Below are 259770 nucleotides of genomic sequence, written 5' to 3' on the forward strand. Positions count from 1 at the left end.
CATGGAGGCCGGGTCGGGAGCGGGCCGGCAGCGAGCGCTGCTCCGGCAGGTGAGTGCGGGGCCTGAGGATGCGGGGCTGCGGACCCCGGTCCCCGCCGCCCCTCACGCTGTCCTTCCCTTCCCGCAGGTGCTGGGCTGGAGGGTGGCGGCTGCCGTCGCCTGGTCCGTGCTGCTGCTGCCCGTCTGCACCGCGGCCTTCGTCGTGCTCAGCGGTCTCGACCCGTTCCACCCGGTGCGCTGGATCTCGAGTAGGTGCTCTGCTCCCCGTTGTGCTTGCGGGTCTTCCCCGTCTGTGGTGTTGGGCTCGGGCTCCGATAACGGGAACTGCCTGTGGTGTGTGTGACGTTCCCGCTTTGTGAGTTTCTGATTGATCTTCAGCGTTTGAAACGGAACTTTCTCAATCACGAATGAAATTCCTGAAACAGACCCTCTGCACGGTGAGGGTGTGCACACGGAAAATGGGGGTATCACAGAGCCATAGAACGGGTTGGAAGGGACCCTAAGGCTCATCCAGGTCCAGCCCCCTGCCACGGGCAGGGACACCTTCCACTAGAGCAGCTTGCTCCAAGCCCCTGTGTCCAACCTGGCCTCGAACACTGCCAGGGATGGGGCAGCCACAGCTTCTCCGGGCACCCTGTGCCAGCGCCTCAGCACCCTTGCAGGGAAGAGCTTCTCCCTAGTAATATCTAATATCTAATTTAATAGCTAATCTCAATCCCTTTTCCCTAATCTCAAATCAGTTTAAAGCCATTCCCCTTCTCCTGTCGCTACAGGCCTTGTTAAAAAGCCCCTCTCCAGGTTTCCTGTAGTCCCTTTAGGCACTGGAGCTGCTCTCAGGTCTCCCCTTCAGGAGCCTTCTCTTCTCCAGGCTGACCCAGCCCAGCTCTCAGCCTGGCTCCAGAGCAGAGCTGCTCCAGCCCTTGCAGCATCTTCGTGGCCTCCCCTGGACTCGCTCCAAAAGCTCCACGTCCCTCTGTTGTTGTTGCCCCAGAGCTGGACACAGGACTGCAGGAGGCGGTCTCAGGAGCGCAGAGTAGAAGGGGAGAATCTCTTTCCTCAGCTGCTTTAGATGGGAACTTGGTACCTGTGATCATTTAACTGTTCAGAGAGACTTAATTTCTGTTCTTTAAAAATACCAAAAGCCCAAAAGAAAAAATTAGAAGATATTTACTGTGCAAGGAACTTCTTACCTGTCACTGTATGGTTGCAGGTTTTATTAAGTGAAGGGAAGCTGTGTTAACTGAGCTATAGTTTAAGTAACTTTAAAAGATTTTCTTTTTTTTAAACAGAATTCTGAGTGCTCAATTATAAAAAAAAAACAAATAGTTATGAGGGTATAAAATATTTTCTGTGAAATTTCAATATGCTTTTATGCAGAAATGTTTTGCAGCTGGACAGTTCTGTTAAGAGATTATAGTCTATTAAACATTACTCTCCTTTGTGCGCTTACTGGACTATTGCTAACTGCGCAAGTGTTCTTTTATGTTGGTCCTTGTGTCACTGTTGTGTTACTGCAATCTCACACACAATAACGACTTGCTTTGTTTTTGTATTTTAGATTCTTTCAATGATTTATATACTTCCTACATCATCTTTTGTATCCTCCTTATGTCTGTGGTGATTCTAGTAGTAAGCATCTTCAACGCTGAGTTTTATGCAGGTGGGTTATGTAAATTGCTGAGCTCTCTGTGATACCCAAACAAAATAGGATAACCGTTTGAAGAGATTTGTATTTATGTTTGATGTAGTTAACATTGGTAAATTTCCTTTTAAATTAATACAGACAATATACAAAGCTTAGTTTTAAGTAAAGGATCCCAGATTCCTGCTTGCCTCATGGCTGAGACTCTCTTAGCTGAGCTGTTTCATTGTTTTCTTTATCCTTTAGACTGATTCCAACTGTGGAAAGTTCTTTGGTGATAATAGTGTTTGTCTTTTAATGAAGGGTTTTGTTAGTAACAATTGAAAATTCACTTTTGGCTTTTATCCACAGTTGTGCCATCAATACCATGCTCTCGAATAGCACTGATAGGAAAAATTATTCACCCTCAGCAAGTTATCCATTCTGTTGTTCATGCTGTCATGGGAATGTTGGTTGCTTGGTGTGCTGCAGTGATGACAAAAGGGAAGTTCCAGTTTCTTGCTGTGCCCTGCATGCCTTCAGAAAGGTAATTATTTGTGTGTGTATTAAAAAATTATATAAAGAACTTCTGTTGTAAAATGTATTTACTGCTGGCTTCTTCCATACAAAACCCTAGAACCTGAGTACTATCAAAAATAAGCAATTATATGTTGATATCCTTTATCTAAAGGATAGAAAATACCCTCCTATGTCAATGTTACAATACGCAGAGAAAAAACTGGGCTAGAAAAACTTAATTGCCAGGATTCTTAATGGAAAGTTGAATGATGACAAGTTGCTTGAACTTAAGACTTGGTCCTCTGGACTTTATGAATATAGGAAGTATCAGCAAGAATAAATTTGGTGGCGAAATTCCTGCTTTAGGAGAAACTTACTGAGATATCCTCTTCTATACTAATCAGGAAAGTAAAATCAAATCATTGCTGATTAGAATTTCCTAAGGTTAGAATGACTTGTGTGTGTTTCTTTTGGAACCTCAGGATTAGTTCTAAGTTTTCTCTTTTAGCCTAGATGATGCTGCTCCTCAGATGTGCCTAAATGAGTATCACCTCTTTTTTCTACTTTCTGGAGCTTTCATGGGATACAGTTACAGCCTTTTATATCTTATTAACAACATGAATTATTTGCCATTTCCAATCATACAGGTAAGACATTGCAGTGCCTTTGCAGACAGATGTCAATGTGAAGTAGTGATCAAAAAAGCCTCGATTATTTACGTTTTGGGTATGGCAGTAGCAGCTGTCTGTTGGCCTGCTTTCACTAGTAGGTAAAGAGTGCACTCGGCTTTAAATGCTGATAGTGTTCATCTTCCTCCTTCTTGCTCAACTCTTCAAATGAAAACAGAAATCTGGTGTGCTGAGCACATAAATTTTACATCCCTCCGATGCATGTTAAAAGCTGGCTGAGGTAGTCCACTGCAGAAGGGTGAGCTACTGGAAAGAGACAGTAAACGCAAAGTGAATATCAACTCCTGGAATTGACCACAGTTCACCTAAAAGCTTAAAATCTTGCATGTAAAATGATGTTGTGATGCTGTCAGTTGTAACTGTGTAGCAGCTCACTTAAAGTTTAAATAGCACATTAAATCTTGCTTAAAGCTCAACATCCAGAGCTCGTTCATGCCTGTAGCGCTATGGAAACTGCAATTCTATGAATCCCTTTGGGGGAGGCTATAGCAGTTCTACAGAAATCTGTACCAATGCAAAATGGTGAGGGGCGGCTTCTGAAACATCATCCTAAAGATACTTCTTCTGTTGCTGTAGCCTTACAGCAGCCAGTAGCTTTGCACGATTCCCAAAGTCCAACCATTTTGGCAAAAGGTGTCTTTAAACAGGGTTGGTTGTAGTAGTGGAAAGCATTCAAGTCATGACCATTCGGGTCATCAGCAAAGCAAGCTCCATTTTGGCAATGCTGTAACTATAGTATTTTTAAAAATTCTATCATTGAAATACATATCTTTTTTTTTAATGTAACTTAACCAAGTAAAATAAAATTAAATCAAATCACTTTGGTTTCGTTTCCATGTAGTGTCAGATGGGTTGCTTTAGTCATTTGGAAAGACATAGAATTATTTGTATGGTGTCAGTGGTTTTAGTGCCTGGAGGATTACTGACTTTCTAATTCATCCTTGTCTGAATTTTCCCTATATTTTAATGGATCATGTCTAATCTAACTGAAATCTAATAAAATCAACAAAAAGATATATTTAATCTATGATAGCATCCTTCTAGTTTGTTCACCTGTGTTTAGAGTCAATTTACCCTGTCATTCATTTTCATACTGCAACAGGTAGGAAAAAGGATGAGAAGCAATGGCGATGATAAAATGGCAGAGGTTGGGAGAAGAAGCAGTAGGTGTAACACTTGGAATTCCATTAAATTAACCTGCTAAATTCATCTAGGCTTCAGGTTTTCAAGTACCTTGTGCTTTTTGTTTTACTCATTAATTTGTCAGGAATGCAGATTGCTAAATTATTTCGTGTTTGGTTTTTTAGCAATACAAGTACTTGCGTTTCAGAAGATCTTTGCCCCTCCTCATCAGACACAGTTGTGTGGAATCACTCTATTTTGTTAGAAACTTCTGTGCCACGTATTACTTTTTTGGTAAGTGTTCCTGGGATTCTCTTATCTCTTTTGAATGCTTTTATATTTACTCCATCAGGCCTGTTATACTATTGTTTCAGCCTTCCAGGTAACTTGCTGAAGGCACATTGACTTGTTTAAGCAAATAGAGATCTCGCATCTCTCTGAAAGGTAATGGGGCTTGTACAGCAGTGTTTGTATGATGTCAGTTCTTGCAGCCTCACCTAAGCTTGTTTAGCATGTGAAAATTGTCTCTTCTTCAAAGAGATTAACACACATTCTATAAGAATTTATTGTCTAGCGGATCACATTATAATAAGATGATGTTCTTCTAAAGAGAAGAGAGTGGGGAACAGTAGTTCTATAACGTGAAGTCTGTCACTGTACCAAAAGATAAGCTGTCATCTCTGGTGATCTCTTCTGGGCAGGACATCTTGTTGCAGGCAGCTGTGAAATAACTTTCATGTAAGAGAAGCTAACAAATAGTAATCAGCTGGTGGTTGACAAGTACGCATTTTAAAACCTGATGCTTGGGTTGCTGTTTACAAACCAGTCCTGATGTGTCATAACAAGATTATAACTCTGAAAACATAGTGCAATTCAAAAACCCCAAGTTTTGGCCTGTAATTTATATTCCATTTTTGCTATAAATATTCCCAGATAATTTTTTAACATGGACAAACATCTCCATGCTTTGAACTGTTCCTTCCATGGCCTGGTATTGGAAATGTAGCGGCACAGAGCTGTACCTGATGTACCAGCAGTGGGCATGACTTCACTGTTTGTAATGTTACTATATTTCACTGTTTTAAAAGTAAAAGTTAGCAGTTTGGCTTTATTCTCAAGTGCCTTTTTCATTATTTAGAGGAAGCTGAGGAGACAAAGGCTGCCTCCCGTAGGACAATGAAGTTTGGTCTTTAAGACTACAGTAAAAAACAATCTGTGCTGGTGAAGAGGATTGCACAGGACTTCCTAAAAATCAGGATTTTTTAATGGCTGTAATTATCCTCCTAAATGATGTCAAAATAGGCTAGAATTATTTCCACTTTATTTACGTTGGGGATAAATTAGGGGCATGGTGCTTGTATATCAGTTTCCATTAAGTCTTTAAAAGCACTTTGCTGCTGCCTGAGCTGTAGTGAGAATTAATATTAAATTGCTATTAACCTTCTTTTGTTGGTGAGGGAGCACAAGTAACTCAGTGCTGAGAAGCCAGCAATAAAAGATAAGGTCTGCAGCTCTCAGTATGTAGTTGCTGGCCTAAGGCCTTTTTTTTATTCTCTTATTTCTATTTCTTAGGAAACACCCTAACCAAAAAAATCCCAAAGGCAGATTGTTTCCTGGTACACAAGTGTTACAAGACCAGTTTCTTGTCTGTATCCATGCATGCTTTTGTCTTCTCTGTGGCCTTTTGTGTATGTTTTGCAGTGTCATATTTGTTTCAGTGCTTCTCTTTGATCCCCTAGGTTACATCCCAAAGGTATGGATAAGTACCACGATGGATCTTCATATAGACAGGTAGGTAGTACACTGTGCTGAACACCTGGGGGAGAATATTGCTCACAGTCCCTTTGAAGAAGTTCAGCTCAGCAACTGCCTCTATGTGTAGTAGGACTCTTCCTTCTCTCCCCACAGAGAACATGGGCAGCCTTAGGTACTTCTGAAATTAATCCAAAAGGAACCAACACCCCTTGTAGAAACCACAGAATCATCATAGAATCATAGAATGGTTTGGGTTGGAAAGGACCTTAAGATCATTCAGTTTCACCCCAGTGCCATGGGCAGGGACGCCTCACCCTAGACCATGTTGTGCAAGCCCCATTCAACCTGGCATTAAGAAATGCTCTCTCCTGCATATCTAAATCTCTAAAGTATTAGAAAGGCTTATTTGTCCAAATTGCATATATGTGTTATTTGTTTTAAAATAGGGAAGCTAGAGTCTTAGTACCTGAGTTTTCTTTTCCTTAATTTCATAATATTTTCTTCATGTCATCACAGTTACCAGTTCTTTTTCAGTATCTCAAACATCTGTAAGAAATTGTTGTTGCCAAGAAGGTGATGCAGCTTCCATTCTTGCTATTGTTGCTACTGTAACAGCTTAATATAGACATCTTCCATAATAGAAATAACTTATCTCCTTGCCATTTTATTTCTGCAGTAAATTGCATCCTCTTGACACTCTGACTGGCTTATTGGATATCTCCTTGTTTTACCATACCTGGTTATGTGGCGTATTTCTTCTGATTACCTGGTACATTGCATGGTTACTCTTCAAAATCTATGCTACAGAGGTTAGTACTTAGTGACTGCTAAAGGTGCAACATCAGTGTTTCTCAGATAATGCTTTCTTTTCAAAAGGGGTTTTATTATTATTATTATGAATTCTTGAATTTTCAAAGCATGTACTACAGATAATAGCTGATAACAGTTGAGAGAGATCTGGGTATTGGCTTTCCCTTTCTCTCGTTATAGCAAGACAAGCCTGTGCTTCTTACAAAATTGGAATCATAGAATAGTTGGGGTTGGAAAGGACCTTAAGATCATCCAGTTCCAACCCCCCTGCCGTGGGCAGGGACACCTCACACTAAACCATGTCACCCAAGGCTTCGTCCAAAATTAATGCTTTGTTGTTGCCACCTTCTTTTCTTACTCCTCTACTTCTGTTTCCATGTTCCCCTTCTCCTGTTCATGTTTGCTGCTAAATCAGTGCAGAAGCAAAAAACCACTTTGTGCTTCATGGAGTCTGCACCATGTTCTCTGTCCTCTTTTGGTGTCAAGACAAATGAGCCAGTGCCAGGCCCGTATGTGTTGGGCAGAGCTCACTAGCTTGGTTTCTGCATGTCTATCCATGCAGTGATGTTTTATTTGAGTGTGACACAGATGCAGGTTACATGGGAAGATAATATCCAGAAACTGCATAGCTCTGAATTGAGTTTTACAATAGGAAAGAGAACGAAATTATATCTGTTTTCTGGGAGCTAAGCTCTGGAAATCTCAAATTTAGGCAAACCATCAAAGCACACAGTTCTCCAAAGCAGAGATGTGTTAATGTAATTCAGGCTGTGGTATTGAAATAGTCTTCGAGCAATCCTGGGAATTAAGACACTTGTGCTTTTTCATTCAGTCATAAAGTTACAAATTAATATGGCTAAAAAAAGACCATTTAAATATATAATGAATCGTATTGGAATAAATGTGTGACTGTGATTGAAGGGGGGGGGGGAGGGGGTGGGACATAAATCTTGCCAACAAAGAATTGGAGAAGATTTGATCTTTTTTAACAAATCCAGATATTTCTTTATAAGAATACAGAGGGGAAAAAAAAGGTCACCTAACTTGATTTTCATTTTTAAACATTCCTAGACTACAGATTAGTAGGAAAATAAAGTGAAGTGTAAATCCTAGCTCAAGATATTGATGCAAAGCACTCTTATGGAATGAAATAGCACATGGTACTTGTTGGAATGTTAGCTTTAATTCAAAAGTTCTGGTTGTTGTGACTGCAATGCAGCAAAGATTAACAACGGGTCAAGCATAACTGGTGTAATGATGTGTCAGAATCAGTAGACAGCTCCAAAACCAGCTCTGAGGTGTGAACATCTTGTTTCAAAGGGCAGTAGTTGAAGCACCAGTGAACACTGTGTGTCGATGTCTGTTAATTATTGTCTTGCTTATAAAACTGTGAAAGACAAAAGAAACATCCAGCTGTGAAGGTATCAAATAGGTCTTGTCCTTTTGACTATTCAACAAAAGATTGCTCTATCCACATGATGATTTTTTGAATGAGCTAAAAAAACCTCCTAATCTGATCGTAAATATGTGCAAACTTAGACCCCATGAAGTCACTTCATTAATGCTTTGAAAGCAGTTGCTACCTTCAGTTTCAATTTCACAGGCTGGAAGCAGGAGAATAAAGCTAGGCTATGTGTAATGAGTGCAGTAACGCAAAACTGACCCCTAGTCTGTGCCCAAATTGATCCATGTTAAATAGCATTGAATAGATGCAATGCTCGATGGAATGTTTGATACGATGTAAGACTGCTATTTACTTTGTAAATGTTGTAGCTACAAGACAGAAATTCCATTAAAACACAGAATAAAATAAAAATACAAATTCCTTAGCTTATCAGTGAAAGAGTGCAAAAAAAATTAATTTCTTTTATTATTTGGTAAAAGAACCCTTAATACTTCAGCAGAGTGGTTACACTGTTAAAAATAGACAGTGCTGCTTTGATTTCAGTCATGTTCCTGAATATGGTTTCACTGTTTTTTCCTGGGAAACCTTAGAATGGTTTATGTTGGAAGGGACCTTAAAGCTCATCCAGTTCCAACCCCCTGCCACAGGCAGGGACACCTTCCACTAGAGCAGTTTGCTCCAAGCCCCTGTGTCCAACCTGGCTTTGAACACTGCCAGGGATGGGGCAGCCACAGCTTCTCTGGGCACCATGTGTCGGTGTCTGAGCACCCTCACAGGGAAGAACTTCTGCCTAAGAGCTCATCTCAGTCTCCCCTCTGGCAGGTTAAAGCCATTCCCCTGTGTCCTGTCCCTGCAGGCCCTTGTCCAAAGCCCCTCTCCAGATTTCTGTAGGCCCCTTTAGGCACTGAATGCTGCTCAGAGGGCTCCCCAGGGCCCTCTCTTCTCCAGGCTCAGTAACCCCTGCTCTAACAAGCTCTAACCCAGTTAGAGGAATTTCTTTTCATATTGATATGATGCCCCTAGCTATAAATTATTTGTGTAATGAAAGGAATTTGAAGATACCTGCTTTTTTTTCCTAAGGTTTCTTAATTTTAAACATAAGGAGTAAAATCCTTTTGTTTTTTATCTTAGAAATTTCAGGCTAGTTTACAGTCAGTTGAAGCTTTTACGTGCTTTTGTAGTTCGTCATCTGACAAGTAACAGCTTGGGTATCATCTCTCGTAAGGCTTTCTTCTGTTCTGCTCTGTATAACACAACTTCTGATGTTTGTATTTAGACACACCATTTTCCTGTCCAGCCAACTTTTGCTGAGGAGACCGACCAGAGCCTGCCTAAAATCCTAAACAGCAATCCTCCCCTCATTATAAAGGTAACTGAATTCCCACCATCTTCCCAGCGAGGTGTGTGCTGAGAGGTTGTTTCTCAAAGTGTGCAATCAGATCTTCCAGGTACCAGTTATTTTAACTGGGGAGTTAGTTCTTTAAAAAGCTGCCTCAGAACAGGAGGAAGTGATGCTTAATGGTGAAAATCGGTTTAGTAGTGACATCTGCTGGTGTTCACCACGCTGTTAACTCTAAGCCAAGGACAGGCTAACATAGTTACAGGCAAGATCTGTCTGCAACAGAACTATATTAGTGTGTACTGATGTAAAACAAACAGGTTAGTGATATTCAGGCTTTCTGAAAACTCTTTCAGCTTGTCAGATAAGCAGGTGTTCTGTCACACCTTTGTACTCTCTCAACACTTTGCCCCTGCTGCTTACATTTGAGCTCTTACATGGGTGCTCTCTCATGACATTAGAAAGATATTTCCATGTTTATGCTGTAATTTGGGTTTCTTTCTTTAAAAAGAAAATATTGAAAAGCTGCTTAAAACCTGTGAGTAAGGAAGAGTAAATTTGGTCTGACTATGGTAATCATTGATGGGATTCACAGATTCTAATACTTAGAAATTGGAGACTTCAAAAAGTATTATGCAAATAAGGATGAAGATATTTTTCTGTGCATTCAAAATCCACATTTACTGATTTTACAGATCTCTAATACTGGAGATGGATGAGGCTGCAGTCCATTTGAATCCTTTTTTAAGCTTTGCTGCATTATCAAAGGATGGGTGGGGAAGAGTCAAGCGTAGCACAGTTGAAGGGAGAGAAAGTCTAATTTATAATCTCAGCAGTTACTAAAGAGTCTAGTTTATAATTGGGTTTTACTTAGTGTGAGTTATGTGGTTATTTTTGGTTTGCCACGTTAATTACTTCATCACATGGAAAAGCAGTGTTAGGTCTGGTACTGTACAGCACACTGCATAGAGGGCTCTAGCTTGCAAGATCAGTTCTTTCCTTAGACCTTTTTGTGTCTTAGGTTCTTTCTGTCTGAGTAGCTAGCTGTTAAGATAAAAAGTAGTGTTAGATCTTCTTTAACTCCAAAGTAGAGTTACCTGAAGCTCTGGCTAACTCAGCAGCTTCATCCAGAGTGGTTCTGGGGGGATGTCTGTGGTCATTTGCCTCCTTTCTTTTTCTGTTACGTGGCTGGTTTTATTCTGTGTGAACTCTCTATTTGTTAGGGCTTGCTATTGTATGGATACCTACCTTTGGGTGTTTTTTGTTTTTTTTTTTTTAAGGAAATGCATTGGACTTTGCATGCACTAAAACATTTTCCTTTCTTTGTAGTTTTTAGCCTTACAAGACTTGATGTTACTTTCTCAGTATTCCCCTGTTCGACGACAGGAAGTCTTTAGCCTTAGTCAGCCAGGTAATTGCAAAACTACTGGTGATTCTTTTTCTTTCTTGTAGAAGTGTTAGTCAAATGCTTTTACAAGTCATTAACACCGTGAGGCATGCCACATAAGCCAGGAGACCTCATCCCTATGGTGCCTTTTCCAAAAGGATGCTTAATAATGTAAATTCATATTGTTTCATCTCCAAAACTTGACAAACGCTGCTGCCTGTTGTTTGATCTAAATGACAGCTGTGAGGAAACACAGGTCTTAGGGTATTGACACCACCAGTCCCATAGTCCAAACTGAATAATCTAGCAGATGCATATGAAAGTGTAACATTGAGATATGAAGTAAAATCAAGCACGAATAGTGAGTCACCACTGGAGCTGTGAAAGCAAACAACGGTTGTAATTTTAGTTAGTACGTCAGCCTCTTGCTATATATAAAGATATACAAAGAGAAGGTCAATGAAAACTGCTTAGAAGCCTTCAGGAACTCTTTGTTCCACCTTATCAGGAATTCTAGTGTTTGTACTATTTCAGAACTGTTTACCATCACCATTGATACTACTTGGTTCATTTTGGTTGTTTAGTGATTTTAAATCCGATGGGCAGAACTGCCTGTTTTCTGCTTGCTTAGCAAGTTTCACTAAAGTCTTTTTGGAGTTATCCATTGGCAGAAGGATAGAATCTTTCCATGTTTTCATCTTCCCCTCAGTATAAATACACTATCACAGTGAAAATGCCCTGTGTGTTCTTAGAAATGGACTGGTACTATAACTTCGAAGCTTATGCCGAGAGCACACAGGCACTGTCAGAACAGTTACAAGGATGAGCATGTGGGTTAAACACTCCTGCTGAGTTTCCTTTTGTGTGCATGCTGCTAGGTGGGCACCCGCACAACTGGGCTGCAATATCAAGAGAGTGTTTGAATCTTCTGAGTGATCTGACCCAGAGGCTGATCGCACAGCAGGAAGCTGCAGCAGCAAATGGGAGAGCAAAGCTGCCAGCAGGAGAGCTGAAAATACCTCCGCAGACTCCAGGTATGTGAGGAAACACTCATAACAGTTCATAAAGCAGGAAAGTATCAATGGATTACATAGGCACATTAGTCTCAGTTAAGTTGTATGGGGAAAATGAGGCATGGGGTTTTCTGCAAATAAATCCAAACACAGTCTCTTCCCTGTTGAATTTAAGGTATTCTTGTTGAAGTAATCTAAAATAACTGGAAAACTTGGAAAGATCATCTTTACTCTGTTTGCTCTGCATGGTGTTATGTTCAGTACAATGTTTTTTCCACACTTGCATGAATTAAGGAAGTCTAATTATTCCTGATTTGGTAACCTAGTACAGGGAGAAGTTAAGTCTTGCCAAGAGATGCTCTGTAATTTGCATAGCTGCTCTTATGATTAGTTCAGATGGTAAAATCAGTCTTTGTTTTGTTGTTGTAGGGACTTTGAATATAGAATCATAGAATTGATTAGGTCAAAAAAAAAAGCCTTTAAGATAATCAAGTCCAGCTGTTAATCCAGCACTGCCAAGTCTACCACTAAACCATGCCATAAAGTGCCATGTCTGCATGTCTTTTAAATACCTCCAGGGATGTTGACTCCACTTCCCTGGGCATTCTGTTCAATGCTTGACAACCCTTCCAGGGAAGAAATTGTTCCTAATCTCCAGTCTAAACCACCCTGGCATAGCTTGAGGCCCTTCCCTCTTGTCCTATTGCTTCTTAACTGGGAGAAGAGACAGACCCCCCTCCTTGTTCCGTCTTCCTTTCAAGTAGTTGTAGAGAGCAGTAAGGACTCCCCTGAGCCTCCTTATCTCCAGGTTAAACAGCCCCATTCTCCTCAGCCTCTCCCCATCACACTTGTGCTACAGGCCCTTCACCAGCTCCATTGCCCTTCTCTGGCCCCCCTCCAGCACCTCAATGTCTCTCTTGTAGAGAAGGGCCCAGAAACGAACATGGGGTTTGAAGTGCAGCCTCACCAGTGCTGAGTACAGGGGCACAATCACTGCCTAGCCCTCCTGGCCACACTGTTTCTAATGCCATTGGCCTTGGCCACCTGGGCTCACTTTTCTGCCAAGCAGCAAAAGCTTGCCATTCTTTCCCCAGCCTATGGCATTGCATGGTGTGATAGTGGCCCAAGTGCAGGACCCACCACTGAGCCTTGTTGAACCTCATGCAATTGGCCCTTGCCCATGGATCCAGCCTGTTCAGATCCCTCTGTGGAGCCTTCCCTACCCTCCAGCAGATCAGCACTCCCACAGACAAGCATATGTTTGTGTGACTCACTAATATCACTGTAGTATAAGAAAAGCCAGCCTGATTCTTGGAGCCTGCAAGCATTCCAGGTGCTTTACATGCCAGACATGGGCATCATTCCTGGCAGCAGAGCAGTGTTGGCACGAGGGGTGCCACTAATTGAATCCCTTAGCAGTTAGTGCCTAGGATACTGGTGCCCTGGGAACAGCAGGGGACTGTTGGCATGTCAGAGGTGAATTTCTCCTAGTGCTGCTGTTCCTTGGATTTTGAGATGATCTGACTTTTCTTACAAACCGAGCAGAATCAGAAAGGATTGCCATTCTTAATCCTAAAAGCACACTTTATAGATACAGTGTGCTTTTATTTATGATATATATAGATATATATCGGGGTGTAGTAATGATGCCTAGCAAAAGTAGAAAAATAAATAGATCCATAAGAATCCTTTTCATTACCTGCTGTTCTTAAACTGATGAACTAAAACACTTCGTACTCATGCTGATGTGTACTTATTTGCAAGACCACAATGGTAACAATGTTCTTTAATAAAGGCTCTGATGATAGAGAAGTTGTTGAAATAGTAATCAATAGGAAACTCATCTCTTATTTCACCTGCACCAGCCTGTTTGTCTTCATGCAGTGTGTTCTTTGTTGTCAGGAGCTGTTGCGACAGAAGGCATGTTTTTCCAGTCGCAGAGATCGAATATCATTCCCAGAGCTTCCATGTCTTCAATGGTTAAATCATCCCTAATGTCTTTAAAGGCATCGCCAGGGTCTGATGTTGGTTCACCTTTCAGCTCACCTGCTTTAAATGGCAAGATGGGAATTGTGGATGTAAAGTCTCCTTGGCATGGATCAGCCCAAAGTCCTTATGTTATAAGGAGGGGCCCAAAGCTGTGGACGTCAGTTACAGGTAGATGCTTTTTGACTGCGCTGTTTTTATCCTCGTAGTCAGGAGTGTAGTAGCTGTGTCAATAGAGATCTGTATCTTGAGGATTAAAGTGACAGCAACCAGTTTTGTTGAAGATATTGTATTTCTTCTGTAGATCTGCACATGAATGGTTCCCACCACGAATCCTTCCCAGAGCTCTCTGCTGCAAAAGCTGGCCATGAGGCAGTACAGCCAAGATTTATTTACACATGGCTTCAGAACAAGCAAGAACAGGTAAAGTAAAATTGCTGTACAGATAGGTTACAGCCAGTGCAGCTTAGGTGTTCTCTCCTCCAGAAGAACTTTCAGGGGTTTTTGAATGAATACTTCCTTCTCCAGTTACTTACATAAGAAAAATCCCCCCCCTCAGTCCCCTTATACTGTGTGAAGATGGTAGGGACAATTGTACCTACCTTAGATAAATATAGAGGATGTTTTTAATCTTCTGTTTCTTTTCAGATAAAAACCTTCTTGTCAAAACGTGTGCTGATAATGTATTTCTTCAGCAAGGTAATCCTGATCTTAGGGTTTGTGACTGTGCAGCATGGACTAGAAATGCATGAGTATATGGGTTCTGCTGTGGCACTACGTTTTGCATACAGTAACAGTTCTAAACCCTTTTAATCTAAGGTTTTCTGCTTTGTGTGAGTTTTGTAGCAGGATTATATTTTATCTGCGTAAAAGAGAAGAATAATACTTGTTTAAACTCATCTGATAAACTGCTTTTTTACTTAAGGCATCACGTAATAGTAAAACACAACTAATTGGAAAGTGTCATGGTTTCTAGTTAACTTTAAAATGCAGCTAACTGTTTTTTCTTAGGTCAATGTAGCAAATAAATTCTTTATGGTTTTCCTTTGTGGAAAGTCCTGTCCCAAACTAATTTTAGTTTCTTAAAAGATCAGATTTCTTTGGGAATTCCCCGAGAGCTGTCAGCTTTGCAGGTCGTTTCTGAGGGGAGAGACATGACCCTATCAAATGTGTAATACCTTAACTGAAACCTGCAATTTTGGTGATACTGTTTCTCAGTGCATTCAGAATGCTTTGATTTCTTCTCAGCACCCAGAAGCCTCCATCCAAGCTGTCTTCTCTGATGCCCAAATGCACATCTGGGCTTTGGAAGGTAAGCTGTTCCTATTCCCGGGCATCCACTCTGCTGGCTTGTGGAACTACAAACTAAAAGGGTCTGATTCCAGGTTTTGGGGGCTCTGTGCTTTAAAATGTAATGGAAGAAAAATCTTTGAATCTACTTTACAAAAACCCAGCTGCAGTTCAGGTACTGACAGGAATAAAGGTCTAATTCACTTGTTAGTTTTGAGATCCCATGTGAGATTTTAGTTTATGTTCTGTAGAGGTTTGGTAGAGATTCCTAAGCAGATAGCATTGGTGTTCTAACTAAGGGCTTTTTTTTAATATGAGAAGGGATTCAAAGGTAAATCAAGGGTTCAGAGTAACAGAGTTCTCATACAAGCTGAACAAAGAAAGTGAAGTGATCTGGAACTGTTTGTTTGTGGCTAGAAGAATTGTGAAATAGTTGATGTCACGTACAGCTCTGATCAGAGCAGGGGAAAGAGGGAGCCAATGCTTTTTAAAATGTATTTCATATATAATCCCTCTTGCCTTCTCAACCTCAACCTCTCTTAAACCAGTGGCTGGTTTAGTCCTGAAGCAAGCCAAAGCTGAGGCAGCTGTTGTTTGGCTGCAGCCAGTCCTGAAGAATTCCACCACACTGATGGAGTCTTCAGGCAAACCTGTGATCCTTGTCAGTGCTTCAGAAGCTGAGGATTCAGTAATGATACCAAACTTCTCTTTTTAAAGGTCTGTCTCATTTGGTAGCAGCCTCCTTTACTGAGGACCAGTTTGGAGTTGTTCAAACTACGCTGCCAGCTATCCTGAATACCTTACTGACTCTTCAGGAGGTAAAAACTGTTACCTTTTCCTTACTGCAGAATGAGTTTAGGAGAAAAGGAGTTGAGTTCATTTTGGTTTTTTACCTTGCTGACCAGTTGTAACATTCAAGTTGTTACCAGTGTAACTTGTGCTGTTAATCTAAACCAAACAGCTGGTTGCCTTTCTGTGCATTGTGAATCAGCTGAATAAAAACCCCGGTAGTTTTTCAAAATGCCAAACTAGAAAGCATGCTTTTAATGGAATGTGTCATTTCTTAAATTTAACTGAGCTACGTGCTCAGTTAGACTTTATTTCAGGGGTGCAGCAATTATGATGCTATATTCAATGCACAGTTAGGATTTAATCTTTAATTTGCTGTACACAATTCCTGGTGCAGCCTGGAGACATTGCAAGTCACAGGAGATAAGATCTGCGTGGTGTTTCTCTACTAATGCTAGGACATTACTCTCAAATTACTGATGTGTGTGTAATGTGTATTTAAAAGAAATAATCCAGATTTGTTTCCAAGGCTACGTGTTTCCTGTTGACATAATCATTTTACACTGCCTTAATCAAGATTCTTGGAAAGAATTTAGAGGTTATTAATGCTCTTCAATGTAAGTCATCTATTCCAAGAACAGGGGGAAGAAGAAGAAGCCAGTAACCTTGTTTGTGAAAGAAGCAAGTAATAATACAGGACAGAATTGTATTTGTGCAGCAGAGAATTGTATTTCACAGAACTTGGTTCAATGCTCATGTTGATGGCCAGGAAATGCAAGGTCAAGCTCAGTGTCCAATCCATTTCTGTGTGCCTTGGTGGAATTTCTGAACTTGTACTTTCTTTTTGCTTTGTTTGACATAAACATGTTGCTGGTTACGTTATGAAATGATTGAACAAGTTCATCCACATGTCTCTCAATCAGGTTGTAGACAGACACTTCAAACTGCCTCATGTTTCTAGCAAGCCCCCCAGGGTGTCAGGAAGTCTGGTGGATACCTCCTATAAAACTCTACGGTTTGCACTTAGAGCATCTCTGAAAACAGCCCTGTACCGGATAACTGCTGTCTTTGGAGAGCACTTGAAGTAAGAACTCTTTCATGATTGTTTGCTTACTGAATGTAGTTTTAATTAATGTGACCTGTGAAAAGGGAAGCTTGGGCAAAAATCCCCTCTGCTCGTTATTCTAACATGGTGTTTTAAGTTTGTTTTTCTTACTTGTGGAACCTTAAATTCTTGTGTAGGTATTAGGTCCCCTTTAGAAACTTATTATTCATAGATTCCTGGGCAATTTTTGTAATGACTTTTCATGGACTCTTTAGAAGCAGGCCACAAATACTAAATCTGAGCTGTTGAAAAGAAAGCAAAGCTACTTGTGACAATTGTCTGTTCTATAGGGAGAGAATCCTGTGCAGAGTCCAAATAATCAAATTCCCTTGCTGCTTGGTTGTCTGATCTGATGGCTCTTGCTCAGCTGCTCTTGTAGCTGGCAGATTTTCATATCTGGCCTCTGAATATGTGGGACAAAAGTCCGTGCATCCCTGTAGGGATGAAATGTCACTCAAGTTTGCAAGTGCTGATATACAGAGAGATCATTTGAAGAGATTCTCTTACCTAAATCATTTGTTCGAGTTGAACAATTGCTTGTGTGTGTTTAAAGGTAAGGAAGTAGGCTAGGTTTCCTGGACTGAAGAATAGTAGTAGTAGTGGAAGCTGTTGAGAACTGACAGTTTTAAGGGTTAATGTAGTCTTTCTGTCTTGGAATGTAGGCTTCTCATGCAGCTGGGTTTTCCAGAACGTAGCTTCAGTGTAACTGTTGATTTCAATGTATACTCAATTTTGGCATGAGGCTTTATTTTTGCGGTGTATTGCGTTGAATGTAAAACCTTACCTGCTGCATTTGTTTGTTTTAGTGCAGTGCAAGTGTCTACAGAACATAAGAAAAGGCTTCAGCAATTCTTGGAATACAAAGAATAAATAAGATTTTGATGCTGCTACATTGTTTTTTTTTTTTCCCCAACACCCTGGCTAAGAAGGAATTGGGACTAAGGAGCCTTGTTATCCTGGCCTTGTGGAAAAATGTATGGAAGTACAAGTCACTGGACAAAACTCTTCCAACTGTAGAAGAGCTCTCCCAGGTTTGAATCATATTTTGTATAATAAAACTTTTTTTAAAATTCATCTTGCCTTCTTTTACTATCTCTTAGAAATGAGAACGTGTCAGTTCTTATTTTACATAAGAGTGTGACATTTGGGATGATCCAAGTTACTTTGCCACTCAGATCCTTCACTGGCTTTCATGATGTATTCTTTCCCTACCCTTTTCTGCTAAAGGGCTGAGTAGAGATTTACAGAGATGCTTAGTGGGCCTAAGTGTTCCATAAATTTAGTTGGTAACACTTTTAGTGCAGATGAAGTGTGTTCTTTAAGAGTAGGAAACAGATGTGCCCAGGAATAAAACATGCCACTCTTCTGGAAGATGAAACTATTCCTTCAGAGTAAAATGCTTGTGTGGAAAGGTATTGTTAAGACACAAATACGGCTTGAAAAGCTACCAGCTTGGATTTTATCTTTAAGGTGACCTGGGAAACTAAGTTCTGATCTACACTGAAACATACAGGAAACATTACTGCATTTAGTAAAACCTCCAGATAATGTTACTGTGAATTAAAGTTGGGATCAACATCTTTTTGTAAAGGGGGATAAGAAGGATGTTTGCAGGGTATCAGATTGTTTAATTCGGAACAATATACATTAACTTCTGCTGGAAAAATGTCTTTTTCAAAGCACTTCTTAAGCTTTTTATCTGGAAGTAAACCTGTCCAAATTGTTTGCAAACAAACAACTCTGTTTTTAAACTGACTCCAGTTATTATGATATCTACACTGGAAAACATGTATGGAGTATGAAGAGTGTGGATGTAGCTGCAGGTACCTTACTTAATATCCTCGAGATAACAGTAAGTTAAATGAATTTAGTGTGACTAAGAGGAAACAAAATTTGGATCATTCTCCCAGTTCTGTTAGTGCTATTTTTTGGGAGGTTTTTTTTTGATAGAAAACCCAAAATGGCTACAGTGTCAGTTATGTTGGTGTGATGAAACATCAGCTGACAGTGAGTAGTTGTGTAGTCATAATTCTTTAGGGGCCTGTAAGGTTTGGGTAAGAGATAAAAGCCTAAATCTACAGTGAGACCTGTGTATTGCTTTCCTCAGTACAGAGGCATGTCATCTTCTTGTAATGCAGACACTGTTAGATATGACAGTGGAAATTAGAACTGCCTTGTTCCTTTTGCTCTGAGATGGCTTACAGCAAGCACTGTAAGGTGAGGACAGCCTTCCATTATATTTAAAGGTTTAAGCACACTCTTTTAATTTCTACCACAGCTTTGACTGTTGTAATCAAAGCCTCTTGCCTGCCTGGCTTATTAATGAAATTAATTTGCTTATTTGCAGGTATTGCAGTGTGCAGCTGGAGCTAGCACAGTGCTTTAGCTCATACCTCAGGTGTACCTGCTGACCCAGACAGTTTCAAATACATTTTTCATGCATTTAAACAGGTGCAGAACTGTATTTTTATTGCTCTGGTATTTTCTGCAACACTCCCACCACTATAAGCTGTGACTTGTAATTACCAGTGTTATGGCTGTCAGCAGCAGGCTTAAAACGCAGACTTCTTTTTGATGCCAAAGTGCTTGAGGTCTGTCCTCCTTGTGTTGCAGCTGAGATTTGCACATGACATCTGCTAATGTACGAGTGATTCATGGCATTCTCTGTGTATGACAGAAGAGCTTTCAAAAGCTGATTGCTCTGTGGTTTCTTTAAAAGCTGCAATTCTTAAAGAGCTGTAGCCCTTTTTTTTTTAAGCCTTTACTTAAAAGGGTATCTTTAACAATATCTCATGCTCATGATTCTAAGTGTACAAGAATACAAAGTGGATGTTGGGTGCCCTCTGAAGATGCAGCAACTGGCTCACACAACTCAAACAGGGAAAACATCTTATTCTAGTTTTGGCTTTGGGAATAATTATGTTCCTCTGGCAAACCATGCTGGTATTTCAAGTCCTTTTATATACTTCTGTCTTAACATAAAAATAATCAGTCTGTGAAACCTCTGAGATACGGGAAGAGTCCCTCAAGTTCTTTTCTGCATTCTGAGTATAAAGGGGAAAAAATAAAGTCTTTTTTACAGTTGGCTTCGTTATACCTGCAGTTAAATTGGATCCCTCAAGCCTTGCTATTATTTCTCATCCATTTAACCATCTCAAAGCTGAGCTGCATCCTCGTGCTGGATTGCCTACCACATGCACAAGTGGGTCTGAGAGCATTCTGGTAACCTTGAGAACCATCTGCTTCTCCCTGCAGGCTAGCTGGAGTTAAGGGTATCTGAAATTATTTCCACTGCTGCTGTGAAGAGGTACACAGTTGATGGCCCAGGTCTGGTTCTGTGTTACAAAGGAGTAATGAAATAGAGGCTTTAGCTCTTAAGCAATACAGGTTTGAAAATGCAGTCTGAGGGTGGACAAATGCAATGGCCCTTGTCCTTGCAGCTCTTGCACACTGCTGTATCTTGAGGGAGCTGGGCAGGACTTGCTCCCTCAACAGGAGCACTTTGCCACTTGGAGAATTGTCTCACTGCCAGTGGCAGCTCGGGGCCTGAATGTGCCCTTGAAATGAAGTGGTTTCGATTCTGTTGTTGCTTGCTTTGAACAGAGGCTGTACTGTGTGTGCTGTGCTTGGTGTTTTAAGGCCTCCAGCAGCCATCTTCCCACCTACTGAGATACATGTATGGCTCCAAGGGCAAGGCAAGTGCCCCTGCAGATGCGTCCAGCTGCAGCTGAGGAAGTACTGTTCTCTTGCTGATGAGTTTCCTGGTACCTGCTCAGTCACAGGCAAGTTGTGCAGTCTGTGGCCTATGTGCCTCCCTCCCAGCTACTGGAACCAGCCATGTGCAGGATCCTGGGGGGAGGGCCTGGTGCTTTCGGTGGGTTGGGTGCACATGAATCCACGTGAGATGGCCCCAGAGGCACCCTCAGCTGTGGAGGTGCTTCTTGCCGTGTGCAGTGCTGACCCCTTTTCACAGGGGCTGCACGGTGGCAGGTTGCAGTGCTTTTGGAGCACATTCAGGCAGGCATTTCGTAGCTGCAGGGCTTTCCCTGTTTATTGCAGCTGAGCTCCCACCACTCCCATCACCACCTTTCTATAAAGATGCAATAAAAAGATGAAGTTCTGGGTGGAATCATCATGGATAGTGCAAACTGAGGACCCTCCCCACTACCCACACACCTTCTTCCCCCTCTGGTCTTAATGTTTTCCATCACCAGTAGTGTGTTAACATATTTGTTATGTGGATTAAATGTATGTGGGTGCTGTGGCCATACCTGGAATGTGGTTTGCCAGGCTCTTGTGTTGTAAGCGGCTGTTCTCACATCAGAATATTGCAGACTCATGGTAGAGATTTGCATCTGGCATATCAGCTTTGGACAAACCTGCAGTATAAACAAACTGTGCGGCTTGCCTGTGCCTGAGAAAGCAGCCTGAGAGAGAGCAGAACCTACACCACACTGATGACAGAAGACACAAAATATATTGGAGAAGACCTCACCTTTCTGCTCTTGCAAAACTCTTAGGGCTGCAGCAGAGTTAGTCAGGAGGTAGATGAAGATGGAGTCTTTGGAGCCTGTCATGAGATCAAAACACAAATCACAAATTCAAGGGGGAATAGTTCCCCTTTGGTACACTAGCTGACTCTTCTGATAGGTGGCAATGGCATGTAAGTTCCCTCTTTTCTTTTTTCCTTTGATTCCCCCTCAAGAGTCAGTTCCTGAAGTAGGAAGAATTTCAGAGGGAGCTGTGGCCTAAGCAGCACATGTAAGTACTCGTGCAGTCATCAAAGGAACCAAGTGCTGAGTGTATAGTGAGCTCCTCTCCCTCCCCTGCCCAAAACACACAAATACAGGCTTTGCCTTTCCCTTCTTGACACACAACTTGTAAATCTGACTACTGAAGCACAGCACTGGGGCATGCTGTCGTATTTAACTGCATCTTGTCTGTAAAGGTATGGTGAGAGGCCTGGAGTGAATTTTGAAGGAACTGTGAGCCTTCTGTGAGGTAAAGATTGTTGTAGCTTATCCATAAGCATCCTTCTCTGCTCTCGCTCAGCACGCTTCAATTGTGGGCTTAATGGTAGATGTTTCAGATCAAGAGCCAGGCTGGGTGACTCTACAGGGCAAGCTTTGAAGACCAGGTAGCTGGGGCACCAGCTTTGTAAACCGCTGGGTTTCCCGTCTGTTTACCAGCAGAGGTCACTGCTCAAAGCAGGTTTGGGGAAGCGCCAGGCTCTGTACCTTGCTGGCGGTGGTGGCACGAAGTTTTGGGCTGAGCACAAGGCTGCGGCTCGAAGATAGATATTTGAGGCAGCTGTTGCCTTTTCAGACCCTGGCAGCCAGCTCGGGAAGGGTTTATCGGCACCCAGCACGAGTGCTATAGGAAGAGAAAGCCCAGTCTCACAGGTAGTGTGAGTTGAACATTGCCAGGGAGAAATGGGTTTGTCCTTGCCTTTATCACAGAGATCCTGTGCAGCACTTCAGCTCTTCACGGGTGGCCACTCTTTGTTAGGCTCCCAGTTTCTGCATGCTCCATTTGAGATGCCAAGGGTTGAGTTTAACTGCTGGAACTGGAAATGGGCTCTATGACATACACTGAAGGGAAATGCTAAATAACCTGGAGTGAGTCTTTGTCACAAGTTTTGCGCTCAAACTGAAGCTTTTGGCCTCTGGGCCTCCGTTGCGAAATGGGGTTTAGTCTAACTCCACCTTCCCTCACCTCCAATGATGATAACAACATATTTGTTTGCAAATCAGTAGGCTGCTGCAGTGACAGACAGCAAAGAAATGCCCTGGAATAAACGAATAATTCTGTATTCTGCACAGGGCTTGGCTGCTGTGCAGTAAATATATTCAATGTGTGGTCCAGACACTATGCCAATAAAGAAGAAACAGAAGAGTGACTGGCTGCTCATTCAGCTATCACTGCCTTCAGTGCCTTGAATATATGGATCCCCAGGCAAAATAACTGGAGGCTGTGCTATAATGCCAGTACTATAACTCATTTATAGTAGGCATGAATCAAGGGTGCCCCAGCAATTCTATTCCTGGCATGTCCCAATGCTGAGGATTGGGGTTTACACACTGAACATCCTTAAGTTGTGCTGTCTTTGTTTCTTTTTGTTTGTTACTGAAGTTTATTTTCCTACCTGCATTGTGTATGCATGGTGTGAGAGATGCATCTATTTATGGACTGAGGCAGAGAAATAATATAGATGAATGTCTGAGGAAGGTAACTGCAGGTGTAAATAACCCCAGCCTGAATGCAGGCTGGTCAAACCCTTCATTACAGGCTTTTTTTTTCTCCAAGTCCTCTAGAATGAACTGCTTAATTGGCAGCTCATTCTGCCTGGAGAGGCAGGAGGGAGGGAGAGATGTGTAGTGTTACAGCAGCTTCTGGAGATGCTGGTCACTTCTTGCAGTGTTTGGAAGACAAAGGTAGATTCAAGATTACTGTATGATTTCCCCAAATATGCAAGCTATTGAGAAGAGATTTGTTTTTGAAAGATAAGCCACAGTGATGTGAGGAATTTCTTTTTTCTAACTACAAGAGCTATAAATGAATCTATAAGTGATGAGGCAATGGTTGAGTACATCGCTGGATAACGTGTGGTCAGTTTGACCCTGCTGTCCTAATTCAGGGCGTCATTGAAACCACTATAAAGTAGGGCTTTGTGCTGCCTTAAAGGGGTATGTGCAATCTCCAAGAAATGGGCATAGTTACAGAGACAATCCCTTTGGCTCACTTTTTGTTTGGTTGTTTCATTTTTACTATCTGTGGTGCAGTAAATTAAAACAAAAACAAGTCTGGACTTGGCATGCCTGTGTAAATAAACTGCTGTGTGTGAATCGACAGCTCGTTTGCAGCCAGGTTATTTATAACAAAGTTTGTTATTTCTCCTACCAGAGAGCTTGTTTTGTCCTATATTAACAGTGATTATGGTAACACCTCCCACCTCTGTCTATGCTGCAGCAGTCACACAAAGGCCTTGCAATTTCAATTGTGTCCTTTTGAAATTCAATTTTGTTGCCTGCTGGGGTAGAAGCAGAGATTCCAGTATGTGAGCTGGAGATTAATTCTTCAGCTCTGCTTGTTTGCTCTACCCAGCTCAGCTTACCTGTATCCGTTCTGCTTCATTCCTCTCCTCCCACGGAACTGCTTGGGGAACTGGAGTTTTCAGCTTCCACGAGTTTCTTGAAGATCCGGTTTGTGACCAGCTATAATGTGGAGGCCAGTTACAACCGTCCGCTCCTGACAAAGGTAAAGAGCACACCTTGGAGGCTGGATTTGGCAAACTGGGGTCCCCTTCACATAATGTCCTTTCCCCCACTGTTTCCCCTTACCTGTTAGAGATGATCTCTCATTGTCCTTGTGTATTCAGCATCACCTCAAGCCAGGACAGTAGCGACCACAGGGGTTCATGCTGTCTGGAGCAAAGAGGCTTCATGTCTGCAAAAGTACCTGTAGACCCTGAGAAAACCACTGTTGTGGCAATGACATGATCTTGGCTGGTATCAGCAGGGAAACCCTGATGTATCAAACTTGTTTACACTGTGTTTTTCTCCTCACTGCTCTGTGTAAGCTTTGAGTTGGGCCCTGGTGTGTGCTCAGGCAGAGTTATGCTAACTGTGCTGTGGTGGTGGTACAGGACTGCTAGTTTATGTGGCTAATGTGATTCAGGAGCTGGTTTTGGTGTAACTGCCTTATCCTATCACCAGCAATGCTCAGATCCACAATGCCAAGGATCTTGCTGGTGTTTCATCAGTGTCTGGCTCCAAGGGCACCAATCAACATAACCAGCACCGTTGCACCAGCAATTGTCTATGTCCTGGCTTTTTCTTAGTTGCTCTGAGGTCTGATTTTGTCCCAACCTGAGCTAGCCTTAGACTACTATCTGTTTTCTCTTTCTTTGGTCACCAGCTAGGAGTGAATGGGCATATGGGCAAGTCTCTGGTTATTTATCACCTGTGTCTTACCCACTTGACCTAGGGAGAGAATATGCAGGCAAGCAGTTGCATTCCTCCTGGGATTTTTTTTTTATCCCAAATTGCAGCCTTGCTTTTCATATCTGACTTGAAATGAAGCAACACCCAGGGATTAGTTTCAGGGGCTGAAGAGGGCCTATCTGCCTTAACTGGAAGGTCTGCTTTGGTGATGGTGATTTCATTAACAGAAGGAAGAGGCAGCTGGGCTAGCTGTGGGCCATACTGTGACCCATGACTGCAGCCCTTGGCAACTGGGAACGTTGAACAAGAAGGCTAGTATGGAAAAATCTCTCCCTGTGCTCCCCCCCAAGAAGAGTATTGCTGTTATGAGGAGAGGCTAATGACTGGTTTTCACAAGGACAGAAGGGGAGACACCCATCTAGTTCATGGCTGTAGTGACAACATTGGGTGAATCAGTATTTGCTGTACAGTATGCGCATACAGCAAAGTTACAGTGACCCAGGGCATAGAACAGTCTTAACCACAACTGCACTTGCTTGGCCTTTGTTCCAGAACTGAAACATAGGAAACATCTTCTGATTCAGCAGAGAAAGGGAGCTGCTGAACTCTTTTTATTAGTACAGTGATTCAAGGGGCACTTGGTCCTCCCATGTCTGTGGGCTTGCTGCAGGAGCTAAGCTGTTGCTGTAGTGGTGTCAGGTCTCTGTCTGGAGGAGGATTTCCATCCACTGCCTGCTTCTCTTGCTCAGACCCAGGGATGAGATAGTCCCAGCAAAGACGGGGCAGCTGCAGAGACACTTGAAACAGAGGAAACAGTGCTGTGAGAGAAGCTTTGTCCATGGGTGGGAAGGAATGTGGGTACCTGCAGCTTGAGCTATGCAGGCTACATCTCTGTGAGATGACCTGCCATGTAGAAATTCATCCTGCTGTGAAGGGCCTTAACCTTACGCGCTGTTGAAGCTTGGAGCTGCGATGTGCTTTAGCCTGAAGCCTTCCGAGGTTGTTTTAACTCCTGCTCAGAGGGCGCCCAGAGTATGGAGGATGCTCCGTGCCCCTCTGCCTGCAGAGCAGCTCAGCCCTGAGCTATTGCTGAGCGAGTGGCGGCCCCTGCCGGTGTTTTGCAGAGTACTCTGGATCATAGTGATGAAAAGAAACAGAAACTGCGGGTCAGAGCAGGGCGTGCGTGTCCTCAGGTATGGGATGGGGAATGACGTGGGCTAATGGGCTCAGAGCAGCCACGAGCCCAAGCTGTCCTTTCCCTGCTTGCTGTGGGAAGATCCCGTACCACAATTCCCCCTTCGGACGTTAGAAAACTACCTGTTTTCTAGGAAACCCCCTCTAGTTCCAGTGTTCAGGCAGTGTGCATCAGCACAGCTCTGATAATTTGCCCACCAAACCCTACCTACCTCTTTCCTGCACTGGAAGGAGTGGGATTACCCTGGTTACACTGCATTCTGGAATCATATCTCCCCCAGGAAATTTCACTGCCTCTTCACATCACTGGGGTTTAGAGCGTTACCACAGTGTATTTGTGTCTCCAGTAATTACTGCCAGGTGCCTTCAGCATTTCCAAATCAAAGAGAGAGTGGCTCAGTCCTAGTGGCCCTGCAGACGGATAGGAGTGGGGAATGGGTGGGTGTAGGTCAGCAGAGCACTGAGAGGTGTTGTGTGGCTGTAGAGAACAGCCATGCAGAGGGATAATGTACACTGACAATTCGTACTTGCTTTTAAAATCCCCAGGACACCGCTATTAAAATCCATTGTTTGTGCTAGGTGGTTGATATTTAGCTTTGTTTCCTATAGAGGTCATGTGGGAATTTCTCCCTTTTTGTAGCATCTTGCTCCTACTAATATTCTGAGGACATTTACCAGTTTTTAACCACGTTTGACGGAGAGCTATTAACTTCTGACAATTTAAGATGTGGTCTTACACAAGAAGAAGACCCCATTACTGCCCTTCTTGAGGGGAAAAGCTGGCAAGCTTCTTTAGTAGACATCAGGGCATCTGTGCTGGGCAGGGAGGAGGAGAGGCACTGCAAATGAGGCTCCCTTAGTACTGCTGCTCCCAGAACTGCTTGTTCCACCTTGAGATCTCGTGTATTTTATGGACAGTTGTTTCCCTCCCACCAAATCCACAACATTCATATCATTTGCCAAGGAAAAGTCAAGCACTCCTGTCTTGAACCATTCCTTTACTCTGCAGGGTGGCATATGCTATTAAGGGGTTGGACAAAGTGTGAGTGAGGCATTCTGTGCAGCATCTGTGCTGCCAGAAGATGAAGATCTCTGTCTCTAGCTGTGGAACGCTCCTCAGGAGGGGTGCAGCAAGACGCCAGATCAGTAGCTGTCCCTCCTCCTCATGCTAAATCTCCCAAGCCTCTCCTTTAGGTCTAATGTGAACGGTCATGATTTCCAACCAGATGTCTGTCTGATTCACGCCCGTGTAAATCAGGGATGACTCCAAGTCACTCCTACCTTGGAGCTGCCCTGCGTTATAGACCTGCTGTGCTGCACCTGTGCTGACAGCAGCGTGCAGGGCAGCAGGGTGCCAGCAAAGAGTGGGCTGGTAAAGCTCGCTGGTGCAAAGCTGCACACCATAGCTCAGCCTGCGTTTGCTTGGAACCAGGCCCAAGCTAATAAACCCAGCTAGATTGCTTCCAGACCCGAGCTGGCCTGTGAGGAGCCAGCGCAAATGTCACTGCTCTGCGTGCTCAGAGCTAGCCTAATTGTTTCTACTGGAGTGGGCCAGCTCCAGGCACCTGTAGGACAGGAAGGGAACGATGAATGGCCACCCTATAAACAGAAGCACTGAATGCACCTGAGACTGTGTCATCGGGATGCCTTGGCCAGGTTGTTCCCACCTCTGTCTCATCTCCTGCTTCCCGGGCCCAGGCTGTTGGCAAGGCTTTTGCTCTCTCCCGCTGCTCCTTTGTGGCACGCTGCAGTCACTGTGGCTTTCGCACACAAGTTGTTTATAGGGTGCTGTTGGGTGTCCCGTGGTTCCTGCCTGTTGTGTGTCTGGTGTGCAAGCATGGGGGACGGCCGAAGCTCGTGGGGAAGGGGAAGAGGGGGGCAGTGCGAGGGAAACCACGGACCATTGGGGTATGGAATGGGCAAGCGCGGGGCCCTCTCACCGCCAGGCGGGCAGCGGGAAGGTGCGGGCTCTCTCTCGGGGAGCAGGGAGGTGAGGCGAGAGAAGGGTTCCGAGGCCGTGAGGGGCTCGCCGGGGAAGCTAGACCCTGCTCCCCGCCGCTCCGCTGTCAAAGCCCCGAGGGGCGGCCCCGGCGGCACAGCCCTCCCCCTGCCCGCCCCGACTAGCCCGAGCGAAGGGCTGGCCCCGCCGCCGCGCCAGGGTAATGGCCCGGGCCGCTTTCACTCTGGCAGCCGGCCCTGCGGCGGGGGAGCGGGGCTGAGCCCATGATCCCGGCACGGCGGCAGGACGGGGCGCGGCGGGAGCCGGCGGGCAGCGCGTCCCCCCGGGCGGCCCCTCCCAGGTAGGAGCGCGGCGGCGCGGCTGTCACAGCCCGGCCGGGCTTCTCCCTCACGGCCGCTGACCCCGCGGGCTGCGGTGAGCGCCGGGCGCTGCCAAACCCGCCCCGAGGCGCTGCGTGCGCTGCCGCCGCGTCCGCCGTTGCCTGGGTGGCCGCTGTTTGGATGCCTCGGCTGAAAGGCACCGGCCTCGACACCCTGTGCCCTCCACCCCCCCTCCCCTTTCCCTCCCGGCCGGTCTCGCCTTGCGGGGAGCGGTTGCGGAAAGCCCGGCGGTGTTGCCTAGAGAGGGAGGAAAACGGAGGCGCGGCGCCAGCCTCCCCGTCCCTCACAGGCGAGGTCTAAGCCCCGCGTTTCTGTCCCCTTCCCCTTCCCTTTCCCCTCCTCCGGGGCCGGTGTGCGTGAGGGGAGCGCGCGGGGCCGCCTCCCGCCACACGGCTGAGGCGGCGGTTAACGGCTGAGGCGGCGGGCGGCTGAGGCGGCCTCCGGCGGGGCTGACAGCCGGTGTTGTCCGGTCGGTGCAGGAGAGCGGCGAGGGCCCCGTCAGCAGCCGGGCGCGGACATGCACAGTGAGCTCGCCGCGGGCCAGAGAAGCAGCGCCCGCTTCGAGGTGACCGATAAATGCCCCGGAGCGCCTGTGAAGGAACTGCCGCGGGGGACTCGTCCCGGCGCTGGTAAAGGTGTCTTGAACCCTCAGATGTCCTTTAAAGTAGCGGTCAGCAACGGCGGTGACCGCACGGAGCCTCAGCAGAGCCCCCCTGAGATGTCAGCGCCTCTGCTGGATTTCATCCCTAAAAGAGCCAGCATATTCGAGAGGATCCCCATCCTGCCCAGGGCGCAGGAGCTGCGATGTGCTAGAGGCTCTAAAGACTATTTCCAGCAGCAGAAACATCAGAGCGTGAAGGGTGAGTTTAAAAACGCATGATCTGAGCACTACCACCACCAGCCAAACAGAACGTGTATCAAGCTTCCCCTCTCCTTTTGGTTTGCAGACTCTTTTCTAACTTTAAAACTTCCTCCCCCTCCCCTTTCTGTGCAAAACCAGGGTGGTTTTTACTGATGGGAAGCGGAGTGTTTCTCAATATTCCTTAAGAAATCCCAAGCCCAGCATCTCCTTTAGGTGCCCTAAGCGACTGCAGCTCGGTTTGGTCTGCTCTCGGAGGTGGTTGTTGGGAGGATGGTGCTGAACACTGGGTTCGTCTGTCCTGCGCCGCAGCGTGCGTGTGGGGTGTTTGTTTGCGAGCATGCCAGACTGACAATAAATGCCTCGTTCTTATTCAGCAGTTTCACCACGCTTGCTTGGATTTATAGTTTGTATTTCAAGGAGGTGTTACAAATGCTGGATTCATGCAGCGAATCCTCAGGCTTGGGATTCCTGGTAGCCTGAAAGGCATTGCCGTAAGGGCGAATTCAACAAATGCCCACTTTTCATCCATCCATTGTTAAAGCTGAAGTTAGGTTGGGAATTGCCCGCTGAAATCTGTTCGTTACCCTTTTAAACCAGAACTTGTTAACTGGGCTGGAATTTGTTAATCAAAACTTAGTTTTGAAATAATCCCTCTAAGGTATCACTGGATGGGATCAGTGGGAATTGAAGCATTCCTTTATGCTACAAAGCCGCTTGCAAAGCTGAACGTGCACCTGTTTGTTAATATTAAAGCAATGATTTCTGCAGTGTTAAAAAGGTAATTCTCTTTTTGTCCTCTCAGTCCTTTCCCATTCTCAGTTTTAGAGATCTACATGCTATTATCTTCTTGCTGTAAAGCAGTTCCCACTATGATTTTTTTCAGTGCATCCCTTTCTGCCTATTCTTCTGAAAAATAGAAGTAAGCTGCGTGCCCTTGGACTAGTAACACTTTCCTTTGTGAGCCCGTTCCCTAGGGTGATGGCACCTTTCATTGCCGTGAAGTTATGTTAATGAACACCTCAATCTGTGCTAGGTCTGTCCTGCAAACCACAGGATATGTTTGTTCATCGCCAGTGAATACAGAGTGGAGCAGCAGGTTATAAATTACCTTTTTTATTTTTCTGTTTGTTAACGCTACAATTCTCCTCTCCTGATTAAAAAGAAAAGAAAAGGCTGTTAATGTTTGGCAGCAATGAAATGAAGGTCTGTTACACAGAACCAGGTTTGGAGGGGGGAGAAGGAGGATTCACAAAGTATGAAGGGACAGCTATGAGCTCTAGTACTGCTGGGCTGCTGCCTGTAGAAGGGAATTGTGAGATACTCAAGTCCTTGTGGTCCTGTGAGTGAGGTTGCTGCCACTTGACTAGAGGTCATACCAGCTTTATATCTTACCTAGAAGCACTTTCCTTTTTTCTTTATTTTTCTTTTTCCCTTTGAGCTACTTGGTTCTCTTTTCATAGGTGTTACTCTGGTGACTACTGCTGAGGCAGGGGTGTAGGGAGGGAAAGAAGAAAAGTGTAATTTCCATTGACTTGGGGCTTTCATAGTAGATGTAGGTGGGCATGAGAGAAGGTTGCTAATTCATCTTTTCTGGCTGATCAATTTCCCCTTTTCACCACTGGGGGAAAAAAAAAGGTGTTTTAAGTTTTGCTACTGTTTTTTGTTTAATGTGTTTTCTGTCCAGGGTGTTGCCTTGTGGTTGCTTCTGTATATGGGTGACTTGAGTCATGGGAGTAAGCAGGAGGTGTCCATGGGCAGGATAGGGTTCATTTACTGAGTGTGGTGATTTGATGGATAATGATGGATTTTTCCAAAGACGGCAGCAGAGGAGATTTTTTGGGTGTGTTTTTTTTTTGTTTCATTTCTGCCTTTTTTTTTTTCCTTTTTTTTTTCTTCTCCCTGTGAAGATATTTTCAGGAGAAGTTTGGGAAAGTAAAACCTTGAGCTAGAGTCTGATTTAAAATACATGGGCTGTGCTTCTTCTGACCTGTACGATGTCAGCAAGTGCCTTAATGTCCACTCAGACATTTTGGAGTTTGCCCACTTAATACAATGAGCTACCAACCCCTGCTTAGCACTGTGCTTCTGAGTCAGAAATAACAGAAGTTGCACATGTACTCACGGTGATCTGACTGTAAAATCAGAGCTCTGTGAATCTAAAAGCAATTGGGAGAGCCACTTGATCTTCCAAGGAGTGGTGTAAACCATCTCCCAACAGCCCTGGTTTTCTCAGGAAGATAAACAAAAGGACCAGGGATGGCTGCATGCGGGTGCAATACAACAAGAGAGCTAAGAAATGGGAATGAGGGAAATATTCAGATTTACCCAGTAAAAGGTTTTGGGAAGGAAACTGATGACAGCTTGATTTCAGATCATTGTGCAGTACATCTCCTGCTCTCCAGCCCCAGAGTACCATGTACCCAGTAATTCCCTCCGCAGTCTGGGTTAGATTACTGAATGTGCCTCCTGGTTTTGGTTTATCCACAGTTGAAAGCTGCAAGTACGGAGGGTAAAAGAAGCTCTTTAACAAGAGCAACCCGATTTTTGTAGTTGCCTGTAAAAGATACTCTCTTTTCTCTAAACATGCCTTTACTTTTTTTTTAATTTATTTATGTTTTCAAAAAAGAATGAATCAAAATTGTACACTACCCTACTAATAAAAAGGGCAACTTTGAAGTAATCACAATGGAAAGAAAGCATCCTGCTGTTGTAGTGTCTCTGTGGTGTTACTCCTGTCCTTCACAGTGTTTTAAGTTACGATCCTGCAAAATGCTTCTGTGCCTGAGCAAGTCATTTTACATGAACAGCCAAACAAAAACTGAGGGGCGGTGGTGAAGATTACTTCTGGGAATCGGATCATTTGGGTTTAAACTTTGCAGGATGGAGCTGTTGGTTGTTTACCAAAAATATCAGTATTTTGGAATCATGTTTTGTTCTGTTTGGGAGCTGTTTAAAATAAACACCCAGTTTTTACCCAGCCTCCCCCTTCTGGTATGATTGGCTGTGATACACACCCCACTTTTCTTGATCATTGATTTCCCTGTATTACTCACAAGGCAGAGTATTTGCACCCAGGCGGTGCTTCTTAGAGGCATTTGTGGTCTGCTTGGAAGAGACTAACTGTACCTTAAGGTATGGAGTCCATTTTGCAATGTTTTACTGAGATCCTGTGGTTTTTGTTCTGTTTTGTTGAATTTCATGCTACAGTACTACCATTTTGAAAGTAAAATAATTAATGTCAATGGGAAAGAAACTTCTGGGAAAGCAAGCTTTAGTGGTGACAAAAGAGTAATCTATAAAGATGTCAAATATCTCAGTTTTTTCATGCCACTGATTATGGCTGTTACCAGGAACCACTTCTCCTTTTCATTCTTTTCCAGTTTCGTTCGTGTACCTAATTCATGACTCAGTAGAAATGACGAGATTTATCCTGGTAGTTGTGCCACTGGGAAATCATCCAAATGGCCCAGACCTTTGCAGGAACCACTTCAGATATTAACTTACAGTGAGCAAAACAATAAGCCGTTCGCGTTGCAGGAGTTGGATATTTCCCTGTTGAGAGTATTTTGTATTCGGGCAAGGAGAAAGCGGGTTGGCTTTGTTTTTTAACTTTTTAGCTGTAGCTGCTTTCAGCAATTGTACAACCAATTTATTGAAATGCATTAATTTTCTTCTGCTGTTCAGAAGGAGGGCTAAATCTTGCCATTTCAAACCCCTGCGACTGTTCCCTAGGTTAGCAGGACAGTCCTTGCATAAGTAACAGCTTATACTGTTGGGATCTTAAGCAAAAGCATATGTTTTGGTTATATGACTTATTAGGTGTATCGACTGGTCTTGGGCCTGATTCTGCCATTTTCTTTCAAATACCTTGTCTGTGTTCACCTGAGTTATCCCACTGGAGCAAATGGGACTGCCTGGACCTGATAAATATTATATGGGCTGATAAAGGGGACAGGGAATGGGCTCACTAAACTCTAAACTGTCTCAATTTTATATAGAGCTGTAGTAATAAATTGTTCTTCTTTCTACTGTAGTTCTCTTGCTTGCTGCATTTGAACTCTCTGCTACAAAAAAGGAATTTAAAGCTTTATTTTAACAGAACTTGCAGTTATAGAACTCCTTATTTCATGGTCTGATTTTTTTAATTATTATTATTATTTTTCCTATTTATTTTTTTTCCTTTTTGTAAGAGAAGAAAGGAGAATGAACTGCAGGTTGCAAAATGTGTACATAACGTCATTTGGGATAAATTGTAACTGTCCTCTCCTCCCTTAAACTGGCTAAAATGCTTATTTGTCTTGAATAGGAAAATAACTGAGTTACTTGCTACTGAAGGAAGTTCCTCTAATGATTTGTGTTGCAAAATCAGAGTCACGGAGTTGAAGATGACTCTTTCATGGGTTTAATTTAAAAAAGCTTGCATTGTACATAATAGTGAAATTCTTTGTTATTTAGGCATTGGTACGACAGAATATTTAGTAGATTGAAACCAGAAGATTTAATGATTGACCTGTCATATAAAGGCATTCAGTACTTGTAAAAGCAAAAAACCATTAACATGTGGTATGAAAATGGAAATCATCACATACTCTGCTAAATGGGATGAGAAGAAAAATACCTTTTCCTTTCTTCTTATTGTAAGTATAAAATCTGAATCTTGCGAGTGCTTGAGTATGTGCATCAATGTGTTCCTGACAATATTCTCATCGACTCCAAATAGTATATTCCAAATGATGTATTCAACTATGCCTAAATGATTATTCGTGTGTCAGAGCTCAACCCTGTATACACAGAAGCTGTTAAGTGTATGCTGAGGATTTTGAGTAGGTTTGACAATATATTCTGGAAGTGCTTCAAGATTCTATTTAGTAAAACTGTTACATGTAAAGTGAGTGTCTTTTGGGAGATAGTACTTCATCATTGCAACCAAGTGTTGGGTTTGGTTTTGTTTACTTCCAGTGAGCAAAGGTTCTTAGCAGGTTGAATAAGAGGGACAAGATTTTACTTAAACGATTAATATCAGAAGGAATCTTGTTCACTGACTTTAGCTGGGTCAGTATTTCAGTTCTAATGTTACCAAAAGTTCTTTATCCTATGTACAGAGAAAAGCTTGTAGAACAAATAACAAGCTTGTATTAAATCCATCTGTAGGCTAGGAAGTGGAATAACGTATAGACTACGAAGAGAAATTTGTAGTACTGTGAATGTAATTTCCATGTTCAGTACCGTGATTACCATTATTCTAGAAACATGAACCTCAGCTGTTTAGTGATTTTGGAACTGTTGAAGACGTCGATGGCAGGGTAATGGGAGAGGGAATATAGATGTAAACTGCTCCATTTTGCACTCCAGGTTTCTATGATTATGTATCAACAGGCTTGAACAAGACATGCAATCTAGTAATCATTTCACAGTGCATAAAACTGCTTTTAATAGTTTGTTGTTTTCTCTTTGCCTTTTTAACTCAGCCACCAAACTCTGTTTCCCAGCATACTGATGTAACTCAAAGAATACAGGGTTCCAAAGCAAGGGCAGTGCTCTCTAACTGTGGTACAGCATAATCTTGCCCTACAAATGTGCAAACAATAGCAAAAGTATGTGTTTCTGAATATGCCACAGCTGTTACCCTCTCCTGAGAGCAGGGAGCGTTACAATGACATAGCCAGAATGACCAGTTAAAACCACTCATGCCTTTTTATTGCGTTTAAATGGGGCATGTAAGAAAGCAAGGGCCGGTTCTTCCGTTCAGATAAGTATCAGTTCAGACTACTGCAGTACTGCCTTTCTGCACAGGCTTTGAAGAATAGAGGCAAAGAATTCCCCTTTTTCCCTTCACCTCCTATTACATTTCTGGCACCCAGTATGTGAAATCTCGGTTGGAACCTGGAACTTTCTGTTCTCACAATCTCTGCGCTTCACCAGTAACCTGGAACAAGGACTGTTTTTTGTTTTCCTTTTAAATTGCTGTCATTACTTTGGATGTATTAAATGATTGTTAATGATTAAGATTATTTGTAGAAAGGGGACTACTGCAAAAACAGATGACACATTAGCAGAGCTGCAACAAGAAATAGCTCCAAATTCTTTGTGTTAGGTTATGTTGATGGTTTGAGCATTTAGGAATTATGAGGTTGGTCTCAGTCAGAGAGTCACAAAGTGCTTAAGTGCTATCTTTTTTTTTTTTTTTGCCTTAAGCAATTGTTTTGCTTTAAATCTAATAATTATGTCTGACTTTTCTGTCATTATGTCTGAATGTATGTGTGATTGTTTTGCATAAAGAGCACTGTAATTGAATCTACCTGATCGAGTTTATTCTAAGGGTTAAATGAATGCAAACCATCTGAAACGGCATTTAATTCTGGCATTTACGTGTGTGATAAGAGGGCTTTGTGAGCGTTAGAGAGTTGTCAGTTGGTTTAGAATGCAAATACATTCTTATGTGTTTGTTTGCATATTTAGCCAGAGGGGTAAATGACACTAAGGCGACATCATCAAATACTGTCAAACTAGCTTTTTTAATACAGATGTCCATTGTTGTTTTAAGTGCTTAAGGGGTTGGTGGTTTGGTTTATTTTGGAGCTTGCTGAACTATATGAAGTGTGTCTCCAGGGACCTGGTATTTTTAATACCTAGTAGAAGGTTGTATAACAGTAGATGATGTATTTTGCCTTCCAATGCTGTAAATAAACTATATTTGTTAGCTTGGGAAAGCGTATCTGACTAATATAAGACAAAATAAAGAGGTAGTGATGTCTTGTAACTGATTAGGTTTTTTATTAATTTATCTCTAACCAAGAGCTGTAAGAGCAATAATGTTAACATGAGGCACTTCCCAAGAGGAGATAGATGGTCTAGGGTTATTTAAAATATGTGCTGTGATGCACTGCTTTTTTACAATTTGCTCTGGCTAAGTCACTTAAACAGTGAAGTCAACAATCCCCTGGGCAAAGAAAGATAATGTAGTTTTAAGTGTATTGTAAAAATTGAAATTTGATAGCTTCCACTCTATAATCCTATCTAAGTCTTGGTTGTATTAAAAGGAGAATAGATACATGTGTCAGTTTTGGAGCATAATCTTTTATTTTTAGTTTTTTAAAGGCTGATAAATGTGCTTCAAACAAGCAACACACCAGTTTATTAATGTGAATGTTTTGCTAAATGCTACATGCTTAACGTAATCCCCATTCCTTTATAATAAGTTTAAATATTAATTCTTTGGAATGCTAGATGCCTAAAGCTAGATAGAAATGCTGTGCAGTTTCAGATATCTAGGAGTGGGCTTGTGAAACAGGATATTTAACTGGGAGAGATGAGTAGCACATTTCAGAGTTATTAGGGCAGAACAACAATGCAAGAGGATGACTTAAAAAAGCAATAAAATTGTTTTCTGTGCATAAGGCTTAAATACCTTAGAGTTATTTATTGAAACACAATAGTAGATTTCCTACGTATGTAGGTTCTAGATTGCATTTTTTATTATCATTTTGTTTAACTTCTTTTTAGCCGCCCGCCCCTCTCTAAAGCAGCTGGCTTTGATTTAACCTGAATCCTTCTCTTAGAGCAAATGATCACTCACTTACGAAGGCTGTGTTATGCTCTTTGATGGAACATCTCTGTCGGGGTAGACGCTTGAGAGAGAAGACTAAATAGCATAGGAAGGGTGCTCGAGGAAAGCAGCAGTTTGCATTCAGAAGGACTCATTTTACTCTAAACCAGCTCTTGCTTACTGTTCCTTATGTAGGTAAGTCTTGTCTACCTCCCAGCCACCATCTGTGCTGGACAGAGAAGAGAGAGTGAAGTGAGAACAGATACAAGAGGAAATTTCTGTTTTATTACCCAGTATTTTCTGGGAAAATCCCAGAAAGGGATTTAACATGAGATGCCGTAACTCTTGCTTTTCCCTGCTGCTCCTGCTGAAATTGCAGGGAGTTGTAGCATTGGCTTCAGGAGTTTTGAAAATCTCATCCATGCTTTTGAGGCACAGAGAAGAAGATCCAAGTGTTAAACTCTGTCCTGAAGTGAGAAGTGCACAAGCTGAAGCAGCACAATAGCTCGGATGCCAAACTCAGTTGGAACAGTATGTTTTCCTTTAATTTTTCTTCCTGTTCAGTACTGTGCATGGGTCTAAAGCTGGTGTGATCTGCCATTGTACACGAAACAGGCAAAAGTGGTGAAGGATTTGTCAGCAGCTGATGTGGCCAAGTACATAAACGTTTTGGATGAAAAGAGTTAGGGTGCTTGAACCCTATTCTAGGCTGTAGCGCTTGTATCATTTTGAGGCAAGTCTGTGTACTGTTCCTGATGTTTCTGCTGTAGGAGTGGAATGGAGTAAGGTGTAGAGAAAGATAAGTCAGTTTTGGAGCCAGCAGCAGTGCAGTTGTTTCAGCACAGCATCAGCACCAGCTTAATTTTCTATGCCGAGGGCCAGAGTTTGTTAGTTCAGGTGCAGTGTTTGGGTGATGTGGCTGTGCTCTGTTTGAGATCTGATCTGGTGGTGGAGCAGGATGCTGCACTGCAACATGTGGCTGTATCCGCCTAGGATGGCACTTGCTTGAGCATGCCTGCACCCCCTCTGCACAGTGTGTGTGTGGACCAGATTTCGCTCTGCTACGTGAAATACGTGGTGCTTGGCCTTGTTGGTAAGCCCCCTTGAGTGTGAGTGGTGAAAAGTGCAAAATACATATTTGTTATCTTTGGGAAGTCAGCTTTTTAATGGAACATTTTAGTCTGGCTTCTTACTGCTTGGCATCTGGTTTACACTGCTAGTTACAGAATTGTTGCTGAGGAACAAATTCTCCCATTTATTTTAGTGCTTGACAGGCGGAAGTGAGAGAAAGGAGGCTACTTTAAGGGAACTGTGTTGGAAATAACCAATAATATGTACCTGTTGGGAGGCAAATCTTCCGTGCTGGTTTGCTGGAGGAAGCAACTTCAGGGTTGCCTTTGACTTCCAGCAGATGGAAGTCTCTTACGGCTGTTCCTGATGCAGAAATCATCTGATGATGGAATGTATACTGCCTGGGCTTGACATGCAGGTAGCTACTGCAAGGTTCCCAAGATCTCTGCAAAACAGACTTTGCAGCTGAGACTGTCTCCCAGGACTTGAAGAAGAAAAAGCAATGCTAAATTCCTCTTTTCTGGATATCTGATTGTTGTAAGGTTCAGTTTCCTTGAAGTCATCAGAGCTGGTTTATGTTCAACTGGAACTCAGCTGGCTTCATTCCATCATCCCTAGCTCTGCTGCAAACCTGAAGTGACGCCATTTTAAAACCAAGAGTGCATAAAAAGGATGCAGACTTGAGCCCTGGAAGTTTGTCCTGTAAGTGTGGACTCAGTTTACTTGGCAAAAGAAAAAGATGTCTCACGCTTTTCATCTAAACAGTTTTGCTTCTTATTTTTCTTTTGCCAACTCACCACAAACTGGCTTATATTCTTCTTTTTTTTTGAGTTCCTGAGCTATTTGGTAAGGCTCGCTGACTTGTATTTTTGTGGGGATAAGCTACAAACTATGTGTGTGAATGGGTCTCTTTTCAAAACAAAGATCCACAAGCATTTCAGCATCTCTCTGGTTTCAATGGGTATGCAGGAAATTTAAGGGGATGTTTACCCCTAGAGCCCACTTGCTTTTTGCCTGCCCTTGAGTCTCAATAACTTATTCTTTCTATGCTCTCAGCCTCTTGGCCTCTGTCTTCTACTTTGTGCAACTTTGCTCTTGGCTTATTTTTAAGTATATGGAAAGGGCTGTAACTTACTTGAATTGTAGGCTGAATATGTGGAAGTATGGCAACTGATGTAAATAGCTTTTGGGTCTGTTGAATGTGTAAATACTTAAAATCTGTCAGGGTGATTTGGCTGGATTTCATTGGAAACATTATATGAGATCTCCTTTCTCTTACTGCATCCTGTCGGAAGCTGTTGGGCAGAGATTGCTGGCATGAACAGTCTGACTGCTTTGTCAAAATTCACTTTTATGCCTATTTGCTTGTAAGTTTGCCACTTCCACAAATACTTTTACAAGTCTGTATATTTTGGAAGATCAGTCATAGAAAGCCAATATAAAGGGGACCAAAATCTAGAAGGGGAAAGCAAACGAGTGCAATGACTAATCATCAGTAGTGTTTTGAGCCCAAATGTATGATGGCATCGCCTACATGGGCAGTTTATTTGGCAGGTTTGAGAGATGACACTGCTATTTTGCAGAAGCTTGCCGCTTCACCAATACCCAGGTTAAGTCTCAAAATGGGACTAACCTGCTTAGGGAACTTTCCTTGCTAAGGGTTAGTGTTAATACCAACCATAGAGGTTTTATTAGCTGCTGGAGAAGTTGCTGGGAGACTTGAAAATGAAGAACAGTAAATAGCAGAGGTGATAAAGATGTTTTAGTCATGGGGTAGATGTTTTGGCAGCAAGCACTCTGAAGTGACAGGGAGGGTTTCAGAGCCTAGATAATAGGAGGCTTGAGAGGAAACCTGGTGAAAAATAGCCTTGTAACCAGCTAGCATTTAGGTACAAAAGAATTATGATACTAACTACCACAGAATACAGTCTGGGAAATTGGATACTGCCTCCAATGTGAAGGCTCCCGACTACAGTGTTTGCTAGTCTGATGAGCAGCCCAGATTTATAATATGAGCTAGATAAGAGAAGGACTTTCTAGACTTGTTATCCACTGATTTACAGATTGGAGTTATAATATGTGTATATGGTGCATGTGTGCTCATTCTTCAGAGGCACCAGTCTTGTTCTGCTGGTGTGGAAGAAAATCTCCTATTGCACTTTCTGAAGTGAGTGTGACTGTAGGTTTTCTCTGTTGATATTCAGTATGTTGTGGAATGCACCTGATGCTCAGCACCTTTTGTCTCCTCTACATTGGTTTATTCTTCCACGAGGATTGTGTGAGCTCAACACTAGGAAATATATTAACTAGGAGTATGCTTAGCTTTTGACATATGATGCCCAAGTGGGCTGTGAGTTGTTTGTCACTGGAATTTTTAAAGACAGTAATGGGTGGAAATCCTACTGTGAGATATAACTCTTTGGGCCCAACTGTCTTTCCTGTGACATTTCTAATTCTTTCACTCAACTGCTTAGGCACTGTAAAGTTACAAGAGGTCTCTCAAACTGTAATACTCTAGGCTTCTATCCTCTCTGACTTAGTGAACAAAGTTCAGATCCCTCCTCGTCTAATGTTGGTGTTTCTAGTCACTCATTTGTGTGTCAAGAAAACACTGAGAAGGCACACAGTATAAACCAGACTGAGTGAAGAGCTCTAAGAGAAGCAGTTGGGAGAGCCCGTGGTGGGACAACTGGGCATGGAAAATGATTGATTTTTATGTGCAAAGCAGTTGTGAAATGTTCTGTGGCATTCTGGGGACATGCCATTGCTAACAAATGATTGCCTGTTGGGGATAGAAAATGCCAACCATTGTTCTGAAGAAGGAAATAGCCTTATTGATACTGAATTAGGCTCACATTGAACTATTATTCATTCGCAATGCATCTTGTTTTCCAAATATGAAAATTAACTGACCATGCTGAAGTCCTCCAGCAGTATTGGCCTTTAGTTGTTGGTCATACCTAGATCCTGGTGGTCCAGGTGGAGTTGAGACTATTTAGAATTGGGGATGTATTGTGGCAGAAATCTGTGTTAACAGAGCAGCTGAAGGAAACTGTTCTGCTTCTTAAAAGAGCTCACCAAGCTTGTTCTTGTTTTATAACAAGCCTGAGAGTGAGGCTGGCAGAAATAGATGTGTTGCTAGATTGGATTTAAGCTTCTGGAATACATTTTGGATTGTCACATGCAGTGTTGATGGCAGGAAAATAGGGGTATAGAAAACAATAATGTTGCCTTTTGAATGGAGTAAAAACTGGTTTATCTTTAGGAATTGAGATACTCATCATACAAGTATATTTTGTACAGTGACAGTATTTTGTATACAACTCTGAAAGTCTGAGTTTGTTCCCAGTGTTGTCTAATAGTTTCTACTGAAATCTTAGCAGAAAATAGAAACCCACTGCCAGTAAAGTTTGTCTGTGGCTTCAGATAAAGGGAGTAATAAAAAAAAATTAGGAAGTGACTGGCATGTGACGTGGATTTCTTAAGCAATGATGAGGAACTGGGCAATGAATGTTTTCGTACAGTTCAATACATGTACCTGGGCATAGAGGATCTAAACTGTTTTTATAGATGGGAGGCTGCATGTCCTGGAAAGTAGTGATGCTAAAAAGGATCAGGATGTCATTCATATTCAGTTGGTGTGAGGATATAAGTTTCTAATGCATTACAAAGTGATGTGATACCTCCCTATGGTTTTTAATAACATGATCTTTCTGTTAAGCATCACTCTTGTTGCAGGAAGGCAGATTAATGCTCAAATTTTCTTAAACAACTTTGAAAACTCAAAGGATTTGGAGAAGAACTGAAAGATGCTAAACCCATATATTGCGCTCATGGACTAATGGAAGATTAGAGGCTATCTGATCTGTTCTGGAGGTGCACCAGAGGAGAAAATAGGTGATACTTGAGCGTTCTCTTGGGTGCAGATAAATGCTGAATGGCATCTCATGGCTGCAAACTGAGGCAGATTAAACAAGAAGGAAGATGCCTGTCCTTGACTTCAGGGGGTTAATTAAACGCTGGCATAGGTTAGCAAAGAATGTGATAAATCCTCTGGTACTAGGAGTTGCTGAGCTGAGTTTAGATGTTCTTTTGAAAGAAATTATTCTTTTCAACCATGGACAGTTTCATTCAATGATGAACAAGCTGGACCATTCCAATGGTTTCCACTTGCAATCTGTAAAAGATTCCAGGCCATGTCCTGCTGCCAGACCTGGTGCTGCTCTTCCTTCGTTTGCCCTCTGCGTTGCAATCCTTGGGCCTAGCATCCATCTGAGGCCAAATTCAGGGCCTCATTCTGGATTTCATGACAAAGAGTAGGGGCAGGCTGGGGAAGGAGGAGTATTACCACACTACAATCACACAGTTTGACAGTAATTATGGTAAGGCAATCACTAGCAACTAATATTTGCTCCAAATCCACCCTTTATTTCCTCTTGTTACGTCTCTGTCTTCAGCAAACAGCACCACTCCTCCTTGACTAGACTAGTCTCTATTCAGAGATGTTGTGATGGAACCTCCTGTTGCCTAGGGCCTGGGCTGAGACCAACTAGAACCAAGTGCTGGGTTTAAAACCTGGACACACAGGGAAAGGTTAACAGCTGTGATCTTCTCTTATCAAGCACTGATGGTTTTCAACATTAACGTCTTCCTTTTCTTTGCTTTCTGAAATGAAAACAAAGGCTCTCAGCCTCCTTCCTAGCATAGCAATAGTGACATACTAACACAGTAGTTATTACAGCAAACATTGTGGCCCTCTCTGGTCATGATGTTTTCTTTCTGTGGGGAGACTGAAATACTAACTCACAAATAATGTCTTTAGAAGTCCTATTAGTCACACATTTTTAAGACATTCCAAAATCATACCAACCTCCTTCTGAGCTTGTCTGTTGCTACCAATGATTCAAAGTTTTGAAAACTCTCCTTTAGTTTTGATTTACATTTTGGTCTTGGGCACTTGTTATTTCTGGCAAATGCCAGCTCAGTTTCATTAAAGAAAAATCTGTTTTACAGCCACGCGGCTCAGATCTGCTGCGCTTCTAATAATTGATGGCTGGTTTCCTTATTTCCTGCATTGTAGAAAAATAAGGACCTTGTTAGACCCAAACAAGCCTGCATAAAGTCACAGTGTGAAACATCAGGTTGGGGGTGAGCAGAGCAGCTGTGGGCAGGTTTTACAACTTTGGGCCACAGTTGATCGTGGCAGCCAAGGGAAACTCAGAGATACCCATGTGACTAAAACTCACTTGAGTTCTTTGGCTCCCCGGCCTGAGATTTATATTTGTGACACCTTCCCCCTCTGTCAGTCCCTGGGCCAGACACAAGCCTGTGTCTGTGTATGTACTTACGGCTCTGCGCACCCTGTGGTGTGGCCGCTTGTGCCCACTGCTTGTCATGCCACCGCGGGACACGTCTGTTTCCAATGCTGGCTGTCTTGCTCCACCAGCCCACAACAGTGGGAGTGTGTGCTTTGGAAAAAAGCAGCTGCCGTGTGGTGGGGATGAAAAATCCAGAGCAAACACTTTCAGAATTTCTGCAAGTGGGCAAATTAATTTCAATCTGAACTGTCATCACAAGGGCCTTTTTTTCCTTCCCCTTTCCTTTGGGTGGTATCTTTGATTTATATTTCTGAATGGGGCAAGGGATTGCCCTTTGCTGTCCACTAAGAGCACGTGCAATTCAATTTCTTTATAGATGATGGGTTATAGAACTCTGTCAGGTTCTCGGTTTATGTTATTGTGGACAGGTTTCTCATCTGGTTTGGTTTTGCCTTCTTGTTTGGTTGCTCTGTTTTGTTTCATTTTAAAAGCCAGTGGAATTCGGTGGTGTCTGTGTTAACTGAAAACAATCTCCAAGTTTCGATGAGCAGCTAATGTGTGTCAGGTATTCTTCCACAATGCAGATGTCGTCAGATGCCTCCTAGCATATTGCCACTCCACAAGCTTGGTAATAGAGATAGGATCCTACCTTACAGATTCACAGAGTTAAATGGCTCCTAGGAAACCAAGCTGTGACACCTGAACAAGGTCATAAAAAGTGGGGGTTTTTTACATGTACTTAGCAGATCCAGTCTGTTTCCTTTGAGAACTGGATGGTTATTTTCAAGACACATGTGATGAGTCTCCTAGGCATTCCTTTGAAAAACTTGCTCCTCAAAGGAGGTGCTGAAGAATTTGTAGCAACCATAGAACTACTGAAAAATCAAGCCTTAAAGCCTGCTCTACTAAAGATCTGATCCAGAGGTATTTAGGCACCTAATTCCCATTGACATCAGTGAAAATTCAGTGCCTAAATACCTCTCTGGATCTGGTGCTTAGTCTTCTGGCATTGACTGTTACATAGTTCATGCTTTCTGTGAGTCTCCTTTTATGGCGTCTTCTGTGAGTGGTGCAATAGTATGAATTTTGAATTCGTCCCATTGTGCGTTCCAGCATCGTGTGATGCAGATGATTGCCATGGGATAATCTATGGTTCCACCAAGGAGTTGAGGCCTCGTAGACAAGCAGTGGGGCAGGAGAGTGGCTCTTCTATTGATGTAGTGTGACTGAGGGAGATTGGGGCTGACCTTCAGACACTGAAACTTTGCTGATGGGGAAACTGAAGTGACATACTCATTTGTTTGGATGAAAATCCAGGGAAAGGTGGGAGATTATTGTTGCCATTTCCTCCACTCAGTGCTGATCTTATCATGGTGGTTTAGTAGCAGAACTCCTCTGGCTGCTTGCCAGGTGATACCACTGGAGTCTGTCTGAGATGTGCAAGATAAAAGATCTCAGGAATTACAAGTATTATGACTTTCCTATCAATCCTTTCTGATGTGTGGAGTCCTCTGACCTAGAAAACTAGCTTTCTTTTAAAAACATCGTTATTGAAAGAAAAGGAAACACAAGAGCTGAGAAGTGGAACCTGATGTTTATAAGGGCTCTGAGAGCAACTGTAATTAGTGCAGGGTTTTGGAAGAGGCTTGCTCCTCTGCCAGCAAAGGGCCCTGGTGTTCAGCCAGGTTAGATGTTCAGCCTCGGAGTAAGCACTTGGGAAGTGCATACCATACACTGATTCTGTCTCTGGCACTGAGAACATGAAGTGTCCTCTCACTAAACATATAAACCAAAATACTTTGTGTACTCCCAGCGTGTCCTGTGAGACGCTCCGGACGTCTGAGTCACTGCCTAGCCATTTGGGCTGGTTCTCTAAACTCTGACTTGCACAGGGCTGCATCAGTGCTGGGAGGGTTACTGTGCTGGCTGCTATGATGATGCTCACCCTACTGGGTGCTTTACAATTTACAGTTTTAATGTGGGCCCACAGGTCTGGTAGTAGTGCCAACTGGGTAGTGTGAGAGTGAGGAAGTTCCTGTGGTGACAGGAATCCCCGTTGTCAGCCCCTTCCTTGCAGAGACTCATGACAGTGATGCTGTCTATAAATAATCTATTTTGATTATCAGGTAAAAACAGTAGTGATGCTCAGCAATACTGCAACGATTTTGTGGTGCTGGAAGGCTTCTATGTTTTTTTTTTTGTGAGACACCAGCCACATCAGCACCACTGGCTGAATGTGAGATTTGCTTGCTTGATGACTCTTCCTTTGCCTGTATCTGCTGTCATTTTCTTCCTCCCGTGTTTTCTTCCTATCCCCACAACATCCAGTCACAGCTTTGGCTGACCTGCACTGGGGCTGGCCTGCCTGGTACCGCATAGGTGTGACTGGGAACCCAGAGGAACCCCATAAGAAGGTGTCTATCCCAGGCACAACCTCAGGCTGGTGATGCTATGAGGGCAGCAGCAGAGGTCTGCTTGCTGCCCCCACACAGGTAAGCACAGTGCGGTGTCATAAGGCACAGTGACATTCTTTGGGCAGCGTTAGTGTCGGAACAAAAGCAGCACACGTTCCTACAACAAGATGATGGACTTTGTCAGTGGAAGGTGTCCTTGCCCATGGCAGGGGGGTGGAACTAGATGAGTTTTAAGGTCCCTTCCATCCCAAACCATTCTGTGATTCTATGATTTAACAAGACACGATTGGTAGAGATTTGGATAAGTGAATGTCAGAGCTTGATAACTGTGTGAGTGCTGTACCTTACCAGTTCCTCACTTATGTTATCCTCTAATTCCAAATTACAGGAGGCAGGGGAACCAGTGAGTTACTCAGATTGTAAATATGCAGATCCCATTTCACTCCAGAAATCTAGGAAACTGTGTGGGGACTTGCATAAAACAGTTCAATGTTAACTTCAGCTGTTCCTCATAGGACCAAATGCCCCAGCGACAGAGTTGGTTAGGGAAAGGCAATATGTTGACCTATTTCCTTCTGAGAGATGAATGGTGAGCAGGTTAGGGCATCCAGACCATGTGTGTCTGTGCACATCATAGGCCAATTAGTTGGTGGCTGAAGGATTGGGAAAGAGCAGGATGCTGGGCAGGGGGGTGTCTGATCCAAAGCCCACTGGATTGATAGGAGCGAGGGACTGGGAAGGACCACATGGATGATCAAATCCAGTTTGTTGCTGTTGTAATTAATCAATGTTCAGTCCAGGGAGCATCTGTCCCACACCACCCACAAACCACAAAGAGCTCCCCAACAGCCTATGACAAACTGAGATCATTAGTGGAAAATACCAAAAACCACAAACTGCTGTTGTAAAGAGCAGGAGAGGTTGAAAGCACTGACCATGTCCTGCAGCACTGCAAAGACTGGGAATTCCCTTAAATAAAACTTCTCAGGTGACCCAAGCATCAAATCTGATCGTTGCTGTAAGTACCAAAATTCAAGTTATTTGTGTATTTGAACGATCAGAGAACTGGTGACAAACTGGTGCCCACAAGTGACAAAGTGGAGAGGCTGAGGGGAGCTCACAGTGATGCTGTGTGTGCTGTTAAGGCTCGCTGGTGTTTACAGCAACCACATTTCCATGCAGCACACAAGAGAATGTGCTTTCCCTCTATCCCTTCTTTTCCTTTTCTTCCCCTCTCTCTTTTAATAAGTGAACCCAATGGCTTCTCCGAGTTATGAGGGATTTTTACAGCAGAGTTGCATGGTGGAGAGACCTGGTTTTCATTGTGCAGGCTGGGATATCAGTTCTAACCCAGAGGCAGTGATGTTATTTAGCAGGTGCCTTAAAGGCATAGTGCTTATTTAATCACCGTCTCCATATCAACATTATGTAAATTGAAATTGCTTAGGTACGCAATTAACTGTGAATGCTTTAGACATTTTTAAAGGCATAAGACAATACCTGAAGTCCCATTTTAAGAATATCCAGGTCAAAGGACACACATGTTTTTATTTTCTTATTTGAGGTATAATGTGTTCAAGGCAGATTTATGGCACAACCTTTGTTTATTGACTTGTACTTTTCCACATGAAACTAATGGAACATGACAGATGATATTTATGAGGCATGTGTTCTTGATTAAATCATGTTAGACATTAAAACCTGATAAAAGAATGTATTTTAAAGGGTGGATTAATAGAAAAGGAGGCAGCATTGATTGGGGAGTTTACACGGAACAAGACATGTTGGTCTTAGACTGAGTATTTGTAGGTGAGAGATGTGGTTATAAAACTTTAGAAGCTGAACAGAAAAAGATTAATAAGCTTTTGCTCTTTGGAAAGTTTGAGTTTTGTTTTTCTCCCTTTGTGAGCCACCGGTCACCTCGTATTTCTGGTCTTTCAAGTGAATTTATTCAGTTCTGCTTAAGAACTTGTGACCTTTTATGGCCTACTGCTTTTACTGTTGGCCCTGCATACGTTCTATATGCTTTAGGATTGCCGGTCAGCAGATCTGTGCAAATAGCCTTTGACGCTGCTAAAAACTGCTCTGTAAACATGCTCTAAATTCTGCTTGTATGGGTGCAAATGAGGTAAATAGGCAACAGTCAGATGGAGCTGCTTGTTCCCACCTTGATACCTAGGGCTTTGCACAGAGTTCTTAGTAACAGGTTAGCAGGGAATTACCCTGTATAATACTTTGCTTGTCAGCATAAGAGCATCCTCTGAGTATTTCCTGTGGAGAGCAATTAAAGGATTTTAGTAAACATAAGAAGTGGGACCAGATTGAATTGGTTTTCTTGTCTTAACTGAATATGGAGTCTAAAGGGAAAGCAGATACCTGCATTCTGCCTTTAGTTACACAGGTGCAAACCTGCAATATTTCAAGTGATTGCAGCTACACGTATACATATGTATAAGGACACACTCTGGCTTGGTGCAGCATTTTCAATTCTGAGTTTTAGCCTTCTGAGGTTGAATTTGTGCTAACCTGGATCTTCCTCAAAGCTGCATCTTCTCTAGAACAGACAAACTGCTGCATGAGAAGATAGGCTTGGGTTCATAAGTTGGTTTATACAGCATTTTAGTCTCAAATCTTATTAGACTTTTAGAAGCACCATTCACTGGAGATATAAGAAAATTTTAAGTATGGTTTTAATGACAGTAAAGTAAAATGACATGTTGTTGTGCAATATTCACCCCCTTCCTGTAACTTCATCATAACTGAAAGACTTGTGCTAAATTAATAGCTGTGTACTTTTCATCTAAAAGCAGTATCTTTTCTGGGTGACATATAGTAAAAACGTGTTAGAATTATAAGTTTCAAGTATTTAAATGAATAAAATGCTTCAGTATCTTCTACAGGAAAGGAATGCAAATTATGAAACATTTATGATTTGCTTTTGTTTGGATTCTCAGGATAGGTAAATAAAAATACTTGCAAAATGAGAAAGCTATGTAAGAAGTAGTGATGTGTTATGAAGTGTTGTGTGATTTAATTTAATTGAGTTGAAACAAGACTTTGTACCTAGTATCATCAGAGCAAGTTGTGTTTGAAAATCTGTTAGTTAAATTACATCCCTGCTTTCCAACAAATCCAGTGGAAATTCCCTCTTTCCCCCCAGGTTGCTCACTAGAACACACCTACCTACCTGAGACTCTTCTCTTAGAAAGTGAAAATCCTCATAATGCAGATGTTTCCCTACAGAGATTTCATCCCTCCTTCCCCAACCATATGGCATAAGCCAAAACAGCAGATGTTAGAGAATAGAAACAAGGGAATGGGAAATAGCACTGAAAGCAATATAATGTTGTTATATTAGTATTTTGTCTGCTACAGGATTTAGCAGGATTTAAAAGACTTCAAAGACAGCTTGAATAATATATCAGAGACTTAAAAATGTGGACTGAGACTGAAAAGAATGGGAATGATTTTGTTGGGAATTGGTACAGATCAGACATGCACAATGTGCAGAACAGAAAAAAGGAGAGGGGGAGAAAACGGCTGGTATTGACGATGCAGCTAGGTCCTTCAGTCCTAGGTAAAGAGAAAAAATGTATCGCTTTTAGAAACACGCTATCTTCAAATGGGAAAATGAAAGCTGATTGTGAAGGGCAGGTAGAAGAGTATTCATCACGTTTTGGTTTGTGCTGGTAATGGTACTGCTAAGCTTTGTGAGGGCAATCACATCCCTGCCTTCACAGACAGGTTGTCAGGTTCTCCTGGAAAAATAGCACTTCAACCACCAGTGAAAATGGCTGGTGCTGGTGGCCAGCACTCAACAGATGACTGTCATCCTCCTGTCCCCAGCCAGGATCAATGCTCCCACACTGTTTCTAATAGATCTTTGTGAAGTCTATTCTTAAACACCACCAAGAGCAGAGATTTTGTGTTCACCTCTATCCTAATACTTAGCTGACTTTCACAGCCCTCTCCTTGATGCTTAAATCTGTCTTGTTTGCTAACGTTGACTTCCTGTCAGCAGAATTCATTTGGAGCTTTATGTAGTTGTGGTAGCAAAAGCAGAGGAACTGGATCCAGAAATCCTCTTGACTTAGATTTTTCTGAATCTGTGTAAGTCGAAGGAAACCTGAGTTCCTTCAGCTCCAACCAGTATTGCTTCACTAGGAAAACTAGTTGAGCTATTAATGATTTCCTGTCTCATAAAAGAATTGCCCTTGGAGTCAAACTGTTGGTACCAGGCTGCCAGGGAGGAAGCTCTCCAGTTAGGTCTTTCCTCTCAATGTGGCTTCTTACAGAAAAGGTTCTTGCTGGCACTGCCAGCTTCCTGATTTCCTTTGCTCTGTCCTGCCATGCTTTGCCAGAGCAGTTACACCTCTTTAAGTCGTTGCTTTTTCTTTGCATTTTGTTTGGTTGGTTTTGTTTACTGCTGGCTTGAGTTTCTGCATCTCCTTGCTGTGGAGGATGCAGACTCATGGTGCTGGGGCATTGCTGAAGGAAGCTAAACGGGCTGCACAGGAGGCCTTTAGAAGATGCATGTAATGGCCGTATCATACTTCAGGATCTTCCTGGACGGTGCGTGGGAAGCGAGGATGACCTATTGGCTGTGGCGTTGGCCCCTTGTAAAGAGAGGTGTTCTTGTAAAGAGAGGACAACTCCAAGGAAAGCCAGCTGCTATGTAGGCAGAGACAGTCACAGGATGTGCTGTCACCGCAGGGTAACTGTGCACTAGGTATCACTAATCCTTATCTAACACAAGCACTGTATTTTGTGGTGTGTTCTACATGGTAAACAGCCATATTCAAGTCCTTATTATCAAAGCACTATGCTAGAGATAGATGTGTTCACACATGGGTACATACACATGTACATACACACATAAAGCACTAGAATTATCCTAGCTCTCTGTGCTGCTGGGAGCAGCACTGCCTCATTTCCTGCCATTAGAGCTTACTGGATGAAAGAAAAGAAGGGAAGAATATCACACCCAAAACTTGTAAGAAGTTTGTGTTTAATCTGCATTTCTAATATAAATGGAACGAAAAACATGTATCGGCTAATACTGATTAATTATATCCCTGTGCTGGTGGCCAAGAATGGAGAGTATCATGCTATATAGAATATATACAACATGTTCTTTTGTGAATCAGCAGGGAAGGTATCCAAGCTCTTTCAGTAGGTGGGTAAAGGGTTTGGCTAATTTTCAGATTTTGAAGCCATCTGGAAAAAATTAACCAAAATTATCTGCCTCACAGTCCCAAGATAAATCATTTGCCTACTTATACAATTGTTCCTCATTAAGTTAGTCAGGTTAAGGCTGATTAAACCATGATATTATAACTCAGGCTTTTATAGAGCATTTTGTAGATACAGTTTTGGGGCTGAGAGTGATACCAGTATCAGCCCAGCTGAGAAGGACAACAGGAAAAATAGTTTCATGGAGTGGAATAAGCACTCAGTGAAACAGAACAATTAAACAGAGACAATTCTCTTCAGCTCTGTGTGGTTTAAGACATTGCCCTTTCTGACCAATATTTTATCTAAATAGTTCAGTATGTACTGTAGTACATATGTTTATATATTAACATACACTAATATATATATATATTATATAATATAAATAGCTATTTATGTGGATCAGAGATATTGAAGTGTCCTGCATGGTATCGCAGCAGTAACAACTTTGAAGAGCAGCAGCAAATAATTCTGCCTCTTTGTATTCTTTGTCTCTTCCCTACATTCATAAGCAAATGACACAGAGAAGCAGAGGGAGAAGGAAGACAAAAAGTGAATATTGTTCTCTTTCAAATTCTAAGTGAAAACAAGTTGATGAATTTGATGCTGTGTAAATGAAGACATAATTCAACAGGCATGAAATGTCCTTACACTTAATAATTTCCAGTGCTACTCTTAATTTTAGAAAATACTGTGGAAATCAGTTATTTCAATTCTGGAAAGATCAAACTCGTACTCCAGTACGTTGTCCTTATGTACTTGAGTAGTCTTCTTGAATTCAAAGGTCTACTTGCACAAGTGTGTTGTTAATCATCTTGGACCTACAGACCTGTTTGTGAAGTGCTTTAGGTGCATCTGATTAGGATCCTTGGGCTGGATAAAGGCTAAATTGTTTGCACAGATGTGACTTGACTGAATGCATGAGAGCTGCAGCCAGCTGACAGTATTGCTGCCTCTCTCAGGGACATCCCTGAAAATGCTTCCCAGGCAGTGTTTCCAAGATTGAATCCTTTATTTAGCCTTTTGCCAACAAAGGTGATAGACTTTGCCTCCTAAGTCCAGTAAAGTTTATTATGAACTGAATGACATCTTTCTCTGGTTACAGGGCTGGAGTCCAGTGATGTGGCTGCATGTCAGATCTGAGTTTGGGGCCTGACTCTGCCTAGGTTCATCATTACAGTCTTGAATGAGTCGAGCAGCTTCTCCATGCCTTGGGTTTGGTGCTTGCAGAATGAGGCTAAGTGATACTTACTTGCTTTTGTAAAGTGCTTAGTGACTGAGGGGGCAATACGTGGTCCAAGAGCACTGCATGTAAGCAAACATTGTAACCCAGAAATCCTTAGAGCTCCACTTTTTTTTTAGAAGAGTAGAATTTCACTTAATGTGGAATGATGAAACTATTGAATGCAGCAGCATGTAAGTGCAACCAAAACTATGTGCAGGGAGAAAGAAGCTTCTGGTGCCCATTTCTGTTCATGCCAACCACTACCCATCCTTCTTTTTTTTTTTAAACTTTGTTATTCTTCTCCTTTGGAATGAGGTTTTTGAATGCTAAGAATTACTCAAAGCTCATAAAATGCAGAGCTTGGAGCTACAGTTAGTATTTCCAGGACACAGATCATCACTGTAGATGCTAGTGGTGTATGTGGGTGTGGGGTCACGTGTGTCATTGTACAATAATAGGGACTCTGACCAGATGGAAGAGTTTTCTGAAGCAAAGCTAAGCTGGTTAACACACTCTCAGTTCAGGCACGTACTTTAAATGGCTGCCAACACTGAAAACCCTCATTTTTTCATTAAGTTGGTGCCATAGGATCTGTATCCTAATGTAGTTCCTCTGAAATGGGAAGATAGACTCTCTCCTCAGAGCAGTTTATGCTTTTGTAACTGTGATTTTCACGTACTTCAGGTTAAAAAAAGAAACAGAACCAAACCCTCTTTTTCTCATCCCCTTTTGAATAGTAGTGAGCTTTTTACAGTATTTGGGAATTAACACTTTCTCATAGTTGATCTGCTGCACTATGCAGCTTCTGTGCATCCTCATGAGGCAGGTTCTCTGACGATGTCAGGGTTACATTATACAAGAGACCTGCAACCTGGCATGAGAGAGACATTTCTCCTGGAGAAGTCTGTCACTGGGGAGGACAGTGAGACCAAGCATGCCTCCTGCCTAGAACAAGTATCTGTAAGTCCAAGGCTCAGGTCACAGTGGCTGGTGGAAGAGCCCTGAAGAAGCCATGTGGTGGAAGTAGAACCCCTCCCACCCTCACCTGCAGAATCTTTGAGTTCAACCTGGGGTTAGTTTCTCACAACTCTAACCTCCCTCCTCCAAAAAACCCCACTTGATTGAATTTGAGGGTTTCTCATCTCCTTTTAGTCCAGCAGACACTTTGCAGCTTTTTCTCATCTTCCCCTTTTAGTCCCACTTCAGTTTCACCTCAAGGTATGCATTCCTTCTCTTGCCTGAGATCCCTGTGAAAGACTGCTTAATGGGATAGTTGCATTTCCACAGCATGTTTTGAGGTTTCCCGTTTGTTCTCTGTACATTATCTGGTTCTTTCGTAGAAGTGCAATCTTGTAAATGCTTACAGATTACTTTTTAGACTGAGAAGCTGCTTGTTTTGCTTATAGAGCCTTCTGATACCTGCATGCAACTGCCATCCAGATTGCATAGAAACAGAAGAGGGCTTCATCTATTCATGCAGCACTGGAAGACTAATTTTGACCAGACCCCCTAAAGCCTCCCTAATAGCAGATTGTAAGTCCCAGTTTACTTTAAAGCTGCAGGTTTGGGAGTTTTTTTTCATTCCACACAGGTTATTCAGGGTGTGATTTCTCTGATACTTTAATACTCATGTCTAAATGCTTACGGAACCCTCCCTTCCTTCTAACGTAATCCCTTTCTTGTCTGCTGTTAGTACTTGTTTAAAGTGAGCTGGGAAGTTATTTACATTTGGAAGGGAATAAATAAAAACAGGCCAACATTAAGGTGTGGCTGCAAAATCTTGCAGGTCCTTTGAGCTGGGTGTTTGCTTATTTTGGAGTGCTTGCTGGGCTAAACATGGATTTATCTGTGATGTGTCATTGACTTATCAAAGCCAAATTACTCATTAAAACAATGCTGAATTGGAAACATAATGCAGTAAAGGAGCATATAAATAAAAGGTTAACAGAGAGGTAACTTGATACATGAAGTCATAAAAGAGATTTCAGAATTAATGAGGGAGACAATATTTCTCCTGTAGAGACTTTAAGATTGGTTGAAACAGCGTAACAGCAACACATTATTTATTTCTCAGGTTGCCTTATTGTTAGGCCCGTGGGACCAGACAGGAAGGAATTAGAGAGCCCTGTATTACAATTTAATTGCTTGAAGAAAAAATATTATTTTTTATTGTTAACCATTAGCTGCTGCTCGTTTTATTAAAGTCACAATGCCCATGCTGCAGCACCGGTGCTTGCAGCGTGCAGTCAGGGCTAAGAAAATAGTTTGATTGCTGTAAACTCAGCTTGGTGTGGAGGGGAAAAATGAAAGAGAAAAGATGGAGAGCTCGAACTAGACCAATGGCTGTTCAGATGTTACATGTCTAAGAGCTGCATTTTCTTTCACTTAGAACTGGTCGTCATATTTCACTGAAGAAGTGTTCACACCCTATACCCACAGTTTGCATTGAGTTGAGCCATTGGGAGCAGCTCATTCTCTTCGGGTTTTGTTTTCTCTTCTTTGTGTTGGCTTGGAATTTCTGTATAATGTTTTTTGGTCACTTAAATTGTTCAATTTTTTTAAGCACACATTAAAATTGTGCCTTTATTTGGCCAGAGACATCCCTGTTTCATGTACAAGTTTGGTTTTTAGACAGGTTTGGGGGGTTTTGTTGCAGGGACAGAGGACAATGAAAATCTTCTGCTTTTCTAAGAGTTGCTCAGTTCGCATGTGCCAGCTACAGTGTGATGACTGTCCCCTACTGTGCTCTTGGCCTGTGGGAAAGGGCAGACAATGTAACTTAGCTTGGCTCACCATGGAAAAAATATTTGAGAGGAATGATCTCACACCTGCTTCAGGCTACAGATGCTTACTCCATGGACAGAATGGCTCAGCTGTTAAGCTGTGGTGATGTGACCACATGGACAGATAAGCAGAGCTGAGACATGTCTGTAATTCACAAAGCAGTGTGGCAATGGCCAGTAGAGCAGTTCAGTTTTCCATGTATTCACGTGGAAGGTCTGACAGATCAACACAGTAACCCATTCCATTTTTGTGTAGACTCAGAGCATTTGCTTTCTCTCACAGAAGCAGGAAAGCAGATTTCTTCCCATGAATATCTCAAAACTTTGCTTTGGCTCCCAACAGCAACACTGACTCTGTATGATGCAGGGAACTGGGTCCTTTCACAGAGGTCACCAGCTAGAAAGGGGCCATAGTATTTCATCAACTGATCCCTCTTCAAGATCAGCTTTGTTTTTGAGGTGGGCTTAGTTCTTCTGACAACTGAGGAGCAAATGACTTTCCAACCCATAGTTAACACTACCTGCAGGAGTATCCTCAGAAGTGTTCTGCTTTCTTGTAAATACAGAAAATGATGGTTGTCTGTCTCCCCTTTCACTGTTAAATTGACTCCCATTGAGAAGTATTTTTAGCAACTGTGGTTAAACCACAATCTGAAAGGAGCTGGCTAGTTTACTGAGATGGTGGAGCTGTTGCAGCTCAGTGCTGGTGACTGCTGATAGTACTTGCAGCTGACTTGGATTCCATTTTAAACCAAGGGAATCTTCCAGTCAAAGAGTATCTTGTATGTACTCAAATGAAAATCGTTCTGGGGTTGGAACTAGATGATCGTAAGGTCCATTTCAACCCTAACTGTTCTATGATTCTGTGATTCTATTACAGCAAAAGCCAGCAACAAGAGAGAAAACCATCTCAAGAGGTTTCAGTGACCTGTAGATCCCCAGGTCAGTGGGTCAATCATGATAAGCTGCTCTCTGCTGTTCCAGCAGTGAAACAGGGCTATTGACTGTCTCTTAGAGTTGGGGTTGTGGGCTCTGGCTCGTGTTGGCAGCCCACTGTATGTACACAGGTCTCCTGAAAGCCTTGAAAATTGACACTAGGTATTTCTGTGTGTGTATACATGGATATATATGTAAAACTCAGGGGTTCACTCAAGTTCTTCAGAAGAGCTTTTTTTGGAAGCCCTCTGACCTGACTCCTGAAGGTGTTTAGGAGGCACAAAAGATCTGTCTGATCTTGTGGAGCATGGCTGAAATCTGAACTATATTGTGGACATTGTGACTGACTCTAGACTGTATTTTTTATTAAGATAGGGTTAGCATGTTGATACCAGGGCCAGCTCTGCTTTCCTATGCTCCTGCAAACGTACAGCGGGGAAGGTGCACTAATACTGATGAATACTTCCATTGTTTGCCATGGACTCTGAGCAATAACTTCAGCCTTACTGGGAAAGATTCCCATTCTTTGATAGTCTGATTCTTTAGCCAACTCCATTCTGTTGAATTTAATTTTTAATCAAGTTTTCCTTTTAACTTATAATGTAACAAGTCCCTAAATGTGTTACTATCCACCAAAGAGGGTTTCTTGGCAGGATTTCCAAACAAAAACAAAACAAAAAAACCTCTCTTCGGCCAAAATACTCTTAACAGATGAAGCAACAATTACTTGTGGCTTTGTGAAAATAGAGTATATATTGTATACATTGTGCAGCAAGACGCCACGATGTGTGTAGTGATGATTTGAGGTATCAGGAAATTAAGTGATCCATCAGTACTGATGTTCGGTTCCAAGTATTTAGCTCCATGCTTCGATTTGCTGTGCAACTGAAAGCGGGAGTAAAGAGGGTCTAGCGGTTAATGCACTGAGCTGGTCTTGGAGAAGCCTGGCTTTCATTCCCAACTCTCTCCAGGCTTGCTGTACAACTGTGAACACACTACCTGAACTGCGTGCCTCAGTTCTCCTCTTTCCCTCACTCATGTGCTTCTTCTTTAATTCCTTTGGGAGGAGCTGCCTTTAAGCCTTGTGTATGTTATCTAAACAAGGAGTACGGCATCTCAGGAGGGGCCGGGAGATCCTTTGACCATAGAAAGATTTGCAAGTGTTCTGGCAAGTACTAAACTGTCGTGTACATATGCATGTCAGGCAGGCTGAGTTATGTATGCAGCAACAGGGGGAAAATTAGCAAGCAGAAATGGCAACCATTACAACCGCAGGTTTTCATTTGGACATCTTGATTACATGAATATTCGGAGCAGCTGCTCCTGTCCCTACCCTGGTCCCAGCAATACTGTTCCACTATTGCACAAGTTTGGATGACAGTCTGCTTCCTTAAGAACAAATTTCTCCCATCCTTCATCTTCAGATATAGTTCATAAAGCATTCTGAGGCGTAACACAAGCAGAGGCAGCTAGAGAGGACTGTGAACTTAAGGGAGAGCATTATCCTGACCATAGCTCTGCAACCTGTCCTGGGCTGATTTACTGAAGTCTCCCTTTTCAGTCCATCACCTGTAAAAGGCAGGAAGTCATAGCTACCAGGTTACTACCCTGAACTCTGTGCAGGTTCATTCATGTCTCCAGAGAGCACTGAAGATGCTACTTGCCTTGAAGTCTGACTTAATATTAGCTGTTGTGTGCAGTGGGAGTTGGGAGCTTGAATAATAAAGGCGTCTGACTGGGTCAGTACTGAATTGCATTTGCAGAAGTTACTTCAGCTGAATTGCAGTAGCCCAAGAGCAGCCAGGGCCAAGGTTCTTCAGCAAAGCTTGAAGCCTGGGAGGGAGCTCTCGGAGGCTATGTCTGCTCTGCTTCTTGAAAGGTTTTGTTTTGGTGAGAGTAGGGAGTAGAGTTGTAATTGGCCTGACAGAAAGAGGATGAATGCAAGTCACTGTCCTTCCTGATGTCTTACACACATTTCAAAGTAGAAAATGTTCTGTAATCCTGTAATAGCTGTTCCTGAGGATAAGCCCTATAACCTTTAACAGTACAAGAGCATTACTTCGGTGATTATGCTGATTTTGGGGGTTGGAATAGATAAAGAAGCTGTTTCCTGTGAGTATCTGATTCAACATTACAGCCTAATACAGACAAGCCTCCTCTCTGAACACAAGTGATGCAACAAGTGGATTAGCGAACTTCATTCAAGCCAAGGATTTGCTTTTCGAATCATTTTGTCATTATTAAAATGGTGGCAAGAACTACTTTGCAGGGCAGTATTTCACTCTCAGACAGTGGGAAGGTAAGATTGAGTGTCATGGTTTGTTTTCATTAGCAGAATGTTTTGTCATTGGACCTAAGCCTAAACAAGGCAGTGATAGGAGAGCTGTTTATCTACAAGTGGCTTGGACATGCATTGCTGGACACACACATACTGCGCACCATGCAGTTGTGGAAGGGTTTGGCAGTTGCTATAGTTCTAGTTTGCACAAAAAGAGCTGGCTGCTGGGGTCTAGACCAAATTACATGTGTTTGGAAGGCAGCCATTTAAGATCACGCTGGTGGACACCTGTGGAGCTCATGAGATCAGACAGCTGATGGGTACTTCCACTACAGAGGAGTTTTGTTTTGTTTTCCACAATGAGTAATAAGATCTCTTGTTGCGACTCCTGTTTCTGGAGATGTGAGTGAGTAGCACAACAGTGACCATTCATGAAGATTGGATGGAGGTATTTAAAAAAACTAAGCTGACAATCTTAAACCAGAGCTGCTGTGTAAACAAATTATACAGTGCTGGAGTGAGCTTTATTGCCCTACCGCAAGGAGGACCTTTCTGATCTACTGATGGACTTTGAAGATCATCACCTCAGCCCTTGTTTCTGAAGCATAAAGAAGTCTCCTGGTCAGACCCACTGAATGTTTGTTCTCCCTTCTTCCTCTTGGTAGAATGAAATAAAGTTTTGGCCCATAGAAGGCATGGTAATATCACAAAGGGGGAAAGATATGGAAAGTGGTATTTCACTGGACTTCTTGGTAACTGCAGGAATTTCTAGCTGTCATCCTTATATATTGTTCAGATGCATAAGAAAGTAGATAAAGAATCATAGAATAGTTAGGGTTGGAAAGGACCTTAAGATCATCAAGTTCCAACTCCCTGCCATGGGCAGGGATGCCTTGCACTAAACCATGTCACCCAAGGCTCTGTCCAACCTGGCCTTGAACACTGCCAGGGATGGAGCATTCACAACTTCCTTGGGCAACCCATTCCTGTGCCTCACCACCCTTACAGTAAAGAACTTCTTCCTTATATCTAATCTAAATTTCCCATGTTTTAAGTTTGAACCCGTTACCCCTTGTCTTGTCACTACAGTCTCTGATGAAGAGTCCCTCCTCAGCATCCTTGTAGGCCCACTTCACATACTGGAAGGATGCTATGAAGTATCCGCACAGCCTTCAAATATACAAGCCCAGTTAAGAAGGAATGAGACTTTAATGTGTCCTAGGATTACTAGGACTACTTTCTAAAGGTAGAGTCCATGGGGATTATGGAAGCCCTGCTTTTCTAGAAGGATGTTGCATCAGCAGCCGCAGTAATGCATATGACCTGCTACCTGTATTTAAAATACCTTGCAAATAAATAAATGACTGCTGGCATACAGGAGATTTATGGGTGGGAGCAGAAGAAATAGATGTTTTACAAAGTAAACATTTGCAAGATCGTTTTTCAGATGCAAGCTCAGAATCTGCCTTCTATGTACATATATTTTTTTTTGCCAACAAATTTCTGTAAGATTCTAGAATAGCATCAATTTACTACTTTTCTTTTTTTTCTTCTGTTTTAATCTCAATGGGAGTTATCTTGATTTCCAGCCAGTAGGATCTGTCTGGCCCACAGACTCTTCCTGATGGACAAGAGTGCTACTGTTTGCGTATAGCTGCTGAAAGAATTGGGGAATTGGAGGAAAAATGCTTAGTGATAGTGCTTTCATCTGCTCTTGTTTGACACTTCAGTTAATGAGAGTCTCATGTCTGGCTATCCATACGAGTGATATTTGAAAATCTAACCCAAATGCTGTGTAAAGTTCTTCACAATTAAAGCAAAAGCATTGTCTCATTGGTGGCTCAATCTTGAAGGCCAAGTGTGAGAGCAGGATTGAAGCCAGTTTGCTGCTGTAATACCCTAACTAGACTGCTATATCCCCAGGCATTCTGTTTTCATCTGCATCTAACACATGAGCAGGTGTGTGCACATAGTGACACATTTTGAGTGTGGCCCCAGTTTTGTCCTTTGAAAGCCCAGCTTCAAATCTCACCTGTGTGAGAGGGACTCAGACCAAAGCTTTTTGAATTGAAGATGCCTTTTACCAGAGGAGTGGTTCCACCTCTCCAAAAAGCCCCAGTACTGGATATTGCAGTTGGTTCAGGCATCACAAACTAGATGATACAAAAAGTTTCCATTGTGCTGTAGTTCTGTAAAGTCAGCAGGGTTACACTCAGTACTGACATTTTTGGGTGGTTGAAAGCACCTGATCTGTACCTTGGGTAATGCTTGATTTAAACACGTTCCAAACTGCAGGTTATGGCACCAACTCAATCTGTAGCTTGGGATGTATAGACTGGGGTTTTGGCAGGAACTGTCTAACTTTTGTCTGCAATATATAATAAGTCTTTATAGTGTTTAAGACACATAAATCTTGTCTCCCCCTAAGCTGTCTGTAGCTCATTTCCTTCGGGGTTGGGGGAAAGGGGAAGTCCAGGTAGATGGAAGGACAATTTGAAGAAGAGAGAGATCCTGTGAAATCATTTGAGCATGAAATGTTGGATTTAAACAATGAAGTAGCTTCCTTTCCTATTCTATTTATCATTTTAATTGCTGAAAGCATATTTCTTAGAAATAGTCAAAATACAGACTCAGACATATTTATATTTTATGCATCCCTGCTGTTCCGTGTTTTTGGATGTAAAATGGATCGGCAAAACCCATGGAGATGTTTATACAGAAAACATAATATAATGAAAGTCTTACTGTGAATTTTGTGTTGATAGCATTTGTAATAAATCAGGGGACTGAATTACTTTGCTGTGTGTACAGTAACTACTGTCACACTGCATGAAAACATTACTTATCTGAACACTGTAAAGATGCCAGCTATCTCTGGATCAAACTGTGCTGAACTATGAAGTCAGACTTCTTATAAGGAAAGAAGACTTGCAAATCACAGGAATATATGCACTGGTGATAAAGCCAAAGGTTTCTGACAAACTGTGTATGAGGATTTTTCTTATTTGTTGTTTTCTGTACTGAAACGGAGGAGGGAACACAAATCAGTTCCTTACGTTGTTAATGTTGAAGTAGCTCCTAGGGGACGCAGAGGGATCAAGCGTTATATATCTGAAGTATTTACTACTTGGCAGAGTCCAGGCATCAGTCTAGTGGGATGTCCTACAGGGAGAGAAATACTGTGTAGGTAATGGATGCTCTTATTTCTAGAAGTCTGGCCTGTTCTCAAGGTTTCCTCTGGTGTCAGACTGAGCAGGGAAGCAGGGGCTCAAGGCCACTATTTTTAAGCAAAAAATCCCTTGGAAGCTGTTCTGATACCAGCCTTTGAGTAGTCATTGTAGCTCTAAAAATAGCAACTCATGGCCTATAGACCAAGTTGAGTGCCTCGATGCAAAATTTAGGCTGTTAAAAACTGCAGCTTTTAAAAGAATTGAGGAAATGTCCCTTTCACAGGATGAACTTTAAACGCTTTAGCTTTAGAACAAGCATAGGCACAAATAAGGTGAGGTTTTGGGGCCTTTAATTCATTTAAAAACGGGATTGTAGTTATAACCTAAGAAAATGCTGAGTTTGAAAGGGAAAACTGTCTCTGTGAGGGGCGGGGACTGTCCCTTTATTGCTCAAGACAGTAGTTTGAGAGCCTGTTAATTTAGTGAGGCCACTTTTCCTGTCCCACTTTTCCAGGGGGTAAATAGAGGAAGGTGAAGAAGATGCTTGAAGCCATTGTTGGAAGAAGGGAAGGCATAAGAAACCCAGGCCCTCTTCATGCTAGGCCCTAGGATGAGAGAAGGCTCCTGCCGTGCCCCTGATAGGTTTTCAGAGGAAAGGCAACTTTTTCTCTAAACAAGTAGCTGTTTGGGCCAGGAGATTGTTTTGAGTGTATGAGGCCTCTGGAAGAAGAAGAGCCTTATCTTACGGATACACGTTTGGAACAGGTTATTTTTGAAAGCTGGAGGACAAGATGAAGCAACTGCTCATAGGGCCAACCCAGCATTGCTTTGTGAGAAGAGGACAGAAGGCTGTTTTTAAAATGTGAGTCAAACAAATGATATGCACGCCCCCCAAAGTTCTAGTCACCCATATTTGCCCACCGTTTCTTGATATGAGTTCTTCCAAAATATCTGTAAGTCATAAATCATCAGCTCTGTTCTTATTTCTAAAACCATACAACACTGAAGTAATAATTGCTTCGTCCTGGATTGAAGCTCCAGTTTTTATATGATAGAGAATGTTGAAATTGCACTTGCTTATAGCACCAGTGGCTGGTAACATCATCATTATCTTTATCAGTTGTGCTGTTCTGGAAGCTAGCTTTGGCTGAGCTAGCTGAGATACTTCTGAACTAACTACAAGGACTTTACTGTGAGCTTACAGTTGGCTTGCAACAGAAGAGGCTGAGTAATGAGGCAATTACAGCTGAAATCAGAATCAGCCACTTGAAGCCTGTTTTGTTTTTGCATTTCTGTTATGTTTGGAGTTGTTATGTGAGTTTAAAGATCCTGAATCATTTTCTAAGCTGGTGCATTCAAATTGATTGAATACTGGATGCTGTAAAAACAATTACTTCAGCACAGATACACTTACACAACTCCCTTCAAATTTTTTTTAACTGCATTCAAGCGCTCCAGTAATCTTTGGTGAAAAGCCATTGGATACAAACAAATTGTAACTTTTATCCCAATTGGATGACTGAAGGAAATTAATGTCTTTGTGTAAGAAAGTGGCCTTTTCTGTTAATGTACCCAAGCCTCGCAGGGCTGTGAAAGACTGGTTGTTTACCATGTCTAGGATTCTCTATAATCTTTGAATCTGTAGCCTCTTTGGTACTTAATTCAGTACCAAAGTCTGAATTAAATCTTTCCCATCTGTGCTATTAATTCAAGATCTTTCACTGTACCCTTTACATCCTCCCAAGTTTCATATGTGCACAGAAGTTCTCAGAACGTGAAGCTATTCCTCTTGTGAGACAGAGGACACAGATCCTAGGTGATGTATGCAACATATCCTTGTTAATATGCTTCATCCCTTCTGGGTATTTCCAAAGAAGTTAAACATTTTCAGGAATGTCTGTATAGATAAAGGAACATCCTAAGTGGTGAGTAGTAATGAGTTCTAGTTCTTCCTTTTGTAGTCAGGCTGATGCAAAGCTTGCTGCTTTAACAGCGCTGCTGTAGCATTATCCATACCACCGGCTGTCCCTCAGATCTGCACTCAGCATTCTACTTACTGATGTCATTTCACCACAAGTATAGAATGGATTGCAGAATCTAGTGAACTCTGTATGAATGCTCATGTTGTCATCCACACAGTGCAGACATAAAACCACTAGCTGTCTTTTGGAGAAATCCATTGTTTCATCATTCATAATTGTACAGCACTTTCCAGAAATTTTCTCAGCAGCTTCCCTCATGAGTTTTAGAGCCATCATTTCCATTATCTCATGTTGAGTAACTGGATTTGTGAATTTGTCTTGAGTCATTTTCAGCTACTTTAAAACATGAGGATGAGATTCCGTTTGTAAACAAGACAGCTAAGATTGATTTCAACTTTATTCTTTGCTGAAGGGTATGTTTTCAGTTTCTTTAGTTTAGTGGTCTTGCAGTGCAAGCCTTTGTCAGGCAAGATAATATCTCCCACTTAGTGTTTTCATAAGGATCTTCCTGTTTTCTTTTTTCTTTAGAAAGCATTGAAAATTTAGCATTTCACCCACACATTTGTGGTCTTTTGAATGGTATCAGCTGCTTTGCAGTGATCTCAGAGGGATTTTAAGACTGTTTTTTCTCCCACTTGGAGAACACGGATGGCATAACAGCGTCATCTGTGCAGTTAGTCGGAAGTTCAGGTTTGGGGTGCAAGCTACAACAGGAGAGACCGCTTGTGCTGTGACTACCTGGAGAATCAGGACTATTAAAAATCCTCGAATCAGGGAGCTGAGCACACAGTCAGATAAGGGAATTACAGGGGGGTTGGCACTAGATGATCTTAAGGTCCTTTCCAACCTGAACTATTCTATGATTCTGTGATGAGCTCTAGTTGGATTCTGCTGCAGATAATTGTGTGTTGCTGAATGTCTGGTAAGTTGTTTTGGGTTTTTTTTCTTCACTTCTTCTTCTCTTTTCCCAGCAATCATAGAATTAACTAGGTTGGAAAAGACCTTTAAAATCATCAAGTCCAACCGTTACTCCAGCTCTGCCACATCCACCACTAAACCCTGTCACTGAGGGCCTCATCTACATGGTTTTTGAACACTTGAGGGATGGTGGCTCCACCACTGCCCTGGGCAGCCTGTTCCAATGCCTGTCCACCCTTTCTGTGAAGAAATCGTTCCTAATATCCAATCCAAACCTCCCCTGGTGCAGTTTGAGGCCATCGCCTCTTGTCCTGTCACTTGTTACTTGGGAGAAGAAAGCTTTAAGTGATTTTTATTTTGGCACCTGGAAGTTACACTGACTAATTTTGTGCTTTATTCAGTACTACTGACACAGTGATATTGCACAATAGGTTAGTTATCACTTGGGTAATCCTGTTTGGAAAAATGAAGCTTTTATATAGCTACTGCAGTGCTTATAGAAGGAGAGGAGCAATCCTTATGATTTACAACAGAAAAACAAAACATAAGCAATGAGCTGGTAGCTCTTTGGATTTTCCTCTGCCATAGAAAAGTTACGTTTAAGAGGGGAGAAAGAAACTATTTTACTTTGTGAGTGTGGGATTTCAATGTGCAGAAAGTCCACTAAAAAGATCCTGGTCTTGCTGTTGACTGCTCCTCATGCAAAGGTAATTCTTGAAACTCAGAGGCAGGAGAAGAGAAAAAATGGTCAGAGCAGAGGAAGTGGCCAGACTGCACCAAGCCTCCTTAGACAGTCGCTTACCTTGTGAACAGTGAAACACAAGCCATTTTTGAGACAAGCAGGACAATAGGGTAGAATAAATGGGAGAAATAGAGAGGTAAACTTCAAGGAGGCTCAAATGGGAAGGCCATGTTGGATTTTTCTTCCAGCCAGAGGAGTCTAGACACTGGCAGAAAAGGCCCATCTGTTCACAATGGTTTTCCAAGAGCCACTTGACCCTGTGGGAGAAGAAGCAGCTGAGACCGCTGAAGACCTGTGTGTCTGAACTAAAGAAAACAGCAAACTGCATGTCCAGGGGACCGACCTTGCTAACTGTAGCTAATAGAAAACATGGTTTATCAGCTTTCCTGCTCAAGCTGCTCTGCTCGTTCGCATACTACATGATTTCACACAAAAACAAGTGTCTACACCGATGGCAAATCGTATGTCTTAAAAGCAACATGTCAGGACCTCTTAACAGCAATGCTCATTCAGAGCAGACGGATTCTGGGGGCTGGCTGTAAGAAAAATACTTAAGCACCTAACATGCATTTTCATGGAATTTAGGAGCTGATGCTAGAAGGCTTTGTTGGCTGGCTGCTCAAGTGTTCGGAGCTTGGAATGAGAGAAAAGCCGGGAAGTAGACGTGTTTTGGAGTGCTTTCAGCCCACTTTGACTCTCTTTTGAGGTACATAGTATCAATAGTGCAAGCTGCAGAATCCTTCCTAGGAACTGGCTATTCTATGGCAGGAGCTTTGTCATGCATTTGAAATGGCACATGCTGATCCCAGATGTTAGAAATAATCAAAGCAATGCAACAAGTAGAAAACTTAGTATCAAAAGGCACAATCTAATCTGCATGTTAAGTACCTTTTGAAAATGCACATTCCAGAAAAGAAGAAAACTTGAGATGTAATTTCAAAAGTATAAATAAAACCAAGGAGAAGTATATGCTTATGAGTAATGAAAAAGTAATGGGAGATGGATTTGTTTTATATATTTCATGCAAAAAGTAGAATATGTTGGATATTTTGTAAAGCTTATCTTGAGATGAATGTGTCTCTATGTAACAAACTGAATTACATGGTCGCTGAGGGGAAATGGCATAGATACAAGGTAATTTCAAGGAATATAGGAGAAGGTAACGGAGGATATGAGCTGCTGTGTAGATTTTCAATTAGACAATAATGACATGCTTGGTACTACATAGGCTGTAGAAACTACATAGGCTGTAGGAGCTACGTGCTCTGTTCTGAGTTACCTCCCCCAGTACACATAGATGCAAGGGGAACGAGAGGAGTGTTACCGGTGTGATAGCCTTTTATGTATGCACAGTAGGAGAGGATAAGATGATAGTTTCTACTGTCTGAAAGCTCAGTCTCAGCTAGTATGTGTCTCGTGACTTACATAATACCCACGATCCTACAGTGATCAATCCCATGGTGACATTGTTGAAGTTGAAACTAGACCCTATTGAATGCAATCAAATCATACATTTTCCCCAGCTGTACTTGACAGCATTATTTTCCAGCAGAAAATTTCAAATCATCATTTTCTTTTGCATTTTCTTTAGCATTCTGTGATAAAGAGATCTCAAATACATATTGGTGATATATCTATGTAGCACAGGGGTGTAGGCCTTTGTTTAAAAGGAGACTCTAAAGATGTCTATATGGAAATCCTGTTATTTTTCTTTTCTAGGTGTATGTCTCAGGAGTAAAACTCTGGAGTCTGGGTTCAGGATTTTATTCCTCTTGCTGCACTAAAGGCAAAGATAAGCCTTACCTAAAATTGTTCAGATGCTTTCAGGCTTGCAGAGAGTTGAGGTTTAGATCCCAGATTGATTTGAGGTTGATGCAAACCAAATCCTCTTGTTAGTCTTCCACAACACTGAATGATTAGTAATGCTTTACTTCAAGATGAGGGCTTGGGCACATGTAAGTGTGGTTTAGGACTTACCGCTTCCTTGGCATGTGAATTGGTACATGACTGTGTGCCTGTTCTGCCTCCCTTACAGTGCAAAATGAGGTGGGGATTTGGAAACCCGTGGCCTTGATTTATAACCAACACAGCTATTTAGTTCCATCATGCTACAGTATTTCTCGTCGTTTTGAAAGGTGAATTTGAGCATGTTTCTGACTGCTGCCCGTAATTGCTTTTAATAATAATAGTTTTGAAATAAATTGGTGATTTTTATATAACAAGGCACAAAATTTGACTGCAGCTTTATTTGTTAGGTATAGGAGGCAATGGCCAGCTACTTAGTGTGAGATAGTTGTGGATTTGCTTGGGGAGGGAAGACAGTAGAAGCCTAACACTCAGCAACATGATAATGATATATAACCCTAACCCTAACCCCACACATGAAACTAGATCAGCCTTTGTAGATCAAAGTGAGATCTCAACCTGGTTAAGGACAGAGAGCTTGTGAAGTCATCACCTTTTACTGTATTTAAGAACACCTCAGAAACACATCTGTTGGGGAGGGATTTATTCTGATTTGAGGCAGAGTTGTATAGATAACACCTCAGGCAACCTTCTAATCTTTTCCATGACACTGATCATTTTGCTCAATCCTCTCTGACATACAAACACCAGTACTGGAATTGCAGTCCAATACTCTGTATCTTATTGGAGCTGGGAGCAAATGCTAAAGGAAGAGCAGAAGGATGTAAGCATGTACTCAGACTTCCTAAGTGTCTTCTCCCAGCCACAGTGGCCAGGGACTTCTTTATTTAGTACCTGTGCCATTCTGTTTCACAGAATCCCAGACTGGTTTGGGTTGGAAGGGACCTTAAAGCTCATCCAGTTCCAACCCCCTGCCATGGGCAGGGACACCTTCCACTACAGCAGGTTGCTCCAATCCCCGTCCAACCTGGCCTTGAACACTGCCAGGGATGGGGCAGCCACAGCTTCTCTGGGTGACCTGTGGCAGGGGCTCACCACCCTCACAGGGAAGAACCTTATAGACTTTGACCAGTTTTATATCCTAATTTTCTCTAGCCACTTTTTGAACATATTCATTCCCAATATCCACCAGTGATAAGGTTTCATAAGTTGACCTCCCCACTGAAAGGAGACCTATTCTGATTATATAGAAACTGCCACATGGTGTTTTCCTTTGGGACTTCCTCTGCTTTGCACTTTACAGGAGAGTGAATGGCATGGTCCATAATCTATGTGCTCCTCAGTATTATTATACTGGTTGGATTGCACAATATTTAACAACATGTTAGGGAAGGAAACTTGTCATTTCTTGTCCTGAAGGAAACTCGTCACAGGATTGAGCTCAGTTTGCTGGGTACAGGCACACGCTCGAGTTTTATAGGATGACCTTTAGAGTAGAATGCGATCATTTTAAAAGGGCATCTTGCTTCAGGGGAGCCAGAATGGAATGGGAAATGGGGGGAATCATTAAAACCAGGAGTACTTACTTGTTTTTGCACTGCGTTAGGTTCAGATATTTGTCCAAACATCTGGTTTCTCTACTACTTTCATCTTCAATCTAAGCTGGATTTTGATAGTAAACAAGCAGCAAAGTCATCGTGATGAGCTTTCTAAAAACCATTTTAAGTTATTTTAAAGACGCTTTTGGAGTTTTATTTTAATTGCACAATAAGCTTCCATTCATGACTAGAGATGCCTGCTTGAGGCGTCAACAACCATTTCTCTGTCCTACATTTTAGCCATATTCTGTGAAATTAGACCCCCAAATTCTATTACATTAGATAAACCAATAGGAATGAATTTTGAAATGGAGAGAGAATAAATTATTATTCCTTGTGATATTCCTACAGCTGTGAATACATCTTGATTCAATTTGTACCAAGCAGTGGGAAAACACTTTTTGAATGGTTTGAAAGCATTTAATAGTCCTGTGATGCACAGTTGATTTACAGTCGAGCTGTACTGCATTTCAGTGCCATGTGTCTGAAAGTTTGAAGGTATGATATGGAAAATTATTACCTTCCCTGTTATTCTGAGTAATTGCTCTCTAATGGACTCTTCCAGCTCTGAGATTGTTTTATTGCTTAAGGTGACTGTTAGCTGATGCCAGTTAATACAGCTATGATTATACACCAGCTCCTGGGAGGATATTGTCTGTTCCCTAGGTGACAGAAGTCCTCTGCTTTCTGCCCCTCTCAGCTTTGCAATTGCTTTCTTAAATCAACTCAGAAAATTAAAAAGAAAAGCCCTTTCCTTGCTGGAGTGATAACTTCTAAGAGCAGAAACAAAGGCCTTGCTATAAAGTGATTTGGACCATTGGTCTGTCTAGTTCAGAGTCCCATTTGAGGCAGCAGTGAGGCCTGGATGCTTCAGAGAAGGAGATAGGAGTAGTTATGAGATAGCTTCTTTCTGATAAAGTCTTGTTGAACATGTTTTTTCTTATGACATGAGGAGGTGAGAATTGACTATTCCATGGTGAGCTTCATCCCATTCTTAATGTAGATTGGCCACCTCCTGTTTATCTCTGCTTTTGAGATGAAGTTCCAGATCTCTGTAGGATCTCTTAATCTGAGCTACATTCTCTGCTTTTGCTCATCTTTACCACCTATGTCTGACATTCCCTCTGTTTCTAGAGGGTCCCTTTTGGCTTGACCATTAGCTATGTTCTTGATAAGAGGTAGTCATTGATTAAACAGAGTTTTTTGCTGTTTGAGCTTGTTCACTACCCTCAAGTGCTCTTCCATTGAGTTTGTAGCATGGTGATGTGCCACCTGAGATTCAAGTACCTAAAATGAATCTTATTGGTGAAGAAATGGTTTTGGGGCTCACGTTTTTCTCCTGAATGGAAGTGGAGCCTGCTCATCAGCCACAGAAGTTAGAAAATCAGGGGTGCAGCTTGTGGCACTGGCAGAGTACATGGGACAATTGTGCCTTGGATGAGCAACTGGTTGTCTGAATATAGCACTTTACTCCATTAAGTGTGCTTTTGTACTTATTCCATTCATACCTCATCCACCCTGATCCTTGTATTTTCTTTCAGTCTGAGTGAGGAACCAGATTGTTTCAAGTTGAAACTGCATGGTAAGAGAGAGGAAATGTTTTAAATAATTGGAAATAAGGAAGCTGTGAATATAGTGTTAAGCGCTGAAAGAAGATAGAATAAACTGAGCCTTTTAAAATCTCACAAAAACATCTGGAAGAGGGGCTTGATTCCTTCATAAGGTGCTGAGCAGCTGTGAAGGGCAGGTGGCAGCAGAAATTTGTGGACACCAGCAGCAAGATGAGCTCTGAAAATACTCCTTTTATGTGTATCTCTTGGGATATTAAAGCTTTTGAGCTTGGCAAAAGTGGCCTGAAAATCATCTCTAAAGACTGGTGACCACTGACTTCTCAGCAGAGGAGTTCAGCTCTGCCCTGTGCTACCCAACAGTTTTCCTCAAGCCGATGAAGAGACTTCCAAAGGCTTGGTGTGTCTCTTAATTCTTGTCATTTGTAAGCTCTCATGGCAGCGCTCACTCCTTCCTTACATAAATCGCCTCAACCTTTCTTTATCAAGCTGCTCTGTGGCTGCTCTTTGTTGTTCAGGTATGACTGGGCTTTCCTTCCTTTCTGACAAGATTAGCCCAAAGAAAAGAGGTGGTCTTCAGCTGTAAGACCAATTTGCTTATGAGATGATCACCTTCTCTCCAAAACCCTCTTCTGAGAAATTTGAATGGACAGAATAGTTATCTGAGAGTCTGATATTAGCACTGCCTTCTTATTTGCTCTTTTTCCTTTCGAACTGTTCAGTGTGAAAGTAATCATGACCAAAACCTCTCTTACAGAGCATCCTGTGCAGAATGCAGTCAGACTGTGGATTTCTTCTCTGGTTTAGTAAGCGTGTGGTTCCTGTGAAGGCAGACCAGTTTGGGCTGGTGGTGCTGAGACGTGGCTGAGCAAGCTGCAGTGTGGGGAGATGTCCATGTACTGTCCAGTGTGCAGACACAATGTGGGGAGAAGCAGAGGTACCTTTTCGCTGAACAAGTGAAAGAGAGCCAATAATTCTTCTATAGGGGTACATAAATGCTCAGGGGCCTTTGTTGGGGGTTATTCATGTCCCATGCATAAGACCTTGTCTCCTGGATAACTTAATATGCATCAAGAGAATTCAGTGGCTTTCCTGAGTGTAATATGAGTGGGGTGCTGGTTGGAAAGCGAAGGAATTGGACTGCAAGGAAGGAGCTGCATCATGCAGGACAAAAAGAGAAAGTAATGATGTTTTGAGACAGGGTGATACTCATCTGCAGACTGATGCTGAGAGCAGAGGGGAGTTTAGGGGGAGGGCAGGGGCTGTCACTGCATGATCCAAGCCATAGGAGACCTGTCTAGTTAACAGAGCAGTAAATCTGAGCTTTCCTGTGTATATTTATTTTCACGTCACAATCTGTTTAAGCAAGACAAGCACATTCTAATTGCACTCTAAACAAGGATTTCTCCTTTAGCATTTTACAGCTGTTTCTTGTATCCAGTGCCAAGCTGATCTTGGTGAGATGTTCTAGCATAGTATGGACATGAGCCCCGTGGGCGGATGTTTCTTTTGCTGCATTTTCATTCACTGTTTCAAAGGACAGTCGAAAGACTCCTTCGTAATGGTTTAAATTCATGAAGCCCATTGCTGTGTACAGAACTGTACATCTGGCACAGAAGCATTCTGGTGGCCCAAAGAATGTGCTCAGCAAGAAATAAGATGCATTTGGAGTAAATGCTGCAGTCTGACCGGAATTAACTTCATTTAAGACTAAAGAGCAAAGATAATAGATAAGATAGTGCCTGCTGGAAAGATGACACCGGGGGCTGAGCTGAGTTACAATACCTGTGACATCTCAGAGTGATGTGAAGTGCTCTGGGCTGTGAAGCTTTTGCATCCCGTTAGAAGATTACACATATAGTAGTCACCTAATGATTTGATCCTGCTCTTGGTGAAGCTGATAGGAGTTTGGCTAAGTGCAGTAAGAGTTTGAGTAATAAGGACAATGTGAGCAGCAGAAGGGCCATTACCTGTGGTAGAAGTTAGAAAACTCACTTCCCTGTGCATTCTCTGTAGTGAGTTTTGAGGGGTCTTTGTTTCCTAGATTTTGGAGTCGGAGCACTTACAACACAAAAGCAAAATCCACTTTGTTTGGGAGCTGACATTGTGTCCACGAGAAACTTTTCCATTAGACAGTGTGAAGCACCGAAATAAGAAAAGGCAAGAATCTGCACTGTGAAAACGAGCTGGATCCTGACATCGTGCTACACAAGTAGAGAGCAACACCTTCGATGGGGATGCCGCAGAGCATGAGTGCGCGTTGCTGGGAGGCAGCAGCAAGCCCGGGTTTGTGCTCAGTTTACTATTCCGATGTCGTCCCACTAGAGGGATTTTTCACTTGCTGAGCTCAGTCGCACCGCTCTGCATTTATGCACAGGCTGCTGGTAGCTCCAGCTGAGGCACCAGAGGCTTCTGCTGCTGCATACAGCAGGACGCCTGCTCCCCCAGTAATCTGAGCAACTTTAAGCAGGCAGAAGTGACACCGGGGCTAGCAGATTCAAACTGAAATTCAGGGAAGCTCCATTCTTTGCCTTTATTCATGCACTGTACATTTAGATGCTTGTAGGTGTCTGGTTGCATAATGTGCGTTTGAAAACTGTAGTCTTTATTTATAAATTAAAAAACCAAAACCAATCAACTAAACAAAACCAACAAAAAAAGCCCCAACCAACCAAAAAAAAACTAAACAAGTGATGCTAGAGATAAGGGATCTGTTCCAGCTGAAGAATCAATTACATCGTAAGGTCCCTCTGGACTACGACATCTTACTAGTGGCATCCCGGCTAAATTTAGATGTTCAGATTAAAACCATCTCTGCTGAGAGGCCAAATCTGTAGGCTTGTTCTGGAGTTAATGAAAAGACAGAGATACTTCCCACAGGTCGGTTCAGCCACCTGAGACCTGGAGTCGTGTGTGTCTGTGTCTGCTGAATCTCATGCAGGGCTCTGAGGCTCCTAAATTGGGCAGAATGTAGTGTGAAGTTTTGGGTGTAGTGAATTGAGCCACAGTTCTTGATAAGCTTTCAAAAGAGGGTGGAGCCAGCCTCGTACTTTCCATCACAAAAGGTAGATCGGATACAGCGTTGTTATGGACATGAAGAATCTTGATTCTTTAAGGGACCTTAAAGATTATCCAGTTCCAACCCGTGCCACAGGCAGGGACACCTTCCACTAGAGCAGCTTGCTCCAAGCCCTGTCCAACCTGGCCTTGAACACTGCCAGGGATGGGGCAGACACAGCTTCTCTGGGCACCCTGTGCCAGCGCCTCAGCACCCTCACAGGGAAGAGCTTCTTCTTAGTGTGTAATCTGATTCTCCCTTCCATCAGTTTAAAGCCATTCCCCCTTGTCCTGTCACTACAGACCCTTGAAAAAGCCCCTCTCCAGGGGGAGTTTCAATCAAAACTGGCTTTTTTATTTATTTTTTTCTAAAATGTAGTACAAATCCTGCTGATTTGCACTGAACCTTATATTCAGCTCCTTTCTGTGATCCCCATTTCCCACAGGACACAATCTGCCTATGCTTGTGTTTTCTGCAAATGCTCTCTTGATCACCATTCTACTGCAGACAGCATCTTGGATAGCCATGCTGACTTCATAAGAAGCTGTACAAAGCATGTGAATGACAGCTCAGAGGAGGGATGACAGACAAGGAGTTAGATGCTACATGTATCTTGGGAAGTGGCATCATTTGGAAGATTCCCAGACTAGCTGCAGTGCTGACTGCATTTCAGTTTTCAGTTCATAACAGACATGGAAATCTGAAGTAAGTACTGAATGCACTGTTCGGAAGAGCAGGGATTCTTGTCAGAATAGTCTGATGGGAAGATCCCCAACGGAAACTTCGGAGGATTCATTAATAAACAAATGGGAGCAAAAATGAAACAATTACTTTAACAAGAAGTTTTCATCAAAACCACATCAGGGACACTGTTCTCTGCCAGTTCCATTGGAGGAGTTGTAAGAATCAGCCCCAGAGAAGGCGAAAGGGGAAAGAAAATATACTTCAGTGGAGTGCATCATAATTCCAGTTTATGGATGCAAAACCCCATGCCATTTGCCAAGCAGAGGATTTTCCTGCTCTGCTAAGTTTTGAGTTTCCACAGCCCACACCAGTCATCTACTGCTCTGTTACCTGTGTCAAGTTTTAGGTGTAAAACCTCCTTTCAGTTCCTCTTCTGGCATGGCACTGTATTTATTCTAGTTTCAGTTAGAGTGGGGAGTGGCTGCTTTGTTGTGGAACAAATCAGTGTTCCCTGCTTCAGCCTAGGAAGCGCTCTTTTTGCTTTATTTAAATATTAGCATTTTCTTCTCCTTGTCTGAAAACATGGAGAAGGCAGAAGTGCTTTTGAAACTCTGACTCGCACCCAAGGGCTTTGTAAAACTGGAATGTGCAATTCACATCAACCCCGTCCTTCGGATCTGAAACTGGGGGGGGGGGGGGAAGGCAGAATGGATTCTTGATGCCTCTCTTGTGCAACCCAGCATTCCCTCCGAGTAGCAAGATTCCAGTATTAGTGGAAAGCATTTCTGTAAGACATCCCAGCCTGTGCCAGCACGGCATATAATGCACACCAAGCAGGCCAGCTCATGAAGCAAAACATGTTTACAGAAACTGAAATGACTTCTTTGTTGTTTACTTGCGAAGAGGAGAATGGCGTCAGGAGTACTTCGAGAGAGAGTCTAGCTTTTGACTTACACTGACGCAGCACTGCGGTGCGACTAAGCACAACTTTCATGACCTTGAGACTGTTCCAGGAGCTGCTGGAGCAAATGCCCCATCAACCACTTGATCTGTGAGGCAGAGAGAGGCATTACCATCTAAACACATGGCTGTTCATACCACACTGCCCAATCACCCCAGGGAAAGTGACTCACTGATCACCAAAAGCAAACCCTGCTCCGTAACTTACCTCCGCAGCACTTCCAGAGGCAGCTGACTTTTCCTGGTGGATCAAGCTCACTTGGCTGTTTCGGTTTATCAGCATGTGGCCTAAATCATCTGAGATCGTCAGTAATGTGTGAAGGTTTACATGCGATGGTGCTGCTTGTGCTGATGCGGACTGGCCCTCCTACAGCACACAGTAGAAATCTTGCTCCCAGTTACAGGATCTTGGAATTTCTCTGGTTATTTCCTGTTCACTTTTATCTGCTCCCCTCCAGGGATCTGTAATTGCCCTTGACTTCTCTTACCTCTGCTAGATATGCATCATCAATACTTGTTAAAGGTGGGGGTTTTGTTTCTTCTGCTTTGTTTTCCCTAAAGAGCAATTTGTAATTCATGCTGTGGAAGTGTCTTTTGGCTCCAGGCTTGAGATCTTGGAGATCCTAACCCACTGTGGGCACAGGCATTGTTTCATCTCTCCTCACTTGAGTATTGCCAGTGCAGTAAATCAAATTACATATTTGTACCCTTCTTGTTCCAGTAATAGCTGAGTGTTTCCCAGAGCTACTAGGATCCGTGGGGATTCTGACAGTACCTGGGCAGGAAGCAGCTCAAGGCAAGAGAAGAAAAAAGCCTCACAAACCTGAAAATATTGACTGTAGAAGATGCCAAGCAGCAGACAATAGAGAATGGATGGTTTTATCTTCACCTTTCCTGGTAAGAATAGCTGCCCAACAGGGCTTCCAGCTAAATGCTGGAGAAGTTGTCACCAAGAGCAACACTAGTGGGGAAGTATTTGTGTTGTGAATGCCCAGCCAGCCCAGCTCTGAGGGAGTTATTTGTGCAAAGAGCAGTACAAAAGTATGTATCTTTTATGTTTTTTTTGTTCTGCAAAGAGTATGGAATGGGGAGAGGGGTGATTCACACACGAGTTAGACATCACTTACTGTAAGTGTGTTTCCCTTAAAGAGCTTACTCAGGCAATTCTGCAAACACAGTAATGCTTTTGTAGGGCTTGACATGTGATTTTTAGGTCCTTATTCTTTCATTTTCTTCTGCTGTTGGGTGCTACTCCTTGTCTTTGCTCCTTCTTAGATTTTCTCCCATTTTAACAACATCATTCTGTACTTTTTACAGCATCTTCTATTACAGGCTCTTCTGCTTCTTTTAAAAGAGTACATTGTCCTTGTGGCATGAGGTTATCACTGTTTCCAAGTGGAGAAGCAGAGGCACTGAGAACCTGTCCACAGACCTTGGCCCTTCTTGGTGTGCCTTATATACAAAGTTGTTGTACAATGTGCCCTACCTGAACTTCTGTCAAAGAAAGAAACAAAGGCTGAAGAGTTGCTTGGCCAAATGCTGCTCCTCCTGCCAGTGTGGGGTTGCTCTGTGCTGCAGATTTATTGGTAATGCATCCATATGGCCAAAGAGTGTGTTTGCTGGAGAAATGTCTTTGTAGCTGCTTAGATCTCCCTCATCAGGTTGTATTTTGCTGCTTTCTGTCCTTAATTTCATCCCTTGCATTTGCTTATGCTTCCCTTTTTTTTAAACAACAAACAGCTGTGTATTCTGTAGGATCATTGCTGTCCACTTGCCTTCCTCCCTTCAGCCACCTTCCTAGTATGTGTCTGTTCTTTCTCCCCAGATTAATGGATCTACTTTTCCAAACCAAATGTCAGGGTTTTTTACTTTCCAGGCCTTTCTTATTATTTCTTTGTCTAGCTGAAGTGATATTGTCCTTCTCCTGTCTCTGCTCTGAAGAAAGGAGCTACCCTGGTGCTTTCTCTGCTTCAGCAGTGGGATGTGAGTGACTGGATAACCATTGCCACACAGCTGTCTTGTGCTGCCCTCAGCATGGCCAGGAGACAGAGAGGCTGGGAAAAAGAAGTTGCAGGGATAAGATAACTGGATGCATGGCAGAACGTGGGGGTGAGTCACAGGGGATCAGAAGTGTGACACAAAATGCTATTGCAGCAGTGGCAACTGCTTCATCCTCAAAAGCTGATGGCTCTGTGGGAAGCAGATTGCATATGACTCAATTGGCTTTGCTGACTCCTGCGCAAGTCTGAATGTAGCTCAGGCTGACCCCAGAGCTCTGCAGTGAGTTCATCCTATTGAGGCACACAGCTGTGAGATGCCTGAATCCTGCAATCTCCGGTTGCAGTGCTGGCAGGGGTTAAAGTTGTTACAGAGCAGAGCATGGGAGAAGGAGTCTTCCGAGGCTCACTGTGAAGCAACACTTCAGAGGCAGAAATAAAAGGATAATGGGAGAATCTCATATTTAAAATAATAATGCTAATAGTAACCAAAGGATAGCTTGCCTGAGGTGTTTAATAGCCATGATAGGTTCTGACAGCCCGTGCTGCTGCGGCAGTATGTTTCCTGGATATAGAACAGCTGTTGACTGACTGACTTTGAGCAAGGCACACACTCCACTTGTTTTCTGTTCCTGCCCCTTGCCCCATTTCACCTATCTTTCTATGTGATCAGTGTGTACAAAAATCAGTGAGTATCTGTCCCATTTCTAGCACGAAGGAGCTTTGACTTCTGTGACTGCTGTTGAACACTGCTGCTAACATGTTGCAGCACTACAGTCAGGTATTTGCTGAAGGCTCCACCATGGAGTAAGCAGACAGCACAGCAGCATGGCTGTTTTCTCCTTATGCCTTAACCTTTTACTGCTTGCATTGCTGTGAAAAGGAAGCATGAAATGGATGTTGGACCAATATAAACAATGAACTAATAGGGTGGTGGTGGGCCAGTTAGTGGGACTTCATGTTTGGCAATATCATGGTTTGAAGTATTGAAGAATAGGCACACAGTTTAGTGTGGTTGTAACGAAAGTGCATCTTGTCCAAGAAGTGCGATGTCAGATTTCCATGAGGTTATGAGGTTAATGGATGAGGTTTTCTTATAAAAAACCAAGCTTCAGCAATCAAAACCCATAAAAACCCCAACACACATTATGTGATATTACTGAAACATTCACTAAACGGATTAAGTCCTGGCTCAGAGTAACTGCCAGTAGCAAGTAGGTGGATCCAGTTGGTTTGCACGTGGAGTGATTAAGGGTTTTAATACTTAAGGCTAGAGCTTTTAAACCATTGATGATGGAAATTCCCACACGAGGTGAAGGTTGATCCCATGCCTAAGAATGACAAGAACAGAGTAGTACAACAGGTAGGGTGTCAGGCACTTACAGGTTGGAACCCACTGAGAAAAACTGATGTTTAGCACAGCTTGGTATTGGATCCTGCAAGTGCTGGGGCAGCAAAGCAGGCAGGCAGGATCCTCAGGAGGGGCACCTTGTCCTAGAAAGCCTGAACTCCCATTTGTAGGGAGCAATGGCAATACATGAGGTGTTGCATAGTGTTATGCTGCTAGTGGAAACGGTAAGTTGGAGAAAGTGCCTTGAAGAAACCTTCCTGGAATTCAGGGCATTAGCCTCTAGCTTATCAAAAAGGTTAAGTGACTCGATGATAGGAAAACTGTACATTAAAGGATTCTTAATGCAGCAGAGAAAAGCGTAGCAAAAACTGGGGGCTGGAAACTGAGATCAAACAAATAAAGTAACAAAGGTCATAAATGCTTAATAAAAGATGTAAAGAATCGCTGGAGCAAGTGAAGGCTCTTGGCCTTCTGAAATTAAGACTGGATGCTTTTTTTGGCAGTTGTGTTCAGCTAGAGCATGCGTTTACAGGATCAGAGGTAACTGAGAGAGATTCAGGGTCAGGCAATGGGATTCAATGGATCTAGCAGTCTTTTTTTAAGTCTTGAAAAAGTGTATCACCTAAAGCGAAGGGTCAGGCACAGAGCCAGTGTTCTCTCATGGATAGTAAAGCCAGATCTTAATCATATCACATTCCTGCTAACCTTCACCAGATTTTCTTTGTCATCCTTAAAAGGGTCTGATGGAGCTCAGTGGGAGGGTTTTCATTGGCTTCAGTGAAAATGACTGAGTCAAAATAGCATTACTTTTACTCCCAGATCAGCACTCTGATTTGGTAGTGTTCACATATCAAGTGCAGGGGATTTGCTAACACATTCTTATATAGGCAGCCTTTTTGAGTGCAATTTTAAAGCATTGGAATGTAGTTATTTGACTGATTATCCTTCTGAGATCTGACACAAATTAGAATTCGAATACTGAGTTTTCCAGTGTCATTTGGTAACAACTGCAATAAAGGTGTTCTATTCCTACCCCATATAAATACACTGAAAGATCAGAATGGGGCTTGTTTATATTTGCACAATTCAGTTGTAATTGCTTTCGTGTTTTCACTGTTCTTTCCATGGAGATCTCCTTGGACTTTGAAGAATTATTTTGAAGAAGGAAGTGCAGGGAGAAGGAGGAGAATACAGGCAGAGAGAGAGAAGGTTTGTCTCACAGCTATATTAAAAAGGACCTGGAGACGAATTAAAAAGAAGAGGTATTCCTAGCATAGATGTTACAAGTGGTACCTAACAACGGATTGGGGCAGCTCTTTCTGGCACACTTCACCAGGTTATTGTATAATGAATTATCCACTCTGTGTATCTCTTTCTGCCTGGAGGGGAGGCTGCCAGTTCCTGATCAGGGTCCAAACCACTGCTTTTGCTACCTGTTTCCCAGTAACTGTGAGAAAAGATGGTATTTTGTCTGAAAATAGGTTGTTTGTGTCTTCTCCATGCTCTTAGGCGACTATTCTTTGCAGGCTTCAGCAAGGATTTCTGTTTTCCCTTCCATGCCCGTGCAAAATTCCCATGAAAGCTAATGGATACGCGGGGAAGAGGCTGGGGAGGGCTCTGTGGGTCAGTGCAGTGAGCAAAGGGACTGCCAAGTTTCTGTCTGTTGCTGTGTGCACAACGCACACTGCAGCCAGAAAGCAGACATAGCGTGCCACGAGGGCCAGCATGAAGTCTCTGCTGCCCCATCTTGTCTTAGCAGGAGGGATGTGTTAGGAATTGAGGGGAAGGAGCTGTATTCCTCTGGGTGGGGAGAAAAAAACTGTACGAGGGATAGTGAGAGGAATGGTACCTAATGGGCACAATACACCTGAGCTGCACAGCCTGCTGCTGCCTGCAAGCCTGCACTGGTGACTCTGGGTCCTCAGGCAGGGTATTCCTGAGGGGCAGGAGAGGGGATGTAGTGGGGTAGCACCCAGATGCCTTGCTACAGTCTGTGAGAGAGGGAGTCATTTACTGTTTGTTTCTCATTATACTCCTGTTCCCCATAAGCTGCCACGTTCAGACCAAACTTGGAGTTTGTCTGCCTCAATACTCTGGGCTGAGAGGTGCCAGGAGACTGACTGAAAGGAAGGGGGGTTAGGCATGGGAATAGAGAAGGAAGAGAGAGAAGCTGTCAATTTAAGAGAATACCAGAAAAATTGTTTTGGACTCTGTGGGCTCAGGAAAGCCTAATAGGGCTGGGTGGATCATTTCAGGTGAATGATTGTGTTGGCCAGTTTAGCCTTTTGTGTGTGTCTGAATTAGAAGTTATTCAGAAATTCACATATATCCTGTGCAATCATATTTTAGTGTACAGAATCTACTCTGCACACCCGCTCTTCAACAAGGTCATCCCATATTTCCTAGCTGCTTGATAACACTTCTGTCTCTTGGCTAACCAGAATATCCAGAATGCAGGGGCACGTAGTTCACATGGGTATTGACACAAAGCATATTAATCCTGAAAATTTGCTAGAACAAAACCAAACCAGAAGTGATATCAGAAATGTAATTCTGCTGAATGCTGCCCTTCAGAATTCTCTGGTCACCTGGATTTGAGGCAGAGCCAAAGGAAAGAAGATGGCTATTAAATTTCCTGTGATGCAGTTTGTTGGGATTTGTCTGGTATCAGACTGTGCCTTTCTGTCCTTGGATCACCACTTGAGTTTTACAGCAGACACACAGCAAAGTATAAATTCCTTATGTTTCAGTGAAGCAGGATTTAGCTTAGTCCATCTACCAACATGTAGTCAGTCCCTTTGGCATGGAGACTGCTTCAGCTTTCCCTTATCTGAGTTGGAAGCACCACAGTAGTTTGTCCAGGCTCCATCTGCACATTACTACGTATGTAGCACCTTTTATTCCAAAGGGATGAAGTTAGCTGTTAGATCACAAAAAGACTGACATTTTCTATCATTGAAGACATGAAATGTTAGCAGTACAAATAATTTCTCATGTTCATCTTTCTGATACAATGACAAGAATTTTGTGCCAGCCCTGTTAATTCCACTGAACAAATCAGTGCACAGCGCAAAACTAAACAAACTACAGTCTTACGGATAACCTAGAAATGCATTCCTCAGTGTCAGAGCCATCCACTGGTTCCTCCAACCTAGTTTTCAAGCACATAAGATTTAATTGTTGCAAATGGAATACTTGTTCTACAGAAGTCCAATAAATCTGCAGTCTGTCTTCCCAGTAATCAATCACAGATTGCGAATTGCATGAGGAAAAATCTATAAGATATGTTCTTCATGTCTAGTACGTTGGGTTATTTTCATGTCTTGTGGTTTGAATTTGGCCACTGTCATTTTAGAGGAATTTCCTGCCATCTGCATTCAATTGAATTTTCTCACAGATTTGGGCTTGCTTGTAAATACTGGGATCTGGCAAAAGCAGTATCTTTGTTCTTCAGGGGCATATTCAAAAACCGTTAACATGGTGTTGGCAACGTGCTGGGTTAGGGAAGATCCAGGAGAAGAAAAAGGTATAAATTCCCCCCTCCCCCTAACAGCTGATGATTTGTCTGAGAAGGAGGAAGAACAATGAGTGCATGAGCTTGTGGCAGAGTTTTTCTTCAGCTATCCTGGTACTTTATAGTTCACTCATTAGTAGGGTGTTGGTCTTACTGTCTGCTTTTGACCACGTATGTAGGCAACAGGCTGAGCAGCCAAAATATTACAGTGAATTCCTGGGGGATCTCATTGCACAGTCCCAAACAGATCAGGAGTTGATTTACCACCAGCTCTAATTTGTGTTTTGGCTGCTGATTTTGCATCCAAACAGCGAACATTAGCATATGCAGATTCTTAGAAATCACAGTACCTCCGGGGCTGTTGGGGTGAAGGGGCTGCTCCAGCCTCACTTTAAGGCATCACTGCAGTGTTAGGAAATTCCAGGTAATCTCATCATCCTAATTGGAAGCTGGAGAGAGCCGTTTGCATTCCTTTCTGAGAAGAGTGTGTATAATCAAATTAAAAACCCATCCAAATGCGGAGGATCAAGTTTAAACCAACAAAATCAAAACAATTTGGAGTGTTGCTGTTCTGAGCTTAACCTCACAATGAGAAATAATAGATAAAATGGCTTTACATGTGTACTCTGTTGTGTTACTTGCTAGAGATGGAAGAGGTGTCCCAACTCAGAAGGAACCTGCTTTACTTTATCTTATTTTTCATATTTCAATTTGTCAGATTTTGTGGTGTTTGCACATAAATCAGACTCAGTTCCAGCCTTGCTGTGAAAAGTAGGCCTATGAAAATCATAGCAAGGGCTTCTAGATTTATCATGTCCCTGCTTGCTTCGCAGTTTATTCCAGTTGTAAATCGAAAGATGTGTTTTCTGACTGCCAGCTTCTCAAACTAACCTTGGTCTTTAAAAATGGGCTATTTCATCTTGTATGTCATTGAGCCAACGTTAGATCTTTGCCAGTTCCTTTAAACACACACTGTGTATTTAAATACCTTCAACTGTCTGGAGTTCAACACAGCGTTGTATTGATAATACAGCAGAGGGAATCCTGGTTCTGCTCTCTTTAGTTCTGTGGAAAAGGGGGAAACAAGCGTTTTGGCCAGTGATGTCTTTAGAGTGTCTCAGTATTGTTTAGCTTTTGGTTTCTGTAGCATCTTCCAAATTCTGTCAGTACCTGAAAGCAATCCAGTCCAAGATGTTAAACCACAGCTCTGCCCAGAGACCTAGAGGGTAACATTCTGCATAATTTATCTTTTAGAAGAACTGCAGCATGAGATTCAATGTGTTATTTTCAGTATTTCATTTTCCATGGTCTGGGTACAGTGCCTGTGAAGAGGCTCCTTGCAAGAGCTGCAAACAGACTGAAAACTACCAGGCTTTGTTACTGCAACTTCTGCTCTGCACAGGCATGCTGAGATCTGATGGGGGCAAAGCAATTTTCTCTTCCTGTCATGGACAGCTGCACTTGCATTTGGGTCTCTAGGTGCTTTTAGGACAGAAAGCTTTACCAACAAGGAATGGTGTTCCATGGGAAGCTTACTGATTCAAACGGATCCTGGGGAATATTTGCACTTCTACAACGGGCAGGCTGACAGTGTGAATACATGGGCATAATTCAGCTGCAGCAGGTTGATGATGTGCGGTTTTGCCTTGTCCCTTTTGGGATGCCAGTGTGTCGCCCTGGCTCACATGGACCTATTCATTGCCTGTGAGGAACCTCTTGTGGAATATTCCCCCAAGGTTCAGCATATGTCTTGGCTCATCTATCCTGAAATACCAAAAAACTTAGATTTTGGAGGGGTTATTCACTTCTTACTGTGCATATTTTTCTTTCCTTTTGCTCTGTTTCCTTATTTTTTTTCATGTTAGTCTTCCCGTCATAACATTGGTATAGATATTTGTCTTTCAATGATGTAATTGTATTTTAACTCATTTATAATACATTAGGCAGCACTGTTCTGGCTTGACCAAGAAGCGGAGCCCACTGTTGCTTTTTGAATACACAGATGTTTATTCACTACTTCTGTTTTCAATATGGCATGACTATATTAGCAAAGATTACCTATTTGATCTTGACGGCAAACCCCGTGATAAACATCTGGAAACACACCTTCCAACGGGTTTTAAGCCATGACTCTGCCAGAGAGGCTCCTTTATTTAAGTAAAGTTTCCAAGATTCTCTGGATCACCACTTTAATTTGCTTGTTTACCAAACAAAGAGTTGCATTTTACACAAGCCAAATGAGCCTGGCACTGCAAATAAAAACCAGATTACATTCGCTGCCATTAGTCACTCAGACTTAAAGGGCAGCTCCTCCCTGAAAAGCAGCTCTAAAAACGGCATTGAAGATTTCCATATTTTTTTCCCCTTGATATTTCCAAAGCATACACACTAAAGCAGCACTTTTATTTTCTTATGTCAGTCTTGCACAACTCTAGTGCGTGATAGTTGTGATGACACCTACCTTCATTTTCTCATTTGACCTTCTACTAACAAAGTGTTTTCACATCTGACAAGCCTGTCTCCTATTCACTTATGCAGTCCACTCTCTCCAGATTGTGTCTCTGATTATACTTTGGCAAATCTGGGTTCTGTTGTAGTCAGGAAGTGCTGGAGCCCTTTGTTTTTTAGTGATTATTTTTTTGGTGGATAAACGATGGATGCGATAAATCTTCAGCATTTCCTCCCAGTGATTAGATCACATCATGTCCTGAATGAATCCTGCTGTTTGCTTCCAATGTTCCTCTGCTTTAGGTACAATACATCTTGATTTGTCTTTATGAAAGCTGATAATTTGCTTTGGCCCTGATAATTTGTCTTTATCACTAATCCTATTTCCCCTTGTTCCATCTGTTGTGCCCTCACACGTTAGGTTATTTAGCCATCTCTCGAACAACTGCCTCCCTTCCTTCTGCTGGATTTCCCAAACACATGCCAGGCCCTCACTGAGTTCATCTGGGCGATGCCCTTCATCTAAGTCTCTACTGGAGACCAATAAAGCCAATAGGGAATTATCTGACAAAGCCAATTGTTACTGTTATTTCCTAAGAAAACATGCTTGCATTTTCTTTTTCTTTCTCTGAATAGCTAAATGATCCTAACAATAGTTCTCTTGTTCTTTCTGCTTTATTTGCTTCTCGCTGCCATTTTGTTTTGTGAGGTTAAACTACTGATATATCTTGTGTGGTGCAGGGCTTCTTTCAGGCTTGCCACAGTAAGAAACATGTTACATTGGATTATTCTGCATAAGGTTAACTCTGACCTGCAATACACGTGGTTATTCCACAAAAAAGAGCATCACGGTAAGATTATGTCTGATTTTAGCTTTGACAAGAACGGTATGCTACCCTATGGATGGTGAAAGATTCCTTCTGGCCTTAATGATCCAGTCCAGCTTCCAGATGCTTGGGTTTTGTTCTGACTGTTTTAAGTATATCGTTTTTGCTGGGAAGCTTCATTTTCATTTCAATTCAATTTCATTTGGATTCTGGGCTATATTTCAGTGAGAATATAGATCATTTCTGCTGAAGTATTGTGTCTGAGTGTGCTTGTGTGTAGATGACATGTGGATTCTCCGGGAGGGAGTTTCTGGTGTTAAGGGCAAGGTGCCTGAGCAACACAGAGCACAATAACCTGGAGCCTTGCTTTAATCTCCCACTGTAAACCTTGTAAGTGCAGATGTTGATGTCCCTGTGAAATACCTGTGAGCTATCTGATGAGATCAGACAACCTGAATACAGTTCACACTGTTATCCAAGTGCTGCATTAGTTCAAGCCGATCTGATGTATACGCTGCTTCTTTTAATGTAACTATGTGGAGAGGTTGCTGCTTCTCATTAAAGATATTAATGTGGCTTAGAAGACTGAGCTTCAAAATGTGTCACTGGAGATTGCAATAATATAACCTCCTGTAGATAAAACCAAGAATAAACCCTACCATTCCTACTGGAGATTTCCACAGATCCTCACCAAAGGGTTCTGTTAAAGGTGGCATAAATCTGTGTGCTTGAACTGTGTTTATCCAGCTGAAATCTTGACCTGGGTGGCACTGATTATTGGAAAGTACATTTGCATTGTACTTACCTATCATGTCTTTTATAGAGGCCAAATGCTTAAGTGCAAGCAGATGAGTAATTTAAACCATTGTGGACTACAGACAATCCAGAGAATAAACAGATCATTACATAGTGTAAATCAGCAGTGAAGCTGCAGAAAAAATCGTGCCAGCTAAAAGATTTGATATATTATCCTTATAGTTTTCAAAGACATGCGCATTTCATCCCGATACAGCCATCTTAATGCAAGTCAGAATTTGTCTCTGAAGTTTGTATGCAGCCCTGAGAGGAGACATAGGAAGCGCCCTTCAAGAGAGTGCAGAGCTCCACAGCAGGGTCTTTCTGAGTGGTGCCCGGATCTCTGACTTCGGCTGTATTATGACTGCCTTTTATGATGTGTGACTTGTGCTGTGACAGATTAAGAAATAAGTTGCTGGAAGCTCCGAGGCACAGATACATACAAGTTCTATGAAAGTGTTTAAAAGCATGACTGACATTTCCTAATTATGCACATTAATTTCTTCTCCTTTTTTTTGATTGTTGCTTTGTTCTGTGGTTCTGGATAAACAATTAGTTTTATTTCAATTGAAGCTGTCTGCTCCCCAAACCCTCAACCTCCATCTGAGTTGAGATGTACAACCCGACGTTCGTAGCCTCGCACAGTCACTATGGGGATGTCCAGGACGAGTGTTATCACACATCCTGCTTGGTGTTAAGTATTAAAACCAAAGACACAGTTGAGGATAAAAAGAAAAAGAAGAAAGAGAAAGGTACAACTCCATAGATAGTGCCTTTGCTCTTGGAAACCTCCCAGAAAAAGTGGTTAAAATGCTTAGTTAGGTTTGTATCAGAAGAGTGCAGAAAGCATGGGGCTATTTTTTCTTTCTCAGCTCAGGACAAAAGCTCAGTTGCCCTGATACCAGTGAAGGGGAGCCAAAATCAAGGCAAACACCCAGCACAGGCAAGCTCTCAGATCTCTTACTTTGGCCGAAAGTCTGTTCTGGGCTAATTCCTCAAGTGATGCTGATATTGCCAAGAGACAAGAGGGCTGTGGCTGTTCCTCCTCAGCAATTAGTATTAAACCAGCATGACTATAGGAGAGAAAAAATTGCATCTGTTGGGAGAAAACCCTCTGGCTTGTGCTCCCTTTGTGCCTGCTGGAAGATACGGTGTCAAGCTGCAGCATTTGGGCAGTGAATGTTACTGTGCCATTTTGACTTGCAAGCTCTTCCTATGCAGAGCTCTTTGGAAACGATGTGGTTAACGGAGTGTTTGTTCAAGAGGTAAGGGGGGAGGGAAATTAGTATCAGGTAAAAATGTATATGTGTGTGTGTATATAAATTCCCAAAGCATTCACAGCCAGCTACTTAATAGTTTTCATTGAATTAATTTTAAAATGAGAACCTTGTTTCCTTTATTTAATAGAACAAAACGACTTCCATATTCTTGCCTGTAACTAGCAGGGTTTATATAGCTTTCTGCAAACAAAGTAAGCATTAAAGCCCCTTTTGCCCATCTGTGGAATGAATAATTTTGTGCAAAGTATTTATTATAAGCACACTATACACTTAAACATTTTACTGTAGTGGTGACAGATCCAGCACAGAACTGGATTGTTAAGTAGCAAGCACTCCACGCTTCTATACTGTGTAGAACTTTACCAACCTTTCTAAAGCCTCATGGTTTCAAAGGAAAACGTTAGCTCACTTTGGCTAACTTTTGGGAGCTACTTAAAATGATTCTGGATGTGGGAAGCAGAGCGTAAAAGCTTGTGATGAGTTTCAGTTAGAATTGCACAATTGATGGTTAACTGATGGTGAATGGAAAGGTTTGGGTCCGGTGCACATTGAGACACCAGCCTGCTCCTTGGGAAACTGCACTAGGCTACTGGGTTAGACACTAAAATATCCTTGGGAACCACCTTGGGAAACCCTTAGAATTTCCCTGTTATTTGGCAGAAGAACCCAGAGGTGACATGTCACAAGTACCTCCCTCTAATGTAGGTGCTTTTAGGAGGGTTTGCAAAATGTTACTGTAATTTGTACACACAACAGTCATACTATGCTGTAAATTGAAGTAGTTCCTTCCCTTCTTTATGTTGTACTGTCTTTCACGTTACAGTTAGTTGCTCACAGAATTGCACTCTTGCCCCCCCTCTAGGATTCATTATGTGCTTAATATTCAGCTGCTTGTCAGATCCCAAAGCATGGGCTCCCCAGAACATCCTTCACATGCCTGTATGTGCAGAGAGCCAAATTCAGAGGTGGAGCATGAGGAGTACGAGGATGTGTGAGGTTGCCACAGATAAGCATACACCAGGCTGGAAGGAGCCTGAATGGAGATGACATACAGGCCAATGGCTCTTGGAGGTGACATAATTCACACCACCCTGGGTTTCCTGCAGACTTGCTTGTACTCACCTCTGGATTTGGCGTGCTGACTCTCTGACGTGATCTCTGCAGAATGTCTTGGACGTGGCAATATAGGCAGCTGCTTTAGTTTGTCTCCCATTGTGCTGGTATTACTGATTGGAGAAAAAAAGGGCCAAGTTTAAGATATTTAAAAGCATATTTCCAATGTTTTCTGGCAGCCAAAGCGTCAGACTCCTTTCTGTTTATCCCTTCTAATCTGCTACCCTCACCATTCAGAATGAGCTGCCTGCCATGCCTTTCCATCCAGCCACAGGGCCAGTCTTGTCTCCAGCAATAACTCTCCCCCATTTATTTGAGCATCTCAGGGATGAGTGCTGAGGGATCAGCATCTCAGCTGATTCCTGAACATTTGTCTTTCTCCACCTGTCTGGTCCCATTTGAGTGCTATTTTCTGTTTGGTTGTTTAAATCATGTGTGCAGTCAGTGATAAGGAATTCATGCTACACGCCCATCATACATCATGTCCTTTATTGCCTTGACTACTGCAAGTTTGATGTATATGCTGCACCCTGAAGGGAGGTTGTTTGTCACCAATGTTTCATCTGTGGGGAGAATGTCTCAGACTTCTGTGCTGATGTGTTCTGACTTTTATGCTAGAAAATGTCTTCTGGTTTTGCTATGGTTGGGTTTCATCTGCTGTGTAGAATGAACAGCACCTGCACAATGAGCAGTCCTTGCCCAAATCCCAGAGAGACCCGTAAGAAAGGCATGAAGTTAGAGGAGGGCTGAATTCCTGTATTTCCTTTCTGGATCAGAAGGGTGAAGGATAAGACATTCCTGAATGCAGGTCTCTGGATTAGGTTTCTGCTGCTCCTCATTCTTTGAGCCTGCATAGGTGCTGGTTGAGCTAATGCTTCTCCAGCATGTGCAGTTTGTCAGAGCCTTGGAATCTGGTGATCAGTCTTGAAGAAAGGCTGGAAATAACAGCTCCTTTCTATGCCATTTCCAAAGTCCTCGGAATTGCACTCTGCAAGGTTGGAGGCATGGGCAAATATAGGGAGGGAGGAGGAGTGGGAATGTTTCATGTTATGGTGAGTTTGGGAAAATGGCTTTGCTGTGTATTTGGAGTTTATTGTTTGAACCAAACAAATAAACATAATAACAGAGAATATAGGAGTATCAGGGTGTTACAAAGTGACAAAAATAAAATCATTTCTCCTGTAAAAGCCCTGAGTAATTCTGTTGGATAATGAGCTAAACCTGGATAATAGCCAGTTCTGTTGGATAGTGGCCTAAACCCTGTTTATTTCCAAGCAGTCCATTTGCACATCTGTTCTGATGTTACTGTCCAGGTTTGTTTGCTATTATTCTTTGATGGGGACACCTAAATTACTTACAGTTCACAGCAAGAGCTGTTTAGTTGGGTCAGTTGTTGTCTTCATGTATGAAAGATTCAGGGATTCATTTGCCATGCAGATGGGAGGAATCTGATTAAATGCTGTGTAAGTGGTGAATGTGATCTTCTGTTGAGGCTTGCACCTGATCCAATGTTAGCTGGAGTTTTAAATTTATAATGCTTGTGTCAAGGAGAAACTTGAGAATAAATCATGTTTTATAGTCTTGATAATGTGGTGTCTGTTCCAGCTGATACTTCATTTCTTCAGTCCTTTGATTCTTTCCATATGAAGGCAACAAATACTTCCATCAGGTTGATATGGCTCTTTCTTCTCTTAGAAGCTGGATACCTTCAAAATGGTTTGAGCAACTGCATCCCTGATATTTGCATACATAAATCAACGAGGTACCATGGCTTTTGTGATGTTCAGTGTCTTCTTATTATTTGATGATTAAACATAATGCAATTTACTAATGAAGAGATGTATTTTGAAGAGCAAAGGTCAGGGCCAGATTTGAAGACTTCCATTGCCTGAAATGTCGAAAGTAATTTTAATCAGGGAATTTACTTGCCATCATCAAAGCCCTTTTCCTTTCATGATTTGAAAAAGTCTTACTGCTGATGTTTATAATTAGGGAACACCACCATCAAACCCTTTGCTCATCAAACTTCATTACAATGATTTATTTGACATGCAGTAATACTTGTAATGCAGAACAGAAACAGAGCTATTGATTTACCAGCAAATTCATTAAAATTGTGTAAGTATTATTGCCAATAGATACACAAGGAACATAAAGTATTTTATTCTGGATTAGGAGTTACAGAGGGTCTGGCATGGAGCTCCATATAAAGCAGTGCAGAAAGCTAACATTTCTGTACAGCAGCAGATACTGCTGGAACAGCTTCCCAGATTTCAAGAGCTTGTGCTGTCATGTTGGCTTAAGAAAGTGTTTTGGTTGGTGCAGTCCTGTCTTCCAAGGAGGCATGTTTTATGACCTGTAATGAAGTCAAGAATATGGTGAGTGACATATTGAGGCTGTTCTGGAGAGGAACTGTTCATCGGGGACTGTAGCAATAGGACAAGGGGTAATGGGTTTAAACTTATAAAGGGGAAGTTTAGATTGGATATAAGGAGGAAGTTCCTTAGTGTGAGGGTGGTGAGGAACTGGAACAGGGTGCCCAGAGAAGTGGTGAATACTCCATCCCTGGCAGTGTTCAAGGCCAGGTTGGACAGAGCCTTGGGTGACACCCTCTAGTGTGAGGCGTCCCTGCATATGGCAGGGGGTTGGAACTGGATGATCTTAAGGTCTTTTCCAACCCAAACCATTCTATGAGTCTATGATACTGAATGGATTACCTAATGGGAAGGAAAACCCTTTTGCATTGGTTTGCATCACAAGTTACAGGTTGATCCAGAAGCTACCATGCATTTGGAACATCTTGCTGATATAAAGAACTCCTTCAACTTGTTTTTATTTATATTAAAATGATTCCAGAAGTGCAGTGCAGGGCATTTGCTTGTGTTATATGTCCAGTGTGTTCTTTGGTTTGTATCTCTTAGATCGCATCCTGTTACACAGCACCTGCTCCAACGGAGCAGCGACACTCATTGGTTCTTAACTGACACCGTCTACCAGAAATTGTTACTAACTTTGATGTTAGTCATGAGTAAGTGTTGTGAGTGATTGGCTCTGTGCAGGGTGAAAAGCCCCATCCTGTTACGTTGGTGATGGAACTAGCTGGAGAAACACAGCCCAACACTGAGTTGGGCTCCAGAGTGAGTTTGTCTCTGTGGCACTTCTTCAGTGAACCTTGAATGTTTGAAGGGGCTCCTGGTGCACTTAAACCGTACTGCCTTTAAGGGCACATTTTGTTCTCTGTGTGTTTTACTGCTTTCCCTGGACTGGTTTTTTTCCTTTGCCATTTTCTATAGGCAGCTCCGTTTTGTGCTTATCATGGCTGTGCCAGATACCACACTAAACACTGAGCTGCTTTCCCCAGCACAGAGCATCTACTCCACTGTTGTTTGCTTTCCTTGCCTTGCCTCAGGCAGGATTTGGATTTTTTAATTACAAAGTTAATTTTTCTCTTTGGACACAATTCAAGCAGCTAACAGTAATGCTCATATATCCCCTAATGCCTATGACAGGTTTTCCATGTAAACAAAAATTGCATCTGTCCTCAGGGACTAACTTCTATGAGTATATATCGTGAAAAGCTGGCTGTTTTCATAAGGTATGTAAATGAAAATGGAAAATACTCAGAGGCTGTCCTGGAATGTGAAGAGCTTATATTTCTGTCTGAACTTGGGTAAGCAAACCTGTCCTTGCCTTTAAAAACAGTTGATTTATTTGATTCAGGGCTTTGGGTTTGTTCGATTGATGGTACATGACCCTTTACCTCAGTCTGTATCTAACGGAGACTCCAATGAAATCACATAACTTGAGCAGTTCAGGAGTCACTTGAGACTATGCAAAAAGAAGGTATAAGCTGAATTACTTGTTGGTCCTAAAGTTGAGTGTTTCAAACCTGGTTTTCCCAGAAATTTGGAAATGAACATGAGTGGATCTTTTCTCCCTTCCTTCCTCTCCTCCCTGGGCTGATAGAGCATCTGCGATACCAACTTCACTGTCCTGTGGGAAATGAAAGGCCCTCACACATTTCATGGCCAAGACGAAGTCTGCAGGCAGCAGGGATCACACAGAGCTTGCTCTAACCATAGGGATGTGGCATACATTTGTCAGTCAGTATTAGAAATGGAACTGAATCCCCAGCTCATGTGAGCTGTGGGGTGGCTGTGAAACCTCATGGTTCTGCATATAACCTTTAAGCAAAGGAGCTAGGAAGAAACTTTCCTTATTATGAAAGATTATTTCCTTATTTAAGGAGCATTTCATGCTTCGCCAAAAGCCAGGTAGACCCATCCCTCCGAGGACAGCCACTGGAGCTGTTTCCATTCATTGTCCAGGCTTTGGCTGAATGCCTAGGCATCCTCACATGTGATGCAGAGGCAGAGCAAGGCAGCATGACTTTATTTCTCTTTCCTCAGTTGTGTGAAGCAGCTACATGATTTTTTTTTCACCTGGCAGCTGTTAAACATTTAAGTGCAATATTTTAAGAGATGCATCTTTGCCAAACATCATGTCTCTTCCTCTCTGTTTATCCAGTCATTTGAAGAAGCAAAAGGGAATCTTCTCCCATTAGTCTGTCACTGGTTCTGTAGAGCAGGGTAAGTCACGAAATATGTTTCATTCTGTCTCCTTCCCCACCCCATGCTTGATGCTGGAAAGTTATTGAACAGGTTTCTGAGTGGAAGAACTAGGTGGATCCATTTAGCCTGTAGATGGACTATTTAGCTTACCTGAGGTGATGTCTGCTTTTAGGTTGAAACCAATCTTTAGTTCTATAAAGGATGTAACAGATCATATCCTGTCCCCTTCAGCTCTACAGTGTTTGCCTAAACACAGAATCAACTAGGTTGGAAAAGACTTTTAAGACATAGACCATTAGGCCTCTGTTTGTGTAAATCACTGTGGTTCATCCACTAAAGGGCCCGAATAAAGGGAGTTTTGGTAATTTGCATGAGCTGAGAACATGCCCTGTGATCTCTTTGCAGTATATGACTCTGCTGTGCATGCTATCTGTAAAAGGAGCATCCATAAGCAGTCGTGGGGCTCTGTGTTCTGCTCAGCTGGCAGTAGCAACAGAACCATCCTGGAGAGGTCAGGCAGTCATTCCGACAGCACAGCGTGAGAGTGGCTGGACAGACAGTATTTCCTTCCCAAGGTGTTTTCCTAGACTGTACAGGTTTTCCAAGAATGTATATCTTCATGTACATTCCTCGGCTCTATTTCTAATACTTCCATGTGTAAAGTCATTGCTCCTGAGGTGCATGAGTGTTTCTGACTGCTAGGAGACACATCACTATTGTGTTGATGTTTCAGCTCTTTTTAAGAGCCCATGGATAGGAGCAGAAGTGTTCATGGGGGCACTGGGCCTCAGGGCTTTGGCATCAGCCTAAGTTACTAGACAGTAACAAATCACTGTGTCGATTGCTCAGTTGTGAGTAACCATATGCACACTCTTACCCTGCAGCACCTCCTTGTCAGTGAAAGGTACCTGAGCTCTCCTTCCCTGAAGGAAAGCTACCTTAAATTAGGTTATACTTCTTAAGGACAGTGCCTGTACAAGACAGTATGAAGTGGTTGATAAGCAGTAACTTAGGACTTGCCACTTTGTAGATACTTAGATATCTGAGTGGCAGAATTCCAGATCTCTGAGATTCTCGGATTTTCTTTAACTTCAAATATAGCTTGTATTTTTTCCCCCAGTTCACAGAGAAATCAAAACCAGTTTAATCTCCTTTCTCCGTTTCTGATTTCAGAATGTGTAGGTATTTCCCTGTTACTTTCCTTGGACTTTCAAAAATGCTCTTGCTGCTCTGTTGAAGAAATACCCTTCCTTAGAGGATTTCTGGTAGAATAAACATTTGGGATATTAACTTCTACTCTCTCCTGAACCACAGCATTCCCCTCAGCAAAATCATCCTCTTTTCCTTCCCTTAGTGCTCAAAAAGGATTAAAAAAAAATAGCTAGTCTCCCATAGGTTTCGGCTTTGTTGACTTGAATGGTTCATTTCCTTATGGTCTTTCTCCAGAAGAACATAAGACCTGAAACTCAGAATCACACAGTCCTTTAAACTGGATGAAGTGGAAGGAGAAGAACTGAGAGGGGAAGAGGGATGTCCTCCTTTCAAAGCAAGTATTTTCTCTCAGCTGTTTTTGTTCCATGAGCCCTATCAAATCAATTCAGCAGAGACATCTGGAGAAAGCTCTCTTCCCACCTTCCCTCCACCCTCAGATGGAGAGGTTCTCCATCTGAGTCCTGGTCAGAGACTATGTTTGCGTGAAGGCTGATGTGCTTGGCTTTCTTTTCAGCTAGAATCTGTAACAGGAAATGATTGATGGGAGGTTTGTGATTAGAGGCCGTGGCCTGGGTATATTCTTAGTCTCTGGACAGCCATGGAACAGAACATGTCCTGCAGCCATTCCTCCTTCCTATGAGGGTCTGCTAGCAGCAGTCATTTTGTTGGGCATGGAGACTACAAACATTCCGTATTCCCAATGCAGGCTGGAAGGGTGGATGTGCTAGTTTGCCTCCCTGGTGATGACAGGCCTTGAGGGCCTGTAAATAAGGGTGTGAGGGATGGGATGGGAGGGCTGGGATGACCCAACAGGGAACAAGCTGGGGAAAGGGAGGGAGAAAGTGGTGACAGGGACTCCAGGGCTCCTCTTCTTTCCATTCCTTTTGTCCCTTCCTATTGTTTTTCCATGTGGATGCAACCATGAAAATGTGACTAGGCCACAACTTAAGGTGAATGAGAAATGTCTGAAATCTGACACTACAAGATGTGTAAAATTATTGCCTTAAGCTTAACTTTCACATAGGCCCAGCTCTCAGTTTTGACAAAGCCTTGGGGCTAACCACACTGTGCCCCATGTATGACTGCTGCTTGGCTCGAGCTATTATTTTGCCCCCATCAAAACCCTAATTCTCAGAAAGCACTTCTCAATCTTTCTATCCTCTGAGCACTAAATCCAATGTATTTTCCCCAGAAAACCTTGCTGAAATGTGCTCTGGCAAGGCTCTGACTACCTGTTCTTTTACTGACTGATAATCTGGTAGGGAATGGTCCTTGCAGCACACAAGGCAGTGCAGTCTAAGCTAATTTGCCGGATACGAAGACAGATTGTCAAAGGTATAGAAACGTACTCTAAAGAGCTGACTTTCTCCCTTTTCTTTTGCCTTTGCATCAGTTTATTTGTGATAGAAGGCATGTCTGGACACACACACACTTGTACCAATGATTCCCTGAGATGCTTCAAAGGTCCTTTCCTTCTGCTTTAAAAATTATCATGAAGGTTTCTCCTGTCTGGCAGTGACAGCAGAGGCTTAGGAGAGTCAGAGTTCAGGCTTAGCTCCAGTGAGTATCACAAAATACATATGTATTGCAATTCTAGAGCCTGTTTGAATTATCTGGACTTCTTCCTGACAAAGATCATGCAATCCCCTGTGTGCTCTCCGGCTGTATTTTAAGATACTTTTTGTAGAGACTTTATGTCAGGTCTTGCCAGCAAATACATAAAGCATTGAAATGGGGGTGGCCAGACAGTGATGCTTTGACAGTATCTTCTCTATGCAGGGTGATTGTATGGTCCCATAGAACTTGGGTATCCCTCAGCCTTTAATATATCTCTTTTACAGGTATCCCTATGAGATCCAGAAGTGCTGTTACTCCTACTTAACCAGAAAGACATAAAGTGCAGGCTGAATTCAGGGACTCACCCAAAATGTGAATTAGCAGCTCCAGCACTTCAGTCTTTGCTGTAATCCAAGGACCCTCCTACCTTCCAGGCCTTAAAGTGGACATAGGCAATGCAGACCTTGAAGATAAATCATGTATTGATGGAGGAAAGCCTAAAAGTGCCCAAACCTTACCCTAATTAAGGTGTCCTAAGAAAACAACACTAGAAGACATCAGCTGTGATGGAAATACTGAGCTTGAGAGGGAGGCCTGAAGGATTCAGACCATAAAGGGTCATTTTTGAAAGAATAGTAAAGTATATGGAGTATGTGAAAGCCTAGTTCTATTGATCCCTGAAAGCCTATAGTTCTAGCCTATAGTTAGCTGGCCATCCTCGTGTCTTCTGCATTGATATAATCCAGTAAAACTTAGAGGAATCTGTAAGGTTTATTTCAACTCGATGTTGCTTCTTGGTTTGCCTGTTCTGTTGCATGTAATCCACCAATTCAGAGGTTGTTTCTCAGTCCTATAATCTGACATGAGTTAAGTGATCATAAAGCGGTGGTTTAATTTTGGTTACATGTTTGTTTGTCTCTTATTCTAGAGGAGTGCAGTCTTCCTGCATTGCAGTTAGTAGCTGCTGTTAAAAAGCTAACCTGCATAAGAGCACTTAGTTGTGCATGCACATGCACTGACTTGGTGTAAGCAGGGCCTCTGCTATTTAGATGAGCAGTTGGCACCCTAGCAGCTAGTAGCAGTAATACCATTGTGGAGCATGCAGGAGGCACTGGTTGCAGTGAAACACAGCTTGCTGGGTGTCAGGAGCACTTTCTCAGTGCCTGAGGCTTTCGTGGACATTTCGCACCAAAACCTGGCTGTTCAATGTTGATTTGCTTGCGAGACTTGTCAAGTTCAAAGCAGGAGTTAGTGTGGCAACAGTATTGATTCATCCATGGAAATTCTGGCTCTGCTGGCTTTGGCAAAGAATTATGAGTGGTTCTGAAGATTTTTCAGATATTTGAGGAATTAGTGGTCATTTTTCTCCACAGAAAGTATTTTTTTTTTTTTTTAAGGACTATATTAAGAAAATCTTGGTCTCTGCTGCATTGCTACTGAATGAATAAAGAAATAGATAAATCTTCAGATTTACCCAATCTACGAAATTCTTACCAAGATGAAAATCTAAGGGGAAAGAAGTAATTTCTGGCAGGATGTGCTCTCTTTGTGTTGCATCTTGTTACATTTACCTATGAGTTGCTACTTGCTTTCAAGTTGCTACTTGCTTTCAAGTAAAAGGCAATTTTCACACAAACCTCACTGTGGATCACTGTGAGCCAATGTGCATTCTTAGAGAAAAGATGAGATTCAGGTAAATCGGTCACCTTACTCGAGAGAATATCCTGATGATGTTTAAGGACTGCCTTGACTGACTGTAAAGTTTTCTTCCAGCATCCTTATTAAAGAATCAATAGCGCAACCTCAAGCACTACACCAGGAGAGAGAACTTAACCCCCCCCAATAGCGCAACCTCAAGCACTACACCAGGAAAGAGAACTTAACCCCCCCATATCGGTGATGCCTGTTGTTGCTGTGTGTAATTAAACAGATTTTGTTGCATAGTTCTGTTTGAATAAACACTAAGGCTTTAGTGGAGGATCCTTAGGAAACTTTTAGCAGTGAAATGCTTGGAAATGTCCACAGCACGCTGTTCACTCATAGCAAGTTAGAGCCCCTCTGCTAAAGTCCATAAACTATATATGCAAGTGTGTTGTTTTGTTTAAACTGAGGCCCCATCATTGATTTCAATATGCGTCACATTGCAATAAAACTGTGGCCTCTGGTATCTTCTGAAAGCATCACTGTTTCAGAATTACACAATAGATGTTAAAAGTTGATGGCTGAAGAACAAGATGTAACATGCCTTAGAGGGTCAGGGTCAAAGTAAGTGTCAGCTTTGAGACATAATGTTTTCCTGGCAAGACAGCAAGACTTGCCATCCCTTTGGATGAGGAGGAGAAGGGACATTTATAGGTAGTTACGAGCTTATCCTTGACAGAACAGTGCATCCTTTAGGGCTAGGAATGGTATATTTCCACATGAGCCCAACCTGTTGGCCAGCTGCATAGAGAGATTACAGGGTGATGAAGTAATGTTGCTGGGATGTGACCAAAGATCTGTTATGGGTGGAAGTGCTAGAGGGAAAACAATGGCAATCAAAACAGGTACAGTCAAGGTAAAACTTAAGGGTAAAATCCCAATATCCTTACTTACATCTGATTTGGTTGTGGATCAGGTAAAAAGTTCATAGACTTCAAAGAAGGTTTTGGCTGCAAGGCCAGGATTTGGTTCCCTAAGTATTTTAAATTATTGTTCATAATTAATTTCTCATAGAAACATGGATGATTTAAGTCTGGGAGGGCTCAGAATGTAGTCCTTGGTTCTGCCTTGCATTCTTGTCTCACAGTTCAGAGGGAACGTCATCCAGTGTTCCTCCTTTATAAAAATTCATTACCAATACAGTTCTCATTCCCAGATATTTGCATAGCTTGGAAAAAACACATGTCTCTGAGAAATCCTGCTTGACTGTATCAAAATCACATCTCCCTTAGTACAGCCCTCACTGCTTGAGCTGAAGCAGCTCTTCCAGGGTCCTCTAAAGAAGAGAAAACTTTCTAACTTTAAAACTTTAACAGGTGAGGAAGCAGTATAGCAGGATGGAGAGAATGAAACACAGTGAAGATACTGGGAACAGATGTGACTGTGCTTCAGCAGCAGCCTGTAAGCTGTCAGGTACCACTTAGCAGAGAGAGTAGCTACATCTGGTGGTTTGTTTTTTCTGAGAACAAAGGATGTATTTAAGCAAATACACCATATTCTTATTTAAGCAAATACATGGTATTTTTTCTAGTAAAACCAAGTAACTGCACTTAATTTTTGATTTATTGATTTTATCTTTTAACTTTTGTGTAGAATATGTTATTTTTCAAATGCGTTGTCCCTTTGCTTCTTTTTTGGTCTCCTATTCTACACATTTAAGCTCTCTGGGTGTAAGGCTTGTCTGTCTTGTTTCTTATTTGAACATCACTAGTAGAAGGAAGTTGACTTTGGGACTGGAGATTTCAGGCACTATGGTAATCTGAATAATGAGCAAGTCCTCATTTTCCTGTCTCCTTATCCCAATTGATCATGTCATTGTATTGCAATGAGCAGCTCTGGTACAGTGCAAATTAGAGAACTGGCCTCAAAATACCTTTGTGTCTTGTGCTGAAATCCCGTACTGACAGACCATGCTGAATTTAGAGTGCTAGGTTATTAAAAATACAGGGTTTCTAAGCAACCGTGTTTATAGAAGGAGCACTTCTCGTTCCCAGTTTTGCCTTTGACTGCTGTATCTATGAAGTAGCTGAAACCAACAGTATTGAGGTTTCCGTGTTGCAAAACAATTAATTTTGATGCTAATGAAATGGGGCCCTGCTGCCTTCCCTGTGCTCCAGTGTGCTTATAGGCAAGGTACAGGATCTCGCAATGAGTGGCTTGCTTTGAGCTTGCTTTTTAGTTTACAAAGCATATTGTTTAGGGTTGGTTTTGTGAACAGCAGTTCAGTGATCCAGAAAATAACATAATTTGTCTCCTAAGGTAAGAATTTGCAAAGGAAAACCTCACATTGACTAAAATCCTGGTTTTAACTCAAATGTTGTATTCAAAAGAACACAGGAATGTGGTACCACAAACTATGGAAAATGCTGTTTTACAAAGAAAACAAGTTCTGCTAGTCTCTGTGTTGTGTATTTCCCCCCTTCCACATGATTTATGTAGTGACTTTCACAAGCCTCATGGCATTTTGTTGAATTCCAAATGAACTTTACTTATATAGAGATGTGTGTGATAGGATTGAAACTCAAGTATCTGTCATTTAAATGCTAATATCTGTGGATTAGGAGAATTTGGCAGTAATTACCAGTGCCAGTGATGGTGCATACTGATTTGAGGTAGTGGGTGATGTTGAGTGCCCTGTGCTGGGAGTGGAACCAACGCTGTCTTATGTCAGGATCAAAGCAGAGCTGTATTTAATAGATACTGGCTATGGATGACTTTGCAGAGGATGCAAATACTGCTTGTGTAGGATGGCTGTTTCTTAGCCCCACATGTTGGTGAAAGGCTCTTTGCTGCGGGATGTAGCTGAGCCCAGGGCAGGGTGATGGCTGGGTGTCACTCTGCAGTCCTCTGAGAGCTGCTGCAGTCAGGCTGCTGCATACATCTGCTTATATAAAATCAGTATGTGATTGTGTTTATAAAAATCAAGTTATAGTAACTAATGCATGATCTCACTTCTGAGGGTGCCGTGATCTTAAGCAGCTGAAAGAAAACGTTGTCTGTGTTATTTCAATACTGTGATTTCATAGACGGTCTGGTGAGATTTGATGATCATTCCTGATTTGGTTTCACAGATGAACTAAAATTCACAATAGTTGTTTGAGAGAAATGGCAGAACCATTTCCATGAATTGGTATCAAATGTATTTGAAGAGAATTTTATTTCCCCGTATGTCTAGATTATTGTGGTGATGTTAAACTCTCCAGTGTCCTGAATCCATGGAGTATTCCCAAATGCTAATGTTTGTATTGGCACTTACATGTTTACAGATGTACGTACAAACCCAGTCTTCTCCCTCCGGATTGGATGATTTCAGAGGCTGCTGTGACAGCTATTTCTCCTCCTTTAATCCTTGCTGAGTTGCCTGTCAGGTGCTGCACTTTGAATCATCACAGAATCATAGAATCCCAGGTCCAAAGTGTCTCAAGGATCATCTGCTCCAACCTTTCTCAGCAAAAACACAGTCAATAGAATCATAGGATCATTTAGGTTGGAAAAGACCTTTAAGCTCCTCAAGTCTTAACCGCTAACCTGGCACCGATAAGCCCACCACTAAACCATGTCACAGCTACACATCTTTTAAGTACCTCCAGGGACGGTGACTCCACCATTGCCATGGGCAGCCTGTTCCAATGCCTGACAACCCTTTCAATGGAGGATTTTTTTCCTAGTATCCAATCTAGACAAGATGGCCCAGCACCCTGTCTTAAGAACGTCCAACTGTTGGGGAATCCATTTTGGCTAGACCTTGTTCTCTTTGAGGAATTCATTGATGTCCCAACAAAACCCATGCCAGCAGATTGTGGAATCTAATTTGTAATACACACACACACACAAAGAAAGCCAGGAGATGGAAGTTGGGTTTTAGTGCGCAGATTTCTTAGGCCTCTGTTTATTAAGTATTCTGTAGTAACGAATTCCTCCAGGACAGTTTCTATCTAGATTTGTCCAGCTGCAGTGGGAGCGTGTTGAGTGAGCATGGAAGGAGTGCACAACACACAAGATCTAATCTAGCAATGGCATGTGTGCAAGCAAAACTTTGCATTCATGCGTTGCCCCAGGGATTTCACTGGGGCTCTGCCTGGGCACCCAGTTCTGCCTACATGGAATAAATGGCAAATAGGAGTCGTGTCTGAAAGCAGCAGAGCTGTCAAATGCTTGTTTTAGCCAGACTTTACTATTTGTATAAACACTGTAAGCACTCTGTTGCAAAGCTTGGAAAACATTTTTCTCTGCCTTCTTTGTTTTGGTTTGATTTTATTTGTATGCATCTTTTTACATGGGAAGAAATTAACCCGATGAAACCAACCGGATTGCACAGAAGGTAGAATAAAGTTTTGTTTCCTCATGTTCTTTCCCTTCTGAAACATAATTCCCCCCCCCCCCTCAAGCAACTTGAAAGAGACGCCCATTTGCTCACAACAACCCTTAAAAACCCTGATCCAGATATCCACTGGTTTGTGAACGCCGAGTCACACGATATCGAAAATGCGCCAAGCTCAAATGTTTAGTTTAGAGAATGATTCTGAACGGGGGAAGTTGTCTGTTTTATGTACAAATATTAGTCTTTCATCTGCCTTCAGAACAAGCAAATATTGGGAGATGAACTTGCTCATACTTTCTCTGCCACTTGGGTGAAGTATTTTAGACACTGAGGTACAAATTTGCTTTTGATGTTGGCTTGGTTTTCCAGATATCTTTGGGATAATAAATATGGGGAGAAAATACATTCATTATTAACTTCCCAGGGACTGACCGTCTGATTTATGGATTCAGAGAGTCTCCATTTAATCTGTCAAAACTGATTTTAAGCTTCATTTGTCTTCTGGTTTTGGCAACACTTTTTACCTTGAATTTGACTGTTTGACATGCATTGTACCAGAGGCACATTTTAAAAACATTTACAGTACGTTGCAAAAAAGAGAGGTTCAGTTGGGTACATCTGCTTTCAATATCATGCATCTCTAAAAGTGAAGGGAATGTTCTTGTTGTAGCCGTGAGCACAGCGTTTAGGTAACTTCTTTCATAAGAACAGAGTAATTATTGCAGAGAATGGGAATTGTCACTGAATGAGCTTCTCCAATGATTTTGACCGGTTGCAGTTAACAGTGCTGCTGGTCGGGTGCAGAATGTGTCTTTGCCAAACTGAAACGTAAAGAAACGGAGCCTCAACTTTGGGATTCTCTCTAAACTCTGCCTTTCAGGCACTGACCCCTGCTCCTTTCCTGACTCTGAGCTATGGAGTTGGAATAGTGGGAAAATAGTGCATTGCAGGGGTGGTACAGCAACGACCTAGGTGCCATGTGGTGAGCCCTACAAGCGTAGTTCTGCCAGAGCTGTAAGAGAGAAATCTTCACCAAGTACACATAGAGCTCAGGGTTCCCATATTTTTTAATCATAGCTGCATGGGCTTGTTTTATTTGTCAGAACAGCCTTACCCACCTTGCATTTTTTTTATCCCTATTGTCCCTGTGTATCGGTCTATTCCTACACTAGTCTGCATGACCATGAGTGGGGGAATATTACATGAATAAAGATGACATAAGAGGATGTATTAGCAACAGCCCAAGTTGTGAATGCTCCATCCCTGGTGGTGTTCAAGGCCGGGTTGGACAGAGCCTTGGGTGACATGGTTTAGTGTGAGGTGTCCCTGTCCATGGCTGAGCGGTGGAACTAGATCTCAAGGTCCTTTCCAACCCAAACCATTCTGTGATTCTATGATAGCAACAAAGGTGATGGGGGAGCTGGATGGATGAGGTGGCAGTATGGGTAGATCAGGAAGGCATTGCTTTAGGACTATTCTACAGAAAGACCTGGAAGTGAAGTGAGGGCTGAGAGTTCCAAGTCAGAGATGAAGTCTACGTTATCAATACCTCATGATAGGGACTGTCAGTGAGAGTGAAAGGAAAAAGCAGACTGAAGGTGCAGCAGTCTGTTTGTTTAGCTGCATGGAGCTACCTTTGATGACTTACCATAGAATCATAGAATGGTTTGGGTTGTAAAGGACCTTAGTTCCAGCCCCCTGCCATGGGCAGGGACACCTCACACCAGACCATGCCACCCAAGGCTCTGTCCAATCTGGCCTTGAACACTGCCAGGGATGGAGCATTTACCATTTCTTTGGGCAACCCATTCCAGTGCCTCACCACCCTTACAGTAAAGAACTTCTTCCTTATGTCCAACCTGGACATCCCCTGTTTTAATTTGAACCCATTACCCCTTGTCCTATTGCTACAGTCCCCGATGAAGAGTCCCATCATCCATGTAGTGATGTCAGAGACTGAATTTTTTAAGTAGGCAGACAGTAACTCGCAGAGGCAGGGTGGTTATGTTGGGTTTTGTAATTGAGATTATCAGTATGAAGGTGAAGAGGGAGGAAAGAAGTAGAGAAAGGACTAAGCTCTTTGAAATTAAGAGAACCTGATGAACAGGATCCATCCTCTGGACAGCTCACTGGAGTAACTGCTTCTTCCTGTGCATCCAAGGGGTCGGTCATGGTTCGTACTTGTTAGAAGAGAATAACCTGGTGTTCATGTGTGCAATCACCAGTTCAGGTAAGTCATGACACTCCTAGCTTGCATTTACCTCAGCCCTGCCTGGTGTTGTGTTGGAGGATTATCGGTTGTGTTCTCCTCAATGTAAGAAAGGATTTAAGCAGTTTCATTTTCTTCTGTACGTGCCTGATGCTGAGCCTGGGGTTTTTATTCTTTCAATTACACTCTGGAGCATTTGGAATGCTTAACAGAGCCAGGCACAGGCAGTGCATAGGGATGAGAGCACTGGAATAGAAAAATAAACAGCGGAAACCCACAGCTGAACTACCAGATGCTGGGGTTTGTTGGGTGTTTTTTATAAGAGCACATGGACTCTGTCTGGGTCATTATCCCCACAGCCACTTGTCAGTGTAACTCCCTCGTAAGTCCCACTTTTTATTTGTCTCTTTGTTTTCTCCCTACCCTTCTTTTTTCTTTCCCCTTCTTCTTCCACTTCTCCACATAAAATGTCCCTGTCCAGCCATGCCTGGAACAACTGATTAGCTGCTGCTTCCCTGGAAGAGAGGACCCACAGCGCCCACACACACAGACGGAGGGTGCAGGCCACCATGTCACCTCTGGATACACTGCTGTGACACGGTGCTTACCTCAGACTATCGGAGAGCAGAGGGAGACAGGTCACCAGATAACGAGATGTTTAGGAGGGATTCGTTTTCCTTCTTTAGTAAAAGCTCTGATATGAAAATGCGAGGGATTCCCTTAGCTCTGAGCAGAGGCAGAGCATGCTGTGTATGGGTGTCAGGTCTCTCCCTGCCTCTTCCCCCCTTTCCCTCCTGCCAACCATTACAGTTGTGCCAAGGCCGCTGCTGCTGTGCTGAGTGGCACAGGCTCATCATTCCTTTGTGCTCTGTTGCTTGTATCTGTCAGCCTCTTTGGATGTGAACTTTCTGAGGCAGGAGTAATATTTTTTATCATCCCTGTGCAGAATAAACTGCAATTGCATTATAAACTGTTATGCTTTGGCAATATTAATAAACAAATAACAGGGCACGTTGTAGAATTGCAGTTCTCGCTGTACGTACAAAGAATGGTTCCCTTTCCAGTGCTGAGGGCATAAGGCTCCCTCACAGCTTTGCCATAGCATGTCTGTTTTAGACAAACTCTACTTGTACCTCAGAAGTAAAAGCTGAGGATAGCTCCTTTGCCGTGGCTGCACCGCAGTCAAGTGGGTGTGAGGAAACAGGCCATGGATGATCCTGAGGGCATTAAAGGGAAAGCAAAACCAGAGCAGGCTGTGCATGCACCCGACAGTGACTGTAATGTGTAGCAGTCTAAGCAGCAAGGATCTGAGTCCAGAAGGAAGGTCAAGAGAGATTCCTACCAAAGCCAGTAATTGTTTTCTTTTTTAGCTTGTTTATTTTCTATGCAATTAGCAAAACGTGACTCTTCATTATGTGTGGTGTAACTAGTCATTAGCTGTATATACATGGCTGGGATTCAATTACACAGAAACAAGATACTTTGCTTTTCCATACTGAGGGAAATTCGCACTGACATACAGGGGATGTAGACCTGAGCTTTGGGAAGCCACTCTTGCTGGTGTGGGACTAGTCACTGCAGCACACATCCCGGTGTTTGTGGAGAGCTTAGTTCTTCCTAAGCGTAGCCACTGAGTAAGCACATGTGGCGGGCAGCACAGTGCTCAGCATCTGGGCTTGCCTTTGAACCAGGCTCTGAGTGGTTTTGCCAGCCTAGCCATGGACCCAGCCTAAGATAGCTTTTGGTGACAGACCTTTTTACTGGGGGGAAGGAAGCCCACCCCGTGTTATCCTGCAGAGTGAGGACTTGGTAGCTCAAGGCACGGCAAGCTTAGAGATGCCTGCAGCATGCTCTGAAGTGGCCCAGCTTTGTTGTTGTTAGTCTCTTTTTTTTTCCTTGCTTTGCTTGTTGGAAAGCTACTGCTAGTGCTTTACAGTGCAAATAATGCATGATATTTGCTTCTGTCACATCCCAAGTAGTGATTTTGGAGCTGAACTGCTTTCACCTTTTCCCTCTTGCCAGGAGCTGTGCTAATGAAGGGCTATGACAGTGAGAAGGAAAAATTCCAACCTCTGGAAGTTCTTTTTTTGGGAACTTCCAGAGTTTGCATTCCTCCAACTTCATCTCCTCTAATTTCTTAGTCAGTGTGCGCTCAGGATCACATGGATTTCTGCCAGGTAACATGGATTTTTGTGAGCTGTACTCTGCTCCTTCGGCAATCGTTTTAGCTGTAAAAGGCCATGGCTTACCGTGGGGCTCGGCTGGCACACACGTTCAGCTTCCAGCTCCTTTAGTTTTAAATGGCTTCAGTTACTCCCTCTCTGCTGTCTTTCACAAAATAGGGTTTAGATGTATTGTGCAGAACTTGTGCTAAACCAAACAAGGCAAACCTAAGAAAGGCATAATTAAAACAACAGAAATCTCACACTCGCTGTCTCTATTGCTGGAGCTCTTTTTGCCTGTAAACAAAAAATTCAAATGGTTGGTTTCATAAGTGGTTACTGAGCTTCTGCAGTTGCTACATTCCTTAAAATGTTATTTCTTTTTTGGTCACACACTGGGGGACTCCATTGTTTTCAGCGGTGCCTATTGAGTTAGGCCCATCGACAGCAGAACTTTTGGGTCATTAAGGTTTGGAGGCACAGTAGTATAATTTGGTGACTTTATTCTGTTTCTTAGCAGAGACTTGTAATAAAGTCACGTACAAACAAAACCAGAGTAACCATCCTTCCCCCTTCCTCCAAACTCTGAGAGGATTAAAGGACCCAGCCAGGCAGCTTCAGGTAAAACATGAAGAATATGCTGAACAAGAGTTCCTGTTCCCATACTGCAGCAGAATAACAGTTAATATGAAATTGGAGGGCTCTGTTTAGGCACGTAGCAGGCAGAAGCAGCAAAACAACGCTGCTGTCTTATGTTGTTAATGGTTCTAGAGCTGTGCTGTTCTAGTGTTGACAATTTAACAAGGTTCCTTGGAAAAACTGGCTTAAATTCCCTTAAACTGTGTTTAAGAGAAGATTCACAAAAATGATGCATGATCTGGAGAATATACTATACCAGGAGAAAATGAAAGAGAAGGGCAGTTAGTCACTGAAGAAAAGTCTAACAGATGCAGAAAGTACCAGGTATATCTTGTGTTTTAATCTAGCACACAAAGGCATAATGAGACCCAGTGCCTGGGAGCTGAAGTCAAACAAGTTCAAGCTATATAAAATTCATGCTGAGAAACATGGAACAAACTGCTGCAGAAGTAATTTTTCATCATGTAGAGATTCCACTTTGAGATTTGATGTCTTTCTAAAAGATGCACTCTAGATCCAGCAGCGTGTGGTTAAACTGGATGCAGATATCCCACAAGAAATACAATCCACCAAGTTCACTGGCATTCTGGCTGGGTTCAGCCAGTAAACTGTGTGGTCTTTGGAAGTTGCTCTCTATTTCTGTGCTATGCTTGTTATTCCCAAACTCAGTTACTTCCCCGTAGGATCTCCATTTCCCACTTTGAAGTAGTCCTTATAGAGCAAGTTTCTGTCTCTTGGGTCATTTAGGGAACCTTGCACACCTTTTGACCACACTTTACCTGCTATGGGAACATTTCCATCTCCACAGCTCTTCACCAGTCATTTTTCTCCAGCACTAAATTCACATTAAAATGCACATTCAAGACATAAATCCTCATCCAGCATTATCAAGGTTAGCAGTGTGCCAAGGTGATAGGGAAGAGAAGAAGAATGGGATGTCTGCCCAGAGTTGTAACAGTCTGAGGCCCTCAAATCTGGTCTGAGTAGAAGATCATTCAACAGTATTTACTGAGTTGCTGGCTGCAGCATCTGTATCTCTAAGTGAGCACTGGAAGCTGTTGTTAAAATGGAGATGTTAGAATTTGTCCCTCTGTCGTGCATCTTCAGATACTCAGTTCTAGAAGATTTTGTAAGTCTGATCTTGCACTTTCTAGTTTTCAATGCCTATTGCAGTGACTCCTGATTGACAATCAAGACAAAACCAGAACTGGACCTGGAGACAATATGGTTACTCTCAGTTTCACTGGATCAGTTAGATCAGTGTGTTAGAATGATTTCATGCTCTTCATGTATTCTTGATGGTGGGGATAGTCAGCAGAAAAAGTGCTGTAAATCTGAAGAGTTAGCCCTAATTGGAGTTTTGAGAATGCCATAACACTGGAATCTGGACAGTGTGCAAGTATGTACACTTTCCTGGGAGTTTTTGTTTAGTGTTTTATGCTGCTAAGTTGAATTATGGAGTGATGAGACCTCAGTGGAGACCATTTTTACCTCTGCATGAATGCATTTGGTGAGTTCTATACTGAGATTTCTAGGTGTTTTTCAGAGAGCAGTTTAATGCAGCAGTAAGAACCAACAGGAAAACCGGGTCATACAAAAGGTTAATTAGCCTTGTTCTTCTGTGTCTTAGCCAAGAAACAAGATAAAGTAATCTAGATGAGATTTAACTGCTGCGTCTGACTGCCACTGTGCTGCTTCCTTGCTGCCTCACAGTGAAGGAGGCGTGTACCTGCTACCATCTGTGAAGAACAGGATCTGACAATGTAAAATGTGGAGGGGACAAAAAGTATTAAGTCTGAACTCTCCAGTCTGCTGGAGAGTTCAGAAAGGAGACAGAGGGAAGAGATCAGAGCTCTGGATAGCATGATTTATGAGAAAAATCTGAAATAATGAGGGCTGTGTAGTGCTGGCAAGAGAAGGCTGAGTGGAGGGAGCCTTCAAAGACATAAAAGGTTGCTATGGAGGGCAAGATAACAGACTCTTCCCCATGTCCAGTTTGGACAGGACAGTACGTAACAGACCAAGTTGTGCTAAGGGGACATCAAATTAGACATGAAGGAAAAAATTTGGTCAAGTTAAACAAGTGAATAGGTTGCTGGGAATGCTGAGGAATTGCTGGAGGCTGTAAAGGACACATTGGCCAAACACCTCATTAAATCTATGAGATTGGATTATGCTGTTGAGACACAGGGTAGACTAAATCACCTTCTGAAGACTCTTCCAGCCCTGGTTTCTGTGATTGCACAATCTGTGTATCCGAGTAAAGGGCCTTTTGTGATTACAATGACATTTATGTATCTGTTTCTTCACTGGCATATCCAGCTTCATGTAAGCACTGAGATACCTTATGACTCCTGTTGAAAGTGCAGGCCCAGTTCACAGAAGGATGTAGAAGGCATTGATGATAAATAAAAGTAGAGTACTCTATATACCTCCTAATCCATAGCAACTGCCTGCTGTCATCACTCAAAGGTTCACAGAGGCCTTTTAGCAGGAGCTAAACTTTTAATTGTTGTTTATTCAGTGTTCATATAAGCCAGCACCATTCAGTGAGAACTATCCCTTTTGTAGCAGCCCTTGTACTCTTTAATCTTTCTCATCTCTCCTTTTCTTCTTCTCTGCACCTTTACCTCTTCACAACGGATTCCACAATAGCTTCATTCTGATCCTGTCCCACAGTCTGCTAAAACAAACCCCACAGAAGAGCAGGTAATGGTGAGGGTGGTATGGTTATCACCCGAATCTGACTTTCTTAAAGGAGATTGATACAGTCAAGATGTTCCATCCTCCCACTTGTCTGAAGCTGCTCTGTTTTGGATAGATACTTGAATGAGTTATATATAAGTTGTAGAGGAGAAGACAGTTTTTCTTCTTACTGTGTTACATTTCATATAGGTATTTATTGCACCAATAACTCACATTTGCTACTGTCCTTACAGGTGATAACATTAAGGTCTATGATTAACACGCACTGCATGTATCTACAATATACGTAACTGCTATCCTCAGACTTGTGTAAAGTTAGGGAGAAGTGTACTCTTGTGGAGAGCCTGCAAGAGGCTGTTCACTGGCAATGAGTGCAGAAGGGTTAATTCTACTTACATAGATCTAGTCCCAAGCATAATTCTGGTAAAATAGAAAATGACATTGCAAGTCACTTGGTGTTAAATATATTTCAAATCAAGTCTTGAAATAACGCCAAAATCTTGGCAGAAAGCAATGACAAACAATGAAAAAAGCAAGTGAAGAGTAGCAGGGGTAGGCTGTTGCTCTTTTCAGCTTGTATTGGGCAAACTGTTTGTTTGTCTTGAATTTTCTTGCTGGCAGCGTTAATTCTAAGCTGTAAAGAAGCCATTAATGTATTAGGTATCAAGTGTCAAATGATCAAAGAGACTGTGAGACTGTGTAGGTGCAATGACTGCCTATTTGTGGTAGCAATTTGAATTTTCATTGTAATTATTTTAAGCAAGGGCAGGAAGAGCTTGATAGTGATGTAGGTTACTTGGTAAGTGCGAGAGAGCTGTAGTGGCTATAGATGGAGGTCATGTTACGTGAAGATGTCTCCTTCTTAACAAGAGAATGGAGAAAGCAATGCAAGCTGCATTAGGACAATGTGTAGTCTTCAGCAATCAAATGCCTTTTCACTGTAGTTTTTCATCACTGATTTGTAAAGACCCAGGAAAAAATGTCTCCAAGAAGCTCCTACAACAAGTGAGCTTGGAATGAAGATGTCAGTAGAGAGGAGAGAATCATGAAGCCTCTCATAGAAAAGGAGCTTAATCCGCACTTTTGGAGGGCCATCAAAAGGAAGACAACCTATTGCTGGAAGCTGATGTGCAGGTTAACTAGCTCCCCTCCATTGTCTTCCCTTTACATGTTGGAACATTCCTATCACATAGCAACATGGAAAGTTAGTTCTAGACTCCCAGTGATTCCTATTATGAGTCATTCTGTCTCCTTGGACTATGAGTAGACTGGTTTCTAAATATATGCATCAGAAATAGGTCCTTAAGACTGTTGTGCATCCACATCCCACCAGACCTTTTCCTCTGTCTAGCTTGCACTGAAAAGAACAAAATGCTTTATAATAACCAGCTTCCCCCTTTGTTTAAAGTTTACCATTTCTGTATAACTCTGTATGATCTGCAGTGATTCCCTTTGGAGCAGGTAGCTTCGGTGGCCTTTCCTGACTTGGTGACACTTCCAGGCTTCTGAATCTTCAAGCACGACATCATTTTTGTTGTATTCCATTGGGTGATGGGGTTTTTACCTTTTTAATGTATATAGTGTAGTGCTGAGCCAGGCAGACATAAAATTCCTTCTTGGGAGATGGACATATATGTTTATACAAGACGCATGCAAGGTGCCATATGGCAAATCCCCAGCTTTCATTCCCTGCACATCCTTGTGTTTCAAATGTCTGGGAGAACATATACCCCTGCGGAGTCTTTACATGGTCTGCTGGCTAGAACTTCCATGGAAAAGAGAGGCTAAATGGACTAAGTAAAATATAGGGGAGTGGAGATCTGGGAGTTTAAAAGTTCAGGGTTTAATAAGAAAATGGGAAAGCAATAACCCACTGGCGGTTCATGGCAGGCAGCTCTGGCTATGAGTGAATGCTGAGAGGAGAAAACCCCAAAGGAATAGATTTTCTCAAACGTGCATGTATGGTAAGACCCTGTCTTCTCAATGGGGTCATAGAATCGTGATGAAAGCATGTTTACAATAGGAATAATGCAAGTACCCTCATCAGAAAAGATGTGAACTTCTGTCTCGAAAGAGTCACTCTGGAGTTCTTTTAACCTACAGGCCTTGTCTAACTACAGGCTGCAGTGAAAACCCTGCTGGTGTCCATTTAGAGCAACAAAAGAAACAAACCAAAGGGGACAAGGGCAGGTGAGTGTGTACTTAACCCTAAACGGTATAGAGTTGCCTTATACCTTACACCAGTATGCACAGTGGTGTTCATTTGGGGTGTGTAGATTGATTTGTCCCAGTTGAGCTGGTCCCTGGAAGCACAGGTTGTTGGTCGAGCTCATGTGTGAGAGCAGGGAGTTTAAACCAGACAGACTGACAGCAGCCTCTGTGTGTTATGTGTGTTGCTCAGATTGAAAAATACAGTTGTTGGTACCCAGATGGAGTGACCAGCTTCAGCTAGGGTTAAACCTTGTGAATCTAAATCAGACAATGACTTTGGTAGAGCCAGCTTTGTACAGTGCAGCAGCAGTCTTGCATCTATGGCATCCTGGAACATGTACTGGGAGGTGAGGCACAGGTTGAGAAGGTTAAAGGTGGTGGTGGAAGACAGAGTTGCAAACTGAGCGTAGAAATGAAAGGAAGATGGAGATGAGTGGAGAGGTGGGAAAGGAGAATGGTGCCAATGCCTGTATATCCATCTCCTTTGAACATGGTTACTGATAAGGTGGCAGAGGCAGGAGCCTCTGTTCTCCTGTATTTGGCAGGGCAAGGAGGATCATAAGGATATATCCAACCTATCAGAAATACTGAGAATTAAACCATTCCAAACACAAGGCTTCTTAAAAAAAAAGAAAAAGAAATACATCGAATTTCATTACGTTGAGCTTATATTCTCCAAGTGCCCATTAGGTGGGTTTTAGGATTTCCTTTTAATTAAAATAATGTTTGTTGAGCTTAATATTTTCCTAAAACATTTATTTTAATGTCTTTTCCCCCTGTTACTACAATCCAAGTAGTGAGGAAGGATAACTGACCACAAAAAAGGCCAGATGTGCTGAGAATAATATTTTGCACATTGCCTGGCAACAGGCAAAAGGTGATTCCAAGCTGAGGAGACTACGTAACAATGAATGTAATGACAAGACCTGTGTTTCATCAGGCTCCAGAAGCTTTTGTCCTGAGTGCCACAAAAGAGGGCAATGGTCATTTTCAGTCTGTTCTCAGCTCTGTCTGGGGGCATAACTTAGAGGTCTGAGATCCAGATAGGGAGGGAAGAATGCTGAGTTTCAAAATTGAGTGGAATGAGAGACTCCTTGTGATAGCAGAGAGTTATTTTATTTCTCTGTCAATCTATTCACTGTTACCTAAAATGGTTATATTCTTACACATCTAGAGCCTAACTCAGAACATCAGCTAAGGCTGTGAAGTCACTGGAACCTAAGCGCATGGCATGTGTTTTCCTGAATCTTGGCTGTACTTGCTAACTTCAGAAAGTGTTGTGAAGGTCTCTGCTGGAAACCTAAACTACGAACCATTGCAAGCCGTGTTAGCACTGAAAGATGTAGTGTATTGTTACTGCGTTCTTCTCCTGCCTCTTGGACCCCAAGATTACCTTTAAAATAGCACGAGAAAGTCAGATATGGGAGCCATATGTATCCACATACTTGAGGGTGAAAAGGTTGCAGATCTCTAAACTACTGAAATGCTTTCAAATTGTTTTAAGTTAGACTGATATAAAATCAACCACGCTGCTTTATTCGGGAATGCCAGCCCAAGTCATTCACTCTTCCAAAATCCTGTGTGGAGTCTGAAAAAAAGAGATTCCACAGAGCAGAAATAAAATGCAATCCAAATTACTTGTTTTAAAAATAAATTGAACGTGAAATAACAAATATAGATGTAGCCAACACTTAGGGTCCAGCTTTTACTGGAAAGACACACATGGGTTGTATTTATCTTTCACAAGTTTTTAAGATTGATACTTGACAATTTATTTCACTATCTGGGTTGTTTTAGATTACAAGAGTTTTCTTAGCCCTTCTGTCTTCACTCATACATCAATGTGAAAGTAAAGCAATAAGTATTTCTGTTATAGGATTTTATAGCATGGTGGAGGAAAGAGATCCTTCTTTTTTATTCTAGTCTCATTGACTGCTGTTGGTTTTAACCCTAATCTTTTATAAGCTTCGTATCCCCTTCAACTAGGCAGAGGATCTGCCACCTACACGTGATACACATATGTAGGACAATTTGGGTTTTCACTTGACTCTCACGATACAGTATGGTCTGTAATAAAGAACCTTTTGGCTCTCACTTACTGTGTTTTTATTAAGATAGTATACAAGCAGTATAAAAAACGAAGCCAAGTCCCTGCCAGCTGTATGAAACAGGCCTTAAAATGTGAACAAGTTGTAACTGATACAGAGGTCTAAGGTGAACCTGGAATTGTGGTGTGAGCTGCTTTGTTAGTCTTTGAGATACAAACTCTTGAATGCAGCAGTGAAAATTCAGTGCTGTTATTGCTAACTACTTCAGTTCTCAGGTAAGGACAAAACAGTAACAAAAGAGACTTGAAGATCTCGTTGCTTTGGAGAAAAAAACTGTTGCTTTCCTTTGAGCGTAAATGAACCGAAGGAGTTGTTCATGACAAATGGTCACATTGAAAGTCAGGATGCTTGACCCCATGGGCTGCCCAAGGGGCTAAAAGAATTGTGCAATTTTATTTGAACACTTTGAGTAACTTTTCCATAGAATCTTGACTTTGATTGGTAGTCACTAGCTGTGTGGTTGTGTAGTTGTTTCCTCAGCATGATGTTCGCATCATGCATTTACTACCTGTGCAACACAGAAGACTCAGGTAATTATTATTAACTGGCAGTGTTCAAGGTCAGGTTGGACAGGGCTTGGAGCAAGCTGCTCTAGTGGAAGGTGTCCCTGCCCGTGGCAGGGGTTTGGAACTGGATGAGCTTTAAGATCCCTTCCAGCCCAAAGCATTCTGTGATTCTGTGATATGACTGAATTAATGGAACAGGAAAGGCATTTTGCACCTTAATGCAAAGCTCTGGGACTATTCAACTCTGAGGCATTTCTTGTTGCCCTCTAACGCAGGAAGGAAACCTTGTGGGGCACAATATTGATATCACACAGAGATGAAATCAAAACACAGAGAGAACTTCCAAAAATACGCAGGGTAAAATTTGACCTGTAAAAAGAATATATGAGCTCACAAAGCTTTGTGAGAGCATACATTCACCTGCGTGAAAAGTCATGGTCAGCCAATCTGGGACCACATCTCATTTGTATGATTCAAAAGTGCTAATCTTTCATATTCAAACATTATTGAAAGTCTTCTACTGAATTACAGATTATTGCAAAGACTTCCTAACGTGCAGAACTTTAATCTTGCAAGGGGTTAAAAGCCCGAATGTTTAGAGATCTGTTGTGTACCTGATGGTGCAAATGACTGCAAAGAGGTCAAAAAAAGTTCTGAACATCCCCTCTTTAGAGTGTCAAAGCCGAGGTCTGGAAGTCCATGTTTAAGATATCATTTTAGGAGCTTGAAGATATAAGTGAAATAACAATGCTACATTGGGGTAAAGGCTTTAAAAGCCCTCACATTTACCATAGAGAATGGTATGACAGGCATACTAAACTTTGCAAAAGTGTTGATTTAGTTGTTGAAAATGTTGAAAATGCTCTATGTTCATGAAGCGTTTTGAAGATTCAGTGTTTTGAAAGCATTCAGTTCATTTGTTAAAGCCTTCAAGCAGGCAGCCTAATGCTGTGCATCTCTCCTGATGCTCTTAAATTGCTTAAATTGTATAGGAGCTGTGTCAGTCACTCCAGCCATACAGTAATGGAGATTATTCAGCTCTAGTTATGTGGAATGGGTTGCTGAGTACGGGTTCAGTCTCTTCCCTACAGTACATGGCTTTGCTGCATTGGCACCTTTTGAGTTAATCATTCTCTCTCAGTGGAGGGCTCTGATGGCCTCTTGTAGCGTGGCTGATTTTCACTTGTTTGAGACAATCTGGTACTGTTTGGTCTTTCACTCTCACGTGACTCATCCAGCTGCCAGTAACAGCGTTCCATTTCTCAGTGTTGTCGTGGTAAATTTTGGACATCACATCCAAACAAAACCAAGAATGGCAAATTAATTTTTTTTTTAATAAAATGAAGTAATTAAAGAGAAGAAACAGTAAGAAGAAAAAAAAAAGGCAAATGACCTAGTTTGGTCTTCGCCACAAACCCCACAATGCTCTGGGGATATAGAAGTATGTTAGGCAAATACTTCAAATCTATCTCGATTTCGAACATGAGTCATTTCAATTCTGCATCATTTCAGTTATTTGTTCATTGGCCTTAATGAGGTAAACTCCAAAGCACTGCAACATGTGTTTATTGTTGAATAATTGCCCTTTTGGGAAGTTCTTGCTGTTACCTTCTTAGCCTTAATAGCTAATTTTATCAGCAAGAGTGAAGCCGTCCTGGATGGTAAACAAGATGTTCTCCAGGGATGAAAGAGAGCTGCTGCCCTTTAGTAGGGTTGTTTTAAATGCTGATCTCATTGTTAGACAGACAGGTTTCCCTTTGTGTGAGGGAGATGTTCTGTTTTCCTCTGGGAGAATTCACCCCTAGCAAGACACATAGGGCTGACTCTGCAGATCCTGACCAGTGTGAGGTGTGTAGCCTCATTGCAGTCAATGGGACCAATACTCACATGTCTTAATCTGGCATAAATCAAGAAAAGTCTCCCCCAAAGTCAGTTGCCCCAGAATAAAAGAAGCAAGATATCCAAAACTTAACCAACGTGATTACTCATACGGAAGGAATTGCCTCATTGCAGCCTCTGCACACTACTGTATCAACTCTTCCGTTCCCTCCACGAACACTTAAATGTAAAGGTATAAATCAAAACTGCAGGACAGAAAAAGAGAAAGACAAAAGTTACCTTGATGGATTCTGCTTCCATGAGATCCTTCTGGAAACCACTCTGCTTTTATTAGATTTACTCTCTGTAAATTAGGATTAGTTTTTTATATGGATTTATGAAATAGCTATGGTTGTACTGAAAGCAGGGTGAACCCTCTGGTATAAGGCAGGGAGCATGTGCTCTTTTCATCTGTTATTGGTGAGTTACAGTATGTAAGTTAAAGGCCCCTCGATGCCAGTGAAAGAAGAGCTCAAGTTCCAGACATGGAAAATGCTTAAATCTTGTGTATGCCAGCCAGTGATATTAATATTCTATAAACCAGCTAGTTTTCAAAAGGCCAGATTCTGTTCTCAGTTACACTGGTGTAAACCAGACTGTTTTCCTTCTTTTCAGAGACAACGAATTTGCTTTCACGTGTGCTTGAACGTGGACTCTGGCTGTCTGTGTTCAGAGGCAACCTCTCGATTCTTACTTTACTTGCTGTGGGGCTGGTGCTGTTCCTTGCCTGTCATTGTTCCAACTCCCATGTGGTGGGCACATTTCAGAGGGCTCTGAGGCAAGTGTGACTTCACTCAAGGCACTATTGTGCGAGAAACTTCTAGTCTTGTTAATAACTCTGTAAGGTGCTTTGTGAAGGCAAATGTACAGTGGATTGGCTGAAAGACATAGTTTCACAGATACAGCATGAGTGTTCTGTTCCTTTGCAGGGGGAAAATGTATTCTCTGATTTGACAGCTGTAAGAGAAGATAATAAGTTTTGACAGCACAGGGATAATGTTCATGTTATTCTGGGAAATCTCCATCCTCACATAAATAGGTATTGGTGTGTGCTACAGTTGGTGTTGCTAAACTTTGGTGGAGGCTTCAAGTTTCAGTGTTTGGATAATATGATAAAATTGATAAAATGAATATCTAGAAAGCTCTAATGAATTTCAGACTTGTATTTTTTGGGGAATGAATTTGAGAAAGAAAGTGTTTTTATTATAAATCCAGTATAAGTCTTAAACATTTAAAAAGAATCTGTAGTATTTTGGAGGGAAGGTACATCTTGAATATATTCCACTGCCGGTGGAAAAGGAGAGGAACTGTGAACTGGGTATTTTCAATATGACTGATCTACCAAGTTCTGTTAGTGTGTGCACTTTAAAAGTGTATAGAACTTGTTTCACCAGTGTTCAACACTGTATTTAGATACCCTTTAAATGCTTCATTTATTTACCCATATTAACAGCCAGGAGCCTGATTACACAGTCTTGTAAAGGAAGATATCAGCCTTGAAGTGAGTTAAATTATGATGGGATGAAGCCAAAATAGGAATGGGATAAAGCCTGATGGAGCTGTGGACTCCAGAGGATATCATGATAACTTGTGTCATGATTACAACCGGGGCAGTGCTAATTGTCACAAACATCCCCTTAGGAGCTGAAAGGCATCCAGAGTGATCTTCTGAAATGCTTTGGTCCGAAGTGGCTGCCCTGTGCAGGCTAGAGGATGCTCCATGTCTGTACAGTTTCTTCATGTCTTTAGTCATTCAGAATGATCACACAGTATCGGTGAATTCAGGCCTCTGAATATACTCCTGAAATAATTAGAACATATGTATTAATTACCAGGCCAAAGGCTAACAGCCCGTTTTGTATAGTTAAATACAAACTCGTGTATTATTCCTAAAAATCTTAACATGAGCTTTTTGTCTATATAAAATGATGCTGGCCAACACTTCCTGAGGGTTGCCTTGCCATAGTGATGGAGCTGGGTGGGAAAATCCCAGTATTGTTTTTTTTTTTTCCAATTTTAAGTATTCTGACTTCTTAAAAAAAATAGAAATCAGATAAAGAAATGGTCAACAAATGTAATGTATCAGCCAAAGGCTGAAAATGTTTCACTGCAAACAGGGAACTCTGTTCTGGAAATGTCACAATAATGCCTCATGAAACTTGTAATTTGGGTGTCACATGTACCCTCTCTTTTCTGTGGGTCTGGATGCTTGCCTGCACTGCATCTTCATCTGCCATAGGGCTTTCCTATCACAATGGTGCTGCGGAGCATGATGGGGAGGCTGTGGAGCCCAGCCAGTGGAGGAGAATGGACTTTTGTGCTGTGATCCCTTTCACAAATTCTCCAGTTACCAGAGACTTTTTTTGCCTTCCCCAGTCACCTGTTTCTTCTCATTTATACTCACCAAAAACCTGAATGTGATTCTCATCTCTTTCAAAGCATTCATTGACTGTCATTATAGAGGACCACAGCAGCCCAGGCTCTCCCACTTGCCTTTGCTATAAGATTAGAATCATTTAGGTTGGAAAAGACCAAGTCCAGAAGCATTAGCGGCTGCCCATGAGAGAAAAAGGGGGTTCATGTATGTTAAGGATATCTTTGCTTTCAGGGACTGTGTTGAAGATGTAGTATTTTAAAAGCACAGTTCATATACAGTGGTGAAAATGATGGGAAATGGCTACTGTGACTTTCAGCTGGCCTCTGAAGGCTACATTTCTTACAACTGCTTTTATATATGCTTGTCTATGAGTATTTGACTAGGTCACTAGAGGTAAAGAACCCAACTAATATGGTTTAGGTTAAATGGAATTGCTGGTGTTTGACCCATGCAATCTAAACTCTCAGTTTCTGCTTTGTCTTCTCTTTTTAGCTAGATTGTCATTTGTGGTTCAAGATGTATTTCTGAAGAGTATTGCTATAGCTCTACTCTGTTTTACCAACTCTGTTAAAATGTAATATTCACCAGGGACAAATATGTTATTATTATTATTAGCATTAACATTGATAATAATAGCTTGCTTGGAAAATACAGTTAAATGTATACATTGAAACTAAATGAATTACAGTTTTTCACACTGTTGACCTGACAGTAAAGTAGAAACATGCCCATCTAAAGTCATAATGATAATTGTCTGCAAAGAAAAACTTGACTTACGTCACTGTTTTCAGAGGGTGCCTCTCCCTGAAAATAAAGGGAGTCTGAAACATCGCTCTTCAAAATCTAACACAGGCAAGACTCCACCATAAAAATAAACAGAAGGAAATGAAGCTATCAGGCTAAGGGGTTTTTGAGTTACATTATGAAGTGTAAAATAGCCACAAAACTTAAAATGAGAAATAAACAACCGTACTTCAGAGATCCACATTCCTTTGCAATTCATTTTTGCTTCCTTGTGAAACCTTTCATTTCCACTGCCGTGTCATTTGCAAGAATTTTGCAAGGAGATCCGAACCGAGCATGCAAAGCAGTAGTCAGGGTGGAGGGTTCTCAGTCAAAGCCTTATGATTATTAATTTCTTTTGGGTTTTTTTGACAGTGAACGGTGGCTACAATCATTGTAACTTGATCTCCGAGAAGAAGAACATGATGGACATGGAGATGACAAGTAGCTCGGTACCTGTCTGCAGACAAGGTCTATTCATCCACACAGGGAACTCTCTGATGCGAGACCACCCACTGTCCTGTGAGAGACTGCTTCATGTTGGTCAGCTGAACTTGACACACTCCGATATAAGGTACCACCGCAAGTTTTATCTGTTGATATACTTTTGCTCTTCTGGAGTGCTTCTGTGTTGGAACTATTTCTCAATACCCTCCACGGGTGCTGCATTTGGAAGGGTATTTTTGGCTTTTGCTTCATTTTGAAAGTACTTTGAATGCTTCTTTAACCACACTGCTCATCTGCAGGTTTGCACTGCAGGGACATGCATGTGTGCACAGAAAGTGTCCAAGGCGGTGCCAGGAGGAGTCACTGTATGTGCAGCTGCAGCCCCTTGAATTGAAGATTAAACACAGCTGCTCTCTGGGGGCTCTTCCAGCATGCTCAAAAGTCAACGAGAGTTCTGCTAGGGGCTTAAGCAGGGTCAGACTTGCCTCCTCTGTACCTCCACCCCAATGCCATGTTTCTAAATTGCAGCCTGGAAGGCAGGGATGATACTTACTCCCAAACCAATGTCTCCCATATGACAATTTGGCATGTCACCATCAAACCTACAGGAAGCCAATGCCACTACAGCGTTTCCTTTAATGAAGTATTTTCAATGTTCCCATACAGCCACATCCTTGGTATTTGCTTTTAAGGCCGTAATGTGAAAATTTGGGCTCTGGTTTTGATATACACACTGAAGCTGGATATGCGATGAACAGAATCTCTATTTAAACATTTGCTATAAATTAATTATATGAAAACACAGAACGCCATTATTTTTTTGTTGTTGTTACAAATTTAACTTTACCAGATTTTAAACAAGTACCCTAAACAGACATCCATTGTGAATAGAAGCCTGCTACAAATTAAAATCTGTCCATCTATTTTAATTGCACTGCTTTTTGGCAGGCAATATAATACGGAATAATCCTGACCTTTTTGAAGAGCTGTAGAAAAGAAAAACCTCAGTAAAGTTGCAGCCTTTATCTTAGATACTTGGAATAATTGGCACTCTGTGCATGGAACTATCAAGCCCAAATTTCCATAGTCATAGCAAGAGGAAACATGGCCTACAGCTTAGTCTTGGACTGTTTCTGATTTTATTATACATATTTATGTCTTGTTTTCCCTTTTCCATTTACTGGTGGGGTAAGAACATCTGTGTTTTCAGTAGGAGGAGGCACAGGAATATGGCAAGCAAGTGGAAAGAGCTGTTTGTTTGTTTGTTTGTTTGTTTGAAAAGGACAAATAATATCCATGCCACATAACAAAAATACCCTGCAGTTGCTACAAGGATTTGTAGATGCCTTTGCATCTGGATGTAAGTCTGCTCCCTCTTAGCTTCTTTCTGGCTCACTGTGGGACTAGCAGTTACCAACCTTCTTTTATTCTATCAGTTTATGAAACAAAGATAATTAGGGCAGAAGCAAACAAAAAGGATGAAGAGAATACTCTGCTTAGATCTTTATGAACCTTTTTGTAAAATCTATAATGAAGAAATGACAGATAGCTGCATACCAGGCATCGCAGTACCCACCTCAGAAATATGAACCTATTCCAGCTCCCATTTGCAAGAGGATTCCCAGAACGACATAAAGGATTGTCTGCTGCATAACATGAGAAACTAGCAGGTGACGGGCCTGATTCCCTCCCCTTTGCTTTGTAGCATCATCTAAAGCCTTGAGGCTCTGTTGTTTCTAAGCAACAGTTTGAAAATGTTTGGAGGTGATCTTGGAGGACCTTCTGTTCCTTTATGGGTTATTTGTGTGTCCCACTAGTCATGCTCTGCTTGTCTGTCCACCTCACTAATACTGCTTTTGTCTGCATGGGGTTTGCAAGGTAAAGCTAATGCCCAGCTTTGGTCTATGGACCTCATAGACACAGTGTCTAATTTCATCATTATACTACTCATGAGACACCGAGCCAAAACCTTGTCTCTTGTGAGAGAGGATGGACAGCAGTTGGGATGATTTCTGTTCATGCTGTTTGTGATGCTAAAGGTTCTTGACAAGCAAGTAACAGAAAACATGGTCTTTCCCTGAAGATCTGAAAACAGGAGAGCATAACTGAGGTGGGGGTGAATGCCCATCAGGTTCCAGTGAAGTCAGTGGGAGTCAACGGTGCTCTGTGCCTCCCCAGATTTCAGTAGAAAATAGAAGAGAGAAATAGGGCTGGAATAGAGAGAGATATTGGAGCACACAGAAGTCAGGGCAAGCTCTGGTTGTTCTGTCCAACTCTAGTAACCAGCACAGAAATAAAGGAAGATGCAAATTCAAATGATCTCTTTGGGTTGAGCTTTGAACCACTCTGCATTTCTAGGGTATGGAACACCCAAGGAAAACCCAACAAACCAGAGAGCACCTCCCCTAGCAATCAAAAATCTCCCTTAGGATTTGGGGTTATGATTGGCTTTGTCCTTCCTTCCCTCAGTGAACTGAAATTTGTTATCCCCTTCAGCTTCTTCCTCAATCACATTCTCTCAGTAACTGTATTCTAGGGATGACTGCCTTAATCCAAGAATCACAATCCGCCTTCTTCCCAGCCCCTTTTTCCCACTCAGTTAATAGCTTTTAAGTTGTGCAACATAATTGCTGCGACATGCTATCTGTGTGTGGGACTGGAAAAGTCCTCATACCTTCCTCACCACAACTGGAGTCAGCACACAGCTCATGTTGGCCTTTTGTCAAATAATCCATTATCAGTCACGGCAAGCCCGCCACTATGTGCTCACTGCTCGGCATCTAAAACTGGGGAGACATCAGAGCAGTCAGATAGTGTTGCAGAGGGATGCGCAGCAGAACAATCCGCTCCAGCTTCTTAAACCTGTCAGTTATCACTGATTGCACATTTACAGTGGCAGTTGAAGGCATGCATGTTTTGTAAATAATATGGAGATTTCAGATACAGTCGTCTTTTCCTCTGAGGGCAGTTGGGAACTGCAGTACTTCTGGCATGGTGCTGCTGGCCTCGTGCTCTGGCTCCAATTACCACAGAAGGGAGTCTCTTTGGAAACGCTGCCGTAGTATCCTCTGAGAGGCTGCTGTTACTCTTCAAAAGCCTCACACTCAGCTTTCATGTGCTTAAGCAGCAGTTGTGTTGCCTCAGATTGTCCATCTCTGGTACGTGGATGCTCCCTATGAAGAGGGGTGTGTTCTCCTGCTGACTCCACTCCTTTCCAGGGCTGCTCGTTTGGAAGCTTCCCAGAGCTGCTCATGCTGCGTGTCCACACAGTGCTCTTTACACTCTCCTGCACTCATTTGTCCCTTTTGCTCTCCTCTTGGCTGTTTGTTTCATATGCATTTATATCTGGCTACTGTCCAGAGATTGTGAAATCCGTACAGCCGGCACTGCCTGTGTGTACCAGGCCCGGAATCTGATCCCTGGCTCCAACAGCAAGATGCCATTACAAGAGCAAATAGCCAGTGGGTAGAAGAGGAGTCGCCCAGTAAGTTGGATGCCAGATGTTTTGTTTCTCTCTCACATCAGTTTTATTTCCGTGCCCCTTCTCCCCTCACCCTGCCCAGGACTGGGAGATTCAAGCAGGGCTTTCCCTGGAACAGTGAGGGCAAAATTCTGCCATGAACACCGGGAGTTTGTATTAATTGTATTACCTTGACATTAAGTACCCCAACACTCAAGCACTGGGACAGTGAAAGAAGGCCAGATTCTGTCAGCAGTGTTAACTGACATAGGATATATAATATATCTACATGTAGAGGACCACAGAGAAAACTGCAGCTCCCAGGAGGGGCTTGCTTCTGATCTGCAGAAGCAGCCTGTGCTTATCATTATGTAGGCAGAATATGGATAAGACATGGCTGTGGCAGTGGGAAGCGTGAATTCAGCAGCTTCCTCTCATTTGCTTTTGATAAGCTATTCCAGTTTGTCTTTCGATTCAAAACTCCCCTTTCATGTGTCTCACATTCTGCACTGCAACATCAGAGCAATATAGTCCTGAGTCCAAGTAAGATCTTGTGCTGGATGGAAATGCAGATCAATGTTCCTGGGACTTTGGGGAGTGTAATATTCCTCAGGACAAGGATGTTTGCATCCATCCTGCAGGTTCTCTGCACAGACTTCAGCTTGAACTCCTCACATGGACTTCTGGCAAGATAGGAGCTTTACAGAAAGCCTAATAATATGACACCAATTATCACAGGCTGAAATGTAAAGCGTGGGTTAGCTTTATATGATGGAAGAAATGTGTTGTGTTTACTTTAGCCTGAGGCTTTGGGGCCGCTAAAATATGATACAAACTGAATTATTTCACAGAGTTCTTGTACAGAAGAAATTAAGTAGTAGGAAATAGTGTGGTGTGCTGTAAAACCTTTCTCAGAATAGGTTTAAAGCAGCACACTTTACACTGGGGGTTGGAACTGCATGATCTTTAGGTCCTTTCCAACCGTAACTATTCTATGATTCTACACAGCAATGAAGCTACAAGCAAGCAGGGCAGGGTTTCCCAAACATGTGCAAGAAAAGGTTTTTATGTATGCTTATGGCCCATATTTTAGAGACACGTGGTTCTGTAAATGTTAAAAAATAATGTATGAATATGTATGGGGTTTGTTTTCTTTTTTTTTAATTTGCCATCTGCAAAACCAGGTGCTTTAAGTTTACCCTGAGACCAAAGTTAAAGGGAGGATTTACAACTAATGGTTTATGGAAGCCTCTCTTTAAATTTCTGGTGGCAAATGCAAGATCTGATTGCTCTATAGCAATGGGTGGTGGGGAATTTCACTTCTTTCATACCCTCAAAGGGGTTTTTTATACCAAGCCCTACTGGCTGAGAACTGGTGGGGCTTAGTGGATCCACTATCACTAGTGGATGCAGCATTACCAGTTGCGTGCCTCACAGCTCTAATTTTTTGACAACCTTAATTTCATGAGGAGGAAGTCTTTTTAAACCTTGCCGTTATTGTTTCATTCTTCCTAATCCATGGTTCTTTGAGAGCTATCACGAAGGAAGTGTTAGAAGTTGTCCCAGTTTCCCATCTTAATGTTAGTGGTGTAACAATGGAAATAATAGTGATAAAGTCATCAAAGTTGTAAAATAAATGCAGTTTCTTCGGCAGCTTTGCAGTTTAATGTATGTGTATATCCAAAATACCTTATGCATACATGTTTCATGCTTTAAAATGTGTCAGATTTATCTCAGCTGTGGTGTCACACGCAATTTGCCCAATAACCAGGTTTTCTTCAGCTTTCGTGGTGCTAGCATCAAGCATAAAATTCATTTAAGTGGAACATGTCGGTGTAAGAGCCATGGAGCACCTCTCTGGAGGGTTTATTAGTTCAGGTACAGCTTTCCTGCACACAAATGCACTGTTTCCTCTTCTCGGTCTGGCACATCGCTGCATGATGAAGCCATAGGTTAAACCTTCCCGTGCTTTAGGGATACGTAAGGAACACCTTCTGGTCCTTGATAAAAACACACAGTTGGTCACCCCCAGTAAATGTCTATAGCTGAGATAAAATGTTTTATTTTAAGGCATAAGCCAGTTGCTAACCGTTTGGAAGAAAAATGTTAGGAGGAAACGTTTCCTTTCTGCAATGTCTACGTGGTATTCCCCAAGGTTCTCCTTCCTGAGTGATTGGATTCAGCACACATCCAAAAAGATTAAAAATCCCTTCTGAAGAACTATTTTCTTTTGATTTGTAGTCACATATAGACTTTAATATGAAAAATAGAGATGGGAATACACAGGCTACCAGTTTAAATCTACAGGTTGTGAACTTTCCTTAGTTATGGTTTGTAGACCTCTTAGGAAGCAAAAGTATTTGCTTGATCTCTCAGCTACTCCAGACCACTGGTTGAAAATGAGCTGTTCTTTACACATATTCCTTTTTTCCTCGCTGATCTTGCTCCTTTTTTCATTTAGTGAAGGAGAGCATCTCTCTGAGATGTAAGCAAAGCTCAGCTTGCTTTTCTTGATTCTTGTGAACAAGAATGCCAGGGCATTTCCCCAGTGTGCTCTGAGGAAAATGCTGATATTTGAATAATTCAAAAATGCCCAAAGCTCTGAAACTTCGTTCTCAGCTATTGTTTTGCCCAGTCTATTATGCATTGAAAACCTAGATTGTGATTGATGAACTGCCTGTAGCAGTGGAGGGGAGATTGTCTGTTCTGTGCGTAACCCAGTGTGTAAAATTAATCCTGTGTAAAATGATGCTGCCTTTACAAGGGCTGTAGAGGAAACATTGCAGATGTTTTGGGTGTAATTGCTGCATCAAACTGGCAACATTCAACAGAGAGCAAGTGCTTCTATTCTGCAGGGTTTAACAAGTGTTGTGTCTCATAGAAAAATCATAAAGCCTGTAGTAGTTAGTGATACTTAATGAAAACTGTATTACAGGTCACCCAGGTTTCAAGACTCAGTTGATTCTGCTGCTCCATGCCTGAATGGAAGTCACCCAGCTCAGCACATTAAACAAGAATGCCCGAGTGATTATAAGGTTCTGTCTGAGGCTTCCACACATAGGAGGATTACAGAGGGGATGGAGCTAAGAGCCTCTGGTAGTCTGCATCCTGAAATAGACCTAATGAATAATAGCTTTACAAATTCACTTTCATCCTACTTGTTTAATAATGAACATAGCTCCTCCCTGGGTCCTTTGTCACTTGGCACCCCTCAGCACTCGGCCAGGCTACAAACAAGCAACCTGAAGAAGAGATGCATCTCTGTTGTGCCGTCTTCATCTGAAGGAATTGATATTACAGCTATCATCCGCACATCACAGACGTCACTGGTCACCTGTGTGAATGGACTGCGAACTAATTCAGCTGGCATTTCCTCTCAGCCTGTGGAGATCAGTCATCACAGTGCTCAGAAATCCTCTCGGCCCCAGTCTTGCTCTCAGCCTGGAAACCCTTGCAGTATTCCCTCCCCTCCAGCATGTCTTGTACCTATTTCTGCTGAATGTGACAGAGGTGACTGTGAGCAGATACAAATGCAGCAAGTTGAGGAGAATGGAAGCCTCAGCCTTCTGATGAACGGTAGTAGCGTCCCTCATCAAAACACCTTGCACGGCACCCAGAAGGTGAGTTTCTTAAAGCAAGAACCAGCTGACGATTATTCCTCCACTGCTGATCTTTTTCGACATCACCAGGGGCTGCCTCCTCCTTACCATCTACACCAGCAGCTAAGCCAGGCCCAAGGGACGCTGCCTCACTTACACGCCTCTATGTCTCCAAAGTCCCTGCAGCCCAGCGATGGGGACGAACAGGAGCTCAGCAATGGCAAACAGGTCTGTCAGTGGATTGACTGCAGTGCCACTTACGACCAACAAGATGAACTGGTCAGACACATAGAAAAGACTCACATTGACCAGCGGAAAGGAGAGGACTTCACTTGCTTTTGGGCAGGCTGTGTCCGCCGCTATAAACCCTTCAATGCTCGATACAAACTGCTGATTCATATGAGGGTTCATTCTGGAGAAAAACCAAACAAGTGCATGGTAAGCCTGGAATATATTTGTTTGAATAGAAACATACTGCTCTGCTCTCTTTCTTGCTCTCTCTTCAGTCTTATTCCAATGTAATCGTTGTGTTTTCCTGTAACTTTGTTTGCAGCAGGCTAAAGGGGAATTGGAGAAAACCATAATCTAGAAGGAAATGTCTGAGTAAGAAATACTGTAGTTCTTGGAAGGGGGATTCAGTTTCCTTATAGGAGAGCTTAACTTTCAATACAGTGCTTTATTTTTTAAATATTCATTAAAGCATTAATAAAGTGATGATCAAAGCACACAGCAGTCACTTAATGTAAAACAAAGTCACTGAGCCTCGGGTGACATTTTTAATCAAGAAACATAAAACACATCTAATGAAATTCTTCTCATTCCTTCAGCTGAACAATAACCCATAGACTTGTGAGTGCCGGAGTTTCAAGTGGTACTTTAGAAAAGAAAAAGAAACTTGTTAAAGGATTTTAAACAGTTAAAGAATAAAAGAATATCTTTAATTACATTTTCAAAGGTTTTTTAGGGGCTTTTTTCATTTGCAAACCAGAGCTTTAAAAATAAGTAAAAACCATTGTTCTCTTCTGATCAAGAAGATGTAAACAACATCAGTGTTCCAAAAAGAGGATCTTGGGAATAACACCATCTCTGCATCTGCCTACCATGATGACAATATGGCCAAACTAAAATAAAAGTTAATGACTTCCATTAAGCTTTCCACATGTTTGAAACAACAATGATATAAGACCCTGACTGAAACCGATGAAGCAAAACAAGTTTGACATAAGCTTCCAAATTGGGCCATGAAATTTGGCAAGTCTTGTTTGTAACACCAACACGTGTGCATGAGCACACACACACACACACACACACACACAGACGTACAGACAAAGGGAATGGTTATAGCAGCAGGTTGTGGTTCTCGATAGATGGACTTTTTGACTATATATCTATTTTATTGTTTTGATCAGAGAGGGATATAATGGAAAATGTTTGTAAGGCAAGGCAGATTTTCCATGACAAGCTGGAGTGTTCTATGGAGGAATAGGAAAGAATGTCTATATAAAAATCTTGGGTTTTTTTGTCATTTGTTCAAGAAAAAGCTTGCTGGCCTGCAATGGTTATGGAAGGGAGAAGGAAGAAGATGACAGTATTCAGAATGTGTTACAGAGAATAATTTTCTCGGGAAGTGGTCTTCCTTGTGATCTTCTTACTTCCACTGGATAAATGAAAAATGCTAACTTAATGCCTGCGCTGTTCAGTGGGTATTCCCTAAAGTAAGGCTGCAAACACTGCAGATAGAGAATGCAGTCAAGTTGTCCAAGATAAAATGGAATTACTGTAAGACTTACCCGTTTCTTTTTCCTTTGAGAGAAAGGAACTGACTTGCTCGTTTCCAGAAGTAGCTCAATCACAATTTGTCAACGTACAAAGGAATTTAACTTCCTATTTAAATCTTTTATTTGGTCAGAAGTCATCAAAGGATAATGCAAGTTACTTCCTGCCTTCCAAACAAAAGTATAGGTAAGCAAGCCGTGAAAGCACACTTATGGATTCTATTTTAGCCTATTTGTTGTTTTTAGTGTTTTTATCATCTGGAATGAGATCAGGCTTCTTCCCACTTATATCTCATAGTTTTAAAAAGAAATACTTAAACCATGAAACCCTGATTAGCTTTACTACGATGCTGAAAGATTCAGTAGATTCCATGGGTGAGGGAACTTTTGTCTTTTTCTGCAAAATGGATATTTGACGGGTATTACAATAGCAGGTTTCTAATGTTACATTCCCATTCCTACAGGAAACTGGATAAACCAGTGATGTTAAATCATGTAATGTCTTAGCAAATGGTAAAAGTTTCCTACTTTCAGTTATTTTCAGCTGCACCAAAGAACTGGCTTTTGATAACATCTCAAGGTTTAACATTGTGAATAGGTTGGAAAAACCTTTGCATCTGATATTGCAGACAGCCTTCATGGCACATATCTTACAGCCTTGGCATGTAAGTACATAAAGATCTGTTTTATTTGAGCAGATATTGCAGTTGTTCCCATACATGGAATGCCTCAATCAGAACTAGGAACTTTACATTGCACAACTTGCAGTTAACTCCTCTATTCCCAGAATAAGCCTTTCACTGTCAGTAGAGGTATCCGTGTATTAAATGTTACAACCTGGAATCTTGTGTGAAGTAAAGCTGGATCACAAGTGACCACATGAGAAACATGTCGCCTTTGCAGATTTAGTTTTCTACTCTGGAAAGACCTTGATCTAACAAGGGCAAGATCCAAAGCTGTAACAGGGCTCCGTAAAGTTATTAATATCAAGTGGGGATTATTTGCCCAGCGAATTCCATTCCACTCTAAACCAGGGTTGCTGTGCAGTGTTTCATTGTGCAGTGATGTCATTTTAAATGATGGCTTTTCTTTTGATGTGGTAATAATTGTGCTGTTATTCCTGCAAATTATGAAGGCGATTCATTCTCTGTCTACAGAGGTCTGAGATTTTGTTTCGTTTTTGCTGTAGCTCTGTTAAAGTAACTTTACATCTCTTGGTATTTGTAGTGGAGATTTTCTTTCGCTGTTCACAATTACCCATTGTACTTTCTTTTTAAGCCCTTAGTTTTGTTCCTCTCTGTAAGATTACTGCCTGACTAGGTATTGAACTGCTCAGAAGCTAACAGTGAGCAGCACCCCACCCTCGTACATACAAGTGCTTTTCCATGTAAAATTATTAATTTCTTATGACAGGCTTTGCTACTATGTACTGTAATAGACAAAGGAATTTTGGAATTCAAGCTACTTGAGAACAGGAAATACAAGAGACATTTTGATTGAAAAGTAAATGGTTCACTAAAACTGCAGTTAATCCTTTTATTATCTTTCCAACAGCAGTTTCCACAATACTTTCATGAGGTAAGCTTCCTCCACTCCAACTGTAACACTCTCATCATTACAGCTGGTTTAAATTTAGCTAGCCTGCTTCTTTCTGTACGACAGACACTCGACAAGCAAAACAGTATCTGGTGGAGAGAACTACTGATGTTTTGGGTCCATATTCTGCTCACTGTGTTGTGTTGCCAAAGCCGGTGCTATGAGTATTCTGGTTTCATCCTCTCTTAAATATTCTAATTGAGCAGTGACTTCTCGTCATTGTGTCTCTCAGTTTGGTTTTTCCTTGGGCTCTGCAAGTAGTCTAAAGGAAACTGCCTAATCTCTTTGCAATATCCTGTTATGTTTCATACTTAACTCATGTTATTTTAGTTTTATTAAATTTGAGGTTCATCTGCATTATAATCAAAAATATATCCAACAAAAATAATGATGCAATGCCTGTAAGACTTAACTTCTGAAGATTAATTTCATGCTTTTTTAGATTTGATGTCCCAGACAATTGGAATTTTGATTGTCTGAGACAGCAAAAATTAGCAAGCTTAAATGGTTTTTAATATATAAAAAAAGAAAGTTGTTTCTCATAGCTGCATCTTCTAGTGTCTTTCAGTTCTTCCAATACTTTGGTGGGTAGAACCCTGCTGATCTCCAGATATTACATCCTCAGTTTAAGCCTCTGCTTGCAAATGTAAATATAGAGCTGCTCCTTTAGTTGACTAGAATTGTTTGATTTGGACAAATCCATACTTGGCTTATTAGTTTACCCTCTTGCACTCTTGTGGCTTCATAAAGAGTAGAAAATTAAGTTCCCATCACTGCATGTGTATGTGCTCAGGGAACTTACATTGCAGGCCTCCACAGACATGATCAAGGTAGATATCTTTATCCTATGTGATTTCCACAATATGCGATTTGTGTTTATATAAATTGGGTAGCATAATGCATGTGATACCCATGAAAGGAGCCGGACAGTGCTAATAGTTTATGCTAATGTCTTTAGTTCATGTATTTCAAAGAAATAAATGCTTCTTGAGTATGTTCTGGACCTGTCACATCATGTCCTTGCCTAGATAGTTAAGACTTTAAAGCAGAATCTTCTTTTCTTGCATACATGCAACATATTCACTTTGGGAATAGCCTTGATGCAATGATTTGATTGCTGTATTGCACACAGTGAAATTCAGCACCTCTGCTGTTTGTAGTCAGTTCTTTTGAATCCCTAAGGGTGAGACACTGTAGGTCCTGCATTAAACATGGGGAAATTGAGACATAGAGAAGATAAGTAACTTGCCTAAAGGCAGCTTTATGCAATTCTAGCATTTCAGTGCAGATCTTGTGTTCAAATCAGTACATCACACAAATGGACCATTTGCAATTTACCTATGAAACAGATTTTTGTACAGATAATGCAAAAGGTAGCAGCCTGGCTAAGCTTCCTGTTATTTTTACTGTACACCTATGACACAGGTGATTTGCCATGTTATAAACCTGTAAAAAAATTCATCAGAAGGTTTGGCTATATTTGTAATGCTTATTACAATTACAGGAGAAAGGGGCCTATAGAGCAGATCAGTAGTATTGCTTTTGCTACTAAGGAAACCAATGTGGAATTTCTGTTCTCAGTCGATAGCAAGTATTATGCTGTCTGCGGTCAGTGGGGAGCATGAGTTTAGCAATGCATGGTGAGTAATGAGATCTCTACAGGCTACATCTACAGATGAGTCTAAGGACAATCCTGCATCTGCAGGGAAAATAGGTCTGCATGCACCAGCTTATATGCTTTTGAATTACTTCACCTAAACAATAAGTTTCCATGCCTGACTCGAGGGAATGTTGTGGAAGTCTGGAAAGTATTTTCAGCTTTTGGGGTGGAGGGTGTCATGCACTGGTGCCAAAGGAGTGCTTTAAAAACCCAATAATAATATTAGGCTCACTTTCTTTCCTTTGAAGTTAATAGTAGGAAACATCCATGCTATCAAAGCTGCCTCACCAGAGATCTCTCTTTTTATTAGGTCTCTGATGGCGTTTCCCGATACTGTCAAGGAATTGCAGCATTAAAACCACTCTGAGTAGAGAAGTAGACAGCAGTTCAGTGGTTTTGTGAAAATACAGTGTTTGTTTGTTTACAAAAACCACTACAGATTAATGAGAGTACAGGGTTTAAGCATGCACTGGAGGGCAGGCTGGCAAATGGCTTTAAGCTTGGCACTGTCAGCTCATGCCCAATGGCTGCTGGTGAATTTGAACTCTTGCCTGTCCACAGGAGAGCTCCACACCAGCAGATCCCGCAGAGCAAAAGCTGTAGAAATTACTGGGCCCAGATTCAACTGTGGGTGGTATTGTCCCATGTTTCAGTGCAGCAGGACAGATGCAAACCTGAAGTTCTTATTGCAGATGGGAAGTTCAGTACAATGGTGCTGCACAATGGTATGGTGGCAATAGGGGCTCGAGATCTTCCTACTTGAGCTAAGCAGCAGAGGGAGTAGCTGCCAGGGTTTCCCCTGAGGGATTATCAGCTTCCCAATGTGGTCCTGGGATTGTTGACCTTCAGATCATGCCGTGAGGTGCAGCTGCTTTATCAGGTTGATAGAAAAAGCTGTAGGATGCTGAGCTAGGTGGACTTCTGCTCTGACCAAGCAGGGCTGGCTGCCCATTTTATTATTCTCCAGCAGTTTGTTATGGGTTGGGTCTGGCTTCTCTCAGGTTTTTGTTTGCATAAATCGGAATAAATACAAATGTAGTAACTTGTGACTGTCGCTGCCAGCACCCAGAATGGTTCTCAAATTCAGTTGTGTGCCTTAAAAATATTATACAGGACATTGAAGCAATCTGATAAATGGAATACGGTAGCATAGCATGGAACTTCCATGGAGGGGCCTTTCAAATACACACTTTTCTATCCTACAAGAGCATTTAATTCCACAAGGTCTTGTTTTATTTTGTTTGGCTTGATAAATTAGTAAGTAATTTGGGACCTGGTTAAAACATAATTATCCTGAAGTTTTCCTGGCATATTTATACAGAGCTGCTCACTGTGCGTAGATACTGCTGTTCGTTCAGTCTTTGAAGTAAGAAACAGAGTGGGATAATAACAGCAGGGTGAATACTCTCCCTATGAAACTCGCTGTCACAGGATGTAATGTAATCAAGTACCACTATTATGGCTCTCAGTGTTGGATAATTTCCACTAATAACAGTACCTACTGAAGGTAAGGTGATAGCACTAAGCAGATAGTGCTTTAGTGAACAGGTAGCCTTGTGACACAAGGGTGGATATTCATTTCTATGTCCCCCATCAGTAATTTTACCAGGTGTTCCATGCCATTCTTCTCAAACCAGTTGTCGAATCAGTGTAAAACAGGTTTAAGAGTAAAACCACTGGTGAATGTGGGTCACCCTCAACTTGGAAAACAGGGAACAGGACTGGAGGAGTTTGTTACTGTGGACATTTTATAACCTGTGTACTATCTCAGAAATAACGAAATGTTTCTGTATTTTAATCCATAGAATCATAGAATAATAGAATAGTTAGGGCTGGAAAGGACCTTAAGATCATCCAGTTCCAACCCCCCTGCCATGGGCAGGGACACCTCACACTAAACCATATCCCCCAAGGCCTCGTCCAGCCTGGCCTTGAACACTGCCAGGGATGGAGCATTCACAACCTCCCTGGGCAACCCATTCCAGTGCCTCACCACCCTAACAGGAAAGAATTTCCTCCTTATATCCAATCTAAACTTCCCCTGTTTAAGTTTGAACCCGTTACCCCTTGTCCTATCATTCCATTTCAGAACGAAAAAGTGTTAAACAAAGATGGTGTTTTTTTGGTGTTTAAAAGCTTTCCACACTTGGTTTATTCAGTGTTTTTGTTTTGTTAGCACAGTCCCCCAAACAATTACATTTCAGTTCATCCTGGACTGATTTCTCTTCATTCTCCAGTGTTTTGATTTGGCTACTGAAATACATATTTTTAACCACAATTCCAATTGTGACATGGTTTTAGTAGAAGGAAAACGATCCCCTCTCCTACACAGCAGCAGATACTCGTCAGAATCCTAAACACTGAGCTTTTGAAAATCCTTGGCCATGCTGCCATCGTCAAAGAACATCTTCAAGGAAGGAAACATTCTTCTATTAGAAATGGGTCTCCACAGTGACTGTACCGCTTGGCACCATTGTGGCACACAGAAGAGGTAGTTGCATCAGAGCTCCTTCACGCTGAGCAAAGTCATTCATGTTCTTAGTCAAATAATGCAGGCTAAAGCATGCCCAGCTTAGCAAAGTGAGATTTATTAGTTGTGATCTGCAATGTCTGGCTGCCAGATAAACTTCTAGGCTTGTCTCCCAGGTAGTTTTGGAATATTTCAGCTAGGCCTCCCCTTTGCCCAGTTTGCACACAAAAAGGACATCTCGACGCTATGGTTTTATCTTGATCCTCTCGTCCCACAAACCTCCGTAAGTAGTGATTCCTTCTCCTTTTAAGACACTCAGAATTATTTCCAGCTCTGCTGTGGCCTGGCTCTGGATGATACTCCACATGTAGATTTATTCAAACCCCAGTCTCAGCCCAGACCTATAAACCTCTCATGGGGCATCACTGTTTGAAGATACCTTGCAAGCAGCCTCTTAACTCCCAATTCATTCCAGCTGCACCACAAGATCACTTTCTTTGCCATGCAGATCAATGAATTCTATCAAATGATCACAGCTGAAGATGCAAAAAGGGAAAGGCTTTGCAGCCTCTAAGCCCTGGGTTTGCAATAACTCGTAAAGATTTCTGTAGCTCACCATTTTCCATGTAGCAAAAGTGTGACAAGATTTCTTTCTCACTATGCATCCTGTCTGGGAGTGAATCCTTCATCAGTTTCACTACATGAATCTGCGCAGCAGCAAGGATGAAGTGATACACCCTCAACTAGTCAGATGCCTTCTCCATTATACTCATAAGAATTGTGAACTACGTGCTTCCTGTAGGAATGTCTTAATACACCTCAAGAATACCTCAAAGATGTGTCCAGCAGTTGGGTCTTAACACTAGAGCTTTGCAGGGTCCAGCATCATTTTGGCAGGGTGGGTTGTCTGCAGAAGATCTCGGAAAGAAGGCTGCAGGGAGTGATTTGAAGGCAGTCTGTGAATATCTAATATTGAGGAGCAATAAGAGAAGATGTTTTTTTCTTCCTGCAATTTAATTTTAGAATATATTGTATCTGAATATTATTAATCTTGTCATATAGAAGGTGGAGACCTTGAAAGCTCTAAAATTTTAAACAAAGTACTTGCAATTGTGTTCTTGAGGTTAAGTGTTTGGCTTTATTTTATTTCTCTCTATGTGTTCTGTGGGGCTTATTAAAAATGGCATGGAATTGTTGTGAACTCTCTGTGATTTAGCAGTGCTTAACCTCGAGAAGGAAAAGCAGTTTGAATCACCTGGCAGAAGGCTTGGGCAAATTAAAAAGCAGTAAAATTAAATATTGTTTAAAAGCCGTGCCAACGATCTGCTCATTAATGTTTCTTATTAGGCCAATACATTTTAATACTCTGTATTAGCGAAACATATGTCATTTAATAAAAATGTTAATCTGCATTTGCAGGCAGCACAGAGGCTGTGGAGTCGAGTCTCCGGGGAGAAAGAGGAATTTAGTGCATATTAAAAACTTTATGCAGTCATTTATGCAGTTGGAGCTCAGTTCTCAGTGCGATGCGTTTGTTTGTTACTCCGGGGCAAACCAGCAACCCTCGGCATTAACAATCAGACGAGGAATGAAAAGCCATCGTTGCACAGTGCAGGGTGTTTATGTCGGCTTGGGCTTCACAACGGGCCAGATTCTGAAGTCTTCACTCACTTGTTTAGCAAGTAGCCCAGTGGGCCTAGTAAAAATATAATGTGCTATTTAAACCAAATATATCAAAACTTGACCTTCTGGCATCTGACGACTCACATTAAGCAAGATTTTCAAGATACCCTGTGTTTGGATAGCTTGGTTTTGGAGGTGCCTTGCTCTAGTAGGGCATCTCTGAAACTGAGCTCCTCTTTCTCTCAAACCAGACAGCGTGATACTAAGTCACTGAAACTTCATGAGCACTTGTGGAAATTTTGGCCTCACATCTCCATTTCGTCACATATACAATGAATTAAATCCCTTTCTCTCACCCTTAGAGTGAGGGTGAATGATCGCAGTGAGGTGGTGAAGCTGATAACTTCACACCCGTAACCCTGTTTTGCATCTCTGATGGTTCCTTCTGCTGAGATCTCAAAGCTTTCAAGCTTCTATCTGCCTACAGCATTTTTTGTGTGGTAAAAACTCTCATGCCCGAGTTCCAGATACAGTTGAATTAAGGCAAATTGCTCTGCTACTTTCTGCTACTTAGGGTACTGAGCACACTGGTGTAATTGTAAAGAAACCCTGAATCTACACCAAGGTACCCAGAATGGCTCAGCCTCAAAGTGCCCAAAGTCACACACTGAGCGCCTGGCAGAGAAGGCAAGAAAAAGACTTTCTTCTTCCCACTTCTGCCACCTCTTTCTTCATGCTGGTGTGAGACCTTTGCTGACTAGAAAGTCCCTTCTACTTCAGACCATTATTCATGTGAGGAAGGGTACGCGAGACAACGATTTTATTCAGCTCTATAATGACTTTCAAAGAGAATGTTGCCATTATAGAGTATTCAGCACCCTGTATTCTGTCTCAAGGACACCTGTATTTTCTGTATTTGGGTAACTCAAAGGGGCTTTATTTCAAATAGCATTTCTATCACAGACATTTGTCATTGCCTGACTTTTCTATTTACGTCCCTGGGCTTACTGTGGAATGAGGGAACAATAGGAGTTTTATTTCAAAGTCTGCTTTTGTTATCTATAGCAGTGTCTTCCCTCTATCTCCTTCTCTTATTGTTGTGTACAGATAGCATATGTGTGAAGAGATCCTACACTCAGGTACCGTGTAGCTGAAGTGTTAAATAATTGATCTTGATCTGTCTTTTGAAACTGCATCCAAGGCATTTAAAAGTGGGAAATGGAAAAAGCATGTTCTCATAATCCAGCTCAGTAAAGTTTGCACAACTGCTCTTTGTTTCATCATGCCTACAATAAATCTTTCATTTTTGCCAATTGAGAATGCCTACTAAATCTGCAAATGATTACTTCCCTGAATTGTGTTGGGATTCTTGCAATACATTTTTCTTACATGGGTAATGATAAAATAAGAGTCCATCAAAAATACTTTATTGCCTGGCAGAGAGCCTTTTATGAAATGGTTTTGATTCAAGGAGATTCTTCCAAGTGTCTTAGAACTGTTGCTTACAACTTTCCTTTAACCCTTGCATGGAAGGCTGCCAGGCCCTGGGAATGCCAGAAGTAACGTTAGTCACTCAGCGGCTGGTCGAAGGCAGAACCTGGGTATCAGTTTAACCTGCAGCCCTTGGACTCAGACTGAGAGCATGCTGCTTCAACATGTACTTGTAAAGGGTATTGTGTTACTATTAGATTAGAAAGCTGATGAATGTCAGACTGGTGGGAACCTTGTAAAACTAATCTGCTATGTCCATGCTGATACGATTTCACTCTGTTTCAGGGAGAGAATGAGGAAGATGGAGTATTACAAAAAGGCAAACACAAGGCAAAAGTGGTAGGGCCATCTGGGTCATTGAGCTCAGCCTCTGCGATCCCAGGTATCATGTCACCTTACAGTAATCTCTTCAGTACATCCAAAGGCACAGAACACATTTATACTGTGCCTTTGAGAAAGGTGTATCATCAACACTATGACTTGTAAGTCAGGATCTTTCAAAGTCGTAAAACAAATCCTGCCCTTTTTTCCCCCCTGATTTCAAAATGGGTATAACTGTGCTTTGCAGGACCAGCTGTAGGAATTGCTTTGCTTTTCCTTATAAAGAGATACAGCCTTAACCCAGTTCCATGTAGGCAAGCACACTGTCTCCATGTAAAACAAGGCCCAGGGGGCTACTCCTGGAATGGCACAGGTCGTGATGCCTGAAAGCACATTCTAATACTGCAGGAGAAGGGATCTGGCAGTGGGCATACCTTGTGATGCTTGCACCCACAGAAAACCAGCAGTAGACCTGACTCAGTGGGGTGTGCTCTCAACAAAACCACATCTAATGCTTGACATGTTGCCCACTTGCCTCCATGTAATAAATTGTCTCCTCGGACAAGACATGGGGAGAGTAGAAAAAAGTAGATTATGTGAAGATATTTAAAAGTCATTAACAGTTATTCACAGACTTTTATCTTCTTGCATACCCTCAGACACAGTCATGTTCTTAATCGCATGGTTGTGGTGATCTCAGAACTCACTGTTTACAATGCTTTGGTCTAACTAACCATTTTTAGCTTGTCCTTTCTCTTCAAGGCCTAAGAGTGAAAAGATGACAACAGACACACAGAAATCAGACATAAGCATCAGATGCAGAGAGCACACCAAGTTCTCAGTGTCAGCTACTTAATAGCATGCTTTACACTTAGGATTGGCAAATCTCCTGCTGTATATATCTTACTTCTGGGCTGAAATGATTTGCCAAAGTTAGCTCAGGTGATTGCTGACCATTTTTGTTCACATTTGGAAAGGAATCAAGCAGAAATACTGCCAGGTGTGAAGAGGTTTTGCTGAATTTAGAAGGAGAGGTATTGGAGGTACACAGGGAGCATCACAGGAAAGGCCAGGTGAGGAATTCTGTATCATCTATCCTCGCAGGTGGATATTGAAAAGCAGCAAATTTAGAACCTTTTAAAGGTAAAGTCTTCTTAACACTGAGCAAAGTTAGAAGGGATCAGAGTGGAAGGAACCTTTTGAAGCATGGGTGTTCTTAACTATGGTCTGTGACATCCCTAACATTCATCAGTACCTCTCAGGCAACTTGTAGTCATTAGACTGACAGCACATTTAAAACATGAATATTTGTAGCTGCATTACTTCATTTCTAGTGCTGTAAAAATACCATTCACATAATGGGGTAATGGCCTGCAAGTTCTCATGATTTCAAGTGTTTTGGAGTTACAGGAGTTTTGTTCCCTTATGGCAAGCATCCATTTCTCCTTTTAGCATCTTTGGCACTTGCCTAAAGGATGGGGAATAAAAAACGATTAAAGGGACACAGAGACAGTCTTTTAAGGAAAGATTAAAGGAATTAAATGAGGGCTGGGGTGGAGAGAACAAGGAAAAGGAGGGATTGTTTAGAAGAGAATAGAGAATAAGTAGGGGTGACCAGGCAGAATCAGCAAAGGAAAATTTAATCTGTCAGTAAAAGTTTCCTAAAAATGAGATGTATTTAGAGTAAACTATTTTCATAGTGGAAATAGAAGATGCCAAACTGTGTGAATAATGTAAGCTGGACTGTCCGAATAACTGGAAAATACGTTGTAGAGAATGGTTTTACATCTAAACTGGTTTACTCGTCATTTCTGCTGTTCTGTGAAAACTGACAGTACCATTAGGCACAAGAGGAGGAACTGGAGTACAGTTTAAGCCTACAGGTGTTTGCACTCTCAAGATGTTGTTTGTATACTTGCTGTGAGGTAGGTGGGGATAGTCACCATGCAGAGAGATGGTGCTCAGCATCGCTGGAAGTGTGGCCCCACTGTCCTCCCCGCCAAGGCTCTTGGACCATTTCACAGACAGATGCTTGCTTTGCACACTGGCATGTGTGAAATCAGGGATGATTGGTTAGAGCAGTCAGTTTGCCAAGAAAGATACCTTTTGTTTTGCTTTGCCCTTACCACATTTGACCTTAGAGAACAAAAAGTTTCTCCTCACCGTGGACGAAAGCTTCGCTATTGATTCCATTGAATGTTAATATACCACATGGACCGTTGTGCCAGAAATGGCTGTGCCATGACATCTGGAGATTTTATTTCTGCTGTGAAATGGGGCAGTTAAAGAGTGTTGAGCACTGAAGTTTCACCTGCAGATTCCTGGTCCAACTTCCTCAAAATTCAAGCAGTGGAACTGAAGTTTTGGATCAGGTTGTTTGGTGGGCATTGATCAATGTCTCAAGCCCCAGGACTGGTCTGTGTGTGGCTGGGGAAGGGTGCAGGGCAGAGCTGCACTGGGGATGGGGGAGCTGCACAGATTTAGGATCACAATTGGATGATGCTAAGCAAAACCTGGGGAGAGGGAAAGAAGCCAGCTCCTTTCTAGACATCTCCTCTACTAAGTCTGTACCTGAGCTTATGTTTGTCAAGTTTTTTGCATCTTTTGAGCATGACAGACATGGCAGAAAGGGAGGTAATGAAAAGCATGTTAATGCTGCCTTCCTGTTTTACATTTGGCAAGGACTGAGATTCCTTGCAAAGGCGTTTGCTGATCAGGAAGGACAGAGCACACCAGCTCTTTATTTGCTCTTAGCATCTGCACCAGCCGTTTTGAAAGAGCTGCTCCCTTTAGCAGGTGAAAGCACCCCCTTAAGAGTTAGCCTAATGGTTGTAGGTGGACAACAGAGGACCATCTTTGTGTAACACCCGTGGTGCAAACATAGGAGGCAGATGGAGCTTGTTTTTAATATTTGGCTTGTTAAGATTTAGGCTCCGATAAGTGTAAAATGGTTTCAGGAAAATCTGTGTTGGACCACATCTCTGAGTGGCAAGAGAAAGAAATGGGTATTATCCCAGATACTTTCAATTTCGATTGTTTATAGCAACGCTGACAGAAACTAACGCTGTACACAAAACTGGGTTTGAAACTGCCCTTTTTTCAGAGTTAATGACCCGCAGACTAATGGAAATTTGCCAGGTTTTACCAGCTAGGAGCTGGCCTGATTTTGCTGGGAAAGAAAAGTGCAAGGCAAAGAAACCTTCTGGATTTTCCAAAGTCCACGGTGATTGTCCTCTCTCATTATACAGCCTGGGCTTTTTCTGTGTCGTGTTTCTCTGTTTCAACCGCTTGTTATCGTTTTTTCCCTTGAGCCCTTCAGTGTGGTTTACAGGCAGCAGTGATCACCAGTATGCATTTGTGTTGGACTTGTCTCTCATTAGAAAGTAATGCAGAATACAGGAAAGAAAAAAAAAAGAAATGACTAAATGCTCATTAAATAAGATGTCAGATCTTGGGATGATTCGGGTGGGAAGGAAGGGACCTCAGGGGGTTATCTAGGCCAGTCTCTAGCTCAAGCTGTTACTTCAGTATTTATGACTGGCCTTTTTTAAGCACTCCTGAAACTCATCTAAAATGCTGAATCTTGTTCTAGATCTGCATTCATTGAAGCTATGGATGTTTACCAATGACAGCAGGGTTCAACTTAGAATCATAGAATCATAGAATAGTTAGGCTTGGAAAGGACCTTAAGATCATCAAGTTCCAACCCCCAAACAGACCTGTACTTAGCAGAGATGCTTGCTTTGTCCCAGGATACCATACTCTGATCCCCCAGGAGTTCCCTTTGACAACTGCATTTAGATCCACTTCCGTGAAGAACCAAACCCATTCCGGCCAGTGTAAAAGGACTTCTACCAAACCACAGCTTTGAGGATCCCTGCTCAGCTCCTTTAGCTCCAGCCAGCAGAGCACAGTCATATGCACTTTATGTCACGCTACTTCATTTACTGCACTTGGGTCTTTCCAAGGCATTACCTAGGGACTTCTCACGTGATGGGCATGGCTGGTTTGGCTCCCATAATTAACCTGGGAAAGGCAGGCTCTGTACCTGAGTGCATTGCTTTGTAAAATCAACAAAGAGAGGGAGTGAGCCGTTTATACTAATTAGATATATAAAAACATAATCCCTAAAGGCAAGACTATATAACATGCAAGTATGGAATCGTTAATGTCATTCATGATAATTTGATTTACCTCCATGGCTTCCAGACAGTACATGGCTCCTAGCCTTGTGAATTGGGGTGCATTAAGAATTGCATGGCAGCCTTAACATTTTCAGAAGGAAACTTCTTAGGTCTTGCGATGATAAAGGCTCTTTAGCTGCAAAATTTCTTTACATGTTGCTTCAGTTCACACTAAACAAATTGACTCCGGAGTTTTCAGTCGCGGTTTGCTAGAGACAAACTGCAAGTATCTAATTGTAGCCTAAACAAAAGCATATTTTCCTTTAAAACTATGGCAGCATATCATTGTAAATCTGTGGTGCTTTGCCCAGGAACCATTTCAAGCTAAAAACCCAACTGTGTGCAAAATAGCTACCTTAGATACAACAAAATATCAGATCTTGCATGTTAAATTGAGCGCCTTTGATTGCAGTGTTGCGCTGAAAATGTTGTCATTGTTTCAAGGCTGTCCCTCCATGCAGTCAAAGACACCAGTGTGTGCTTAAGGAAATGGTAAATATAGAATACTGGCAAATGTTGCTTAAATACATTTATTAGTAAACAGCCGTAGCTGGACTGTCTAATTTCCAGGACTGATTGCAGCCAATTTTAACTAAGATTATGAAAGATGAAGAACAGAGAAGCCTTTAAATCCTGATTCCCAGTTCTCTACATCATTTATCAGCGTACAGTGCCTTTATTCATGTCCTGAGTCTGGTTCTGATAAATGCTGATAAATGCTTCATAATGTTATTATAGACATTATAGACACATCATTTAGCTATCAAGTTGTTTGGCTTATTTGAGGGGAAGAGAGGGTGATGGGAAGTGCTGAGAGCAAAGGGACTGATTATTCTGGTAACTATGTAGAACTGTTTGCTGGTGAGAAGGCAGCTCTCTGCTCCTGGCTGTGCTGGAGCAGCCATGAAGTGGCCATTGCAGCTCCCAGGTGGGACTGCAGCCAAGGCTGCTCTCCCACCCTCCCATCTGCACTTTGCTTTGGCCTGTCTGCTCCGGAGCAGCCAGTGACCATACAAAGCTGTGAGGGACATACACCTCTGCTTCCTCGTGACGGCTCCCAGCTGTGGTCTCTCCAGGCAAAGCAGGGTCTCCATCCTTTGTGCACCTGCGTGGAGCCTTCCCAGCTGCAAACTCTAAGCCTCTGCCAATTCCTAAAGGCGAATTTCAGCTGCTCTCAAAGCCGGGGCAAAATTCCCATTGACTGCAAACAAGTTGCAGGGTCACAGCCAAGGCCAGAACGATACAAGCTTAATAATCAGGTCCTGGTTCACAGGATGCCGAGTGCTTCTGCTGCAGAAGTGGATGACTTTCCTTGGGCTTTGCTGTACTGCACACAGCTCCATTGTACGGCACCTCTGAATGCTGCCCTCCGTGAGTTGCTCCATGTGTTTGAAAACAGGGTGATTCAGTTTGGTGATTCAGTCTGGGAGGCTTTGAAGTTTTTTAGCTCAGGTTTAGGGAAATTATGCAACATGAATCATCCCAGAACTTTGTTTTCTCAGTAAATTCTATGGTAATTACACATTACAGAAATGTTTAGGGCAAAACAGTGGAAGACATTGGAGCCTTTTGTTACAGACAGTCATATCCCACTGAAAGTCAAGTGTTTGTCAAATTAAGCAGACAGCTCATGCCTGGCTGTCTTCTGGGGACTGGGGTAGGCATGTCTGATTTGAATGTATCGGTGGGCAGTGCTAAAAGGAGAAGGAAGGGAGACAGCTCCTTTGTCCTTTCTTCCTTTGTAAATGTGGCCCTCTCTGTTTCATGGTAGATGCAGAATTTTAACTTTACCACAGAATGATTGTTTTAGTTTTTGGTCTTGGGGTATCCAGGTAACAAAAAGTTACCTCTTACTGGAAAAAGGACCATTGGTTATTTATTAACATGGTGTATCAGTTAATTCAGGAATTAATAACACTGACAGCTAACAGCGGTGCTTAGGCCACTGTTGTATCCCCTTCAGCATGCTCCTGGTGGAATTTAGATTAGGCCTGCAAGGTGGCCACAGCACCATGTGCAAGTGAGCATCCATGAGGAGCAGTCCTGCTGGTGTGGGAAGACCTTGCCAACTGCGAAGGTCAGCAGAAGGTTCAAATACCCCCTTTGCAGCTGACTCTTGTTATGGTCACTCTCTGGAAGGAGCTGGTTGAGAACAGGAAAGGACCTGTGAAGAGTGCTTGCATTTATAGAAGCTTAAAGGTTTCTCAGACCCTTATGGTAATAAGAAGCAGACTTAGAAATACCAGAGATAGGGTAGACAGGGCTGGTGTTTGGCACAGGAGGAGTCCTGACCACGTTGAGGTTCAGGACACAAGCCTTCGAGGATAGCAAAAGGTAGCTGTGTGGGAGTCCTGTGGCTCAGCCACAGTCTCTGCCTGTGTTTTGTGTGTGTATTTCTGCTCTAGTTACCTCTTCGGTTGGTACTTTGGGTTTTAGCAGCAGTGTCAGTACAAATACAGTAGTTATTTTGGAGCTTGGCTTCCCTGTGTTTGTTCTGTGTCTATTCATTAATAATAATGGAGTGTGAAATCCTAGCTCCTTTCTTGGGTTATCAAAATAAATGAAGTCTTGTGACCAGGTTTAGTCATATGTGGCTATATGATCTCTGTTATTTAAATATATGCTCATTGCTGTGTTACTCAGCCTTTTAGAGCACTGGCTCCAAAGAAGAATTAAGTTCACTGTGAAGGGAAAGAGTTTCTCCTTTACTTCCAAACCTACTCGTGATGTGCTTTGGAAAGGTAAATGAAAAGAGAAAGCAGACAAAATGTGAAGAACACGTATACGAGCTAAGAGTCCCACAAGAAAATCAGAGGTTACATCACATTACTGTAAGAATGCATTAATTTGTTTTCAAAACTGTTATTCAACAGCGGGATGAATCCTTGACTCATTTAGTGTTTGAACTTCCAAAATGGCTTGTGGTTGTTCCATCGCTCTTCTCACACAGTCCCCAAAGACACAAAAGTTAGAGGCAGTGATAAATCTTCCTATATTAAGGGCCTGATCCAGCATTTACTGGTGTCAAGAGAAAGCTCCTCATACACTTCACCAGACTTTGAAGCAGGCCAGTGGTTATTAAATACTACTTGTAAGTGAGAAGCAAGCTTGGAAGATCTTTCTAAGTCCTGTAGACCCAGTTTCTTAAACTGATGCATTCTGCTGTAAGACTATGTAGAAACCTTAAAACATGCTTACAAATCCACATGTGGCTTCTGCTTCACTGTGATCACTTCCTACCTTTGACCTGGTGTTTTACCTAACATCACTTGTGTGCATATGTGTGTATGTGAGAGTAAATAGCTTAATCCTAATTGTCTGAAGATATAGACATAAACCAGAATGTATTGCTTATATAATGCCATAAATGAGCATAGTGTTTGTGTGTAAATTATATTTCTATATAGATTTCCTACAGTATATATGGCCAATATAAATAAATCCTTGTCATGGCAGTGGTTTTTATCTATATATAATATATTTATCTACATATTTGCCTTATAAGCTAGCAGGTAATAAATCCATTCAAAAGGTCCTTCAAAAAAAATGCAATTAGTGTCTTTTGTTGTAGTTTCCCTGGGTTTAATAATCCCTTCTTCCAGATTTATATTGGTTTCTGGAAAGTAGTGCTTATTAGAGTGTTTTTCCAAATTGGCCACAATAATCCACTGAAACCTGCCAGCTGAATCACTGCTATGCTTGTGAGATTGCCAGGATCGCCTGACAGTTATTACTGGGATAGAGGGAGAGGGGGAAAGGGAATGAAAGTTTCATAACATGTCACTGCTATTGATACCTTGGCTATGGGTCTTACATTTGGACTGATGGGTATACTGGATTCTATATGGAAGACAGAATGCCTGGTGGTAGATTGGCAGCACTGCTGTAATGGAGACAAAATGTGGTGGTTTCATTAGGCAACTGTATTTTATTCTTGATATATTTTAAAGCATATATCTATATGTCTGCCTGCATGTGTGTATATGTGTAAGTATATATATATATATATGTACATGTGAACATTACCTGCCTTCCCCAGCCTAATTCTTGGCGAAAGGAAGGGTATTTATGTTCTCTGAACTAGGGTCACGCTTTACACGCAAAATCCCACCACCTGTGCAAAACATGTTACCAAGTCACAGTGAAATCATTCACCTGCTACCAGGCACATTTAACCTCTTCATGTGCTCATTCTCTTCTATATACTGCAGGTGAATGTAGGAGGCAGGGACTGAGCAGCCATAGGTCCAGTATGTATTTTTTTCTCCTGTACTTCCAACCTAACAGAAAGGAGCTCTTCTTGCAGCACCTGAATTAACCTTTCATGTGAACTGCTGCAGAGCCGGACACTAACCCTCTTTCTGAGAAGGATTTACATCCCCAGCGGTTAGTGACAATGGGATGCTGGATCCTACTGCCTAGTCGAAAACGTAAATAAAAGAATAGCAGGGCTATGGCCTGCAAGGGCTGTGCCAGAGGGAGAAACACAAAATGCTTCCCCTCTTCTGAGCCGTGGCACCACTGGTGGGACAGACCCCGTGTGGGGATGAGCCCTGCAGGGTCTGGGTGTCTGGGATAAATCCTGGCTAAATCCAATAGCCATCCCTGGTGAGACTTTGCTTGGGGCAGTGCCCACCCCAAGTAAGCCTTTATGCATGGGATCTATATTCTGCTGGTGTAAATAAGCTTTTGTTAAAGGAATCCATCTAACTAATGGGCAGGATGGGAGGTGTAAGAACTGCGCTGCATAATACAAAGATGTGCTTATGTGGACCAAATGGTGTACACTGGGGGTGCAGGGCTGGCTTTGCCCTGCTCAGGTGCAGCAGATCCAGTCTTCCTGATACAAAGAATAAAAGCCATTGGCTTGAATTTTCCTATTTGTGTTTTTTTTTTTCAGTTACTGCATCTTTATCATGAAAGTTTTGCCTTTTTTTGTACATGATGGACTGAGGTACTGCATGCCTGCTTTAGTACAGCCAGAAAAGTAGCACTCTCGAGCAGTCTTTCTTTCCACAATATGTGGTGAAAGATGATTTCCATCTCAGCAGACATTAATGTGCAAAAGGATGCTTTAAAGCAATAAACTTCCCCTAATTTTTCCCTGTAGGGAGGGTAAGTTTCCCTTCAGTACCAACCACTGCAAAAGGCACATTGCTTTGGAAGTATCTTTCTGATCATTTCTATCCCCTGGCATTGCCTGTGGGGTCAGCTCGAGTGCTTTGCAGCCTGAGGAGCAGCCACACAGACATGCTTCCCCCTTACATACGTTGTGATGGGTCTGTGGCAAGCCGAAGTGACAGGCAAGCACGTGAAGAATCAGCAGTGCTGTTTACATCTGAATTCCAAATACTGAAGTTAGTGCAAGCCAAGTGGACTGCAGCAACAGTCATCTTCAATTTTTACAGCCTTATAATTCATCAGACAATTTTTATTACTGTGATTGGAACAGAGATGGTGTTTGTAATGCCTGTTTATGCCATGTCAAACGTGAACCTAAATCCCTTTTTTTTTTAAGAGGATTTTGTGGTTTTCTTGGCTTTATGGATTTTTTTTTTATCCTTCTTTAATGCATTCTGCTAAATTAAACCAAAATAAACCCAAGGAAAAAAGTGATTCTTTAAAACAAAATTATTAGTTTATCCCTTCTTTGGACAGGAATTTTCACTGGGAGACAAGGATAGAACATTCTATTCAGGCTTCGCCTGCTGATTTATGCTGCCATCGTTATAAAAGCTGTAATGATGTCCAATAACCAGTAACAGGAACTGCAAGGAATAGCTTTGTAATACAACCCTGCTCCCCTTCTTCTCCAGCAGCTTTGTTGGTGGTCCAAACATAATTCCCAAACGTGTTAGATGGTTCTCATGGAGAAGCATGCAGCTTCTTTTGTTCTTAGGAGTAGTTCAGGCCTAAGATGGCATCCTGTAGGCTTCTGCCATGGTTCTGAGGTGCAGAGGGCTTGCTGGAGAGCTGCACGTTATGAAATGATAGCTGTTACTTTTCCTACAGAGCAGACCTTGGGTTCTGGTGGGGTAGCTTATAGGGGATGCTTCTTCCCATGCTATGGCTTTCTCCCTTAAGAGTTAGGGGTAGCAGTTAAGATTGCAGAATGTGTACATAGCAGTATGTGCCTGTGTGAGTAATTGCTAACAGAAACCAAAGATATTCGATAAGCCCATCAGTGGTTTGCTGTGATGTGCTGTATGTGTTGATGCCAGCAGTTTTGTTCGACAGCTATAAGTGCTTTCAAAAGGTAGCAAGTGCTATCCAGCTGCCTGATATTAAAGTATGGATTTGTTATTGAAAGGTAGGAGGAATCAGTTATCACTTGAAATTCAACTTGACAGGATCATGCAAAATTCCCATTCTAAGTATTGCTGTGATAGTAAAGCATAGTGACAAGAAAAAACAAGCCTTTACCAGCAGCCACCACAGGACATCAGGTGAGATGTGACTGCTTTTGCCTATGTTTATGAATAGAAAATGACTGTGGCAACCCTGTGGTATCTGCTAGCAAATACTGACTTGTTAATCCTTCCCGATATAAGTGGCTGGTGTTCTATCAGCATCACCAAAGCTGCCTTTCTAAACAATTGGTTTTAATTCCTTTATTTTCAGCTGTTCGTTATTATGGTAGTATGTTGTTTGTGGAGGTTATTCCCATATGGGTAGCCAGAGTTATGTGTTGCATGAGGGTAAGCTGGTTGTTTTGCCTATAGAGTTTAAGTATATAGTACTTGGGGTTTGGGGGTTGGCTTTTTTCAGCTTAAGATTTTTTCCCACTACAAAGAGGGATGCTGGCGTACAGACCTGACCACAAGTGAGCTGCACTTGTTAATGTTTAGGTGAACAAATGACATTTGCAATCAAAAGAAAATAGTCTTTTTACATGGAAAATTTAGGCAAAAGTATTGATGCAAAAAAGAAACTCTTTTGTCCCTGGCCCCCTTTTTTAAGTACGTCTGTCAAAGTCTCTATGAGTGCTATGGTGCACGTGAGATCAGAACGTAGCCCCTTGGTGACTGATAGCCTTTGATTGACCAGACAATGCAAAAGACACATGGAGCATCGAGTTGTTTCAGCAACTGATCTTTGACAATCTTAAAAAGTTTTCTTTTAGGCTGAGCTTTATGTAGAGCTGTTTACATTAAAGTGACATCCAATTAAAGTGTATCATGTAACCCACATCACAGTTCAGCACACATTTTCTGGTTTAACTGACATATGGCCTCATTTATGAAAATAAAAATCATCATGTTTTGATGATATGTTCACATAATTTATGTGGAAAAGCAGGGGGAGAGAAGCAGGGAGAGGGAATGCTTTTACTGTGTAAAGCTATTATTTTCTGTGATTCATTAAATGCCTTTTAACCCATGTGCACAGGCAAATCTCTCCTCTCTCAATCCCTGCCCAGGACTCCCTCCACTTGTCCGTGCTGGACAAAGGACTTAATAATGTTTAATGGGCAGAGGCAGTAGGAAGGAACACTTTGTACAGTATCACCCCTTACCACAGGCACTTCTACAGAAAGGGACTCTTTAGTATTCTGTAAGGAGATGAATTAGTAAACCTAAGCCCAAATCTATGGCCAGCAGAGCTAATTGAGCCCATTTTCCTTTGGTTGCCTCAAGCCTGAGAGCCTGTGAGGATTCTCTGATGTCTAAGAAAAGATCAGTCTCTTACTGAGGTGTTTTCTTCAGTCTCACCTCTACTCAGCTGCCACTTTTCATAAGAACTAGTGGGAACTTCATATCACTGCAAGCAGCAATCCTCTGTCAAACGTGCCTGAAGTTGTCTCTCTATACAGAAGAGTCTTCCCCTCTTGCACACCAAAGTGTTTCAGGGAAGCCAGGTTGCTTTCCCTGGGGTAACCTATTGGTCAGGAAAATGAACCGTGAATCAGAGATGTGTCAACACAAACATGGGTATCTCAAGCCATCTACAGCCAAGGCTGGAGGTTTGGTATTTCTGTCCATGCTCTGAGCCTCACTGGCACTGTCTCCCTGCAAAAAATAAGGCTTTAAGCTGCTTTTAATCCACTTCAGGCAGGACCATGGCAAAGCATTATTGAAAACTCTATCTTTGCATTTTTCCCTTTAAACAATTGCATTTAATCCCTCAGGCAGCAAATCAGTGGAAGAAAAGGCTCTGCTAGCTGACATAATCACCATCTGCAGAGAAATCAGCCAGTAAGTGTGTAATGAAACCAAATTAATTCCTGGCTTTTCCGCATATATTGGAAGGTAGAATTTACTTTAAAATCTAAGCAACGCGACTACAGCAAATCCTTTGTTTATCCACTGTTTTAGGACCAAAAGTTGGGGTTTATTGTTTAAATGGTAACTGTTGTTACACATCAGAATGCAAGACATGTTGATGGTAGTTGGACTATATAAATCAGTATGCCATCTTCTCCTTGCCAAAGTAAACCAGACTGTACACCTGGAGACTGGTTATTTATAGCATGAGTCTGACAAATGAAACCTTTAGCCTGTACAATTTTGGTCAGTAGATGTTTGACCACTGTCACAGATAGCAACTGAGTCATGTCCTCTGTGAGTGGATTCTTCAATGTATACTATGAAAAGCTCCAAAGAGACATCATCCAGACATGGAGTTTGGCCTGTTTCTTAACACATGTGACTGTGAAACATCACCAACATTTCTTATTTGTTGGAGTAGAACAGAGCCTTGTCAGTTGTAAGGCATTATACTGTAATCAGTCTCCATTTTCTTCTCTCTAATGACTTCTTAGAGTCATCATTCTTGACATAAGTTAATGCAAAAGGGAAAAACCCCACTTCCTCATTTGCCTCTAACAATGGAAAAAGCTAATAAACTTGCCATTTACCGTCTAAAGTCCAGTGGGATCTAAACTGCTGATGTTAATATTAAATCCTGAGAAATGTGAAAGTTCCAAATGAATATGGCAACCTCTGGCAGAACCTTCTTTTTCTAATGAAGTATGTGCATTATATATAGTTGAATGGTGATCCTAATCACTGCATTGAGATCCATGCACTCTGGTTTTGATCATTATTACCAAGATTAAACAGGCGTAGAGCCAAGCTGTTGCAGGGTAATAACCTAGGAGTTGAGGAGGGAGGAGAGAGTGAGGTTATTTACTGGTTGGTTAAATGAGGTTAGCAGTTATTGAATGTAATAGACTTATTCTCCTGAATAATGGTCAATGACCATTTAAACAATGGGGCTTATGAATGAAGAATGCCTGTCTGTAAAAAGTGGATACAGTATCATGAGGGAAGGAGAAGGCCAAAATCAGGCCCTCTGACCCTGAGTTAGTTTTCAGATTGAAGAGAACTACAGACTTTTAGGTAGCGAATGTATGTCCATTAGTAACCAGGTTGTTGTACTTCTCTTTTATGGCAGTCTTACAAGAGAGTTAGAGCTTGACACTTTGCAGACCTCAGATGGAAAACCCTTGGTCTCCTTTCTTAGATGGCTGTAGGTTTGTGCATAGGGGTTATTCAGCAGCAAGCAAAAGAATCATTTTCCAGGTTTTAAGAGCACAGAAATCCATTCCACATGCTCATCACTTTCACCAAGATCATGAAATACAAAGAGAAATTCTCTCCTCAGTGCACAATTGTGCTGTTTCCCATCAACTTATCACCTCAGAGAGACATTCAGGTTCCTCGAGTAGGTAGAGGAAAGCTGGAATTGTGATGCCTGCTTCTGTTTCTGTAATTTGATTCCTAGAGTTTTGGCAGTTTCTTTAAGGAAAATAATTTTGCAGGGTTGGGGTTTTTTTGGCTTATTTTTTGGTTTGGTTTGGTTTTAATTAAAAAAATCCAAAGCTTTCATCAGAGAAATTTCTGTATCCATCCAAAGGAGGAAAAAAAAGGCCACAAAACCAGCCTAAAACTTGTTGTCATAAAAATTAAGGAACAGTTAGAAGGAACGGAGGTTCATCTTCTGAAGATTCTGGCTTACTCTGATGTGAAGTTAACAAAAGCTAATGGGAATGCCGTGTGTTACTTGGGGATAGTCTAGAACATGCACATACAACATGCACATGGGAGATCTAAGAGTTGGCTATAAAGCACTCCTAGCAGCCTGTTTCACTTTGTTTCGAAAGCAGCTTTAGTGGTCAGTGCTCTCGGGATATCCTGTGCAAGAGAGGGACTCTTCCCAGTTCTTGCTGTTTCTCTGCTCTTTTACATGCAGGGTTCTCACCAATTTCACCTGCCCCAGTCTTGAAGCAATTCTTTCAGTCCCTTCATTGGAACCCAGTCTCACTGCTCTGCTCAGGTGGTCACAGGTGGAACAGGAATGTGTATATCTTGACAGGGAAGACATTGGAATTTCTGTGCCCCCATCAGACTGTTAAGAAACAACCACTAAATCAAGTGTCCAAGCATAGAGAGGACAAGTTTCTACTTGAAAGCAGAGTATTTCAAGTGTCTGACATACACAGTCAGTTTGAGTCGAGAGAAATTGTGTCTGAGGAAGAGCGCTTTGATTTTCTTCAGAGGTGCAAAGTGCTCAGCACCTTTAAAACCAGACTACTTTTAAAGGTGTTTAAATAAGGATCTAGGTGAAGAATTTGGCCTAGTTTCAGTTGAAATTAATGATTGACTGCGAGCAATGTTAAACAGAACATGAGGATTTTCACACTAGCAGAACAAAAATACAAACATAAAATGCAGTTGCCTGAATGTTTCAAATGCGTTCATTGCAGGTGAAGTTTGGGTGATGCAGTCTGTGGCTGTCTAGCAATGGGTTTTAGTACAACAAATGTTGCTGTACACAGAAAGGTTATTTGACAGCTATAGTAAATCTTTGCTTCTGAGAGCTTCTCAGACAGCATTTCCAGCTGCCCACTGATTTCAGGTAGGTACAGATTACCTTCCAATGGGGTTTGAACTGCGTGTGCTTGTCTCCCATTTCTATGTGCCTGGTCTGCCCTGGGTTTCTGGGGGTTAAGAGCACATGTTGTGCGTAGCTTCCTAGGAATGTGTTCTTGCTTGAAGTTGGTGAATTCTCTAGTGGAGACTCTAATTAAGACCTAAAGATATCCAGAAGAGGATGAGTCATGTCCTCCTGTCTATTCCATATGTCCACATCTGACTCTGTCCCCTTTTTCTTTTACAATCACATGTTTAATGTTTTGCTCTAAGGCGTCTGCCTTGCCTGCCCTCTTACAAGTTTCCAGTCGGTATTTCACTCCAGGTCTCAAAGGACTTGTTTCAAGAGCAATTCCCAGTTCTTCTGGTCAATGGGAAACACTTGCCAACCTGAAACTGTAATACCTCAGGCAGTTATTCTGGGGGAGACAAGGTATTGTCCTGGTATTTTCATTATCAGAAGGATCTAAAAGGCTGATCTTCAATACTAAAGGCTTGAGCCTGAACAGGGTGGTCAAATCAACACAGAGAAATTAATCTTTATTCTCTGCCCGGCAGTGCAATTTGACTTTTGTCTGTCATTCATACCTGACCACAGATATATAGGTTTTGGATAGAGCTGTGCTTCTTTTGGCTATGGCAAGAAGACTACAAGACGGCTTCCATGGCTGATGTACATGGAATACTATGTTTTTAATCATGCATTTTGTGTCACCTACACCACAAGACTGATCCTGGGTTAACCCTGGATGGGGAAGATTGTGGTTGAACTTGTGACAGAAATAATTTTCAGGTTCTGTATTAACAAACTGGCATAGGCTAAGTGGAGCTTGCAGTGTTCTGCTCCCATGCAGACAAGTCTTGTTTGTCAGAGGCATTCACATTTGTGATTCGAGGTTACGGAATTTATGGGAAAGGAATGAAGTGGTCATAAACCAGGACTTAACCGTACTTACTCATCTGCAACAGTGCAAGCACACTGCTGCTGTTTTTTCTTCTGGAATCTAGTTCAGTGAACTCACTTCAATAACCTGGCCAGGATGAAAGGTTAAATGCATATACCCAGCAGAGCTGCTGAACTCCAAGGCCTTGGGGACTTTTTCAGCCTAGATGGGATCCATAGGCTATTCGAGACTATTAAAGACCTCCTCTGCTCCAACTGGCTGTTAAGACACCAAAATTATTAGGCAACTTGGTGAAATGTCCCACAACCATTCCCTGAAGAAGAAGAGGTTGGAAACATGCTGAAAAGATTAGAAGGCTTGTCTGACAGTGAGTCCTTGCTGAATGGTATATCACAAAGTGAATACAGCTTTTAAATCTGGAACACATGGCCTCTGTCTTGATGCTGTGCAGGCTGACATTTGAACAGCATCACATGGCTTAGTCTACATTCTTTTAAATAAATATTTTAATAAATATGTAGAAAACCAAAAGGAAAAATCAAAAGTATTTCCAGAGATTTGTAGTACATTATTGTCTTCACAACAGACTTTAAATCTCTCTCTTTTCAATGGGGAGGGAATGAAAGATAGGCCTCAGACTTGGCATGGTTGATCTTCCTGGGCCATATTACGTGTTCCAAGAAGCTCAGTTTTTTTTAAGTTGCTTCCTTTTTGTGCCTTTTAATGCACAAGGCTTTTTACTCTGTCCATTACTGCGATATCTTTAAGGCACTGGTGAACAACCAGCGTGTTAAGGGTATTCAGCCTGGTCCCTCTGTGCTCAGCAGTCAGGGTCCAGGGGGATCTTCTGTCCAGTGTTTTCTGCTTCCATGGACTCTGATATAAAGTTGAGGCGTTTGACACCTTCCATCAGCGTTCACAAAGCATCATATCCAATGAGCATATTGATCTCTGTTGGTGCTTGTGGCCCAGCCCCTGCTCGGCAGCGAGTGCCATCTCCACTGCAGGTGCCATACGAGTAGATCAAGGCATGTGGGGGAGAAGCTGTTTGGAAAAAAGAATTTCAAACCCAGCCTTGCATAACAGCTCTGGATTCGGGGCCTTAACAGCTTCATAAAAGCTTGTTGCTGGTGTTGTAAAACTCTAATACACAAGTTCATTCCACATAAGAACATGGCTGTAAGTTTTTAGCTCCAGATGCCAAGGAGTGAGCCCAGCCCGTTTAAAATGTGTTAAGCTGCAACGCGCTACGTAAGTTAATACTGGCTTTCTACTTCTTACCTTTTCTGCTTGGGGCTGCGCCAGTGCCAGTCACTTACATACCCCTTTACCTTGATTCACTGTAGGAGATGAGGCTGCCAAGCCAGATATTTACCTTGGGAACACACGTTCTTATCCTGTAACATTTCATCAGCCACAACTAAAGAAAAGATTTATGGACTTTGTAACACTAAGATTATTTAAGTCACTTGTTAGCCAAAAATAATGTAAAGACATACAGGGCTTGTTTCAAAAGAGTTGGTAATTAGGAGCCCATACTTTGCTCTGATTTACAATGTAAGCTTGGTATCCAATTAGCAATAATAGTGTTCTTTTAACTAAAACACATATCCTTCCAAAATTATGCAGACTTTCCAATTACTGTGCTATGATGAAATTATAGCTAGAGACTCATAAAGTTGTGCATAGTTTATAAATGCAATATATTCTTAACTACCTTGCTGTACAGTATATACTAGCAGAGCTCATATGTTCTCTGCGTTATGGAGGCTTGTTAAAAAGCATGTATAAGATTATTGAAAAAGTATGTCAAATAATATTTATGTACTTACTACCATTGTGATAGGCTGTTAGTGTTCCTTCTGATTAACACTTCTGGTCACATAGAGCATGATTGCGTGACCCAATCTCTGAAATTCAAGAAAGAGTTTAGAAACCTCTCTTCAAAGCACCTTTTAAACCCTGGATGGTTACCATTGATCTCTGTTTTACCTCGTAATTAGGATATCCCATTTATTTTGCATAAAACGAGGAAAGGTTTTGTTCCTTTTTAAAAGCAAATTTGTGTAATGAAGAACGGCGGTGACTCACCAGCTCGCAGCTAGCATCTCCCTCGTGTCTTTCTTGTAGCCAAAGACAGAGCTCCAGCCTTTTTCACTAGTGTGGGAGCAGGCTGATAATCAGAAATGATAAATCTTGTCATACAGTTAAAATCCACACTAGGAGAGCAGGCTTCCACAGTGCAGAACAACCTTTAATTGCTGTCCAGGCAGTGGGAGAGATCAGAGGGAAGCTCCTTACTCTGCTCATAGCAATTCCTTTCCAGCTGTGATGTTCTGGCACTTCTGCAGAGGGTTATTGATGAGAAAACCGAGTCTCTTACAGGAATGGGTGAATGACTAAGGCCGGTTCGACACTGTGAAAGTGTTTGTAATGCTTAATGAGATGACTCAGCAGACTGCTCCGGGGGGGTTTGCCATTTATTTATTATCATTATTTATTACTCAGAGTTTGCTGAGGACTGTTCGTTCCAGAAGGAAACTCCCATTCAACTTGCAGAGAAATGGTGGGAAAAATGGCGTGGATAGAGAGAATAACAGGAGAGTGAGTGCACTCTATTACATGTAGGAATTATGACCTGTGTGTGTATTGGTTTGCATTAGACTAGTGGGGGGTTTGCTATTACTGTTTGTTACAGATGATTTCAACTTTGCCAAAACCTTGTGAGCTCTTTGAGGTGAGAGTGGACAAGGAGAGGGTTCGGTAGGGATGACTCAGGCTGTTGTCATCCTCAGTCATCCTGTGACATGTCCTGTCTCACCCTCCTCTTCCCCAGCTTCTTAGCAGGGCCTGGTGTGGGACATGCTCTGTGTTGGATTTGGGGAAGAGGCCTGGGAGCTGGAAGAGAAAATCTGGATTGTTAGGTGGTGACTGCCTAGCGCTTTAGGTACCTTCTCTACTGCAAAGAACAGGCTGTCACCACCATAGTGAAAGCCCCTGCCCTGGGGCAGCTACATGGCTTTACAGCGCAGTATGTAATAAGAGATCAGAAAAACTAAAACTAAAAACTAATTAAAAAAACCCCTCAGTAACTGATGAATCTCCTGGAAACTTGCTCTTTCTTCAAATCTGTCTTTATTTGTACAGTTCTTCTAACCTAACAAATGAGGCATCTTCTTTAGTGTGAGTCATTCAGGGGGACAGTTTGGGTTCTTCAAGTTTTGAGGCTATTTTAATTTCTCAGGCTCTTCATTGTCTGCATTTGCTTTGTTTCATTTGGTTTGGTTTTCCTTCAAGCTCTCAGTTCTATATAATATAAAAGTACTCAGAGCTGCATAAATTATGGCCCAAGATGCCTCAGGGGACTTGGTAGTGAGTTACAGCACTGTGTCTGCATACAGTGTCTCAGCTGCTCCAGTTTACTGGTCCAAGTGGAAGGAGGCTGAGAACATTACAGCTTCAGGAGAGCTTGATGGCTGATGGCAATCCGTGCATTCAGTCAGTAAATCTGACCTCTGCAGACAGGGATTCATGCTGCCAGACTGCTCTGGCCCACCCACTAGAGGTGTGGGGCTGATGGAAAACTTGATCACAGCATTTCCGGATAACCTTAAGGATTGCCTGGGTTTTTTGCCCTATCCCAAAGGCTTGCCTTGGCCCTGGGGGTGGCTGCCTCCAGACCCATCCCGGGAAATATTTGGAACTGGCAGCCAAAGTCCCGGTTGGTCCCAGTGCCACCCACTGCTCAGCCCCGTCCCTGACCACCCCACAATGTGTCTCTGACACTCTCTGCAGGTTTAGCTCTACTAAGAAAAGGGAATAAATCGAGAAGAACATGCTTGGATCATGTCTGGTCTACTTTCAGCTGGCCTCATCTTGACAGTTTAAGTTCTCCAATGTGCTAGAATCAGAAGAGTGTAAGCAGGATGGAGGAATATGAAGTACCAGGGGAGCAATTGGGGCAGGGCAGAGGCAGATTTAGGGTAGGTGGGGTTCAGGCAGCACAATGATAGACATCCAACAGCTGTGGAAAACAATAACAACTGGATAAAAGAAAAAATCATGGGAAGATGGTGTGTGCAAACTGGGGCATCAGAACTGCACTGGTTCCCATTCAACTAGCTGTTGAAAGCCTCAGCAAAATAAGACAGCCTCTCACTTCAAAGGGCTTACATCAGCTGAGGAGCTGTGCTCCATGGCCTGTATCTGGAGAAGCTGCAAAGGCACAGAAAGCAGACTCAGCAGCTGGTAACGTGTCTGTAGCTGACAGTATGGAAGCACTTTTATATCCGTGTGTTGCAAATATTTACACATTAAGTCATGGCAATTAGGAATAATTAGAGTGGAATGTACCTTGTCTTCACAGAGCCAGGAACTAGGCCCAGGTCATAAACATTGAGTTTATTTCTGTTCAAACTCTACAGGGTAGGGCGAAGAGTGTTTAGTGCCTTCCCATGGCTGTGGTGGGAATCCATGGTGGGGGTTTAAAGCACAAATGCAGGTTTAGGTCTTGAGCTATGCAGTGTGACCCTTCTCCAAGGCTATTTAATTGCTATTTAATGTTTTCATCTTATCAAGCAATTTGTGGAGTAATAGCAAATATTCCCTAACAGCTACCCAGGAGCACAATTTGGCTTCTCATAGGAATACACACTGAGAAGCCTTTCCACCAATATTGTTCCACCCAGCCTTCCTAGAAGTACTGTTACAAATGAAAGTCAGTCGTTGTTAAGAGTAAGTTCCTCACTGGGAAGTGGAGGGGATTTGTTCACTGGCTGGTAAAGGGACTGGAGAATGACAGTAACTAATTCTAGAGCAGCTTTGCTGGTGAGATGAGTAGCCATGAGCTATGCTCATGGGCACTTATGCTGTTGTGCTGTGGGAAGCATATCCTCATAATAATACCTCCTTGATATGTTTTGAACTTGTATTGCAGTGTGAGTAGGAGATGCCACATAAAGCAAATCCAATTTGTAGAAGCTATTGACATCTCTAGAAGCCAGGAGTAATGATGGGCTGCTTTCTCTTTGCCTGCACCGCAGCTCTATTGTTGTTTCGTAGCGTCGTGAGGCGTTATTCATAATTGTTCATAAATGTGGTAATTAAAAATGTCAGAGCACATAAACTGCTTTTTAATACTTTGTGTTTATACCAAGCTATTTATTAATTGTGTAATTTCCCAACATATTATTACTTCACCTTAATTGGTGTTAGGCAGTGTGTTAATCTGCCATGCCAGCTCTCTCTAATTGCCACTGGCTTTCTACCACGTCTGCTATTAGCCTGTGCTTAGTGATGTCTTTGGTTCTGGCCCCCAGGGGGACAGGATGTTGTTGACTAGGTTGATATGATGTGTTCTGGGGACAGTCTCAGCATTTGTGGGAAGCCCTGTGCCAGTGCAATTGTGAAGGTCGCCAAACAGGGTGAGCAGTGAAGACGTGTCATAGCCTCATCTGCACCAGAACTGACTCAGCAGCACTGTGAATACTAAACTACATCAGCTTAACCCAAGCACATGGAAGCTGTGTATTACCTTGCTCACTGGGGGAATGATGGCCAGGGGCTGTGCAGCTGTGCCTGAAGGGTGACATTTAGCAACAGCATAATCAAAATCTACTGTGCCTTAATACTGTAAAGTAGTTTTCTTGCTTGGGGAACGTATCGCCAGCCTTTCTTAATATTAGGTGTTTTGGAGTTGGACAATGATGTGAGCAGGCTGTATAGTTTTAAAGTGAATCCAGTCTTTAGAGATAGTTGAAATCTCCAGCTACCATGAAATACGTTGTCACTTCAATTACAGTTGCAAGTACCTCTCTCTTATTTGTTTCCTGTAATACCAGACAGACTAGGTAAATATATATCTTTTTTAATGAAGCACAATATAGTTTTTAAATGGTTTATATCAAGTTGTTTCCAGTTTCTTATAAACTCCTGATTTCTAAATATCCCATTATTTGTACCATATGTTTCACTGAAGTCATTGTTACTAGTACAGCAGAAAATACATAAATAATCTGGTAATTTAACATAAGTTTGTGATTTTTCTTAAGTTACTGTCAATCAAATATCATTAGTATAAACTGAAATCAAAGCAGAGCCAAGATCTGTAATTAAATCATGGAGGATGTACTGAGACAATGAGAAAATAAGGAGTACTTTTGTAGGCTGTCCTACATACAGCTGTCATTGTGTTTGTTAGCAGAGAGAACACAGAAGTCTTGAAGGAGGTGATTTTTCCTGACAGTGACTATGCTTTTGTCAAACAGGTTTCAAAGTACTGTCATGACAGTTGGTATTAATCTTATTAATTGTGTTTGGTTTTCACTGAAGCTAAATATCCAATGCTATGTGAGGGAATAAACAGGCTTATTGTGGTGACAGAATAGGAGAAGTCAAAAATGGTAGTGGAGGATGCTCCCAACTTGCACCCTTGTTGGGAACAGGGTGATGGAGAAAGTCTCCATTCTCTGAAAAAGGAGGTCAGAGAATGGAGCTGGCGAGAGAGTCAAGTTATGCTTTGGAGAAAAACTCAGTGTTTCCTGACCAAAAAATGCCCTGATTGCCCAATGCAAAATACAGCTTTTTTCCTTTTGTCTCCTCTCGCTCTCTTTTCAGTAATGAAAAAAAGGGAAAGGAGAAGGAACGGATCATAAGAAGAAAAATATGGAAGAGGAAACTGGGAAGGGAGACCAGCACCGGATCCTTAACAGTTTGTGGGGATCCTTTTAGAAACATTTAGAAAAATCTAAAATAGATGAACTTTTTCAGGTTTGGGACAATGTCATTTTAAATCAGAGGTGGAAAGAGAAAAAGCGAAGACCACTCCAGGTGCTATAAATCTCAGTTCTCACAACAAGTTCAAGGTATCACTGAGGAGAATTACTCATGTGACCAGGGGTCCCTTTTTTTTCCCATTTAATAGAGTTTTTTCCAGACTTTGAATGTGTCTTGGTTAACAGTGCATAGCTTGGTCTGACGTATTTTCCACCTGTCTTGGTGTCACTGCATCAGCAGGTCCAGCTGCCTTTAAACCTGTGCATTTTCTCCTCATCAACCTGTGTTGTTGCCATCTTCGATTTTGCTTGGTTTAGAGGTACGTTTTCAGATGAAGTCACAATCGCATTGCTTGAGGTCTGTGGCTAGGAACTCAAGTTTCCCATTCCCACTTTTCAGGGGAAATTTGCGATGACAAGGTTCCCCATCTCAGGTGAAAATCCTATTGGGCAAATTTAGTGTATTCCCATTATAGCTCTTGTATTGACAACTTCATGAAACAGCCAATTTAACTACATAATGAACCCTCATCTGTTCTTTGGCTATTCTCTGTTCTGCTTTTCTTCTTCCTGGAATTCTCTTTCCCTTCTGAATCTCCAGTTCATAGACCCTGGCTCTAAAAACGCTATTCCAGAACCAGCCCTCTAGGCAGTCACTGATGCATGAAATAGAAGTACATTTCCTCTGCCAAGGTAGAAAGTGAGAGGCCAACAGTAGGCTTTAGGTTCACAGGGCAAACCACAAATCTGAGAGGGAGATGTTCCCTGCGGATAGACGACAGCAATGGGAGCGTGCATGACACTGTGGATAACACACTGTTCCAGTGCCAAGAGCAGTGTTGGAGATGGAAGATAGAGCCGCTTCCGAGATGACTGCTGATCTCACAGTCGCTCTGAGAAGCCGTATCGATGTTGAAGAGGAGGAGGCGATGAAGCTTGACTTCAGCAGGCAGGAGCAAGCAGCATATGTTAGGGCTGTGCAGTGATGGCTCCTCCAGTGTTTCTGCTGTAAGCTCCATTTTTCAGGGGTTTATAACTTGGTCATAAAAATTTACTGCAAGCTGTAATTTGGCACACAGGGTTCCAGCCTGAGGAGCATACTGCTTTTCTTATTGAAACTGCAGTTGGTTTATTGACAGGCCTGTTTTCAGATTGCGAGAGAGTGACGAGTGAAATAGAAATCTAATTGTTTCAGAAACTTTTTTCCCCCTTTTTTAATACTCTCTAGCCCCAAACCAACTTTAAACATCTACTGGTGCCTTTGAGTATTACAAAGAATTAAAGCTAGTTAAGAAATTCACTTTTAAGTAGTGGCTACTGTGCATATCATACTTGCAGCATATAGCCTGAATAACCCCAGTGCAGCTTTCCAGTTTTCTAGATGTAGAAACACAGCTGAAACAGAGATATGAAGTGGGATACAGTGAAGCAGTTATTGTAGACCTATATAGCAGAACTGACTGTGATTTGGGCCAGGCCACTCAATTTAATGCATCTGCTCTTGCAAAGACACCAGAGATCTTGTGGATCAGTTCTTTCAGGTACTGCCTTTCTCTTCTGGAGAGTATAAGTAAGACTAGAAGCAATTTTGCAGTTACAGTTTAAGCCATTGTGTATTAAAGCTTCTGATTTGAAAGCTCGGTCATGGATGCACTATTTGTTGACTGTTCAGAACTAGTGCTACAGGCTTTGCAGACCACAGTCACGGTGTTTCTGAGTACTGGATGCTAATTGTGGTCAGCTAAGGAAGCTGCTCTCCAGCCCCTGCCTACCTGCCAGCATCCTGCCCTTCAGTGTCACTCACACACAGGCTGACATCTCTTGCACAGTTCTTAACCCAGCCTTTCAAATACCATGGAAGAAATGCTGAATTGGCAAAGCAAAGCACTCAGAAATTGAAAAAGATCTCTGCAGGCTCTACGCCACACTCCTGTGCCTGTAATCCTGCAGGTTGGAATTACCTGCGGCAAGCTTTTGAATTCTAGCTTTATGGTGGAAGTGTCACAGAAAATACCTCTATTTATTTTGTGCAAACCAGTTCACAGTTTTTGACCAGCTTTACTTAATCCTATTGACTAAAAATATGCTAACTGTGTGTCCAGGTTTGCAGATGACCTTTGCTCATGTTTGAGGACTTGGGCCTGAGCAGGCTGATGTTGCACATACAGAAGAACACTTTCCTGTCCCAGCGCACCTTTTGGATCTAAGCAAGCAAAAGTGTTCTGGGGCTGGTGTCTTTAGTTTTCTGTACCATAGCCTATGTGAAGCTGTATCTTTCTTGACAAAAGAGGTTTGTGAAAACAAAACGTATTTGGAATGCTTTGGAAATACCTTGCATCCATCGTGTGGTAACATGAAAGAGGAGGGGAGATTGGCATTGTATGAATTCAACTGCTGGGGCCTCCTTGGCCTTTCTCTCACATCAGGAAATTGGTTCTATCTTTACCTGTCATAAACAGGCTCAGGCTCACTGGGTGAGTCCTGTTTCAGGTTTGAATTCTTTGTGTGGAAGACCAAAAGCCCAAATTGCTGTAGCAAGATGTCAGATCCAACTCTTCTTCCTTGAACCCAGAAAAAATGAACTTAGAGCCTCAAAAGGTGCTTCTGTTATCGCAGGGTATTTGTACTCTCATGATGCTTAAATCTGTACTTCTTGCTTGACTGCCTTCACCCCTTTGAGATTTGTTTTGGCTATTTCAGGGCTCCCGTTGCACCCCTGGGGATACAACTTTGAAACCATCCTTAAAGAACCAGTTTGGCTGTATAGGTACATACCAAAAAGACCAAGCAAAGGGATTTGTGGACTGTGTGTGATGACAGTACTTCAGCAAATCAAGTGGACACATTGCTGCCAGATCCATTTCTCTTGGCAAATGCTGACAGTGTTCTGCATCCTGTCACAACTGTCCTCCACTGTTTGTGATCTTCATTATGCAGACTGTGTATGTGTAGGGATTCACCATGCTAATTTGCATAGCTAACATTAGAGAGGCTGTTCTTGAAAGGTAACAAAGTACAGATGGTGTAGTCTCTATAGATTTGTTTGGGATGTTCAGTGCATTTGCTGTCTCTTTCACTCAGGGACTGCTGTTGCAGGGAAATTATACGGACTGAACCTTTAGCACTGATGTGCTGGAGAAATGAAAGTTGATTACAGCTCAGCACCATGGGAGAAGGAGCAGCATGGAGGGAGAGAGGAAGGGTGCAGGTCCTGATAGGGCACTGCACCTCCTTCCCCAGCCTCCTGTGTGACCTGACCATCTGGGGAAGGGGGTCTGAAACCTTGCTGGCACCAGGAAGTGGTGATGGGCTGCTGCTGTCTGGCAGTGGTCCTGCCACATCCACAGCCTCACAGCCTTCACACCTAGGGCTGGCAGGAGGCACTAGCCAATGAGCCATTGTCCTGGAATGGCAAGTGCTGAGAACAGCAAATGTTCATGTTCCCTCTGTGTGTGTGGGAGGCCTGGAGAGCCAGCAAAGCAGCTGGGTCATCGCTGCTGCACAGTGACGCTTTGGGGCAGCACGGCTGCTGGGGTGGAGGAGACACGGCACACACAAATCAGCCTGTGCTGCTGAGGAGTGTCTGTCATAGAATCACAGAATAGTTAGGGTTGGAAAGGACCTTAAGATCATCCAGTTCCAACCCCCCTTGCTCCTGTGACAGCTCTCACTAAAAAATCAGAAACGTTCTCATAGACCCCACCATGGTCTGCACCATCCTTGTGCCACCTCCCAGCTCCTCTGGTCTCTTTGGGAGGACGCTGCTCTAGGAGGGAGGGTCAAGCTGCACTGGAGAGGCAGAGAAGGCAGACAGAATGGGCAGGGGCTGTCATTGTGTAGAGGGATAATGAATGAGAGTGATGAGAAATTATTGTTTTAAACCAAAGAAATGAAATGGCACACAATTGTGCTAATACAGAATTGAGATTGCCCAGTGGCTAAACTTACACCTTTGAGATTCAAGACAAGAGGAATTCTGGTGCCAATTATCCCTAGCTCTTCTAAGATAACACAGGGGAGGACAGGGATGTGCAGAAGTTACTTTGCAGTATTGATCTCTATCTAGCCAGAGCAGAGATTTAGCTACAGATTTGCATGTGAGTCTGAGCTGTTTCACACAGCCCTCCACTTTATTAACCAACAGAACAAAACCAGAAACTTGCCAGCCTGAAGCTCTGAAGTTACCAGCAGACCACTGGTCTGGTCTGGTCTGGAACATCCAGTTCAGGTAAGCGCAAGGATCGGAAGCCATGGAAAAAGGTTTATGTGAGCCAGAGTGAGAAAATACATGGGTTCACACAGGCTCCAGTGCAGGCTTGGCTGTGCCACAGGAGCTGGCAAAAGCCACTGGGCATTGTCTGCCTGCCTTCTCACTGCCTTCACCACCCTAAGAATAGCTGACAAGCCGAGAAGGTCTGTTCCCACAGTGAGGGATATCCTGGCCTCTTCTAAACCTGGGATGGTCAGCAGAGGGGCGATGAGGGGATGTTACCCTGCACATATACACTAATTGCTTAAAGCAGCCCCATGGGTGTAGGCATAGTGTTTGAGAGGTTATGGTACGGTGATAGGGTTTGTTTTCAGGGGCAAACCTGAGCCTTTCTGGGACAAGTAGAGGTTTTGTTCATTGCAGCTCATGTAGCTTACGTCTGCTTTATCAGGAAAGCACACATTCTGCGCAGGTGCTGAGTGTGACTTCCAGTGTTACGGACCTTTGCATAGAAAGGGCAGAGATAGGATGGCTTTGCTGAGCTTTTCTGTCTGGGTTTCAGAGCATGAATTACGACCCTCTTTACATCTTTCTTTTCCTCTTGGCTTTTGGACATTTGGCTTTGCTCTTCAGGCCATGCTGAGAAGACAGCACTAAAAGATTTTGTCAGCAAATACCAGGGGCATTCAGAATGCTGTTTATCTGCAAAGATTTATGTCAGGACAATCAGATGCTCTCTTGCCCTCTGTGTTAGTGTATGGAATGATAAACATTATCAGGACATAGTTTTAAAAGCTTAGCAGATACTTCTTATCTGCACCAACTAAAGGATGTGATGCCTCGTGTCTGCGTACCTGTGAAATGTAAGCTCTGGAAAATGAGTGGAAATGTAATAATCATTTATATTTATGTAGAGTCTTTCATTTCAACAAGTCTGAGTTTGCTTTACCAAGGCATAGGTCAGGCTGCTTGTCTGTGGAACACTTTGCAGGCCATAGAGGCTGCCGGCATAGCAAGGAATAGAGAAATCATAGAGAGCTAAGCAAGGATGAGGGCATTACAGTGGGATGCAGTTTTACTGTATAAATAGTATTTAATTAAGAGATTGGAAAGTGATTCTTCATGCTTCCAATTCGCATCCTGCAACCTTGGCTGTAGTTTCACAGTGCATTGGCCCTCAGCAGCAAACATGGTTTAAAAAGTTCTCCCGTGGCTGTTCATTCATGCACCAGGGTTTGAATGTTGCTCTCCCTTGTTTCCATTATTTGTGTTTATGGAATCTGCAGTTTAAACTGAACAGATCCTGATGAAAATTAATGTTCTCAGTTTTTGACTCTGATAAAACGACTGGTCTGGTTCACAGCATGGCTCTGCAAACACTTGTCTGGGCTGAACTGAAGCATGCAAAACAAAGCAGGAATGAGCAAAAAAGAGTAGAAAAAAGTGGCAAGAATTCCTTAAGTCAGTTTTGGTAACAGCTTTGTGATGCTGGGCCCTGTGTTCAAGTGAGATGACACACGAGGAGCACACCAACAGTGGATTTTGGTCATACTTTGTATGTGTGACAAATACAGTTAAGTTTTGTCCAGTGCAGCTCATCCAAGTTACCTTTGCTCTAACAGAAAACTCCTCTTCAGTGCTAGTGCTGAGCATGACTTCCAGTGTTATGGGGCACTGCAGAGAGGGCAAAGATGGGGGATGGCTTTGCTGTGTACTGATGTAAGAACAGCATTAGTGGATAAAACTAACGGTGCACAGCACTGTGTACCTAATGCTCTAAAGTTCCTCTCTCTAGAAGTCAAATGGAAAGAGGCCTTTATTTATTACATCTTCTCATTCCCTTAGGTGTGATGCCTAAAGTAAATTACTGTATGCCACTACATCTAGTGGCCATAGGAGAGTGTTGGGGTGCAGCTCCGTATTTTGATGCTATCTCAAGTAACCAGCCTGATGTTCAATATTTAATTAAAAGCAGAAAACTTGATGCAGCTAAAAGAGAGGGATCCAAAGCCCTAGGAATGGTGGCCTGCCTGATACTTCTAACATGCTAATTGACAAATCTTGCTTTACAGCTGCATCTGGGACCAGTCTTTATATGTCCTTTATCTCTTTAATTCCTTCTGCATGGAACAAAACAAATTGTAAATGAAAAACACTGGCTTATTGTATTCATCTGAGGACATGCTAATTGGAAATGATTGCTTCATACTGGGCTGGATTCAAAAATATGTACATCTCTCTTTCTCTCTTTTACACATAAATCCATTAAATACTTGTGTTGAAACAGGAATTACGAGGTCAGAGGGAAGTGAGATAAGTAAACCAGAGACAGGCACTTAAGAGGTATCCATACAACGGGCAAAATTCCCGTGCCAGCTCCCAGATCTTTTGGCACAGATGTGATTGGCAGAATCTACATTTTCATTACAAGCAAAACAAAAGAAAACAAAGTCTTGAGCCTTCAGGTCCACAAAGATAATTTGAAAAACATGAACAAGAAATGATTGTTTTAATCAAATCTTGCATTTTCTTAAGCACACTTAAAGCTAATAAAGAAGAAGTGTGGTGTGACGTTAGGTTAAGATTTGATGGAAGGATTGCTTGTACTTTCTTCAACCAGTTCAGTTTCTTTCTCACAAGCAAACTTGGGGTAGAGAAAAAGGAGACCTATGAGGAACTTTAGTAAGGACATTCTTTTTAAAATCTCATTATTTTTAATAATTATGTAGTATTTTGGACTAAAATGTAAAGGGATTTTGTTCAGGTTTTATCACCTGAAAACTTTAGTAGAAAACCTTTAGATTACTTTAGATTTGGGTTGTTTTTTTTTTTGGTGGGGAGGGTTGATACGTGTGATGACGTGGAGCCTTGGGTGACATGGTTTAGTGTGTGGTGTCCCTGCCCATGGCAGGGGTTTGGAACTGGATGATCTTAAAGTCCTTTCCAACCCTAACTATTCTATGATCCTCTGTTTGTTGCATGCTGGTAGTGCCAATTTGAAGGATTAAAGTAAAACAAAAGACCAGTTAATGTTAAATGAACCAGAGTCCTACATCACAGATCGCGTAGGGCCCTTGTATTATAACAGCAGACGCTGTTCCAGTTAGGAATGCTGTGCACACAAACAGAGTATAAAGTCCCATACACAACACTAGATCAAAGAATAGTGGTAACTCCATGTTTCACTTGCGAACTGTTTCTGACAGATCACAGATGCACTGCAATAAGCTCCTTCGTGGCTAAATTGCCAGTTATTGAACAGTGGCCAACAGCAAAAAGTGGGTCATAACAACTTTTCTTTCCTAAGCCAGAATTACATGTTTTTATGTTTATCATCACCATTATGATATTGCCATTTACATCCCAGATCACCTACCCAGCATTGGAAGGGCATGAAATTTGGCCAGCATTATATTGTGCCCTGGGTTTAGAGTTCACCGGGTTTTCACAACTTCTCAACTGGCATTAAAAGCAAGAAAAAGTGAAGTTTTGACTTGCAGTGGGCTCCACCTCCAGGTCTCCTGTCCTCCCACAACTGTTAGCATGCATTTGGAGCTGCACTGTTGCGTTTGGCGTAAAACCTTTTTGGTTTTCTTTGTTCATTGTCATTTTAAGGTACTGGATGAAGAGTCCATGGGTTTGCATGTGGGACGGCTGTGTCAACTTTTTACTGATAGTCCAACCCCACAACTTAAGGGGAGAAAGGCAGAATATCCCAGGTGAAGTGAAAGCCTGACTCCGCTCTTCCTGTGCTGGGCTGTTTGTCAGTGATTTACACACAGAAGAGAGCAGCCCTGTGAGTTAGCATCCAATTGATCCTTGTCTGTCTGAGATGGGAGAGCTGAGCTGGGAGATTGTCTGAACAAGAAAGGATTCACAAAACTTGCTTTGCTAAAAGAGAGTTGGGGACTTTTCAAAGCAACCAATAATTACATGCTTTTGGTGCTATTTTCATGCTTTTTTCTGCTATTAAACCTGGTAGCACACTCACTCTGAGCTGTCCCTTCATCATCACTTTGAAGAAAGTTTTCTTGGTTGAATGAGACAAGCAGCTACAGCTGCCTGATGCTGCCATTGAGCCCTGTCTGCCTTTGAGGTCCTGGGCTGAGCTGGCCTTGCAGCTGATTATCAGTCCATTCTGAATCCAGTAGTTCTGGTGGTGGAAAGAGGAACATGGTGGTTGCGCACAAGGAGCAGATCTTCAGAGTAAGATGCTGCCGTTCCCAGCCTGCGTTGTTTCAGAGCAGACCTGTTGCTGTTGGCTCTCCAGAAGGAGGTCAGTGTTCTGTGTGTCAGCCCTCTCTGATGTAACTGAGCTGGTGCAATCACAGAATAGCTCTGAAATGGTCTTGGGAGAATGGTTTTCTGTTCCCATCTCCCTGCTGTGGGAACGTACCCTTTCAGCCACGACTGCAGGACTCTACTTTTCCCTTTCTTGTTTCTGCCCTGTGTCAAGAATGTTTTATGTGCTGACAAAATTGATTTTAATGCAGGGGGAATGACTCTAAGAAATGGTTGCAAGCTTAATTAAGGCTCGAACCCACTGATCTGCTTCATTGTGCTTTGCAGTGTGACGATTTAGCTCATTTGCAGGGAAGGCCACTCTGGGGGAGATGATTTTGCCCAATGCTCATAGAGGTTCTCCTCAACTGGCCAAATCTTTTCCGTGCCCTGATGAAGGGTCACTTCCTGTTGGCACTGTTTGGTGCATGTGTGGCTTTAAAGAGTGAGTGCACAAATGTGTCTGTGATAACCTGCTGGCGTGACCCTTTGTGGCTGAGCATGTCCTCGGTGGTGGTGTTGTGCCAAGGCATGCTTTAGCTCAGAGAGCCTCTGGGCTGAACTCTGAAGTGTAAGAGCTGTGATTTTGTCATGGTAAGTTTTGAGGGACAATCATGTGTTAGTTATGGTGAAAAAAGTCAATGGGAAACCAAACAAAACAACAAAAATCTGGGTGTGTTTTGTGCTGCCCAACGCAGGGTATTTAAGTACACGGACTTGGTTGATCCTAGGCAGAACTGGGTTCACACATCAAACTCAGTAACATGCTATTCATTGTAAATATGATTCAGAGGCAGAAGGAGCATCCTGTACCCTTTTAATCATTTCTTTCATCCCCATCCTGTGCTCTAAAATCCTTTCTGTCCAGTGGGCACAACCTGCCATTCAGTGAGCACAAGCTGCTCAGCTTTCCTGTTTTGTTTTGCTTTCCTGTGCTGCTCTATTTATCTTGGCGACCCCACAGTGCAAGCAGAATAGTGACTGCAGTTGACTCTGTAGAGACCTGACTGTTCCTTTTGCTTAGCTGACATCATCAGGTTTTATCTCCTCAGACCCTCTCCCTGCCTTCCAACCCAACCAGGCTTTGGTCTTGCCTTCCCAGAGGCCATCATTCTCTTCTTTGTCCTTCCAAACCTTACTGTCTCCACCAAATGGAGTACAAATTTTGTCCTGCCAGCACCTATTCAGTTGGATTCAGTTGAATTCACATGGGCATCTCCTTGGCCTGGGTGTCTGTTAGGCTTTTTAAGCCTTACCTCCTCAGGAGCTCCCCTAATTTTATTGTTCTCTAGGAGCTCCCAATGGTCACAAGGAGGAAAGTGGTGGCAGCATATCCCAGCTGTCTTAGACTATTGTCTGAGGATGAGGGGGCTCAGTCACCTTCTGGAAGGCCACTTAGCTTCAGGGTTTATGAGGAGGGTGTCAACTGCCTGTTTCTGGTCTAAATGTGGTAACCCACCAGCACTGCCTGTTAACATGACTTGAGGAGACTGTGATCTTTAAAATGTAAAGCTGTCTCCCACCAAGAGTAGGTAAGAAAACAGTACAACAGGCACCTCTTGGTACAACAGGTGACAGTGGCCAGCACCAAAGGCTTCTCAACAGGTATGAAAACTGGAGTAGGCAGATGTGATCACATAACCCAGAAGGAGGAGGCTTAATATCCTTCCTATACAGCTTGCTTGAACTTTGGCAGTCTTGCTACACATGCATAGGTCCAAAAGTTTTCTAAGATGCATTTTGTCTCCACACCAGTGCCCCACAGCAGCAAACTCTGAAATCTCCCATGTCCTGTGAATAAATGTTCCCTTTGGCTGGTTTTAAATTTGCCATCTTTTAAATTAATTGCACACCCTTTTCATTCTTCCTGTGCCAGACAGAAGAAAAGATCCCGTTATATTTTCTCTTAGACCTTTCAAGAAGTCACCTTTTCTCTTATTTTTAAAACAGTGGTGCAGCATTTTCCAAGTCACTGTTTCCATCTACCCTGCTGCGTTTGGCTAAAGAAGCCTCCGAGAAGTTAACTCTGCCCTTCAAGTGTATAGAAACCCTTAGGCTGACCCTTAGTGAGTTCTGAGTAGCACTCTTACTTGCCTGGGCTGGTTGGAAAACGTCAGATTGATGAGGTGGAATATTTGGCTTTATACAGCTACTGGCTCCTGGTGAGGATTAGGAAAAGGCATTCTAATGGTGATGAGCCTTCTGAACTTTAGGAGTCCATGATGCTGGCTATGCTCTAATGGCAGGTAAGCTCGATCACACAGCTGAAGTGGTTTTGAACACCTATAGGCCTCTTGACTCAGCAAGGGATAGTATTTGTGCTATTTTGAACCCAGTCCTCTATGTTACTCTATCAGACTGCCAGGCAGTAGCTCAAGACTCAGCTTTAAAGGCAGCCTTCTATAGACTTTCTATGGAAGAGGCAATACAGCTTCCCCAGCAGTTTAAGAGAGTTTAATGCACAGATGCATCAGTAGTTGTGTGTGCGGTCACACATACAAAGGCTCTGTAACCTGCTATGCTTATTATTCAGAAGAAGCACAACTGTGTGTGAAAAGCTGATGCCAGTGAGTGGTTTCACAGATAAAGTTTTCAGGCCAGGAATGTTTTGAGGACATTCAGCATGGAGAGAACGGTCCTGTTGATGTCATACCATGTAATTGGTGAGGTCATGTGTATATAAAAGTCATGAGAACAGGAAAGACTGGTAGGCCCACCACTCATGCCCCTTATATTTTCCTTGCATACATTTTCCAACTGTTTGTTTCCAAATGTTTGCCTATTTGCTCTTTTGCTTCTCTGGAATTAGGGTCTAATTAAAAGGCACCAGCCTCCAAGATTAAATTTCAAGTTCTTATTTCACATGCTCACTTTTGGCAGTGAGAAAAGCATACAGCTAACAAGAAGGCACATGAGGGTTTTTTGCTCCACACAAAACATTGATCTATGACTGGATAGAATCGTAGAATCATGGAATAGTCAGGGTTGGAAAGGACTTTAAGATCATCCAGTTCCAATCCCCTGCCATGGGCAGGGACACCTCACACTAAACCATGTTGCCCAAGGCCTCGTCCAACCTGGTCTTGAACACTGCCAGGGATGGAGCATTCACAACCTCCCTGGGCAACCCATTCCAGTGCCTCACCACCCTAACAGGAAAGAATTTCCTCCTTATATCCAATCTAAACTTCCCCTGTTTAAGTTTGAACCCGTTACCCCTTGTCCTATCACTGCATCTCTCCATCCCCAATGGGTCCTAGCATTTCCAGGATTGCAACCAGTGGGAGAGGAGCTGGAGTTGGAGGGATCCACAAAATCTCCTTCCTGATCCCAAGGGTAAAAAGCGAAAAAGAAAGTGGAGCAGTCCTAGGCGGAGGCTTTCCTTACATGGCTGCCTGTGCTCAAGGCAAAGCATACCTGCTCCACTCCAGAGGATGGCTGTGTCAGCTGCCATCGCCTTGGTCCGTGGCACGTGTCTGCCCCATGTAGCAGACATAGCCCCCTGCACTATGCAGTATGGCACCACCCTTGCTGCGGCCAGTTCCACAGCTGGAAGCTCGCTAGCTCCCGAGTCTGAATTAATGAACTGTTGTGAAAGGCAGAAGTGAGCTCATGCCCCGCATTGTTCAGGTTAGTGTAGCTATGCCACAGGGAACCCCTTCCCATTAGACTTCCTTTGTAGAGCAGCGTGGAAATCGGATGCTTGTACCTTTTCTTTAGTTTCTGGCCACAATTCTTTGTGGTCAATCTGGAGAGAGTTTTGCATCCAAAGAAAGGCTTTTGTGCTGAGAGCCTGTCTATCTTGTTCAATTGTATTCGTTGGTCCAATGAAAGATACTATTTCTCCTGGCAAAGCTTTCCTCACTGTCATTAAAATATGCGTTTGTTTGCATATGGAATGTTGAGGTTGTATTGGACATTTTTCTGGGGAAAGAGAAAACAGGGCTTTTAACAAATGCGTTTGGAAAAGTTGTAATCATTCATGAAATGCAAAAGTTTGTTCTCCTTTTCAAAGAGCTCATTGTGGGCACATAGATCACCGTGAAATCAAAGCAAGTTTACTACAGAACTCATCTCTTGCACTGAGAAATAAACTGAGGGCCTTATTTTTTTCTTGATTATGAGGTGTCTGGAGAAGAAACATAAGAGGAAAGGTGGGGATTTAGAAAGATGTATTGTAGATGAACTCAGAGTTCCAGCCTTTATCCAGAGTATCCTTTTTGCTAAAGCAGAATGAAAGTGTTCATCAGAATTCTCTGTGAGTAGATGATGAGCCAACATTTTGGAATACAAAATCATCTGTGAGGGTCTGATGTGAAGCTAGAATTGGAATAAAACCAACAGAATCTTTCCAGTGTTTCAAAAGAGAGCCATGGAAAGAAAGTTCTCTCCAGAAGACTCCCAAAGCAGAGTAGCATAAGAGCAATGAAAATTGGCCTTTCCTGTGCAGCTGTATGAAGAAACTGTTCTTGCCTGTGGAGTGCACACTCAGTGCAAGGATATCAAGGTACTTTAGGGACTTAAACCCCAATGAATCGAGGCTCAGCACAAGCCAGAAAGACCCAAATGTATATCCTCATTTTGCAAATGATGACTGAGTCACAGAGAGGACAAGCGTTTCACGTCTTGCTTTAAGTTTGGAAACGCAGTTCTGTACAAACCGGAGGGTGTGCGTTGCCTATGCCCTTGAAATAACCTTCTTCTTCTGCACCTGGAAGTTGTTCTCCATCCACAAAACCCAGTGGGGATATTTAAAGCCAATTCACAGGTGTCTGAAATTTTACATATAGAGGTGTGAGACTATTTAAAACATATGTGCAGGTGTTTACACTGCAAAGCGCAGGAGCAAGTCGGTGCACATCCAATTTAGGTTTCATGCTGAAAGACGGGGCTACCTTAAAGGAAGTCCAGGAACAGGTGGCAAAGCTGGCATGTTCCCAACTATATCAGAAAGGAGATAAACCATGCCATAAAGAGCTCATTTTTATACTATATAAAGTAAATGCTGGTTGCTTGTTTGATGTTTTGTTTTTTTTTTTTTTCACACATCTATGAGAATATTTGGACTCTTCGCTAGGGACTGTAGTGATAGGAGAAGGGGGAATGGGTTCAAACTTAAACAGGGGAAGTTTAGATTGGATATAAGGAAGAAGTTCTTTACTGTGAGGGTGGTGAGGCACCGGAATGGGTTCCCCAAGGAAGTTGTGAATGCTCCATCCCTGGCGGTGTCAAAGGCCAGGTTGGACAGAGCCTTGGGTGACATGGTTTAGTGTGAGGGGTCCCTGCCCATGGCAGGGGGGTTGGAACTGGATAATCTTAAGGTCCTTTCCAACCATAACTATTCTGTGATTCTGTTTCAACACAATAAAGGTGCATTAGCAAAGCACCTGAAGATGGTTTTGTGTCTGTCATTCTCTCCACTGTTACAATTATTGATGTTCTTCTGGAAGGCCTGATCCTCCAGAGCTCCTGGCTTAGTGGCTTTACACCAGTGACTAATGAGTTCAAGTTGCTCTAAAAGTATCTCATAAGGCTCTTGGTGTTGCACAGCCCTGCTCAGTAGCATTTCAGCAGTCCCAAAGCAAAAGGACTAAATCCTGCACAGGGTCCACCACTTGCAGAACTTGCCCATCTCCACAGCCAAGTATATGTCATATACATTGCACAGAACTGTCCTTCCGGTTCAGCACTTCCTACACACCCAGCTCTCTCTGTTCACGCTGTTGGGCTGCTGACAGATCTGAACTGACTCCTTAGGTACATCTCCATGCATCTCACAAGGACTTGAAGTCATCCAGCACCTTCAACACATCAACCCCGGATACTCTCCAGAGCCAGAAAATGCAGAGTCAGCAGACAGATATAAAAATGAAACATATTCAGGCCCTGGAAGGTTTGGCCTTGGCCCATGCTTGGCCTTGGACTCCTCATTCTGAACCTCCAATCTCAGGATACAACAGGCAAATCTCAGGGTACAACTGTTCTTATGGTGCTGTTTGCACAGCTACTATCTGGGAGTCTCAGGGCTTCAAGAACAGTGATAGGAGGCATAAACGGCTTTAAAACCAAAACACCCTCTTGCTATCAGAGTCACAAGCAAACTGTCCAACACAACATTGCTCTCTGATTTTATATTTAATTTTAGAAGCTGAAACTAAATGTTTTAATTTTATATTATTCTCAACATAATGCTAATTTGCTCCAGATGTCCACCCCGAGCCGAACACTGCCATTTTGCATAGAAAGCATGTGCGTCAGTGATTTATTCCAAATAGCTTCTATTTTACTGCATTTCATTTTATTCTGAATGAAGTACTTAACAACATGTTTCTCTTTAAGAACCTTACTTAATCATATGGATATAATTTCTTCAATTTACGTTTTCAGTTCTTTAGTGTGGTGGCCACAGGGTGTTTCTTAACCTAGGAAGATTAAATGCACATGTTGAAAGCTGCTTATATTTGATTTTGAAGCACTTTCATTTCAAAGTCCTTTACGTAAGGTACAGAAGTGCTTGTGGTTTCCTGCTAGGTTATGGGATGGAGGTATAACTCTCAGGAAAACCTTGCAGATACCTTCTAAATGTTAGATAATCATGCATGACAATAACATAATTTCATTCCTTTCAAAACTGTGGTCTACTGAGAGTGTTTAAGACTTTTTTATTGGGGTTCAGGAAAAAAAAAGGGGACTTGATTTTCTTGTCATTTCTGGGCTACAGTTCAACATTTCAATTTAGAACTTATTTCCGTTGAGGTCCATTTCCAGTTTTCCCTCAAAATATTATCTTAGAAAATGTCTTTTATTCACCTATTTACTTATTTATATATATCAGCATAGTAAAAATTATGTGAGACAGCTCAATGTGAAACCTTTGTTATGTGAGCTTGGCTCATTCAGCCATTCCTGGACATGGGCTGTTATTGGTCAAGTATGTCAGGAATGTCCTTTGGCAGCGTCCTCGGGAGCTACGTCATGTGTGTGAAGCAGCTCCTATGAACGAGTCTGCATGGGTAGGAGGCTGAGCTGAACCTGGGAAGCAAAGTCCAGGCAAGATTCTTCTTTCGTTGTCAAGCTGACCCTGCATAGATAGTTTGCAGTAAGAGAGGATGCTTCTGCAGTGCTTCCACAGTAACACACCAGTTTCCTCAGATATCAAAACTGGTTCTTCTTCCCTTTTAAAAATCATTTCATCCCTTCTTAGGCTTTTAGATGGCAACCTAGAGCCACAGGATCTGACTTTCATGAGGTCTCATCATGTGCAGGGCCGGTTGTTCCCACCTGAAATGATGTTCATCTGTGTTCATTTACATTTTCTTGCTGCATTTTTGGCTTTTCATTTTTCAGAACCAACCTTGCTGTTACTCTACAATTGTATTAGTTTATGACACTGAATTGTTGACACAGCTGGTAGGGAGCTAAGTGCTGTGGTTTCACACAATAAAATTTCAGACAATATGTGTAGCACTTCTTTTTCATACATATCATTTGAAAGCCATATGATTCACCAATATGTGTTATTGTTATCCACCCATGTGGGATACAATCTATTTTAAATTAGTGAAGTGACTTGCTAAACTCCCTGTAAACAATAAGACTGTGGGAAAACATTAAGTGCTATTCAGAAAAGAACATTGCTATACTGCCTTTTATCCAAAGGATCCCACAGTGCTATAGAGAATGAAGGGACCTGGCACTGCTGCCATGCCGTCTGCTCTTCAGCAGAGCTTTTCTTCACAATAGTCTTTAGAAGGCAACTCTGACACTTAAAACGGGAGTAGGGTTTGGTGAAGATTGTAACTACTCGCAGTAGTTTGATGTGCGAGGGTGCAGCAATGGACTTTGGTGTGTTTGTTAGGAAAATCTTGATTTAGCATCTCCTTTGGAGGCTTAGGCACAGCATCCAACAGAATCCCTTCACAGGTTGGTGGGCATCGGCCACTGCAACTGTTGAAGCACATGTGCTTAGAGATGGAAGTCTGAGGTGACAAGAGTGAGATCAACCTCTAACTGAAGGCATCATGTTCTATGGGATTTACCAGAGAGAAGGAGCTTAGGCAAGGAGCATTGCTGTGGCTCAACTGAAACATGGTAGTCATTTACAAAGTGCAAGAACAGAACTGCCTTTCTAAACTCTAAAACAATGCAGAGCCTCACCAAGCCTAGACACTGATTTGATTTTGGCAGTGCCAGAAAACAGCTTCTTTAAAACAGGTGAGGTCTTGAAGCCGTTTTCCCAGGAATGCAGCTCACAGATTTCCTTCATGTAATGAACAAGGCCAGGCAAGATGAAATGAAAACACTGCAAGACTAAAATTAACGACTTTGGGTGAAATGAGAAGTTTCATTTGTAGGGAGGAGAGCCTGTTCTGTCAGAAAGAGATGTTCTTCTCCATGTGGTTACCCTCTAGATCTCCCTGTGTAAAGTCACCCTGTGGAATTCTGTTGTAGCATAACTGGAGTGGGTCAGTGGGTGAAGGATGGAGCCACGTCTCTTGCTCCACAACCGGGGCACAAGGGAAAGCAGAATAAAGTAACCAGCCCTGAAATGATAACAAGCTCACAGTACATTGTGCAATCTCTCTTTCCTGGGGAATAACCAGAGCTTTTGTAGGGCCCTTTGCCAGAGCTCAGCTCTACACATGCAGGGAAGGGTTGGGCGAAATCCTGTATATCTTAGCAGATCCCGGGCCTTCCATGGATTACAGGGTGAACCCCAATCTTCATTTATGGATAATCAAATTGGCCCAGCATGGCACAGAAAAGACCAGGAGCCTATCTAAGCATGGGAAATGTCACTGAGTTGTCTACTAACTTGCCAAGAGGAACCTTGGGGAAATTTGTATGTCCTCCCTCTGCGCTTTGTGCAAAGACTGATCCAGTATTGAACATTTCATGCAACTCGTCAGTCTGCAGGGAAACTTTGTTCTTCTTGGCTGAGCTTTAGAAGCCACAATTTGAGAGAAAAGCTCCGTTATGTGCATGTGTGAGAAGGACAGCACCTTCTAAGAGAAAAAATACAGAAAATGGGAAAAAAAAACCCCGGCAACAAAGCTACCCACTTTGTGAAATGGATTTTGTGAGGAAAACTAATCATCTGTGTTGCACTGCATACAAAAAGTTGTATTTGCAGCAGACTCACCACAGAGGTGAGTGGAGAGTTACCTTGCTGCAGCTAATTCTCATCTTTGCGAAGAGACTTTGGTTGTGGCTGTCTAGTTTAGTTAGCTGTGGCCAGCAATTTCCAACTGTGGGTCAGTTTTCACCCACAGGATCCTCCTCTGTTTGATCTGCCAACGACAGGAATTCACTTTGTTGGCTGGGATGACATGTGACAAGCCATGACTGGAAAACATTTATTTATTGGGCTTGACAAAGATATGAGCTGGGTTTCCTGGGATTGAAAAGGAAATAGTCTGGGGGATGAACGGGAAGTTGGGATGGACGCTCACTGGTGCCAGATTACGCTGTATCCGTTACAGACAGGGTTTAGTGTCTCAGATCTTCCTGTGCCAGGGGACAGGCGGAACACAGACTTAATGCAGGATGCTCATGGCTGTGGTGCATTGGAAACCCTTCCTGTTTCTAGGCGTGCTGTTGGTATATTCCAAAGGCAGACTGGACTGTGTGCAGATCTTCCTCTTCCTTTGCTAGTTCATTGAAAAAAGGGAAAAAACATGAAAAAAGAGGGAAGTTTTTCATTTTCCTTTTCCATTTCAATGTTTGTTAGTGAATACACTCAGAGTTTTTCAATTGCAGTTGGTTCTAGTGTCTGATGCCAGTATAACAGCTTAAGACTGTTTGCTTAGTTCCTGAATGTGCACATTGTGTTTAGCAAACAGTTTTAATTTACATGTTTGTCCTGCCTCTCTTTGAATCTCCAATTGGGTTCAGAATGTGAACTAGGGCAGGCAGTTTCTCTGCCACACTCTTTGCAGATGTCTCCCACAGAATCGAGAGCGCAAAGTGCCCCTACACTGGGTACAAAAGGGTTGATGAATTCCCCAGCACGCATGAATGTCCTCTGCTGAAAGAGAACGCTCAACACGTTGCAGGGACAGCTTACAGAAGCAGGGTGTGTAATTTTTAATAACTGGGATAAAACCCCTCAGTGACATCTTTAAAATATAAATGCCTTTTCTTGTTTCTTTTATTTCTTCCCCCCCCCCCCCCCCCCCTATTTTGCCTTTTCATCTCTTCTCCTTTCAATTCCATTAAGCTTCATTGTACAATAATGTATCGCAGTGGACTTTTTTCAATTATGTTTTTGATTTTTTCCTCCTTGTTACTATAAAACTCCAGATGTTTTTAGACTTCATGGTTCTCTGGATATTTTTTCCTTTATTTTAATCTTCTTTTGTAACATGCCACACATGTGGTATTTTGGCCTTTTAAGATGCTAGGCTATGCTAATCAGCCAGAAGTTTTGGGGTGGGTTTTTTTTCCTTCTATTTTTCCTTCTTGCTGTTGTCCTCTCTAATTCTTTCTTCTTTATTTCTTTTCCCCAACTGGTTAGTCCACATGAGCCACAGTGGATTCTCCCTGTGTGCTGGCGCTGCATTAGTTATCTTAACCCAATTAGTTCTTCACTTCAAACTTGCAAACTCTCGTCCCTGTAAGTAAATGATGAGCATCTATTCCATCTTGCATGGCAGGGAGATGCACTCTGCACGGAACTGTCTGCAGTCAAACTGGCCTCCCCAGCTAAAATGCCTAAAATGTGAACCAAAGACATAGGCAAGAGACAGTAAAGTCTTTACAAAGAGATAGGTGTAACATGGTGATGTGCTAGGCGCAAACTGGAATTAAAACGTTTCCTTGGCAAGTGAGGTAAGACAGTGCCTTACTAATGCAGAGGGACAAGTTCTGTTGTAAAATGTAATTTTGGGTAAAAAAGAAAATGTAAAAGAACTGGAGGGAAGCATTTCAGTTTTCTTTGTGGCTCTCTGCTGGCACAGCTGGAAAGGGGCTTCAATTGATTTTGTTCAGTCATAATCTTGTCCCCAAACCAAGCAAATCTGCCTTCAGATACCGGAGCAGCAAATCTTGGGTTGTGTTGTCCTTTAATTTCAAATAGCTTGCAAGCTATTCGAAAAATCCCAAATAAAGAACAGTTTCCCAATTACATATGAGGAAATAAGGGGCCTGACATGTAGATTTCGGGGGGTGGGGGTGTCTCCTTTGCTTATTACATGACCATATGAATTTTACATTGTGTTTTCTAAGATGTTGCTCCATGCAATGTTATTTTTGCCTGCAAGCCATAATAATGTATTCAGTCCAACTGTAATGAGGTTTCAGAAAATTGTTTGGTTTCCAAATGACATATTTAGCAAAACCTTATGGCAAAATTTGTGGCTGTCATGCTGCTGATAGTAAAATATCCCCAAGTTTCCTGCTTCATTCTCATGTGTTGCAGCAACTCAATGCAAGTACCCCGGTTTTGAAAAATGTTTATCCTTCTGCTTGATTAAAGAAGGAGCATGAGAAAGAGTTCTAAGACTTGCAACGGGGTCTTGTGAAAATGACAGGATGTCCTGATAGTTTCCCAGATATTTGGGATTTTGCTGGGAAATGTATGGAAAGCTCTGTGTGCTCACTGAAGTGCCTGACCTGCTGGTGCTAGAAGAAATGCATCTATGAATATTGCAGTGCTTTTGAACCCTTTTCTTGATAGCTGATAGTTTGCGATTACATGAGCAAGACTTTTGAGAGCCAAAACATGCCAGTGCTCCTTAAAGACAGTCTAAGACTCGGTGCCTGCCCTGATGAGCTGGCCTTCTGCACTCAGTGTGGCAGCAGACCTTGAGAGATGGTGGATAAACCTCGAATTCAATGCCAGATATGCTCAGGAAAACAGGTAAAACTATCTTTAAAAAGCAAAATCCAGAAAGCCAGATCTAGGTTGCCTCTGTAGGAGGGGAGGGGGACAGGCATCTACTGAGCAGGATGGGTCCCACTGAGCTTTCTTAGCTGCTGACCTCATGCTGGGCAGACCTGCCATTCCCCAGGGACCTGGGAGCTCAGACAAGGCAGCACAGTGAGAGCAGAGGAATCCCATCTCAGGGGACACTGGCAGGGAGATGGTTGGATTTTGCAGCCACAGAAGTCTGTGCATGCAGAATCAGATCAGGTTGCTGTTGAAAGCCTCATGACTGCTGTTACAGCTTCATGGGCCAGGTCTGCATCCCTCATGCATCTACAACTCCTGGTACTGGGGGGGTGTGGTGGTCAGGAGACAGCCCAAAGCCTTGTTTAACTCAGTGATGTATGCTGATCAAACACCTCCTCCAGGGTTCTCAGTGTATTCATAGAATCGCAGAATCATGGAATTATAGAATAGTTTGGGTTGGAAAGGACCTTAAGATCATCCAGTTCCAATCCCCCTGCCGTGGACAGGGACACATCACACTAATCCATGCCACCCAAGGCTCTGTCCAGCCTGGCCTTTGACACCGCCAGGGATGGAGCATTCACAACCTCCCTGGGCAACCCATTCCAGTGCCTCACCACCCTAACAGGAAAGAATTTCCTCCTTATATCCAATCTAAACTTCCCCTGTTTAAGTTTTAACCCATTACCCCTTGTCCTATCACTACAGTCCCTATTGAAGAGTCCCCCTCCATCATTCTTATAGGCCCCCTTCAGATACTGGAAGGCTGCTATGAGGTCTCCAGGCAGCCTTCTCTTCTCCAGGCTAAACAGCCCCAACTTCCTCAGCCTGTCTTTATACGGGAGGTTCTCCAGTCCCCTGATCATCCTCGTGGCCTCCTTTGGGCTTGTTCCAACAGTTCCATGTCCCTTTTATGGGGGAGGTCTCACAAGAGCAGAGTAGAGGGGCAGGTATTAGTACTTTCCAGTTTCACGTTAGTTAGGAAATACGCAACCTAACAGCACCAACTAAAACGAGCTGCTGGTGTACGATGCTGATGTCAAATAGTTGGCTGTGATTGCCCTAACCCCAACAAGTGAAGGATGTGTTGCATTTATACTGAGGCTTTTCTAAATATTTTCTTTTCCCTCTTCTGAGCCTTTTTACCATTTCTCCTACACATCACCAATTGTCCAATAGTCTGGCTAAAGCCCATAATGCTTTTTCTGTAATAGAAATAATAAACCGAGTACAAGCAACTTTTCCCCAGGACTCAAGTGAAGTATCATGTAGAAGTGTCACTCTGCAAACATATATTGTTCAGACTTCAATAAAACCCCCCAAAACATAGAAATTGGCAGGTCCTTTTTCTGTTAAAGGTGTCTCCCATTATTTTGTTACCACAACAGGAAAAAAAGCAGCTTCCAGCAATTTAAATCTGCACATTTGAATGTGGCTGTATGAACTGGGATTCTCTGGGAAGCTGAGAGCTCAGTCCTATGGGTTGTTTTTTATGTATGCACACAGTTCTGTTGAGTTTTAATAAAACTCCTTGCATGAGTCATGGTACTCATGCACAAGTATGTGCAGGCTCAGGGCTTTACATTGTAGCTGCAAGAGAGAATTAGAAATGAATCCAGGCAGGAGTTAGCTGGAAAAAACCAAAGCACCAAATCAGGTATTTGGATTCTTGTGCTGGGTAGAACAACCCGTGTGCTGAAGTTACCGATCAGTAACAATTTGGAGCCTCGCATGCTTCCTGCCATGTCCCCAACATTAGGCTCAGTGTGCTATAAAACACTGCTGCTATTAAAGAGTGGGGTGGCTGTTTCCTCCCTTCCAGAAGGGCTACATATCCTCACAGGATCCTTTTTCTCATAATATATTTTCAATAAAAGTCTCCCAATTTTGTAATCAGTCGGGAAGAAAGAACATTTCACAATGTTCATAAGGCCTGTAGATGTTTTGACCAGACATAAGATTTCCTATTGATAGTATTAAATGCTTCGGAATGAAATGTTTTGGGTTTTCCATCTGTAGGCTGTCTGAGATGTCAGCAGCCAATATGACCTGCTCTTTCCCTTTCAGGTCTAGAAAGAAAAGGCAGCTTGTTTAACTGATCTTGCAGCAGAGAGCAGAGGTGTATATTAATGAGCTTTCTCTAATGGCACACTGGACCTATTTAGCACTACAACTGTGAAGGCTTCTCTTTCTCAGTCATAACTCATTTCCTAAGAAAATGTCAGTTATTGCTTCACCTTATGGTCTGAGCTGTTCAGTTTATAGTTTATTTCTTCTGATCTGTCCCACTGACAGATATTCCAGACAGGACTGTGATTAAATATGCTTATGAAAATGGTAAACATGTGATAATATAAACCCTTTGGGGAATATGCTGTTATTTCTGCATGGCAGCATTCTCAGGTGCATTCCAAGTATAACTTGGAAGCAAAGGAAAACCATTTTAAGCAATTACAGTTATTAGATTAAATTGTTTTGGTAGGAAAACTGTGATGTGTTTGGATCGCTGTGAGATAATTCAGTGTTTTCATAAATATGCCTTTCAAATGCATGATGCTGCGGCAGTTCCACTCCAGTGAGATTTTAGTGTAAAATAAAGATAACACATGTATTGCCATATGGCAGTGAGCTAATTCACTCCTGTAAATTTCTACAACATATTTTGTCCTAGTAGAAGCACTATTCTAAAAGCAGCAGTCGTTCTCAAATGCAGTAACTGCATCACGCTACTTACTGTAATTGTGTGGCACTGTTTAGTGTCTCTGTGTAGCGCAGCACTGTCTGAGGCGCACATTAACAACCTCGGAGTAAAGACAAAAGTGGTAATTGCAATATAGTTATTATTGTTATTGATGAACTTGTTGACGAGCTCTGTTGACATTTACAGACTTTGAGGATCATGCAGCGTTTGTTACAGTTAACCCAGGCATCAAACATCCACAAAATGTTTAAGATGGTAGGATTAAGCAGTGACAGATTGGGGCCAGATGTCTGGGAGATACTGTCAGTAGCCTTCTCAGCTGATCAAATAGCTCTTACCATCCTAAAGCCCTTTTGAAATCCCACATTGTGCTTTGTAGTTGAAGCTGAGACATTTGTGGGATTGATGGATCTTTCTAGAGGTTATTTGAAAAGAAGAATGATCCATGGCAAGTGGTGTCCCTCAGGGCTCCGTGCTGTGGCCGGTACTGCTTAGTATCATCGTCAATGGCACAGACACTGGGACCAAGTGCACCCTCAGCAGGTTTGCAGAGGACACCAAGCTGAGTGGTGTGGTTGACACACCTGAGGAACAGGATGGCGTCCAGAGGGGCCTGGACAAGCTCTGAAGATGCTTACTGCATATCTCAGGTGACTCTGGTTCTATCATGATAGCTGTGATGGGGAAAGATAGAAATTTGTACGTATCAGATAGCTGTCTACAGCCATAGATCCAAATATGCCATTCACAATATCTGCCAGGGCAGTAAAATGTTTAGGACAGTGAAAGCCACAGCAATCCTTTCATGTAGGAGTGGCTGGATAAGGCAGAAATTTGAAGTCTGCCTGTGTGTTGGAGTGCTTGCTGTGTTTAATCTGTAGTTTGCAGAGCTGATCTCCAACCAAAGACAGAATATGTAGCCTGCAAAATGTAGCAGGGTATGATGGACCTTTCTCCATCATTCATTTAAATAGCACCAGGAGTTCAGGTGCCTCCAGTTCACAGCATCTTCTAGATTCCATCTGCATCTGCTCTCCCTTCTCACTGCCTGCAGTGCTGGATGCAATAGCTAAGTCAGGAGCTTGCACACACCAGTGTATATGAGGTGTTTGTGTCACAAAAAAGAGTGTGATGGGGATTGGCAAAGCAGTGGTTTCTGTGATGCCATCTGAAGAACCACAGCAGCGAGTGCTAAGCTGCTGAACAAAACCTTGACTCAGCAGAAGGAAGTGACAAAGCCCTAATTTTATGAAGGTCAGGAATTCACTCATGAACAAGAATCATACAAGAAAATCTGGCCTCAAGGAACAGTGGGTTTAAGATACACTTTAAGATACACCTATTTTCTTTCAAAGTTGTTAGCGTTGATGTGAATTGGCCTTTGTTTCTCTAATGCATTCTTTGAGATCTCAAATCAGAGAGCAGCCAGGTTTCTATCTGTCTAGAGACACTAGAAGATCCACCATGTCAATGAAGCTGCAAAGCAGAGTGGGCAAAGTATGTGCATACCATGGCACTTGATTACGTGTGCATATGAGTATTTATACACATGTGTAAGTGCCTGGGTGCATCTTATGGGCTTGCTGGCGCATCAAAGTGCATTCACATGTATTTGTTTTCACCTGTTAGCTCCCAAAGCCCACCCTAGGATAGTGCCTTCACTGAAACTTGTCAGGGAGCAATGCAAAACACCCTTCCCTCAGCCTAGTAGCTGGAAATGTTATTTATTTATTCAGATTTAATTTGAAACAGCTACTTTTGTTATGAATGCCATGCAGCACTTTATTACTAATGAAACGGGTGCTTAAGAACTCAGAATTGCTCAGGTTACTCGTTGTATAAATGCTGAGAGCAGATCTGAATGATACAGCTGGTAAAGAAAAGGGTGCAGAATAACAGCAGAGCTCTTTTAGATTGCTCTTCAAATGGATCAGGTCTTCTTGTAATAGTCCGTGCTCATCTGCTCCACTGTATAGTATTACAGACATCTGAAACCAGGTTCTAATCCGCCACAAACAGCTTCTGCTCCTCTCAGTCTGCAGCAGCTGATTGTTACTGCCCACAGGGGTTCCTGTGCCAGTCAACATCTAAGAGAACTCGTCACAACACTTGTTCTTTCTTGAAATCTCCTGTTCTGACACCATGTCTTTAAGCGTTTGGTACTTCAGACAGAACATGTGAGATATTTATAGCCCTTGTATTATTACTGAGCTACACACCATGTCTTCAGTGACAAATTAAATGAACAGCACAAAATGTTGTGTTTCATCCATAGATTTCAACAGATGTTTGAATGTTGGTTGATTTATTGCATGTCCAACTTGGATCTTACACTGTTCTCATTGTGGCTGCGCATGGTTTATTTAATAGTACTTTACAATGACTTTTTATGACGTTTTTCAGTTTGAAGGGTGCAACAAGGCATTTTCTAGGCTTGAGAACCTTAAGATTCACCTCCGGAGCCACACTGGGGAGAAGCCATACCTGTGTCAGCATCCCGGCTGCCAGAAAGCTTTCAGCAACTCCAGTGACCGGGCAAAGCATCAGCGAACACACCTGGATACCGTAAGCATGGTTTCAGACTGGGAGCTGCTCTGAGTTTTCCAATGCTCCTTGTACACAACCTGTTCTGCAACTGGAGGGTGACTTTTCCTTTTCATGAGGAGCATCAGCTACAGGCAGCTGTACTTTTCTGTTTAACTGCATGTGCTTTGAGGAGGTTTTGATCACAGAAAGGCAAATTCAGCTGGCTTACTCATGCTGAGGAACAAGTTACTCGGGATAAGTTACTCAGCAAACTCTCCTATTGCTCTTGTTCCGGTAAGAGGAGGCAGCAGTAGAGTAAGGTACAGCGTGAGTGAAAGCTGAGTCACTGCTGCTGTATGGAATGTGTGTCATTGTCTTGCTTCCTGTCCTGTGTTGCTTCAGTAGAGTCTGTTCTGACTGAACACAAAAGCAGCTCAGATGTCTCATGGAAGGTAAATGCATCGCAGTTTTGGACATAATTTTGTAAAGGTAAAAAACGTCTCTCTGATAACTATGTGAAATTTGTACATAGGAAACTGTACAAATTAACTGTAAGAAACCAAATCTTAACTGTAAGAAACAAATCCTGATGTAAAATTGGTAGGTTCTGCCTCAACTCTACAAGTCTCACTTGTCTTGCAGAGAACACGGGAGCCTGTCTGGTGTCTGAGGCTCCAGTAAGATTAAATCACCGTATTATGGTGAAAGAAAGTCCGTGGGCAACTTTGCAAAGCAGTTAAGTAAGTCCTCAGCATAGAGCTTGTAAAGAATAACAGGCAGAGGTGTTCCTTTGTCTTTTGCAAAGGAGTGACTATATGGTTTAATGTTTGGCCAAGTGCTTATGGGGCAGAACTTTTGAGTTTAATTGATATTTACTTTTTAAGCAGCTACACATTTCAGACAGTGCAGCATTAAGGAATGTCTAATGTACATTATGCCTTGCAAAAACAAACAAGTAAGAGAAGCGAGTCAGTCACATTTTCCAACCCAAAGCACACTTACAATAACAATGTTTTATTTATTTGAAAGTCAACCTGAGATATTTGCATTTGTAATTAGCTCTCAAACGCGTCTGTTTTGAAAGCGGATGCAGGGAATCGGGTGCAGTTTTGAAAGGGAACTGCCTGAATCGAATAGATGGAATTTTTATTAGCCAAAGTCACAAGTAAAATGCCATTTATTAGTTCTGAAAGAGAATTCAAGGGGTTACTAAAATAAGCAAGAATTCTTATATCTGTTGTTCTGTGCGTTACTGAAGGCAAATCTCTTAACTTGCTGTTTTCTTTTCTTCTCCCTTTGTCTTTATTATCTGAAATGCTCATAAAGCAGGAAAAAGGTACAGTAATCATTTTCTACTAACTTTGCCAAATGTCTAAACATACCCTCCATGCTGTTCTGCTGCAGGTTCTTTAGAACTCTTTCTGTGGTCCTACAACAGAGTTACTAACTTCTTCTTACCCGGTGGAATGAAGTCCTGAGGCCTAACGTAGTGTGTTGTGTGCTTATGTGAATGTTAGAAGTGACAGAGCTATGGGATGGTGCTGCTGTACAGACTGCACATTCCATTAGCTCAGGGGACAACATAACAGCCGGCAATGTCAAAGCAAACAGCCATGAAGCTTTTCCAGGGCGGTCAGATTTTCACCTCGTTTCCCTATCACTAAACCAAATGATTCTATCACTAATATCTGAATGACCTCAATGATTTAAAAGATACTCTGCTAGCTTCTCTGCTAAGGGATTTGTTAAGGTTTTCCATAGTTTTTCCTCAGGTGTCAGTTCTCTGTGCTCCAGACACTCCCAATAAATCTGCTTTTCCCTGTAACTTTCTGGGTAGGTGCTGTGTTAGCCTGTAAGGTCATGAGTTGGTGAATGATTCTATTATTCCTTCAGAAATTTCCTGCTGGCTGGACAGAGCAGCAACACTTATCCTCTGGAGGTACTCACAAAGAAAAGGGGTTTATATAGACTGCTTATTCCTTATTGAGGGCATTTGGAATTGGTTCTGAAGCTTCTCAGTGTAGGTCACCCCATCATTCATCTTGTCCAAAAGGAGAATCTGTAAATCATTTCAGAGACTTACTGGTGTAGTTTGATCGAATCTCTACTAAATCATGTGGAAGTAGATCCTTCTCCAGAACAAAGAGAACCTATGTGTCCCTGCGGTAACAAGGGCATGTCGTCACCCCTCCAGGAGCAGAGGAAGTCGTTTAAAGGACCTCACAGTCGCTTCTCCCAAAACCTGTGGGGTTTTATTTCCCTTTGTGCATCCTCTGGCTGAAACCAAGGAGGATCGAAGAGTGTGACACTGAGGTCCTGACAAACCGGTTCTCTACCATTGAGAAGACACCGAAAGGTCTCACTGGTCCAAGTGAGCAGGCTAGGGTAGTGCTGACAGATGAGGCAAGGAAACAGAATAGAAATGAACGTTCTGCTCAACTTTAAACCTCTGTGAGCTCTGACCTGCAGCACTCTTTCCTACACTGAAGTCAATGGTTACTTAATAACAAGCACCAGAGTCCTTTTGCTTAACTTGGAAATTGCACATCCATTTGTAGGTTATTCTGTAACACAGAGATGATGTCTCATGTGTTGGGAATAGGCATGACTAGAACTTGGTGAGGCTTTCAGTCATTGGGACCCCAGAACCAGCGGTTAAACTGGAGCATCCTTATTCATTTATTTATTCATTTTCCCATGAGAGGAGAGCACTGGAACTGCCCGCCCAGACTCAGATGGCTTTCCCAGGAGGTAGTGCTCAATACTGCTCCTACACACAAAAGCAGCAAGCTCTGCTCCATGCCAAAACCAGCTGGGAAGTTCTTCCCAACAGTATCAACAACAGTGGGTTTTTCTTTCTGTATTGATTTGCTCAGATGTTAATGTTTGATGCAGGTTGTTTGGTTAGGAGTTATAAAAAGAAAAACATTGCTGTTGTTATTCAAAACAGGAACAAGGTATGAAGGCAATCAAATGTGCCATGCCACAAGTTTTGTTCTGCTGTATATGGAACACTGTAAAAACTATGTAAATCAGGACTCAAACCCAGAGCTTCTGTATTTATAATGGCACTGGGTAATCTGAGGATCATTTTGTCTACTTTAAATGCTAGGGAAAACCCCATTGGGTTACAGCTCATTAGCATCTAATCCAGCCCAGTAATCTATACCCAACATGCCAGAGTATCGATGTGTCAAGCGCTCTCAGTGCCTGCACAGAGTGCAAAATCAGAGCTCTCAATGTGCTTCTATTTGCATCATGTCAGGCTTGTGTGCAAAGTGGAGACAGAGCAAACGTGGAAACAGCAGAGCAAACAGCTCAGGCTTAACACTGTGTTGCACAGACCCAGCCGTCCCTCAGCTCCGTGTGCTGACTGCAGACATGCAGAGGAATGTGAACTCTTTTCCCTTTGCTCACGTTTACAGAAGCCCTATGCCTGTCAGATTCCTGGCTGCTCCAAACGCTACACCGACCCCAGCTCCCTGCGCAAGCACGTGAAAGCTCATTCTGCCAAAGAACAGCAGGTGCGTAAGAAGGTAAGACCAGGAGGAGGTGACACATCACACATCTCCTCCATGCAGTTATGTTTAACTTACCTTTAGTTCATGTACTTCCAAATCGGAGTTCTTCTGGAATATTGCTAAAGGAAAATTTCAGTTGAGTTCATCTTCCTGTTGGGTTGCAATTCCTGCTGTTAACCAGTCCACCTTATCCTGCTGCACCTTCAAGGCTACCACCCAACTTAGAGTTTGGTCTGCATTTCTTTCCTATTCATCTTACATACACAAGCCCAAATTCTGCTGTCATTCACTTAAAATGTCCATGCATTGGGTCTCTGCCATCAGCTAATAAATACATGTTGGTAGATCATCTACAACACAAAGGAAACGAAGCCAGGATACTATGGAAATGTCAGGAAAGGAGCACTTGTAATAGAGGAGAATGAAAACCTCCACTTTTCCCACCACATCTGTATTACAAATGCATTTATAAATCATTCCAAACCCAGACTGCTAGTTATGTTTTCACTAGTATTAGATTCAAATAAGTATTTTGGTTTCTGTGGCCTAAATCCTGAACTCATGATTGAATGGGGATGCCCACAGGCACCAGCTCGGCATCAGAGACTTGTTTATTACACATTTATATACTCAGTTTGTAAAAGGATGATTGGGACCCTACAGAGCTGGTCTGGGACAAGCCATGAGCATACTTGAGGCCCAGAAGTGGCAGGGAACCCAGGCCGTAGTAAACCATTATGATTACTTCAATAAGCAGCAATGGCCTCTTCCCCCAGCTGCCTTGCCACTGCCAAGAGCATCACAGATGAGACAGCCAGGCACGTTTAAAGGATGCAGGTGTTTAAAGGATGGAGGACAGCAGATATGACAGCCTGTCAGGACAGAGCTAGGAGCAGCTAGCTTGGAAAAATGTCCAAGGTGAAAATTAGAAATGCTGGAGAGCAAAGGGAGGAACATGTGGAAGGAAGAGACAGCAGGAGAACACAGGTGATCTTAGTTGAGGACTTTGGAATGTCAGGAAGACCTCATTCTCCTGCTTGAATACAACTGTGGTGACTTCGTAGTGATTTGTCCTTGTGTCAGCCATGCCCCCTCTCTTACACTCCTGCTGCTTCTCTTTTACAGTTTTCACTTGGCTAGATTCACCAACCTGAACGTGCAGTCCCCTTTCCTAGGACAGCTGTCGGTCCCCCAGTCCTCCCCACAATCCCTGCTCTGCATCAGGTGCATGCAGACTGAGTAACAGCGTCTAAAACATCAATGTCCAACATTGTGCACACTGTTTCAGTCAGTCAGTCAAGAAGCACCCATTACTCCCTGAGCTTTGTGCCTGGGAGTAATTCACGCCTAGCACCTATCCAGATGTCCACAGAAATGCATCTGTTGTCTCTGCATATTGGGTCCAGTCAGAACTTCTGTTTGGCCTGGCAGGAGTGGACAGGACTGCCTAGTTTGCCAGCCCACTGTTATATTATCAGGCCATGTAGTTTTACTTTAGAAGGTTCCACAGGGTTTGCTATGCACATGCCTGCCACACCACAGGTCAACAAAGCTCCCAACACTTCCCTACAGCAGCGTTTAGGGTTTAGTGAGAGAAAGAGTCAGAAAGCCATAGCAGTAAGTGCCCACAGAAAGAGGTGCATGAAAGCAACCATGCTCCCTGTTCCAAAGGAGAGAACCCCCCATCTTTCCTTCCTGACATATTCTTGGGAAAGGAAGGAGGGAATTATTTCCTGTTACCTAGCACGAATATCATTTGTTCAGCGCTGGGTATTGGGCTGAGTGCATTAACACGTTAACATCCTTTATATCTGAGCAAAGATACAGTCCCTGGTGTTACACCCTGTGAGGCTTGTCACCTGATGAGGGACACTTCTATTTCCACTTCTATGGTGGAAGGTGAGAAAAAACACTAAATCCAAATTTTGCATTAAGTTGTATGAAGTATTTCCTGCATAAACAGCGGAGGTCTTAGGCACGGAATCCATATAGGACAAATGTGGTACACACAGATTGCAAACTCAAGTTGCTTGCATGTACTGAGACATCAAATATCCAGAGTTTCATCTTTCTTAATCTCCTAGCTTGAGGAGTTTTCCTGCATTCATATACACACCCTCCCATAGACTTATCAAGTCTATCTTAAAATAATGGTAGTTCCTTGCCTCCCACACCTTATTTGGTAGACCAGCCTAAATCTGCACTCCTCCAGTGGTTGGAAATCATCTTCAGATTTCCTGTCTCATTTATCCATGATAACTTTATGAGTACTTGATCCTGTGTCTTTTTCCCTTGAACTTAAAAGGCATCTGCAAAAGCAGCAGATTTAAACTGCAAAAATCAGGGTCCCCTTAAAAGGGACCAAAGCAAATGTGACTCATGAAGAAATAATACACACACATGCACTCCCCCCCCCCCCCAATATTTCACTGAAATGTATGGGGAAAAGCCCCTTTCACAGCTAAGTAAATCTCAGTGTTACTGAAACAGTGACAGTCTTCTTTGGATTTCAGATTAGGGAAAAAGGGGAACAGGCTGTTTACACTCACTGGCTGGTTTTTGGTTATAACTCAGCAAAGGCAGTTGTCCATTGGCATCAGCTTCCTGGGAGTTCTGAGTGGAAATGGCTTAGCCAAGACAGAAAAGTTAACTGGCTGCTCTGCCCACATGACTTGGTTGATACATGCTACCAAAATGTGCCACCTCTGACACAAAGCAAAATGCCTGAGCTTACACTGACATCAAAGGAATCCTGAGTATTTAGTTCATAACTTAGGAGATGACTGCAGTGGTAATATTTGGTTGTTCTGCAAGGCTTTACAAGAGCAAAATAGGAGAAAGTTAGCTGTTAATTTAGTAGTAGTTTAAATGTAATTGGCTGCAGATGCACTTTGTGATCCAAAAGTTAGATGTTTATCTTGAAGGAACAAATGGCTGTACAGCAGAGGTCTGAATAGGTTTGCCTGGACCTTTTAGAATAACCAAACCCAGGGGAGATCGGTATGCAAAACTGTAAACGCAAAGACAATAACTATTTATTAATGGCTATAGAATATGATGGCTGTTTGTGTAATGTGAGCACTATATTATGGCAAAAGCTTGGCAGCATCAGCATGTTTGAAAGAGAATTAGAAATGCTTTTCTTTCTTAATTCTCCTCTCCTGCTGGTTTTAATATGATCGACGTTGTGGTTTGCAAGAGTTTGCTTCAGACACTTGTGCCAGAGCTTTCATTTACATGGAGCACAGCTGATGTATCGGTGATACCTCCTACCCGTTACTGACAGCGCATTATTCCGCCAGTCCTAATCTGATAAGCACAAGCGCTTTTCTTTCCCTATCAGCTGTCTTTCCAAGTGTCACAGTTACAAGGTGAGGCAATCCTTTTGCCACAGAACCCAAGGAACTACGGAAAGCTTGAAAATATGAAGTTAGATTGCTCGGGAAGGGTTGAAGAAACACAGGGGACGTCATTTTCTGAAGCAAACTGTTGCTGATTTCAGATTAGCACATTTAACTTCTGCACTTGAAAAAACCCAAATTATCTCTAATTGAAAATGCTAAGTAATTACACCGAGTTCCTAAGAATGACATTTTATTCCTTCCTTCTATACAAATCTTTAAGCAGAAAGAGATATTAATTTAATTAAAAGTAATTTGATTTACATTGGAATAAAATGTTTTGTTTTATCCTCCTCTTGTAGCTAAATTCCTGTACCGACATTGAGCAAGATGTACTAAGTGAATGCTTAGCTATGCAACAGCTCCACACATCTTCACAACACATTTTGGATGGCAAGTGTGGTAGATCTGTAGGTCATCATGATTTAATTACAGGTAAGAATACTTCAAATGCGTATGGTGTTAAATACGTCATGTAATAGAGGATCTAAACCAGAAAAGCTTTTGGGTCTGATTTGCCGCTATAGAAGATGAAAAAAACCCCAACCCAACCCAGGAAATAAAATTAACTAATTTGGGAGTTGTTTACTAAGGCCTGAGTGGTTTTTTTAGCAGAGTGAGTCAGCCAAATGGCTCCTATTAATTTCATATGAGGGGTGTAGCAGCCCTGCTGAAGGTCAGCCTCTGTCCATTTAGAAGTTTGCCTTGGCTTGAGCAGAGTGCAGGTGCGTGAGCTTTCCTGAAGCCAAACGAGTGCTCTAGCAAAGACAAAGGCAAGCAGCCATAAGGGTTTTCAGCTCTTCAGGAGCTGCAGAAAAGTTGATGAGGCTGTGTATTATCATGCACTGTGTGGTTGTAACAAATAATATGGTGATGTATGAATGGAGCAAAGCTTGAATGTGAAATGTCAGACATGCTGGTTCAATTATCTTTTCTAGTATTTAATCTTTCTTTCATTCCTTCTTGTCTGTCTTTTCTTTCTTGTGGGTTGAACAAGAGCTGGCCCCTTTCAGGGACCTTAGGCAGTTCCATACATCTTACAGGAAGAGAAAAGATGCTTCCATTCCCTTCTGCAGAAAATAACATCTAGGTTCGCAACTTCTGAACCTCAGTGGAGGCTCCCAAATCGGGGATGTAGCAATCTCAGGTTCTTTGTTTAGCCAGCTGAGAGAAAGAGGAACTCTCAAAGGCCATGAATTTAATGTGATCTGCCTCACCTTGTAAAGGCACTCGTATCCCTCCACTGATTGTAGAGATTAGTGTGAGGAACGTTTCATTTAGGTGTTTTCACTCTCAAATCTCTTTCTGTCCATATAACTATTTATCCCCTTTTCTGATTTTCATACTTATTCTTGCCTTCAGCAACATCATCTATCAATCACTGAGTTACAGAGCCCTTATTTTGGGGAGGGGGGGCTTTTACTTTTCTTGATTAATTTTGAACATGCAACTTTCAGATGATGTTCCATGAGAAAAATATGCACATAGACAGTTACTTGGTCTGCTTTGTGGAACCTGCTTTTAGAGAACCATTCATGTTACTGCCTTTGAAACTTCTCTAACTCTGTAATATCCATTTTGGGATGGGTAACCAATACTATGCACGAAACTCCAGACTGCACCATTCACTTGATGAAGAAGCTGTCACTGTGTTTTCTTGGGTGATTCTCTCTCATGTTCCAGATGCATCCCTCTATTTTTAACTCATTTTTTAATGACAGCTGCACATTGGAAATGGGATGGATGGATGGATGGATGGTGGCATTTTATACCTTGCACATTGTATGGACTGTAGAGAATCTCCAGGAAAAAAGATGTAACATTTATTAATCACATTTTCCTTCTCTCACTGTTTAACTAATAATGCATACTAAGTTTTGGACAGACTGTTCCTAATCTGGGGACAAGGAACTTGGAGGCTGGTATACCGCATGCTCTGCCTAAAAGTGGAGGACAGTTTGAATCATAAAATCACAGAATTGTTTGGGTTGGAAGGGACCTTAAAGCTCATCCAGTTCCAACCCCTGCCATGGGCAGGGACACCTTCCACTAGAGCAGCTTGCTCCAAGCCCTGTCCAGCCTGGCCTTGAACACTGCCAGGGATGGGGCAGCCACAGCTTCTCTGGGCACCCTGTGCCAGCGCCTCAGCACCCTCATTGTAAAAGATTTCTTCCTTGCATCAAGTCTGAATCTCTCCTCTTTCAGTTTAAAACCATCACCCCTTGTCCTATCGCAACAGGCCCTGCTAAAAAGCTTGTCCCCATCTTTCTTACAGTCCCCATTTATACACTGGAAGGCCACAATAAGGTCTCCCCAGAGCCTTGTCTTCTCCAGGCTGAACAAGCCCAGCTCTCTCAGGCTTTCCTCATAGGGCAAAGTCTTCAGATTGCAGACCAGAGCCAAGGTGAGACACAAAAGTGCAGGGATGGCATTTTTGAAGACTTTTCTTTCAAACTTGGTCAATATTGGAAAAGTTCAGTGCTATTAAAATCCAACATTATTCATACAATTATTTAATTCAGAGCTAAATTAACCTTGATTTGAGAGGACTTTATCCTCTTTCAATTCCACTGTGAGGAGAGGCTTGACTTGCTATTGCTAAATAAGTTTTAAATTGATTTAGTAACTGAGTACAAGCTTTCCAGCGAAACCCTGGCTTGTTTCTATTGAGGCTTATTGAAATCCAATGGTAAACTGGGATTAGAAAACAAAAGTGCCTGGTGCTGGTTCCTCTGCACCAAGGGAAGAACTGATGCACTTTATTAAATGTATTTTGCTTTGAAAGAGCAAAGCAATAAAGTACTAAACATTACTTAGGCAAGACCTTAAAAACTAACCCAAGAAATGCATCCTGCTTGACATCCGTTCTCCTTTCTAGTTCAAGTTGTGCTAAAATGTTGGAATGTAACTGGTGAACAGAATGGAGGAGAAAGGGAAACAACCCATCATTCTCCCAACGTTGTTCCCTTGGGAGCCTGCACTCACGGTCTATATGTGGCTCCTTGAAAAGTGGCAGAAAGCTGGAGGGACTTGGGGGGATTCTTTCCCTTCTCTACCGCTGTCATCTGCACTCTTGAGGTCTGTGAGGGCAGCACGAGGTCTCTGCTCTCCACCCTCGCCATGGCTTGGCCTCTCACTTCCAGGCAGGACAGGCCAGACCAGGGATGTTTCCCTCAGAACAGGCTTCACTTAAGAACCTCAGAAATAGCCTCAGATTTCAAGTGACGACAATAAAACAGGGAAGAAGTTATTTGCTTGCAGATAAACAGACCACCCCTAACCTCTCAGTGTCATCTCCAAGAACCTCTTGTGAAATGAAAGCTTTTGTCTATCACTAACACTGCTCTTCTCTGATACAATTTCTTTGCTGATTACATCAATCCATCACCAGGATGTTGTAAAAAACCCAGTAATTCTTCCCCAATGCTTCCATTGGGTCACCCCATATGAGACCCCATCACATGCACGGTATGAAGAAGTGCCAGGGAAAATAAATCAAGATTTGAAATACTGTTTTACAGCGAAACAGAAGTTTCTTCCTACTATGTGTAGTACAATTCCATAGGCAAACCTGTTCCTCTGTCATAATTTAGGGTACATAAACTAAAGTGCTGCTCCTTACAGAATTAAACCATAAGGACATTCCTGCTGCCACCTCTGCAGCCACTGTCTGCAATGGTTGCATATTTGCCCTTTCAGACAATCAGAGCTAATATTCCTGGAGAAATCAGCTCCAGTATTCTGTACAGGATATTCATGGCTAAGTACAGCGTATGATGTCCTCTTGATTCCACTTGGAAATACGAAAATGTTCATGGTTTGGGGTTTTTGTTTTGAGTTTTGGGTTGGTTTCTTTTCCCCTCCCCTCCCCAAGAAACCACATTATTAATGTGCAGAGCTCTGGGCTTTAGGGATCGCTTGGATTCCTGGAGAGTTTCAGTTTTGTCTTTCTCCAAGTTAAAGCACATTTTAAATATGTCAGGGATGAAAACCAATCCCAGGAAAAGTGAAATATTTCAAAAGCTCCCATCCCTTGTGCCTGACTTCAAAGCAGGTTTGTGCTTAGGGTAAGACAGTGAGCAAAAGAATGTTTTGCAGCCAGAAGAACCCATTGTTTCCTTAGAACTTCCTCTTTTTTCCCTCCTCATAAGTAAGATTCTTCATGGCTGCGAACATTCAGCTCTAGCTGTGCGCTCGTGTCGCTTTCCCTGCAGAGGAAGTGTCTCCATTGAGGTAATTCCACTTGGGCATTTTCTCTGGGCATGTTTTATTATTGTTTTTCTGGTCTCAGTTAGCATAAAGCTGGGTTAAGAAAAGGCTGCTTGTCACAGATGCCGGAGTACTGCTTTGGCAGCAGATGTTAAGGTTAAAGGCCAAGCCATTTAAAATATTGATTGATGACATATATTTACAAGCTAAGATGGTCAATGCATGAAGAGGCCCAAGGTGCACAGTCCTGAAGTGGGTTGTACTTGCAGAAACAGTCATTCCTAACAGCTCCAAAGGCTTCTGTTTGACGTCTGGTACTCAGAATATTATAGCTCACTGCTGAAAAAAAGGTAGAAAAACTGTAAAAGGAGCCAAAGCAGAAGTATTGAAAATTATGCTGAGGCTGGAATTGCAACTGCTCTTCTCTCCTTCACTTATTCCATTGTAGAGGCACCTCATTTCCTCAAAGGGGAAATGGGATCTTCATTAAAGACAGCATTTCTCTCCCCTCAAACAAAACCTTTCTGTTAAGGCTTGGCAGTGGGGAGGACATCACACACCCTCATAGCAGCAGATACCTCCTGCCTCCCTGAATGAGGCAGCTCACCCTCTCTTTCCTGATAAGCAGCCACTGCTAATATGTCCTTCTTAAAGCACCATCTTTGAGCTTAACACCCACGAACACACCATTGGGTAGACACGGAATCAGTGACAGCAGCTCCAGACTTCGAGGGCCTGAAGTCTGCAATAAAAACATGTCAAAATGAATTCCAGTGGCAGCATAAATGACTGAGAGCTGATAGCATTCACAGCGCCAAGAACAGCGCCCTGCACAGTGCCATGACCACAGCGAGGTCTGTCCCTCTGAGGGACGTTAATGTTCTGTTGGAGTGCCCTTCTTTTGCACTGTGTAAGAGATAACTTTTAACTTCAAGTAAGTACCAGTGTGGTTCTCAGTGACTCAACAGAAATGACTAATGTCTCATTGCAGACTCACATGGAATCGCATAGTGAACCCCATCTTCCATTGTGTGTGCCACACGGCCCTCAAAGCACTCTTAATTACAGGCAGACTCCCCTTGCAAGCGAAGCAAGTGAACAATAGGGTTGATTCTTTGTCTGTGTTGGCTCGTGTTTTGGCTTTCTCTCCATCCAGAAGCTTCAGGGGTGGGTGCAGCCCTCACCCAAATGGTAAGCTGTGCAGTCTCAGAGCCTCACCACCCAGCCCAGGAGCACACTGTCTGATGCCAGCTCCCCCATTCCCCCGCTAGCCCTGTCCCTGAGGGACACACACCATACACGTCGGATCCGGGTTTGGTCTCAGTTCCTTAGGAAGCACGGCCGATGCAATCATTCTGCTCCCCTCTCTGCCCACATGTGTGTCACCCCCCTGCCCCACAGTCCCTTTTGAAACCCCTGAGCCAAGCTCAGCAGCATTTGACAAATTCCTCACAGATAACTGCCTTCTGACAAGCTTCATGAGTACTGGCAGCTGGCTACCAGAGAGTGGCACCCAAAATCAGTGCTCCCGCCGCGGGAGAGGCTCAGCTGTGACACACGCTGCTTGGCAGCAGGCAGCACACGTGGAGCACCACATCTGGCAGTGTCACAGGGGCCAGCTGGATTTACCCTCATCTTGTGGCCGGCTGTTGATTGGGTGATGCTATGGAGAGGGGTGTCAGTGCAAGGGGAGCCGGCAGCTTCTGGGGTGAGGCTGCACAAGCTGCGGTGTGGAAGGGGGGTGAGGGGATGTGAGAACAAGAGACTCCATGTGTCAAACTGAGCGTGAGTGAAGGCATTGTGGTAAGTAAAAGATGTAGGAAGAGGAAAAGTCACTGATGAACAAACCCTGCAAGCCGCAGCACACACATGCTCCAAGCAGGGACCTTTTCCAGAGGAGGTGTGATCAGTAAGTCAAAAGTTGGATAGATTCAGGGTAGATGGGAGAAACCCTGCTTTATCCAGGAGAGGAGGTCCAAGCATTACTCTTCAGAGCCAACAGTGGGCAGATGGGTGAACTCCTCTGCATAGTGGCTGGGTATGACAGAAACTAGGGGTGACAGGGATTATGGTTTCATTTGGTTTTCTGATGAGGAGGCTTTGAGTGCATGGGATCATGCAGGACTTGGCTCCTGGACATCTGGATGGGGGGGGGTGTTTAACATCTTCTTGCTTCTCTAGAGGAGTATGCTGATTGTAAGTGCTCTGCTACTTTTTCTCATCTACCTCAAGCAAAGAATTGCACTGTGCTCAATAGCTGCAACACTAAGGAATGGGCCAGGAGAGATACCTTTAACGTTCGTGAACTGTTCTGGGTGGGAATGTAAGGTAAACCATTGGAGTGTGTTTACTGGCCACCACACTGCTAAAACTACCTTCTGAGGGGTTTTGAGCTTTTTGTGTGAGTTATTGACAGGGGCCAGTAACCGTCTGCCAGCCTTAGAGAGCACAAACATCTTGTTTTAGGTTCAGCAGTTTCCTTCGGGCTGTGCTGCCAATATACCTGCACTGTGTGTTGTAGGAGATGCAGCTGAAGTGTGAAATGACACAGTACAGACAAGGTCAAATTGGTATTTGGCTCATCCTCCAAGCCTGATAATGAATGTATGAACAGTGAGGATCTGGGGGAGTGGAAATTATTGTATTATAAAATGGACCAAAGCCACCAGTAGAAAAATGCCATTTTTACAACATAGCATCCTAGCTACTGACTTACTGTTCTCAAAAGAGGGTTTGACAAATAAATCCTAGCATCACCTGGGAACATCTGACTTCTTAAAGCCCCTTCTGTCGGGCTTTTGGTGCAGAAAGCAACTTGGTTTCACTGGCTGATTGACAAATGTTCTGTCTCGTGGGAGACGGAGATGATGTGGTTCATTTTTGTTGCTTTAGATCTGTCCAACAGCTGAGGACTCATTGTTCATGAGAGGCTTTTGACTCATCCTAAGTCCCTGACAAAGGTGGCTGGAATCTTGCCTTAGTGGATCTGCTCTTCAGAAACAGATGCTGACCTTCAGCCGTTGCTTATCTGCCCAGAGGGCTCTCACACATTCCCCACAGCTCCAGATTTTCATGTTGTCTTCTGGTTGTTCCATGTCACTGCGAGGTTTGGGGGAAGTGCCATCCAGAACCCTGTCAGTGACATGGGACGTAGCCAGCAGAGCTGACACACAGCTTCCTGAATGTGTAGTTCTGCTTGCAGTGTAACGGGAAAGATGGGTGCTACAGGGGGAGAGAATGCAGACCTCAGAGAGGGTATGGGGTCATCTGTGCTGTATAGCTTCACACTACAGGACAGCAAACTTCATTTGCTCCCTACAGCCTTCAGAATACAATGTGAGTGCTTGCTCCATTCCTCCACTGTGTGCAGATTCCCTGGCCAAAACACTGGGAGGTACATTGTAGGCAAGCTTTAAGAACAGGAGGAGAAGGGAGGAGAAATAGAGAAAAGACAGGCTAGGTTTTGTCAAGACTTGTGTCGACCAGGAGGCAGTCCTGTTTTCCCCCTGTGATAGGGTGGCATTTACAAACAGCATTTGTAACTCTAGGCAGCAAGCACTTCCGTGAGCTCCCCTCATTACAGAGACTGGCCCACAGTGCAGTCTTCATGCCAAAAGTCAGTGTCAAGGCCCTGATCCCTTAGGTCTGTCTTAGTGCACGGCTTACTCTTTAGAAGGGAGATGATAAGAAAAATCTTAATCCAAGAGTCCTGGACAAACCTTCCTCAACAAAGTGCATACTTGAGGGCATGGCAGACACTTGGCTATTGGTGCCTGACTGCCATGGTAGAGGAGAGTAGCCAGAGTACACCCCAAAATGGAACATTAACATCCTTCAGTACCTCTGTGTAAACCTTTTGTTTTCATGGTCTCACTACAAATTTCTCCTGCTTGAAAGTCAAGTTAAAAAGTTTGAAATTACCAACAAAAAAAACAACCCCAAAACCCAGGTCCTGACCCCCCCTTATGCAAACACAGTGCTCTGAGTTCAGGGTCTGATGTGATGTTGGTATCAGGTACCGCTCTGCTGTCAAATGAGCTCCATCATGCTGCAAACAACTGAGCACGGCAGGTTCTCACTCAGAAGTGGTGTAAGGGCAGGGTGGGAGTCCTGCCAAGTCCTGCTGGCTGGCAGGAGGAGCGCTTACAGGTCTGCAGTCAGAGCAAGGAAGAAGCGGACCACCTGAGGGCTGCAGGAGAGACGCATGTCAAAACGCCTCGGTACAACTTTGAGTGCTGTTCCAAGCACAGCAGGACTCACTGACATACGGGGCACCATGCAGGTGACTCCCCCAGCCAAAGCGGGCTGCTGTGTGTGTGTCTCGGGGTCAGGTGGAGGAACAGGGAAGGAGCTGGGGACTCTCCAGGACTTATTTGGATGTTTTCTTGCTTATTTGATTTTGCAATATGCTGTGTGTTCACAGGCATGTACAGTGGCTCCAGCGCTAACCATAACGGTCCCTCACCAGGTATATTGCCACCTCCTCACGACATCCCTTCAAGACAGCATCCACTCGACTCTACCCTTTCCAGCCCACATCACCACCAGTCACCGTTGGAGAGTGCCAGGGATGGGTATGTGTGTGAAAGATGATAATGAATAATTAATTGTGTATTTTACTTCGTATGGATGCTGTTCCAATGGAAAACACTGGCCCAAACTGATTCTGTTTGGTTTAGAATCAGAATAATCTAGTTTTAAAGAAACCTCAGAAGGTCACGTCATCCATCCTCTGTGCAAAGCAGAGCAAACTTCGACTTTATTATCAGGTTATTCAGGGCTTTGGCCTTGTTTCTCCATAGCATGCAATTGCATTTAGGTTCTGTTTTTTCTTTATTCTTCCTTGGTGACTTCTGACAGGTTTGGATAGGTGCAGATAATTTTTCTCAGCTCAAAGGAGAACTCTCTCAAAGGGGAAACCCCCAGACCATGACTCAGGAATAAGGCAGTGTTCACCTTAGTAAGACTTAGTGTCAGAGCAGCAAGTTTTCTCACTTCCTTGCTCTCTGATAAGATTTTCTGTAACACATTTCTCAACAGTGGGCGTTAATCAGCGAGATCCTAAGTAGGGAAGAGTGTATTATCACTCTGATACATAGATTCTGTTGCTACAGTATGGATTGCATTGCATTGCTACGGTATTTCACATTTCTAGAGTACCATTTGCTCAAGGATATCATAACGTCTCAACAGTAAAGAATCTCTGTAAGCCACAAAATTATGCTCTAATCTTTTTGGTCAGGCTTTTTTTGGCACCTAGCCTCATGTAAATTAAACATCAAACTTACAGTATTATTTCCCAGCACCTGGGACAGGGAGGGGACTCTGATTTGGCTTTACTGATGGGAACCTGCGATACAGAGAGATTCAGGGATTTTCATTCCTAAAAATACTTTGGGGTTCTTTACTGAATACAGCAACTGAATGTAGAGTTTTCCCATCCTAGTCCTGTCACTGACCCATCCCCCTTGTAACAACCTTAGCTTCTGTACCCTGTTCCTCAGTCAGCCATCTCTTTTGACCTATGCCAGTAGCAGGTACCAGTGCTCCCTCCCAGTGTGTGATGCTCACAGGAACGGACTCATCCTGTCCCTGTCACATAAGATGCCTATGCCCAGCCCTTTTCCTTCCCTGCCCTGCCACCCGCATTCCCAGCTTTGTATTTCCTGTTGGCAGACTCATGCCCATGGCGGAGTCATGGGCAACAGAAGGCATTGGGAATGCTATTTAGATGGAAATTACACTAGGTACATACAAAGCTTTCTGTAGTGGAGAAGGCAGTGAGCACAAATAGGAGGAATAGAGACAGTCCAGGGTGAAGGTAATCCATGAGCAGAATGGGACTACTTGAGCCTGGGGGAGTAGGATCCTTTCCTATCAGTCCTCCCCAGCGTGCTGCTCAGCTGTTCCCCCTTGGAGTTGGTTCCCAGGGGAGTTAAGGCAAAAAATTCCAGCGAAGAATAAAGTGAAGTAGGGATATATACTATGGGAAGGATTTAATAAGCTCTCAGGGAGGTGGATTTGTTTCTGAGGCACTTCACATCCAGGTGAAGTTCATAAGAAATGAAAGCAAAGACTTGACCAGACTGAGGGCAACAGTCTTTCAGTTTGAGGGGCCTGAAGCTCACTGATAAATTCTTGGTGCCCTTCATGTCTCCCTTCCAGAAACACCATGCTTGAGTGAGCTGAGTTTCTCACTGCGCTCCTGCTACAGCATTTTGAGCATTTGCTTAGACCAGAGGTGACGGCACCGTTGATGTCTGCTGTTTTCAGGTCTAGTGCAGTCACTATTCTTTCTCAGAGGACACAACAGTGCTGATTATCATCTCAGTGCCTATACACCTACGTAATGTAGAGTCTTTGCAGAAGCACCATAGTTAATATCCTGTGACAAAACGTAAGAGTGAAACGATAACGGATTTCTAACCGTGAACCAACCATCAGAAAATGGAGAGTGGCATGTATTTCTGAGTAGTTATTTTAAAACAGGCTATCTAGTTTCATGACATAATTACACGGAATTTTTCAGCATCTCAAATATCCTTTTTTAAACTCAAAATAATCCACATTCAGCATCGTCATACCCAGTCCAAGATCCTTTTCGCTGTCTCTAATTGTTTATGCTTACATTATTAATGACTGCTGAAATAAAGCCCACGCATGACATTTCAATTGCAAGTAGAAAAACTTAGTGTGAACTAATAGGCCTCGAATTTCATTTTGCACAGTTTTGTTTAAGGCATTCATCCAGTTAACTGGGCAAAATCACTTAATAATCTAATATTTGGAGCCACTGAATTGTAGAACTGTTACGCTTTTGCCAGTTCATAGCAGTATGCCATTACTCACATGAAATATATATGGCCTACAATAGGAAAGAAACACCCACCACTGCCTTCCTTCATATTAGCTGCTTTCTGGCACACACAGAATGTTTTGCCTCATTTGTCAGCTGTCTCAGCATTCATGTTTAAGTAAATGCAAAGAATTTCTATACTGTGAATCAGCCCGATGACAAGCCTGGATTGCATAGTTTCAGTCTGTGGAATGAACCAAATGATCACTATCAAGAAATCTAATTACTGAGTCATCAAATATGCACGATGCCAAAAACTACATGAAGCAGAGTACAAATAGTGTACTCCAGTTTGACATAAGAGTCCGAATTTGATTTAAAGGGGTTTTCTTCTTCTTTAAAAAAAGCCCTCTGTTATACCACCCTTTGCCAAAGTCAATACCAAGTGCAGCAGTCAATTTTCCAAATGGTTTGCTAAGACATTTAAATAGTTTGACAAAATTATCTAATTCACTTGAAAATGTTCTAACAAAATCTGACTTCATTACCAAATGTATTTATACTGGCTTTATACAATACAGAGTATTTTCTCAACTTCTGGCATGAGGTCTATGCTAGACCACAATTTTTACTCATATTGATACTAATTAAGCTAAAAGTGTGTGACTGAGAAATATTTTGGCACCCCGAAAGTGGGTTTGTCATAATCCAGGTTTAAATATACATTTAATTTTTATTTCAGGTAGCAAAGGTTTATTTTAGCATTTCTTGTAGCCCGTGCCATGTGTAATGTCTAACCCAGTTTCATTTTGCCCATTGCAAAAATAGTCCAGTTTGATTTGTAGCAGAACGAAGACAGAAAAACAGCTTTTGGTATTAAATCTTAGGTGAATGTTGCACTTGGCTTGCTTTCTACTATTTTGTTAGCTGTTACTATCTAAGTCATTTTAAAATGTGCTTAATTTCAAGTGTAAACCATCTCTGTAAATTCCAGTTTAGACTATTTAGTGTGATAAATTATCAGCTTAAATGAAACTGATAGGAATAAAGTTAAGTGAGGTTGAGTGGTGGCACCAAGTTAGGGATTTGCACCAATTTAGCTTAATGACCTAACAAGGTCACTTTGTAGGGTCTGAACATGGTCCCTCTATACGGGACTGAGGCCCTCTGTCACTTGTGTTGCCCATAACAAACAGCACTTATGTTCTCCAAGAAGCTGGGGGTACTGACAAATAATCACTGTATCAGGAAGGTTGATGTGACTCCAAGGGAAAGGAAAGTGAAACTATTTTTTATATTCCATTTCTGCTCTGTAAACACAACAGTAAATGAAGAACAAGGGGGATTAAGACATCTGCGATGTCCATAGGTGATGATTAATGACAGCTCTGAATCTAATCTTGTGATTCTTTAATATAAGGGATTAAGCAATCAAGGTTAGAGGAAGGAATTTACACACTCTCTTTTGCTGGGGTTCTCACCAGCTAACTGTAACCAGCTCAAACTATGTTCCAGACCCCCCTGAAGAGCCACTTAACCTATACAAAAATCACAAGAAACAGGATTTAGGAACAATCAAGTGAAAAGAGATATTTTAATCAGGCTGCTTAAACATCAGTTTTGTTTGCTTGCTACTTAGCACCTGTTAAGTCAAATACCATAGAAATACTTTAATGTAAAGAGTTCTCTGTTAACAGTTTAGTCCTTCCTTTCTCTTTACATGAAGTAACAGCAGGTACACGGAGCTTCCCTTCTTGCTCAGCCAGAAAACACCAGATTTGAAATTCCCGATACGTTTAAGGTTGAAAACAAATACATAAGATAAAATCTCGGTGTGTTAAATTTGTGTATACAACTGCCATGTTACACATTGGCAACAAGAGGCTGTAAGCCAGCTCTTACCCCTGTCTAAGCCCTTGTAACACACATTGCCAGGGCCCCCTCAGGTGCCTCCATTTCAAAGCAGAATGTGGTCCAGCCCCCTCCACCTGCTCTCAGTGAGCTGCAGAGCTGGGAGATGATGACAGCATATAAAAGGTTTGGTGGGTGCTTGCTCATCAGGTGAGACCACACTCAGACTGTGGCTGTAAGAGTTCCAGTGCTCTTTTCAAGCAGCCAGTTTTCTGAAGCATGACTGTTTTTGAGATAAGATTTAAGAAATCACCCCAAAACCAGTAAAAGAAATGGGGGAGATTCTTTTCTATGCTATCTCATAGAATCATAGAATAGTTAGGGTTGGAAAGGACCTTAAGATCATCCAGTTCCAACCCCCCTGCCATGGGCAGGGACACCTCACACTAAACCATGTCACCCAAGACCTCATCCAACCTGGTCTTGAGCACTGCCAGGGATGGAGCATTCACAACCTCCCTGGGCAACCTATTCCAGTGCCTCACCACCCTAACAGGAAAGAATTTCTTCCTTATATCCAATCTAAACTTCCCCTGTTTAAGTTTTAACCCATTACCCCTTGTCCTATCACTACAGTCCCTAATGAAGAGTCCCTCCCCAGCATCCCTATAGGCCCCCTTCAGATACTGGAAGGCTGCTCTGAGGTCTCCACGCAGCCTTCTCTTCTCCAGGCTGAACAGTCCCAACTTTCTCAGCCTGTCTTCATATGGGAGGTGCTCCAGTCCCCTGATCATCCATCTCCTTGAACTGGCAGAATCCAGGCCAGGTAGGAAAACATGTTTGTATACCTAATTCTCATTACTTTAAGAGACGGGTGTTATAACTACTTACGTCTAACTTCTATTAATCTTTAAGTTTGTGGGCTCACATAAATAAGTTGAGTAGCAACTCATGGCATGTTGCTAGAACCTTTGTAGGAAACAAACTTTTACTCTCTAGAAGTACTCTGGAGAACTAAATACCTCCACAGTTCTTATAACAGTTCCTAGGACCAAGGAGATACATCATTCATTCATTGTGGATTCCGCTGGAGAATACTCTTCATTTATAATAGAATACACAAGTCAGTGTTTTAGTCTTTCTTTCAAAAGCACTAAAACCAATAACAAGAAACAGATATCTCTGACAGCTGAAAACATTTTCAATGGAGGAAGCCAAGAACCCATCATAATTTATCTCAGTGTTATGGATATGAGCACGCAAAAGGGGCATCAGTACATCTGTCCAAAGAAAGAACAATGTACAGGTGTGGAGCTGAGGTTCATGTAACAAAGAAACTCAGTAATTAAAAGCATCTGGTTTCAAATCCCAATTCATTTATCTCATTGTAGAAAATGTGATCAGAATTCATTTATAATCATGTCCAGATAGGCCTATACAGTTTCCACCTCCCCCTTAAAGCAAAATTAGCATTAGCATAGGCTTGCTTCAACAATACATGGTTACGAATAACTTAGTGCTTGATCGTGGGGTAAAACAGTGTTTGGCCACCGCAGAAATAGGCAGACATGTATTTCATTTGTGTTTCTAAAAAGGCTGGACTGACATTCATTAGAGCACCTTCATCAGTTTATCTCGAAGCTGTAAGCAAAGCTCTCTTAGAGTAAGAAATAAGACAGCTGCAGAAGAAGGTGGGAGGTTAAAGGAGGTGGTCAGAGTAACTCAGAAGGCATTTAGTATGGATTCAGCCACAGCTCTTCCGCATCGTGTTAATGATGTTAGCCATTACTGGTTTTACCTGTAGTGAAATTTACACTTAACATCTGTAAAGCTGATTTTTTTTTTTCTTTTTTCTTCATATTTTGTTTTACTCTCTAAGCAAAACTTTGCAGTTAGGTGCAGACCCTATACACCAAACGCAGTAATTTATCACAGTAGAGCAAGTGGTTCGGTTATTTTAACACCTCCCACTATTTGGTATGTCGCCTTTTAGACTGTAAACTTGAAGGAAGCAGACATTAGTTACCTGTACAGCACCTACCTGCACCTGGAAGCATCCTGCTGCATATTTGCCAGGGAATAATGACCTGAAATGACTGAAGTAAGATAGATCAGTCAAGCATGCAGTGCATGCCGGATAATACGGAGTAGATGATACCTGTGTTTGATTGCATGTCTTTGTAGTTGACTTCCTGGCAATCACTTGAACCTAAGGCAGTGCTCTTTACTGAAATCCATTTGATGTTTCTTTGACCACATTAATAAGGATTTTTTACATTTGAAATCTATTTTCCTGCTAGATTGTTAATAAGTTTTCAAATTTCCCTTACAGTGGCTTCCACTGTAGTGATTCATCAGCTTCATTTCAAAGATGATTGAACCCACCCTTATGAATAAAAATGTCTTTTAGATGGGCACGGCTCCCATAGTGATCACTATGATAAACTGCTCTGCAGAAACAGCACATACCAGGTCAGAACAATCAGGAGATATTCATGTAACAGAAGAAAATGTGTTTGTGTATATGAGTTTGTGTAGGTAATGAAACGCATCACGAAATACTGAGTTATGTTTTACACTTAACTACACTCTTGCATGTGTAGATGTTAGAAAAGACTGTGAGTATCTCAGAGAGTCATTCTGTACCATGCAGAAAGCCCCTGAGTGTACCAGGAAAGGACCCCTTTGGCTCCTGTGTTATTTTGAACCCAAAGCTGGTTTCATATCACTGTTACTGGTATTATTAAAAGCATTCTAAAGCAATTAAATGACCTAAGACTCTTCAGTCACATTACAGGTCCAGTGGATAGTGTTCTCTAGAATGTTTATGAAGCCCTTCTTATTCCTCATCGCTACTAGCTCCTGCACTCATTTGACACTGCTCAGAGTGTGGGTGGGGGAAGATGTAGAACTGTATTCAAGTGATGCAAGACAGTATTCTGAATGAAAAATAGTATATTGTGTTTATCTAGAAGCTAAGGAAAGGCTGTCATTGCCTCAGTCCTACTTTAACGATGAAACACGCAGAGATGTGTCAGTGCATTAGTAGCAGCGCCAGGGATAGATCCCGAGTGTCTCAACAGCAGCCACCTCTTTGAGCTGGCCATGAGCAGAGGGAGAACAGAGAAAACCCGAAGCACAACAACAGAAACAGTGTCGTGTCTTGCAGCCATGGAGCAGAGACTGAGGCCTTGTCAGAAGGGCAGCGTGTCACAGCCCAGTGACTTGTTTGCTCAGTGTTTATACAAAAGGGTAATAAAACGCAATGATGCCCGGCAAGGTGATCTGCCTTGAAGGATTTATTATATATCAGGGAGTGGGGGGAAAAGGAGAAAGGAAGAAAGAGGGAGAGAAGGAAAAGATTCCTTGCATTCCAGAAACGTAGCCAGAGGCACCTGGCAGTGATTAGTGCAAAGGTTCACCGGGCTTCAGATAGAGTCCGGCTTACAGAAAAAAGGGTAAAGAAAGAAGTGAAGGGTATAACTGTTTCCTGAGCATGTGCTGACAGAAATTCCCGGAGGGCAAGACCCAGAACAGAAACACGTGGCAAGAGATTGGGCGCTATCCAGAGACCAGATTAGCGGAGCTTTACACATCATTTTTAATATTATGGGAAGAGATGAAAATCAGTGCTCACTTTTTTCTTTTATTTTTCCCATTAAAAACCATAATCTCCTGGTCCTGGAACTGAATTGGACTTTCTCACAATATACATAACTATAATGCCTGCGGGAGAGGTTTTATGAATGAAATGGTCGGAGTGCTGGAGTTTAGGGTAGAACCTGGTTTCATGGAAAACCTCAGTATTTGTAACTAGCTGCAATGCTGCACAAGTCAAGATAAAACACAGAGCCGGTTTGCTTTGTGCTTCTTACCCTCATGCTTTATGTATACTTTTCCTAATCACATGAGTTAAACATAATTCTCATAGTCAAGATTGTTTGATACAATGACGTGCTATGCTATGCATGAGAACTGTATTAGAGAATGGTCTTATAACCCAAAATATACCAAAACTATTTGAGATAAGGGACAGATGTTTTTCAGCCTGGATTTGGTCCTGTTTCCACTGAGCCCAATGAGATATGGGTTGAGGTTCTTTGTCTAGCTGAGGAATCTGCCAGTCAAGCCATCACATCATCAAAAAAAGAGTCTTTCTATTGGAAACATCCCTATCTTAGATATTTCTGGTTTGCAGCTACACTTCATTCCCAGCTAGTATTCAAGACTCTTGGTTTGCATTTATTTTCATTATTTTACAATTTTCAGTTCCATTCAGTATTTAATAAGTAACTATCCTGTATGTAGGGTTTGGCCGTCAAGAGATGATCAACTAGATCATGAAAAGGCTCATCTTAAATCAGCTCAAAATCTGCCTTTACAATTTCTTGCTCTGTGTTCTAGGAATAGCTCTTGAACAAAGACTGTCTAAAGCAAAGCCTAAATCTGTCTGTTCCTCAGACTAAGTTCTGTGGGTGAGTACAGAAGACACAGCTGGATATCTTGTCAGAAAGCTCAGAAAAGTCAACGTGGATATGTATTTTTTGGTTCTTTATGTGGCAGTAATACTAGAACAAGACATTTGCTGTGCATTGTGAAGGTACACAAATTCTGATACATCTCTGCCTGCTTCAGGAAGCTGAAAGTGGTGGCAGGATAAGTAGTCCTAAAAGAAAGGAATGGTCTTTCAGATGTCTTTTCTATAGACCACTGCTAGCCCATGGCACACCTAGATAGTTCCTTCACATGGACCTTACTTACCAGTTAGTATGAACTTTCACTGTCCAAAATACATTGTTAAAACATGACCACAAGAAAATTCATGTAAAAGTCTTACTTGGATTCCGTTTGAGATTCCTAAAGGCATACACTTTATAGAATGAGAGAAGACAGATGAATTTCTATGTTTTGACTTTTCCTTTTCTCTTTGAAAAAAACCTTCTGTTAAGATCAAGTTTCCGACTATTCCCATTGATGTGAGTGACAAATACTTTGTGGTAGAGGTGAGGAATTGGCTCAGTGTCTATGTCTAACACTTGGTTTAACGACGCACCGTGGGCAGTATCCCATCTGACTTCAAGAGCTGCCTTTAGGAAGCTGAGTGTTTGAAGACAGTGTTTAGCATGGTGCAGAATGTGCAGTCTCATGGACAAGGTATGTTACCAAGTTAGGATCAGTTGTTCCAATAGTTTTCTGTCAGTTGTATGGCTGAAGGTATTATAGAAACAAGATTTTTCTAATTAGTCCCCTTACTTAATTGTCTGCTGATGCATCCTCAGGAGAGGAATGCATTAGCTTTGCAATTCCACCTGAAATCGTAGGTCCCTCAAGACTAGTATTATGTCTTCAGCGCCATCCTACACATGGTGCTTCAAAGGGAGTTTGAAAAAAACCCACAATACCTGGTCAATCATACGAAGTTGCATGATGAGTGAAGAGAGAGAATTCCTCTCTGCCTCCTTGGGCGATCAGTTTACATCCTGAAGCACAAGATTTGATTACCCCTTGCTTAGCATGGAAATATTGGTTTTGGCCATTAAATTATTCAGTCCCTTTTTAAAAACTAGGTATTTTGTTTGATTCCATGCCTTCCTGTGGCTATGAATGCCACAGACCGGGGCATGCTGTGTGAGCTAAATGTTCCTTTTGTTTCAAGCCGACCTGCTTCTCTCTGTGGTGCATGCCCTGTTGCTCCCGTTTCTTGGACACAGTGGAGAGGAGGCTGGCTCCTCCATAGCACCCCTGCAATCTGAAAAACTGCAGTTTAAATACTCTTCTGTCAGTGGCATGCTCCTAGTTGGGCAGTTCTACTTTAAAAGAAAACCCTGTCTTCCTATTCCAGTATGTCTTGAACTGGTTTTAACTCTCGTGATAACTTTAATGCATCAAAACTGAACTGGTTTTACCACTCTGTGATAAACAGTCCTTAATAAGAACTGCATCCAACTGTGCAGTTCCCTTTCTGTTACTATTGCTCAAGAAAGCTGTGCCTTATTCCTACACGACTGCTGTTCCCAAAGATACTGTACATTCAAGCCCAGCCAACACATGTAAGGAACACAGGCTGTTTGGTGACCACCTCTCTGGATGACAGGGATTGAGAAGTACCCACTGTCATAAAGTCACCAAAATGGGTCTTCAGGTGGAAAAGCTTTTCTACTTGCATCAAATGTTACAGACAGCAAATTCGTGAGCAATGGCAGTTCCATCAGTAGGCAACTGGAAATCTGCTGGATTCAGTAAGGGTTTGTTAGTAACTTCATTAGTGCCTGTAGCAGCTAATGGAGAGGAACAAGGTGAATGCATGGTTAACAGCTTACCTTTCACATAAGGGACATATGGTTTCTGATACTAGAGTAGTAAAAGCCTTGCAGTGGGTTAGTTTGTTGTTTGAGTTACTCAGTGTTTTATCACGAAGCATCCTTGTAAGACAGGGTTTCACCAGTCCAGCTACGTCAGCAGTGCCAGTAGTCTGTAAGAACTGTTGATTCCTTTTAGCTTAGTCACAAAGTTAGGGACATAGCAAAAAGATTTATGCTCCTGAACAGAAATACTCCATTTAACCCTGAATCTGATGAATTAAGGAAGGATAAGGAGGTTTTTTACATGTGTGTGAGAGTATTCATTTGTAAATCTCTCTCTGTAGCTATATATAGGCACAGATATATATTAAAAGGCCCCCAAAGGACCTGCAAATTGAGTGAATTATACCAGTTACAATTAAAGTAAAATATATGCTATATATTTATTATTAATATCCAAACCAAAGCAAACTGTGGTTGTAGTACAGTATTAACAGGAAATATCCAGCCTATTAGTTAGTGAAACGTATCTGCCTGAGCTACTGCTTGGGAATTTTTAATGTATCCAGCTGAGTTCCTGGTTTAAGTACTTTAGAGTTTCTTCTTCACAGAAGGCATCTCCTTTTAAACTCTTTTCTCTTACTAATGCATTATCTCTTTATTGTGCATCAGGAATGATTCCTCCTCTCTTTTAACAACCTGAGTATCACAGCAACCTAATTAGTAGGCAGATATTCAGAGGGAATTAAAAACATGGCACTGGGAACTGGACAGTTAGCTGATGAAAAACTCCCTCAGAGCGTGCCAGTGCACATTCACACATGCATACACTTCATACATCGTATTTTAGGGACCAGCTTGAGCTGTGGGCATTGTGATGACAAATCTAGCCACTCGTGCTAATTTCTCCTGAGCAAAGCTCTTTCCTGGCTAGAAACTCTGCCTTAACTTCTGGGAAACAAGTTAAATTCCCTCTTCGGGAGAGACTGAGCAGAATGGGGTAGATTTTACGGTGACCTGCTCAACTGCATGAAACTCTTCCAGCGATGTCAAGTGTTACACAGCGCTTTCAGGGTTTCAGCTCAAGTTCTTGTGCTACAGGCAGCTCCTAGGATACTGGCTGCCCGCAGACAGCAATGTTTGCTGAGCTCCAGCGAGTGACAGCAGTGCCGAGCTAGCAGCTCTGCGCGGCCGCTCAGCTCACCCCTCTTGCCTCGCATGGGGAACCTCACATGCTCTTAACCTGCCATTCAAAAGGCTTTGAGGCACAGACACTATCACAACTTTGAGCTCGCACACAGGAAAAACAGGGATGCAAAACAGAGTGAATGGGGAGAAGCGCTGCTTTGAAAATAACACTAAAACCTGTTAAATTCTCACATGGGTAAGATTTCAACTGCCTCTGGGAGCGGTTAAACTGGGTAGGGAAGCTGGGATTTTCAGTATTTCCACAGCCAGACACCTCAAATGTACCATTTTTGTTTGGCATGTCAGATGTTTGGATAGGATATAAAAATGGGCTTCCTCGAGCATCCTTGCAAACAAAGCACTGGGCAGCGAGCCGCCTGGCAGGCCTCTGATGGGGTGCTCATTTCCCAGCAGTAGCCGGGACAAGACATTTCAAGAGAAGGCAGAGGAAACCCAACCCAGGCAGTTGCAGAGTATTTGCTCACCAGAAGTATTTTCCTCTCTCATTCAGAGTGGTTTCTGGCTCTCCAGGCCTTGGAGTTTTTAGTACCTCTTTTGTTTCTCTTTTAAATGCATGTGTGGTCATTATCCATATAAATGTCACTATCGTGATCTCTTTGAGCTATTATCTTTCCAATGAAAACAACTGCAATCTTTTTCATCTCCTTTCAGATAGAAGCATTTCCAGGCTCCTAAAGTATTTCTGGCGTGTGGAGGACAGTGTCTCCATGGGTGCTGCTTGAAGGGGCTGGTAACCATGCTGTAATCTGTGGTTGCGTTTTGCTGGCACCCACTTGCAGCTTCGAAAGAGCCCAGAGAGAGCAAAGGCTCTTCTGTAGGTCCCAGCAAATAATCTCAGCCCCATCTTCATGCAAGAGTTCACCACAGACACGCATCTGAGAGCATTTGCAGCAGATTCAGCTTGTAGCTGGGCTGCGCGACAGCTCGTTTGTGTTAAACTATTGCTCTACTGAGACCTCTGAGGAAAAACTAGAGCCACACGGGAGCTGACCTTAGCGTTTAGCTGCTACTCAGCACATAAACTCGGTATTTTCCCCCCGAGCATCTGCTCTTCAGATCCGGCCCAGGCTCCAGAGAGCATTTTCTGTCTCTGACCTGAAGAGGGCACAGGTGGCCCCTGCGTTCCCTTGTCCACGCTTAGCAACTCTGCAGCCTTTACAGGGCAAGGGCCATCCCAGCTCTGTTGTTGGGATTATTTTGCAGTTCTTAGGTATTTGGCTTGAAACTATCCTTGCCTTCAGCCATTTAAAAATACTGGCTGAATTCTTCAGTTTGGTTTGGGGATATTCAGAGTCTCTGTGGTTTCTATTATATGCCTTCTTTTCCTGTTTTGGGAGATGGAATTATTTCAGCATAGGACGGGCTTTGACTGGTTGATTTATTTAAGCCCCTTTTAATAGAGTGTCAGTGTGACAGCTTTTGGCAGTGTTCCTCTGCCTCTCCTGTTAAATTTGATTAAGCTGTTGTCACCATTAATTCACAGTTCATCTATATTTACCTCTTGAATGCTCCCATGGAGTGCTTAGCCCTAAGTCAAGCACAGCCTCACTCCCCAAGTTTAAACTCCGAGAAGCAGTTGCGCAAACCGGTGAGGAATTGCTATTGCAAATGGTGGTTTATGGTGTTGGAATGCCTTGTGCAGTGGTGGAGGAAGACACCTGTGAGAGATCTGATCTGGGTTTTAGTTCATTTTTAGTGCACTTGCAGTGCTTTTTGCTCAGTATTTCTTTCCAGCCCATGTATTATTTCCTTCCAGTGACACGTGTTAAAACATGCAGGGGTATTTTTATCCCTGCGCCTCAGGACCTGTACCTGTGAAGGTTCCTTTCAGCAGGGTGGCTCTCAAACACACAGGTGGTTTTTCTTGTGTCTGGATGTTCTAGCGCTGCCCAAAGATCTGCTGCTTATGTTTAGCAAAAGCTCCAGAGGCAGCAGAGCGTATACGGTGAATGTAGTGTCCATACAACCCACACATCTGACAGTGTAACGATGGGCTTTGCAGGGAAAGGCCACTTGTCACAGCTACGGCAGGAAGGTAAAAGTTCCAGCTTCTACCTATTTACTGATTTATAGGGTTAGTGTAATACAGCTCAAAAAGAGGCTTGTACATAAGTGCCGTCCCATCTTTGGTCCCATCTTCTGCACCATGCCACCTCTTTGGCTGTAACTGGCCAAAAGTCAGCTCTCTGGCAAAGGGCCTGTCCCGTCTGGGCCAGCTGCTGTAGCACCCCTTGGTGGGATGGTCATGTCGTGGCAGGCAGGAAGCACTGAAGGTTCTCTGCTCCACTGGTGGCAGATGCCAGGGACTTCACTGGAGCGGGTTGGTGAGGATCTTCCTCAGTGAGGAAGTCAGTCCTTGGTGAGGACCGCGCAAGGACTCAGTCTTCGGTGAGGACTGCCCCAGGGCTCCTGAGCTGGCCCCAGTCCCAGATGTCTGGTGGGGATTTTCCACCTCTCAGGTATAGCCACTTCTCAGGCTTACGCTGAGCAGTGCTGCCACAAGCAAACACTTACTCAGACTTTTCTTTAAAGGACGGTACCAATTGTTGCAGTTAAAGCTGTATTTCTAAGTCTAAAAACAATCCTACATGAGGAATAACTGAAGCTAATGCTTTTCTTTGTCGTGGCTGCAACTTGGGGGTAAAGCTTTACCCTGTTACAACTACGAAGACACTAAAACAATCTACTTGCATTTACTCACTTTATTTTCCACTTTTGTTTCCTGGACATGCATCTCAGCTCACAGAATTTTAACTGAAAGCTGAGCTGTGTTGAAGTTGCTTGCTGAGAAGTGGTGTCATTTTGATCCTGTCATTATGGCTAGTACAGGAGCTCAGTGGAAAGGAATACAAATCCTTTTCTGTTTCCTCCTAATGAAAACCTGAAAGCAGCACTACATCTGTTATCTTTCTTTTTCAACGTAATTTCTGCCTGCAAAATAGATGTTTCTATAGTCCTGTATTATGGAAATAGCACCTTTCAAGTATTTCATTTTCCCATATTGTGATGTGATATGTGAAGTTTTTCCGTCTTTTCTTTTTCTAGGCTTGCTCCCAACATAATCTCTCCACTTGTCAGCCCCCTGAAAGCATTAGTTCCACCTTCCCTATTGCAGAAACATGGTTCTCCGTCATCACACAGCCAGTCACCAAACGGGCAGCAATTTTCTGGAATACCAAATAAACCATACACGCAATTTCAAAACCAGTCTGTACAGCAGGGATCTCAAGGTAACTCTTCCCTCTTTTCTTTCTTTTCCTAATTTCTAGGTGGGGAGAAAGAATTTATTGCAGTTTTTGCATTTTTGGCCAATACTTATATATTGGCCGAAATATATGTTTTCTATACCTGTATACAACTATTAAGACACTGACAGCATTTCAGTGGGAACTCCAGTTTTTAAAGTGGCTTGATACGCACAGAGCAAAGCGTTTAGACCAGCTCATGCTATGATATGGTACCCCAACAGGGGAAGTTTCCCCACTGCAGATCTCTTGCACTTAGGTTTTTCAGTAGGTTGCTACTAGCCGTGCACCTCATCTGATCATCCAGATGAGATGAGGAGATGAGGATCGTCATCCAGCCTTCCATCAGCTTGGCGAGAGGGACTCTGCCAGAGCCAGAGCCATCTAGTCCCAAAATATACGGGCTGAAGGAGACCTTGGCAGTGTCCTCTCAGGCCACTGACAGTGATGCACTAAACATGAATTTAGAGAAATAGTTTGCTATTTGTTATTGGGAAGTTGAGCACCTGTGTTATTTTATACATCAATATGCCAAGGCACTGTGTACAGCTACAAAGTACCAGTGTGACTTGAGGACAGGAATGACAGCAGCTAAGCACTAAGCAGCTGTCCCACTGCTTAATTTAAACCATTTTTCAATCTGGATTGCTCAGCCTTTTTCATCGGGAGCTTATTTACCTATTGCAGAGTTGGGCTGTGGGAACTAAGTAATGGTTCTGCAGTTTCTGAAGTATAAATTAGCAAGAGATATTATTATCAAAGATACTTCCAGTGACAGGAGCTTGCATATTTGAGAACTCTGTTCTATAATCCAGATGGAAAGCTGCTTAAGTGTGGTAAATAGCCACAAGAAAGAAGCATGCAGGACATGTCTGGTTGCAAGAATAACCAAGCATGTAAGTTTATGCAGGCAGACAAGCAGTTTTTTGGGAACTTGTTTCACAGCTGTACTGTCACTTATATAAGGTAATTTTTGGCTGGCAAAGTATCACATGTGATCTATTTACCAGTGGGCACAACAGGTGGTTTGGTTTCTCTCAATAGATGCTAAGGGTAGGTCTGAAACCCAGGGCCTGAGCACAAACCCAGTGAGCAATTCATAGCTGTAGCGGGGTTCAGTATCCCAGCAGTTCCCTCAGACTTTCCTTCTCCGAGGCTCATTTTTGCTCTTTGGTTGGATTGTACTTAGTCTGAAAAGTTAAAGCGTATTATAGGAAACGATTTGTGCTGAAGGAAAAACTAACTCAACCTGATGCTCAACAGATTATTCAATTTAAAAAGATTAACTCTAAGGGAAAAGTGGCAGATTTATGATAGCGTATAATGATATATGATTATGTTACTATAATGAGCTAAATAACTACAAACCACAAGAGGAAAGTTTAGCAGCTCATTACTATGGCAGAAACAAATGCATAGACAGAACAAGTTTTGAACCACTTAAATAAATTGACTTTATTCCTTAAGAAAACCACATTTCCTTTTGAATGAATTGTTGCTTTCTAAGTGTTATGTTGTGCGGTTTTGAAAAAGCCATAATTTTCCACTTTGACCAAATGTTGAAGTATTATTATAAATTCATTATGGAAATGGTCAATCAAAAATCAATTTTGATTAACAGCCTTTGAAATGAGTTCATGTGTAACCTGTACTTAGCTGTACTGGCTCTATGTCTTTTTTTTGCATCTAATGGAATTTTTGCTATTCTAATGGAATCTAGTAATTTGTGAGTTTTGAACTGTTGGAACATTATATACATCTTTGTGTGGAACTCTGCATCTATCTAGAAGCATAGAAACACTGGATGTGAAATGTTTAGAAGACAGCGAGCTTCGTCGAGCTGGTAGCAGATATATTGATAATGAAAGAATAAGCTGATCTTACTTAAATGTTTAAACCTCGTTGTAGTAAGATCACATGGAAATTATTACACGCTGAAAGAATTTGGCAGGCAATGGAATCCTGTAGTTATTTATATCTGACATGACTTCTTGTCAGAAGTTTTATGGAATTTGAAAAGCTGAGATTTATTTGCACATACATGTAAATGACATGACAAAACACGATGGCATTTAATAGGCATATTTCAATTATTTGCTCATTACATCATTCATTTGAAAGCTGCTTGAAGTTTTCTAGGCTGTGCCTTAGAGAAACAGAGGCAGCCAGTGCACCGTGTGAAGTGGTTCACGGCAGCTTTTCTGTCACAAATTATTTCAAAGCAAATTTTTAACTAAATGTTATGTTTGGAACTCGGTTTATTCCTTTATTAACTGCTATATTTCTACATCTACTGTCCATAAACCATTTCATAGCGATCCCTTAAACTGACAGGACATTTAGTAAATTCTTCACTTGAAAATGAACCTCAGAAAACTTTTGATTGAAATCAAAACTGAAGGAAAACCTGAAATCCATGTGGAAAAAAAAATATTGGCGAAACACTGGTTGCCAAATGTGTATTACACTTCTGCGCTCCGAGAAGGACCAGGCTCTTTGCACCAGACAAGCCTTCTTGCTTACTTCATCTTAACCACTGAAGGAAGCCTTTTTCAAGAACTAGTAAAAACTGCTCCATGTTTAGTTTACTCTGATCCATATGTGGTTGTTAATTGAACCGTTAGTTATGGGATATTAATCATAATTCCTAATACTTTCTGTGTAAGCCACTTGAAGAAATCCAAAGGAACCACAACTAAATGGCATGAACCAAAAGCACCCTTGTTTCATACTGCACATTTTAGAGGTGTTATAAGTGCAGTAAGGCTCTGCCTTGTACTACATATGCAAATCAAACATTGTAGTGCCTGCGAGCAACAAGTTTCATTTCCTGTGGTTGTGTAAAATGAATGAAACCTTATCTGGCAAGAGCGGCTGTTGTTACAAAAGTCCTTGTGGTTGCTTTAACTCACATGGCCTTTCCATCTCTTGTCTAACTACTTTGGGGTTTGGGAACACTTAGTGCTTAAACTAGCTGGCAGTTTTCCCTTTTTAATAGTGTGAAAGATGTGTGAGGCTCAGCTCCTCTGAACAGCCCGACTGGCCTCTTGAGCCATGCCGTGCTACTGAAGTCCATCAAGAAGAGCCAACCTACCTGGTACCAAAAGAAACTCTCTGATTGTTCCCCTGAAGCAGTGGTTGGAATATAGAAAGTATGTAAGAAGTCATGAAAACAGTCTAACTGACATAGCAGCTCCCTGAGCCTGCAGTCCTTCAACATGGAGGCATGCAGTTTCAGTCACTCCAAGACTTATTTCCACCTTCCAGGATTAACATTCAGCTGGCTACATTTTGAAACACAGGTTTTAATACAACAAGAACAATTCTTCCTACCCAGCCTCTGCCCCTTTCTAATAGGGTCCCACTGTCTCATCATTTCTCTGAAGCTCATGGAAAAGGAAGCTTTCGTTATACTGCTGAGGTCAGAAGGATTAAAAGTCCCATTTTTAGTGCCATGGTTTGTTTTACCTGACAAGTGACCAGCACTGCAACCTTTCCCTTCCTCACGCTGACGTCTTTCTTTAGTTTGCTACCTGCATTTATCACATCTTCAATCACATTAGAATTGGAATGCTGCATTTCTCTGTATTTCCTCCAGGAAGCACTTAGCAGAAATTTGCTCCTGGTCATTACAACAGTGAAGTAACACTAGTATTTTCCTACATTGTGTCTCTTCACTGGATAGTTCCAGTAACTCTTTTTTATGCTGCCTTCTCAGATTATCACACAGTGATGCTGAGGGACAGATGCTGCAGTCCAACAGAGAATTTGAACGCTTATGGAGCATTTTAGTTCTTTCCAGACTTCTGATTCTGAGGCAGTTCTCTGCCTCAGGTATGTTTTCCTGAGCAGCTAGACAGTGAAACTGAAAACACTTCAAAAGAAATCTTTACTCGTCGGTCTTGAGAAAACCCTGGATCCAACTAGTTTCAATCCGGTTCTGTCAGGCTTGGCTGTTCTCTGATTTGCTAAGTCACTGTGCCAGCCCTGTAGATCATAAAGATGTTTAATAGAGCTAACAAAGGCAAGCCTGGGAGCGTGACAAAAGGGCAGCAATTACAGAGACAGAGAAAATACACGTCATGCCTTCCCTAGAAGTGATGTGTATAGCAGACTTTCTGGAAGAGGTTCACTTTTTTCACTAGCAGTGCGTATAAGTGCTCTCTGCAACCAGTTACACCTCGTCTGAAGCCAAGTGTCTCATTTTTTCTCACTGTTCATCTCAGAAGGAGGTATTTTTAGAAGGTTTATAGCAGGGAGTTCATATTTTGTAAACAGAAAAGTCAGGATAATTATCAAAAGCCAATCAATAAAGCCCTGTACCTAAACCACACCAAAAGATGGCTTTGCTACCTCTCATAAGAGCGCTTTGGTTGATTGAGCCAGACTCTCCAGGCAGTAAATAGAGGTGGCTGTCTATTTATTCCAAGGAAGGACATGCATCATTTAATACTCAGCTTTCCAAATTTCTCAGCCTTCTTCTATGTAGCAGCAAATACAAACAGCTTTGGTACAGTGTATGTAGTGTCTTTATCTAACACAGTCATCCGTTAGTACTTCACCAATCATGGATATCAACAGTTCAGGTATTTTGTGGTGGAGGATTACAGGTTCTTAAGAAATGAATCATCTAATCCATGCAGATTCTGCCAAAACACATATGAAACTGTGAAACTTCAGAGCAAATCTTTCCCCACTCGATGAGTTCATTGTATTTTTACTAAAGAATTGCCTCAGCCTTATTTATTACCACCTTAGAAAACATGACCAGACTGAACAGATGCTACCTATGTCCTTGGTCAAACTTTGGAATTAAAGGGAAAATGCAGAAAAAGACAGGAGATCTTTCTTAACAGGAAAAACCTTATACACTGCATGATTTGTAAGGGTCACATCCCCCCCTGTACATCACCCAGGCTCTTTGGTGATAGGCAAACCAGACTGAATAGCTGCACAACCAGCCCAGCAAGTCACTGCTGAGTGGGGCTGTGTTGGCTTCTGTCAGCGGCTGATGTGGTTGTGTCTCTTTGGCTGAACTACCTGGTTCCTTAGGAAACATTTCAGTCTGAGTAAGGCTGAGGGAAGAGAGTCAACAGCTCTGTATTTTTCCTGGCAAACAGGAAAATCCTGATAGCACATTCTACTAAACTTAAAGCCTGACTTGGTTGACTTCAGTTGCATATAAGGGAAGGAGAATCATTTCGGAGGGGACTTTGAGAGAAGGTAAGGAAACACATAATATGACTGTGCAAATAGCGTGTGATGCACCTGGAATCAGGAAGAGGTTATTGAGGCAGGAGGAAGGAAAATCATTAAATCAGGCCATGGTTGGTATACATCTTGTGGCATGCTTTGAGGTTGTCCTTAAGGGAGCAAATAACATTTTCTTTTAGGATGTTGGCACATACTTCCAAGTTGTAAAATTCCTTCCTCAGCAACTCATTTGTCCTTTACTGTTACCTGCTTTCTTTTGTTGTGCACAAGTCACAGTTTCTGCTGGCAAAACCCAAGGTACGTAGCTTTGAACACAAGTGGGCTATTGACTGGGTTCAGCTGACCCACTACTTGAAATGAAGCACACCTCTGAGATTTTTGCTTGATGGGGATCACAGTCCACAGCACCTTGTGGGAATGAGTCTGATTTAGCTTCTATATTATTACGCCTTATAGAACAGCGTGATCATTATTGCATAGTTTAAACTGAGGGACTAAAAACCCCCACAATAGTAATGAAATACTGTGACAGAAATAGATCTAATACGATTACAGTGGTGTTAAAATGTGTGTGTGATATCTGTTTTCAGGTTACCAAGGCAGCTTTCACTCAATACAAAACTGTTTCCACTATGGAGACTGCTACAGAACAATGGACCAGTCTGTCACCAGTGATGTCCTTACAGGGGAAACCCACTGCTTTAATCCTCTGAGACAGAATGGCTATCACATACTCAATGCACCTTTAGCTTCAACAGGTAATTTATTCTGCCTATAAAGAATTACCCATGTGATATTTTTAGGAGGAGGGGAAAAGAACACATTTTATAGCCAATGTTATTACAAAAATATACTTGCATAAAACCCTCAGTCACTGAAATTCATTTGCATCTATAAAAATCCCAGGAGAAAAGCTAATTTATTTTCTTTAGTCCAGCTGTATTTGACTGATGGACAGTCAAATTCTCCTTTCGCTCTGCCGGATGTCACAGGCAGCACACACCTTCAGGAGAGCTGACAAACAGACACCTCTCACATTTATCGTGTGGGCTATTCATGGTACATCTCTGCAGGTAGGCTCAGGGAGGCTTTTATAGTCAGATCAAAGTTAAGAAGATAGATAGTTAACACAGCTCTGAAGAAAAGAGCAGCAGCAGGAGCTTTTATTCCTTCAAAGCAGGAATAAAAGGGTGGCTTTGTTTCGCAATCCTGATGTTTACAAAATGGGAAGGCACTGCTTCGATAAATTCAGCTAAAAAGACCAGTTTGGTTTTGTTCAGCAGTTCCTTTGTGTTTGTGCTTTGCACATTCATGGCAATTGTGTTTTCCCATTTAACTACATATTTGCATAATGTACAATTTACAACAAGTAATGGTAGCTAGATTACTATAGTGCTTCAGTATTGAAGTATTCATTTGTGTAAAGCATTGTTCTCTACTTTTAAAACCACAATTAAGATTTGACAGACTTACTGAAATCAAACAAAATGTGAGTGTGTCAGAACCATGAAACACCATTTACTGGTCTCCTTACTTACACATCTCTCAGATATTTGTCTTCCATTTCTGAATTCAGGAGGGCATCTTGGTTAAGGACAATACTGGAAACATATGTTTAAATGCTTTTTGAAATGGGGCCTGAGTCAGACCACAAAATTAGAGTTGACTTTCCTGTTTGTTTTGTATTAAAGGAGAGTCTGTTCAGAGAGAGTGGGCATGCATTTGTCTGGTGTTCCACACTAGAAAGTGTATGCATCGGTAACGAGCACAAGGGAAAAGTTTAAGATGAAGTTTCAGCTTCAACTTTGAATTCTTTTGTGTTATTCATAAGTTTGATGTTACTAAAACACAGTTTTTTCATGTTAACATCAAATTTCAAGTGTAGATTGACAGCCTGCAATATTTAAAGAACAGACTAAATAAACTTTCCAAAAGAAATTGTAGGAGCAAAGAATAATACTATGGCAAGACACCAACTTCAACAACAGTTGATTTTTCTGTCTGGGGCTAAGCTAGTAAGAAATGTTTCTGTGTAGTATTTTTGGGTTTAGAGTGGTTATTGCGGTATGAAAATACTTAAAAGGCAGAAACATAAATATATATGAAACGTATAAATCTTATCTTTTCGTGTGTAAAATAGAACCATTCAGGTTTGCAAGATTCATCAAGGCTATGCATTAATTTTTGTTCAGGCTTTTATAGCACCATTAATATTAAATGAGATCTCATCTCCCAGGAATGCCAAATGTGACTGGCAAACAGCTGCTCCATGAATCATATTAACAGTCAATAAATTCTTATTTTCTGTTCTGGACTTTGGATAGTTTACTCTATCTGGAATCTAATAATGATTTCTGGGGTGTATGCTTCTCTTCATGGTTGTGTATCTACCCTGTATACAGGCTCCTCAAATGGAAATCAGCATAAAAGAAACACTTGCAGAGTCTGTCAAAATACTGCTCACTCCATTTGGAGTGGCACAGCATAAGGCAGATAAACAGGCTGAGTTCCTTGTCCAGAGACTTTGGACATGTGCTGCATGCCAGATTTGCGCAGACAGCAGAATCTGACCTGTAAACTAACAGTAAATTCATACGTCAGAGGAAAATGCAGCAATGTAAATAAGTAGAGAATTAGGTCTCAAATAATAAAAACATACCTAACAGTAAAATACCTGTAATTAAGTTCTAAAGACGGAGCCGACGGGGCTTTCTGAAACCAGGCCTGGCTGTGTAAGCCCCGAGGATCTGTCACTACTGCTGGCAATGCGGTGCTGCACAGCCCAGAGGCCTCAGTTAAGCCCCTGCAACATTTGATTTAGCCACATCCAGACACGCTTGCCTGCAGAGTCAGGCAGGTGGAAGGCATGAGAGAAAGGCTAAAAAGAAGCAAGAGCCCCATTTTCCACGCAGGGAACTGAGGCACAGAATAACAGTTCCCAACAGCTCCACAGAGCTCCTCTGTCAAGCAGAGGATGGAGCCAGGTATTGGTGCTGTAACCATGAGGATCAGTCATCTAAAAGTGAATGTGATTTACAAAAGATGCATTTTCTACATCAGGCACTTAGTTCACAGGCATGTTCTTAACTAGAACAAAAAGCAGGTTCCAGTGGGGCATAATAGGAAATGTTCATGACCTATGGGATGGGCAATAACCTTTTTGTTTCAGACTCCCTGGCATTCCAGCTGCCATAGCACCTGGTATCAGGCAAAGCTGTTCATTTCCACAGGGATGCACAGCTCAGGGAGGCTAAAAAGCTGCGGAAGTAAGTTTTGCATTATAAAAGGAGAAGGGCAGAGAAATTTTTCCTCACCATAGTGGCTTTGTGGTAGCCTGGCAAGCACCAGGGAGCTGGGCCAGGTGAGGAGCTGGCATCATGGTGGGCTGTGGACAATGTGGTGCACAGCTCCTTCCACACATCCCGTGAGCCTGACCTCACACACCTGATTTCTGCAGTATAGGGGGATCCAATAATGCAGGATCCAGATTTTTTCTGAGTCTTAAGAGCAGCTGGGAGAGACATGGAACATTTTTTCCTAAGTGCCATTAGAAGGAAACACACAAAGCAAGAGGACTGCATCACTTCTAGTGCACACTTACTAGGATCCTTGCCCACTCATTGTTTTGACATCCTATTCAGATAATGACTGTAAAGTCCCAAGAGAGTCATACTCTGATACTTGCACTTCACTTGCAAATGGGTAGCTTTCCACAGAAATGAATGGGAGCTTCATCTCCTATGACACAAATGTCCATGGAGATTAGTTTGTGTATCTCCTGGGTAAGGCTTTGATGGTAAACCCTATTGTCTTTTTATTAACACTGGGCTGTACTGTATAATCCCAGGCCTCAAACTGCGCTTCCTTCCTTATATGTACTATGGCACTAAGTCATGTCCATACAACTTGTCCTGCTTTCAGGCTATGATGCAATCTCTGAAGCACAGTGTGTATCTGAAGACATGGTCTCCAATGGAACTGATGAAAGTGGATTCTTCCAGAATGGCGCCTTTGATCACTGCTTGAATCACATTCCTTCCATCTATACAGATACCTAAGAGCAGTGCTGACCCTGTTGCCTTTATTATACTTATAACTGAGTATGTAATAACAAAGGTGTTGTTCAAGTACTTTTATTTAGTCTGTATCCCTATATGTGCTCATTTAAACAAACACCTCACATTTACCAAACCATTTTATACATGAATAGTCTGTATAAGATAATATTGGAACCTGTTCCTTTGCTGTGGCACTTTGAAATTCATGCTTTAAGGGAATGAGGAGCATTTCAAGCAGCTTGTTTTGTAAGTTCTCTCAGTAAAGTGTAAATGTAAGTTATATAATAAACTTGTAAAGAAGGGTTGTTTTTTTCCTGCAAAGTATGTTTCAGTTTGAGAATGTTGTTCCCTTTAATCAGTTTTCATTTAACTCATTGGTCAATTTGTCTCTTTTTTATTAACTAGAAGGATTTTTTTAATCACAGACCTCATGTATATAAAGATCTTCATTTGCTCGGCTGGTTTTATATTTTCAGTTTTACAAGAAAGCATTAAAAACTGGAAACAAGTGTCCTGTCATTTCTTAACATCAGCAGTCTGCCTGATAAATCCTCATATTACGTTCTGAAATGTCTGAGAGTGAGTGATTTAAACAAAACAGTGACATTTCAGTAAGTGTGAAATTATAATAACCCACGTGTATGTGAAGGAAACCGAGGGGCTTGCAGACTTCCAGTAAAAGGACCAGAGCCTTCCAGCACAGGGCAGCACCATGGGCTGGCTCCCCATCACTTGGTGCCCACTGGCCCTAAGCTTTCTCCCAGCCTCCCTGCTGCCCCTGCCGTGGTGGATGCATCAGCACAAGCAGTGTAAGGGAAGATTAAATGCAGCTGTGGTTGGCTCTGTGCCTTCGCAAGTAAACATGTCCTCACCCCCTGTGAGATCAGGGGCATATTCACAGTGCACAAACACTAAGTGTGGGGCAGGTCACCTGAGTTCTCTAGACCTGGAGGCTGCTCTGACTTCAGGCAGGGAGGGCTTTGGGAGGGCTCTCCTCCATCCAAAGCAGTTGTAATCAGGGGCTTCCAGAGGAACAGAAGTCACCTGCAGTAGCTTGGTTCCCTGTCACAGTGGCCCTGGCCTCACTGGGCTGCATTTCCAGCCTAATCATGATTCCTGGGAGAGACAGGCATCCTGCAAGGGAACATGTGCTCCCAATACATGCCAACACAGGCAGGTTACATCTGAGCTCCTGAAAATGTGGGAAACAATAAGAAGGAACTGACAAAAAAAAAAACCAAACAACTGTTCTCATTTGAAAACCATTGCTTAGTTGGGCTTAATAAGGCACCGTAGGAGCAAGTGTATGATTAGCTGAAAGGCTTTATTCTGTCTCATACACAAGCCCCAATCTCAGGAGATGTGGGACTTTCTGTCCTGCAGGTGTGGGTGCAGCCTCACAAAGGAAAAAGAGAGGCTGGGTTTGGATTAAATGAAGATAGAGTTAGCATCAACTTTGCTCTTGCTCTATGAACACCAATAACACCAAATGCCCTAGCTGCCCTTGGCAGTGTCCAGCTGTGTCTCCTGTCCCAATGCCTCAGGGCAGAGCTCTTGACAAAAGGCCAAAGGACATTTAGACAGCAGGTCCCAGAGTGAAGCATGCAAGAGGACACCATGTCCACACCAACAGCAAGCCATTCCCACAGCTCCCACACCAGCATGTCTGCAGCAGCAGAGATGCCACACCAGGCATATGACAGCCTAAGGAGTCTATTGGGTGCCCATCCAAGCCAGGGATGCACACCTGAAATGCTGCTGAGGCCTGAGAAGTTTATCAGCAACAGGCAACTCTTCACAAGCACCATTCTCTACAGGACACCCACCTTGGGCATCAATAGATTTCTTGCAAATACCCCTTCATTTACAGCTCAAAGTTACCCAAGCGATCACAGGTCACCACTGAAAAGCTCATGCTGGGTTGAACCCAGCGAGTCACTGAGGATGGTACTTTCCTTCCTGTTTTCTTTCCATTACCAGGATCTCCCCACACAGAGCTGTCAAGGACCCTATCTCATGCCAGGAACGTCAGTCACAGTGAAAGGCTTGCACCAACCTGCCCAGACACATGGGACACAGCTCAGGTCCAACACTGGTGCCCCAGCCTCAGGACCCAGCAGCCCAGGAGTCTGCTCATAGAGCATCCCGGTGCCACTGTGCCTCTCCTCAGCCACAGACCCTGGGCAAACAGGGGAAAAACCCTGGAGACCATCTGTCACAGCAGTATGTCCAGCACTGCTCGAGCCCAATCCGGGCTAACCAGAAAGCATGGATGCATTTTAGTTGTTTCTCCAGGGCCTGGCTGCCCCTTGTTAGTGCAGATGAAGGGGACTCTGGATCCAGTTTGGCTCTCTGTCTTCAAGAAATCTGAAATCTTAGACTGAGAAGTTGGGGCTGTTCAGCCTGGAGAAGAGAAGGCTGCGTGGACACCTCATAGCAGCCTTCCAGTATCTGAAGGGAGCCTATAGGGATGCTAGGGAGGGACTCTTCATTAGGAACTGTAGTGACAGGACAAGGGGTAATGGGTTAAAACTTAAACAGTGGAAGTTTAGACTGGATATAAGGAAGAAGTTCTTTCCTGTTAGGGTGGTGAGGCACTGGAATGGGTTTCATTGCAATCCCTGGCAGTGTTCAAGACCAGGCTGGACGAGGCCTTGGGTGATATGATTTAGCATAAGGTGTCCCTGCCCATGGCAGGGGGGGTGGAACTGGATGATCTTAAGGTCCTTTCCAACCCTAACTATTCTATGTGACCCCTCTTTTATAAGTAGTTCCTCAAGATCTCAAGCTCTCAAGGACACCCACTCCCAGCTGCAAACCTGTTAACTGGGGCTGCCCTGCCTGGCCCAGGCAGTCCCTGGCAGCGCTGACTCAGCATTCCTCTCTTGGAATTAAAAGGCATAAAGGCTCCAAATTGCGCCTTAAGCCTAGGCACGTGGCTTTGCTTCTGAGTACTGCCACATCTGCTTTCTGTCCTGTTGCTTATCTGCTCTGATGCATCAGAGATTTGGGTTGTTTTGGGTCTCAGAAATGGCCAGAACTCTTTCCTGGAACGTTAAACAAGGAGGCAGGTAGCTTAAAAACTGCCAAGCAGTAAAACTTGAAAACTTTTAAAGGAAGACTTAGAATAAACATATCCAAAGGCCAAGAAAGCTATAATGGCTGAGACAAAAATCAAAATAATTTCTGGGATTCAATTAGTTGGAGACATTAAAAGGAAATCGTGTCTTAAAAACCAGATTAATCTCATTTCCTAAAAATTAAAGAAATCCTTCTAAAAATGCCGTGGTTTTTTTAAGTTAAAAATACAAACCAACCGAACCTAACCATACTTGATCAATTACAAAAATATTTCTGTCACAACAAGCAGGCTGTTCAAAACCACACAATGATTCACAAAGGTCTGGGAAACTTAAAGCAGAGCAGCTGGAGTGATGATTTCATTCCAGAATCTGTGTGAATCAGGTTTTCTGTAAATTAAAAGGCTGGACTGAGAGAAATGCAAAAGCTCTCCTTTGAGTTTGTACAGTTTGGAAAGTTATCCATAATAAAAGCATTAAAATACACAATAGCACCAGTTAATGTGTGCTTGAGTACTTCATTATGTCCTTTTATTACATGTAAGTAGGGAAGTATCTCATGTAAGCTTTTCCTAAAGACACAAAGAAACCTTTCAATGGAATTTATTGCTTGGCAAGTTTGTCGTTGTGGTGCTGTAAAAACCTCACCGACTAATACGTATAATAACTGGAGTAAGGCTTTATAACAGCAGAAAATTATTACCCTGTGGAATTAAAATGGAACTGCTGGTTCCATTTCACTGTCAGATACTTTTTCAATCTAGGCAACAAAACTCATATAATAAATTACAAACCTACTTTATAAATAGCCACAAATCATTTCCCCAGTGAATGAAAACCCCATGCGTATGTACTCGGTGCGTACGCAGGACGCTTTAGGAACGCCTGAAATAAGATGACCTTCAGTGGCTGATCAAGCTGGGAGAGAGAAAATGAATTTCAAGAGTTGACACTGAAGCAGCTGAAGCACTTCTTTGCACTCTCCACCAGCTGGGATGGAAGCCAAACATTCAGCAGGACTTCTACATTTTTAATACAATCAAGCTCAAGCTTTTCGTTGTATAGAAAACCAAAATGCTTGTTCTGGTCCCATTTACTAGCTGCAGTACTTCACAAGCTATAGAAGTATTTATCCTTTCAGCGATACAGAAGTGCCTTTGCAAGTGTGCAAAGGAGATGTACACACGTGGCATATCATGACAAAAGAACACTATTTTAATGCCATAACTCTGATGGGGCAACATGACCCAGGAATTTGTAAGACCAAAGCCTCAGGCCTGCAGTAGGAATGGTGACAGCCTGTGGCAGGTATCAGATATCCTCCCGTGTATACAGAGTTGGTACATTTTCAGGTCATATTCTCTAGTTCGGTACACACCAAACAGCAGGACTAGCTCCCTGTGGAGGTGCTTCTCCGCTTCTGAGGCTGTCCTTTCAACTGGATACACTTTGTAAATGGTAATAGTCCAAAACAACAAATTCCAGAGCACATTATGAGCACCGATCTGATACTGCAATAGATGTCAGTTATGCAAGCAGTGCAAAAAAACCCCTTCTTAAAACAACAACCAAGCATGTGAAAATAAACAGTGACTGTAAATTGAATTTAAATTGCATAAGAGTCAAAGATTTCAATGGTTTTTGTTATGATCTTATTAAAACCTACACCAGTTTAGTTCGGTTCTCCAGCAATGTATTTGTATTAAATTAAAAGATCAGTGCAAAAGAAGAAAAATAGCCAGTCTATATGACTTATTTCACTGACAGCAAAAAGCCATTGGACTATTCCCTCCTGAAACAAGCCCTTCTGAGATCTGCAGTTGCACTAAAGGCTCCTCTCTTAAATTTCAAAGCAAACTGCAAAGTCCCTTACGTGATTTTGAAGTCCATGGCCCAGAATCAGCAGAACAAGAACTGTAGACATCTAGATTGTCAAGGCCTTGCAAGGCTGCATATCTTGGCACCAGGGGCTGTCAGCCACTCATGGCTGCAAAACCAGTCAAACCACGAGGGAGGCTTTTCTTCAAAGCATCTAACCCATAGAAAGTCCCAGTCTAGCTGAAGACTGAGCTTTCTACCTGATTTTTAGTGAGATGAAAAGATGTTTGCCCATTCCTTTGGCAAACAAGAAACAATTTCTGTAGTGGTGGTGAAGCCAGAAAATAAACCCAAATTCTTCTTCTGGGCTAACTAATACAGGCTGGAACCAGTAATTCTGGTTCAAAACCAAGTGACTCAAGTTTAAAAGTGTATTTCTGGCCTTGTGTTATATAGAAGTTCTCTTCAGTGAATCAAGGACACCCAGAAAAGGATGATGTTAATTTTCAAGAGTTTTGCAAGTTTGGGCCTGCTTGATTTCAAAGGGTTTTCTCCCTTCTTTCTGAGAGAGGCCACGTCTCTGAACCCTCCAAGTGTGCCTGGGTGCCAAACAGTGGTCTGGAACGTTTTGCTGGACACGATGACAGTACAGAGACATGGGAGGACACACGGAGATGCTGGCTAGGGAGTGCATTAAAATGGTTTAGTGAAGGATTAGACTGACCTTTCCCTGCTTTCAGGTTGTCTTCATTTCAGAAAGGCAGCATAACACCATCCTCAGGGCAATGACAACCAAGAGAGCCCCAGAGCAGCTCTTCACCTCCCAGCACCCAAGTAAAGTATGTGGTTCCAACAGCAGATTCAGGACTTTCCTCTTCAATAACTAAGGGATGGCTTGATTTCACTCTACTTCAGGCAACCATGAGTTGCCAGACCAGCACCCTGGCTTCCTCTAAGGTGCTGGGAAATGAAAGATGCCTGAAAAGGAGGAGTCACCATGTTACAGGAAGGCATTGAGAAGCTGCAACCTCCAGTGATGGACATCAAAATTCAGCCAACATAAATCCCCCCCAGCACATCTCCTGTAATAAGGCTGAGCCTGTGTTGTGCCAGTGCCCTCCATGCTCTCCTAAGCAACCAGTGCTGCTCTCCAAAATGGAGCACGACCCCACTGAGTAATCTGCACCACATCTCTCAGCAAAACTGGGGAGCACTGCTACCAAAATAAATCTCTCTGCATCAGAATTTGCTCTGAATATAACCCAAAGCAACACTGTTGAATTGCAACGGGCTGATGGACAGACTTTTCTAAAGGTGTCTAAACACCTAAAACCTTTGGTACAGGCACTAAGTGGGATTCTTCAAGACTGCCTTAAATTGCTTTAATTTCATCTCCTGCATTTGATTTCCTTCTAAAAAAATCCTCTTAGGTGCCTATTTGCATCTTTAGGCACATTCTGCAAATCAGAGCTATATTGCATAATGAGTTTTCTTTCCTATCTCTTTGGGTTGAGAACCACACGTTTGCCTAAGGAATTCTCCATGGGCCTGAAATCTGTTCAGGTTATAAATATAGGCTGAGCTGGGAGCAGGCACAAAGACCATGTACAGAAAACAGTGATTCCAGTCAAACAAGATACCTGATACAGCTGCCGGGAAGGCAAAGCTAAACAAATAGTTTTACACTTTCCTATTTAAAGAATAAAATATTCAAGTTGAGTTCCATTAACACCTGTCAGGACTTTGGTCCATACTCAAAGCCACATTTCTAATTTTACTGCTAAATAATCCCCAAAGTTGGCTGTTCGAAGGTAAAGCAAAATACCCAAGCTAAACATCTGAAGCAAATTGTAGCTCTCTGGAAGAGCCCTTCTGCTGTATAAATGAAGGTCGTATGTATAAATGATTAGAAGCTTAAGGAAATATGTCTTCTACTTTTCTAAATTGATAACACACACATATTGCATTAGTATTCCCACATCAATTACTGGACATGTTCCCTGCTGTAAGAAAAATTATGATTTCTTTTTTATAAGCCCTTGGAATAATATTCTTACACTCGCACAATTAACTCTTGCCATGCGGAGGGAAAAGGAGTTGTTTTAATGCACTACAACTCAGAAAAGCAGAGCATCACTTCCTAGAGATGCCACCGCTTGGGTACACCCTGGTTTTGGGAGATGGTCAACAAGATGCAAGAGTTCTCCTTTCTCTGGTGAAGAAGTGCCAGAGGTCCTGGTGGGAACAGGGCTGGGGAGTGCAACTCAAATATGTTGGCTTTGGTTTTACAGCCGTGGCAGCCAGGCTGATGGCAAACCCGGGATCTCCATTTATCAGATACAAAATAAACCCAACAAATGTTCAAAAGACTTCTTAAACACTTCCTTTCTCTGTAAGGGGTAACTCAAGCTTGGCAGCAGGCACGGGGCATCCTTGCCACAGCCATAGGGAGGACGCCAAGTGCCCACCTGGGGCTTTTGGGACTGCCCAGACCCTGCCATGGGACTCAGTGCTGAAGTCAAGGGAGGGTCAGGGGAGCTGCTGCTATCGGCCATCACCCTTTGGCTGCCGCTAACTCACACTTGCCAGAAAGAACTTAACCCCAGGGCTCATAAAAATAGTTCTGAAACACGTTTTTCCCCTTTGAAGTGCACCAGATCTCACTAAATGCCAAGTATTTTCCATAAATGCTCTTGGGCTCAAATCTATCTAGACCCACCTATAGAGTCTTCATATACACAGCTATTGTATATATGTATCCCATTATACCCTCATACCCCAGTGTGTGGCTGGACACCTCCCATTTCAAAAGCAGACGGCCTTGGCATGGACATGAGAGAGCCCAGCTCTGGTGCACCATGTGAGAGGCCGGCAGAAGAGTCACCAGTTCATCACTGCTGATGCTGAGCACAGCAAGCACAAAAATGTAACCAGCATTTATCACTCCCCACAGACTGCTTTGTTTTCTGCTTCTTATAGGCTGCCATAAAGGTAGGCTCCTATTGTCAGAGAGAAAAGTCATTGGGGGGGGGGGGGGGGGGAGGAGAACAGCAGAATTATTTCCATTGAAAATTACTTCCGTATTTTTCCCAAGCAGCAGAACTCTGACAGATCCCAGCTGCCCACAGATTACACTTATACTCTGTGTACAGACTATAGTGCCAAGTTCAAATGTTGCCAGACTGCAGCCACAAATGCCATGTTTTCTTGTCCCACTGGATGGAGGTGTGTGCAGACCTAAAGGAAAAACTACTGGGAACCGCCTCCTGATTGACCACCACCTTCCCTGCGTATCTGCAGCTGACAGCCCTGGGCATCCCTGATACTTCCATTTTCTCACAAGAGGGAGCTCCAGCTCTGGCTTAACGCTGTGAAAGTGTCTTGTCCAGCCCCTGCTGCTGTGCTGCCTCTGAGAACACCTACCTCTTCTCCGAGGTCAGGCTGGTAGGGCTCATTTTGCAGTTAAATCCCATCACCAAGAGTTAGAACTTCAACATGAATTTCAATGATCAGAAAGTTGCCATTGTCATCAACTTTTCCAAACATTTTCCATAAATGCTATCAAGGTCCGCTCCTGCCTCCTCCTCAGGTCATGCACACCTCTGCAGCTCACCATGGATGTGAACAGGGGAACAAGCACAGGGGCACAGGCACCAGCAGTCATGGCCACTGCTTTCCATCACAGCTGAGGGAGGGAAGAGGAAGAAGCCTTTGTCCATGGGTAAAATGAAATTCCACATGCAATGGAATTGCATGTCAAGTCTGCCTGACTGACACTTGGACTGACAGCCATGGAGACCGCTTCAAAACAGTAACACCCAGTTTCAAACCAAAGTTGTGAGCAGCATAGCAGTTTCAGTGGGAGATATTTGGTAGCTGCAGTATTTTTGACCCTTCTGTGTATGGAACGTTGTTCCACACCTTTGCTATATTGCTTTTAGTAATGGTATGCTAACTTCAATCTGTGCGTGTGCATGTGTGTATATATATCCCAATGGGCGCAGCTTTACACTTTGTACTATGGCTTTTCCTTCCCACTTCTCCTAGTGTACACTGCAAGACCTGCCTGATTTTTCAGTCTGAACTGATGTCCCCAGAGGCTCATGTTAGCACACCTTGGGTTTCTGTGCTGATCCCATTATTAACAATATTAAGAAAAAACTCCCTTCTGAAAGGGATTCCCATTAAGTAAGACCTCTCCTACTCAGCTTTCCCCCTTCCAGCACAAACCAGGTGGCCCCATGCAGCCACTGCACAGTTTAGGGGCTTAAAAGTAAATTATTGCAACACTCAAAGGCAGAGAGCTTATGTCAGGAACACTTCAGCGCCCAGAAAACTGCGGGTCTGAAACCCAGAATTGAGACTGCATGTCCTTGAGCTCCCTCTGCTGACCCCATGATTTAAGTATACAAGAACATGAAGCTCTGCCATCAGTGATGCCAATAGTAGCTCAAATAACCCAGAGATGTATCCCCAGGCCGATGCCAGCTGCACAGGGCTTCTTTGGGGCAGGCAGCAGAGGAATGTGCTGGATGCTCCTGTTTTCTAGGGAAAACAATCCAAGAGGGACCCCATCCGTGGCCCAGGCAGGGACAAATGCCCCTCACAAACTGCAGAAGCAGGCAGCAGTGACTGGGGGAAGCAGTGCCTGGGGGAAGCAGTGCCTGGGGGAAGCAGTGCCTGGGGGAAGCAGTGCCTGGGGGAAGCAGTGCCTGGGGGAAGCAGTGCCTGGGGGAAGCAGTGCCTGGGGGAAGCAGTGCCTGGGGGAAGCAGTGACTGGGGGAAGCAGTGACTGGGGGAAGCAGTGACTGGGGGAAGCAGTGATGCAGCCTGAGGCTCAGTGCCCTCCTGCAGAGCACTGTGGATCAGGCCCCTGCAAGTGGGGATGCTGTGGCATTCCCTGGCAACTGCCAGAGAAAGCGGCACACAACTGGGGCAGTTTGGTTTCTTCTGACTTACCCTAAACAACAAATTTGCCATAAAAACATAAACCCGTAGGGATTTCAACCAAAAGAATTTCGTATTTATCTAAGCATAAGGTTAAGAGGGCATACAGGCTGTGTGGCAGCTCTGCTGTGGGGTCAGCACTGGAACTGCAACAGCCGCTTGCCAGTCTTGAGTTTCATCTACTGCACGCTGAACTAAGCTGGATAATGAAATGCAGGACATATCTGTGACATAGTGTGAACAAAAACATAAAAAAGATTAAAAGGCGACTGTGGAAAGCTCGCGTGCTCCTCACATAATGAGAACAAGTTGTTCAAAGCCTGCTGCTTGCCTGCTAGCGCAGAGGCTCCAGGCAGGTTTGCAGGCTGGACATAAGCCCTGCTCTCAGGCAGCCTGGGGGTCACACAGGGCGCTGTGTCCTGAGCATCTCTCTGCCTTTGCCTTCTTTTGCATAACCCCAAGGAAATTTGCAGTCTCAGTCTGCCTCAGTTTCCCTGCATGTAAACCATGTCCTCATGCTCCCTCCCAGTTTTAGAAAATGATTTTATATCCGTGGATTAAGGATTTTATGTCCGTGGATTAAGGGTCTAAAATTATCTCGCTGCCTTCCTATTCAGCTGAGCTTTGTTTAATTAGGAGTACGGTTAACTGTGAGAGGGAATGCAAATGTGGTGCTGGCTAAAGCTTTACTCCAGTCAATGATAAAAGTCTGTCTTTAAGCTATCTATTTTGCTCCCAGTCTACAGCAAATAGAAATGCAATACAGCCTATTTAATACAAAATGGGTTTTAAAGTGCTATTAGCAACACATAAAACCTTTAGCCATGCAATAGATTCCCTCTAATCCGATTTTATTTTCTCTAAATATCATGCTATTTCTATGAAACATTTATGACACAATAAATATGTAGTATTTCATTCCAGCACCATTCCTGACTTGACATTTACATTCTACATTATCAAAGACTGTGATCAACATGAATACGTTCTTCTGTATTATGTCAGAAAAATATTGATTTAAATGAACTTTCAAAGCATTTTTTCTGTTTTTTTCCAGTAAAACTAATACTCTACTTCCTGTCTCAGATCCATTCTAAACACCCAGTCGATTCCCACAGTTATAACTTAAACACTTGAAAAAATCCCAAAGACAGAACTCTCCATCTCTCTAAACTTACGAATATAAAAACCACATGTTGACATCTAAATAAAAACCGTCAAATGTTGAACTTCTTGCCTAAGTGGCTCTTTTAGTTATATAAAATCAAAGCGTATAAGAAAGGATAGAGGTCACTTTGGAATAAAAAGAAGTTCTACAGCTCTTACTGAGTCACTTTTTTCCCCTCCCAGTTTGAAACTTCAGGGAGAAGTTAAACTGGCTTATGGCACACAGAATGATTTGGGTCGGAAGGTATCTTAAGGATCACCTAGTTCCAACCCCCTGACACACGATGAAGCATGTACCTGAATTAAAGTCATCTCTGAACTGAAGTGCCAGTGTATTTTAGACAGAACAATCCCCTATCCAAGAGATCTTTCCATTCACATCCCACCCAGCACTCTGCAGCAATGCCCAGGCCCATACTTGCAGCCCACATCATTACTCTATGCCGGCCATCCCCAGCACTGCCTGTGCTCAGCACACATTGACTCATGGCAACTGCCCTTGCAGCTGCAGGCCCAGATAGAGCTGCCACATGGCCAAGCAAACTACAACTCTGTTTACTTAATGATGCAATGAAAGTCAAAGGAAAACTGGCAAATTCAGATGTGTTATGCTGGGAAATTCATTATTTTCTAGTATGGCTTAAAGTATCTCAAACAATCTTGATTTAGGGATTATATCAATGGAAATAACTGCTCCCCAGGAGCAATCAATAAACCTTCCTGGCCACCTTTGTGGATTTTTAAAGTGGCAGAGCCTGTTGCATTGGGTCTCCACTTTTTGCTTTTCCAGAGGTGGAAATTCATCTGCAGGCAGATGGAGTACAAGTATTATTTGAAATACAGCTACTCCTCTCTGCCACTAAAACCACTGGCTTTCAATTCTCTAGCAAGAAGAACAAGAGGCTGCAATGTGCAGGTAGGTGAAGGATCCGCACCGGCCAGTCTTTTGCTTCCACAACTACATTTCTTCATGCTAATGTGCACTTTCCCAACTTGTAAGCTGGCTCTGCCTTGACTGCACAATGAATAACAGGAGGCAGCGCCAAGCATTTCCCTTCCAACCACCATCCTGTGACAGCAGCAGTCAACATTTGCAATGGAATTCAGTCTTACAGCAAGAATGGAAAAAACCTCGTCAGGGAACAAATTAGCTTAACTGAAGAAATGTCCCCGATCCCAAACAACACAACTTTCTCTCTGATCCTCTGCATGAAAACTCCCATGAAACCTTGTTTTAAAAACAGCCCAAGTGGGACACAGAAATTTAGATGCTGACGTTTTTCCTTTGAACCAAAGTAGTTTACTTTTCAGAAATTGGTGGAGCAGAGATGAAATCAAATGCAGGGGTAAATTAAGTTTAGTGAGGGAGGCAATTCAGATTCACCTTATTCCCCAGTTTGATATTTATGTTCCTTTCTGTAGCACCTAAAAGTTACGCCTGGCACATGCATCTTAAAATTAAATGCTGTATTATTTCTCCAAAAGAAACCATAATGGTCTTTTGTAAATGATTTTATCTACTGTTCAGCATTTTACTAGTCTTGCTGTTATACCGTAGCATTTATTGTTTTACAAGTGTTAGTGTTCTCTGGTGGGAAATGCTATAAAAAATATAGAAACGTGAATAATTTTTTCATCTAATGAATTTATAATAAACATGGGACTTAACAGACAGTCACTCAAGCTGTAAGCCATTTGGTTTGTGTCAGGCAAACTCTGGTTAATCAGGACAGCCTGCTGTTCTGCACTGGCTAAAAGCAAGGAAAACATACACAAAGTTAAACTTCTTTCACTCTATATATGGGATTTTACAGCTATTGCAGCTTAGCAGATTGCCCAGTGTTCCCCCAAACATCCCAGCTGAGCCTTTAAGGATCATATCCCAGGGGAACAAGGACGATGGTCCCGAATGAAAGTGTTTCTCAGCTCCAGGGATTTGCTTCAGGAGTGTCTACAAGCTGTCTGGAAGTGAGCCCTGCTCAGCACCATCTTGCACTGGCTCTGCCCATGGGATTTGCCATGGGACAGTGCAACATGTTTCCTCCAGCACAGGATGGCCCATGTTGAACAGTTTACAGCGTGAACAGAGCCCCTAGCATGAAATACTGCTTACTGCTGGACGGAGATGTCTGTCACCATGTCACAGCCCCATGTCAAATGGCTTGCTACTGTTATTTCTTCTTTTATTTTCTCTTGTTTCCTCTGGGGTTTTTCTTGGTTTGGTGGTTTGGGGTTTGTTTTGTTGGTTTTGACTTTTCCCTGCACTGTGAATCCAGCTACATGCTCTTATTACTTCACCTTTTGTGTACTTTCTGCCCCAAGGTGCTACTGGTTAAAGTTCTGGATCAGCAGAAAATGTAGGTCTTTGAAGAGTCCACAGACACTGGACTCTAAAAAGTACTTTTTTGTAGGAGCATGAGTTTTCTCACTGCCACTTTTATGGCTCACTGTGCCAGAGGAACAATGTCACAGCAAACAGAAATCAAAAAGGTCACAGCCCCTCTCTGTCAGGGTGGAGGATACCTGGAGATACCTGGACATTGTACTTGGGGGAGCCTCATTAACAACCAGAATAACATGTTTAAATTCTGGAAGATTTTTTTCCCTGCTACCTCATCATTAATACAGTTAGTGAGACATCTGCCTTGCTCAGGGGCAAGAAACAGCAGACCAGGGACCAGAGGAGGGCTTGTTTCGAGACCCAGTGCTTGGCATGCCAGGACAAGCGTATGGGGGAAATTGAGTGCCTCAGGCACAGCCCTAAGCAAGGATTCATTTTTAATCTGGTTTCTTTGAAAAAGCTTCATTTCTAGTCACTGTGCAGCCACAGGGGGATACACAGTCCCCACATACATAGCCAGCACCACATTATCTGCCAACATTTCATCAACTTCCTTTCTGAAATAGAAACTGTCAATTTTATGTGATCTCTCCCAGTATTGTTAGTCCATTACCAACACTGATGCAGTATCTAACTGGTTATGGTGTTCATTACTGAAGATTTCACATCTCATTTTCAAGTGCCTGCTTATGTTTATTTAATTAAAATTATGGTTGATTTCAGGGTAATATTTGTTAAATGTTATTTTCCAATTCACTTTTAGATACTTTTCTAATGGAAAACACATGACACTCCTGGTGTGCACTACAGCCTTTGCTTATCCCATACAATATGCTGTATATACTTCATGTTCATTGTATTTAATATTCATGTGGCCCCTACCTGAAGTAGAGGCAGTATTTTGGAAGGGTAAGCACTCTTAATGTCAATAAACTCCTCCTCTAAAGCAGTGGATTTGTGGGGGTTTAAATGAAAAATGGGTAACACTTGCAGAGATTGCTTTTCCCCATGTAAATTATTAATAAAGGCAATAATTATTAATGTAATGAATATTTTAACAATAATGTGGCAACTTTGCAGTACTTCCCCATTGGCCCTGGAGGGATTCTGGCACTCTCCTGATGCCATGCACAAGAGGTGCAGGGCACTGGTTCCAAGAGCACTTTTCTAGCTGGGAACAGAAGCTGGTCTGCAATGTAGTTCCCCAGTGTGCAGCTGCACACACTTCTGATAGCCCACTTTTCTCACTCATTAGATGTTCACTAAGGGAGAGACATATTACAACATTAAAACACTGCAGGAGAATAGCTGTAGATCTGTCTGATGATTTAAACATCTAAGATACTGGGAGTTTTCAGCAACTGCTTTAAATAATGATTGCTATAGATGTGTACTCACACTCTCTGGGATAGCTTTACCCATCACTTCAGGTTACTTGATCATGTCTTTAAACTTCCACTTAAAAATAGCACTTGAAAGTCAGTAAGACTATTCAAAACCCCATGATCTGTAAAAGAGATAACCATAATGAAACTCATCAGCCAAAATAGTTTAATCCTTTAAGACTCCTCCTCCCCTCTGCAAATAATTGCTTTGCATGGATAGAAAAAAGTCTAGCATCTCACATGCCTCACTGTGCCTGCCCTCTAGGTACATTAGTCCTTGCTTCTTGTAGTGGTTTGTGCTAATGAGAAGCACGGACTCCTCTTGTTCAGCCCGGCTTGTCTGCAAGCACGCACCAAACCAGCACCAAAACCAAATTCTGCTGGGAAGAGACAAGTCTGGCACTGGGGTAATGCCAGAGGTAATTAAAGTTAACACAAGAGAGATGGGGGGAAAAGAATTAGAGAGGCCAAGGGTGTCTAACCAGGAACTGGTATGTGGGAAACGATGATGTCTAGCTAACAGTCTGCTTTAATTAATATATTATTAGACAACATTTAAACACAATTTAGGAAAAACTGCATGTCAGAAATTACCCCAAAAGCAATGGCTTCAAGTCTAGCAAGTTAATATTAATTCAAGACCAAAACAATGATGCATGAAAGTTTCCAGAAATGTTGTGGAAACATAAAACAGTATTGCTGAAGATATTTTAGTGCTGTGATACTCTTCTAAGTTTGCCCTCACTGAAGTCTTTGAAACAGTGAGAAATAGAATATTGAAGCTTGCAAATGCAGCAATGCTGCTGTCAGATGGGATCCTTCAAACAGAGAAAATAAATGGCACAACTTGAAAAAGATTAGAGGTACATTTGATACTTTAGTTTGTTTCCACACTTGCTTCTCAACCTAATTCAGCAATAATCACTAGATTAAGTAAAGCCTTACAAGTGCTAAAAAAAGCAAGGTATGGAAACCAAAAAGAAAGGGAAGACAGTTTCTGTCCTCCAGGCAGAGTTGAATTGTGGCAGATTAAAATGGAGTGACAACATCTTGTCATTTAATAAGTGCCTTTATTATTTTAACTTATGTTATGCTGCCCAGTGCCCTTTTGTTGAACATTACATACTGAACAAAGCTATAAATACCTCTGGAAGTTTTCCTTAACAAGATTAAAGCTGAATAGCACAACCTATGATTGTGCACAACCTATGACTCTGCATCCCAAACCAGCTCACGAGGCAGTTTCCAGTTACAGACAGACGTCATCAGTACCTTCACAGAACAGTCAGCAGATGATGCTATCAGCAATATTTAATACCTCCACAGTCTTTGCCCCTCACAGCAAGTTTTTGCATCTATGAGAATTGATGCAAGTGAGGAAGCACACGGATGGATAAGGAGGAGGTCATGGGGGCTCCCCCTGTGAATCATTCCCAGATGCTCCTCGGATTGTGAACAAGTTGAGAAAAGAAGTTACAGTGAACCAACTGCTCTGCAGGTTGTACAGTGAGACCCCTGAAGGGCAACAGTTTTAAAGGACCAAAACAGAAAAATCCAGAGGAGAAAATCTGATTTGTCTGAGATAAAGCCAAAGAGGCTGCTGAGCACCAGTGATTCGTGAAGAAAGAATAGTACAGGACATGGAGGGGACTGAAAAGAGCAAGACATGCCAGGGGAGTCATCCTACCAAGGACCTGTTCCTCGTAGGTAGGGGAAGCTCAAAGCAGCCCATCCCTGGTGCAAAAAGGTGAGTGGTAAAGTAAATCAGAGCAACTGAAGGGAGCCAGGACAAGCAGAAATGTAGGCTCTGAATGGGAATTGTCCAGAACCTGAAGGTAACAGAATAGACACTGAGCCATACTGTGCATTACTGTTAAGTACAAGAGATATATTGGCAACAAGAAAGATATTCCTACAAAGTGGGCATCTGAGGAGGCACCCCAGTACAAAGCAGCCTGCAACAGAGGGCTGTGATCTAAGATTGAGGGGTTTTAAATTTCTTTAGTCACAAGCCAAGTTTTCTTCAGTTTGTTCAGCATGTGCACAAAATGTTCCCAATACCTCAACCCTCCAGAAAAGAAAAGGCAGGTTCTGCAGAGGATTTTTCAGAATATGACACTCTCCTCCTTTGTTAGTGTTGAATCAATTCCCAGTTTGGTGCTGGCAAAATTAAGCTGCTGGAAAGACAATCTTTCATATAAGAAATACAACCAAAATCTTGACCATTTATTATTCAGCAATTACCTCATGATACTTTAAAAGAAAAAAAAAGAAGAATTTAATCCTGAGGTCTTGGCCAGCTTGCATTCTTCCTCACCAAAAGTTTCAACAGAAGTAATGTCTCATGGGCTGTTGGATGTGTCAGGAGGGGAGAGCAGCCAAACCCTGGCTGGCAGCGGTGCTTCCTCCCCATGGCAGATGGCAGTTTGCCCCACACTCAGCATTTTTGTGCCTCTGAAGTGAAGTGAATCAGCTGTAAAACTGGTTTAATAAACTGGATAAACCAGGCTTAAGGCTGCACAGACACCAGTGGCTCTGACAGAGTCACCGCGTGATGACAATCCTGGTAACAGGCTAAGAAGTGAAAAGGATAGAAGCAATAGAGATGTATCTGGAAGCTAAAGAGAAACCTCTCACTAATGTAGGTTCCTCTCTGGTACCAGTTGTCCCTGGGATAAGCAATTTGGATGCAGTACTGGTGTTTGGAGCCAGGGAACAAACATCAGGGACACAAATGCAAGCCTGTCATGAACAGCTGCAATGCTGTGAGAAGCTTGGGGGAAAAGGTGGACAGAGACAGAGCTGCCTCACACAGGGGAAAGCCAAAGGGGTGAATCCAAAATACAAGGAAATGCAGAATCATTTACTGACCAAGGGTGGCAACAGGTTGCTGTGTGGATGCTTCCAAAAGCAGCAGATTAAATATCCTTCATTCAAAACAATAGACTGATGAAAAACACCATGGAAGCCTTACCTCTTTCTTCTCAAAGAAAACTCCACATAACAAAGCTCAAGGCAATATCCAGGCTGGCAATGAGCTGCATTGGCTCTGCTCTGAGCAGATCTGGGCACCGAGTGCTGCCAGAGTTTCCCCTCCCATTACTTTGGGATGGGCACATCTATGGGGGGGGGGGGGGGGGGGGGGGGTGTGTGTGTGGAACTAGATGATGTTAGGGTCCTTTCCAACCTTAACTATTCTGATTCTATGAACATTCCATGACTTGGGAAGTTTCTCATGTCAGCATAGCATCATTATTCACCTGGGCACCACAGTAGCGCCAGAGAGTTATCTCAGTCTTCCCCCCCTCACTGGTGAGGTCTGAATGGAGACTGGGCTAAGGAGCACCACAACCTTCACTCAGACTTCCCCAAGCGCAGAGGATGCTCTGAGCTTTGCCTTCTCTAACAGATACATATCAATGGTGACACAGAGAAGAGAAATCAAAAAGCTTAAGACAAATAGTCCCCTCACTAAATGGAGTTGTTGCCCTGAGAACAAACTAGGAGAAGAAACGCCATGTGCCTGATGCCAGCTGTACCATTTAATGCACTCCAAGTAAACACTGCTCTAACAAACCTGGTGTGAACACCCACACAGGTAAACCAGATACCCAAAAGACCAGCTGGGCTCAAAGATGGGCCAGAGAACTTGGAACATCTCAGTTGTTAAAATAAACCCATATTTTTATCAGGAGAGAAGCAATGCTTTGTTCCTGCAAAGGCCTGCAGTTGTGCTCTCAGTCCAGCCTGAGCATGTTTCTTTGGATATATATGGCATTTTTAAAAGTATTTTTGTATCTACCATCTTTGATTCCCATTTGTGTCTAGTTCAGTTCCTTTCTTCAGTTCCTTTCTTCAGTCCTCTGCTGGTTTTGTTAATTTTGTCTATATATCTTTCAGAGCAAAAGGATGCTGGTTTTGTAGCTGTGGCTTAACTGGGTTTTGAATTTGCTCTCACTGCATGCTACTGTAACACAAATAGTAATTCATTATAAGGATACATAAGTGCCTTGTGGATATGCTCCTGGACAAAGATGAGGAAAAAAACCTCCATTTTCAGGCTTCCGAATTTCTTCACAATACTTAACAACAGTGAGTGATACAATCGCTTTGCCTTAAATATCCCACAACTAACTCCACTTTTGAACACCTGAAAGGGTTTGGGTTTTTGCGGGGTGGGCACTGGTTTTTCACTGTGCCTGATGGAGAGCTGGGCACATCAGCAGAATTTGCATAGAGGCTACACAGTGATATAGATAAAGTCAGAAGCTCAAAGAAACTTCAGCATCTTCAGTTAATTCAACATCTGAGCCTGAGTTTGCTCAGTGACTGGGTACAGTTGTTACACAAGCAGGCACGCAAGCACAAACATTAAGCTGTGAAGTGTCTTACTCCTTGCCAGGTCTTCCCACTATGCAACAGTTTGCATTACAGAACATTTAATTACAGTGTTTTGACTAGAACCAGCTTTTTCCTTTCAGCCAAGCAGCAAAGTAACAGAGTAATTAAAAAAGTAATGAAACCACAGTAAAAATTCCTTAAACCAAAGACCCACATTCAGTTGTAATTTCAAAGAGCACATGTCAAGGAAGACTCCTGCTCACTGTCATTTAGCAGGCTGTTAAAAAGTTTCAAAGATGAAATAAAAGTTAATGCAAGTTCTGAGGCTTTTTCTTTTGTCTGAATTTTTAACTATCTTTTCTACTTGGAGCAGATAGGAGAGCACAAACTACAGTCAGAATAACAGCTTAAAGAATTCCATCCCGTGGCTTACACAGCTATTTTATGCAAAGAGCATGTTGGCTTCAGGGGAATAATTTGCATGGTCAGTACACGTAGGTGGCAGAATTTAGGCCTAAAGCTTTCTAATACTGATCACACTTACAGGTAGTTGTAAAATCCTCCTAGGAAGTGTGGCTGATATTTCAGTCTGCCAGACTTACTGCACTGAAAAGCAGCAAAGAAAGCTTGCTTTCACAGCATTGAAAGGTGCTGAAAAGATGATGGTAATGTAAACCATCATCACAAAATATATCCAGCCTTATGCAGATAGTCATGTGAATTTACTTGTGCTGTCTAAAGCTTGTTCTTAAAATAAGCCTTGAGTTAGGACAGCATGTAAAATAGCATTTTAGAATATAATCTTCTGGTAGTACTCAAAGTCCTATTCCTCATTGGCAGCTGAAGTTCTACTACTTAAAAACATTAATTTAGTCTTAGTGTTTCTTTCTTTTATGGGAATTTATAAAATATTATATAGGGGCAACACAGCAATCAGGCTTAGGCCAGAATGGGCTTTTAGATCCTCTAATAAGTTGTGTAACAGCAGTGTACTACAAAAAGTCATGCATGTCATACATCTCTCCCTCATTGTAAAACATTGTTCTTAAATTTTACTGCAGCCAAAACAACCTTATCTTTTTAATTAAAAAAGTATCCAATTTCATTAAGCTTATGTGGGAAGAACATGTTTTGAGTTCTTGAAATCATATTGCAATATGGTGAATTAAAGGAGGCAGGAGTACAGGTATATGGAAAGGACAAGCATGAGCAGAGCTGAGGCTACACTAGCGCTTACTGATGGCTGCAGATGCTTTCTTGCAGATGCAAGGGATCCAAAATATGAGGTAGTGAGGAAACAGAGGTGGCAGCACCCAACACTGGAGCAGGCCAAGATTTTGAAAGAGTTGAACAAACGGAAGCAAAACCTAATGAGCTTCTCTGCATCCAACTAAGCCTCTTTGCCCCTACCTGAGGATGATGGGACTGCCATATAACATAGCTCAGCTCAGAAGCCCAGCTGGAGTGGCCCGGAGCTTACAGGAGAAATCCAACTGCGCAGACACTTGGGTCCAGCCCCAATCCCTGGGTACATCAATTTCTCAGCACTCCCACTACTTCTGTTTCCCTGAAGGCAATGGGTTTTGTTGGATATGGGTCTCACATCACAAAGTCTCAAATATTATGTCAAAAATACAAAATCCCACCTTTTCCAGGAAGGAAACACCATCCCATACTGAGTGCCTGGACGGGTGTGCTGTACCCTCAGTGTACAGCCCATGCCTGCCATTCCCTCCTAGTGCTGGGCATCACTGAAGCTGTGGAGCTGATTTCAGCCTTTATGCATCCTCTATATAAGAATAAGAGGGACCTCAGCAGCTTTACTCCCACAACATTGCAGAGCTCTCCAGCTTCAGGTAACAAAGCCACATCAGGTATCAAACTACGTTGCCTTCTCATATTTCATGCTACAAGTGTCTCAGCTATTTGGACATGGGTCAGAGAAGTGGCATAAAACAGATACTTAGGATGCATTTAGACTCCAGTTCTAGTAGCCACAAAAGAAAGAATAATTTTAGTTTGTCTTTTCATGTCTGCTCTTAGAAAATGTAAATTTCTGCCCATTTTGTTGTGATTTGTGGATTTTTTTTAAGATTTAAGTGATGAATACAGCAGGTCAGAGTGTGAAGATACCCACAAAATATTCTAAGTAAATGCTATTTCAGTCAGGAAGGCAGCTGCAGTGAACAGCTTTTTCTAGCAGGCTGGCTTCAGATACTACATACTTGCAACAATCTAAATCCCACCATTGTGAGATTTTAGCCCAGCTATGACTGTCAAAAGCTGTCTATCACAAGGCCTGTTTCTCCCAAATGCAGAGAATTAACAATGAAAGCACTTTTTGACACTCTAAATGAGATTTTGAGACACTTGGCTCAAAAGTGCTACCTCAAGAAATATAAAATGCCAGCAATGTTGACACTGTCTGACAAATTATATGTTCTTTAATATACTGTGTCACTCCATTCAGTTTTATAATTGGCGCTGACCGTGGCTGAAATCTGATCCAAAGTCTACAGAATTAACTGACACTTGTTTTGTCCTTCTTAGCATTTTCTAGGCTACAGAGCTTTGTAAATATTTACTTAACAGGGTGGTAGAGTAATTTTCCCCATAAATATACATGTCTATGTCTGTAAAGATATGATTAATCCTTTTTTCTGTCAAGCCATGTACAGCCAGCTTAGACAGGAAGTGATAGGAAACTGCCTTTAGAGTTCAAGCAAAGAAAAACCTGTACATAAAAATTATTGTACCCTTTGAATTCCACCAACCTCTTTAAACTCTTGACATTGCACAGGTTAACAGCCAGCCTATACTTGCTCAAAAGAAAGATTTTCAAGGAACCATCGTGCCACAGAGAAGTGCTGTCAGCATTAAGGCTGGGGTTGCACCAGTTAAACCTCCTATTCGATACCCTGTTCTCCTGCCTTGGATAGGGGTGTGTAACAGCCCTCATGGGTCTCTCCCCATGATTTGCTCCAATTCCTATTGAATTCTATTGAAATAATTTACTCTTTTGGGTCTTGACAGCATTCTGCCACGTAACAGTGTGTACCCTGGGGTCTCCTTACTTTTTGCTACGGAGGTTATTTTGCATTTGCTGTTTCCCTGGTGGTTAGGATTCTGTAAACCTCTGTTAAGTCCATTCCCACATCTTTTTGAGGACTCAGAAGTCCTCATCAGCTTAATCCCTCTAGCATGGAAACACCTCAGTTGTGTTGGCTACCTCTGCCCTCTCTCTGGGTTAGCCTCAAACCTCAGAGAGGAAGAATGGCCCAGAAGCTCCCTGGCTCTCCCAAGCTCCAGCTCCCTGTGCTTGGGGAAGAGTGGCAAGGACAGGCAACGAAGTGCCAGAAATTCCTATGGATGTTGCAGGGATCAGAAGTCAGGATATCACCTCCTCAGTCCCATTCCCTTCTCCCAGACAAACCCACATCTGGACACAGACTCACTAATCATATTAGAAAACAGCATTTCAGAGCCATGCTGTAGTCCAAACTCCATCTGCATGCACAGAATGCAATTCAGAAGTGACCCAGATTTACAATAGATAAACCAGTGATGTAATGCTAGTATCAGAGAAGAATTACAACCTCATATGTGTATATACATAGACACACAAATATATGTATGCATATATATATATACACATACACAAATAAAATGTTTATATTTCTTAAGAGAATATTGTAAACTCCTTAAATATCCTCCCAGTAGCAAAATAAAAGCATGTGTCTTGCACTTTTCTGGAAGATTAAAATGCCATTTCCTTCAAAACAGGAGAAATTCAGACCATGGTTGACTTTATTCTCCCCAGAGCTGGGCAGAGTCATTGCAGAGAGTTTCAGAAGTGTTGCAAGTGCAAAGCTCTCCCTGGCACACCCACTGGGATCACTGCTTGCAGGTTTGTGTTTGGGCATTAATTTTAGAACCATTTCCAAGGATTCTTTAACAAGGCCTGAGGATGTGCCAAACAAGTGAAACCTATTACAGACTCAAGCTCTAGCATGAGAATTATTTGAAGGGGAGAAAATCCACACTGGTTTTGATTTATAGAGAACAGAAACAGCATTTTGGTTTCAGATATTTTCAGGAATTAGAATGATTTATATATACCTGACCTCTAAATGATGCTGATCTTGTTGATGCAAACGACAGCTCTAATATTTCTTAAGACATCATTTTCTATGAGCCCATGTGCTTATTTCCTCAACTCTCTCTCATACAACTATTTGTCAGATAACACTTTCCGGTACTGCCAGACAGAATCATAAAATATCTCAGGTTGGAAGGGACCCATAAGGACCATGAAGTCCAACTCCCTGCTCCTTGTATCTGGCAACATTTTGGAAGGCAGCATGCAATGACTGCCTGAAAGACATGGGCAGCACCCAGGTTGGATTATGTGACTCCAGGGATGTGCATCAAGCCACATCCAGGACATCTCCCCAGACGTAAAAGAATCAGTGGAAGATTACTAGGCTGTGCTGAAGGTTCACCTCAGTCCTACAGCCACACTGTGCCATCACTATCTTTGGGGTTTTTTTAAATCATAATCACTTGGGCTTTTAGGTAATTGGAACAACGGGGGTGATTAATTGCATGTTTGCACTGAAAACAGAAGAGCAGGGAGGGTTACATTACAGGCTAAATATTTTCAGAGAACTCTATCAGCTGGTAGACATAACAAATGCCATCAGTCCAGTGCAACATGAAGCTGCGCACATTGTGCAAACTGGTTTGCTCTGGAACTAAAATCTCCTCAAAAGAAGCCAAAGTGTTTAAAAAAATAAACTGAGTCAGAGTGCATAGGGGGAAAAGAAATATTGACATGTGAGGCTGCTGTACTTCTAACATAAAGAAACACTGTTTTCCCTTTGGTCCTTTTATTGTCCAAATAGAAAGTGCAAGGAGAAAGCACACAACAAGGCAATCTGCACAAGCAAAAGTCATTAGGGTTTGTGTGGAAGCAATGAGTTACATTGAAAGGAAAATTGAAAAGCACTCGGTGGGATACCTACAATACTGACACATTCCCTCCTGACAGCAAGAAGGCAAAGCAACTTGCCTGGCACTACAACTCAACCACTAAGATACTCACACTAACAGTTTAGTTTGTTGAATCCTTGCTTACAAATCTGGGCATTCATCTTCTACTCATCAGTATGCAACTGAAATGCTTAAATACAGCTTCAGCCTTTCTGGATTTCTTTGCAACCACCTGGTCTCCAAAAGTCCACTTTAACTAAACAGAGCATGAATGCTTACTCAGATACACTCACAAAAAAGAAACAAGAGTTAAGAACAGGCACTGGTCATCCCAGTCATTAAGGCCATGCCAGCATACTGCAGAGTGCAAAATTCCTTGCAAGGGAGGTGATGTCCTGGATCTCCCACAGCAACGCCAAACATGGCTTACCTACCACAGTGTTGTTATCATGGCCACCATCTTCCTGGGTGTCTATAAGGAATATGACTGCTGCCAGCATTGTATAATGCTCAGGAGTGCTCTGCAGAATCTAATGTCTGCACCAAGGCAGGCAGACTTCTAGCAACTCATGAACTGTAGTTCTTGACATCATCAGCAGGGAGATGTCTGCCCATGCTCCTCCACACAGACATGCCCTTAGGCAGCTCAGTCCAGATCAACCTTTAACATCAGTGACTCTATAAGATCTGGTCCATGGTGCTCATCAGTCTTACCTTCAGCTGAGCCTTTATAAGGCTACTCAGTGAGATGCACTATGAAATTTTACACAAATAAAAAGCCTGCTTCTTATATTGCTCACACTACCACAGACTTGCCTGGTTACACAAAGAGAGAACTGAATAGTGAAAGGTTTTATGTTCCATTCGTATGATTGGAGACTTTGTGCTTTAACACAAGCACTGGGGTCACAGGGCAGGAACACAGTGTTTTCTTTCCAGTCAGCATGGAACTGACATTTATTAGATGAGTGTTTTGTTCTGTTTTAAGTCGATTATATTTTAACTCAGTTCAACAATGCTGGAAAACCTGACAAAATACTCCAGTGTGTTTAATGAACATAATGGACAAACATCTGAAATTTAAAGTAAGAGTAACAAAAATAGCAACAAAAATACTTTCTTTGTACCAGTAGATCTGTCTTTTTGGTTCCAGGCACTGCCAAGTTTTTGTGTCTCTGCATTTGGGAAATCTGTGTTAAACATTTCCCTTTAGTTAAGAAAAGTCCTCTCAGAGAAATGGCAGAGGGTTTGGTGATTAATTATTGAAGATATTGACTTTTCTTTTTAATGTAACTGTGGAATTTTTGTCAGGCTCATTAAACTGTCAAGTCCTCACCAGTTTAAGGTAATAAGCAACATGAATGTGTAAGAGGAGTGGAGGGCAGAGGAAGAGCGCTGAGGTATACACCAGTAGTATTTCTGTACATTCCCTCCAGAAGGGGCCCATATGTGTTTTCAAGTTTCATCAGGTTTAAATAAGATGAAAAAAAAGCAAAATTAAAAGACTGATTCTGCACTCAAACAGGTTAAATGCCAAACTTGTGAATGCACTTAATAGAACCATAGGTCATTTTCCTGTGTCCTCCTCCCTTGGACACAGGGACAGGCTTCCTCTAGCTCCTCAGAGCTGTTCCAGCCCCAGCCCACACAGTGGCTCAGTGCTGCCACCACCTCCTCTAAGTGGGGACATGAAAGAGCTGCCGTGCCGCTGAGGCCACCAGAAGTCACACTAACAGCACTTGTGTACAGCTTCACTGGGACCCAGGCTGTTGTGGATGGGAGCTGTGGACACTTTGGCACAGCTCAGTGCAAGCAGGCCGGACTCCAACCAGGCTGAGGATTGCTCCATCCTACTTATCCAGCCACATTTGTAGCTGTTCTGCATTAAGACACCCGCCCTCCCTTTGCTAGCTTTCCCACTGAAGAACAGCAATTTATAAACTACATATTCAAGCTTTGAATTTACTTCCTTTAGCTAAAGGTTGTTACATTTCAACACAAACAGACACATTGCTACAGGGGAAGAAGTATCCTTCTCTAGTTTAGACCAAGCTTTGTATTCAAATATCCAAATTGTTACAGGGATATCAACTTCGGTTTGATCAGTGCAGAAAAGGCAAAGAGCCCTTCTTGAAAGCCCATTTCAATGGCTAAGCGACTGCACAACAAAATTAACATTTCCATTGTCATTTTGTTCACTGTCATTGTCAAGAGAAAGCATATGCTTATTCCTTCTATACTTCAGCACTTAATTCACTATTCACACAGAAAAGTATTCTGAAGCTCATGGAGCTCTGACTTCACGTTTAAACTAAGGTCCAGGAAAATTAATAAAATCAATATAAGCACCAGGGCTTCTGCAAGCATCAAACCATTCATGAAAATTTGACTATTTTTATTTTAAATGAAAGCCATTTTAAGTTACTTTTCACTTATTATTCAGTACACTACACTTAACCTATTTATATCTTGTAAAATGCTCCTTAACAAGGAATAGAAAGATAGCCTAAAATTATGCTTTTTTCTCAGAAAAGAGATTCAGAGCAGCCCTGTGGAGAAGGACTTGGGGGTGTTCGTTGATGAGAAAATGAACATGGGCCAGCAGTGTGCACTTGCAGCCCAGAAAGCCAACCGTACCCTGGGCTGCATCAAAAGGAGCGTGACCAGCAGGTCAAAGGAGGTGATCCTGCCCCTCTACTCTGCTCTTGTGAGACCTCACCTGGAGTATTGCGTGCAGTTCTGGTGTCCTCAACATAAAAAGGACATGGAACTGTTGGAACAAGTCCAGAGAAGGGCCACGAGGATGATCAGGGGACTGGAGCACCTCCCATATGAAGACAGGCTGAGAAAGTTGGGGCTGTTCAGCCTGGAGAAGAGAAGGCTGCGTGGAGACCTCAGAGCAGCCTTCCAGTATCTGAAGGGGGCCTATAGGGATGCTGGAGAGGAACTCTTCATTAGAGACTGTAGTGATAGGACAAGGGGGAACGGGTTAAAACTTAAACAGGGGAAGTTTAGATTGGATATAAGAAGGAAATTCTTTCCTGTGAGGGTGGTGAGGCACTGGAATAGGTTGCCCAGGGAGGTTGAGAATGCTCCATCCCTAGCAGTGTTCAAGGCCAGGTTGGACGAGGCCTTGGGCGATATGGTTTAGCGTAAGGTGTCCCTGCCCACGGCAGGGGGGTTGGAACTGGATGATCTTAAGGTCCTTTCCAACCCTAACTATTCTATGATTCTGATAAATTTTTTTTGCAACCTGTTAAATATACAATAGGTCTGTTTAATGGGTAGTGTTCTAAATAGCAAATAAAACTGGCTACTTGATGCTGCTCACACGTACAAGAAAAATGAACCACCTATTGGAAAAGATCTTATTTTCCCAGTCAGGACACTAAAGCCAGCCTCTCCAACGTGAGTTTGACTGTTAACATAAGCAGTACCTAATTAATACACTAGTATTATCTGAAGATACAGCACTCTGCTGAGAAGACAAAAGTAACTTCGGATGATCTAGAAATTCTCTAGAGAAAGAGGTCAGTCTGGCTCAGGTTGAACACTTCTATCACTAGTCACTCTCAGCCTACACATCATCCCCTCGCAAAACAATCGGATTATTCTACTTGCTGAAACTTTGCAGTATATTGAGGTTGTAGTTTCAATCTTTTTTAGTGTCAGAGAAAGGAATTCCAGTGAAAGTCTTGCTTTGATGGTAAGTGGTTAATGTTATGTTCAGATTGCAACTTAAGGAAAACACATGACAGAGTAAGAGAACCAATCCCACATACAGCAGCTCACTTTAACCAAAGCACCTGAGGCAGCCTCAAAGTGTGGTGACTTAGATTCAGCCTGCTGCTTGGGTTGATCCAACAAGGAAAGCTGCATTGCTGTAATTCAATGGCTTATCATGTAACAGGTAGCTCACAATCAAGTCAGATACTTCTGAATAGCATCAGTTCTGTGTGCATTCTCCCAACAGTGACTCAGTCCTGCTCCCACTGAGAAACTGCCCCTCAACATCATCCTGCATGTATTTCATGCTTTTAACAAGTATTCTAAGGAAAATGATACATTTTGGAATTTTCAATTCAGAATAACACTGATGAATTAGTCTAAGTAGATACCATACTCTATCTTTTGACAGAGATACTTACAGTTTTGTATTCTGGATCACATGTTGCTTTTCTTCCATGGAACAATAATCTTGTGAGGTTCTGCATTCTGATCATAATTCAATGAGGTTTTCTTTGTATTTTTCAGAGCTAGCCTGGGTTTTTTTTGTCTCTGCATATGCCTCTAAAAGGAGCCAAACTCACTGGATGAAACACTAGCTCTCCAACCACAGTCATTTTCTTTGCAGGTTTCTGCATTCTTAAATTTATTTGTCTAAACTGTGGCTCTCAATCAGATATAAAGGTATATATATTTGAGAGGAAAAAGTTTTGTGTTTTATGCAAAGCCAATATTCTAGAACTCTTGAATGTAGCAGAGGATGACAAAATGTAGAAAATCAGCTTGAAATACATTAAGTTGAAAAGTGAACTGTGAGCAATGTGAGGGAGGTTTATAACGTAGGACTGATAAAAAAACTTTTAGAATTGCTGTACTTATAATCTACTGCTCTAGAACAGTTGCACAAGACACCATGCAAACCAGATCTGTATACAGGCTGTACTTCCACAAGTTTACATCATACAGTTTTAACAGCTCTTAGACATCATTTTGCTGCACACATTTCAAGTCCAAAAAAGGTCTCTAAAATTACTGATCTGACAAAAACAGGATAAGAAGAGAATTAACTGCCTGACGTAGGCCTGAGGTCAGGTATTGCACAAAACCGTCGCAACTCCGGTTCACCTACTATACCACCCTGCCTCATGACTCATCCACTAAAAGCTAGCTTGCTTAACCTCTACTTAAAAGCTGTGTGATTCAAACGCTGTAGTAATCACTACTCAATTTGACAGGCTTGAGCTTAGAGGGGGAAAGCTAGAAACTTAGTATAAAAATATCTTTGACCAATCTTTTCCCTACAGTTCCATAAAGAAGTTTATTTCTTTGTATTACTGCATAAATATATGTAACTCTCATGCAAAGAGGCTCTCAAAAGCAGGGTCTTAAACTGAAGATACCACAGGATATGTCAAACTGCACCAGCCACCACTGAACACACCCTAGAGAGAATGAGTACCACTGTCTGCTGTACTGAAACGAACTTACAGCATGTTACTCTCTGTTTTATAGTGCCCTTTCTTGTAGCACTAGGTCCTTTCAGCAGGCAGATCAAGAGTTGCCTACCCTAAATAGCAAGTGTGCTCCCGAGCTTCAGTCCATGGCACCAAGCGCAGTCGCTACCTTCTGAACTATCTATTTCATGAGACAGACCACATTCCACTTGTATTTCTTCAACACACCCACCTGTGTTTCTTCTAGAGAAACATGCTTAGTTGTTTTAGACTTAGTAATGGAAAATTCACACCACCCTCTTGGTCATCTGTTCCACCACTTAACTGTCGTCTTCTGAAGTTTCACTTCTGAACTTGGAAACTGGTGTAAACAAACCAAATTAGTTTAGCCAGCTAGAAACACTGTAAAGACATAAACTGGCCTGGAAGAGTCAGATTTCATTTGACCCTGAATCTGTCTTAGACTGAAGAAGTTCAACATGAGTAAGCACAAGTCTCACAGGGCTAGCATTAAGGCTCAATATCCCTTGAAGCTCAGTTTTAAGTCCAAGGAATCCAAAGCCACAAGTAACTGTGTTGAACAGCTTTAAAAATAAAGGTATTTTGGCCTAAGTCTTAAATGTTTCCCTTTCCTGTTTTTAAGCTACAAGCTTTTTTCTTTTACACTTTTCAAATGATACAAATATTCTCAAAGAAAGAAATTTTTAAATGGGTATCGAATGTAAAGCAACAAGTACTGGTAATGTGTAACAGGCTTGATGAAAGACAATGCCATACATGCCTTCCAAAACTTGGGTTTAAAATGTAGTAGTTACTTACTATGCAAGCAGTCAGACACCTTATAACGTGAACTTGTCACTTGCATGCTAACAATGACTTAGATAAGGTAACTGACAAAAGTTACACAGGTAAGTTTAGCTCTATACACAGATGTGTGATGTGACCAACCTGCTAGCAAGTCTTGCTGTACAAGAGCTCTGTTAAACTACCATCCTGTCACCGCTGCTCTGTCAGCACAGGCCAGCGTCTCCCTCAGGACCCTGTTGGAGGAGTAGCTATAGGCCCTGCACCAGTGAACGAACACATATCCACCAGATCACCTTCTTCATGGAACGTTTCCCGTTTTGCACTACTAAGGCTGTAGTCAAGGCGCATGCATCACAAGTGCAAATCAAACCAGCAGCCCAGCCCCACCACAAAGTCATCACTTGCACCCTGCCCCTCCTCCCTGGCAAGACGCTGAGGGATGTGCAGCTACTGCAGCATAAAAACCACATGGCAGCAGCGACCTCAGCTCGATGGTGTTTGGTCTGTTGGAGCAAGCAGACATTTACCGCACCCACACACGGTTCAACACTCAGCGTCCGCCTCACGCTAACGGCTTTGGGGCCGCCGCCGCCGCCCAACGGCTCCGTTAACGGCTCCGTTAACGGCCCGCTCTTCAGCGCGCGCGAGACAGGAGACAGAGGCACGCGGTCGGGCCGGCGCTGCTCGTTAGCGCCCGTTAATGAAGGGCTGGCCCCGCTCGTCCCCGTTAACCCTGCGTTAGGGTGAGTACCCGCCGCTGTGAGGGAGCGGGACGGCTTCAGGAAGAGGTGGCTGCTCCCTCCCTCCCTCATAGCCCAGCGCTCTAATAGCGCTTCAGGGGCAGGATAAGAGACTGCTTTGGTACGGGCCCTGGGCTGAGGGGAGCCGGAGGCGGTGGGCAGGGTGGCTGTAGTGTCCCAGCTGTACTGTGCCCGCAGGTTGGAACGGTGGGGCCAGGTTGTGCGGTGCAGTGACATCTCCTTTCTTTACAGCCCGTGAAGTACATGGATTCTGAAGTGTGTTGGTAGCGCCAAAGCAAAGTGGTGCGGTGTCTCCCGCTGTGTGGATACAGCCATCGGACCGTTCCTGGTGGTGGTGATCACCTGCTGATGATGGAGAGGTGGCTTTCTCCTCTGCAGGCCACTCCCAGCCCTACAAGGAAACACAAGTGCAGGTGATGATTTTCATCTTCCTATAGAATATTCTTTTGAGTATGCTTTGCTTCTTTAGATGAAAAGAATTTTGTTATTTCTCTGGGTTTTTTTCTCTTTTAGCTTTTTTCCTCTGATTCATTTGTATGCCATCATGGCTCTGGCCATGAAAAACAGTGTATTTTGAGGAAAACCAAAATAAAGGCGCAGACTGGGTCTGTAAGGAACATTAACCAGGCAGGTGTGGTCTCTGCAGTTCTCTCTACAGCTTTGGGGGAATGGGATTGCTGGCCTTGTACATGCCTTGGAAAGAGAGGCAGGAAGATGGCCAAAGTTAGATTTAAAAGCAAATCTGTAATCCTGGGGCTGGGGAACAACAGGAAGAAGCCTTTCACCATGGCAGGGGGGTTGGAACTAGATGGCCTTAAGGTCCTTTCCAACCCTAACTATTCTGTGATTCTATGTGAGACAGTGCATGAGGAAAAGAATGTAAAAAACTAACTATCTGCAGGTACATGAGATTTGAACTGCTTGGATGTAAATTTGTATTTACTGTTTGAAGAGCACAAGAAGCAGTCGATTTGCATCTTGATGGAAAGAACTCATTTCTTAACAGGAAACAGCGTGTCATAGAAAACTAGGAAGGTGCTCCCAGGAAACCCTTATTTAAACCACGTTTTGTAAAAGGAAGTGTTTTGTATTCACTTTAACGTACGTGGCCTGGACACTTTGGTGTAGATTGTACCAGTAAAACTACAACTCCCTGACAATAATTAATGAATGAAACCAGAAATGCGTCCACTAAAGACAGGTACATAGCAGAAAAATGAAAATGGTGTGAGATCACAACTGGCCCATCATTAGAGCCACAGGGGATCACCCGATGTAATCAGCAGGTTGCCAGTAATGTTGCCTCCAAAGCTGAGGGCAATATCCAAAAAGTCAGTGGGAAGGGCCAGCAAGGGGAAACAAGAGGAAAATACTACTTGTTCTAAAAGAAGAAATACCAAAATAAGCCTGGTAGTTTTGGTGGGCGTTTTTTCAGAAGTGTTCTCACCTAGGCTTTTCATGCCTTGGTCATGTATAAGACATACCTGTAAGGGTACAGTGGGTGAGTGAACCAGCACATCACTGCCTGGTCTTCTATGGTGGATCTGGAGCTCTCTCAATGGCCTGGGCTAGACTAAAACGTGCAGTCACACTCTGATTTCAAGAATAAATTTCACACACTCTTTCTTTACATTTGGATTTCTCCTGTACATTCTGGCAAGCCAAGTAGAGACATAACTCTGTGACTAATGCTAATGTTGCAGTAGTAAAATACTGGGCAAAAAATAGGAAAACCAGGCCCACTTGCCCATAAGAATGATTTAATTAATGTTTCCACTGTTCCAAAATAGGTATGTTTCACATCATAAAGAATTTTTCCGTCAGGACAATTATTTTTTCTTAAGGGAAGGGAGAATTCTGTTTGCAGCAACCTGACTTTATTGGTAGGAAATTAAGTATTTCTTTGGACTGCTGTTCAAAATTAATTACTCATTAATGTGGAAAAAACAGCCATAAGTCTTGTAGATTCAGTGGTTTCCAACTGGGTGCATCTAACTCAAAGAAGAAAAAGAAAGGACGTGGAGTATTATAATTACTGTCATATGAAAACCTGCTTCAGTCCAGATGTAGAAGCTGATAGGAGTGTTAACATCTAGAAGTCTGCTGCAAGGCAATGACAAATGAACCTCACATATGTTTGCAGAATGGACACATTACGTGATCCTTCTAGAATCCCTTGGGTTTGTTTTCTCTTTTCCACAGCTCCTGCAGAAAATGCACATTTACAACAATCTGAGGCTTTGGACAGTGTCACAGACACCTCTGGATAAAACTTGGATCCTACACTTGCATACCTATCCAGCGCTGTCAACTCTACCCTCGCAAGTAATTCCACTAAAAGTAATGAAATTAGCGGTGTGAGGAAACATTGAAAAACCACTTCCTTATTTCAGGGTTTCCCCTTCAGGGTACAAAGCAAGCCTGTTGCTCTATGGTGACCTAAGGGCTTGCAGTGAGGACAGATGATTGACAGAAGTGTCAGGAATCACATCTTCAGAAGTTCGGATCTATTTAGCAAGGGAGTCAATCCTCAGAAATCAGAAAATAATAACGATGACAAATGCTATGTGCAGAATTCCTCCTGCAGTCAGCCGCAGCTTGCATGCAGAAAGATTTCAGAAGCAGTTATTGTAGCTAAATCTCATTTTTCTTCCCAAATTTTATAAATTTGACCAAAAGTCTATGTAATTAAGGCTTTAATAAAAAACAATAAAATTCTGGGATGATTGAGGCTGGAATGAACCTCTGAGTGACTTGTGTAATCCACATAATTCCATTTCAGTCCAAATTGATTTAATTAACCCAAAGTCATTTATTTAAATAAATGGAGTCAGACTTTAATTATTGGAAACATTGGCTGGCACTAAGTTTGGAATTAAAATTATTCACTTTGAAGTCCTTAAGTGTACAATATGACAGTACCAGTCATCAAGGAACATTTTTTCCTTGGTTAAAAAGGACAAACTGAGCATAAAATGGGAGAATGAAACCTTGAATTATCCATGTAAGATAATTCTTTCTGTCAACTGCAGACTCTTACCAAGTCATTACTTTTCCATTCAGAGATAGGTGTAAGAATCTCCAAACTGAAGACTATTTTTGGACTCCCACTGTAAGGCAACTCCTTCACCTCTTTGTTTAGTGGCCTTTCTCTGGCTCTTCTAAGAACTCACTGTATCCCTCTGGAGATGAGCACTGGTCTGCAGCACTGCAGTAAGAGAGATCCTACTGGAGTGCCATGCCATCATTCAAACAACCAAAGTAAAGGCTTTAGTTCACTCACTGGTAATCCAAAAAGATGGAGGAAAACACGGAGCTTGGTTTGGCAATCTGGAAGCAACAGAGAGAAAGTAGAACTGTATATGCAGTGTATCAACAATGGCTGTGGGTTACAGTCAGTGAAATGGGCTGAAGTCCATTTCCTTTGAGATTTAAGGAGTATTTTAACACTGAATATGACTTCAGAAAAATATCTGGGAAGGAAGCTATTCAACCATGCGTCTCATACCTTACTATTTCCTTAAATCATTCTATTATATATATATAAAACCAGCCCTCTCTATACAGAGGAC

The 259770-nt window shown here is 42.5% G+C and overlaps 2 protein-coding genes and 3 long non-coding RNA genes across 13 annotated transcripts; 2 read left to right on the plus strand and 3 right to left on the minus strand.

The window, feature by feature from the left end:
• The first annotated feature begins 1 nt into the window (after position 1).
• Positions 2-17904, plus strand: NDC1 (NDC1 transmembrane nucleoporin). The gene is made up of 18 exons (XM_057413534.1): positions 2-49; positions 128-248; positions 1559-1660; positions 1994-2168; positions 2649-2787; positions 4137-4245; positions 5691-5742; positions 6383-6515; positions 9198-9290; positions 10590-10671; positions 11526-11681; positions 13563-13817; positions 13951-14069; positions 14295-14345; positions 14895-14958; positions 15654-15754; positions 16649-16809; positions 17637-17904. Exons 1-18 carry the CDS (start codon positions 2-4, stop codon positions 17698-17700), a joined length of 2025 nt encoding a protein of 674 aa, XP_057269517.1. The 3' UTR covers positions 17701-17904.
• Positions 7650-13566, minus strand: LOC130601451 (uncharacterized). The gene is made up of 3 exons (XR_008972671.1): positions 12935-13566; positions 10216-10304; positions 7650-7903 (listed from the first exon to the last, which is right to left on the minus strand). It is a non-coding gene; the product is annotated as an uncharacterized LOC130601451 (long non-coding RNA).
• Positions 17905-19287: 1383 nt separating the features above from the next.
• LOC130601449 (uncharacterized) lies at positions 19288-22068 on the minus strand. Of its 2 annotated transcripts, none has more exons than XR_008972669.1 (4): positions 22017-22068; positions 21326-21400; positions 21102-21209; positions 19288-20165 (listed from the first exon to the last, which is right to left on the minus strand). It is a non-coding gene; the product is annotated as an uncharacterized LOC130601449 (long non-coding RNA). The 2 variants fall into 2 exon arrangements; XR_008972670.1 differs by having other exon boundaries at positions 19288-20920.
• A 40-nt stretch (positions 22069-22108) lies between these two features.
• On the minus strand, positions 22109-24230 carry LOC130601465 (uncharacterized). Its single transcript, XR_008972679.1, has 3 exons — positions 24171-24230; positions 23945-24078; positions 22109-22203 (listed from the first exon to the last, which is right to left on the minus strand). It is a non-coding gene; the product is annotated as an uncharacterized LOC130601465 (long non-coding RNA).
• GLIS1 (GLIS family zinc finger 1) lies at positions 22247-225680 on the plus strand. Of its 8 annotated transcripts, none has more exons than XM_057413554.1 (11): positions 22247-24087; positions 28787-29167; positions 119160-119358; positions 125627-126728; positions 185451-185612; positions 188999-189109; positions 192798-192930; positions 201128-201278; positions 215908-216092; positions 221912-222079; positions 225243-225680. In XM_057413554.1, exons 2-11 carry the CDS (start codon positions 28825-28827, stop codon positions 225377-225379), a joined length of 2691 nt encoding a protein of 896 aa, XP_057269537.1. In that variant the 5' UTR covers positions 22247-24087; positions 28787-28824; the 3' UTR covers positions 225380-225680. The 8 variants fall into 8 exon arrangements, with proteins under 8 accessions (XP_057269537.1, XP_057269542.1, XP_057269540.1 ...); XM_057413557.1 differs by lacking the exon at positions 22247-24087 and adding an exon at positions 28036-28267 and having other exon boundaries at positions 188999-189097; XM_057413553.1 differs by lacking the exon at positions 22247-24087 and adding an exon at positions 28037-28267.
• Positions 225681-259770: the final 34090 nt, after the last annotated feature.

Source organism: Pezoporus wallicus, unplaced genomic scaffold, assembly GCF_028554395.1.
Source record: "Pezoporus wallicus isolate ANWC-B61680 ecotype Strahan unplaced genomic scaffold, APGP_CSIRO_Pwel_v1 contig_13740, whole genome shotgun sequence".
NCBI classification, from domain to species: domain Eukaryota; kingdom Metazoa; phylum Chordata; class Aves; order Psittaciformes; family Psittacidae; genus Pezoporus; species Pezoporus wallicus.

Bases quoted from the DNA above. Each gene is read 5' to 3' on its own strand.
- GLIS1 (XM_057413554.1), top strand. From the start codon at position 28,825: ATGCACAGTGAGCTCGCCGCGGGCCAGAGAAGCAGCGCCCGCTTCGAG. The intron at 189,110-192,797 runs GTAAGACCAGGA...CTCCTCTTGTAG, and splicing joins AACAGCAGGTGCGTAAGAAG to CTAAATTCCTGTACCGACAT. The intron at 192,931-201,127 runs GTAAGAATACTT...GTGTGTTCACAG, and splicing joins TCATCATGATTTAATTACAG to GCATGTACAGTGGCTCCAGC.
- NDC1 (XM_057413534.1), top strand. From the start codon at position 2: ATGGAGGCCGGGTCGGGAGCGGGCCGGCAGCGAGCGCTGCTCCGGCAG. The intron at 14,959-15,653 runs GTAAGCTGTTCC...CTCTTTTTAAAG, and splicing joins GCACATCTGGGCTTTGGAAG to GTCTGTCTCATTTGGTAGCA. The intron at 16,810-17,636 runs GTAAGAACTCTT...TGTTTGTTTTAG, and splicing joins GTCTTTGGAGAGCACTTGAA to TGCAGTGCAAGTGTCTACAG.